This window comes from Monodelphis domestica, chromosome 6 (assembly GCF_027887165.1).
Source record: "Monodelphis domestica isolate mMonDom1 chromosome 6, mMonDom1.pri, whole genome shotgun sequence".
NCBI classification, from domain to species: domain Eukaryota; kingdom Metazoa; phylum Chordata; class Mammalia; order Didelphimorphia; family Didelphidae; genus Monodelphis; species Monodelphis domestica.
In genome coordinates, this window is record NC_077232.1 from 92,253,402 (window position 1) to 92,541,759 (window position 288,358).

The window sequence follows — 288,358 nt, forward strand, 5'->3', positions numbered from 1 at the left end:
TGTTGCATCAAAAGATCCAGGTGAGTTTCAGTGAGGGGGGGGTTTGAATGCATTTATTTTGAATGTACACTCTTATGCCAAAGGGGACTGTCCCCAAATGGGTTTTTTTTTTTTTTGGTCAATGTAGCAATTGTTGGTTTTCTTCTTTTTCTCTTTTATTTCCCTCTTATCCCCTAATTACTATAATTTCCCCTTTAGAAACTGCAATACTGTATGAACTTTTAGTTAAAAATCTTTAGAGTTATAAGTTTATGTTTAAATGATCCATTGGGGGCAACTAGTCTCCCAAAGGATCACAAGGAGGAATGTGTAAATAGAATTTTGTAAACTTGGACTTCATTTCCCAGCATCCTATTTTCATTCTCTCATGTGATGACATAGGCAGGATATAAATTGTGTATAGTTCCACCTCTCTGTGGACTCAGGGTTTTTGAGCAGGTAGAAAAACTTGGGCACATCGTTTTATTTTGTTAGATAATTACCTTTTTATTCCTTTACTTCAAATGATAAATCTTATAAAATATAACACTTGGAGTTACTGCATATTTTAATCTTATAGTAGTAATAGGAATTGAGACTCTCATATTCTGAAATCTTATATTTCTCACCAGGTAGCATGAGTTAAACATTAGCTGCAAAACCTGTAGTTTCAGCATTGGTCAAACATGAATTGTAGATTGATCATTTAGTTACTCATTCTGTACTGGGCATCAGCTTTGTGCCTAATCTGTTTTTATTAATCATATTGTTCTATATCTACTTTAGTTCTGTCAACTTGGAACCTAGAAACCCCAAGTTTATAGCAACCTGAGATCTGAAAACCCCCAAGTCACATGAGAATTTCGCTGGGAGGGAGATCGCAGGCTCATAAGTTTCAGACTAACAACTTAGGGTACTTGATGGTCCCACTGAGGTAGGGCTAACCTACCCAATCAGATGTTAAGAATCCTTTGGGCCTGGTAGTTTACCCCATTGTGTCAAAGTCCTTTCTCAGGTAGCCCCACCCTGGGCTGGATCTTTCCCTTTGTCCATTGTAAGGCATCAGCCTCTTCCCGATAATCCTGTCTTGTACTTTTCATTTCTTTGTAGCTGTTGTAAAGCCAATTAGCCATACTCTGCTATCCCAAGTTCCCCAGGAGGTATATAAGTACCCTAAATTCTATTGTCCTTCAGAGCTATTATCTAGTGTGGTGATTTCTCCCAGGGATATTGTTGCTGGAGTGCCAGAGCCTTTGACTCTGTGTGGCTTTGGGCATGTGACTCTGTGTGGAGGTTTAAATATTGAACAGTATCCCTCTCCTGATTAAAGACTTGGTTTTTCTAACTATTTAATAGTTCTGTGTTTTTTCCCAAGTTAACAGTTCAGAACTGCATGACATAATTAATTACCTGTAGTGATCCTCCAATGTACCTTATCTCCACCTTCCATGATCAATGACTTGCCCCCAACCCTGATGCATAGAATAGGGAAACTGCCACTCCACAGCTAGAACTGCTATTCCATAAACTCCAAAGAGGCTACTTTATTAGCCTCTGAGCTTATCCATTAATCCTAAAGCTACCTGATTAGCCCTCAGACTATTTTACCAACTCTTGGGCTATTATACCATCAAAATCCACTTCTTCAAATAAAATTCTTTTTTATTTCTGTATTGAACAGAGTTTGAGTCTCCCATTCATGAGTAGAGACCCTCCTACAAACTTGGGTATATTTCTCCCACCACACTGTGAGGTCAATGCTATTCTAATCCCCATTTTATAGTTGAAGAAACTGAGGTAAACAAGTGACTTGCTCAGGGTCACCCAGCTAGTAAATATCTGAGGTTGTATTTGAACTGAGGTCTTCCTGACTACAGACCTAGCACTTTGTCCACTGCTCCTCTAATAAGTATTTGGAAGGAGAGGATGAAGTTGAATTAGGATAGGTTGCTTGTGGGAAGTAGTTAGGGGTGAGTTAAAGGGTAGAAGTGAGTTGGGAGCATTAATCTAATGGGTTTGGATTTCATTCACTAGGAAATAGGAAGGTCCTAGAGGCTTTTGAGCAGTGGATTGATATGAGTAGACATAACAATAGGCCTTCTTGGCCCTATTCCTGTCTTCCAAACTTCTAAACCATGCTGATTTGCCCTGGAAACTTCTCAAGGCTACTGAGGCCTAGTTTGGAACATCCATTCTTTTAAACATAGAATGTCCTTTTGTAAGACCTGTTTCCCTTTGCCTTTTTAGGAGTTCTCCACACTAGGTACTTTCCTTCTCTCCCTCCCCCTCTTCCTCAAAGCATATTCAGAACAAATTTAAAAAGTATAAGATGTCGCTAAAACCAGCAGAATGATTTTTTTTCTGTGAAATTAGCCTCATTTTATAGTCACAGCAGGTACTTCCCAAAGGTAGGAAGGAAACTTACTACCCCAAGAGGGAGTATAAGCTGAAAATATAAGCCACAAAAATGGCTTAGATTCATGGAAGACATTCAGAATAAGCTATTTGGGAAACCAATATGGTTACATTTCCAATATATGAAGTTAATGTCTGACCATCTTCCTTACCATCTTTCTATATAATACCTGAGCTGGATTAACCATATGCCTGATGTAGTTTGACAGTTCTCATCTTCTTAGATGGGAGTATAAAAGTTTTTTGTTAGGAAATTTGATTTCTCTAAGATTACAGAAACAAATGTTCGTCCAGAAGTAGCTCATTCTACTCAGAAAATCAATTCATTATGTGGTAGTTGTATGAGTTACGTGCTGTTTATAGTCCCACCTGGCATCAGTAGCTTGGGATTTATGGACTAAGAGTCAGGAGAAAAGTAAAAGGAAGAAGACTAATCACCAACACCAATCCCATTCTCCCCAAACCATGTGAAACTTTAAATTTGTTAGAGAATGAGTAGAACTAAAAGTTCTTGAAGTAGTATTGAGCTTTAGGCTAAGTCATTTTATACACCTTAAAAGGGAGAAAAAGTCACCAAAAGAGGAACTTTAGACCTCTCCCACCTCAAGCCTTAACTCCTAAGGTAATACAATAACTATGATATTATAAAATATCGATAACATTAAAGCAAGAAAAAGCAGACTCTTTGGAACACTTTACAATTTTATTCTCTTTTTTCCCCCATATCTATTGTCTCCTGTATATGTGAGAAATGACAATACTTTGGAACCTGGAAAGAGGAGGATGTAAGGGTACATCAACTTTTTTTTACGTGCAGTGAGAATTTCTTTAAAACACGTTCTCTATCTTCTCCATGGTAAAACCTTTCACTGTGATTCAGAAACAAGTTTTTTTTTTTTTAGAGGACTTGAGTGAATCCCCAACTCCTTTGGTATGAGACTCTGAAGTCCCATCCATTCACATTTTTATAAATGTGTATTTCACTTCAGCTACTAAAATGAACCTTACCTCCTGTTAGAGGCAGGAAAAATTATCAGAATTGTTGAAAAAAAAATCTAAAAATCATATCTAAAAACCACTTAAAATCAATTTGAGATATTTAATTCATTACATTTTCCAAAGATTGTTATACAATTGTAACCAGTTTTTGATGAAGACCATCCATCCTCTATGTGATAATTTACAAAGTCAAAATAGAAAAAAGGCTGTTTTTTAAAATATGGACATATTCAATGCTATTTGTTCAGTATGGTTATAGGGGGAAAGCAACAGAATATAACAGTAGTTAAAACCCAGTACATTAAAATGATTCAATGTAACAGAATAGTATTGAATACATTAATATATGAACTTAAAACCAACAAAATTAAACCTTAAACGAAACAATCAGCAAAATTTGATAAAATAGAGTATTATATAACATTGGAGTCTAAAAAGCCTTAAAAATATAACCTCCAGTCTCTTTAAAATTCGTTTTGTGTGTGTGTGTGTTTTAATCCATTGAGATTCCTTTTGTCAGTATTGTGGAATTCCCCATATCAAGGAAGAACATGGGTTTTAGGAATCTCAAATTGGGCAGGACCAAATGGCAAAGAGTTGCAGGGAGATGAATTCCTCCCCTGAATCTCAGGTAAAATAAGTAAAAGGATCAGTGCACTCAAAAAATATCCTTTGAAATAGGAAATGCACTGCTCTCTCATAGAATATGCCATACTTGTAATCAACTTCCTGTTTGGAACAGTCTCTTCCTTCTCTTCATTCTACCCCCTGAGGTCCCCTGCCATGTGGAGGCTAATTGTTGCCTAAGGAAAGAACACTCCAGTCTTTACCAGTTGGTTTGTGATTCTGAAGACACAGGGGCAGCTACCAGCAGCCTGAGTCCTGGGGCTGGCTGAGCGAATCTGTCACAGAGGCCAAATTGAGAGTAGAGTTTTTGGGCCTGAGGCTGGGGTTGGGTCCTGGGGCCAGGGCTAGGACCAGGTGAGTGAGATGGCTGGAGGCAGGTGCAGGAGCTGGGGCTGGACCGGGACCAGGTGAGCGATCTTGGTCAAGAAGGTCAGGAGGAGTGAGCTGAATTAGAAACAGCTTTGTGAGGGTGGGCGAAAAGCCTTGACATGAGAAATGTGGCTTAAAAAATTATCTAGGCTATCTTAAAAAAAATTGAGAAGTTCTCATTCCTTTGTGGTTGCCATTAACTGTAAAAATTAAATTATATTTCTAATAATAAAATATTATATTTATGAGGTTTATTAAGGATTATTAGAAATCAAGGATACAAAATAAAACCATGTGCCCATGGCTGATTAGCCCATTCAAAATCCTCGAGCTTAGCTTGCCACCATACCTGCTACATCATTGCAATGGAAGAGAAGAGTGTGTGGGAGGCATTACTGCCAGTTAAATACCAATTGTCATATCACCACTGAGTGGAGACTCAGGTGAGATTATAGGGAATTCTGGGAAATACCAAGGACTTCTGGGAATTGAAGTCTAGGGTTCAAAATCTCCCTTTTTATACTGTGCATTCTAAGGAAAGAAAAATTAGATATTGTATCTTACATAAATGACCACTTGCTTTATATAGCAAAGGTTTCTAGAAACATAAATTTGGAATTGAAAGGGAATCTATTTCCAAGTAGGAGTGCCCTTCACAACATCCTCTAACTGACTGGATTCTGTAATCATAGTGGCCTATTTCACATTAAAACAAATATAATTGTGAGAATGTTTTTCCTTCTATTAAGAAGAAATCTATCTCCCCCTATTGCTACTAGTTTTGCTCTATAAAACTAAGTAGAGCAAATCTATCTTTCTTGCATGTGATAATCTTCCAAATACTTGAAGATAATAAGCTTCTGCTTAAATCTTCTCTCCTCCAGGCTAAACAGATCATTTCTCTCCACCATTCTGATACCCAGAACTACAAATAGCCTTTTGATTCCAGACACAAGCTTCACAAATGTCCAGATTAAGAAACACACCAAAAAAATTTTTTTTAAGTCAACTTTTAAAGATAATTCCAGGGAAGAGAAATTTGGACAGATTCTAGGATACAAAAGTTAATGGGAGGAGGGGAATAAATACCTTGAAATATTACCTCGTGTTGTGGGGAGCTTGAGGTGAACCCCCAGGGTTTGGGAAGGATACCTTTTGCAAGGATGCAAGACTCTGAAACTTAGCTTAAAAATAAAAGGAGAAATTTATTAATTTAGAAGGAAATATTGAATCTGGCCAGGAAGACTGCCTCCTAGGTGGAATAGCATAGATGGAAAGCTATTGCCAGATAATATCAATTCTGGGGTCTTTATACTCTTTATATCAGTGAAAATGTGACTCTAGAGTGGTATGCACTGAGGGACATGGTAGGAGGAAGGGGGAGGTTTGTCTGAAGACATAGGGGGTAACCCTCATAGTTTAGAGGACAAATGGATGTCTGAGATACAACTTAATGATATCAAGGAGATGTATCTCTCTGTCCATCTCAAATCTAAAGGATAATCCAAGGACAATAATTCTCTTAGGGTCTTATAGGAGTTATCAGATGTTTTGGGTTAGGAGTCACAAGGATAGAAGGGATCAAAGGAATTCCCCTGCTTACAGTTTGCCTTCTATCATTTGGGGGTACAATGCTCATACCAAGAGGAAGGTCTTGTAAGATTAAAATTAATACCCAATAACTCCAAGTATTATATTTAATAGGTTTTATTAATAATCACTTGAAGTAAAGGAATAAAAAGGTAATTATCTAACAAAATAAAACCACATGTCCAAGCTTTTCTATCTGCTCAAAAACCCCACATCCATAGCTACCACCACAGGAAAAGAAGAAAGCAAGAGGCAGAACTACCCAGAATTTATATCCTGCCTACATCAGCTTGTAAGTACAGGAGGAGAATGGGATGCTGGGAATTGTAGTTCAAGGGTACAGAATTCTAATTACAGTTCCCAAAGCACTATGTGGGGGTATGAGATTTGTTGTTTTGTCCTACTTTTCTTCCCTACTGTGTTTTATTTTGGTCATGTCATTTGTCTCCCCAGAAAACCCTTGGTGGTCTTTCTCTTCCCTTCTCCACGCAATAGCACCCATCCTTGGTTGAGGATCACACTAAAGAGCCTTCCCTGTGTCAAAACTTGTAGCACAGTAGGATCTGATTTACCCCAAGTTTAGTCAGTTTGAAAGATGGAGACCCCAAAGCTTGCCCCTGTCCCCATGAGAATCCACCCTGAAGAGAGTCTTAGACCTTAAGTATTTAATGGACTTAGGTAGGTGTAGTTAACAAATTTTAATCAAATGCTAAAATATCCTTCAGTCCCATAACCTCTCTCCCATTTATCAGAGACCGTTTCCCTAGAAGACCTACACTAGGGACATAGTATTGTAAATCACAATTCCCTTACACCCTAGCCTCTATGGTTCGTTTTCCAAGCTTGATATAGCTGGTCAGCTAGTTTGAACACCCATTTCCTTGTAGCTATAGTAATGTCAATCAATCATATTTCCCTGTCCCTGGGTTTCCCAAAAGGTATATTGAGTTCCCCAAATTCTTTTGTCAGTTGGAGCTGTCCCTTAGCACATTGTCACTCCCAGGGATATTGTCCCCAGAGTCTAGACCCTGTAAATTTTTGGGCCTGGGCTCTGAGTAAAGGGCCAAATATTGGACTTATTTTGACTACTTTAGTAGTTCTGTGTTATTTCCAAGTTAACACTTGTATGCTTTTTTTTCTTCGTTTTTTCGGTGTTGTTTCTTAACAAATGAGCCTCAGTCAGTGGAAGGTCTTGGTTGGGGAGGATGGATGTAAAGGAGTAGGTTGAGCTGGGGAGGTCAGATCAGAGGAAATCACTATTCCAGTGAACAATAATTTATGCTAGTGCAAAGATTTCTCTTGCTTCCTTCCTAGCTTTGACAGACATTACAGACAAGAGGTTTGGAAATTCTCCAACATATGCCCCATTCTTAGAGCAGGAAAAGGCTAACATTTAGGAGATGGATCAAGGAAGTGATCTGAATAGAAGGTTTCAGAATGGACAGTTTTCAGTGACAACAGCCTCATGTTCCACCTCTTCTCTTGTTGGTGTTAACTTGGAAATAACACAAAACTATTAAATAGTCAGAAAAACCAAGTCTTTAATCAGGATAGGGATACGTCCAGTATTTAATTCTTTACTCAGAGTCTGGCACCACAACTTTTTCAGGGTATAAACCCTGGACTCTGGGGATGTTATCCCTGGGAGTGCCACAATGCTAGATGACAACTCCAAGGAACAAAAGAATTTGGGGAACCTATATACCATTTGGGGGTTCCAGAGGCAGGGAAAGATGATTGACATCACTATAGCTACAAAGGAAATGGGAGTGTTCAAACTACACTGACAGGATGCAATCAAGCTTGGGAAAGGAATCATAGCTAGAGGCTTGGGTTAAAGAGAAGGGGCTACAAAGAAGGTTCTTAGCATATGCTTAGTCCCACCCAACAACTAGGATTGTCATTCCCCTGAGGGTCTGTCACTCAGTCTGAAACTGTTAACCTGGGATTCCCTTGAGGGTGGATTCCCATGGGAACAGGGACCAAGTACAAACTTTGGGGTCTCAAACATATAAGCTAATCCTGAATTCTAGGGTTCACCAGTTCCCACTAGGCCACAAGTTTGGGGTTTCTAGATTTCATGCTGACACTGGATACACTGTATTTCCAGGTTTGATACTGAATCAGAACCAGATTCCTACTAGTGAGAGAGGCTTCAAGCCCTACAGTGGATAAAAGGCAGATTTAAAATAAAATAAAACATATTTTTGAATTTTTAAATGAATGTTTTTTTCTAAGAAAACTAAATTAAATTAAATTTTTTAGTTCTGTGGTATTTTTATTATAAACTTTTTAATGCTGGTACTTGAGAAAAACAGGTTTTATTAAATAATAAAGATATATAGATGGAGACTTTTTTAAATCATTTCTAGATAGAACTTTGGCAACTGTTGGCTTTTTATCTTTTAGAGATCACTATATATTCCCCATTAATTACATTCTTCATCACACTTAAAACTGAAGAGTAAAAAATATTGTAGGTGATGATGGATTGATTATAGGTGGTTACTGTTATGGGCGGGAAGGATACCTTTTGCAAGAATGCAAGACTCCAAAATTTAGCTTAAAAATAAAAAGAGAAATTTATTAATTTAGAAAGTAATGTTGAGAATGGCCAGGAGGATAGCAAGGTGGGACAGCATGAAAGGAAAGGCTGTTCCTCCATGGGGACAGCATGGGTGGAAAGGCTATCCCCCAGACGACATCAGTTCTGGGGATTTTATACTTTTTACAAGAGATGCTATGTCATAGTGTGGACGTGACCTAGAGTATTAATCCCTCAGGCATTTGGTGAGGTGGTGTGGTCATCTGACTGGGGTCTGCCTAGAGGCATAAAGATTCATCTTTGTCCATCTTAAGTCTAGAGGACAAAAGAGGGTAAACATCTCAGGACCCTAGGTGGCATCATGGGGTGTTTCTAGGTTAAGAGTCAGGAGGAGGCAAAGCAAAGGAGTTTCCCTGATAATAGTTTGCCTGGGTTTCTGGGGGTACAGTGACCATGTCATCTCCCCCTCTCTCCTAATATGTAAAGGAAAAGGGATGGTGGTCTCTGTATTCTGTAACTTCACAGCTCAGAATGGGTGTAGAGTTGTCCCTGCCTAACGTTAGGAGAGAGAGGTATTGACTGTAGGCCATGTCCAGAGCATCAGGCTGGGATGGTTATGGTGGCATCTGGCATCTGGGTGACTCCCATGAGTGCTTTTACCCTAGAAGCAACTAGAGAGATGAATCAGATAATTATATGTCCAGCTGGCTGGGTATGCATGATTTAAAACATAGGAGAAGACCCAAAATTTAAGGAAAGAAATAGTTATGGTCATGTAGCTGGGAATCTGCTTGGAGATGTGAAGGATGTCCAGCGACTGCTTCCCCTGATCAGCAGACAGGTCACAAGGGGAGAGTCAGCCCCTAAGATAGAAGTGGAGAAACCAGAATTAGGGCAAAAACTAGAACACCAGATAGAAACAGAGAATAATACAATACAGTACAATAGCAATTGGCATTACACATTTGCATTTGGGTATCTTAGCCAACAGGCTTCTTCAGAAATCATCTTCTGACAGGAATAGATCCCTTTAGGAAATTGGATTCCTGAGTTTTTTGCAGAGTTGGTATGTGATGTTTCTGTTAAAGAATATCCTTTTGCAAAGTACACATTAACTATAACATCTATAAACACTGGAGTAACAATATTTTACAGATGAATTTCTTTTACCCCTGATTCTGGAGGAAATTCAGGAAAGCTTTGAGCTATGTTTCCAAGCTCAAGATTCAAACCTCAATTAAGGCTGCAAATATAAGCCATCAATTAATAAACTTCACCTACTTCTCAAAGTATGTTCCCTAACAGTTTGAGAATGTTCAATTATTAACCTAATAGGTTGTTTGGGGAAATGGAAACTTTAATTTTCCAATTTGTATTATGTGCTGATTATGTGAATGTCATGAAGGAAGAAGGCCCAGAAAGGGAAAAATATCTCCAAGTCACAAAGGACACCATGAGTGGCTTTGTGTAACAAGCAAGTCTGTCACTGCCATTATTGTTTCACTCAAGGATAAGCAGCCTAGATGGTCAGGAAAATTCAGTCCAAAGTGAGCCTTGGGCGCCTTCTCTATAACCATTCTAGGACTTTCTCTCTCCTTTGAGCACTTGCCACTGGATCCCAGAAGCCTTCTTTTTTCGTTAAAGGACAAGTCTCACCCATTACAGCTCAGAGAAATTCTGCTTATCAGCAGACCAGAAACAAATTTCCATATCCTCAAACAAGCTTTTCCGACCATTTGCCCTCTCTAAGGAATCCTTAAAGCCTATGAGTCTACATTAAAGCAATTATTCTTACATATTTTGGCAATAATTAATCACAATTTAGTCATAAGACCTGAACAGGAATGTTGAATTCATTAGCTCTATAGTAATATACAAATCTGGGCTAGATCATATCCTGACTTTAGGCCATCTGGAGGAACTAAGACAAGACCAGTCAGGAATCTCTCTAAGGAATTTTTAGAGAAATTCCAGAATTATTTGTGATTTTCCAAAACTACATACATCAATTCTAGAAATGATCCCTAAGTTAAAGATCCAATTATGAGGACAGAACATCTATCTGTTCTCTTTCACCTCTCTCTCTCTCTCTCTCTCTCTCTCTCTCTCTCTCTCTCTCTCTCTCTTTCTTCAAAACCCTCTGCTTAAAAGGCAGAAGACAACTTCCTTTCTTCCTTCACAAATCTGCATACTCAAGCTTTATGGACTTTAAATCAAAGTCCCTCTTTCTTCTGAATTCAAACCCAACATACCTTCTTCACCTTCTCTGACTTGCTTTTACCGTCATAAGTCAACCAAACATTCCATTGGTATCACTTCAATTGCTAATTGGTAACCCAGAAGAATTCTGATTTAAAGGATCACTGAAATACTGTATCTTTAGCATATATTAATCAGTTATAAATTTCAGTTCATAGTATAAATTGGTAAACTGAGGTAACCACTGAGTATTGAACAAAATCTATGGTAGAGTCAGGTTTGCAATGAGCTTTTGCTTACATCCAAACAATATTTAAAATACATGTTTCAGCAGCAACTCACATAACATTTCAAAAAAATTTCATAAAGCATTTAGTATTACAGGATCTATTTTAAATTTAGAGATTTTAAGGACCATAAACCTTAAAGCAAGCCTTTTGACAAGCAGGCTGATTATCTATTTTCAAGGCAAAGAAGTTAAATGTAATAATAAAGTTAGTCTAACTTTAATACATTGGGATGAAAACCATTGAGATAAAAACCATTTGATAATTTTAAACAAAAACCCATTTTTGGTAAGTTTAAACAATGCTAAAAGCTATTTTACAAAACTGATCTGTGGCTTGTCTATACAAACTGAAATTCCACTGTCTGACAATTAAAATAGGATGTTATTTTTTAAACCCATATAAATATATGATCACAATTTTGAAATAAAATACCAATAAATACCTCTAATAGACAGATTTTAAGCATTACTTCCTTCTGGCTAGCAGACAGGGAAAGGAGATTTATCAGGTCTTCTTATCTCTCCCTGTTTACCCCCAAACAGAAATAATTAATAGGTTGTTCTACAAGTTGAAAAAACCTTAGTTTTAAAAGTGTAAGACATTTTAAAATCCCCAAAATAGGGGTGTCTCACCAGTTGTCTCTCTGTTGAGAATCAACCCTTCTTCCTCTCTGCAGTAGAGGAGGAAGGCAGACTTGATTAGTGAACTGATGAGCTTTCTGGTTTCCCCATCTCCACCTGGATTTCTTGGCAGGCCCTTTCCTTAAAATCCAAGTAGAGAGTAGAGTTTGGAGAACTGGGAGCTGAATTTATGGTAACAAAAAGCCAATTTCCTCATCATTGTTTTTTGATATTGCTCATCTATTTAACATGAGAGAAAACAAAAAAAATCCAACTGAATTTTCTCTCAGGCTGTTTAGACTTGATCCCTTCCCAACAGGAGAGGCCTGAAAGCATGCTTTTCCCTTTGTCTTAATTGGGTGGGCTAGTCCCTATCTGGCTTGACCTCAGGCTGAAGAATATTAAAAAAATTCAATTTTAGGGTGCCTTGGATAGGCCATGCCTCTTGCTTACCAAGGATGTAACGTGGCCAGTCAACATTACAAAAAGAAATTGGTTGCTTTTTCTTTAGTGCCATTTTTTCCCAATTTTTAAGTATACACCCCAAAGGGGAATCTTGAGGTACTCTCTGTCTCTGTCCCATTTAGATGCGGAATGGCCAATCCCACACTGGAGGGTCAACAACTGTGTATCCACAGAGGTTGCCCAACCAAGAGCACTCAATTCAACACTGAGGCGACAAGACTTCCCACACAGCAGAACATCTTCTAGTATCAGAAGGGGAAGCCAACATAGACCCCAAACTCCAGTGGCCAGACTGATCTGGGGTTGATGAGAGAGAGAGCACGAAAGAGTTCCCGCAAAGATATCACCCAAAAGATGGGCGTTACAGGAGTCAAAGAAAAGGCTGCTTCCTACCTGAGAAGCTGTGTCCTCGTGGATGATCTGGGGTACAGGAGTAGCTTTCAGGAGAGCAAAAACTTTGGGAGTCAAAATGTTATGGGCATGAAGGATACCTTTTGCAAGAATGCAAGACTCCAAAACTTAGCTTAAAAACAAAAAGAGAAATTTATTAATTTAGAAAGTAATGTTGAGAATGGCCAGGAGGATAGCAAGGTAGGACAGCAAGATGGGGAGCAGTTCCTGGGAGGACAACATGAAAGGAAAGGCTGTTCTTCCATGGGAACAGCATGGGTGGAAAGGCTGTCCCCCAGACAATATCAGTTCTGGGGATTTTATACTTTTTACAAGAGATACTATGTCATGGTGTGGATGTGACCTATAGAGTGTTAGTCCCTCAGGCATTTGGTAGGGGTGGGGTGGTCATCTGACTGGGGTCTGCCTGGAGGCATAAAGATTCATCTTTATCCATCTTAAGTCTAGAGGACAAAAGAGGGTAAACATCTCAGGACCCTAGGTGGCATCATTGGGTGTTTCTAGGTTAAGAGTCAGGAGGAGGCAAAGCAAGGGAGTTTCCCTGATAATAATTTGCCTGGGTTTCTGGGGGTACAGTGCCCATGTCAATTACCAATTTATTTCCTGCTAGTCATCTAGAACACAAAATTTATTTATTTTCCCAAAAGACTTTTGAAAGGATTAGAGGGTCATCTGACTTTTTCTAACTATGGAGATTTCTGTTCAATTATCTGATACAAAATGGAGACACTGTCAAATTCTCCTGTCATGCTTTCTCCTAGTTTCTCAGTTTCTTCACATACTGTATTCTGTTCACATTAAATGTCTCTTGTCTGCTGTCTCATGACTCACTGATGAAAAGTAGTCTTAAAAAGGTGAGTCTTTGTGTCAGAGAGAAATGGAGCCATGAATATATGCCTTTATTTCCCAAAGACAATCTAGTCTTCTTATATACCTTCCAAGCCACAAGTACTTCCATAAGAGTTCTATACGCTGCTCATCTTTTAGTCTGAACAATAAGTATTTTCTAGCCACATGATCCCTTATTTGAAGGAAATAGGCTCTATAGATCTCATCCAGGAGGCTCTACTGCAGATGGTTTGATATTATCTGTAAATAGCTACAAATTCTGAACTTCAATATTCTCTATAGAGGAATTTCTCACCATGAACAATGACTGAGAACATGAAGGGATGCATTTACACAGAATCTGATTAATAAATTAAAGAAGCTATGGAATTACCCAATCCTAGGAAGTATCCTTAAGTGTAGAAGGCTAACATTTTATGGCTAATTTGTGTAGCTCTGCTGCCCTCTGGTGCCTTTAGAAAACACCAAGCTAACCCTCACTATTCCTTTTATAAATGTCTAATAGTGTCTTATCGCATCCTGATTAGCAGTTACTAAAAAGTGGAGCAGGTTTCTGGGGACTTTCATAAAGCCAAGTACTAGCAGGATATAGTGTGAATGCAGATTAATTCTTCCTTGCATTCACTAATCCAGATCATTTGGCCAGAAGTATAACTAGATAGACTGTCAATATTCCTACGTGTTAACATGGATGAAAATAGAAAACCTCATGTTAGACAAGAGTTCAAATCTCGCTGCTCACTAGGCTACTTTTACTCTTCTGTTTTTCTTTTTTGGTTTTTTTTTTGGGGGGGGGGGATCACGACAGTTGTCAGAGCTGAATATCTTTGTTTGGCCACCAAGATTCATTTTAGAGTGGCATTTTTTTAGTGTTGGAATTAAACTGCTGTAGATATGCTCAGGGCAGACTAGAACTTTGGGTCTATCACTTCTGAACTACAAGGGATAGGGGAGAAATATAGCAAAACCCAAATATAATTAGAACAGCATATGAAAAAGTATACTTCAGTTCTTTAGATGATTTGCTAACTTCCTCTCAGTATGTTTTAATTATTTTGTTGGTAAAATTAAAATTCACAGCTCTCTCCCAACTCCCTCTTCTCCCCGAATTAGAAAAGGCATTGTTTGACTCTATATAATCTGTGTATATGTGTGTATATATGTACACACACCCATATGTATATATAAACTGTCTTTAACATTTCTATTATTTTTTTTTTGTTATGGACATTTGTTATAGGGTTTTGGATGTGTCCCCTGGGGTTCAGGAAGGATACCTTTTGCAAGAATGCAAGACTCCAAAACTTAGCTTAAAAACAAAAAGAGAAATTTATTAATTTAGAAAGTAATGTTGAGAATGGCCAGTCAGATAGGAAGGTGGGACAGCAAGATGGGGAGCAGTTCCTTGGGAGGACAGCATGAATGGAAAGACTGTTCCCCATGAGGGCAGCATGGATGGAAAAGCTGTCCCCTCAGAGGACATCAGTTCTGGGGCTTTTATACTCTTTACAACAGATGCTATTTAATGTTGTGGATGTGACCTATAGAGTGTTAGTCCCTCAAGCATTTGGTGGGCTGAGGTGGTCATCTGACTGGGGTCTGCCTGGAGGCATAAAGATTCATTTCTTCGTCCATCCTAAATCTAGAGGACAATCAAAGAGGATAAACATCTCAGGACCCTGGGGGGGGTCATTGGGTATTTCTAGGTTCAGAGTCATGGAGATGCAAAGGCAAGGGAGCTTCCCTGATAATAGTTCGCCTGGGTTTCTGGAGGTACAGTGCCCATGTCACATTCACAGGTTATTAAAATATTCCATATCTATATATGTGATTTTTTGGTCCTATTCATATCACTTTTCATAATTTCACATAGGTCTTTCCCATGTTTTTTTAAATTAACCTGCTCATTTTTTTAAAGCACAACAGAATTTCATCACACTCATATGCCAGAACTTGTTCAACTATTCCCCATTTGATGGGCATCCCCTCAATTTCCAGGTCTTTGCCATTACAAAGAGAACTGCTATAAATACTTTAGAACATATGGGTTCTTTATACCTTTCTGGGCATGCATCCAGATTGTTCTCCAAAATAGTTGAATCAGTTCACAGTTCCACCAACAGTGTACCTGTCCCCATTTCTCCACATCTTCTCCAACATTGGGTAAAATTATAAAAGGTTAAAAAAGGTAAAAAACAAAACAAAAGCTGACAGGCATGAGATATCACCATTGTTGAATTTGCACTTCTCTAACAAGGAATGATTTAGAAAAATTTTTATATACCTATATGTGGCTTTAATTTCTTTGTCCAAAACTGTTCATGTTTTTTGACCATTTATCAATTGGAGGATGGGTCCTACTCTTATATATTTGACAAAGTTCTCTATATAGTTTAGTTATCTGAAAAACTGTATATAAAATCTCCCACCCTCCCAATTTTCTACTTTTTTCTAATCTTGGCTGCATTAGTTTTACTTGTACAGAAACTTCTAAATTTAATATAATCAAAATCATCTATTTTACATCATACAATAATGAAACTTATTTATAAATTCTTTTCCTCTCCATTAATCTGATGGGTAATATGATCCTTATTCTAATTTGCTTATGATACCTCCCTTTATGTTTAGGTTGTAGACCCATTTTGATTTTATCTTGGTGAATGATATGAGAGTGATGGTGAACCTCTGGCATGCATGCCAAAGATGGCACACAGAACCTTCTCTGTGGGCATAGCTGAAGTTGCCTAACAGAGTTCCTTACTAGAAAGCCATAGGGACTTGGGGTGGAGTTTTCCCCCACCCCTCTCCATGAGCCTGAGGACATTCCTTACTTCACTCACCCCTTTGTACAGCAGCCCAATGGAAAGTGTTTTCTCCCTTACCTGTCTTGGGTAAGGGTGGGGCATAGCATGGCACTGAGTCTGGGAGGTGAGATAGGCACTCCATCTCTAAAAGGTTTGCCATCACTGGTATAAGATATTTGGAAAGTAGTTTGGCAATAAGTAAATATAGATGATTTTCCTGTGGGGTTTTCCTTAATGGACTTCCCTGACCAGCAGGGTCCCACAAGGGAAGGGGCTCACCTTTGTGATGGGACCCGAGGAGAGGTAGGAACCGAGAACCAGGGTGGAAATGAAAGACCCGGACAAATCAGTGATTGGATAGGGCAGGCAACCCCTATGATTTTCCTTAAGGCGGAAAATGAGGATAATGGAACACAAGGTGGTTGAGGAGATTAAGATAGAGAATGCAGGCCGAGATGGTCACAGCCTCGGGGAAGGAAAGGACTTGGAGGAGAAAGAGAGAGAGAAACGGTAATCCTATCTAGGGAAAGAACCTTCCTAAAAAGAGAAAATTCCAGGGGTTGCCTTGCTTTTATTGATGAGGAGGCAGAGGGATGCCTCTAATCACGTAACAATTACATCACATATCTTAGACAATCATGATTGGGTGGTACAGTGGAGGAAACACCTTTTGGGCATGTAGGACATAACCGCGCTTTCCCGGGCAAGTCTCCGAACATGTTAATGGACTTGTGTTGGGCAATAGGTCTCGTGATCAGGTCAAGGTTACCTTCACAAACCTTATCGGTAAAGCCTCATGCTTGAAGACACAGTAATAATACAGTCATCTATATTTCATAGATGTGAATATGCTTGGGATGCTACATTTCCCAACAAATTTTGCCAAATACTGAGTTCTTGTCCCCAAACCTTGGATTATTACTTTTGTCAATTATAAGGTTACTATAATCTTTTACCATTTGTTGTAAGTCTTATTCCACTGATTTACTTTATTTCTTAGCTGGTGTTAGATTGTAAACTGTATTATAAAGTAGTAGCAAAACTGATATGGCCAAACCTCTTTCCTTTATATAACTCTTGTTATTTCTTTGATATTCTTGAACTTTTATTCTTTCAAATTAATTTTATTAGTTTTTTCTAGCTCAATAAAGTGTTTTTGTAACATAATTGGGATGACATTGGATTTAGATAAGATTATAATTTTAATTATATGGGCTCTTCCCATCAGTGAACAACAAATATTTCTCCAATTATTTAATCCTATTCTATTTGTATAAAAATATGTTTTATAATTGTGTTCATGGAGTTCCTGGGTTTCTTTTGGCAGGTATACATTCAGGTATTTTATTCTAGTTATTTTAATTTCAGATGGGATATCTCTATCACTTCTTGCAGGTCTTTTTTTAGTGATATATAGAAATGCTGATGATTTATATGAGTATATTTCATATCTTGCTACTTTGTTAAAACTATTAATTGTTTCAAGTAACTTTTTAGTTAAATCTCTAGGATTACATATGTATATATGATGTCTGGAAAAGAGGTAACTTTATTACCTCTTTGCCCATTGTGATATTTTCAATTTCTTTTTCTTCTCATTGCTATGGCTAGCGTTTGTAGTAAAATATTAAATAATATAGGTGATGATGGGTATCCTTGTTTAATTCATGACTGATCAGGGAGGTTTTTAGCTTAAAAATCATCAGAAAATATTATCTCTAATAGGTATAAGTATATACTGCTTATTAATGTAAGAAAAATCCACTTAGCTCTGTGCTATCAAGTATTTTTCATAGTAATGAGTGTTGTATTTTGTTAAAAGCTTTTTCTGAATCTATGAAATTATTTTAATTCCTTTTTATTGATGTAATAAATTATGTTAATAGTTTTCTTTATAGTAAACCATCCCTTCACAGCTTATATAAATCCTGTTTGGTCATAATATATAATCTTTGTGATATATTGTTGTTGTCTCCTGGCTAATATTTTATTTATAATTTTTGAATCTATATTCATTAATGAAATTGGCCCATCATTTTCCTTATCTTTATTTTTATTCTTCCTGGTTTAGGCATTAGTAACATATTTATTTCATGAAAGGAGTTTCATAGGACTTCTTCCTTCTAATTGTTCTAAATAATTTAATATAATATAGTATTTCTATTTATTTTAATTAGATATATTTTAGTTTTTACTTTGAGATCACTATTGCTACCTCTGCTTTTTTTTTGTCAGCTGAAGCATAATACTCCATTCCTCTATTTTTTCTGGTTATTTGAAATATTTTCTCCTTTCTCTTGGAGTTACAGAACATAGCATTAATGTTCCTATGAGCTTTTATGTTAATATCTTTCAGGTGGTGATCAGTAGATTCTTTCTATTTCCATTTTACCTTCTAGTTCTAAAACTTCTGGGCAGTTTTTAATAATTACTTACAGGATATAAACTTTTTTTTTATCATAATTCTCCAGTAATCTGATCATTCATATATTATCTCTCCTTGATCTGTTTTCTAGGTCGGTTATTTTTGTAATAAGATGTTTCATATTCTTTTCTATTTTTTCATTCTTTTGATTTTATCATATTATTTCTTGTCTTAAGAACTCATTAATTTCCTCTTGCCTGATTCTAATTTTTAATGAGTTATTTTCTTTGGAGAGTATTTGGATCTGTTTTTCCAACTGATTTACCTTTCCCTCTCTAATTTTCTTGATTTTCTTGTATTGTTTTTTCCCCCTAATTTTCCTCAACCTTTGGTTTTTAAATTCCTTTTTCAGCTCTTCCAAAAATATTTTTGGCCTTCTGGTCATTTTATGTTTTTCTTTGACATTTTAAAAGTAGATGTTTTAACTTCATTGTCTTCTAAATTTGAACTCTGGTATTCTCTATGCCCCTAATAGCTATCTTTGGTTGAGACCTTTCTCTCTTGGTTACTCAATTAAAAAATTAGCAGCCAGTAGGCTTAATTGTAGTTTAATATAGGTTCTTTGCTCAGGATATGAGGAATGCTATCTAAGATTTTAGATTTTTATGTTATTTCCTGATCCTTCTCTGTAGCCGTCTCACTTCTTAGCTCTTACAGTTTGTATAATTCAGATCCAGGTGTGGTCCCTAGTTCTCTGGCTCACACTCCAGTCTGTGAGTAGTGATGTTAGGTGATATTCTCTGCCTCTGAGCTCCAGCTGGGGCCCTGGAAGTGTTGCCACTGCAAACAACTGCTTTCACCTACTCTGGTTCCAAGGGACTGCATTCTTTAGTTTGCCTCTCTGCCCTGGAACTGCATCCAGGAGTGGAACTGTACTTCTGGAGTGACAATAGCCAGTGGAGCCTTTTCCTCTCAGCAACTATACTCACCTGGTTGTGCTTATTCCTTGTTCCTCTTCTCTAAAAGCTGTAGCCTGGGACAAAGTTTTATTTTTTCTTAAAACCCTTACTTTCCATATTGGTTCCAAGGAGAAGAGTGGTAAAGGCTAGGCAATGGGGGTTAAGTGATTTGCCCAGGGTCACACAGCTAGGAAATGTCTGAGCCCAGGACCTCCTGTTTATAGGCCTGACTCTCAATCCACTGAGCCACCCAGCTGCCCCCCAGGGCTAATTTTTTTGATTCAGTGGTATTTATTGGAAGGGGATAGGCTTCAATCTTATGAGATCACCACTGGGGAGGTAAGGGACCATCTTCCCAATTTGTCCAGGACTGAATTCTTTCACCCTCCCCAACTCATAACCCTTCCTCTGCTTTAAAATGGACTCTAAGGCATTATTTTTTGTTATTTGGGGAGTGAGGTAATCTCATGCTCTTTTCCACCATATTCCCATAATACTCCTAGTTTTTAACTCTTCTTGAAAAATTTTCAACTAATGGAATAATATTAAGTTTGCATTTTAATATTAAGCTGAGCCTAAAGTTTTCAATAATACAAGTATTTTTGTCTTCAGGATCTGATGTAAGTACCACATAGACCTATGGCAAGTTGGCTTGCTTGCTTTATGCAAAAAGAATGATGAAAATATATTAAAAAGAGTGAAGTAGGACTACTGGAGTATAACTCACTGAGATTCCAAGGATGGATCAATGTTCATGATGCGTGTCAGGTTCTTGATTGGTGCTAGTCACCCAGTGCTTCCTAGCTAAAGCTTCCTCAGAGGGGAGAGAGAAGCTTTAAGGTAGGAAGATAGAGAAAGGATAGAAGTTTTAGATACCATGAGGGAGATGACGGAGTTGAAGTAGAGATATGAGGTGGCAGGAATGAGTCTTTATTAATTATCAATGAGCCACAGCCAAGCTCTGATCAAAGGACCATTCCGAAAGCTTATACCAGTCCAGAGATCCAGATTCAATACCACACAGGTCGGAGAGATGATAGAGAAAGATTAGAGATGGAGGACAGGCATCAGTGCGAGCTGGAAGGGAGGAAGAGCAGAAGAGAGAAAGGCGGAGCTGGCTGAGGCATATTTAATCTCTTTGATATGCAAATATACACAGTACATAGGGATGATCATCATTGGTTAATGACAAGGTATAGGTGTGGTTTCTCTTAACCAGGTGAGCACAAAGAAACCTGTGTTCCCGCCTAACCTGGGGGAAGCTGGGGTCAAGGGTCAGAGGCTTTCCCAGCCACGTGCAGTACTGAGCATGCTCAAGACTGAGCATGCTCTCTTCTAAGGCAATCTGTACATACCAACTGTTTCCCTTGCCCATAGCTAGGGGTGGACTGCTACACTAGCAGTGAGAGAAGGGCCTCAGTCCAGTTAAATGAATTCTGTCTGAGATACCATTTATGTTCCCAGGAAATTATTATTATTTTTTATATTTATTTATTTAAAATGTTTAAAATATTTTCCCATTGTTATATGAATCATGTTCTTACCTTTCCCCCTCTTCCCTCTCCTGAAGCTGACAAGCAACTCCACTGGGTTATACATGTATTATCACTCAATTTCTATTTCCATATTATTCATTTTTGTAACAGAGTAATCTTTTAATGCCCAAACTCCAAATCCTATACCCATATAAACAGTGATAAATCATATGTTTTTCTTCTGCATTTTTACTACCACTGTTCTTTCTCCTTATGTGGATAAAATTCTTGAAAGTCCCTCGGGATTCTCCTGGATCATTGCATTGCTATTAGTAGCAAAGTCTATTACATTTGATTGTCCCATGATGTTTCTGTTACTGTGCACAATGTTCTCTTGGTTCTGCACACTTCACTCCACATCAATTCATGGATGTCTTTTCAGTTTTTATAGAATCAAGCAGTTTATCATTCCTTGTAGCACTATGGTATTTTATTCTTGTCATATACCACAATTTGTTCAGCCATTCCCCAATCGATAGACACTCCCTAATTTTCCAATTTTTTTTTTGCCACCACAAAGAGTATGGCTATAAATATATTTGTATAAACATTATTTTTTATTTCTTTGAAGTAAAAACCCAGTAGTGATATTGCTGGATCACAGAGCATTCATTCTTTTAAAGCCCCTTTGGGCATCCAAATTGCCTTCCAGAATGATTGGATCAATTCACAACTCAACCAGCAATGCATTGGTGTTCCAATTTTGCCACATCCCCTCCAACATTTATTATTTTCCTTTGCTGTCATGTTGGCCAATCTGCTAGGTGTGAATGGAATACCTTAAAGTTGTTTTGATTTGCATTTATCTACTGAGGAGGGATTTAGAACATTTTTTCATGTGATTATTGATAGTTTTTATTTATTCATCTGAAAACTGCCTATTCATATCCCTTGACCATTTATCAATTGGGTAATGGCTTGATTTCTTATACATTTGACTTTGGTCTAATTCCTCAAATATATAAGGAACTTTGCCAGAGAATTTTGTTATAATTTTTTCCAGTTTGTTGCTTCCCTCCTAATTTTGGTTTCAATGGTTTTGTTTATAGAAAACCTTTTTTAATTTAATATAAAAATTTTAATTTTTCATCTTGTTATGTTCTCTATCTCTTGCTTGGTCTTTATTTGTGATTTCCCTCTTTATATTTAAGTCATTTACCCATTTTGAATTTATCTTGGTATAGGGTGTAAGATGTTGCTCTAAATCTAATTTTTCCTATACTTTTTTTCCCAAAATTTTAGCAGTTTTTGTCAAATAGTGAGTTCTTGTCCCAAAAGTTGAAATCTTTGGGTTTATCAAACACTAGCTTGCTGAGGTCATTTACTCCTAATCTATTTCAATGATTCACCCTTCTCTCTCTTAGCCAGTATCATATTGTTTTGATGATTACTGCTTTATAGTACAGCTTAAGATCTGGTACTGCTAGGCTACCATCCTTCACATTTTTTTTCATTAGTTCCCTTGATAGTCTTGATCTTTTGTTCTTCCAGATGAACTTTGTTATAATTCTAATTCTATGAAGAAATTTTTGGTAGTTTGATTAGTATGGCACTGAATAAATAAATTTGTTTAGGCAGGAGTGTCATTTTTATTATATTAGCTCATCTTACTCAAGAGCAAGAAATGTTTTTCCAATTGCTTAGATCTAGTTTTATTTGTGTGGAAAGTGTTTTGTGGTTGTGTTTATATAATTCCTGAGTTTGTCTTGGTAAATAGATTCCCAAATATTTTATATTGTTTAGAGTGATTTTAAAAGGATTTCTCTTTCCAACCCCTACTTTTGAGTTTTGTTGGAAACATATAGAAATGCTAATCATTTTATGTGGATTTATTTTGTATCCTGTAACTTTGCTAAAGTTATCAATTATTTCCACTAGCTTTTTATTTTATTCTTCTTGGATTCTGTAAGTATACCATCATGTCATCTGCAAAGAGTGATAGTTTAGTTTCCTCATTGTCTAGTTTAATCCCTTAAATTGCCTTTTTCTTCTCTAATTGCTACCAGTAGCATTTCTAGTACAATGATAAATAATAGAAATGATAATGGGCATCCTTGCTTCACTCCTAATCTTACTGGGAAGGCTTCTAACATCCCCATTGCAGATGATACTTGCTAGTGGTTTAAAGTAAATATTGTTTATTATTTTGAGGAAAAGCTCTTCTCTTCCTGTACTTTCCAGTGTTTTCAGTAGGAATGGGCACTGTTTTTTGTCAAAAGCTTTTGTCATAGGTTGTATCTACTGAAATAATCATGTGATTTCTGTTAGATTGGTTATTAATATGGTCAATTATGTGGATGGTTTTCCTAATGTTAAACCAGCCTTGCATTCCTGGTGTAAATACAACTGATCATAGTGAATAATCCTTGTGATAACGTGCTATAGTCTCTTTGCTAGTATTTAAGATTTTTGCATCTATGTTCATTAAGGAGATTGATCTATAGTTTTCTTTCTCTGTTTTTGGTCTTCCTGGCTTGGGAATCAGTACCAGTTTTTGTCATAAAAAGAATTTGGTAAGACTCTTTGCTTATTTTGTCAAATAGTTTGTATAATATTGGGATTAGTTGTTCTTTGAATGTTTGATAAAATTCACTTACTCATCTGGCCCTGGGGATTTTTTCTTAGGGAGCTCCTTGATAGCTTGTTCAATTTCTTTTTCTGAGGTAGGATTATTTAAAATATTCTATTTCCTCTTTTGTTAATCTGGGCAATTTATATATATCTATATATCTGTATATATATAATATTTTAAAAAATATTTGCCAATTTCACCTAGATTGTTATATTTATTGCCATATAATTGGGCAAAATAGCTCTTAATAATTGCCCTAATTTTCTCTTCATCAGAGGTAAGATCATCCTTTTCATTTTTTTTAACATTATTTTATTTGGTCATTTCCAAACATTATTCATTGGAGACAAAGATCATTTTCTTTTCTCCCCCCCCCCCCCAACACTCCCATAGCCAATGCAGGATTCCACTGGATATCACATGTGTTCTTGATTTGAACCCATTTCTATGTTGTGGGTATTTGCATTAGAGTGTTCATTTAGAGTCTCTCCTCAGTCATATCCCCTCAACCCCTGTAGTCAAGCAGTTGCTTATCTTCGGTGTTTTCACTCCCACAGGTTGTCCTCTGCTTGTGGATAGTGTTTTTTCTCATAGATCCCTGCAGATTGTTCAGGGACATTGCAATGACACTAATGGAGAAGTCCATTATGTTCAATTGTACCATAGTGTTTCAGCCTCTGTGTACAATGTTTTCCTGGTTCTGCTTCTTTTGCTCTGCATCACTTCCTGGAGGTTGTTCCAGTCCCCATGGAATTCCTCCACTTTATTATTCCTTTTAGCACAATAATATTCCATCACCAACATATACCACAATTTGTTCAGCCATTCTGCAATTGAAAGGCATCCCTTGATTTTCCAATTTTTGGCCACCACAAAGAGCGCAGCTATGAATATTCTTGTACAAGTCTTTTTCCTTATTATCTCTTTGGGGTACAGACCCAGCAGTGCTATGACTGGATCAAAGGGCAGACAGTCTTTTATCACCCTTTGGGCATAGTTCCAAATTTCCCTCCAGAATGGTTGGATCAATTCACAATCCCACCAGCAATGATTTAATGTCCCTACTTTGCCACATCCCCCCAGCATTCATTACTTTCCTTTGATGTCATGTTAGCCAATCTGCTAGGTGTGAGGTGATACCTCAGAGTTGTTTTGATTTGCATCTCTCTGATTATAAGAGATTTAGAACACTTTTTCATGTGCTTATTAATAGTTTTGATTTCTTTATCTGAACATTGCCTATTCATGTCCCTTGCCCATTTATCAATTGGAGAATGGCTTGATTTTTTGTACATTTGATTTAGCTCTTTGTGAATTTGATTAATTAAACCTTTGTCAGAGGATTTTATGAAGATTGTTTCCCAATTTGTTACTTCCCTTCTGATTTTAGTTACATTGGTTTTGTTTGTACAAAAACTTTTTAATTTGATATAGTCAAAATTATTTATTTTACATTTTGTGACTTTTTCTAAGTCTTGCTTGATTTTAAAGTCTTTCCCTTCCCAAAGGTCTGACATATATACTATTCTGTGTTCGCCTAATTTACTTATAGTTTCCTTCTTTATGTTCAAGTCATTCACCCATTCTGAATTTATCTTGGTATAGGGCATGAGGTGTTGATCCAAACCTAATCTCTCCCACACTGTCTTCCAGTTTTCCCAGCAGTTTTTGTCAAATAGTGGGTTTTTGTTCCAGAAGCTGGGGTCTTTGGGTTTATTATATACTGTCTTGCTGAGGTCAGTTACCCCAAGTTTATTCCACTGATCCTCCTTTCTGTCTCTTAGCCAGTACCAAATTGTTTTGATGACTGCTGCTTTATAATATAGTTTGAGATCTGGAATTGCAAGGCTCCCTTCCTTTGTTTTTTTTTTTATTATTTCCCTGAATATCCTTGATCCTTTGTTCTTCCAAATGAACTTTGTTATGTTTTTTTCTAAATCAGTAAAAAAAATTTTGGAAGTTCAATGGGAATGGCACTAAATAGATAAATAAGTTTGGGTAGTATGGTCATTTTTATTATATTGGCTCGTCCTACCCATGAACAGTTAATGTTTTTCCAATTGTGGAAAGGAAACTAGACTAACAGTTGGTGGGGGAAGGGGCAACTGAGAGTGGCAGTTGGGTCTTGTGATGAGCACTTCCTTTCTGCCGCGGTGGATTGGCTTCTGGGTGTTGGAGGAGAGAGGAGCTGATTCAACCCAGTCTGGAGTGGCATGCTCTTCTTGGTTCAGCCCCAAGATACAGGCCCAATTACTTCTGAAGGTCTGAACTGTCTTGTTTGCTTTATGTCTACTGCTAAGCAGGACTGATATAGAGTAGACGGGAGTGGGAGAACCCTCTGCCAGCCTCTGGGCCTGGCCTTATACTCTGAAGCTAAGGAAAAACTTCAATCCCAACTGGTTATTAAACTTTATATTATTCGAATTCGCAGTCAGATAAATGGACTATCTTTTCTGGGCATAGAGGGAGCTGAACATCAGTTCAATCATTCCAGGACAAACAGTCCTTATCAGACCCCTGCTGCTTCCTCTCAGCAGGGGGCATTTCTCTCCTTTGCCTCACCAAGCAATATTCTCTCTCTCCCCTCAATTCCTCCATACCCCATACAAACCTCCCATTATTCTCTGTTTTTCCAATCTCCCCCCATTTCCTTTCCCAAGAAATATTACACAATTGCTCAAGTCTAGTTTTAGTTGTGTGGGGAGTGTTTTATAGTTGTGTTCATATAGCTCCCATGTTTGTCTTGGGAGATAGATTCCTAAGTATTTTATTTTGTCTAAGGTGATTTTGAATGGGATTTCTCTTTCTAATTCTTGCTGCTTAGCTGTGTTGGAAATATATAGAAATGCTGATTACTTATGTGGATTTATTTTGTACCCTGCAACTTTGCTAAAGTTGTTGATTATTTCAACTAGCTTTTTGGTTGAATCTCTAGGATTCTTTAAGTAGACAATCATGTCATCTTCAAAGAGCAATAACTTGGTCTCCTAATTGCCTATTTTGATGCCTTCAATTTCTTTTTCTTCTCTAATTGCTACTGCTAGTGTTTCTAATACAATGTCAAATAATAGAGGTGATAATGGGCATCCTTGTTTCACTCCTGATCTTAATGGGAATGGATTTAGTTTATCCCCATTGCAGATGATATTAGCTGATGGTTTTAGATATATACTGTTTATTATTTTTAGGAATGACCCTTCTATTCCTATGCTTTCTAGTGTTTTTAGTAGGAATGGGTGTTGTATTTTATCAAATGCTTTTTCTGCATCTATTGAGATAATCATGTGGTTCTTGTTGGTTTGCTTGTTGATGTGGTCAATTATGTGGATAGTTTTCCTAATGTTGAACCAGCCCTGCATCCCTGGTATAAATCCTACTTGATCATGGTGGATGACCCTTCTAATCACTTGCTGGAGTCTTTTTGCTAGTATCCTATTTAAGATTTTTGCATCTATATTCATTAGGGAGATTGGTCTATTGTTTTCTTTCTCTGTTTTTGACCTGCCTGGTTTTGGAATCAGTAACATGTTTGTGTCATAAAAGGAGTTTGGTAGAACTCCCTCTTTGCTTATTATGTCAAATAGTTTGTACAATATTCAGATTAGCTGTTCTTTGAATGTTTGATAGAATTCACTTGTGAATCCATCAGACCCTGGGGATTTTTTCTTAGGGAGTTCTTTGATGGCCTGTTGGATTTCTTTTTCTGATATGGGATTATTTAAGAATTCTATTTCTTCTTCTGTTAGTCTAGGCAGTTTATATTTTTGTAAATATTCATCCATATCACCTAGATTGGTATATTTATTGCCATATAATTGGGCAAAGTAGTTTTTAATGATTGCCTTAATTTCCTCTTCATCAGAGGTGATGTCCCTCTTTTCATCTTTGATGCTGTTAATTTGCTTTTCTTCTTTCCTTTTTAAAATTAGATTGACCAGTACTTTGTCTATTATGTTTGTTTTTTCAAAGTACCAGCTTCTTATTTATTAGTTCAATAGTTCTATTACTTTCAATTTTATTAATTTCTCCCTTAATTTTTAGGATCTCTAGTTTGGTTTTCTTCTGGGGGTGTTTAATTTGTTCGCTTTCAAGTTTTTTTTTTCCAATTCATTAATTGCTCCCTTACCTTCTCTTTTACCCCGTTGGATAAGATAGAATTCAAAATCTCAATGGATCTAGATGCTCTTCCCTCTCAGAATTGATTTCACTGAGAGTAAGGTTTAAGTAAAAACTCTCTTCCTCTCCTTCTTATAGGAGATTTCTCCCCCCTTCCCCTTCCCATGTGTATCTTTGTGTGAGAATGATTATTCTATTTAGTTGTTGTTTTTTCCTATTTCTTGGAGTATATCTTAGTACCATCAATGATTCCCCCCTCCCTTTTTCTTTCTATCCCCCCTTTCTCCATATCATCTTGATGCCCCAAACTTTCCTTATGCGTGATTTTTCTTACTACTCTAATGATGCATACAATTTTTGAAAGTTACACATTACCTTTTCCCCACATATTAATATATATAATTTGATATAAATGTAGTCCTTATAGAAGAGAGTATGAATGAAAGAAAAAGATAACATTTTTCTCCTTTTCCCTTTCCTTCATATTTACCTTTTCAAGTTTCTCTTGCTCTTTGTGTTTGGATGTCAAACTTTCCATGGTGCTCTGGTCTTTTCTTTACAAATACTTGGAAATCTTGTATTTTGTTGGATGCCCATACTTTCCCCTGGAAGTATATAGTCAGTTTTGATGGATAGTTGATTATTGCTTGAAGACCCAGCTCTCTTGCTTTTCTGAATATCATGTTCCATGCCTTATGGTCGTTCAGAGTGGAAATTGCTAGATCCTGTGTGACCCTGATTGGTGTTCCTTTATATCTAAATTGTCTTTTTCTGGCTTCTTGTAAGATTTTTTATTTTGCTTGGAAGCTTTGGAATTTGGCAATTACATTCCTGGGAGTTATCTTTTGGGGGTTTAGTGTAGAGGGTGTTCTGTGAACTCTTTCAATGCATATTTTGTCCCCTTTTTCTAGAATCTCTGGGCAGTTTTCTTTGATGATATCATGTATTATGATATCCAGATTACTGTTTATTTCTGGCTTTTCTGGTAGACCAATGATTCTCATATTGTCTGTCCTTCCTCTGTTTTCCAGGTCTGTCACCTTGTCAGTGAGATATTTTATGTTATCTTCTAATTCTTTAGTCTTTTGACTTCGCTTTATTAATTCTTGCTCTTTTGTAAGATCATTATCTTCCAGTTGCCTGATTCTGAACTTTAAAGACTAGTTTTCCTTTTCAGTTTGGTCTGACCTGTTTTTTGAGGCTTTGAGCTGTTTCTGCATTTGCATATTTTGGTCCTTCAGATTGCTGAGTTCCTTTTGCATTGTTTCCCATTTTTCCTGCCAGAAGGCTTCCATCTTTTGGATAATTTCCAATTTAAATTCTTCAAGAGTTTGTGGAGAATTTCCATTTCTTTTGGAAGGTTTTGGAGCATTTGTTTGTGCTTCCTCTTCTATCTCCTCTGTATTTTGTATTTTTGCTCCATAAAATGTGTCCAAAGTCACCTCCTTCTTCTTGCTTTTCTTGGTGTTTGGAGGCTGTTGCACTTCTGCACTGTTTTCCATCTCTATGGTTTTTTCTCCCCTTTCCAGTCAGAAATCTGAGTGAGGAGGACTGGCTCTCAGTATATCTGTCTGATGATCTGAGGCTTTAGCCCCAGGCAAATTGTCCATTCCTGGGGAAGCCCAGGGTCTTCCCTCCCCTGCCTGCCAGTGTTTTGTGTGTTACTGCTCTTAGTTCTTTCTAGTTGCTTCTCCTCTGCCTTACTTCCACGCTCTGAGCCTGGGATAGCACTGTCCGCAAGGTACCTCAGTGCCTTTGCCTGCCCAGAGGTTACTGTCCTTTTGGAGGCACTGCACACTAGGGGGGGGGGGGGATGGGTCCTGGCCTCCCTGATCTCTGAGGGCTCCTAATGGGATTATGTTTAACTGGGTTGGTCTAGATGTGCCCTGATGCAAAAACCTCCTCTGAGACTCCGATGGAAAGACCCAGCCACAGGACTATAGGCTCCCCCCATATCTCTCAGGCTGCTTCCCTGCCATCTATTTTGGATGCCCGAGACTGGCCCAGGTTGCTTTCAAGGTGAGCCCTTCAGAACAGCACCTTTGCTGGCCCTGAGGTTCCCGCTGCTGCTGTGGGCTCAGTGCTCTGGGTTGGGTGGAGAGGGGTCCTGGGACCTTCCTTCTGCCTTCCCCTTAGACCCGAGTGTTTTAGGATTCTGGCCTTTGTGGGGCATATCTTTTTATTTGAGTCCAGAAGGAGGGTTCCCCACCTCTGTCATGTTGTTAAGTTTGAATTTCAGTCTCCTAGGAGCATTCAGTTTGTGATCGGTAAGGAAGGGTTTTCAGAGGTCTGAACTTTTACTGCTTCTAAGCCTCCATCTTGACCAGAAGTCCACCCTTTTCATTTTTGATACTGTTAATTTGATTCTCTTCTTTCTTTTTTAAAAAATTAGATTAACCAGTACTTTACCAGCTCCTAATCTTAGCTATTAGTTTAATAGTTCTTTTACTTTCATTTTTATTAATTTATCCTTTAATTTTTGGGATTTCCAATTTAGTTTTTATTTAGGGATTTCTAATTTGATATTTTTCTAGCTTTTTAAAGTTTTTTTTTTAAGTTGCGAGCCCAATCCATTGATCTACTCCTCTATTTTATTGATATAGTCACTCAGGGATATAAATTTTCCCTTGAGTATTGCTTTGGCTGTATCCTATAGATTTTGATATGTTGTTTCCTCATTGTCATTCTCATCAATGAAATCAGTAGTTGTTTCTGTGATTTATTCTTTGACTCACCAGTTTTGAAGAAATAGATAATCAACAGATAAAAGGGATATCCACAAACCCCTCAGTATCCCACTAGCTGTGTTCTCTTACATTTTACAGGGCCAATAGTTAGTACCCCAGTTCACTTAAACACTTAATGCTTGGTAGCTTTTTTAAAGATATATTTATTTCATAGATATAAATGAACAAATGTACTAACATTTCCCCCAATACTTTATGGGAATACTCTCCCTTATTCCACCTTAGTCTCTAGGAGAATAGTGTCCTAACTTAGCTCCATTCTTCCATAACATTGGTTCTATCAAGTTCAGGTACAGATGCAGAAATAACTTGTTCTATGAATTCTTCTACTAGGCTGGGGCCTTGAAGGCCACTCCTAAAGATCACTTTTTTTTTTCTCCTAAGAGTATTGATCCTGAACTGGCTGAATTTTGTTATTTTTATAGGAAACTCCCTCTACCAATTCAGGCCAACACCCTCTATGCAATTTACTCTTTGAACGTTGTTCAGAACACTGAAAGTTTTAGTGACTTGAATGGAATCAAAAAGCCAGTATGTCCTAGGCAAGACTTGAAACCTTGTATTTTTAGATTGAGGTTAGTTCTCTATCCAGTATTACATTGTTCTATAACTAGAACTTAGCAAGGAGTGTCTTATCTCTTCATGTGTTCTTTACTTTTATATTGTTTCTGTATATATTATTTTTTTGGCTTGGTTTTTTAAAGATTGAAATTAATAATCAATAACTATCATATTTTAAAAGTTTTATTAATAATATCTAAAGTAAAAGGAAGTACCTGAACTCAGCCTGGTCATGTGAAAAAAAAAGTTGCCCATGGGAGGAGTTACAGCCAGTTAAATATCATTAATGTGATCTCGCCAATGTGGAGATGCAGGATAGAGTATAGGGAATTTTGGGAATTACTAAGGACTTCTGGGGAATTAAGTCAAAAGTTCAAAATCTCCATTTATACAGTTTTTTTTTTCTACAAGGTTCATGTTGACCCTTTCCATGTTAATTTTTATTCATTACCCATCATTTCTTTTATTTTTATATAAACTTATTTTTTGTTACATTAAGATACCCTGGGAACCAGCCCCCTCCCTCCCAACTAGAGAAGGCATCATTTAAGAAAAAGATATGTGTATATATAAAACTGTCTCACTAATTTCAATTAGCTCTTTCTCTGAAGGTCATACACAAGTCTTTCTTCAAATAATATTTCTGTTATTATATTAAACATTCTCCCAGTTCTGTTCATCTCCTCCTTCATAATTTCATGTAAGTCTTTCCATTAAAAAAAATTAACCTGCTTGTCATTTCTTATGGTGCGGTAGTATTCCATTACAATTGTATCCTCATCGAAGGGCATTCCTAATTTCTGGTTCTTTTACACCACAAAGAGAGCTGCTATAAATATTTTAGAGCATATGGTTCTTTTTCCTTTATCTGATCATCTCAAGAAATAAATCTAATAATGTCATTTCTAGGTTAAAAGGTATAGACATTTTTAGAACACTTTGGGCATAATTTTAGATTGCTCTGCAAAATGGTTGGTTCAGTATGTGGTTCCACCAACAGTATATTAGTGTCCTAATTTTTCTATATCCTTTCTAACATTTGTTTTTTTTCCTCTTTTTTAATCATTTTAGCCAATCTGATAGATGTGAAATATCTGAGTTGTTTTGATTTGCCTTTCTCTAATCAATAATGAATTAGAGCATTTTAATAGTTATATATAACTTTGATTTCTTTAACCAAAAATTGCTAATATCTTTTGATCATTTATCAAATTGGGGAATAGCTCATCTTCTTATATATTTGACAAGTTCTTTGTATATTTTAGATATGAGACCTCCATTTTTTCAAAACTTTTAAAATTTAATGTATTATCCATTTTACATCTCAATTTTTTATCTTTTGTTTTATTCATAAATTACTCAATCCATAAATCTGATAGATATGTTCCTTATTCTAATTTACTTATATCTTCCTTTATGTCTAGGCCATGTATCATTTTGATCTTGATAAATGGTGTAAGATATTGGTCTATATCTAGTTTCTGCCAGACTTTTCCAATTTTCCTAACAATTTTTACCAAATAATGAATTTTATTACTCAAACTTGGATCTTTACTTCTTGCCAAACATAAGGTTACTCTAATCTTTTACAACTGTTTGTTGTATGGCTATTCTGTTCCACTGATCTACTTTTCTATTTTTTTTGTCAATACCAGATAGTTTTGATATTTACCGCTTTATAATGTAGTTTTAAATCTGGTAATGCTAAATTTCCTTCCTTTACACTTTTTCATTAATCCCTTCAATATTCTTGACTTTTTGTTTTTCCAAATTAATTTTATTATTTTCCTAGGTCAATAAAACACTTTTTTGGTAACTTAATTGGGATGTCATTGAATAAGTAGATTAGTTTAGATAGGATAATCATTTTAATTATATTGGCACTGTCCATCCATGAACAATTAATATTTCTTCAATCATTTAAGTCTGACTTTATTTGTACAAAAAGGATTTTATAATTATATTCATGTATTTTCTGCATTTGTTTTGGCAAAAAAAATATTCCTGGGCATTTTATTCTATCTGTGGTTATTTTAAATGGGTTATCTCTTCTTATAAAACATTGTTAGTACTATATAGTGTAAAAGTTAAAATTAAATCTCAATAATAATATTATATTTCAAGAGATTTGTTAATGATCATTAGAAATCAAGGAATAAAGAAGATACAAAATAAAGACCACATGCTCATGGATGGTTAGCCATTTTTTTAGTCAACCTCACTCACCACCATCAATGCTGATTCTACATCAGAGAGAGGGAGCCTCCAAAGCCCATGCCCTTTATCCTCTGTCTACAGAAAGTACATAATGACAGAAAATCAGTGGGCTCTTGGGATATGTAGTTCTTTTTTAGGGTAATATTTTCAAACATATAATAGAAATACTGGTGATTTATATGGGTTTTAGAACTGTTTATATCTATTGACCATTTATCTTTGGGGAAGGGCTACTAGTGTAGAAGCCCTTCTTTTCTTTATTTAATAGAGGCAATTACAAAAGATAAAATAGATAACTTCTATCTCTTGTTTGGTTAATAATATCTCTTACCATAGTTGTGAGAGGCATAACACCTTTTTATCATCTAATTTTTATATTAGCATGATCTTTAATATTAAGGCCATTTTGAATCTGGATGTGTGTAGTAAACCACACATGGTGTATGGTATAAGGTGGTGTTCTAAGCCTAATTTCTAACAGACCGCTTTTCAGTTTTTCCAGTAGATTTTATCAAATAGGGAGTTTTTCCCTCTGGATAACAAATGTTTTCCATTTTATCAAATATTGGATTATTGATTTCTCAAAAATTGCCATTCCCTCTTTGTCCTTTTTTTTTATCATTTCCCTGTTCAAAATTATTTATTTTTTCAAATGAATTTTATTTTATTATTTTTTTCAAGTTTTTAAAAGCATCTTCTTAGTAATTTGATTAGCATAGCATTAAAATATTAATTTTGTTAGCATTGTCATTTTTACTATATTGCGATAGCCTAACCATGAGCCTTGAATACACCAGTTATTTGTTATTCTTTATTACTTTAATAAGTGCTTTGTAATTTATAGAAATATTTTTTTGTGCTTTGGGATCTTGATCTTTAAATAATTTATGCTTTTTGTAGTTATTTGAAATAATATTTTCATTTCTATCGCTGCTTCATGTGTTTTGTTATTATAAAGAAATGCTGATTTTTTAAAATTCATAGGGGAATCCATATTTTGAATCTTGCTGTTATAGGCCTTCTTATCTACTTCCACTTTCCCTTTTTTACTTTTTCTCCCATTATACCCCTATGTGAATTCTGAATTGTAGCCAAACAAGTTTATTTTTTAAATTTTTATTTAATTGATTAATTCATTTTTCCATGGTTACATGATTCATTTTATCTCCCTCCCCCTTCTTTCCCACCTCCTAGATCCAACAAGCAATTCCATTCGGTTTTACATGTGTCATTGATCAAAACCTATTTCCATATTATTAAGATTTGCACTAGAGTGATCATTTAGAGTTTACAACTCCAATCATATCCCTATCAAACCATGTGATCAAATGGTTGTTTTTCTTCTGTGTTTCTACTCCCACAGTTCTTTCTCTGGATGTGAATAGCATTCTTTCTCTTAAGTCCTTCAGAATTGTCCTGGATCATTGCATTACTGCTGGTAGAGGAGTCCATTACATTTGATTGTGCCACAGTGTATCAGTCTCTGTGTACAATGTTTTCCTGGTTCTGCTCCTTTCACTCTGCATCAATTCTTGGAGGTTGTTCCAGATCACATGGAATTCCTCCTGTTTATTATTCCTTTGAGCACAATAATATTCCATCACCAACATATACCACAATTTGTTCAGCCGTTCCCCAATTGAGGGGCATCCCCTCATTTTCCAACTTTTTTGCCACCACAAAGAGCACAGCTATGAATATTCTTGTTCGTGTCTTTTTCCTTATTAGGGTGCTTTCTTTCTCAGTTTTTGAGTATAATTTGTGCAGTATGGTTCTTAAAAAGTGAGAGAGAAATTCTCCTGCGAAGTCATTAGGTCCTGCAATTTTTTTCTTCTTTTGTAGTGCCCTTACAACTTCTTTTTCTGAGAATGGTTTTCTGATAGTCTAAATATTTTATAATTTTTAAGATATTCCTGTATATTTTGTGTTTTAAGTTTTGTTAACATATAAATATGCACAATATGTTCTGATTATTCTTTTATTTCTCCTGGTTTTGTTGTTGTTTCACTGATTTGATTTTCTGCTCACTTAAAAAAAAAAAACAAACCTTTACCTTCTGCCTTACAATCAATACTATATCCTGGATTCAAGGCAGAAGAGTGGAAAAGGCTAGGCAGTGGGGGTTAAGTGATTTGCCCAGGGTCACATAGCTAGAAATTGTCTGAGACCAGATTTGAACTTAGGAACTCCTATCTTTAGGCCTGGCTCTCAATTTACTGAGCTACCCAGCTGTCCCCTCTGCCCTGTTATTTTTAATCAAATTAAGTTATGTAAATTTTATTTGCCTTTTCAAGGAATTAGCTTTTAAGTTTTATTTATAATTTCTTTGGTTCCAATTTATCTATTTCCCCTCCAACTTTAATATCTTCTATTTTGTGCTTATTTGGGTATTATTCATTTATTTTCTAATTTTTTCATGCATATTTGATTCATCAATCCTCTCTTTTTCTGTTTTATTAATGTATGATGGTAAAGATATGATTTTCCCCTCTGAAGACTGCTTTACTTCATCCTAGTAATTCTGATGTTTATTTCATAAATAATTTTCTTTTCCATAGTTATTGATTTTTTTCTTGAGATTTTTTCTTTGACGCATTCATCATTTAAGATTTCATTAAGTCTCCATCTGGAGCTATGTCTTTTGTTTCTAGTCACTGAACCAATTCTTATTTTTATTGCATCATTATCTGTCAGGGATCTATTGACTATTTCTGCCTGTTTATAATTATTTCATTATCTCTGTGCCCTAGAACATGGTCAATTTTTAAAAAAGTTTTACATGGTGCAGAGTATTCTTCTGCTGACTTATTTTGAAGACGCCATAAGTCTCTTAACTCTAGTTTCTTCAGAAATTTATTAATTCAGTATTTTACCTTTTGTTAATCTTTCTGATAGACTTATCAAAAAATCAGTGTAGGGATATTGAAGACTGCTCCAACTTATTGAATTACTGTCTGTTTTCTTGAAGCTCAGATAAAATTTTCTTTATGAATTTGGATGCTAAGGAATGTGGAACATACAAGTTTATTATTGATATTGGCTTGTTTTCTATGTTTCCTTTCAGCACAGCGAAATTTTCTTGTTTTCCCTTTCTTTTTTACTTTTTGAATGTTTGTTTTTGTTTTGATAGAATGATGACCACTTCAGCTTTTTTTTGGCTTGATGCATGGTACATTTCTTCTCCATTCCCACTGTTTTATGTATGTCATTGTTTTATGAATCTGTTTCTTGTAAACAATAGGTTGAAGGGTTTTGTTTTCTTATCCAATCTATCACTTTTCTTTTACATTGGGTTATTTAATTCATTTACCTTTAAAGTTACGGTTTACTTATATTTTCCTCCATCTATCTCTAAAATAGTTTTTCCTTCTCCTGACCTGCTATAAACATAGTACTATGCTCCTTCAATTATTTTACTTTAGTCTTTTTTTTTAAGGTGGCCCTGTTCCCACTGACTTTTTTCTCCTCTCCCCCACTTACCTCTTCTTGTTTGCTACACCTTTCCCTTTAAAATGTTGTTTGTTCATTTTTGATCTGGTTATTATTTTATTCCTCTTTTTTTCCCTCTCAGTAGATTCCTTCCTTCCCCTCCTATCCTCTACCTATTTATGAGTTTTTACATTTTCTTTTTTATGCTCTTCTCCATAAAGGATTTCTCTTATCTCCTTCATTATCCATCCATTTTCTCTTTCTGTTTATTTTAGACTCATTCTATTATTCATGATTCATATAGTCATTCAGTCTCTTTCTTTTTTCTGAATTCATTATAAAATGAAAGCTTATGAGGTATCCATTCTAGTTTCTATCCTGTGAGGGAATCATGGGAATTGAGTGAACCACACTGATTCTATCTTGTGATTCAAATCTGCATTAACTCAGTTCCCTTTCTATTCAATTGTGGATTTAGACCAATTTCTGTTTTGTGAGAACTTTATTAAATTATCAGAATATTCAGAAAATTTTATTTCATTGTTTTAATCTAGCCCTGTGTGGATGGGAAGCTGTGTGGATGGAAATTCAGAACCACTTCTGTTGCTTAGAGACTCTTAACCAAGGAACTAAGTTATGCTGAGAGAAACTTGTTTTTATCCAAAAGTTGATGCAAGAAGTTTTCTCACAATTATATATATATCAAGTCACCCATATGTCATATCTGAAAACTGATCCTATAATGGTCAATTAGTTACTGCTTCCTTGTTCCTTTGATTAAATATAGATACTTTGGTGGGGATTGGGATATCTCTTTTTTCTGATTTCAGGACATTGCACCTGTTTGCTCTCCCCTTCTTGACTTGGAAAGCCTCTAATCTTTTCTTCCATTAGAAATCAGATGAACTAGTTTTGGGTCCTGGTTTATAATCTGTTAACTGTTTTCCTTTGATTAATGAGTCTTATTTAATTATTTGTTTATTCAATGCATAAAAATCAGCTTCTTTTTGTATTTGGGGTCAAGCACCAAACTGAGGAGGTATGGTTGCAATTTTTTTTTCTAGTTCCAATTTGTTTTGCAATTGGCATGCATTGCTTAATAAATTGCCATGCTCAGAAACTCAAGCTTTTGTTTTCTGAATTATAATTTCAAATTTCATCTGCCATACCTTTTTGCCAGTACCTCATATGGCTTACCATGTGGATTCCCCTTTTCCATGATACCTCATTCTCAGAACTATTCCAATTACTAAGTGTTAAAGAGGACATTGTACAATGGTAAGGCACCTCTCGTATCCTATTACCTCCAACCAGCTTCTACTCTCTCTTGTTTATCTGAGAATTTCCTCTTTGTGTTCATGCTTTCCATACTTCTAGGTGCCAGTTGCCCTCAGAGATTCCACTTCCTTTCCTCCATGGAAAATAGACTTCATAGGCACTAAGTTCTCTAGACTTCATCTACCTTCACCTATAGAAGCATTCATCAGTGGAACTCTCTCCTACCTCCAAAGTAGGGCCCCCTTCCTCTGTTGTTTTTACTTCTTCCTCTTCCACTTTTTCTTTCTGAGACCACAGAGTTCACCTTCCTATTAATGCTATTCTTTGATTTGACCCAGGTACATTTTCTATTCTGATTCCCCTTCTCATCTCTTTCATGCACCCACTCATGTAGGCCCACAACAGAAGTCTTCACTTCGTATGCAGAGCGCCACCAGGTTCTCTAAACAATTTCTTCTTCCTCTCTTTTCACTGTTACCATGACCAGATCTCTGCCTTTAAATCCATCTCCATATATACCTTTAGAAGGAAGTATTAGTGTCTTTCAGTTATCACTGTTGTTTTTGCTGTCTGCTTTATTCATTTCTACAATTCTGTTGTTTGTAGTGCTCAAGAAGCAAATGATCTCTTCTGTTCTAGTTTTCTTTCTAAAATTGCTTCATTCTTTATTATTGAACATCCATCTTTTTTCCTGCATGATTAAGCTCAGATTTGTAGGATAGGTCACCATGTCTACATCCTGAGCTCCAGTGTTCATTGAAACACACCATTCCATTTCTTCCTCATTTTTCTAGAGAGTATAGCATAGTCTTGTATTTTTTCAAATGTCTTTTCCTTTGTATTTGATGATCTTTCTCTTGATAGCTTGTAGAACTTAATATTTTTAAATTGAATTGTTAAACTTGACCACCATGTGTTTTTGAAAAAAAAAATCACAGATTGCTTGCAGGGAGGGGGAAAAAATCAAGACTGTAAATTCCAATTGTGACTTCATTTTCTATGTTCAAAAATTCCAGGCAATTCTTTTGTAATTTCCTTCATTGACTTGTTAAAGATAGAATCTACTTTGTTTTTCCAAGTGACCTATGATTCTTAGGTTGTCTCTAAATATCCTATCTTTGAAACCTGTGTTTTGTTTGCATATTGGGCATATTTTTTTCCCATGTTTTTGGTTTTTTGTGCTTTTCTTCTTCTAGTTTGTCTTTTACTTTTATGCATTCACACTCTCAATCTATTGTTCTTTTGTTTCTTTGAGGCTTGTCATTGAAGATTCATATTTTTCTATTTTGCTAAATATTTTTTTCTTCAGAACATAAAATTTTCAAAATACTTGAGATTTCTCTTTCCTGAAATCACTGATACAAAATTTTAGCAGTCCCCACCCCACCCCTTATTTTCCTTATCACTTTCTAAGTCCCTTCTTTTTATGGTTTCCTTAGGGGATGGATCTCAAAGTGTCTCCACCTCCTTCAATACTGGGTAATTCATAGTTCATTAGCCTGGATCTCTGGCCCAGCTGACTTTTTGGTGGTGAGAACTATACTCATTTGGGAGCTGTGCACTTTTACTCAGGCTTGTTGGAATGCCACGTGCCAGGGCTCTTATCCTGGTGACCTGCCTTACACCAACAGTTCAGGCTGGCAGCAGAAGTTCAGGGCTTTGCAGCACTGGTGCTACTGGGATGTAGCTCTTAATAGGCTTTTCCTCCCAAAAGGAGAATTCCATAACCTGGAGCTGAAGTCTCTACAATTAATAGGAAGAGGGAAGGGGAAATTTGAGGTATATAGGTGATATAAGTCTATATTGTATTCTTAGGTCTGCTAGTATGGCCTGTCAGTGGCCTGAGAGGAAGGAGAAGAGTACTGAGTAATTTCAGGGCCAGTGAATCAGTTCCTGGGCTTTCTTTTTAAACTTTCTTTCTGATTCTGGCTGTCCTTGACCATGGAAATAGTTTACATTGCTTTATATTTGGTGCATAATTTCTGTTTTAGAGAGGTTTAAGAAATCATAGGGAGACCATTGTGGGAAGAAGGTGGAGTAGGGTAAGAATCTTTCTAACCTTCCTAAAATGCCTCACAAACAACTAAAAACTCCATGAAATCAACATTAAAAGCAGCAAAAACAGGAGTCCAGAGCAAAGTTGATACACAAAGGATTTCCTGGCCCTAAACCCCACCAGCATAGACTCTGGGGGCAGGAACAGAATAAACAAAGAGAATTCATACAGTAGCCTTAAAGGGCAAGATTAGTAACCTCACCTTAATTGCTGAACTAGGGAAACCTACATCCCAGTGATACTGCTGAGTTGCCAGCTCCTGTGTTTGCTGTGCTCTTGGCTCAGGAAACCCTGCTTGGCCCATTGTTGAGGACTGAAGGAGTGGACACCTCAGAGTTAGCTGGAGCTAGACACTGAAGGCAAGAACTAAAGCTTCATTGCTAACAAATGAGGGATTTTAGAGACTATAAAAACATGGACTGGATGTTTGCTCTATCCAAAGTTGCAGAATGGGACAGGAGTGAGGAAACAGTTGCATACTGGTGAGTCTGTTTGCTGAAGGATTGGGGTCTGTCAGTTGTGGTCACTCCTAGGAGAGTGAAGTCCCTGGTAACCATCAGGAGTTGCAGTAGCAGAACTGTCTGAGGGCTTTGGTTAGAACACCTGAGATCAATTGCAGTATTGGAGCTTTGAGTAGGGACCAAGAGTACATCCAACTCTGGTCCATAGAAATTTCAATAACTAAATAGGACCCAGGAAAAAACAAACACATGAAAAAATCCTGAAACCTGAAATAACATATCAACACAATAGAAACCCAGGGATTGCAGAAAAAAGCCAATAATTAAGTCTATTGGCCTGGCCACTAAAATTAAAAAGATAAATGAATAAATAAAAATGAGCAAGCCAAGGAAAAATAACACAACTATTGATAGTTATTAAGAGGACAGAGAAGATTGGCTCAAACTCAGAATAGCAAATAAAAACACCTATTTCAAAAATTGCAAAGAAATACAATAAATGGCCAGAAGTTTAAAAAAAAAGCTTTTGGAAGAAATTTAAAAAGACCTCAAAAAACAAATTAGAGAGGTGGAGGAAAAAATTAGGAAAAAAGTAAAAGCAGTGAAAGAAAATTATAAAAGAAAGATCAACCAGATGGAAAAAGAGATCCAGAAACATATGGAAGAAAATAATGTATTATAGATTTGGACAAAGAGAAGCTAAAGATTTTAAAAACCATTAGAAATAAAGCAAAATCAAAGGAATGAAGTAATAGAAGAGAATATGAAACACTTCCGCACAGAAATAACTGACTTAGAAAACAGAACAAGGAGAAACAATTTAAAAATAGTTAGACTCTCAGAAAATTATGATCAGAAAAACAGTATAGATACTATACTTGAAGAAATTGTCAAGGAAAACAATCCAGAAAAATTTAAAAACATAGGGTTAAAAAGACAGAGAGAGAAACCACCTATCACCATCCTCAGAGACCCAAAGATGGAAATGCACAGGAACATCATTGTTAAATTCCATAGCCCTCAGGTTAAGGAGAAAATGCTAGAAGCAACAAGAAAAAAAAATTCAAATACTTTGAAGGGGACAGTCAGAATAACACAAGACTTAGCAGTCACAACATTAAAAGAACTTAGGTCATAGAACAACATTTTACAGAGCAAAATAATTAGGCTTATATAATCAAAGGTAACATACCCAGCAAAGATGAGCATAACTATGGAAGGAAAGGAACAGATATTTAATGAACTAAAGGAGTTTCAATTATTCCTAGAGGAAAAACCCAGAACTCATCAGAAACTTTGCTCTATAAGAAACAAACAAAAGTAATGTAAACCTAATCATCAGCAAACTGAAAAGTCAAATTATTTGATTCTAGGATGGGAAAATGTCACTATGGCCCTTAGGGATAGCATCATTGCCTGGATATTTTGAAGGATGGGTATGGATGGAAGAGTTGGGGTTGAGGGAATGGAATGGAATGAGCCAAACTGGTAACAGACTAGACCAAGGTGGAATGACTATCTCATATGGAAGAGGAATGAGTGGAGGAACTGCCATGGAGGAGGGGTTGAGGGGTTGGTGAGCTATGGGAGTACAGCAACGGATGGGGAGTAGAGCTGAAACAAGGGTGCTTTGTGTCTTTGTCAGTAGTTAATATTGTTCTACAACTATGGATCTACTGCTTCAATTTCATTTGGAGAGACTTTGCTTTGCTCTGGCCCCTCAGTGTACATTTATAAGACTGAGGTCACAAATGTTCTCAACTAGTTAACATGAGAGGAAAAGGGGAAAATGGGAGAAAAAAGGGGAGAAGAAGCCTCAAAATGTTACTTGGTGTAGTCTGATGACCCATCAACTAGCTATTTAATAGCTATTAGCACAAAATTAGTATAAAGAATATTTGGGGGGTTTTGTTGCTGTTAATCTTTAAAAAAACAAGAGGTTGTATCCAGTAACAAAGTTAATGCAAAATTGAAAGTAAAAAAATATGGGAAGGTTTCTCCTTGTCCCCTGCACCCTCATCTGCTATCTGCTATGTGAAAAAAGATCTTACCTGTAGTACAGTCAGCTCTATTAGGGAACCTTGACTGGAAGGGTGAATAAAGAAAGAAGACTTGGGGAGACAGAAGATAAGAAGGGAGGGCAAATGTTTAATTTTCAAACTAAGCTTTCAAACTAAAAATTATATGCAAGTGAGCTGGATTTAGGTTTAGGTCAATAAGACATGATTCATATTGAATAGAAATTTTTAGGATCTGTGTGTACTTTAGGTAAGCTTTCAACATCTATGTGACTGTATTCCACTGGTTGGGCCAGTGTACCCTACTGGATTCCAGCTCCTGTGGAGCTAAGCGTTAAAGAGAACAATACATTACTGTGAAGAATTCGGCCCTCTTCCTCTTCCCCCTTCCTTTCTGCTTCCCTGGAAAAGCTGTATTTTGGTCATCTCTGGAGAAGAACACAAAGAAAACAGACCTCCCAAGGTGTGGACTGGTGGAGCAGTAATGGTGGGAACTGGAAGAGATTTCCAGGTAAATGCAACAGCCAGGAAAAGGGTTGGTTCATTTTTGTTCTTGAGATGAAGAATTGGGATTGGGGTTGGGTTGGGGGGAATCATCCATGAAATAGTCTATCTGCAGGTAATTTATCAGTTATAAAAAAGTTATAAAAAGTTCAAGTAACATAAGAAAGAAAAAAAGAAAAAATCAGCCTATAATATTTTTTTATAATGATTGAACTACTATAAATCTACAAGCAACTGATGAAACATGGCACCTCTGACAGTTTCATTCCCTCCCTTGCACAACTGCATCAAGAGAGATAGAGAGTGGAACTCCCTCCCCAGCCTGGCTCTGCTCAGGCATCAGAAGACAGAGGCCATCATTACTGCTGAGCGCCTATGGTAGCTGGAACTGGCATCCCCAAGGGGTTGGTGGCAGCAATCACTGGTGAGTCTACTAGAGGTCCAAGGGGGTAGTGCCTAGATTTTTAAAGGAAAAACTAAATAAGATACAGATAGAAATACAAAACAAAAATAGTGGCAGACTTTAATTTTTCCCTCTCAGAATTAGATAAAGCTAACCAAAAAATAAATAAGAAATTAAGGAGATGAATAGAACCTTAGATAAAATAAATGATAGACAGCTGGAGAGCCTCCACATTAGTTATAGATCTAAGCCTGAGCCTACTCATGTCCCACCAGAAACTTTGGATTAACAATGGTTTAGAGAGTATAAATAATCTGCAAACATCTTTATATCCATAGTATGATGAATGTTAATCCGGAATCCCTGAAGAGTTGTGGTACTAAAACAAAAGTTCCACTGAGTATCAACAAGCTGGAAAGACTTGTTTTTGAAAGAGTATAGGCCTGGCAACAGATTGTCTGCTACCTAAGGACCAATCTAATAAAATATGGTCCTGGTAATATATGTTGAGAACCAGATGGGATAAATTGGCCAAATTAAATGCTGATAGGGACATGGAGAAACAGGCCTAATATTATATTGCTAGAGCACCTGTGAATCTTTTTTTTTTTTAGAAAACAAGATGAGATTATATATTAAGAGCTGTAAAACTGTTCATGCTCATTGACCTAGAGATCCCATTATTAGGGTTAGTCCCTAAGGGCATTATTGAGAGGGTAAAAACTGTGTATGTGTGAAAATATTTTGTCATAACAAAGCACACGTATAACTGAAAATAACACAAATTCAAGGGAGAAATGACTGAATAGAGTGTAATATTTGAATACAATGGATTGTATTATTTTATTAGAAATGACAAATGTTGGAAATATATGAAGAGATGAAAAGAAAATAAGAATAATACACACCATGATTACATTAAAAATAGCCATAAAATCAAGAGAAAAAAAGTAAACAACTGAAACAAATTTAAAGGGGACTCAAAAGCAGAGGATGGTTATATTTGCATACATATGATTTATATCTCTTTAAATAATTTGTAAACTATATAGAGCTTGTGGTTTTGCACATGATCTTTTATGTATTTGTTTAGTTACTTTTTTATTGGTGGTTACTAAGTAATAATAAAGAAGTCATAGGTATTGGAGAAAATGTCTAGTCCACCATTTGTTGCTCACATGACTCTGAAGTTAACACAAAATGTGTCTTCCTTTGTATTTTTCTATTTGACCAAAAATTTGTTTTCACTTATTTTTGTTTTGACTACTTGTCTTCATTGATGGGAATTAAAATAAAATTTATTTTCTGGAGAGAAAATGTGAGGCCAGATCATATTTTTAAAAAATAATCATGAAAAGATAAAATCGCAGATAAGATGAACCTTTTATCACACCTTTTCCCATGAAAAACCTGTCAATGAACTGGAAATCCCTACTTTTATTCTGATAGTAATTGTCATGAAGTTGTTGGAGTAGAAATGTGAAATACTAAAAAACAAACAAGTTTTGACTTAGTCAGTTCAAACTGGTTCTGGAACAAAGCCTGAAAGATAGCTCCACATTTTGAGAATTTTGTTCTTTTGTGAGCACATTTATGCTCATTAAATGCCTGCTTGCTTTATTGGGTTAATGGATAATTATATAATATTCTACCACTAGTCATTTCTGGAACAAGTATTTTTTGGGTGGACACAACTATTAGGTTTTTTTCCTCCTCATGGTCTAAGTTGTTTAATAGGTGTCTACCACATACTTTGGAAACTATGGCAGGATCTTCTTTTAATCCATCTGACTGCCATTGCACTATAGCTATCCATCATGAATGCTATTCCTGTCAACCTAACCCCCTGGTTATGAATTATAATAGACACCTAGATCTTGTTTATTCATTTCAAACATTCCAAAAATACCATTGTAGTTTTATTCAGCAGAAGCAATCTAAAAGCATATGCTATAAATCTGGTAGTTCATAATACAGTAACTTTCCTAATAGCTAACATTTCAGACTAAAGGTTGCAAAACAATAACTGATCTACATTGGTTGGAATTGATTTATATCGTAGGTACTGACTCTCCTTTCCTTTCCCATAGCTAGCATTTCAACCAGACCTCAAGGTGGAATGGCAGCTCTTTTCAGACCATAGCATCCTCCAACCAGACCCTCCAGACTTCTACAGTTTAACTAAGAAGCCTACATTTGAAGCTGACTTAATCCAATTCACTAATCCCTTTAGCCTAAGAATCCATGGTCTGGAGGCATTAGATTTGTTTATTTCTAATATTTAGAAACTTACGGTTTTGATTTTATCAATAACTTATAAGACTCTCATTTCAATTAGCTCTGCACCCAGCAGAAAGATCCTAGAATCTTTAGACTGAGCTTTAAACCACCAACCTGTTCAAATCTATGTATGCCAAACTAGTTACTAGCATCCTCCATGTCATGCTCTACCCCAGCTCCCATGCAATGAATGAACAGATATTAGTCATAGATAACTTATGATCATTGCTTATAGGAGACAAAAATCATGTGTATATAGAACATCTGACCAGGACAGATACTGGAGAAAGAATTAAATTTATTGCTCTTTATTTGATCCTAGGTAATGATCACCACCAGCAATAATGTCAGTCTATTCCAGCTCATTCCACCTGAATTTTCTACTCGTGACATCTGGATGTTGGAACCAAGAATCAGCACACAGTCATCTGACTGTCTTCTTCTTTGACTGCCATTGTATTGTATGTAGCCTTTAGATCTGCTGTTCCTGCAAATCCAACCTCTTGCCTATAAATGCTACCACAGTCATCCTTTTTCCTGAAACTGGAACTCATTCTTAACTGTCCCTGCTCATCAGCCTCTCCCACTTTCTTTCTGGCCCTTGCCATCAATAAGTCATGGAGTTTTTTAGGTTCTCTGTCTCTCTTATTCTACATGTAGATATCTCTATCTATTATTTGATACTCAGTGGGCAAAGGGTAAGAGCTATTGTCACTCTCTTTTATAGATGAGGAAATTGAGGCTCAGAAGTGAAATTACCTGTCTATTGTTACATATCTAGAAGCAGGCAGAGTTGGGATTCAATTTGAAGACTGGATTTCCAGGCAGTGCCCTTTCTACTACATTGTGTGTCAATATATTATAACAATATAATATATTATATTATAATTATATAAAACATATAATTATAATATATAAATAATATAATATATAATTGTATATATAACAATATAATATATTATAACAATAATTGCAATAGTAAATTAAGTCTATGCCAAATTAATGAATCACAATGAATTGTTGTTGTAACACTGAAGAAATTTCTTGTGTTCATGGAATAAATAATGTCAGAAACAAGTGAACTGCAGATTTAATTATATATGAAGTAAGCAGAGATCCAGGGATGGAACAGAAGCAGTAATAGTGGCGTTTTAGACCCTATAAAAGTATGGGTTCAAATCCTATGTCTGATACTATCTGGAGTCCCTTCATCTCCCAAGTTTGTTTCCTCACCTATAAAATGAGGAAGTTTGGCCAAAAGGCCTCTGAGGTCCCTTCTGCCTCTTGGCCTATGCTCTTATGTTCTATAAATAGCACTTTTGCCAAATTCTCTTGAAATAAAGGGCTGAAGACTACCCAGCCCTATGCAGGCTAAGGCTTCTTCAAAACAAAAGGCTATCACATGACTTCAAGGGATACTAATAACAAGATAGCAACAGAACACAAGAGACAGTAGATAAATTATTGGACTTGGGAATTAGGAAGTCCTCAATTTAAATTCCACCTCAACTACTTCCTAGCTGTGTGACTGGGACAATCCTTTTCCAAGCTTGTTTCCTCATATTTAAAACAGGGAGAATAATAGTATCTACCTTACAGGATGGTTATGAGATTTAAATAAAATAGCATAAATAAAGTGTTTTGTTAATCTTAAATTGTTGTATAAATACAAAAAGTTCTAGTAGGGTATGTTCAAAGGAGCCAGGAAAATGTGATTAGGGAAGAATTTCACCACGCTTGAAGCTTCTGAGCACACTTCTTTGGCATCACTGGGATTGAATTTCCATTAAAGATGATGTGTTTTCATCTTTGCTGGGAGTTGAAAGCTCTGTGTGGTCTCCCTGCCTAGAATATAACCTCTTTGTGAGCAGAGAATGTCTTGCTTTTCTATTTCTATCTCTGATAGCAGGGTGTTTTGGGTATAGTAAGTACTTAAGTGCTTTTTCATTTGCCTATGTTTATGAAAGCCGAACCACATGCATGCATATTAGTAAGACTTGGTTAATTAAGAAACTTCAAAAGTGATTGTACTTATATCTGTGTATCCAGAAATATGCAGAATTGATAAACCTTGATCTGAGATTTCATTGATATTGGCATTTCTTTATATGATGGAAGGCATGACCTATCCATTTCTCTCCATCTTATGTAATTCTAATTCATGTCCTTATAGAAATCCTTCCATTGGGGTTCATCTAGAACCTCTGGATCTTTTAACAATGAATAGATGCAGTTACTATGGAATTTTAACAAAAGAATAAACAGGCAGATCTCTGGGTAAGATAACATTTATTAGTAGGGGCATGCTACCTGTCAATAAATGGGTCTGTGGTTTGCTTCTATTCATGGCAAACATCTGAGCAGATAGTTCCCTTTTTATATTTTGGGGAGTACAGAACAAAGGGCAGAGCAGGGCAAATGACACCATAGGATAAAGTACAAAAATGGTTACTTTTTTGTACTGGTTACAGAGCTAAGGCTCAGGGAATAATGTGATTGGTTGGAAGTTTGGTAATTGGTACTAGCAACATTCCTGCTCCCCCCTCCAACCAACCCCCCCCCCCATTAAACTAAAAAGGACTTTATTGTTGGATTGCAGCTATAAGATATTAGTCCAGACTTTGGAAAACAAACCAGACATCCTTGAAGGATATCTCGGAAGCTAAAGATAACAGACCTTGATCTTCTTTTTTTCACATCATCCTCAAGGTTAGCAAAATTCCTTTAAGTCAGAAAGCTGAATTTCTAAATTTAAACCATCTTAGACCAGCTATATTATGAACTAAATCAGAGACTTAAAATGGTTAAAGGAAACTCAAGCAGTACAGGACAAAATCAATCACTTATAAATAAGATCAATAAAAAAAGATACAGGATCAATTATAATTTTCTCAATGCTAACTGAGTACATGAAGTATTTTCTACTCTTCCTATGTGGCTGGCCCATATTTTCTTCTGTTGTATGTTATTTATTACATTCTTTACACCTCTTATTTTACACAGTTTTTTGGTTGTGGATCTTAGCTCACTCACATCCACCATAAGCCTTTCATTGCCCTTTTCTTGACATTCACCTTTGATTTATTAGATCCTACTATTCCATGATTGCAGTCATACAGTAACATAAGAAGAATGTTACCATAGGCCTTCATTTCAGGTAGTACTGGGATTATTAAAGGCATAACTCAGTTTTCCAAATTGAGATTTCAACTGAAATTTGTAGTTTGTGATTTGTCCTAAACTTATCCCATCTCAGTCTCCTTTATTAGTAGCTCTACCTTATGATAGCTCTGACTGGTACAGCATTTTAAGTTTTATGAATTCTTTTTTATTTGATAATTCTGTAAAGGGACTAGTGCCAGTGGGATTCCCATTTTTCTAGTATGACACAACCGGAAAAGTTTGAGTCTGGCAACATGTACATAATAAAAGCAACAATTTTAAATAAGGATTGAAGGGAAGAGTAGTACCTCAGTTTTCTGTTAGGGTTAATTTTCTTCCCTCCCTCCTTCATTTATTTACATAAGAGATTAAAGAAGAATTTTCTTGACACTGCAATAATTCAGGCATGGAGTAAAGAGGACCTGTGCCAAACTAGTGCCAATGTCTTTTTAGTCAATCTCAAGTTATTTCCCACTTCAGCCATTTTCATTTTATTATTACTCAACTACAAAAATGATCTTCCTCATGCATAAGTCTAACCATGTGACTCCTCCTTTATCTGTTTATTATTACCTCTAGGATGATATATAAATTACCCTGCCTTCCGTCTTAGAATCAGTACTGAGTATTGGTTCCAAGGTAGAAGTGTGGCAAAGGCTAGGCAGAAGAACAATAAGGACTAATGGGAGTTACCTAGGGTCACACAGCTAGGCAATATCTGAGGTCATATTTGAACCCAGGAGTTCCTGTTTCTAGATTTGGCTCTCAATCTACTCTCTGACTTTGAAAACCCTTCATGACTTAATCCCTTCCTATGTTTTTAGTTTTTTTAAACATTATTTTCCTCCATATACTATATGGTACAGTGACACTGGCTTTCTTTCTTCCTACATAAGACACTCTGTTGCTTCATTTTGTGCTTGTGTGGAGAGGGGGAGGAGAGTGGCTCCAGTGCTCCACTCCCCTCCAGCTCTGCTTCCCTCCAGCTATATGCCACACTATGCGCTATGCTCCTCTCGAACCTAACTCCTCTCCAACCCCACCACCACAGACTCAACAGACAGCAGCTATCTGTGACACACCCTCACACAGCATGTGAGCCCCTCCCATTTCCTCCCCCCCCCCCCAGCATCTTATCCCAGACAAGAGAGGGAGGAAGTGTTCCCATTGGGTTGATGGGCAGAGAGGTGGGTGAAGTGAGGAATGTCCTCTGGTTCATGGAGATGGGGAGAGGCACTCTCCCCTGAGTCCCTCTGGCTTTCTAGTAATAAACTCTGACAGGCAACTACAGATAAGCCCATAAAGAGGACTCTGAGTGCCCTTTTTGGCATACATGCCATAAGCTCGCCATCATGGATCTTGTGCAGAGTAGGTGCTTAATATAAATACTTATTGACTGATTAGCAAGTGAACTCTCCAGGATACTGGGAATACCACCATGTTCCCAAGGAGTATCTTCCCCAAGCAAGATTTCATCCCTTTTTCTTAAAGATTTTGACACTGCCTAATATATTAAGACCTTTAGAAGAAGTCAAAGCATTAAGCTGTTTATTAGTTATTTGGATGTTAATAATCTAATCCAGTGGTATTAAACTCAAATGGAAATGAGCAGCAATAGTCTTAGTCATAAATCATTATTAATCTCTTATAGTAATTATATTTATGTTTTAAATATTTTAAACTACATTTTAACTTCATTTGACAACTCTGATCTAATTTAACTTAGGGGAAATGGGAAGGGGTAGGATTAAGAGCACAAATGGTAGGTTTAAGCTTAGCAAAAAGACCTACCTCTTTATCTTTAACCCTATACTTGAATTTTTAAAATATATTTTTTATTTTTTTTGTCTTCATATCACCTACATGCCCCATTGTATTCTTCCTCCCATCCTTCCTACAGAGTTGTGCCTTTAAAGGAAGAATAAATCAATTGGGGTGAGGAGAAGCTCAGTAAAACTTCAATTTGGAAAAAGGCCTATATCTATATCTCTACTCCCCTAACTCTGTAAAGAAATGAGTGGAGTTACTTTCTCATATTTCTTCTTTGCTGCCAATCTTAGGTGTAATTTCACACTATTTAGTTTTGATTATTTTGTCATTCTTTCTATTTACATTATTGTAGTAGTGTATATTGATTTCCTGATTTTGTTTATTTCATTTTGCATGAGTTTGTTTAACTTTTACCAATGTGTTATTTCTTAGAGCACAACATAATTACATCCATGTACTACAGTTTATTTAGCCAATCCACAACTGATGAGGATCTACTTTGTTTCCAGTTCTTTGATCCTCCAAAAAGTGCTGTATATATTATAGTATATGTAGGGAATATGCCTTTTACTTCTTTGGGGTCAATGCTTAGCAAAAGGATATTTGGGTTAAAGCACAAGATGATTTCATTACTCACTTCATATAATTCAGAACTGCTTTTTCAAATTTTTAGACCAATCATTGCTGTACCAGTAATGTATTATTAGTATTCTCATCTTTCTACCAAACCAAAAAATCATTTCCATCTTTTTGATCCTTGTCAATTTCCATGACTGTGAGGTAAAATCTCTGAGATGTTTTGATTTGCATTTCTCTTATTAGTGATTTGGCATGATCTATTATATCTTTTATATGGTAATTAAAATTTATAATTCTGCTTTGGGGAACATTTTGTATATTTTTCTAATCATTTATTGGGAAATGTGTATGTTATTTCACTTAGTTTTCTATGTGTCTTCTTAGATATCAAAATATTTTTTTAATATGAAGATTTCCCCAATCTTAATAATTTTATTAACAATTATTATCCATTAAATTAAATTCAAATTAAATATGATCAATAAATCAAAATTATTAGTAGTATTAACCTTGTTTCTATGGCTTATGTTTAAGAATTTACATACAAGTCATTGTGAAAGATATCTGGATTTTTTTCTTAGACTCTAAACATTACCAGGAACTCTTCCTTCTCTCTTTTGACCTTATTTCCAGTCTCCAGAATTGCTTCACCAACCACCAGTTCCCATAGCAACAGCTTTGCTGAGTAGAGTGCTTGATCTTTCAGCTCTGAACTCTAGCAATTGCCAGTCCAACCACTCACAACGACAACTCAGCATCCAGTAGTTACCAAGTCAACTGACTGACATGTATGTATGCAGTTTTAGATTCCAAAAATAACCACATCATCTGCTTGCTACCAGCAAGGTAAATGGAAAAAATAACAAGAACAATTTATTGTATATTGTTATATTATATATTATATTATGTAAAAATGATCAACTTTGGACTTGAAGAAGAAATTTTTAAAAAGCATACTTCACTCCCTTCTTTCTATAGGTACGAAACACTGGCTGTTTATGTCGGATTCGGTTCATGTGTTAGTAAATTTTCTTGGACTGTTGGTTTTTTGATATTCAAACTCAAGCATTTACCAGGCAAACTGTCTACCATATGAATTCCAGAATATAGCTGCCAGTAGGCAAAGATTCTATTTCCATAATTTTATCTTCCAGTAATTGCTTGGAACAAACCAATACTAACTTCAGATTCCAACAGACACAAAGCTAGCTGTATATATATATATATATAGTTTCAGGCACTAGAAGCTACCACTTAACAAGGCTGAGTGAATATCCATAGATTTTTTATCTTCCATTCAAGGCCAGAAATCTGAGAAGACTCATGGATACAACTTCCTTCCAAAGCTGAAGGGTTACACCAATGTTACCAAAACTCTGCCAATTTGCAAAATGTGAACTAAAATGTCGAAGAAAACAAAAAATAGGAACAATATATATTGAAAAGGTTAGGGAAATATGCTCACTTCACAGCTCTACTGATGTTCCTATCACTTAACACTATCAGTTTCAATTTCCTCAAAATGTGCTGGCAATGGCAAACCACTCTAGGATTTTTGCCAAGAAAACCCCAAATGGGGTCATGAAGAGTTGAATACAGTAATCATTATATGTGTTCCTAGGATCATCATAGATTTAGACCTGGAAGGACCTTGGAAGTCATCTAATACAATCCCTCTCATTTTATTGATAATTAAGATCCATAAATTTTAAAGTGGCTTGCCCAAGGTTACACTGAAAGAATTCTAGTTTTGCTGTTACTAACTGATCTTTTGATTCCAAATCCAGTGTTCTTTCCATTTTTTTCTTGGCTCTCTTTTATTTTGATTCATTTCATGTCTTCCCTGAATACTTGGTGTTCCTTGTACCTCAAAATTCCATTGTATTCATATATTTTAATATACAGTAGCACTATTTTGGAAGTAGCAAAATATCCTCATTTCACAATTCTGTACCCCACAAATTGTTCTCTACTAAAAACAATCAAAATCTGCTCTTGCCAAAGCTCCCTATAGAGAGCTAAGAATTTGTCTACTTTCTGAGTTACAGATATCTTTAATTTTGGGGTCTTCTTTTTCTAAAACAAATCTGTATATAATTTCAGCATTATTGCTTTGCTGCTTGCATTGATAAATATGTTTTTCACTAATTTGCATCGCCTTTTCTGTAATAAGTGTTTCCAAGGGGAACTAAGCTAAGAATAAACTATTACTTTCTAGGCCTGTAAAAATTAAAATTAATGTCAAACAATAAAATATTATATTTTAAGGCATTTATTATTGATAATTAGAAATAAAGGAATAAAGAGGATACAAAATAAAGACCACATGCCCATGGCTAAGTAGCCTTTTTAAAACCCCAATCTTACCACTGCCACCATGCTTCCTGTAAGCCACATAGCTGAGCAGGACCGCCCACTCAATATTTATCCCCTGTCTATAGAAAATTCGTAATGACAGGAAGTCAGTGGGCTCCCAGGAAATGTAGTTCTTTTTTAGGGAAACAGTTTTTCAATTATACAAGCCTAGATTGGAACTCTGAGGAATTCAGGATAAAAGTCAGTTTTCCTTTTCCCTCAAACAAAAATCATACCTTTAGTTTGCAAAATTCTGATGATGGTATAAATTAGTACAGTCTCACATCACTCTTGAAAATAGGGGAGTGAAGGAATCATTTTCCAGTAATAGTTATTCCTATTCACCTCAAAGGTAGAAATACTATCTCCTCAAAGAAGATAATAATAAAAGCTAGCATTTATAAAATATTTTAAGGTTTACAAAGCCACTTTATACATATCATCTCATTCAATTTTTGTAACAATCTTGTGAGGTATTACCACCATTTTCTAGACGAGGCCTGAGTAGGTTAGGGCTCACTCATTTCTCACAACAGTCTTCTTTTCCTCTTTCTTCCTGCTCCTGTGGTTGACTTCTTCTGATAAAATATACAATCACATTTTCCAATTTAGATATAGAAGTTAACTCTTTTTGCCTTAAAGGAGGAAATAGCAGGTCTAGCAGACAGCTATAGCCATGGGACCATTGTCATTGCTCTATCTCTCTCTCTCAGTTTTCCAAATCCATCAACTTGTGTGGAAAAATAAGCAGGTAAACTTCACCTTTTCTTTGATGATCTCCCTTAATGTCTCTCTTTGCAAATTGCAAAGAACTATAAATTCTAGGAGGTTTTGTGGCTAGGTAACCCCTGACTGGGGGGTTGTTCTTCTTCTTTAGCTGATAATGGAAGACAAGTTCAAATCCAGATTCAGATGCTAGCTGTGTAACCTTGGTTTCCTCATTTGTAAAATAGGGATAATAATAGCACCTACCTCACAAAGTTGTTACAAAGATTGAATGAGATAATATATATTGTTCCATCATTATTATGAAGATTGAATAAGATGTGTAAAGTATTTAGCACAGTGTCTGGAACATGATAAGCACTATAGTAAATGTTTATTGATTTATTATAAATAAAAAAACAATTTTAGAGACTTTATGCTAAATTTATAAGTATTTATTAGTAAGAAGAAAGAAAGAGATAAATAAGGTTTCCAGCCTATCTAACTCAAAGTTTCTGGTTGTTGCAAGTCATAGTTCCTGGATTAGGCAGCAGTGGTCTCCTGCTGTGCTGCTTACTGGAGATGGCTTACATAAATGCCAGCTTGCCAGCAATAGGGCTCCTTTCACAAACCCCCAAAATGGCAGAGAGCTCCTTTCTGCTTCTCCTGACTCTTTTGTCTTGCCCATGAATTTATCCCTACTCTACTTTCATTTGAGTCTGAGTTGTGTTCTGATGTCCAGGCACGAAAGTCACACTAGATCAGGAATCTCACCTGCCATGCTGGAAAAATTAAAACACATGACTCTGTGACCCCTGTTAGGAGAGAATTCTGGGATCTGGTGGTCCCACAGATGTTTAATAGCACAATTTAGTGCCAGCATAAACCAGGCACTATGATAAGTACTGGGAATATAAGAGACAAAAGACCATCCTTGCCCTCAAGGAGCTCACAGTCTAATGGAGGAGAAAATGTATTACACACACATACACACAACAATCTATTTACAGGATAAAAAGGAAATAATTAACAGAGGAACAACATTAGAATTAAGCAATTGAGGAAGGCTTCCTATAGAACATGAGATTTTATTTGGTGCTTCAAAGAAGCCCAGGAGACCAATAGTCAGAGTGGTGGAGGGAGGGCATTCCAGGGATGAAGGACAACCAGAAAGAATAACCAGAACTATAAATTGTCTTATTCATGGAATAGTCAGGAGGCCAGTGTCTCTGTATGGAAGAGTACCTGCTGGAAAATGAAGTGTAAGAAGATTGGAAAAGCAGGAAGGAGCAAGTTTATGAAGGTGTTTGAATGTCAAACAGAACATTTTAGTTTTGCTACTGCAGGCAAAAGGTAGCCACTAGAGTTTGAGTAGGGGGAGTGACATTATTGGACTCCTGTTTTAGGAAAAGATCATTTTTAGTGATTGAATGGGGAATGGATTACACAAGCCCATTCAATAGTTGGTGATTTCAACAGTCCTGGTGTTAAATGATGAATGTCTATACTAGAGAAGTGGCAGTATCAGAGGAGAAAAGAGGGAATATTTGAGAGCTGTGGCAAAAGTGAAATCGACAGGTTTTGGCTACAAATGGGATCTAGGATAACTCCTAATTTGTGAGCCCCAAGAATTAGGAGGATGGTGTTGCTCTCTACAGTAACAGAAAAGGTAGGAGTAGGGAAGAGTTTAGAGGGAAAGATAATGAGTTTTGTTTTGGAAATAAATTTGAGATGTATACTGGACACCCAGTTTGAGATGTTTGAAAGGCCATTGGAGATATGAGATTGGTAGGACAGAGGGAGAATAGCAGAGGGCCCAGGACAGAACCCTGAGGGAAACCTATGTTTGGAGGGTGTGATCTGGAGGAGGATCCAGCAAAGAAACAGAGGAGCAGTGAAATAGGTGGGGAGAAAACAAATAGAGAGAGATGTCCCAAAAACTTAGAGAGAAAAAGAGTATCAAGTTGGAGAGAGCTATCAGTGGTGTCCAAGGTTGCAGAAAGGTCAAGGAGAATGAAGACTGAGAAAAGACCACTGGATTTGGCAACTAAGAGAACATTAGTAACTTTGGAGAGAGCAGTTTCAGTGGAATGATGTCAAAAATGAGGTTGTAAGGGGTTAAGAGGACAATAAGAGGAGAAACAGTAGAGTCACCTACTGTATACAGTCTTCTGAAAAAGAGAAAAAAACATAGGATGCTAGTGGGGATGAAATATTAAAAAATGTTTTTTTTCAGGACATTTGTATTTGTAAGTAGTAGGAAATGAATCAGTAGAGATGAAGAGATTTGAAAATAAAGACTAGAAATAACAGAAGAGGCAATCTCTAATACAAGTAAGTTGTGATTGTTGAAAGAATAAATGTAACAAAATGCAGCTATGGGGAAAAATGAAAAGTGCCAGAGGAAAGAATAAAACTTGAGTCTTATGATTGCCAGGCTACAACTCACTGTGTGATCCCAGGAAAACCCTTTACTCTCTTTTTAGAGTCTCAGCTTTATGATCTATAAAATTAATGTGTTGCCTAGTCTCTATCTTCTATATGCTCTGTCCTAAGTCACTTTCCAGCTCTAATGTTCTACATTATAAAGATTCTTCTAGCTCTAAAATTTATTCTTTAAAGTCCCTTCCAGCTCTGGTATTTTCTGTTCTGGGTTTTAAGATCCCTACTAACTCTAATATTCCATGTTCTATCTTCTTTTTTTTTTTTCCCACGCTTCCTATTGGTCATTATTGTAAGAACACATTCATACAAAACCAAAACCCCAAAATAAAGCCATAAATACACTGATGTGAAAGATAGAGTTGGAAGGATGCAGATCAAAGCATACTAGCAGTTCTTCCTCTGAAGGTGGATAGCATTCCCCATCAAAAGTCCTTCAGAATTGTCCCAAATCATTGCACTGCTAAGAGTGGCCAAGTTTTCATAGTTGATCATCTTACAATATTTTTGTTATAGTGTACAGTGTTCTCTTGGTTCTGCTTATTTTACTCTGTGTCAGTTCATGTAGATCTTTCCAGCTTCTTCTGAAATCATCTTGCTTATTATTTCTTATAGCATGATAGTTTTCTATCACCAACATATACAACAATTTGTGTAGCCATTCCCCAAATTGATAGATATCCCCTCAATTTCCAATTCCTTGCCACCACAAAAAAAGCTGTGATAAATATTTTTGTACAAGTAGGTCCTTTCCCCTTTTTTATGGTCTCTTTGGGATATAGCCCCAGTAATGGTATTATAGGATCAAAGGGTATGCTCTATTTTATGACCCTTTGGGCATAGTTCCAAATTACCCTCCAGAATGGTTGGATGAATTCACAATTCCACTAACAATGCATTAGTGTCCCAATTTTTTGTCACATTTCCTCCAACATTTATAATTTCTCTTTACTATTGTCCAGTCTGATAGGTGTTAGGTGGCATCTCAGCAGTTTTTAAATTTGCATTTATCTAATCAAGAGTGATTTAGAACATTTTTCATATGATTATTGATAGCTTTAATTTCTTCATATGAAAATTATTTGTTCATTTGACCATTTGGCAATTAGGAAATGGCTTGTATTCTTATAAATTTTACATAGTTCTCCATAGATTTGAGAAATTAGACCTGTATTAGAGAAATTCATTATAAAATCCCCCCCCCCCCTTATTGTTTCCCTTCTAACCTTGGATACATTCGCTTGTTTGTGCAAAAGCTTAAATTTAATATAATCAAAATTATTCATTTTATATCACAGTGTTCTCTAACTCTTGTTTGGTTATAAAATTTTCCCCTTTCCATAGATATGCCAAGTAAACTCTGCTATGTTTGCCTAATTTATTTATAATATCATTCTTTATATTTAAATCATATGCCCACTTTGACCTTTGCTTGTCATAGGGTATGAGATATTAGTCTACACCTAGTTTCTGCCATACTCTTTTCCAATTTTCCCAGCAGTTGTTGAATAGTGAGTTTTTATCCCCCAAATTTGGGGTCTTTGGGTTTATCAAACTCTAGATGCTAAAGTCACAGATAAGATCATATCTAATCTATCCCATTGATCTACCCTTCTATTTCTTAGCCAGTACCAGATTGTTTTGATGATTACTGCTTTACAGTAGAGATCTGGCATGTTCTATATTCTAAGGTCCTTTTAAATACTACCTTATGTCCTAAGATCGCTTCCTACCTTTAAATTCCCTGTTCTGTGTTCTAGCTTCCATCTTCAAAATTCATATGATGCCATCTTTAAAGCATGTTTCACTTTGACAAAGGAGAATTTGCAAATGCCTTAGTTTGGTACTAAATTCTTCAAAGCTGTAGTTGAAAGGGCTGCTTTCTGTTTGCTTTCAGAGTAGAATAAAAATAAATCTTCAATGCCAAGAAGAGAATGCCTTGTCTAAAAATGAAGTTGGCTCCAAAATGGGAGAAAGACAAATGAGTAGTCGGGCCAAATTGCCATCTTTATCCTTCTTTTGCTTCACTGGGTGTATCCCCTTCAATTATTTGCAGGGTGTGGGAAGCAACAAAACAAGGAAAACTGTCATCTCTACCTATTAAATCATCAGCCATTTTTAAGTGGTTTTCCATCTTCTAGCTATTAGGCATATCTAGTTTGTCTTTCAGTGAAACATTGAGATGAAGTATTGGGGGAGATAGTATGTTTAAATAAAATTAATAGAAAAAGCTTGTTTAAAAATCTTATTTGTTCCCTTAAAGGAGCAACTTATTGTATTTGACACATGGTATAGTGGATAGAGTACCAATTCTAGTAAAAAAAAAACCCTGTAGTATATATCTTTGAAGGCTATGAGACCCTGTGCAAGTCATTGAATATCTTTTATCCTCAGTTTTTTATCTACACAATGGGTATAACATTACTTGTACCACTTATCAAATTTTGTTAGGATAATAGTTTGTAAATTATAAAACGATATAGAAATGTGGTCTATGAATATACTACTTGGTTGGTTGACATGCAGTATATTGAAAAGATGATTGGACTGCAAGTCAGGAGATCTTTATTCAATGCCCAACTCTGCCTTAATGCACTATGTGATGTTGGATAAATCACTCGTTCCCTCTGTAGCTCAGGTTTGCCATTTTTAAGATGAAGAGGCTGGACTAAATGATCTTTCCTTGATAGAAGATAAAATCTCTTCTGTCTTTTTATAGAAGTTAGAGAGTCAGAGAACTGTGATCAAAGGTAGAATGGCTGTGCCATTCATGATAACAACCAGCATAATATAATATTTTAAGGTTTGGAAAGCATTAGATAAATATTACCTATTTTTATTCTCAAAAATACTTCAAAGGTAGATGCTATTATTATTATTATCTTCATTTTACAGTTTAGGAAACTGAGACAAGGAGAGATAAAGTGACTTGCCCATTTTTACAGCTGGAAAGTGTCTGAAGCTATATTTGAATTTGGGTCTTCTGATTCCAGGTCTAGAACTCTACATATGGTACCACCTAGCTGCATGAACTCATTAATCTAACCCAAGTGTTTGGGAGGCTGTAGATGACAAACTATTACAACTTCAGTTGCCTGGACAACAAAGAGAGCTACTCATTTACTTGGATATAAGTCAGTCAGAGAATTAGAAGAGAAATGTCTGGATAAAATAGATGGAGGCTGGGGCAGCTAAACAATATAAAATACAAGGTCTGGAAACAGGAGGACCTAGATTCAAATCTGGCCTCAGAATCTTCTTAGTATGTAACTTTGGGCAAATCATTTAACCCCATTAGCATAGCCATTGCCCCTAAGGCAGAAAATAAGGGTTTAAAAAATAAAAAAGATGGGAATTACAAAAACGTTACCCCCATGTCTTCACATAATAAGCCCAGCCTTATTCATCAAAGAGGTCCAAGTTAGGCCTGTCACTTGGAAGATTGTCACTTTTCCCAGATGACGAAGGAAACAATTTCAAAGGCAAAGGATGCCCTCCTCAGAAATAGTCCCTAGAAAGGTTGTATATTACTACAGTTATGAGCAAAATGTACAGTTGTGATCTGGGTGCCTCAAAGAAGAGAATTTTTGTGCTATTGGCCTTCTAGAAACTAAAGTCCACCAGAATAGGCACCAGAAGCAAGGCTGTGTCCAGGGACAGAATTTGCCCTGGCCTTTGGAGTAGGAGACTTGACTCAATAGCCTTTCCTTGTAGGATCTCATTTAGTAATGACTATGAGAACTGATGGAAGATATTTCCTAGCTGTGTCACTGAACAAGTCACTTTACCCTAATTGCCTAGCATTTATTGTTCTTTGCCTTAGAATCTATATTTAGTATTAATCCTAAGTCAGGAGATAAAGGTTTTAGGGGAGAAAAAAAGAACTGATGAAGACAAATGTTTGGTCAGGCTAAACACTAGAACCAGGAACAATTACATTCCAACCATGTAGGAAAAAATTCTGAACCATCACCAGGGAGAGTCAAGTCTTTTAGGAACTAAGCACTTCATATCAGGGTAATGTTATTTTGGGTTTTCTCCAGGAAAGCGAGTGTGTCAGCAAGAGGGTAAACATTATAGACATAGCTTATCTGCTCATTTTTTTCTGAGTTTTCAGCATTGTTTGGGGACTGATGCAAATTACTGCCACTGTAGTTGAGGCACAAAACTGAGACTGACAATCAGTGGGTCCTGTACAGAAGCTTACTGGAGGAAACAGGACAGTGATATCAGAGAGCACTGAAGGTTACAGCAACTTGTTGACTTCCAGAGGATGCTAAAATGAACCATCTCCATTGGGAAAAGATCTGGAAGAATTATTTGATGACTCCCCCCCTAGGATCAAAAGCCATTAAGTAAATCAGTGTCCTTGTTTGTCATAGTCAGATTCAAAGTCTTTTTATTTCAGGGCCTGAAAGATTAGTTAATATAGTGGAAAAAGAACTAGATATAGTATTAGGGGTGTTCAATGCCATCTTTTGTCACATTGTGACCCAGGGCAAATCACTGAACATTATTTCTCACATTTTTTCAAATGTAAAATGAGGGGTTTGGACTAGAGTATCTCTGAAGGTCCTTCAAGCTTTCAATCTATGATCCATAAATTTATCCACATTTTCAAAAGGATAAACCAACACATGTCTATCAAAGAAGACTCCAAACCACAAAGTGGCTTCCTCCTCATCCCCACAGCTTTTATTAAGTTCCTCGTAAAATAAAATATGCTTGGGTAATTTCTTTCCCCCCCGATAATCTCCCAGTTCTATGACTATAAACATTAGAAATAATCACCCTCTTTGTGTCTACCCTCCCCATCATCTCTGTGAGCTGGTCTTCCTGCCATACCGTATCTCACTTGTCAAGTGAGTGGTGTAGCTACAGAGACCAGACAAGTAGTTTCCTGAATAGCTCAAAGTATTGATTTCAGTAATTACTTTGTATTTGAGTGAATTTTTTTCTTGAACATTAGGTCCACTATACGGTGAGTTGAAGGTAGAAAAGAAAGCCCGAGGCTGAAGTTGATCCAGAGAGGAAAGTTTCTGAACATCTCAAGATTCTTTGACCTTTCTTGTTGTAGGGGTGGGAAGTTAGGGCAGTGGAATAAGTGCCAAGCCTGGAGTCAAAAAGACTTCTCTTTGCGAGTTCAAATCTGGCCTCAGCCATTTACTAGCTACCAGGCATTTAATGCTATATGCCTCAGTTTCCTCATCTATAAAATGAGCTGGTGAAGGAAATAGCAAACCATTTCAGGATCTTTGCCAAGAAAACCCCACATGAGATTGTGAAGAGTTAGATATGACTGAATAACAACAACATTCTAAGACTGGGGGGGGGGGGGTTTCCCCACCCTCAATTAATCAGAGAAATCCCAGACATTTTTTATTAAATCAGTTAATGAAAAGTAAACTTGGAGCTTTGAGTCATTGGGCAAAAACAGAAGACACTACATAGGAAATATGATTGGTTGAAGAGAATTGGAAACTGTGGGCAAAGGAGGAGTTAAACAAGGAGTTCTGACCTTGTTCAGTCTAGCAGCAGTCAAATAAAACCAAAGCACTCCTGATAGGGAATGGCCCTTCATGGAATGAAGAGATAAGATAGTCTTTCTCCCTCTCTCCTTCCCCTCCCACATCAATCAAATAATGACCCAGGAACTCAAAAAGTCAAACAATCTGGAATTCTTAAGAGTGTCAGTAGCAGAGCCTACTGGATCTAGTAGTAGTGGTTTTCCAAAGATAACCTTGGCTGCTAGCAGGATATGCATCAGGAGCTAAGATAAATGTCATGAATAAACCCTAGTATGGATCTAGGGAAAAGCAACTTCAGGGAGCACAACCCCTGGGGCAAAGAGATGTATAGACCATCAACTTCACAAAGATGGTGACTTTTGGAATGCAGAGGGCCATATCCAATGTGCTGGTAAATGTTCTCTCTCTCTCTCTCACTCTCTCTCTCTCTCTCTCTCTCTCTCTCTCTCTCTCTCTCTCCCTTTTTTAAAGTATGTCCAACATTTTAAATTTTAATCTGCATTATTAACATTTTGAATGAATGAATAACAATGAATCAAACTCCAACTTGTAGTTTACCACTTAAAAAAAAAAAACAACCTTTACCTTCTACCTCAGAATCAATACTGTTGGTTCCAAGGCAGAAGAGTGGTAAAGACTAGGCAATGGGGGTTAAGTGACTTTCCCAGGGTCACACAGCTGGGAAGTGTCTGAGGCTAGATTTGAACCCAGAATCTCCCATCATTAGGCCTGGCTTTCAATTCACCAAGCCAGCTAGTTGCCCTTTTGTTTACCACGTTTTGATGTATAAATGCTCACACTGAAAATTTAACAAGTGACTCTCCCAAATCAGAAAAAGATGGGTCCAGTACATCTCTGTTTAAGGGAAATTTCTTGACAACTACAAAATAGAAAAGGATTCCTAATGACCAGATGCTACAAGTTACCCCTTTGCCTCATTTGTAGTTTGGACTCAAAGACAATGATAATGAGACATAAAAGCATTCTCCCTAGACTTTTTATATGTAAAGGGAGAAACAGCCCTAGTTTAAGGGAATTTTTTGTAACCACTGAAACTTTGTTATAGCTGATTATGAAAACACTTTTTCTAAATGTTAAGCCTGGCTGACAGTTACTGAGAACTTTACCAGTGGCCCACAAGTAACAGAACTAGAAATCTAGAATTTCAGGGTTATCCCTAGAACCTTGAGTAGTAATATACTGGCAACTTAGTGTTTGTGAGTTGTAGAAATAGCCCCAAATGGGGAGCTACAATATAAGCCCCTACCCCAAACTCCAGAGCTATTCTAGAGGAAAAGTGGCTAAGTTCCTTTGGAGGAGTAGAGGCAATAGCATCTGTAGACATGAATAGTAATGTCTCCGGCAAGGAAGTTTAATTATATTAAATTTTTTTTTTCCCATTGGAACCTGAATAAAGAAATCCATATATCTAAATGTGCTGTGGCTTCCTCCAATCCTTTTTTTCTCTCCCCCCCCCCCCCCACCGGCTCCTTATCTGTTTCTCTCCTCCCCTTCCTTCTCCTTCTCCTTCCTTTTGACCCACAAGTTCAGTCTCTTCTTCCTTCTTTTTTTCCTCCATTCATCTGCCTTTCTTTTATCCCATTCTCTTCAGGGCACTTTCATCTGTATTATCTTGACTCTAACAGAAGCATGCTTTCTAGTCTCTCTCTCCATGGTGAGAATCCCCATTACATAAACTTGAAAACACTATATAAATGTTATCATTATATTTCTTTGTATCTTTTAGCAAGCTCTGCTCAGAGGCAATGCTACATATATACTTGTTGATGTAGTGAGAGAATCGTTTTTTTTTTTTGCTCACCAAAATACATTTCCAAAGTCAGGGAGAGTTTTGTGGCTTAAAGGTATGCATGATAAAAGAGAGAATTCTGGCCAGGATGGTGGAGTATTATTATTACTGTTACTGCAGAAGAGTAGCTTAAGACTTTAGACCCTCTGGGACCAGCTACAATTATCTCTATACAAGAAAATAAGTGGATAATATTTTTTTACCCTTACTTTCTGTCTTAGAACCAATACTAAGTATTGATTCTAAGGCAAAGGAATGGTGGGAGCTAGGCATTTGGAGTTGAGTAACTTCCTCTAGGTCACATAGCTAGGAAGTGTGAGGCTAGATTTAAACCTAGGACCTCTTAGTCTCTTGGTCTTGCTTTCTAATTACTGAGCCACCTAGCTATTTCTATAATATTTAAAAAAATAATATATCAATGCTCAAGAAAATGAACTGCATGTATACATAAATATATACATATGTATTAATAAATATACAAAATACACGTGTGCTACACATAGAACAGGTGTTCTTAGCCCAGGATATATGGACCCTGCTCAGGGCTAATTAGATAGATTTCAAATGATCTTTACATTTGGATGGGGGGAAAATCACATCTTTTTTGGATTATAATTGGTTTACTTTGTAATCTTCAGTGTTTTATTTCATGTAATTAAAAACATTATTCTGAAAAGGGATCCAGAAGCTTCATTTACCACTGTAGAATTCCCTGACACAAAAATGGCTAAGGACTCCCTTGTATTGAATTATTATTTAGCAGGGAGAAGCCAGTGGAATAGAGCAAAGGAAGACAAATGGAAAGAGACAGGACCATGTCGGGGTGGAAGCAGGGGAAATTGCCATGATGCAAAAGGACCTAGGATGACAGTTGTTTCCTGGACTGTACCCTCCTTCCCATGCCCTATCCTGATATCACCTACTGCTTCTCTCCAACCTCACAAACACAGGGAGCCTTATGGTCTCGGCCACTTTTTGGGTTTCCTTCAGTCTTTCTACCCCAGAAGATCATATCCCTCTATATTTGATCTAGGGGCAAATGGAATAGCATTGGAGGCTTTGAAGTTTTCATGATAAAGAGGAGCAGAGACTCCTTTAAAAAAAAAAAGGAAGAGGTTTGGTGAGAATTTAAGAACTGTTTCCATTGCTGAATTGAGTGTGAAGACTCTAGATAATTTTTTTTTTAAACCCTGACCATGTGAAGTAAATTTACCCTTCCCTTTTCAAGTAAAACAACTGGTAGGAGCCTGAACTTGACCCAGAGGCAAGGATTATATGAAGGAAATCATGGAGTGAGTTGGGTCTCGAGGATAGTATGGCAGCCAGAAAAAGGCAGCAATAGAATAGAGTCAACTGATCATGAGACAGAGGGCAGGGCCGATGTCCCCTGCACTGTCCCCTGGACTGCCCCTCTGGGTAGCCCAGGCAAAATAGAAAGGCACAGTTGGCTCCTGAGACAAGATGTGTAAGAGTGGGCAGAGAAAAAGTTTGATAACCTGAGGCAAGTGGGGATTTCATGTTCTTCTCTTTCATGTTTCTTGCTAGCTAGACTTCCCTGTGATCATGGCTAGGGCAAGCTAAATGGAGCAGCAAGGATAAGTTTAACCCGTATATCCCCTATTTTCCTATCTTTTTCCTCCACTACTTTTTATTAATAAAATTATTAATTTACGGCCAGTCTCATAATAATCCATCTTACACTTACCTTCTGTCTTAGAATCAATACTGTATATTGATTCCAAAGCAGGAGTGGTAAGGGCTAGGCAATGGAGGTTAAGTGACTTGTCCAGGGTCACACAACTAGGTTGTATCTGAGTTCAAATTTGAACCCAGGACTTCCCTTCTCTAGGTCTGGCTCTCAATCCACTGAGCTACCCAGCTGCCCCCTATATCTCGACTAGAAAGAAAAAAACCATATCTTGTTATACAATGCATTTTAATAAAACAAAAAAATTTCTGACTCCAGAAGATTCCATGTACTTCTATTTCTTTTAATTATGTAATATATATGTATATAAATATGTATGTATACAGTATTTGGCTGTCTATAAAAACATGACTCATGGGTAGCATGCACAGAAATCTGGGATCTCACTTACCTTTGTAGATAGGAAGAGGAGGGCAAAGACTGCACTGCCATCAGTCTATCTGGGAAGGATGGACAGGCAGGATATAGGATCATCAAGGCTGGATGATCTTTCCTATTAGGGATGTCAGGTTCAAATGTTAACAATCTGCCAGCCCTCAACTGTGTCTAGGCTACAAGCATGATTTTAATGGATCAGAATGCAAGTCATTTTCCTGATTGCTCTTATGGAGGAGAATAGTTCCTGACTTATACTTACCAGTCTATCCCCTTTTCATCAAATTACATTCATACAAAGGACTATCACTAATAGATAATAAATCCTTTTTTTTTTTTTGAAAAAAAAAGGGGGCAACAGAATTCTGAGAATTTATACAATCTTATTCTCACTCAATCACATTGCTTTCAGTTGTTTCTGTACTCACAAATTGACATTGCTTTCTGTGTCCTATTATACACTCTTCTCTTTAGCTGGTCATTATATCCGACTGATTATAGGGACATAGAAGACATCCACTAACGATGTGGTTGTAGTCTTTTATGCAGCTGTTTTAACCACTTCTACTATCCACTAGAGGGAAGTGGTGGTCAGTGAGTCTCCCTTACAGAAGAGAGGTAACAGACCTCTCAATTCAATCTGTGCCTTATATATAGTTCTTAGCTGTTATATTTTCTTAGGGCCACTTGCAACTCATTTCCATCTAGCTAAGTTTCTTATCCAATAGCTATCACTTCTCTTTAACTCAGGATATAGCAGAAGGAAAAGTAGCCTAATCTGAGATTATTTCTGCCATTAAACTTCTTAAAGCTCTCCTGTTAATTGTTTCTGTTCAAGTGTCACTTAACCTATGGTCAGAAATTCACTTTAGCTTTTAAGAATTATTATTCTCTGCTAGAGAAAGAACCAGGGGAGTAGAAATGCAAAAGCAAAACATATGACATCACTTATCACATGTATATATGGGTATGTGATTTGAGGTTTAGGCTTTAAAAGATCTCTATAGCAAAAATGATAATATGGAAGTAGTTATCAAATGGTAACATTTGTACAACCCAGCAGAATTGCTTGTCAGGTCTGGGAGTGGAGAGGGAGGGAAAGAAAATGAATCATGGAAATATGGAAATATATTCTAATAAATAAACAAATACTTTTCAGGCCAAAAAAAAAAAAAGATTATTCCCCCAGTAAAGATAAATCTCCTCTTCCCTCAAACAGAAAAAGGATTAGAAGACCATCTATTTATTTAGAATTCTGCCCAGTAGCCTCTGTTCAGGCCAAAGCTGTGTTAACTGGAGAAATCTGACTGTTGCCCTGTTCTCTCCAACAACACATTTCTTTCTCTAATCTCTATCTGAATTCCTTCATATTCTTCATTACTCAGTTTAATGATGTATTTCATTATACAAAAATACAGTACAACAATTGATTCAGCTACTCCTAATCACAAAGCATATATTTTAAGTTTTTAATTAGTACAAATAATTCTGCTATAAACATTTTTTACATATGACATTTTCTTGTTATCAATGTCCTCATGATATACAGATAGGTATGTATGATACATTGATCCAAATATTGACTATCTGTTCACATCCCTTCCAAAGATATTTTGTCTGATCTTTAGCCTTTTTTTGCTAATTTTGATGAATGTGGTAATACTTGTGTGTTTAGTCTATATTTGTCCTCTGATTTCATCAGGACAGAGAATGCCTGGATGAGGAAGTTCTTTCTACCACACAGGTCCCCATTGTCTGAAATTTATAGTGTTAGTGGGTCAAGTATCAAGATATTAAATTACGTGCTCAGGGTCAAAAAGGCAGTATATGTGAGGCTAAATTTAATCAAGGTCTTCCTGACTTTAGCCAACTCTTTACCACACTGTCTTTCAGATTTCTCTGATAATTCAGTTTTTGAAAATTTTAATTTATTGATATTATTCTTTTGATACTCTTTGATCATGTACTTTGATTTTTTGTCTGTTGAGGATTGCCTATTGATCTCATTAAAACTCTATAGGGAATTGACACAAATGTCAGGCTTTTATCAGAAATACATGATACAATGACTGATTCTGTGTATATAAATATATACATGTATATTCATATGCAGTATGTCTATAAACATGCACATATTGCTTCTAGTTATTTTCATTTTTCTTATGCAAAAGATTAAAATTTATATAACCAAGATGTATTTTATCTTATTGTTTTATCCCTTATCTGGTTATGAATTGTTTGCTTATACATAAATGTGAAATGTATAACTTCTATGCCATGACATTTTATATTTAGGTATTTTGTCTGACTGGAATTTATTATGATACATGATGTAAGATGATCTCACTAATTACTTATCAAACTGCACTATGGTTCTCCTAGCAGTTTTTATTAAATAAGATGTTCCTTCCCCAGTAGTTTCTGTTTTTAGATTTATCTAATGTTCTAATTTATCAAATATTTATCTGCTTTATTCCAATGATTCACTTTTCTATTTTTTTTTATCCAGGATGAGAAAATTGGGCTACTTATTACTTTACAGTATAATTTGAGATCTAAAGCAACAAGTAAGTCCCTCTCATTTCCAATCTGGTTTCCATGATGTCCCTTAATATATTTTATTTTTTATTCCTTTAAATGGACTATTTTTGTTATTTTTTCTAATTCTGTCAAGTGTCTTTTTAGTGATTTTATTTGTATAGCACTAGATCTGTTCAGTTGTACACTAGTTTTTAAATTAACATATGCCTATCTATGAACATTAAATATCTATTTAGTTCTTTTTATTCATTTTTCTCCTACTACCTTATGAAACAATAAATTGATTTTATCTCTCTCCACAGTTTTTTTAGGGTTCTCTAAACTATGATATTTGAAAGTAGAGATTTTGCATAAAGTTAATCTCACAATTTCTTTTTCTTATTTTATTGCTATAGTAGGATTGCTATTAATCTATTAAATGAGATGGAAGATAATGGTTTTTTTGTTTTTTTCCAGATCTTAATTGGGAAAAACTTTCCTTCGTTTTAGATACTTTAGAATATATGGAAGGAAATTCCTTTTATTCCTATGCTTTCTATGCTTTTTAAAATGTTTTCTTAACATTAGTGAGCACTCAATTTGTCATTTTCCAAATCTATTTATTATAACCAGGTGATACTTTTTTAAATTAATGACTTACTATGCTTATAATTATAATACTATTGAACTCATATTCCTGATATAAATCTAAGTTGGTTTTAATGAAAGGTCTTTTAAAGATATAGGAATTTAAAATCTTTGGTAACATTTTATAATTCATGAGGTTTTATCTTAATATACTTCTTTTCTAAGTATTTCTATAGTTGTATACCATAATTTGTGTACATTGTTTCATTTTTATTTTATGTAATAAAATTTTTTATCATAATTTGTTATTCAAACCATTGATTCCTTAGGATTATGTTATATTTTTTCATTTGCTTATTTTTTTAATTTATATTTTCCATATCACTTATCATTTTATTTCTTTGTAATCTTTAAGTGATTTAGTCACCAGAAGCTTATCAAGTTAAGTCAATAAGCATTTTTTGAACACTTATTAAGTACCAGGAATTATATTAAGTATTAAAGTTGTAAAGAAGAGTAAAAAATAGTCCTTGTTCTCAAGAAGCAAAGTCTAATGGAGGAAACAACATGCAAACTGCTATGTATTAACAAGATATATGCATGATAAATTGGAGAACATCACAAAGAAAAGGTACTAAGACTGAGGACTGAGAAAAGTTTCTTTCAGAGGAGGCGGGACTTTATTTAAGAGTCAAAGGAAACCAGATGTGGAGCAGGGATAGACTTTAGTCTAGGAGATTAAATGTAAAGTTATTGCAATAGTTGAGGCATGAGGCAATGAATGCCCACACTAGGGCAGTGGCAGTGTTGATTTTTTTGCCCTCAACATTTTATGTTAACTTGATTTTTAAGCTAAAAAATGTTTCAATTTCTAGCATTGTGATTTCACTATTTAACTTACAAACTTTTAAACTTTAAAAAGAAGGGAGGAAAAGAGAAAAAAATGTTTTAGGAGTCCTGAATTCTAGTCCTTGATCTAACTACTATCTACTAACTAATTTGTTCTAGCAGGAAAGTTCTATGATAAATAAATTAATTTAGATTTTTTTGTAACACTGTTGCAATTTTCCATTCCCTTTAGGGATATAGGAAGTTTCCCCCAAGACCTTCAGACTACTACTGACTTTGACAATTATTCCTACCCGGGTCAATGCTAATTTTCCTTTTCCTCCCACTTTACTTCGTTCTAGGAGTGGATTTGATATTCATAGTAATGGAGATGATCATTAACCAGATTATCTCCAAGATAGAAACTAGTACTTATTCTCCTAAAGCAGATGGAGCACCACTGCTCACAATAGCTGAGAGAACACGTGATTGAGAAAAAATCAAGGATTTTGTCAACCACCTGCACTTTTATTACCCACCACCACAGCCCCATGTAAATTGAGAACCCTATTCTCCAGTGACATTTAATTTGAACCTCAAAGGTACAAGTTATGGTCTATAGACCCTAGAGAAAGTAGTCACATTATATAAAACATTGTGACCAATTATGTCTCATGAGAAAATGAAACACAAGATATTATAAAGTCCTCATTTATGTAGAGATAATAGCGATTCCCACTGGAATAACACTTTAAGGATTACAACGTGTTTTAAACACATGGTCTCATTTAATCTTCATAACAAACCATAAGGTAGGCAATGCATAGATTATCTGTTTTATACATTAAATTATGTTTCATTCGAACTCTGTAATCTTGGACAAATCTGTTGGCATCAGAACCTCAGTTTTTTTCATTGTTGTCTAAACTTAAGGAGTTCCTGTATATAGATATAAAAAATAAAACTCCAAGTTACAAATAGACCATATGTTCAAACTAATCCCCATCATCGAGGGAAAGAAGGGAGAAAACATAGGAGAAAAGGATAGAAAGAATTAATTAGAATTAATTAGTAGAAACCGTTTAGGAGCTGGTTCCACAGACAGGTTTGGTAACCTTTCTGGCCTCCTGACCCAAATGTCTTTCCCTTTAACTGCCGCCATCCCCCACTCCACCTCCCCAAAACGACCCCACCCCTCCTATCTTCGTGAACCACTGAAATCCAGCGGCAAAACAAAAGTTAGGAAGTGCTTAGTTTCAGTTAGAGATTAGAGAGAAATTTTTTAAAGCCCCATTCAAATTTGCTGATGTCCTAAAATCCACAGACCCCCAGATTAAGAACTTTCTAGCGTTCAACATCCTCAAAATGATCTTGAGAAGTTTTGAAACGGAAGAGTTCCGCAGAAAATAGCGTACCTGTTCTTGGATTTTGCTTCTCCATTTTTTTTGCACAGTAACAGAGAGAATCCTTCCTAGGAATATCCACTTAGATAGGGTGGATCAACTCAATGACTAGCTGGTGAGGGCTGCAGCTAACTCTTGTATGGTTAGAACAGGAAACAGGGGAAACTAAACATGCGGACCCTTTAAAAGAACCCTCGCAAATCTACCGCGACGCAGCGTTATTTTGCATCACTATCTAGTATGTTCACTTGGGGCCTATAGAAATATTTCTTGCGTTTCCATTTCTCTGTTTATTATAGGAAGCCAGATGCTGAATGGGAGAGATGGGGAGGGAGCAAGCATCCACAGAGGAAAATGACATGCATATTCAGTATGCTGACTGGAAAAAAATCCTAGAGGTCATCTCATTGAAACCACTCATTTTAAAATAAATATTTTATTTCACCCCAATTACATGTAAAACATTTTTTTAAGATTGATTTTAAAAAATTGAGTTCCAAATTCACTTTCTTTTCCCCATCTCCTCCCCTTTCCTCTTTCCCTAATAATAATCAAACTGATAACAGATTTTACATGTGTAATCATGTAAAACTTTTTTTCATATTAGTTATTTTGTGAAGCAGATTTGAAATTAAAAAAAGAAAAACAAGGGAAATATAGTATACTTTTTAGTCTGCATTCAGGCTCCATCATCTCTTTCTCTGGAAGCAGATGGGATTTTTCATGAATCTCTGGGATTGTTTTGGATCACTATATGGCTTAGAAAAACTGGTCAGTCACAGTTGTTCATCAAAAATATGCTGTCACTGTGCATAGTATTCTTTTGGTTCTGTTCACTTTGTATTAGTTCATTTGTCTTTCCAGGTTTTTCCTAAATCATCCTTCTTGTGAATTCTTATAGCACATTCCATCAAAATGACAGGTGGTAAATAGTCTAATGCTTTCAATCAATGCTTATTTCCATATTTCCCATGCCTTGGCTAAAGACACATATCATATATACAATAAAAAACTCATGAAAGAAATAAATGAAAGATGGTGTGCAATCTGCAATCATATTACAACACTTCTTTCTTTGGCTGTAGATTTTTTTATCATGATTTTGGATCTAGTTTTGCTGATAATAGTTTAGTCCTCCACAGTTGATCTTTATACAATATTTTGGTTACCAGATACATCATTTTCTGGGTTTTGCTCACTTTACTTTGTATCAGTTCATATAAGTCTTTCCAGGTTTTTCTGAACTCATCCTGTTCATCATTTCTCATGGAACAATAGTTTTCCATTATAACCATATACACAGCTTGTTCAACTATTTCCTCAACAGACCCTCAGTTGTTTGTTTCTATGATTTGATCTTTGACCCACTCATTTCTTTAGGATTAGATTATTTAGTTTCCAATTTATTTGTAATCTGATTCCATATCCCATTCTAGAATGTAATTTTTATTGCATTAATGTCTGAAAAGGATGCATTTTAATATTTTTTCCTTTCTGTATTTTGTTATGAGGTTTTTATGCTTTAACAAATGATCAGTTTTTGTTTAGGTACCACATAGTGCTGACAAAATATATATTTTCTTCTATTCCTATTTAATATTCTCCATATATCCTATCTAAGTTTTTGTAAAATACTATTCATTTCCTTAACTTCTTTCTTGTTTATTTTTTTTTTGTTAGACTGATCTAGTTCTGAAAGGAATGAGCTAAAGTCCCCCAATAGTATAGTTTCACTTTCTATTTCCTCCTATAATTCATTTATCTTTTCCTTAAGGAATTTAGATACTACATGTTTTGGTGAATATGTGTTTGGTATTGATATTACTTCATTGTCTATTGTACCATTGGCAAAACATAGTTTCCTTGATTATCTTTTAATTGGGTTTATTTTTGCTTTTGTATTTTCTGATATATATATATATATATATATATATAGGTTTCTACTCATGTTTTTTAAATTTTTAAAATTTGTATTATTACTTTAGCTGAAGCATCATAGATTTTCCTCCAGAACCTAACTTTACTCATTATGTGATCTCTATGCCAAATGTGCTTTTTGTAAAAAAATATAGAGTAAGATTTTGGTTTTTAAGCCACTCTGCTATTCACTTCCATTTTATTATTGCATTAATCCCATTGACATTCACAGTTATGAATAATATGTATTTCCCTCTATCCTACTTTTCCTATTATTTATTTTTATCTTTCCTTTCACACTCTATCTCCTCAAATATGTTTTAATTTTGACCATTACCTTCCCTATTTTGCACTCTTTTTTTTATCAGCCCTACCTCTTTTTTCTCTTATTCCCCTTGGTTAATATAGAGTTCTAAACCCAACTGAGTGTATTGAGCAGACATTTCTAGGGGACATTTTGGAAAGATTATATATAGATAGTGGATTGGGCAGCAATTCTTGGATCTGGCATAAGAAATTTCTTTGGTAAATAGCACAATTGGATGCTTCCATCACAATGGAGGTTAAGGAAAGAACAAACATTTCAGTTCAAGACTTCTTAGAAATGTTTAAAAAATTCTATGAAATTAGAAAATGAGGGGGTGGCTATCATTTGGGGGATGGCTGAACCAATTGTGGTATATGTTGGTGATGGAATATTATTGTACTGAAAGGATTGATGAACTGGAGGATTTCCATGTTGACTGGAAAGTCCTCCAAGAATTGATGCAGAGCAAAATAAGCAGAAACAGGAGAACATTGTACACAGAAACTGAAACACTGTTTCACAATCAAATGTAACAGACTTTTCTATTAGCAGCAATGCAATGATCCAGGACAACACTGAGGAACTTATGAGAAAGAATACTATCCACATCCAGAGAAAGATCTGTGGGAGTAGAAATGCAGAAGAAAAACAAATGATTGAACAAGTGGTTTGATGGGGATATGATTAGGGTTTTGGCATTAATATGGAAATAGGTTTTGAGCAATGATACATGTATAAATAACCCAGTAGAATTGCTTGTCAGCTCATGAAGTGGGGAAGACAGAGGGATGGGAAAAATCATGAATCATGTAACCATGGGAAAATATTCTAAATAAATTAATTAATTAAAAATTTCTATGAATTGAGCCCCATAGAGATGTACATATGCTGGGTACATAGTACCCTCCTTATTGCCCCTTCTTCACTTTCTTCCACCACTGATAAACTAGATTGCAATTCTTCAGCCAGAGAAAAGTTTATTGGTCCAATATTCTCCTAAATGCCTTCACATCTCAATTGTGACTCTGAAATAAGAATACCTGGTTTCAAATCCCACCATTGAAGATTACTATGGGCCTTTTGGGTGAGTAACTTAATCTTTCTTGTATTTTAGGGTCTCATTTGTAAAATAGAAGGTTGGTTACTATCTACTGAAGTCTCTTCAATCTGTAGAGATAGATCTAGCTCCTTCAACTCTGTTTTTTCCTAATCAGATCTATTGTTAGGCCTTTTTTACATAGATCTAGCTCCTTCAACTCTGTTTTTTCCTAATCAGATCTATTGTTAGGCCTTTTTTACCTAGTAACCTATTTCTTTGTATTCCTACATAATAACTCATGCTACTATAGTGCTTTAAGATTTACAAAGCCTTTTTTCTTATAATTTCCCTGGACAGTAATGCAAGTATTACTAACCAGTAAATTCCAGTTTCCTAGAATTCTAGAAGTGAAAGGTGCAATAATCTCATTTTATAAATAAGGAAACTGACCCTTTATCCTTTCTGGGGATCACATAGTATGAAAGGGATAAATTACTTGACTTGGATCTTGTCTCTCCAACTAGAGTTCACTGGGATCCTTTCAGCTTTAACATTTTATATAAAAAATAGGGTCCACAGGTAAGTAGAATGCTCTAAAATACTCTTGACAAATAGGCACTTAAGAAATGAAGACCTCTAGTGAGAAGAATTCACCATCTCTAGCAGTCCACTTTTGATTAATTTACATTAGAAAGAAACCTGAGAGCCATGAGACCTGAAGTTGACTCCTAGTTCTATAACTTTCAAGATGCATCATCTACTTGAAGCCCTTCTGATTCTTTTCATCTGTTAATTCCCTCCCTCTCACACTATTTTGTATCTAGCTGCTCTGTATTTGTTCCTTTTAATTTTATTTTGGATATACTTGTACTTGCACTTGTCTTCCCTATTTGTATGGCAACTATTTGTGAGTTGAGGATTGTTTTATTCATTTTATTTGTTTCTTCAGTGCATGGCACATAACAGATGCTTAATATATACTTGTTGACTTTTTAAATATAACTCTTTATGTCCTGCTCCAGAATGAGGTTCTTAGCTCTTGGCATATTCTTACAGCATTTTGTAGAGTCAGCTTACCATAGTATCCTATACTTAATCTTTAGATGCTAGGTAATAAAAGTTAATGGCTGATCACTAATGTTTAGTACATTGTTATATATAATTTTTTTAAAGTAAGGCCTGTCATTTCATTCATCTAGGGAACTGCGGGTGAGAAAACCTTTTCAATCAATGCAGACTGACACTGATTTTGCAAGTTGGAGTTTTAGAGAGTTGCCTGGGGTATTGAGAAAATAAGAGATTGGTCTAGAGTTTGATGAAGATGTTTGACCATCTTTCTCCCTTTGTCTTAAACCTCTGGCAGACCCTCCTAAATCTATGGATTGAGTTAAATGTATCTTTTTTCTTTTGAATGAAAAAACATTTTATTTGCAGATATCTCCATGAAAAAGTCATCTGATTCTTGCTAGAATTTAACTGTGGTGATAAAATGACAGGACTTGCTATGAAGCCTTAATAATGTGAAAAGCTTTTTAAATGAAGAAAAAAAACAACAGTTTTTTCTCCTCATGGATTTGAACCATTTATAAAATTATTTCCCAGTTTTGAAAGATACTTGATTCAAATAAAAGTTTTTTTAAGGAGAACTTAAATTAAGGTCTCTTGATTCTAATATAATTTCCTTCTTAAAAAATAGTATAAGTATTAGGGGGAGCAGTTTACTTCTAGCTAATTGCTTCCCCCTTCTTCCTTCTACCAGTTGATATATTAGTCTCAGAAAGTAACTGATAATATCATACTTAATAGGTATGATACCCAAGGATTGTGTCTAAAGCCAGGTTCAAGGAGTTTCCTTTGGATTTGGACTTTTAATGCTATAGTTCATGAGACCTCAACCAGTATATACTTTCCATTAACTTCTACTTAGTAGAAATAATAAGTTCAAGCAAGAGCTTTCATGTAGAAAGTATAAGAAAAGAAGTTACAAAATCATAACTTGAATAATCCTGGAGTTTAATCTCACCAAAATAATTCTACCTGCAACTTCCAAACCACAGGATGGGAGTGTCTCTTATTGACCATACAGTTTTGTTTTTTTTTGCTAGACTACATGGACAATGGAGAGGTGGAAAGAAAAGCTCTTCCTTTTCTCTTGTGTATTAGTTTAGAAGTCACCACTCATAGTGCTTTGAGCCTGGACTTAAAATTGGTGACCTTTAAACTTTTTTTTTTTAATCAATATTGGTTCCAAGGCAGAATAGTGGTAAGGGCTAAATAATGGGGGCAAGTGACTTTCCCAGGGTCACACAACTAGGAAGTGTCTGAGGTCAGATTTGAACCTAGGACCTCCCATTTCTAGGCCTGACTCTCAATCCACTCAGCCACCCCCTATGATCTAGTTGTAGGCAGAAGAGCAGTAAGGACCAGGCTGTGGGAATTAAGAAACTTACTCAGGTCACACAGTTAGGAAATGTCTGGGGCCATTCTGGAACCCAGGAACTTCCATCTCTAGGCCTGGTTTTCTATCAATTGAACCAAATAACTGTCCCCTGAGCTTTAAACTTTTAAGGGACCATTAGGCACAATGTATTATTACACACCTAATAGTATTGTTCCTTCCAATTGCAAAGAGCAGAAATTTGTTCAAACTTAATGGGATAACCAGGGTTGGATATATCTTTGTATCATCTAATAAGGAGAAGAGGAACAATTTAGTCAGATCAATATCCTTCCCAATGTTCTCTCTCCAGTTAAAAAATTGTTGTCATCAGCAAATAAACTAGATTGCTCTTCAAAGTCTGATATCCAAGATTCTAGAATAAATATAGTCATTTGGGGAGACAAGCTTTATCCTTTCAAGTGCCTTGTACAGTAAAGTTTCTACAAAGTCCCGGTGGCAAAATTGTTAAGTAGTTTGGAAATTTACAGTCTTCTAGGCAGAATAGAGCAAGGAACTTTGATGAAGGATTTGAACTCAGGCTTTCTAACTCTCACATTTATTAACTGTATAACTTTGGTCAAATTACTTTATCTCTCTAATTTACAGTTTCCTTATCTAGAAAATAAGGATACTATCACCTACCTCATAGGATTGTTCTGAGGATAAAAAAAAATAAAAAAAACATTTAATGCACTTTGCAAACCTTAAAAAAAGTAAATAATGCCAGCTATCATTACATTAGAAAGCAGGTAGGTGGCTCATTGGATAAATCAATGGGCCTGAAATCAGAAGACCTAAGTTCAAATGTGACCTCAGTTATTAGCTATGTGACTGTGGGTAAGTAATTTAACCTCTGTTTGCCTTAATCCACAAGAGAAAGAAATGGCAAACCACTCCAGTATCTTTGTCAAGAAAACTCTATAGAGAGCCTGGGCATACTACTACAGTCCACAGTGTTGCAAAGAGTTGGGCATGACTGAACAAGAACTACAAATCATTCTCAGAAACCATATATGGTTTTATTTCAGCAAGTAGACATCATTTTACAAAATTCTCATGAGTTACTATTTTTTTTTTGTTCTTGCAAAAGATTGTCCTAAGCCAAAGAAATAGAAAAAAAGTAATCACATTTCCCTTTCATTTCTCTACCACCCGTTTCAGAGAGAAGTCTATCCTGACAGATTCCCCAAAAGAGATAGCTGGAGTTGTCTGGAAATCACTTTTTTATCCTTCAACTCCTGAACTCCTAGATGGAGAATTTCTTACTGGGCAAGCAGTTATTCTGCTAGATGACATGGATGATAGGGAGGAGGAGAGAGACTATATAGGCAAAGGGGTCATACTCTACAAACCTGCTCCCAGACTGTACTCATCTGACAAATTTTAGACCACCTGACTTCATGGCTGGCAATCAGTTATTTAAAAACCAATTTTCAGCTTAGCCATCCCATGAAGTTAGAGCACTATGGGGATATGGCATATGGATATGCATATCTATGTATACATGTACATATGTATTTTACCTGCTTATATGCATATATGTATTTACATGTGTTCATATCTGTTTTGCAATCTTGGGGATAAGGGAGGGAGTAGGATTTAACCTACTCAAGGGAGGGCTTTTTGCTGTGCCAACACATTGGAGCAAATTGTAGCTTTGGTAATTGCCTGAGAGGTTAGCACTGCCTTGGGTCTTGCTCAAGTTCAGAATACAGAATACAGGACATTTGGAGGAAGACAAGAGGGGAAAGTGGGGATAAGGTATCAGAAGCCCAGGGCAGCTTATTGACTTTCTGGTCCTTTTTCTGTAAACCTGCCCTTAGGAACTTTCCATCATTGCCTCCAAGACCCAGGCTTTCCTACCCAGAGTCCTTGGGTACAAAGCTTTGTGAAGTGTGCTGCAGAGGCCCTCATTGTCCATCTTTCATTCAACACAAACATCTAGAATTTCCTCTATCCTCCTCCTTGGTTCTTCTTGGCCAGGTTTGTGAAATCAGTACAAAGTATTTTTCTCTGTTCATGCACCAGCTGCTGTGATTTCCTTCTTGTGTGTGTGTGTGTCTGTGTGTGTTTTCACCTTGTTATTGTTTTATCTCTTAAACACTGCAAACTCCTAGGGCGAATCTTCATTCCAGAATTCCATGGGGGAAGCAATCAGCCAATGTCAAGTCTAATTTTATATGTAGCAGCTATGTAGATATCTACATTTATGCCATACGTAAACAGAAAGTAAACGTGTGCATGTATAGCTTTACTTGGACATCGATTTGCAGTTAGAGCACTGCATGGATATGGTGGATGGATGGATGGTTTCGGTGTGCTCCGAACTGTACAGCTAAAACCCCCTCGCAGAAAGCACTCCCAGCTCCTTTCCTCGAATAGTCAGACCTCCTAGGTCTCCATTCTTCCTGCGGGAGGAACTAAAATCTGGAGATTCCGCGGCGCGGGATCGGTAGTTCCAAAGATCCAGAGCAGCCGCAAGGTGGCCACTGAGCATGCTCCACAGAATAGGGGCGGCTCCGCTCGCGGAGTAGGAAACTACACAGTGCGGCGCGCGCGCGCCTCCATGACCCGCAGCGGCGGCGGCGGCGGCGGCGGCGGCAGCGGCAACAGCGGCAACAGCAACAGCAGCAACAGCTTTCCGGCCGAGACGCCATAGGCTGGTGCAGGAGCTGCGGGCCTGTACCGAGCGCTCCGTGCCGCCCCGGATTCCGGGGCTGCCTGGTCCGCCTGGTGAGTAGCATCTGTCCACGTCGTCGCGAGGCCCATAGCGGGCTCCTGCTTAGGCCAGGCCGGCCTTTTAAATGGCGGAGGCCCCGACCCAGGCTGTGGCTGGCGATGAGCCACCAGCGCGGGGTGCTGAACGCCCGGCCTCAGAGGCCTTGCCGCGCGCCTCCCAGCTGCCCAGGCTGGGGGCATTCACAACTCCCTACCCGGTGACAGGGCCTAGGACCCCTGGCTCTACTGTCAGTCCTCTGGCCTGACGGGCGGAGCTGGAGCTAGGCCGGGCCTGGCCTGCAGGAGAGCTTTTGGCCGGGAGGGGCAGCAGCGATCGAGTGAGCGCGCCCTCCCTGGGCTGGGACTGGCATTGGTGTGGGCCGGGAGGAGGAGGGGATGGGAGAAAGAACTCGACTGTTGCCAATCGTGTGCTACTGGCCTGGAATTTGGCTGCCACATCCCAGCCCTCTTCAGTGAAGTGGTAAGAAGGGGTGAAGACTCCCTCTCTTTGCAGCCTTAAGGGGTGATGGACCTTGTATAAGTTTTAGCCACCTGCTGAAGGGCTTCTTGTGTTATCAACGTAATGGGGCGAATTGCAGCTTTGCTAATTACCTTGGAGAATGTTAGCGCAGTCTTGAGCTTTGAGCGACGTTGGGATCCGGAATACAGCTGCACCGAGAAGAATGGGTGTCGGGGACCCAGGGTAGCCTATTGGCTTTTCGAGACCCTCCCTGTAAACCTCCCCAAAGATCTTTCTTTCTTTGCTTCCACGACTCAGCCTTTCCTATTCAGTGTTCTTGGGTGCCAAGCTTTGTGAACCAGGCTGCAGAGTCCCTCATTGGCCATCTTTCACCCAACACAAATATCTCAAGTTTCCTACATCTGGATCCCCCTTCTCCCCCCCACCCCCCCCGTTGGTTCTTCTTGGCCCCAGGCTTTACAAATCAGCACGAAGTATGTTTTCTCCATTGATATATCTTCTGCCATGAATTCCTTCTCCTTTTTTTAAACCTTGTTACTGCTATATCTCTTAAACATTGTATAAGCACCTAGGGTGAATTTCCATCCCTGAACTCGATGGGAAAAGCAATCACCCGATTCCAAGTAGGATTGATGTAATTTATAAACATAGTATACATGAGAGGTAAGTATTGCCATTTTTGGTTTTCATTTCTTTAAAATACAGATTGCTTTCTAAGCTTCAGTTGCCTCCAGATAATATATATCAAACAAAAATAAAATGTAATTCTCTCATTCAATGTTGGCATATATTGACCTATTCATGGTGTAATGAATTCCTGGTGAGGAAACTTAGGCTACCAACTCCCTCTGTTGACTATAAAGACTATTAATCATTGTTATTCCTTTGTCTTTGTTACCATAATGGGGATTTTTAAGAATACTACTGAACTTTGGAATAACACAAACTGACAATCATTCTGTGAACTTGTCTGCTATGTGAGATTTCTGCATTTAACTCAGTAGAACAAGAATTTATATTGTGATGAAGCACCATGATGTCAGACTTGTTCAGAATCCAGTGGTAGGTTCCATCTGCTTGAAAAGGCAAAAGCTATTTAGTGTTAAAATTGTATTAATCTAAAAGGCAGCCATTTACAATGAGGTGAAATATATTTTCTGCAAAGAAAAGATAGAAATGGCATCTTTTGATAAGAGAATTTAAATACAGATAAAAGAAGTGGATTACTTTGATCTTCAAGTATGTATTCTGTCATTTATAATACTAATACCTGACATTTGTATGTTTTTTTATGAAACATTGGACTCAACAGTAACAGCATACAAAATGAGGTATGACTTGCTTTCTGAATTTGAATTTCTTAATTAAGTGACTTTCCCAGGGTCACCCTGCTTTGGTCTAGGTCTCTGAGCTCCCAATCCAATTCTTCCATTATACCACAATACATTTCTTTACCATATCTATATGTACTTCAGGCATGTTATGCCATTTTTCATCACATTTGATTTCATAAAATTTGAGGTTAAATAACCATATTTGTAAAATATTTAATGAAAAAATGTAGTTTGAGGGAGAATAAAATCCAAAATTAATTAGCATGAAAAAATGTTATGTCTTGATTTGTTTAAAAATAAAGTGTCTATTTAAAAATAAAAAATTTGATTTTTTTTCTCCTATTTTGGTGTCAGAAGATAATTTTTATATTTCTGTATGTTTTTATGAAAAATGAAAATAATCTTTTTCAATTTTATTATCATGTGTGGTACCTTTTGATATTTTTTAATGTCCATTCTAGCTCTTAGGATTCTATAATCTTCAGGGCAAAATGAATCTTGCTATTTTTCCCCTCCCTAAATTAATCTTCATTATAGGTAGCTATGTTCCTTCTTCCAAAAACATTGTAATATGAAATATTGTTAATTACCAAACTGAAATATGCATTACTTCTATGTAATTACTTCCATGTCAGCTAGGTGGCACAGTAGATGGAATGCTAGATTTGGAAATTTCTTGAAAAGTGTTAGATCAAATTTGGTTTCCAGCACTTACTAGATATATGAGTTTCCTGAACTGTAAACTGAGTATCATAATAGCTACCTTATGAGGTTATTGTGAAGATAAAATGAAATAAATATATGAAGTGCTTGGCACAGTAGTTGGCACCTATGTGTAAGTACTTAATGCTTATGCCCTTTGATATAGTGGCAATTATTAGGGAAATTGATTTATTTTAAATTAATCACTTCCTTTATAAAAGATCCTTTTCTTAGCACTATGGATTGCCTTGATCAAGAAATCATACTTCCTGCCCCATTGGGATATATAGTCTACCTCATAATCAGTAAATGTTAATGTATGTATTTCAGGTGGAAAAGTGCAGGGCACAAGAGATGCTAAAAAATGTTGACAGATGCCTCAGGTTGCACAATTTTTGTTAGACACAAATGATTATCAGTTTTTGTTTCATACCATAATTAACCTAATTTCCTTTCCATTTTGGGACTGTGTTCATGCATAAATATATCATTCTATATAATAATGCTATTAATAGAGACCAAAAAGTTCATGCTCTACGTTTCAGTCTTTCCATAAAAGGGAGAGGCATTTTATTAGCTGAAATGCTGTTTTCCAAACAATTAGGCATTTCTCTGGTACTTGCCATCTGCTCTAACTCTGCCTTTATCTCTGTATGTTCTTTTTTGGTGCTCTTCATTGCTCTTTGTCTCCTCGCCTATATTGTATGTAGCATAGTAGAAAGAACTGTGATCTAGGTATGAGACAACCTAGGTTTGAATTCTTGCCTTACTAGTTAGATGTGAAATTTGGACCCAAAATTTCTCCAAGTCCTTGTCTTCCTATTTATAAAGTGAAGATAGTTACAATCTTTTTTATTTTTTTAATTTTATTTAGAATATTTTTCCATGGTTATATGCAGCAAAGAACATGATTCAAGTTCTTTCTCTCCCCTCTTCCCTCCCCCTTCTAGAGATGACAAGCAATTCAACTGGGTTATATACATGTATCATTGTTCAGAACCTATTTCCATATTATTAATATTTGTAATAGAGTGATCATTTAAAGCCAAAATCCCCAATCATATACCCATTGAACCAAGTAATCAATCATGTTTTTCTTCAATGTATAAACAATCTCAGATGGCTAGGTGGACCAGTGGAATGGGCCTGGAGTCAGGAAGATCAAGTACCTTGGACACTATCTAGATGAGTTATCCTGAGCAAGTCACTTAACCTCTGTCTGCCTCAGTTTCTTCCACTGTAAAATGGGGATAATAAATAATAGCACCCACCTTTCTAGTTTGTTGGGTGGTCAAATGAGGTAATAATTGTAAATTGCTTAGCATGGTACTTTATGCACAGTAAGTGCTATATAAATGTTAGCTGCTATATTAATATTTTTACTATTAACTCAATTTTTGTGAAGATTGCATAATGTAAGTGCAGTTGATTTGTAACTCTAAAGCATTATAGAACTGTAAGCTTTTAATTACTTCCATGACCTGTTGGTTTCAGAGGGTCTGCATCGGTTATGTGTGAGAGAGAACAGTAAAGAGAAAGAAAAAGAACATGAAGCTATTAGAGTCAGGACAAAGATCATCATGTCCATATTACAGGTCATGAAAACGAGTCTCCAACAACAGACTTGCCCCGGGTCACAAACCTAGAAAGTGGCAGAGCTGGGATTTAAGTCCAGATTTTCTTACCTGATGTCTAGCACTCATTTTACTATATGATTGCCTTTGCACTTGCAGTAGTAAATAGTAACCATTAACAGTGTACTACATAATCTCAGGCACTTCTTATGTAGGCTTGTGGCATGATCCTTTGAGGTCTTGAAGCCAGCCAAATCTAGTTTTCTGAAACCTTTTTTGGTGCTTTTTCCATATAGCTGTCTCTGTGTAAGGTAAGATGCAGAATAATACCCAAATTATCAGAGTGCCATAGCAGGTAAAAAGTGGGTGGTGTATGACCTTTTATTCTGAAAGTGAAAAAACTCCTAAAAAGTCATTAGTTGAACAAGTTTCCCAGCTGTTTGCATTATTTTTAACCCATATAGGGGTCCTTTAGTCCTTTCTTTACAGTTGTTTGGTAAATATTTCTTACTCTTATGACCTTTATCTTTTGAGAAAAGATTGTATCTGTGATTTTAGCCATGGGGATTAGACTAGAGGTTAAACTTCTATATACATAGAAATTGTATAACCAGAGGCAAGTTATTTTTCTCTCTGACTTAAATTTTTCTTGTCCCCTAAAATAAATATAGTAATCCTTGTACTTTCTTCCTTTCAGGATTGTTATGAGAAAAGCTCCTTGAAACTCTTAAATAATTATGGAGACGTGACTTATTAAATCAACCTTAACTGTCCTTCTTGGCCCCCCCCCCAAAAAAAAAAAAGTGCTGTGGAGATGAGCAGGAAAAGGAAAAGGCATTTTAAGCCATATATATTTGGGATGGGGATATGGTGGTGAATAGAGGTAGAGGTATACATCCAAACTTTTTGGTTTCGGAATACAAAATTGTAAAATTGGCTTATTAAAAAAATCACATTCAGCAAATTGTTATTTTAGGTTTGTTTAGAAAATGCATAAAGGTGGTAAGGGGTAGACAATGTCTGAAGGAAATGTCTGAAGTCAGATTTTAACTCATGATCTCCCATCTCAAGACCTGACTCCATTCACTGAGCCACCTAATTGCCTCATCCATTCACTTTTAAATGTTTTTATTGCCATTGTTAGAAGTGGAACCACAAGAAACCAAACTTTCAGGATTGTGTCATCTTTTTTTTTTCAATTCAAACTTTTACATGATTACATTAGCACAAATGGTCTATGGTAAGGTAAAACAAAAGTTATTGAGATATAAACAAAAGCATGTAATGCCAAGCACATAATTCCCTCGTTTTCAAAAAAGGAACTAAAGACTCCCTTTCTCTAACTTGCTGAATGCAACTTTTTCCACATGAAGCTATTTCATTTTTTTAAGCTGTCAGTATCAGTAGTTTCTGCTTTTCAGAGACCTGGTTTAAAAAAACAAAACAAAAAACCAACAACTTTTTTGATCCCTTTTTTAAAAAATACCATCGATATATCCTGGTAACTCCATGCTATGAAAATTGTCATAAATAAAAAGTCAGATGAAGGCAATCAAATACAATGACCACATCTGACAAAATATGCAACAATTTGGGCTTATCATCGTCATTCCTTCTCCTGAGAGGAGGAGGATATAGTTCATCATTGATCCTTTGCAATATCTTATATTTATTCAGCTTTATGGACATCTGAAAACTGTGTCTCCTATTCATCTCCATTATTCTTTGCTTTCAATTTATTTTCTGATTCATCTATTTCTGAAGATAAACTAGCCCTTGTTTGGAAATATGATGTCAAGAAATACATCTTAGAATGCAAAGTCCTTGCCTCCCCATGTCCCTAGGGAATTATACTTAGAAGAATCTTAGCCTATATTCCTTAATTGAAAACTAGATATCTATTCTTTTATGTTAGAAAGGTAGGTACTTTCTCAAGAAACAAGTTCAAAGCATACTCTTCTCTAGTCTTAGTATTGTACTAAGTCCCACTCTCCTTCCTACTCTAAATCCTATGAATCTTCTAAGGTACTTCCTTGATTATATTATAATTCCATTGCCATTGTGTCTTCTAAAAGACATTTGCCCAAAGAATGTCTACTTGCCAAATGTAGTTTAGTGGTTTTAAATTTAAAATTTAAAGTTTTTCTACCCATATTGGCTTTTTACTTCATGCCATTTTGCCACTTGTCTGAGCACATGTGTCCTTCATCCTCTCAATACACTTGCTTTGGGAGCCATACTGCTTTTAGAAAGGGCATGTTACTTGATTCCCGTTTAACTCATTTGTCTTTGTGACTTCATAGACCAAAATACCTCCCTTGTCTCTACTAAAATGTAAGTACTTTGAAGATAAAGGACAGCCCTTTTGTATTTCAACCCCCCCCCCCAATGCTTGGTGTTGAATAGCAAGTGCTCATCAAATTCTTTTTATTTCTTTACACTTAACAGTACACACAATGACATTCCAAAAGACTAGGTTTCTTCTGCAGTGCCTGCTCAGATTTTACTAATCTTCATTTCAACCAAATTATAAATGGAGGTTCTCTTGAAAAATTTCTGTATTGTTGCTTTCAGTATTTGGTTATTCAAGTGTTTTAACTTGCAGTTTATTATAATAACTGTTGATCAATGAAAATGACAGCTGAGGACATTCAGAGTACTCCTGAAACTCAAGAAAACTGTTTATTTGTGCACATGAAAGACTTTAAAATGTTTCTGATATACCTTAAAGGGCCATTTAGTAATTTTGGTGAAGGGTTTGCAAATTAGTATTTTATTTTTAAAACTCCACCAAATTAATTTCTGTGCTGCTTACTAAGATTTATAGAATGCTTTCCTCTAAGCAGTTCTATGAATTAAATGCACGTATTAGGTGTTCCATTTTATAAAGGAAGAAACAGGGTAAAGGAGTAAGTGACTTGTCCAAACCTTTTAAGTTTAGGAAGTTGGAGTCAGTTTAAAACTTGACTATGGTGACGTCAAGTACAGTTCCCTTTCATTTACAAACTATAAAAGAATATGCATGTATTTCTATGTGTACACCTTGCAATGTGGAAATACTATAAGTTGTCTGTGATCTCTATTTAGTTCTATATGCTATTCGTTTTTCCCCTAAGCAAACTGGTTTTTGAGGAGATTTTCTTAAGCTGCTTTTTAGTCTAGTAGGATATTCATATCACTGCTGTCTTTGGACAAAGGTTTTAGCTATCTAAATAGGAATTCACTTGAGATTTAAATACATCATTACCTGCTAGGGCTAAGATATAGCTTATTAAAAGTTAATTGTGGCAATTCCTTTTAGCTGAAGGGTTATTATATTCAAGTCTGGGTTATAGATTTTTATTAAGAGAATTGACAGATTGGAGTGTGCCTAAAGGTGGATAACCAGGAAAGGAAGGGGGCTGGTAACCATAATATACCTGAATTGTTTAAAGGAACTAGGGATATTTAGCTTGGGGAAGAAAAGACTGGAGTGAAGGAGCATCATAGCTATCTTCAAGTATTTGATAGGCTATCATGTAAAAGAGGGCTTAGAATTCTGCTTGGCCCCAGAGCAGGTAACAAACAGGGTAAATGGGTAGAAGATACAGAGAGGCAAATTGTGGCTTTTAAGAAGGCAAAAAAACAAACAAAACTAAAACAAAAAAAACCCCAAAACCCATCCCAAAATAGGATGGGCAATTTCTGAATATAATAGGCTTTTCCCTTCAATTTGCCAAGGAAACATAGTTAGCAAAATCTTTAATGGGTCTTAAGGTCATAGAGCTAGGGCCTCATTTCCAAATGAATATTAAAGCATTTAGATTCTCATTTTACCATTTTGAGTCTTATAAAATCTTATATCTAATTTGTATGATTAATTAATTAATTAATGGTTGCTGTAGCCAGTGTCTGCTGTGTTTCCAGTCCTTTGAGGCAGGATAGGAAGTATCTGTAGCTTAAAAAAATCAAAATATGATAAGAGGAATCTTTCAAGGAAAGAAAATCCTAAACTCTTCCATTTTTTGAGGAAGTGACAGTTCTCCAAAAATTAAGAACTATTTAGGGTGCCCCAAAAGATTAATGCATTTTAAAGCCATTAAGGCTTAAAACTGTGACAAAACTTTTTTGACACCCTTTTATTTTGATTTTATATTTTAAAAGTCTCTTTTTCTTAGTTTCAGTTTCCTCATTGGTAAAAATGATTGGGTTGGGAATAGGTCTCTTAAGGTATTTTATAGTGCTAAGATGCTTCTATTTTATTAGTGATTTATTAATAAGGAAATAATTGAAGGAGAAGAAAAAGACATCTTCAGGGGTTATAGTGAGAATAATTTTCTTATTGTCTGTTCATTAGATCTTTGGAGGTTAGGGTGGCCAATTGAGTATACTTTTCTAGCCTATATATCTATATATATAGGTTGTTAGAGGTGTTTTCATTAAAATTAGGTAGTGCTGGGAGCAAAAGAGCATAATTTCCCTGCTCATAAAGGAAATTCCATTAAGAGAGTCATAGTTTGAATGCAACAGCAATATCATTTGGGAGGGAAAGACTATAATCTTCATGACCACAGAATTAAAGACTTCCATGAGAAATCAGGTGGAATATCTCAGGATCAGGAATATAAGTGGAAATAAATGTAAAGAGCAAGGAGAAACATAAACTACAAGCTGACCAGAAAATATGGAGAGAACAAGTCAAACTAAACAGAACACGTGGGCAAAACCAGAACTGAGAAGCTAGTTAGAATGCCGAAGAAGCCACCTGAGTCACATTATTGAACAGTAAACGACCTTGCCTAGGGAACACACCTGACATCTGGAGGAAATCACTATGTTGAGTAGCAGGAGAACTCTGAGAGAATACAGCATACAAACATGACTTTCATTTAATGTTGCATAATTACCAACTTGATGCCTCAGGCAGTTCTCTCAGGCAGATAAATTGTTGAATTGCACTGGCATCTTTTTGCACTAAGGAGATTACACTTGGATGAAATTACAGGTTAAGAGCAATACTTTGCAAAAGACAATGACTTTATACAGTGCAAAAGAGAATGGCTTACATTTTTTAAAAGAAGCCAACCTTAGATGATATGCCCCTTGTTTCTTGCCTGGCTTCCACTACTTTCTAACTTCTGATTTCTCCACTATGCCCCCAGAAGCTTATTATTGGGATAGCCTCATCTTCCTGTAAAGTCTTATCAGCCTTGATATTCTAACTCATTACTACCATTTGCCTGATTTGGAAGGTGGACTCATGAATTCCAAACCTCCATTTAAGGGAAGAGCTCAGTTCGGACATTTTCTCATTTCTCACCTGGCTACACCACTTTGGGACTTCTCTGACAGATTTCTCTACTCTCCCCTGAGATTGGTACCTTCTCCCTGCCTCTCACCTTTTTAGCTTCTTTTCATTTTGTCTTATTAGATTGTAAACTCCTTGAGGTTAGGAACTATCTGTATTTATATCCTTAACACTTAAAATGTATGAAACAAAGTTTCAATATGAAACACATGAAATGTACTTAATAAATGACTTGCTCATTTCACAATGTTTTCTCTATAATATTGCATCTCAGATGACCAAGTTGGAGAGAAAATAAGTTTATTTTGATTTTTAAGGTAGTGACCTCACTATGAATGTTCTGAATTTAATGAAGTACTAGGTTTTGATAATGTTTCCTACTTATTCTCTATTCAAAGTGTCAATTTGTACATGAACACAACTTTTGCACATAGCTGTATAACTTTTAAATTTTGTTTTTAAATGCAATATCATGGCAAAGTACTCTTGTTTGGAAATAAGAACATTCATTTTTTCCACCCAGGACAAAGTAGAGTGGTGGCTCATCTTATGAACAGTGAACAATGAAGAGAATATGTCTGCCAGACCTGACAGTACCACAGAACCTGAGAGTCCTTGGAAGGGCAAATGCTCTCAAATTCTCTGTTCTCTAGAAGGGATCAGAGGAAAAGAGGTACAAACTTGTACTCAGAGGAAGAAATGAAGTCAAATCAGAGGCATAGTTCTGTTGACACTGCCAGGGATATCTGCCTAATGAGAAAATAAAATGAACAATCTGAAGTTGAATGAAGACTTTTTGCTTTGATGTTTTAGTGTAATACTTCTTATCCACTGAAGCCTGCCTCTGCACTCCCTACATCCTATCTTCTCAGCTGAGAACTTTGCTTCATTGAAAAAAGAGCCATTCACAGAGAGCTCCCTCTTTTCCCTCCCTCATTTTGTATCATTCTATGTCTTCCACTCCTTTCTCAAATGAAAATGTGGCCCTTTTCCTAGTCATAGCAAATATTAACATTTACATAGAACTTTAGAGTTGCAAAACACTTTGTAAATATTTCATTTGACCTTCCCTACAATGCTGGGAGTTAGGTCCCCATTTTACAAATGATGAAACTGAGAGGTTAAGCGACTTGACTATGGTTGCCCAACTAAGTTAACCTGAGATTGGATTTGAGTGACTCCAGCACTCTCTCTCCTTTGGGCCATTTAGCTATCTCCATCTATATACACCGTTGATCCTATTTTGTCCCATCTTCTTCAGCAGATTGCTCCTTTTGTTATCTCCACCATCTCACAAATCTTTATTCTTGGCTACTGACTTTTTTCCTTGATACCTACAAACATGCTTTTGTCTTTCCCTCCATTCTTAAGAAAACCTTCATTTTGATCCATCTCTACTAACTACAATTTTATAGCTTTCCTTTATTTCCTTAGGGTCTAAACCCCTGGAGAAAACTGACAGTAATTGCTGTTTCTACCTTTTTTCACTTTTTTCTAAGCACTCTGCGTTTTGGCTTCTAACCTCATCATTCAACTGAAACTTCTCTATCCAAAGTTACCAGTGATCCCTTAATTGCCAGATTTAATGACACTTTATAAATTTTTTCATCCTCTTTGATCTCTGATATGTTTTATATTGTCTACCCTCTTCATCTGTATATTTTCTTTAGGATTTTGTGGTTCTTTTTACTGGTTCTCCTACTTTTGACTGTTCAGTTTCCTTTATTGGTTCATCCGTGTTATGCCTAATAACCATGAAATGTCAAAATATCACATCTTATTCTGTGAAATGTTTTATGCTTTCAAAATCACTTTTATATTCATTGTCCTCTTTTATTTTTAGTTGCTTCCTATTGACTACTAAGGAAACTGAATTTGCAGATAGTATATAGCAAATTAGGGACTAGAATTGAGGTCTGCTTTCTAGTCTGTTTTTTTTTTTGGAAGGACCAATCATTGTCTTTTTAATACTAGTTATGTTTTATATAAGAGTGATAGACATTGATTCTTGGTGTTGAACTTATTAATAAGTTGGCCTTGCCTATAATGCAACCCAAAGTTTTAGGTAAAGATGTCAACTTCACAACAACTTGCCATCTGTGAAGAAAGACATGCTAGAAATGAAAATGATAAGTTACTATCTATATCACAGGGGTAGTTAATATTATTATGCCTTGGAAATAATTTGAAAATAGAAATCACTTCATTGGTGGTTTTGAAATAGAAATTTTGGGGATCTGTAATTTGATTTCTTATTTCGTACTTAGTTTATCCTTTTATGTTCTTTTCCTCCTCCCCATTTAAAAAAAAAACTTTAAAGACTGCATACTGGTATATTAATATAATGAGATATTAAATACACATGTTCATTGTTGGGAATGCCATAAAATACTTCAAATGAATTTTTAATAAAATGTTAACAAGATTCATTAAATTAATTACATTTTTCTGATTTTTTTTTTTTTTAGTAATGGATTGAAATCATCAGAAAATTGAAAGCCCTTGCATTTTTCAGTCAGTCTTGAAGCCTTCCTGTCCAACAAAGAACATTAAGCACAGTTGTTTAGGCAGTTGCTTCTATGCCAGGAACGGACTATGCCGAGGATAGAATACCAAGGATATCATTGACTGAAGGGCTGGAACTCAACACACAATTGTTTTTAGAAATGCAGATTAAAAAAATGAAGGAAATAATACCACAGTTATATACAGATCAGGTGAATGACAAAAATAATTCTTTGACTACATCCCCGAAGCAACTTGCCAATGAGCATGTGAGTCAGCCCAATGGACATGAAAGTCAGTCCCATGGTTATCAAGACTCCAAGGCAGAGGATGACAAGATGTGCATGGTTACTTGTTTGAGGTGTAGAAGTTTGCAAAAAGTCCCACTTCAGGAGCTGAAAAAAGATAACCAATATAGTCAAATTGAAGACCAGATGTTCTTTGTTTGTGTCAAGTGCACCTTTGGTGTATCTCCTCCTATCCCTTTTATGAATGATATGCCAGGTTCTATTGATTCAGGAAATAAAGATGCTACTATTTCAAGGACTATTACTAACCAATTTAAAGTGAAAAACTTTCAACCAGGCAAATATTACTGTGATAAATGCCGATTTTCTACCAAGGACCCTCTGCAATATAAAAAGCACACACTCCAACATGAAGAGATTAAATTCTTTTGTTCTCACTGCAGCTATGTTTCATACACAAAAGGAGAATTCCAGAGACATTTGGTGAAACATACAGGGACATTTCCATATCAGTGTGAGTATTGTGACTATGGTGCCGTCAGAAATGATTATATAGTTAAACATACTAGACGAGTTCATGAGACCAGTGGGGAGAAACGACCTCTCAGACAGGTTATGGAACACCAGCCAAAGAGAACCAATTTTTCAAAACAGAACTCTGAGGTTCTTGTAAACGAAGTTTCTAAGTCAAATTCTTTTTTGAATGAGCCAACAGATTCACCTTTATATTTCCCTAGTCATGGAGATCAGGACAAAACAGGCCCTGCTATTTCTTTACCTGAGACTAAGGAGTGCAGCAGGGATGAAGCAGCCTCAGCTCCTGATAAAGCTTGCCTTCCTGAACCAAGCAAAGTTAACCTTTTTGAGAATGAAAATGTGGAAGTTGAATTGTTATCACCAGCAAAAGAACCTGTGCAGCCTGGCATGCCACTCACTGTGGTTGCACCAGCAGAACTTAGAGTCCCTGAAAACTGTTTAGCCCAGCTGATAGATGTTAAGGTAGTCAATGGGACCCAACAACTTGTTCTAAAACTAATTCCTATGAAAGAAAAAAATGGCTTTAAACTTGGCAGCTCTGATGAAGGTAAGTATGAGCCTATGAACAAATACACAGTGCCAAATGAGCAAGAAAAATTAGTGCCTACTGAACCAACCCCACCAGCAATGGAAGGGAGTCCTGAGAAGCCATTGGGCATTAATAATCTGCATTCCACTGATTATACACATGCAAAAGATCTAGACTGCATAAAGTCTTCTGATTCTCAAGTATTAAAGAATATGTCAATTACTAACCAATGTGAGTCCTGTCCAAATAATGATAGAGTTGGGAATTGGAGGCAAGAAGTGCTTTCATTTCCATACAGAACTGCCCTCTCTCCTGTTTCCTCAAGAGATGGTCATATTGAACAAAATAATTTTTCTTCATTATCTGTGATGAATAATGGTACTTTATGCAGTCCAGTGAAAAGGCTGAGTGTTTTGCCAACTGTGGCTGCCCTCTCGCCATGTCAAGAGAGATCTCAGAATCATTTAGAGAAACCATCTTCAAACTCTAAGCCTACTGAAGCTCTTGTGGCTTTGGCAAAAAGAGATACGTTGCCAGTAAACCAAGAAGCCTCGTTGAATAAGAAAGAAGTTGATACTTTTAAAATGGTTGCTTTCAGTGAGAAGCTGAATCAAGCACAAGCAAAAGAACCTTCAGGTGATCCGAATTCAATGCAAGATTCCACTTTATGTAGAAGTGAACAATCACACATCAACTTAATTAGAGAAAATGATATTAAGACTCAAGATCCTGAGGAGGTTATGTCAGAAGACCTTGTTGGAGTTGCTCTTCAGAATTCAGGAAGTAACATCACTTCTTCAGATGGCCCTGTTATTTCATCAGTGTTTTCTCTCAGCTCTGGGGTTGAAAATATCCCAGAAGGGATTAAATGGGACAATGCATGTTTTAGGACAAAGTCATTTAATTCTTTGCAGAAAAAAATTGCTCAGTTAATTGCTGCTACTGAATCTTCAAAAACTTCACTGTCTCCTTCAAGCACTGTGGAACAGCAGTCCTTACCTTTAGAAACTCCCCTAGACTGTATTCAGGGACATAATGCACCAAGTATTGACCGGGTTCCACCCCAGGCACTACAGAACAATGCTACTGGCATTGAACTACTGATTAATGAACAAATGCAACACCACAACAATGTGGATGAGCAAACAAAAGCTAGGGAAGTCACAGACAATCATGATGCTGTTTCTGTGTTTATTCCAAAAGACACTGGGTTGAAAGCATTCAGTTCCACTGAGAATGAACATTTAGTAGAGAATAAATTGCCTAATGGTGGCAATAAAAGAGAATTATCAAAATCTGTTTCCTTCAATTTTCTTGAACAGATAGGTGAAGACTTGTCTTTGACAAATGAAAGTCAGTTAATAGACAGTTCCAGAAATTTTGGTACATCACTGGGGAACAAGCCAAATCAAGAATACACTACCAGTACTGTTTCTAAAAAATCAGATTCTTCATGTCCACAAACAAAAGAAGACAATAACCAGGATAAACAGGAAAAATTGACTTTTAGTGGCCCCTCAGGGTCCAAAATTAATACAAAACAGGCACTTATCTCCAAGAAAAAAAACAAAATCATATCTGACTCCAGTCACATGCTTCCAGATGTTTGCATTTTTATGACAGCAAGACATCTCAGACTTATACCTCTCAAAACAGAGCAGTTGATTAAATGCCCCCGCCGGAACCAACCAGTTGTTGTGTTAAACCACCCAGATGTTGACTCAGTAGAAGTTATTAATGTCATGAAGGTTGTCCACAAGTATAAAGGCAATGTCCTTAAAGTGGTTTTATCAGAACGAACATGTGACCAACTAGGTATAAAGCGGCATCACAGGCGACTTATCTATCAGAACCTGGAGGCAGTGTGCCCAGTGAAAAAGACTATGCTGAAAATGAAACTTAAAAAGATCCACAAGAACAGCTACCAGGTAGTGGATTCCTTACCAGATGAATCAGTACAGGGTATGTTTAAATGTTGGTTTTGTGGAAGGATATATGAAGACCAGGAAGAGTGGATGAGTCATGGGCAGCGACACTTGATAGAAGCAACCAGAGATTGGGAGCAGCTTTCTCCTCCTTTGGGGACCCCCAAATGAATAGCTGGGATTAAAAACAATTGGCTTTTCTTATATTTAGGTAGATTTTTATTTATTTTTTTTTTGAGGGCAAGGGAATGGGAAAGGAAAGAAGCCAGAGTGAGAGGGAGAGAAAATACAAATTGTGTGTAGGGACAAAAAGGGTTGAGTAGCACTTCAGAAAGACTGAACTATCCAGAATATTCTAAACAGGTCAAAGTGTTTTATACTCTGCACCCTTTTATGGAGACAGCTGTTAATGATGTTCTCTGCTTGCTCAATAGGAAGTAAATTGCCACAGTAGTAGTAGACTAAGCTATCCTTGCTTTTAATTCTTTGATTTTTACTAAAGGAAAACTGAGCCACAAGAGCATTGCCTTATAGTGAATTATGAGCCACTACTACCCAACCTTCTTCCCTTTCCCCTAACAAATATTAATTCCTAATGTGTTTGAGTATAAAGATGTCTAACATTAAAAAAAAGCAACCAACCATGAATATATGAATAACTACAACTCTTGTACATATGGTATTCAGTGAGAGGAAAAAGAAGAATTCTCATTTGCATTCATGGTACTTTACAATAACTTCATCTACTACTTCCTTCTTTTCTTCCCCTGTTCCAGTCAGGGCCTCTATCTCAGCCCTCCTTTTAGAACCATTACCCTAAGTATAAAGCAGTGCTAGAAGATTTGCACATTTTTCTGGTCTTATTTTTTAAGAAGACTAAATTTGATGGTCCTAATATATTATAAAATGATAAGGGTAGACTAGATGCATAGTGGTATGATGGAAAGCTGTCTAAGGACCTGGGTTCAAATCTTGATTCTGCTACTTGTATAACTGACCACATCACTTCTTTCTGGGCCCCAGTTTTCTTAATTATAAAATGAAGTTTGGTGGACTAGATATCTGAGAATTCTTTTATTTCCAAGTCCTATCATTGGATTCTAGATTATTGCCTAGGTCATGTAAGTGGAAAGGACCTTAGAAAATATCTGAATTTACTATTTAATAGATATTAATGAGAGGGAAGGGAACTTTTTTTTTCCTCCAAGTGCCTGATTTTTCCTCCTTTTTTAGTGCCTGGTCCCTGTTATTGTAGTTAACAGTAAAGGGCAAATTATCCCAAGCTGCAAAATGCCCCTTGTCAAAAAAGGGCAGTTGGGAGTAGGGGTATGGGTGGAGGGGAAAGGGCAGGACAGGAAGGCATAACTTTTTAATTTAATCTTAAATGTTTTCCTGGGCTATATATAGGTAGATAAAACCTGTTCTTCACCTTAAATTAAAAAATAAAAGTCAAGGATCATATTTATTATTTTATAACATGGCAACAAAGAGAAAATTTTGAATTTAGAATTGGTCACTTTTGCAAATACATTTCTTATAGAATCTTGACTAATTTTAGTTAAAACAAATTTATTTAACTTTTGATGGCAAAATATTTTTTATTCCTCTGCATATATATGTGTGTGTGTGTGTGTGTGTGTGTGTGTGTGTGTGTGTGTGTGTGTGTATCTACAGCTAAATACATATACAGATATTTTTAAACTACTGTTTGAAAATGTCAGCAGTACCTAATTTCCACCAACCCATTTTATAAAGAATTACTATAGTCTGGAAGAATTTTTAAGTACTTTTTTTTACATTCTAGAAATGACACTTTTATTTTGAGAGTACATTTTTTTTATCAACTTGTTGAAAATAAAAGCACAATTTGTGGTGATTTGGATCTGATTTATAAGAACAAATGCAGGAATCTATGTCAGTATATTATTTCATTGCAGTATTAAAATGTGGATGTTTCAGATGGTGCTTTTAGGAACTGGGGCTTATACTTCCTAAGTCAAAAAACTTAAAGATACTATATGTGTAACCATATGAATTTACATCCTTCTGATGTGCATGGAGATTTCTAAGCTGTTATGAGAGAGCAAACAAAAAATAGGTTTTTAAGTTAACCTGTGAAGAGCTAAATTTATGGAAAGGTAAGATTTGTAAAGAAGTAAAAATAATAAAAATGAGGTCAAAGTATTGAGAATCTACCAGAATCACATTGGAGTATTCATTCGCATTATAAAATACAAATATTTCTTAGTGAATGTTTTTTCTATATTATATCAAAATATAGTTTCACCTAATTTATATGAAAATGAGTTTTTTAGGGTACAAGTGCTTATATATTTCCACAGATAAGGTAAACAGTTGGCTCAAAGCAAAAATATCCTTGACAATTAGATATCCCTAAAGTGTAATGAATTGTATTGGGACCTAATGAGTTCTTTGAGATCTTCATATGGAAGCTTGGATGACCACTTGTCAAAGATTCTTATTAGATATAGCCTCTGCAGACCTTTCCAATTCTGTAGATTCTGTGATTCTGAAATTTTTGTAGTTTTCCTAACACAGGATAATCTCAAGGAATTATTGAAAATATTTCAGGCTTATTGTTCTCTGTGTTAAAAGATTTCATGTTTCCTTGAAGAAATCTCCTAAGACTTATTACTTCAATATAAATATGTTCACTTCAAGAACTTATATTAATGAAAACCACAACAAAACTTCAACATAGTTTTTTTTTTCTTTTAGTACTCGAAGGGCCTACTTAACCACAATTTATAAGGAGTACTTAACACGAATTCATTACAACCCTTTTTTTTTTCCTTGAAATGGGACCAGAAAATTGGATGACCTTCTTATATTCAGGATTAAGGTGTAGAACAGTCCTGTGGTGCCCTGTAAAGTAGTTAATGTTAAAATTCATCTTCATCAGAGACACTACAATTTACAAATGGCAGAGTATTAACCCTACAAAACTTAAACCTCTCCCTCTTCCAGGATAACTTTTGGATTACATTTTACAGAAAGTGAGATTATGTTGAATCTTCGTCATCCTTTTAGAACTTGTTTTCTACCTGTATGCATTTAAAAATATAATGTTTAGAATATTTGAAGGATTGTTTTAAGTCCTGTATTAATGTTTTTTGTGGTTGCTGTTCTGATTTTGAAACAAACATTTGTACATAGTAATAGAATTATTTACATTGTAAAGTTTGTTAAATAAAACACTTGCAATGGTTTTGCCACCTGATTTTTTGTTGAAAAGTAAATATATGAAAATTTGGGTTGTGAGTTACAATCATGACTTTAATGAGTGGCCATTTGAGGCATTAGAAAGTATTAGCTTTGGAGGAAGATCACCGAGAATCTTAAATTCTGGCTTTGCTACTTACTACCTCTGTAACAATGAGCAGGTCACATTGACTCTTTGGGCCTCAATAAAATGAAATGAGAATGGATTCTTAACTTCCCTTCCACCTGTATTTTCCAGGATCTCCTAAACTCATGGCTTTCTTATTCTCTAGAATAAGTTAGAATTTCTATAGCAGTTTAGATTTTACTTTTCATCATAGTCTTTTGAGGTAGATGATTTCATGTGTTTTTCTGATGATCATCATCATCAATAACCGCTATAGGATCTTAAAGTTGGGAAGGCATCTAGAAGATTGTATGGTCCAATTGGTCCTCTAATTTCTACAACAAACTTGACAAGTGATCATAGGACTTTTGCTTGAAGATGTCTGTCTTAAATAGCTCAAAAACTATAAGGTATCAGGTGATACCTTAATTTTATGAAAGGGTAAATTTATGACAGCAGTTTAAATGTCAGAGACTGTAGTAGCAGAGTTTTTAGTTCCTACCAGGAAAGTACTTGATTTGCATTTGAACAGTAGCCTTTCAAATGCTTGATAAAGTTCAATTTCTTAAAAAAAGTACAGGAAAGGAAAATCGTGTAATGATTGATCCAATTTTGGGGAAACGAATAGAAAATTAACTAGATATTGACCTGGTCTTACTCTATATCTTTATAAAACTATAAAGTTAAAGAAAAAGTACTGCCCTGCATTGGTAAAGAGAGTTTACTTGGAATTCCCCATGTTAATGAAATCACACATCCAGTACCTATTACTGTCCCAATTTTTGCTGTGTCAATTTGTACTAGTAGTTATTTTGCCCCTAAAATCCTGCATTCCTCATGACTGGAAACTAAACCTCATTTTTCAAAGACCATGTCAGCAGAGTGCAAAGTCTGAGAGGACCTACCCACCAAACTGCAAAGTTTTTGAGTTCTGGTTCAGGATCATGTCTCCTTCAAACACCAGCCTAGTGGAGTTTTCAAAGACTCACTGTTAGTTTGGTCATAGAGTGATATTTCTGCCTGTCATAACTCTTTCAGTTTTGTCTACCATGTGATAAAGGATTTGCAGTCTTTGTCAGTGAAGGGAGAGCCCACACCAGTGATATCATGGATCTTAGAAATATTGAAAACAATAGTTGTGACCCTCTCCTGCACATATTTATAGTGATATCTTCAAAAGAGGTACCCTGTGGCACAGACTGGGATATCTAAACATCTTTTACCCTGAGTATCCATAGTTATTTGATAGGCTTATAGATTTAGAGTTAGAAAGAATCTTAGGAGTCATCTTGTCTAACCTCATTTTCAAGTGAGGAAGCAGACCTAGACATATTAAATGTTTCACCCAAGATCAACACAAGTAAAAGTGGTAGAGCTAGACTTTGATCTCAGGTGTTCTGACTGATTCATGATTTTATTTCACCATGTTCACTGAAATATGAGAGTAAATAGAAAAACAAACTTATGAAAGGAGCAGAAATGCTTTTGAGAATTTTTGTTAATGTGATATATGTAGATGTGTCAGATCTCTGAATTTTCTATCTGTAGAAAACACAGTGGAGCCACATGTATAGTGATAGAGTGGTTACCTTTCTGACTTGGCAGATGTGATTCTGGAGTTTGTCAGATGTGATGACAAACTGACTTCCTTGGCTGAATGGGGTGATTCCAAATCACTATTTTAGCATTATGTTTCATAATGACTTCTAAATGAGATCAGGTTGGCACCAGAGAATATACTATTATCCAAGGTCAGGAAAGGGATATCTGGGAGAAAGTTGTGTGGGATTTTACAGACTAGAATTCATTTCTATTTTAAAGTGTTGCCTTTCTTAAAGAACTTTAATATTGTTTAGTTTTTCCTTTGCCACTTATTTTGAATCAAAAAAGACTCATGCTTTGTGCATTTTGTGGATTTTAGTCTTATAAAATGCTAATGATCTTGGCAAGAACAAGAGGGTGGGAAATGTTGGGATCAAGTACATTTGACTTTCACTTGGAAAAGTTGGAGAGATTACCAATCCCTCACCCCTAAAATATATAATAATAGTTAACATTTAAGTGGTCCTAGACACAAATGATCTCTTTTGAGTTTCACATCAGGCTTTTGAGGTAGGTACTGTTAATATTTTTATTCCTACTTGTGGTTTAGTGGGAAAAGTACAAGATTTAAAGTTGGAGAACCTGGATTCATATACTAGTTCTGCTATTAACTCAGGCAAATCATTGCCACTTGATGTTAATTCTTCCTTTTATATAAAGAGGTTATTGGACTAGATAATCTCTAAGGTCCCTATTAGCTCCAAATTCAATTACAAATTATAAACACTTTCAAATGAAATAACTTTCCTATGGTCACAGCTAGTAAGTACCAGATCTGGATCATTTGTCCAAGCTGTTTAGTTTTTGTGTTCAGTGATCTTTTCTAATTTGCACAAAGTATGGTAGAAGATATATTTTTTTTAACTGTTACCTTCTGTCTTGGAGCCAATACACAGTAAGGCAGAAGAGTGGTAAGGGCTAGGCAATAGGGGTCAAGTGACTTGCCCAGGGTCACATAGCTGGGAAGTGTCTGAGGCCAGATTTGAACGTAGGACCTCTCATCTCTAGGCCTGGCTCTCAATCCACTGAGCCACCCAGCTGCCCCTTAGACGATGGTTTTAAATAAGGAATAGTGGTTGATGTTTTTGGTCAGACTCATGCCTGCCTACTGTAGTAGGTATATTGCTTTGCATAAGGGTGGATTGATAATCCCTGAATTCCCTTATTAAATACTATGCCAGTGTACTCATTCTAGAGCTATAGCATTTTATCTACATTTTACTATTAGTACAAAGGGACCTTGGATAAAGTTGTTCAGTATATTCACTTTATAGAATTAGTGAGTCAGAGGTAAACATCAGAGGTAGACATCTAGGCAAACTCATGCTTGAGTATTAGCGTTTAGCAACTTAGCATGGTACTACTAATAGACACTAAGTAAATGCTTATTCATTGACTTCAATTACCTGATAAGTTGTCATCTCTTGGCTTGAAACACTCCATTTGGACATTTCTAATTTTTAGATTTTTTTTCCGTTATATGGAGTCAGAAATCTCCCTCTAACTTTTATTCGTGTTTTTTAGCCCTGCCCTCTTGAGTCAAGCATGGCAATTCTAATTTTCCTTCCCATCTTTTCAAATAATTGAAGATAGTTATGCCCCAAATTTTCTCCAAGCTGAACACCTTTAATCCCTTCAAAATGTATGGTTTGTTCTTTGATCTCACCGTCCTGGTTCCATACCATTATATAATAATTGTGTGTAGGTGTAATTCTCCATATATAAATATGATTATACATGTGTCTGTGTGAATTCATATGTATATTTACATCTCTATGTATATGTTTAGTGCTTCAAGATTTGCAAAGTTGTTTACAAATATCTAACCTTGAGAAAAAGGTGCTATTATTATCTCTGTATTACAGATGAAGAAACCAAGGCAGGTTAAGTGATGCCCAGAGTTACACAGCTGGGAAATAGTGGAGACCTGATTTGAACCCAATTTTTCCTGCCTTCAGGTCTGACACTGTTGTGCTCTACCTAGCTCTTATTAATCTATTTTCTTAAATTAGGTGCCCCAAATAATTCAGTAGTTCAGATGAAACCAAATTTCAACTCTGAAATTTAGTGGTGTATAAAATACATAATATATAAATCTTTTTACATAGCAAAATTCTTTGCTCAACATTTAGCAGTATATAGCCCACAGAGCTGGTGAGTTGTTTAAGAAACAGAATTAATTTCCTAAGGGTAAGCTAATTATTCTCTGTAAGAGTCTTAAGATAAATTACACAATTCTTCATGTGGGGAAACATACCTTAGAGAGCTGAAACAACATGTTCAAGTGATTGAGCTGGGACTGAGGTCTCCAAATTTTCAATCCCATGATTTTTCCATTATACTATGAATTAGCCCAGGAGAGGACTGTTTCTTTGAATAGGAAAAATGTTTGTCTAATAAAGTAATTCCTTATAGATTTTCAGGGGAAATACAAAATATCAAGGTTCATATCCCTCTTATTTGTTTCACATCATTAAATCATTAGTGGAATGTATCCATTGTGCAAAGACAAAATGATGAAATTCAAATGTAACTTATGCCTTGTAAATGATAATAATCTGATCCTATCGGCATTGCACCCTTCTGCTTACAACCAAAAATATTTCTTTAAATGAACTTTAATACTCCCTACACTGGTAAACCCACATCTTCAAGGAATGCTGTATTTCTGTCTATACTAAATTTTTTGCAATTGACTTGGACTCTGGAATTGGGTCTATACTATCAATTACTTTTGTGTCATTGGGTAAGTTACTCTGCATTTCTGAGTTTAGTTTTTTCTGGAGTAAAGAGGTATGGACTTTTGTAATCTAAAAAATGGAGATAATCCGTATCTTCTATTTTTCACAAGATTACTTGGTAGTTTAAATTCAATAATATCTGTGAAATTAGAATCGCAAATATACAAATTTACAGTGGCATTGAAACAATCACTTTCTTTAATGTCATCATTATAGATTTAGATAAACTGTAGAATTTAGAGGTGAAAATGGCCTTAGAGATCGTCTACTGTATTGGGAGAAACTGAGGCACAAGCAAATTGACATTCCAAAATGATACTCATACCAATCAATAAGTAGTCAGAATTTAAATTTGTGTTCTAAAAGCATATCCACTGATCTTATGTCTCCAATATGTAGTCCTCTATTTTATTTGCTAACTAATGCATGCACATTTTCAACTCCTTTATCCTTTTGTGAAGATGAAATTTAGATGGCCCTATTTTATATATTTAGTAGGATTTAGGAGGGGAGATGTCAATATTTCCAACGGAAAGGACTTCAAATAATTAACTTTAAAAATAAACAGTGCAGCTACTGATCTCATGGTAAATCATAGAAAATGTAATTGATAGGACACATTAATGGCATGCATATGAATATTAACAAGTCTATTTAGTGTAGGACAATATATCTTATCAAATAATTAGATTGATATATTTCATTATTATTTGGGACATCAAAATAAAGTCATCAGTAACAAAAGCTAAAATCAGAGTAGAGGGCTAGAAATATATTTCTTAATGGTTTCATAATTCCTTTTTCTGTTCAACAAACTTTTTTCTTTCCCTGTGAATCCAATGTCAGCATGGCTGTATTTCTTTCTTTTTTTTTTTAGCCCTTACCTTTTGTCTTGGAATTAATACTGTATATTGGTTCCAAGGCAGAAGAGTGGTAAGGGCTAGGCAATGAGTGACTTGCCCAGAGTCACAAAGCTTGGAAGTGTCTATGGTGAGATTTGAACCTAGATCTCCTATCTCCAGGCCTGGCTCTGAATCCACTGAGCTACTCAGCTTGTCCCCAACATGGCTGTATTTCATCAACATTTGTGTCTACTTGGGCAGAAATTGTGATGCCATCCCAGTCCTGGGAACAATTTAAATTTTGTTCTCCTTGTCTGATCACCTCCATTATTTTGTAAACACATGCAGAGAATGGTACTTGGCTTTTCTTAATTGTTTGACAACACAGATGTTAAGCAAATGGAGAAATTTAGAGCCTAGAGAATTTTTTTTAGTAATGTTGCCACTTGGTGAAATACCACTTTTATTTTCCAAAAGAATATATTTATGGCAACATTTAAGAGGCGGAAGATCTGGATTTGAATTCTGACTTTAATAATAATGTGATTTTTTCCACTCCCTAGACCTCAGTTTCCTATCTGTAACATGAAAGGTTTGAACTAAGAGACTACTTAATGTCCTTTCTAGCTTTAAATCCCCAAATCCTTGAGTTCATTAACTCCAAAAGCCCTGGGACTAATAGAATTGAGTCATAGAAAGAAGACTGTTGAGAGAGGATAGAGGTCATAGTCAATATATATTAATTGTTGGAAACTCATTCTCCAAAATCTCTCTTGCCTTGACAATAAAAGTTTACATTCATATAGACCCAGCTAGTAACAAGATGAATGACCTCAACAATCCTCTAGTTAAATGCATTTACCCTGATTTCAGTTATGTGTTAAACATGGAGGATAGGTGTTTTGGACATTGATGAGTCCTCTTTAGATGATTTGTGGAAATACATGAATGAGAATTGCAAAGTGGTTGGATTTGACACTGTCACAGGTAATAAAATAAGTTCATTAATCCATCAATATTTTGAAGTTAAACAACTGTCCCCTATCATTAACCTTATTACTACCCAGAATTGAGTTGAATTAACTGGTATATGCTCTTTCTCTCACATTTACCGTCTACCTTAGAACTAATACTAGGTATCAGTTTCAAGGCAGAAGGATGGTAAGGCTAGGCAATTGGGAGTAAGTGACTTGCCTAGGCTCACACTGCTGGGAAATATCCAAGGCCAGATCTGAACCCAGGATATCCCATCTCCAGGCTTAGCTCTCTATCCACTGAGCCACCTTTGGGCTCATGATCAACTTACCTTATCAATCGGCCTGGCAATCTTTTAGAAATAGTGAACTGGAAAAAGACATTTTAACAAAAAAATCTACCTTGTAGGATTGTTGTGAAGAAAGCACTTTATAAACCTTCAACTTCTATGATAATGTGAATAATTATTAAAGTTTGGCTTTATTATACGAATTACCTTCATGTATAATGTATTTTCTATTCAGAGAAGATGGAGCTATACAAAGACTTTCTAGTAACCCAGATGAAATAAGATCAGAAATTTTGCCTGATTTTTGTTTGAAGAAATTCTTTTGGAATAGTGCCAAAAATGGTTTTATTGCTTTACAAAAATGGTGAGAGGGAGAACCCAGAACATATTTCTGATGGTCTCAACTGTATTCTTTAAAGTGTGAAATGGAATGGACCTTCTCATAGGAATTCAGCTGGAAATTGACCTTAATGATTACTAGGTCCCAAAGGAACCTGAATGACTTGAGGACATAGCTCAGTAATGGAAGAACTCCTTATCAATAGTCTGTTATTATTTCTTCTTCATTAAATATGCTGTAATAATTTTAAATTTGAACAAATATAAATGAGTTTAGTAAGAATATTCATATATATCTTCATTTTAGTTGTTTTATGACGTGTATTATTAAATTTCTTCAGAATATAAGCTTCACTAAAGTCCCACTCTGAATGAATTATCCTGCTATGGAACTGACCAGAAGTTATGTGATCAGAGCCTTAGTTCTAGAAGGTCTTAACAATCTACATTATAGGATTGTTGTGAAGAAGGTCCTACCAACCTGGATAAGTTTCAGGAACGGGCCTGTTGACATATTAGAATTTTCTGGCAAAGATGAATTTAGATAAGTGCTGAGTGTTTCATCACAAAGTTGGCTATAATATGAGCAGTCTTGCAGCCAACAACAAGATCTAAAAGACCATTGTCTAAGACACAGGGAGAAGCCACACAAAGCAATCTAGGATTCTTGAAGTACCGAAATAATTGCATGCGCATGCGCGCATGCACACACACACATAATCTGGGGCTTTTCTTCTAAAAGGAATTGTAGGACTACTTGGATATATGTTGTTAAGTAATTTTTCATTTGTCTCACTCTTTATGACCTCATTTGAAGTTTTCTTGGAAAAGATACTGGAATGGGTTACCATTTTCTTCTCTAGTTCATTTTATAGATTAGGAAATTGAGACAAAAAGGGTTAGGTCATTTGCCCAGGGTCATACAGTTAATGTCAGAGGCCAGATTTGAACTCTGGAAGATGAAACTTCCTGCTTCTGGGCCGAGTGCTTTATTTACTATGCCATCTAGCAACCTTTGAAATGAGCTACCATTAATAGTAGTCTCAGTCCTAAATCTCCTGGATTTGAGTAGGAATATCTCTAAGACTATTTTTAAAGATTAATTTATTCTTTAAAAAATATTTTTCCATGTTCACGTGATTCATTTTCTTTCACTCCTATTTTTCCTACCCCCTCCCAGAGCTGACATACAATTCCACTGGGTTGTACAAATGTTGTCCCTTGATACCTATTTCCATATTATTCATTTTTGCTACTGAGTGATTTTTTTAAAGCCTAAACTCCAAATCACATACTCATATATACATATGGTAAGTGATGTCATATATTTTGCTTTTGCATTTCTACTCCCATAGTTCTTTGGATGTGGATAGCATTCTTTTACATAAGTCCTTCAGGAGTGTCCTGGTCCAAGACTTATCTATAAGTATCCAGAATTCTGTATATGGTAGTTTAAAACTATTACTAGTGGTGACTGGCAGTCATAGCAGCTTTGCAAAGACTTCTGGCCTTTTAAAAGCAAAAATAAATAAGAGAAAAAAGAAAATTATGCATAATTGCCTTGGCTTTTTTCCTTTATTATTTTTCTTGTCATGGGAAATGAAACACAAAAGGTGTCAGCAGAGGCAAACAAAAAAGCCATGTCCTTCAAGTTTGTGAAAGAATAAGGGCTGGGACCTAGGTCTACTCTAATTGGTGAGTTGAGCTTGTACAAGACATTTCCCTCTGGGTATTTTTTAAACTATAAAATGAGAAGATTGGACTAGGGTTTTTTCTAAGGTGCCTTCACATTCTAATACTCTATATTTCTGAAAATGGAGAATGTTAGAACTGAAAGGTAAATTAGAACACAGAACATTAGAATGTTTAATCTGGAACAAAACTTAGAAATTAAAATGTGGAGAAACTTGTATAGTCCAAATTATTTTTAGCTCAATATATTTTACTATTCTTTAGAATGACACATTTATTCTCTTGAATAAAAATTCATGTGTTCAGTGATCATCTCTATGCAGATGATTCATAAATCTACATCTTTACCTGAACTTTTGACCTGTACCTATTGCCTGCTGGACATTTCCACTTGGAAGCTCTATGGACATCTCAGACTCAACATGTTCAAAATGGAACTCATTTCCATCCCTCTCAAATCCATCCCTCTTATTAACTCACTTATTTCTATAGAGAGCACCATCATCCTTCTAGTCACTTGTTTTCTTAATCCTAAAATTATCCTCTTCTCTCTCTTTAGCCAATAATTTACCAAGTAGTATTGATTCTATAAAAGATCTTTTCTCTTTGGATTCTTGCAGATCATATAGGCATCATTCTAGTTCAGACTCTCATCATAAAGCATGTAAAAGTTGCCTGTTAATGGATCTTTAATATTTCCAATCTCTTCAATCTGTCCTTCACAATGCTGCCAGATTGACCTAACCATGTCACTCCTGCTTAAGAAGCTTCAATAGCTCCCTGGGGTTTCTGAGATAAAATACAACTTCCCCTGATTGCCATTTAACCCCACCCCCCTTTTTTTTCTGGCCACAGCTCTGCTTTTGATACTTATTTTACATAAATTTCCCCCATTTACTCATTTTTCAAGGTGAACTGAGCCTATTTATTGTTCATCATAGATTGCATTTCATCTTCCATGTTGTTGCCTTCTCAAGGCCATCTTCTGTTTCCGAAGTGTTCTTTTGTAACTATTATTCTTAGTCTTTTGTTAGTCTTTCTCCTTGAAATTACTTTGTATTTATGTTTATGTGTATAATACTTTCCCACCCACTTCTAGTAAAATATAGTTTCCTTGAAGATAACTTTTTCTTTTTGTATTCCCTGGGTCCAAGGGTGCTTGAACAGTTTGTTCAAAAACAGTGAAACCCTTTTCAGTTATTTCTTTTTAGTTTGACTCTCAATTGCCAATTGAAAAATTCACAATGTTAGGTTATGAAAATAATAGGCAATAAATACTTGTTGAATTTCAATTAATTAGTGGAAAGCTCCAGAGAAAACTAGGAAGACTTGTGAAATGAACAGATCACAAACAATTTATACAATGTTGTAACAACATTTTAAAGAAAAATAACATTGAAAGATCTGATCAGTGAAATAATATACCAGGATTCCAGAGGAGTGAAGTGGAACATCCTAACTACTTGACAGAGGTGTTGAATTCAAGACATGAATTTTTATATGTAACCAAAGAGGGAATTTGCCTGACTCTACATATTACAAGAGTTTTCTTACAAACATTCAATTAGGGAAAGAAGAAAAGGGAAGGAGAGAAATGCTTAATTAAAAAAATCAAAATAAAAATAGGAAAAGATTCATTGTACTGAATTAGACTCCAATATCACCATTCCATGATTTTATGGAATATGATAGATTATTTGAATAAATATGGCACAGTTAATAAAATTGGTCTGCTTTCTGGGTTCCTCCATGAAACTTAATAGAAATTTAGACCCGGTTTAGTTTCTAAAACTGGGAAATAAAAGTCCACTGAAGAAAACTAATGGTCAAAGTCAGAAAGATTCTGTAATTTGGATTCATAACCTCAGCTTTCATTGAAAGACTACAGAATGAAAAAGATGTTAAGACTTTTGTTTATCGTTGTTATGCAATTAGGTCACAGTTGGTTAGTATGATCAGATTTCCTAGAATGGAATGGCCCTAAAATAGTTCAATAATAGTGAAGCCATTTTTCAATGACTGATTATTAGAACTCTCACTTTACCACTTGCCAATTGAAAAGTTGTCATATATTTCTATTGCTATGAGTTCACTATATATCATAAAATTTTTCTGTCAACAAATACATGCTTGATATGACTATAAATTGCTTTCTTTTCCCACATGATTAATACATTTTGAAAGGAAAGATACATTTCAACACTCAAACCATACCCTTTTAAAACTATGCTCCTGGGATAGGGGTTAGGAGGAAAGAAACATAGCAGTAACTGATTATTGATTAACAGAAAGAAGGAATATGTCCTTTGATTTTGCCAATGGCAGTATTGCTGAACAGTGTAGACAACTACAATTTTGTTTACTCTTACTTTTTACTTTATTCATTAGGATAATAATTTTACAAGTACCCAAAGATTCTGAGACTGGCACCTAGTGGTGAATAAAACAACTGCGTGGCAAAAGTGTCTGTCTTTCCTTTGAACCATTTTTCCCCTTCTTAATTCTTCACATTCGACATTTTTTTCCATCATAGTAATATACCATCATATTCACAGTCAACAATTTAAGTTTGCCCAATTACTGAACACATTTTCCCCAACCTTTTATTATTAAAAGTAGTGTTGCTATGTACATCATCACTTTCTATATATGGTCTTTTCAACCTTTGGAATTTGTTCAATCAGAAAAACTTCCTTGGGAACTAGACTGAGTAGTATAAATAATTTAATACATTCTTTACATCATTTCAAATTAGATTCCAGAGTGATTGAACAAATTCACGTTTCCACTCTTCATTTGGTTTGCTTCTCTTACCACAGCCTTTTTTTTTTACTTTTGAACATCCTATGAATTCTAAGTCTTATCAATATATATTTTTATCAATTTGATATATATCTATGAATATATATCTATAAATTTGATGATTGTAAGGTAGTACCCTAGTTTTGATTTTCATTTTTGGTATAATTATGAAATTGTTTCATATGGTTATTGAAGGCATAAGTTTCTTCTTTTGAAAGTCATTTTTTATGACATTCATTCACTTTACCAGAGAGTAATCTTTATCTTTGCATCAATTTTGTAAAGGTTTTGGATGATATATTTTTATATAAAATATTTGATGCAAGAATTGTTTTCAGAAATATATTTTTATTCTGAATTTAGCTTCATTTATTTTATTTTTACTAAAATTTAAAAATTTATATAATTGAGATAACTTACTTTTCTAGTTCTTTTATGTCTTGCCTTGTTCTAATTTTTATTTCTATCACAAATGTGAAAGATAAAATTCTCAGTTTTATGATTTCTTTATATTTTAAATATTTTTTCTCAGTGGAAATATATTTTTCACAAAACTGCTTTCAGATTTACCAGCAGTTCTTGTCCTTATCAAAAGTTATACCTTCCTCATAAAGTTTTGTCCCTGGATTTACTGAACTCTAGACTTCTGTCTTTTCTAACAAATTGCAACCTCACTCATCCTCCTTTTATTCCCAAATCTTCATTGTCATATTTATTAGTGTTTTTCCCTACTGCCTTTAGTCATACCTATCTTCCCCCACCCCCCAAACAAATAAAAACCCTCCACCATCACCAAAAAACCATTATTAGACCAAATTGTACACTCAAGTTATTTTCCCTTTCTCAAACTCCCTCCTTGAATAAGCTATCTACATTTGATGTCCCAGATTCCCTTTCTCACATTCTTTGTAGTTTGGCTTCTGCCCTCATCACTCAACTGCAATTGCTCATTCTAAAGTGACCAATGACCTCTAATTGTGGAATTGTATGATCATTTCTTCCTTTTCTACCTCTGCTGCATTTGACAGTTAACTACCTCTCCTAGTTACTTTCTTCCTGTAGTGTTTTCATGGTGCTGTTTTCACCTGGTTCTCCTACCTGCATCATTATTCTTCAGTCTCTTTTGGTGACTTATCATATCATATTCAATATGGGTATTCTCTTAAGGTTCCATCCTAGATAATATTTCCTTTACCCTCTACATAGTCTCTCTTGAAAACAAGAAGCTAGGTGGAACATAGGATGGAGTACTGCAACTGGAGTAAGGAAAATCTGAATGAAAATCCAGTCTTCAGACACTTATTAGCTGTGTGATACTGGACAATTCACGTAACCTCAGTTTCCTCAACTGTAAAATAGCAATAATAGTAGTTTTTACCTTATAAAGTTGTTGTGAGGAGCAAATGAGATATTTGTTAATCACTTCAATCATATGTGTGTATGTTTATTTACACACACACACACACACACACATATATATATATATATATATTTGTCTCCTAATAGAAATGAAATTCTTTGTGAGTGATGGTTGTTTGATACTTATATTAGCATCTAGTACAGTAGCTGGCACATAATAGGAACTCTTGCCTACTTAAGAAGTATTTGTTGATTAATTTATTTCCAAGTCTTGCTTATCTAAGCTATTTCACTAATTTTAATATTTTATATTTGGTACTAATTAATTTTGTTTAGTACTTTTAATAGGTGGAGATCTTTATTGTGTAAATACACATACCCATGCATACACAAAACAAATGAACTCCATAGATTACATATAGTTTGCTGATGCCTTATGCCTTCTTCTCTATCTAGCATAACCAAATGTAGGACAAGATTGATCAGAAATAGTTAATCTCTAAGGGAGATGTGAGATCTATCACATACATTTATTTAAACCACAATTATTATTGAGTATATACTATTTATGAGATTATGCCAAGCATCGATATTTCTAGTAGTGGATGATAACTATAATTTTGTTTTATTTTTAAAGTAGACTGATATAATGGAGAGAAAGCCAACATTAGGGCTAGGAAAAATGTTTTCAAGTCCTGCCTCATAAGTCCTGCCTTGTGTCCCCAGATGAGTCTGTGCTCTAGGCAACTCTCTAACACTATAAGCTTTATAGAATATGTCTTCATATTCTTGAACTCTTCTCCTTCCAAATGAATTTTATTATTTTGCCTAATTTGGTAAAATATCCATTTGGTGATCTTAGTTGATGTTACATTAAATATATGGCATTATTTGGGTAATATAATAATTTTTTTTCTATATTGATATGGCTCTGACACAAATACTAAAGACTTTCCCAAATATTTAGGTCTCCTTTTTTTATTTGTAAATATTGGTTTCATTGGTAGACTAATGACTAACATAAATTTTGGCATGCCAATTCCTATATATTTACTTAATTTTGTTGTATTCTTACATTTATTTTCTTATCTCTTCCTTCTGAGTTTTTGTTAATGAAATATGGAAAAGACACTGACTTTTGTATATTTATTTTATATTCTGCTTATTTTATTATTTTAAAAAATCCTTACCTTCCTCCTTAGAATTAATACTGTATATTGATTACAATAAAGAAGAGTGGTAAGGACTAGCCAAGGTGGGTTAAGTGACTTGCCCAGGGTCACATAACAAATTTGAACCCAGGACCTCCCATCTCTAGGCCTGACTCTCAGTCCACTGAACTACCCAGCTGCCCCCTCTCCTTCTTTATTGAAGCTATTAATTGTCTTAAATTTGGCATGGTTGATTCCCCAAGTAAAACTTTATAGTAAAATTGTGATAATATTGTAATCCTTTCTCTTATGCTTATTCTCTTGATTTCTTTTCCTTGTCACTGCTATTTCTTGCAGTCTGTCAAATAAGAATGAAAATAGTGAGCATATGTGTTTTACTCCTGATATTACTGAGAAAGCTTCTCTTCCTTTTTTTCCTTTCTTTTTAGCTTCTTTCCTTCTTCCTTTCTGTAAGCCTTCCTGCCTTTTCATTTCTAGAAATATTACTAGGTCTTAGCTTTAGGTAGATTTAAAAATTATCCTAGTCTTTTCAATATGAATAATTTCTTTATTTTGAAAATTTTTAGTATTTTTTGTACTTAATGTTTTATTTTTATAGATTTTTCTTTTTCTTTCTTTTTTTTAAACCGTTATTTTCCATCTTGAAATCAATACTATGTATTGACTCCAAGGCAGAAGAGTGGTAAGGGCTAGACAATGGGGGTTAAGTGACTTGCCCAGGGTCACACAGCTAGGGAGTGTCTGAGGCCAGATTTAAACCCAGGACCTCCTGTCTCTGGACCTGGATTTCAATCTACTGAGCCACCCAGCTGCCCCCTGTTTATAGTTTTTCTAAGGGGAAGGTAGTGTGTTATAGTGAAACTGGATAAAAGTTACTAAACCTTTGTGCTCCATGCAGTTAAGACACCAATTGCAGGGCAGATAGTTTTGCATGTCTTCAGAATCTCAAGTACAATCCAGTTTTATTTTTCCTAATGCTGAACCATATATTCATTTCTGCTGTAAATCGGAGACTGTTAATAGTGCATATTAGAAAAAAAAAACTTTTAACTTAATTTTATTTTTCAAATAACAACCATCATTTGTAACCAATATTGTGTGGTCAAACAAAATAATTTCTCTCATTGCCCTTACTCTACTTGATCTGTTTAACACTATTGACCATAACTATCTCCTCTTGGATCCTCTTTTCTCTCTGGATTTTTGTAAATCTACTCTTTCAATTCTTCTCCTCCCTATTATGTCTGACTGTTCTTTGGTCTAGTTTGCTGACTTGTTACCAATATCACTCCCTACTCTACTTCCAGGTATTCTCTAAAGCTCACGCCTAGTTTTGGTTTTCCTTTTTCTCTACACATTCTCCTGGTGAACTCTCCAGGCACCAACTATCATTTTCATGTAGATGGTTCAGAAGTTTATATTGTATGTGCAACTCCATTATCTCCTAGAGTTTCAGGCCTCCTGTTACAGTCTTGGAGACATCTCAAATTCATCATTTCTAAAAGTGAATTTGTTGTCTTTTCCTTCCCTCCAAACCTACCCTTTTTTTAATACTTCTCCATTTGTCAAGGCACCGCCATTCCTTTAGCCTTTTGGATTTATAATCTTGATATTATCCTTGATTCTCCATTTTTTCTTATCCTACATATCAATTTGCCAAATTTTGCATTTTCTACCTCCACATCTCATTTATTTTATCCCCTTTCCTCTGTTTTCATAACTATTACCATTTAGTAAATTATGATCCTTCTTCTAGATTATTTTAATAGCTTTCAAATTAATCTCCCTGCATCGGTTTTTTCTCACTCCTCTCTGTCCTCTACTCAGTTACTACATAATTTTCCTTAAGCATCAGTCTTACGATGAAATGAACTTCAATGGTTCATATTGACTCTAGGATCAACTATCACTCCTCTGTTGAGTTTTTAAAGGCTTTTACATTTTGGCCCCAATCTATATTTCCAGAATCATTGAACATTACTTCTTTTCCAATGCTCTGTGATCCAACCAAACTGGTCTCTATCTCTTCCCCAAATGTATCTCTCAATTATTCATTTCCCTTTCTTTGTACTGAATTTCTCTGGTGACTGAAGTACATTCCCTCTTCACCCCCATTTCATAGAATTCCTCTCTTCCTTCAAGATGAAAGTCAAACACCTACATAAACCTTTTCTATTTCATTCAACTTAGTGCCCCCTTAACTATCTTCTATTTAATAATATTTTTGTTTGTATTTCTTCTCTTTATACTTATTCTGCATATCCTTGCATATTTTCATGTCTCCTTATTAGAAACTCTTTGGAAACCCAGAGAATGATTCATTATTTGTGTCTGTATCTCCTGTACATGGTATGGCACATAGCAACCATTTAATAAATGCTTATTGATTGGTTGATATTTCATTAGTCTTTTCAATATCCAATTCTTATTTTTATTTGCCATTTCCATAGTCTTTTTGTTTTCATATATGTTTATTTCATTTTCAGGGTTTCTATTTTTATGCTTCTTTGGGGGGTTGTTTTGTTACTTTTATTTTGTGATTTCATGTTCAACTAATGAAATTAAGAAAGCTTCCTTATCTCTCTTTTGTTAATATTAGTGTTCAAAGATATATATTCCCACCAAGGATATCTTTAGATTTGCTCCAAAAACTTTGATATTCTGTCTCTTTATTTTCTTTAATATAATTATTCATTATTTTTTTCTTTGATCCATTTATTCTTCAGGATATAATTATTTGGCCTCTACGTCCAAGTCTTTTATTAGTATTTAGCTTTATTAATTCTTTATTAATATTTTAATTATTGGTAATAATGTTTATTGCATTATAGTTTACAAAGAATGTTTGGAATATTTGGGCTTTTTTTACATTTATTTATGGACTCTTTATGTCTTGTTCCTTCTTTGAGCTTTGTAAAAGTGCCATACAATGCTGAAGAACTGATATTTATTATTCCTATTCATTAATAATCATGTATTTGTCACTTATAAATCTTAGAGGCATGTTGAATGGTGTGTGTTCCATTTCTATAGGGCCTAAATAATGTAGTTTCTTTGCTAGTCTATTGACAACATATATTTTTACTATTGCTTTGGCCCATAGGATTACTGCCACTTAAACTTTTTAAAAAATATATATATTTAGCTAAGGAATTAGAAGTTCCAATAACCGTTCACTTTAATTCATCATCAATTTTTGGTGTACTTTTTTCTTTTTTTAAAAAAATTAAATACTTACCTTCTATCTTGGAGTCAATACCATGTATGGCTCCAAGGCAGAAGAGTGGTAAGGGCTAGGCAATGGGGGTCAAGTGACTTGCCCAGGGTCACACAGCTGGGAAGTGTCTGAGGCCAGATTTGAACCTAGGACCTCCCATCTCTAGGCCTAGCTCTCAATCCACTGAGCTACCCAGCTGCCCCCTGGTGTACTTCTTGTATATAAAATTTATTGTTTTTTGCTTTCTAATCCATTTTGACACCACCCTCCTCATTTTATGGTTAAGTTCATCTTACTCTATTTTACAAACTCCAAATTTTCAGCCAAACTGGCTAATTTTCTGTTTCTCATACTTGATGTTCCATCTTCTGTGTCTGTGTCTTGGCATTGATTGTCCTCCATATCTGGAATATACTCCATCCTCACTTAACCTTATAGAATTCCTGGCTTCCTTTATAGTTCAGTTCAAATGCCACCCCCTATAGGAGTCCTATCCTGATCTTTACATTCCATTTACAGTTGGATATATTTCTGTTATTTGTTTTCTGTCTGCCAAATCTCATTATAATAGGTCTATTCTAACTCTGTAATAAGTGAAAGAAAAAATCATTTGTCAAGGGTTTATTATGCAAAACATTGTGTTAAGTGCTAGGGATAAAATGGAAAAGCAGCCAGTCCTGCTCTCAAGGAACTCACATTCTATTGCATTTCAGCTATAAGTTAGGTGGATCGTTCTTAGAGTACATCATCAAAGCAGATGTTAATGTATATTTTTAATGTCATTTCCACTGAGAAAATATATATGTTTGTTTGAAACTTATGACAGTGTCAAGGATTTTGGTGGAAAAAGAGCTAGTTACTGTCATCTTCAATTTCAGCCTGGACAAGATCTACCTTATAAGAAGCGATTTGTGGCCATTTAAATCTTTTCTAGATCTTCAGTAGCTGTTGCTGCTGAGGAAGTAGGGATAGTTCGCTCTCCTTTTGATTGTTCATGGATACTGGTTCCTGGTAATAGACTGCAACACCTGCAGAAGTGTTCATCAGGTCCTTTCTTCACAGGCTTTGACTCACAGGATGATGACTTTGGAGGATAAACTAGAAGTAGAACTGGTGATGGAGGAGGTGGTGGGGAGCTATCAGTCTCAGGGCTCTTGGTTTTACTTTCTTGTCAGTGGTAGTTGGTCATCATTTAGTAGTGACAAGGAAGGTGAATCTCTTCTTCAAAATGAATGCTCTCTTTAGTAATGTCTACAAGGACTGGACTGGAAAAGGAGCCAGTATTTTTATATAGTACTGCTATTCCCAGGGCTTTGGGGTCCTTGAGTAACTTCAGTGGGGGGGGGTCTGAAGGGAAGTGGTGGGTGCTAATATCTTGACTCTCCTGGTACAGGCTTCCTCCTTTCTCTTAGGGTGTCTTGCAACTTCTGGTAGGCTAAATTGCCTGCCCTATAGCTGGAATAGTCTCATCCATAATCGAGGATAGCTGAACTCTTCATTTGGCTTTCAGGATTTCTTTATTGACAGCCTTTTTTGATAGGTTTCTATCAGTAGACTTTAAATTAAAGACATGACTGCAGTATATTTCAACAACCTCAGGCCAATAGAAATTTTTAGATTATAGTTATTTATTTTCTAGTTTAATGTTCCATGGACATTACATAAACTGTTAAAGAGATTTTTCCAGTTTTAATTGAAAAATGTCCATCTTCCACTCATAATGAAATCAACTGGTCATCTCTTGAAGTCCCTGCAGAATATCATGGACATCAGAACTATTGTAGTAAAGGCAAAATGAAAACCTCATTTCCTCTTAGGATGAGTATATTCTGCTGAGTGAGAGAGGCTTCTTGAGGTAGCAGTGCTCTCGGTGGGTTCCTGTTTGATCTTTTCCATCAATAAGCACAATAGGAAATAATTTGTAGTATTCAATTATATCTTCTACTGAATCAAATTTCTGAAATACAAAAAAGTATTTAAAATTATTCACAATTACACAAACCATGTCCTAGATAATTCTAACAATTTAGTTCAATATATTCAATAAATATTTCCAGTTCTTGGGGAACTCAGGATATATAGAGACACATATGCTAGAGTGATATCTTGAATTTTTTTCTTTTTAAGTTAGAGACTAAACACGGTCTTTGTGTGTTGGGAAGATCTAACATAGAAAGGGCTACTTAAATGAGGAAGGTTGATGGAAATGTAGCCTATTATGGTGGTACTTGACAACCAACTGAATTAACACTGGAGGGGTTGCTCCTTGAGAGACAAGAATTGCAGCCCCTAAACCAGTGATGGTGAGCCTTTTAGAGATAGAGTGCTGTGCCTACCCCACAGGAAACTGTATGCCATGCCCCCCACCAAGTGTGGAGTGTCACACCCTGCCCCCCCCCCCCACTAGGGAGGGAGGAAGCACTCCCGTTGGGCTACTGGGTGGAAGGGTGGTGGGTGAAGTGAGGAATGTCCTTGGTGAGTGTAGAGAGGGGGAGGGGATGGCCCCAGCACTCTGCTCCCCTCCAGGTCTGTAGCCTGTGAGCTGCCCACCTTACCCACCCTGCCCCCCATGTGCTCCCATTGGGCTGCTGGGCAGAGGGGCTGGTGATGTGAAAAAATGTTGTCAAGTGTGGTGGAGAGGGGGAGAGGAGCAGCTCTGCCCAAGTTCCTCTGCTTTTCTAATAATGAACTCTGGGGGGATGGTGGGGAGGGCAGCCATATGCCCACAGAGAGTGCCTTGTGAGCCATAGGTTCCCCCTAAACTGATGTAGTTTCTCACTTGAAATGGGAGGTGGTAACTTCTAGCCAATCCCAAATCCCTAATGCCTGTAGGGAGAGCATATATGTTCAGAGAATGCCAAAGGGGACCATCATTCCCCCTCACCCCTTAAGAAGAGAGTGTTTATTTTTCCTTTCCTTAATTACTTTGGGATGGAGAAGGCCCTTTTTGAAAGCAACAAGTCAAGCAGTAGCCTATTAGGACTTTGCATGATGTTTATCAAGGTATGGAAAAATAATGTGATGAGAACCATGTGATGAGAACCATTCCATACGGACTTTCCTCAGACTCTTTAGAACCAAATTCTGGGGAAGGCATTTGATATGCATAATGCAGAAATGAGTAAAGGCTATTCCTGTGTCAGACATACTCCTGAAGACTTTCTGAGGACAATAAGGATGAGGTGGAAACCGCCTTTCCTCATTTTTGCTTTGATACCTTAACTAGTTAGGAATCTTTCAATTAGTCAGTCACAGGCCTTACCCTAAATACTAAATATTTTTGCCTTTCAACTCGGATGATGTTGCACAAGTATCCAATTCAGAAAGTTGTCCATACCGCAAGAGGTGATTTATGATTATTAAAAGGTTGAAAAGGAATTGATTTTCAGAGATTGGAGCAAATGTGGCTTTCTAGTACATTTCCAGGGAAGAACCACTTGGGGGTTAAGAACCTTGATCAAATCTCCCTCTCTCCCTCTCTCCCTTCCCCCTTTGCCTGCAGAGATCCTTCTTACTGGTGTTCTGGCATCACTTTTAGATCACTTTACAGTAATACCTGCATTATGAGCCAAAGACAGATGTATGAAGATTCACTCTGCTTAAGGGGAACTTTTAAAGCATCTTATAAGTAGGAGAAAATAACTTGTAACATCAATGTTTGGAATTATCCCTTTGCCACATGGATTCTTTAAGTTTGAATCCACTTTTCCTTGGATTCTGCATGTATTCATGGGAGAGTATGTTAGATTTGGGATTCTTTGTACTAATTTTTTATTGTAACCTTTTATTTATATGCCCCTTTCTACTTAAGGATGACCCACTAAATTGATTCTGAATAGATAATCGTGGGTACATTGCTAGAGGCTCAGACTTATGGCTTTAGAGAAAGACACCTCTCACTCCTCAAAGCCACCTTGAATGCTGAGGAGGGCAATATATTAAAGTTTGGGAACCCGACTTATCTGTGAGAGCCAGAGCTCTTCTAAAGATATGTGAGATCTTCCATTTTCAACTAAGGATATTGATAGATTTTCTTCCCTTGCATTGGCCAGGTCACACAGGAAGTTTAAAAGAACTGAGGCTGGCTAGACCCCAAATTATCTAGAGGGACTGTGGGCAAAAGATAGGACTGAAAATTGTCACCTCTTGGACCATTCTGTCTAGTGAATACTCAACACTAACTCTTCTGATATATCCCTGACTTCAATTCGGATGCAGTTCTCCTTTCATGGCATGCTAAATTCCATGTCTTTACTAATGGCTCAATTTTAAGGTCCTTAACTACATGGGAACTTTTTTCCTATACTGGGGTAGGCAATCGAAACTCATCCTTATCCTCAGGAGTAGAGGAAGGAGGGAAGAACACAGGAAATTCTTCTTTCCCTTCTAGGGAAATTCTAGTAGAATTATCATTTTCTTTTGCCTCCTCCATCCCACCTAAGCTACTGCCAGCCCAAGTTAACTGTTTGCATTCCAGGTCCCTTCACAGCAAGGCAGTGTGGTAAAATGGAAAGAACACTGCATCTGGAATCAAAAGGCCTGGGTTCAAATTCTGCCTTTTGTATTTACTAACTGTATGAACTTGGGGCACCTAGGTGACATATTATGTACAGCATTAACCATAGGGAAAACTAAGTTAAAATATAGTTTCAGACAGTTACTAGCTGGACAGGTCACTTTATCTCTTTGCCTCAGTTTCCTTATCTGTAAAATGAGGATAATAATAGCATCTAATTCTCAGGGTTGTCTTGAGAATCAACTGAGATAAAGTGCTCAGTATAGTACTGGCATCTAGTAAGCCCTATCTAAATGTTAATTGTCATCATCATTGTCATTAAACACACTGGTTCAGTTTCCTCATGCATTTAGCAAGGGGGCTGGATAAGATGGCTTCTGAGTTGCAGTCTATTTCTAAAACAATATACCTATTTGTGAAAGCAAAATATATAAGCTATTAATTGGTAATCAAAACAAAATAGCCTACAGGGAAATCTATAATACAGATTTTCAAAGACATTAAATTCTCAATTTTGTACATGAAAAAGTTAGTGTTTAAAATATTTAGCCTTTGGGATTTACAGTAGCTTAATCCTGGAATTTCTTAAAGCTATATGATACTAACTTATGATTTAACATAAAATATTTTTTTCCTTTTCCCTTTAATAAAACACTTTACTCCCAGATTGTAGATTAAGTGTAAAAATCTAGTAGTATGAAGCTTTTTAAACCCTTACCTTTCAGCTTAGAATCAATATTGTGTATTGGTTAAGTGACTTGCCCAGGGTCACACTGAGGTCAGATTTGAACCTAGGATCTCCTGTCTCTAGGCTTGGCTCTCAATCCACTGAGATACCCAGTTGCTTCCTATGAAGCTATTTCTAAAACATTCCATGAAGATATTCTGCAAGAGTCTATGGCACAGACTTGTTTTGTCAAGGGCAGCAGGTTGGTCCATAGTTGATAGGGATCCCTGTTTGGCAAGCATCCTCCAAAGAGCTGTTGAATATTTTCCAATAAAAAAAATATTTCTATCAGAACTTATTGTAAAACTCAACACTGAGTGACTGAGTTTATTTTCTTTGACATATGAAATGGATTAGGAACAAATAAATTATCAACTATCAAAACATGCAGAGCCAGCTATCAGAACAAACAGCAGAATGAGGGCTAGAGTTTTAAGTTCTGGCTTTTCATTGATTCTTTGCATGACTTTGGCTTCATCATTTTATCGCGTCTAATTTTTCAGAACAATTTGGTGAGATAGGTTTTGTGATGGTTATTTTATGGATTGAGATACAGGGTTCAGAGAGTATGTGTGTATAAAGCACTTTAGAACTATAAAAATTTTATATGTATCATCAACATTATCATTGCTGTTATCATCATAGGGACAGAGAAATTTTATATCCCCTACCTAGTAGATACTGCTATTACCATTTTAGAACAGTTAAGATGTGGTGAGTCATCAAAGGGCTTATAATGCTTTTTGCTAGGATAATGAATGATTTCAGTAACATTCAATTCAAGTTAATCCAAAAAGCATTTATTATTCTATAGGAATATAATAATGAAAAACTATATAGCCCCTGATCATAAAGTTTATTAAATAGCATAAGGAATAAGACACAATAGGATACAAAGAGGATTGTCTCAAGTGCCAAGGATGGGGCTATACAAAGTGCTTTGAGGAATATGATAAAATATGATTTTTTAGTTAGGAGAGTGTTTTCATTGTTATTCAGTTGTTTCAGTTGTGTCTGACTTTTTGTGACCCCATTTGGGGTTTTCTTGGCAAATTTACCAGAGTGGTTTGCCATTTCCTTCTCCAGCTCACTTTTACAGAGTATAGTAAGCCAATTTAATTGGAAAGTTTTAGACAAATTAGTCCTTTTTCAGGTTCTTAAGGCTTTTTTGTTTGATAGAGTTGATTAAATCAAAATTAATGCTATAACTATCTTGAGTATTAAATTGAGATTCAGAAGCTGAATTTTAATCCTAACTGTTTCAATATCTGATAGCTGAGCAAACTTAGGCATGTAATGAGCCTCTTTGGGATATTAGATGTCTCACTTTGAATTTGATGATCTCTAAGGCCTTCTTCACTTGTGAATTGCTAAAAGTTAAAATCACTATACCGAAAAATCAATGGAACTGTGTCAAATGAAGTAAATAAAACAAGTCCTCCACCAGACAACCAGTTAATTCAGTGGAAGTGGAGTTGAAGTTTAGTTAAAGTTTGATAACAAAAGAGTAGAAACATAACAACACAGTGTTTAGCTTATTTTTCATTCTCAAAACCAAATCATTTCTGGATTGAGATCCTATATCCAAGGTATACTCCCCATAGCAAATCTGAAAATGTGCCATAGAATCTGTACAACTAATGCACCTCAGAATCCTAGAATTTTAAAGTTGCAAGGGATCTCAATGACCACCTAGCCTAAGCTATGCCCAAAAATGTAATTTGAAAGTGAACGATTATTTTTTCAAGTTATAATATGAAGTTGAATGGATAACTTATGCAGCACGTACTTCCATTAGTATTGATCAGTAAGCATAACTACATATATATGTATATATATTTGTCCTCCTATCTATCTATCTATCTATCTATCTATCTATCTATCTATCTATCTATCTATCTTCTCTCTATCTAATTTTGGACAGATACTGCAAATAGATAAAGAGCTGGTCCCAAAATTGTTACATGGAGGAAGGTATGATAGATTGTTTTGGAGAGATTTTTGAAATAGTTAAAACCATTTTAAATTTCCCACAGTTTTCTTCCAGAGACCTGTAGTCTCTATAGAGCTTAAATTTAATATAACTCAGAGAACAATGAAAAGACCTCCCACTTCCCAATGCATTAAAGTCAAAGGATTGTAAAAGAGATTAATTGAAAAGGAAGTCATTAGTGAAACATGATCAAAAAAAGAAAATTGATCATGTGAAAGATAATTAATAGATACTTTCCATACTTCATTGGTATTCTTGGGATATAAAAATTTGAGGAAGATCCCTAGCACTTTAGGAGAACCTTTTTTGGTAAATATATATGAGGAAATGGATGAGTCATTCAAATAGGCAGCATAGGTTGCAGTTTTCATTATTAGAGGGAATCCTCACGTGAATGATAGGCATATAGATATTTGAGCATTAATAAGCCAGAAAGCTAAAAGGATATAAGTAAGATGTTAGGTGATTGGAAGCTATGACATATAAGAAAATTTCAAAGGAGCTGAAGATAATTGAGGTAGTGAAGACTGGGAGGAGCTTGATAATTATCTTGAATTTGTTGATTAGAAGAAGGATTAGTCTTGTCCTTGGCCTCAATAGGCAAAACAAAATATAATGGGTGAAAATTTTTGAGAGGCAAGTTTTACTTCAATGAGAAAAACTTATTAATTTGAGCTATATTAAAATTGAATGGGCTATCACAAGAGCTAGTGTTTTCCCCTTTACCCAGAAGCCCTTGATCAGAGACTAGATCATTATCTGCCAGGGAATATATTAAGGAATTAAATATAGAAATTAGAGCTCTGAAGGGAGAAATCAGTATATTTTATAAGAATAGAGAATTCAGAAGATGAAGGATTAGAGAGAACTCAATTTAACTCTATCAACACTTTCCTCCAAACAACTTTAAAATAATGCCTCAAATCAAATTTTGGAGTGGCAGCGCCAACAAAAGTCCAGGATAAAATCTTTTTTTGGCAACAGAAAACTTGAGAGCTCTGGAAGCTTAGGAAGTTTGTAATACCAGGGGGGAGAGTTGTCCAGAGGGTGGTGGCAGCAGCAGCAACTTTAAGAGCTTTTAGCCCAGAGACAGTAAAAGGTCAGAGAGCTGATCACAAATAGATTACAGGGGAACTTTTGCTGACTCTTAAGTACAGCTGGCCCTGGTTGGTAACTATTGCTCATATTTGATTCTGGGTCTCAGTTCCAGCGGGAGAGGAATGCTGGTTGTTGTCACAAGGAAGCAAGGGCCCTGGTTGCTATTCCATGGCAAAGAGGAGACTATCATTTGTGGCTACAAAAGATCATGGGCCTGTCCTGGGTAAAGACCAGAGCACAGACAAGAAAAGCAGTGACCATGCCTTTCCTAAGATCATACCACTTCGGAAGAACCAACAACTTGCAGACAAAGCCACCCTACAACAAGCTCTGGAAACAACAATACAAAAAGCCTGAAGCATAGTATAGTGCTTCCTTCCCTTGAGGTGTGCAGAGTTCAGCTTTAACATAAAATTAAAAGTTAAGAAGTAGCCTGGAAAAATGAGCAAAACACACAAAAATTATTTAATCATAAAAGCTACTACTGTGGTAGAGAAGACCAAGATAAAGACTTTGAAGACAACAATGTAAATAAAATAGATGCAAACAAAGCCTCAAAGACAAATGTTAATTGAACCCAAGATGAAAAGAATTCCTAGAACAGTTAAAGAGATGAATGGTAGAAGAAAAAAATTGGAAAAGAAATGAGTAATGCAAAATAAAATTATGAAAATTATGAAATGTAGCACAAAAATACCAAAAATAAAAACAATTGGCCTACTGGTAAAAGAGGCACAAAAATTCATAAAAATGGACCTTTTTAAAAAACAGAATTAATCACTTGAAAAGGAGGTACAATAACTTCCCTGAAGAACATACTTTCTTAAAAATTAGAATAGGACAAGTCAAAGCTTATGATTCAGTGAGACAATAAGAAACAATAAAACAAAGTCAAAAGAATAAAAAAGAAGAAAATGTGAAATGTCTCATCAGAAAAATGTCTGACTTGGAAACTAATCAAGGAGAAGTAATTTAAGAATTATTGGGCTACCTGAAAGTTTAGATCAAAGAAAGAGCCTATACATCACATTTTAAGAAATTATCAAGGAAAACTTTCCCAATATCTTACATATTAAATAGAAAATTGAAAGCATATACCAATCACCTGAAAGAGATCCAAAAATTAAAACTTCCAGAAATATTATAGCCAAATTCCAGAGGTCTCAGGTCAAGGAGAAAAAATTACAAGCAACCAGAAAGAAATAATTCAAACATTGTGGGGCCACATTCAGGATCATGCCAGATTTAGTAGCTTCCATGTTAAAGAATCAAAGGATTTGGAATATGATATTCTGAAAGACAAAGGATCTAGGATTATAACCAAGAATAACCTGCCCAGGAAAAGAGTAAAGTGCTTTAAAGGAAAAACTATATTTAACAAAATAGAGAATTTTTAAGTATTTGCTTAAAAAAACCCTTAACTTCTGCCTTAAAAATTGTTACCAAGTATTGATTTTGAAGCAAAAGAGTGTTAAGATGTAGGCAATTGGTGTTAAGTGATTTGTACAGGGTCATATAGCAGGTAAATAATAGAGGTTAGATTTGAACCAAGGTCCCCCCAACTCCAGGTCTGGTACTCTATCCACTGTGCTATCTAATTGCCCAACACTAAACATCTCTGATAAAAAGTCAAGAATTGAATAAAAATTTGACATTCCAAAAGAAGACTCAAGAGAATCATAAAAAGTATACATGAAAGAGTAATAAGGAGTTTCATAAAGTTAAACTATTTAGATTCTTCTATGGGAAAATGATAATACAACTCTTACCAACATTATCATTATTCAGGTAATTAAAAGGAGTTTACATAGAAGGCATGGATGTGAGTCAGTTATGTTGTAATGATTTCCAGGAAAAAAAAATAAAAAGAGGAGAAAGGTTGGTGCTCTGGGAGAAGAGGAAAAGGAGAAGTATCATGGGGAAAATTTTTCTCATATAAAAGAGGTGTGGAAGGAAGAGCTTTTATAGTGGAGAGGAAAATGCAGGGCATGCAATGCTTGAGTCTCACTCTCATCAAAATTGCTTTAAAGAGGAAAGAAGATCTTATATGTATTTTCTCTCTCTCAAAAGGGAAGACAGACTAAGGGAGGTAGTGACTAGAAGCAAAGCAAAAATTTGGAGAGGAACGGGAGAGAAAGAAGCCAAAAAAATAGGATGAAAGGAAAAACAATAATCATAAGTGTGAATATAATGAGATGAGCTCATTCATAAAATTGGAGCAGAAAGAATGGATTATAAACCAGAATTCAATAATATATTATTTACAGAAGATGTACTTGAAACATAAAGACATACAAAGAGTTAAAATAAAGCACTGGATTATTTTAACTAAACTAAAAATAGGCAGAGATAGCAGTACTGATAGAGAAATCTAAAGCAAAAATAATCACAACTAAAAGAGGTAATCAGGAAAACTACATTTTGCTAAGAAAATTGAAATAATATAAGAAAAAATTATAACAAGTTTCTCTTTAATAAAGACCTCTTCTCTAAAATGTATACTGTTTAGAACTGTCAAATTTATAAAAATAAGTCATTCCCCAACTTATTAATGCTCAAATGATATAAACCGTTTTCAGAAGAAATCAAGGCTCTCTATAATTATATAAAAATGCTCCAAATCACCATTGATTATAGAAAGATAAATCAACTCTAAGGTACCACCTTACACTTTATCAGAGAAGACAAATGCTATCGGAAATGAGGGGGGGAAATAGGCACATTAATGAACAATTGGTAGTGAAGTGATTCAACTATTCTGGAGGACAATTTGGAAAGAGGCCGAAATGACTATAAAACCATATAACTTTTGACCCAGCAATACTACTCCTAGGTCTGTATCCTAAAGAAAAAAAGAAGAATCTATACATACAAAAAATATTTGTAGCAGCTCTTTTTGTAATGGCAAAAGACTAGAAATCAAAGGGATATTCATCAATTGGGGAATGGCTGAACAAATTGTGGTATATGGTTGTATTGTGATATAAGAAATGACAGGATGTATAGTTTCAAGAAAAAAAAAACAACACATGGCAAGACCTATATGTGGGGGTGTAAAGTAAAGCAAGAAAAATTGGGAGGTTATTGTAATACAATAGCAATTTTGTCATGATGATCAACTGTGAAAGATGTGACTACTCTCATTAATATAATTATCCAAGACAATTCTAAAGGGATCATGATGACAAAATGCTACTCACTTCCAGAGAGAGAGAGAACTGATGAATTCTGAGTACAAATTGAAATACAATTTTCTCACTTTTTTTTGAAATGTGGATAAGATGAAAATATGTTTTGCATTATTTCACAAGTCTAATTTGTATTGTATTGATGGTCTTCTCAGTACATGGAAGAACTGGCCAAAAGGAGGGAGAAAATTTTGAACTCAAAATTTAAAAAGAAGAGAATGCAAAAAAATAATAATAAATTTATTTTTTAAAAAAGAATTTAAAAGAAAAGAAAGTCATTTTTTTCAAAACAAAAATATTCTCTGGAAAGTAGAATGACAAAATTAGGCACAAAAATATAAAGTCACAATAGAAATTAAACAAAATATAGTGATCTTTTATGAAGACAAAGAACTCTATCAAACTAGAATACTAAATTTAAAAATCAAATGAATGATTAAATATTATAGGTTTTTCAGGAACAGTGGAAAAATTATGTGAATATCATACTGAAGGAAATTATAAAGAAAAAATGTGCATAAATGTTGGAAATGTGGGAAAGAAAAGATTGAATCTAGCAACCTGGATTTAGTTCACCCAAAAGCAATTTAGTTAGACTTTAGAATTATACTCAGTCAAAACATGATGCAAATAATAAGAAAAAAACTTTCACATTCCAAGAAAAATGAATCAAAATAGCATTGATAAATTTTATTTACAGGAAATCAATAGAAAAATTAGAATATAATATTCTGAAAGGTAAGAAAAGCAGAAAAGTAACATCCTGCAAGACTTCAGAATAATCAGTGCAAATAATTATTTGGTAAAATGAAAAAAATTAAGAATCTTCTTAAAAAGCATGTAGTGATAACCAGGATATTCAACATGTAGATTTGTTAAAGTCAGGTAAGCAGTGAAAGGTAAAAAGTGAGATATATGTTTTAATTAATTTAAAGCTAGACAAAGTTAATGTGATTTTTTTCTGTATTTAAATAAAATAGTATCTGAAAGACATTGAGTGAACAATGAAAGTTTCTAAGACCAAAAAAATCTAAGAAACAAGAAAAACACATGAGAGTTAGAAAGGGTGAGTGTAGAAGTAAGTTTTAAATGAATATTTTAGAGACAAGGGTTCTCATTTGCCGAAATCAGTGTCATTACTGATGGGGTAATATAGAGGAAATCTTGGGTGGAAAGAGGGGAGTCAGAGACAGAGGAGTCTGAGAAAATAGTGGTCAGGACTTGAGAAAAAAAGTGAAAGATTTTCCATTTTTCTCCCTGCAGTTGACAGAAGCTTTTGCCACAGTTGTATCTGAGGTAATTCCATCACTAAAGGATTGTGAGAGAACTGTTGTATGAGGAAGGAATTGGGAACTTCCTCACTTTAGAGTCATCTGACCACCAAGAAATGGATCTGGTCTTTCACCTTTTCATTTATTTCTTTTCTATTCTAGGTGCAGAGTATGGAGGCTCCAATATGGGCTGTGAGCATGAATGACAGGGATGTAGACATCCAGGAATCCAGGCCAGATGTTGCTCAGCAGCAGCAACTTGAGGAACAAGCATCTGGGACTGCAGCCGAGTGGAAGCAGCAGTGATGCTTACTTTGGATGTGAATTTATTGGGTAGAAATTGAGCTTAAGCTATGAGCCTAGTTCTCTCCCTACTCCCTTTCAAGAATAAGGTGTTATAAGGGGGGATCATAACCTTAACCTTTTGTGAGACGTTTTTACTTTGTTCTGGTTGAATTAAATATTCCATTGTAAAAGCTATCTGATGTTAACTGCTTAAATGGAACTAGACTGGTCACAGAGTCCTTAAAATGGGACCAGAACAAAGGCTATTGGCAGATGAAAGAGACAACTTCCCCTCACCATTTCAAAGAACCTGATGGAGAGAAGCAACAGACTTGGCCTCAAAAGAGTGGGGCCAGAATTGATCATGTTACATATACATGGTTTTCTGGCACGGCTTATTTCACTTTATATTAGTTCACAGAAGTCTTTCTATTCTTTGTATTCATGTTTGTCATCACATTTTATTCATGTTCCTTTACATAAATGTCCCAAAATTATCTATTCCCCAATCATTAGGGAAATTATACTTTGTGTCCAGTTCTTTACTACCACACAAAATGTAATAGTTGTTGTGGCTATAGTAGAAATAGTAATAAATATCATTAACCCCCCAAATAGTTATAGGAGAAGGAAAGCACAAAGAATAGGACCAGATCCAATGGATTCTGATTATAGAGTATTCCTAAATGAACCCTGCTGTATTTTTCAAGAATTAATATTCTTGGAAATGATATTTAGAATATATTTCAAGGTGGGGAAAAGATTAACAAAAGGGAATATGGAGAAAATGTCTAATTCTAATAGGCAAGTGGTTAGATGCAAGAAGAAAACTTATGTCCTCTAGAAGCTTCAATCTATATGGGGGAAAGAGAGAGAACGAGAAAGGATTACAAAAGTACAAACCTGTAAAAGATTATATTTTAGAAAAGGGAAGGAAAAAGGAAGAAAGTAGAATGAAATAATTTCTTGGAAAGAGATATTACAAATTGGTGGAATTGAAAGTAAGAAAATGGGTTAATGCCTCTCTCTCTGTCTCTCTTTGTCTCTGTCTCTCTCTGTCTCTGTCTCTGTCTCTGTCTCTCTCTCTCTTTCTGTGTGTGTGTGTGTGTGTGTGTGGAGTTGGGAGGCAGTTCAAGAGAGTGGAGAATTTAGTACCATATTCTTAACCTGGGCCAAGAATGGGAAGTGGACTGAAAGGAAAGGTGAGGAAGGTCAGAAAGGATAGACAGTATAAATTAAACTGTAGAGACTAAAGACAACATGAAAAGAGAGAAGGGAAAAATATTAAAAGTGTTTAATGGGCAAATACAAATTTAACATTGTTGCCCTAAATATGACTTGGTTAAATCTTCCCAAAATTAGAAAAATGGATTTTTTTTAACACACTGCATTAAAAAAACCCACACATATCCTAAAGATATCAACAGAATGAAAATGAGGGGACTAAAAGAAAATCTATTTTGTTTTAGTCAACTCTGAAAAAAAACAAGTGGTTCTTACTGAGGTAATGATGAAAATTGATAATATCAAAAGAAACAAACAGAAAAAATGTCTAACTTACATGTTCAATAAATATTAAATGAATAACATTATTTACTATGTATATTTACCAAACACTATAGTAGCTATCAAAAGTATATTACTAAAAGAATATCTCAAAATTTTGTAAGAGATACTGCTAGTGATATAATATTAGTAAATGTTTATATAGCCTCTGAGAGCTGGAGAAGTCCAATAAAAATGAAAAATGAAAGACCAAACATATTGTTACAAAAATATATTTGAATGATCAGTTCAGAATGGAAATATTAAAGAACAAGTACATTTCTCAGCATCCTCTAGTATCTTTGCAAAAATTGATCATATTAGGCATAAATGAATCTGAAACAAATGGCAAAGAGTAAAATGATAAACATTCTTCATGGAAAAGAAGGTAATAAAATAATAATAAAATCTGAATAACAGAAAAATGAGAACAAAAAGCACAATGCAGAGATCACTAAAAGGAAGCCAAACTGAATAATTTTTTTCTAAAGCAGTAGTGGTCAGGGAGATCATAGGAACTGATAATGGAATATCTTTCACTTCAAATATCACAGACATGGCAGACTACAGTGATAGAATGTTTTATACCTTGTCATATTGTCATTGTATCAATTGTTTTCCATTGTTACAATGAGGGCTTTATTTTGTTCCTGGAGTAGGGTGAGGGACATATCCAAAAAATAATTTTGCTATAAAAACTTTTTAAAAAGAGAGTCTAGGACCCCTTCTGTGTCATTGAAAGAAAATTTGTGCATGATCACCTTTTTGAGTGAATGACAAATATTTGTTTGGTTTGATTATGAACATAAAATAAAGATAAATCAAAGTATATGGTCATTAAGAATCTTAAGTAAAAGTCTGGGAAGAATGATATGAACTGATGCACAGTGAAGGGACCAAAACTAGAGATCTTTTAAAACAGTAATAACACTGTCAATACAAACAATTTTGAAAGACTTAAGAAATCTGATCAATGTAAAGATCAGTCATGATCTTGAGTTCTGACGATACCCCTTTCATATAGACTTGTGATGGCCACTGGGTGGAAAATGAGACATATTTTTTGGACATGTCCAATGTGGGAAATTGTTCTGCTTTGACTAATCACTTGCTACAAGAATTTTATTTTTTTCCATGGGGGGCAGCGATGATGGGAAGTATGGAAACAGATTTTTATTCATTAGAAATAAAGAATGTAAGCAGGGTCATTTAAGAATACAAGAGCTATTTGTACAGTAAAATGTCTGCATTCAGAAACCTCTCAGAAAGTAATTGAGACATTCCATAAAGTTGAGTATTTTTATAAGTTACAGGTTTATGTAATTAAGCACTTCTTTTATCATTGTTTTAATTACTTCTATTCAATAAAATGTCTGGTAATCTTTCACAAACTCAGTTTTTGTTGTTGTTAAGTTGCATCCAATACTTTGTGGCCCTATTTCATGTCTTCTTGACAAAGATATTGGAGTGACTTGCCATTTCCTTCTCTAGTTCATTTTGCAGATGAGGAAACTGAGGCAAGCAAGGTTAAGTGACTTATCTAAGGTCACAACACTAGGAAATATCTGAAACCAGATTTGAACTCACAAAAATGAGTCTTCCTGACTCCAAGCATTCTCTCTGTGCCATCTAGCTGCCAACTTATTCTTATTCTCAAACTGATTATCATTTAGCATTTTCCTAATGACTCAAGGGCACCATTTATGAATTTCAGTTATACCAGTCTATAGTATAGTGACAACTATACAAAACTATACAGCCCCTATGTCCATTTTACCATATGCTCAATGTTTGCAGGCAGCTGAAATTTTTTAGTTCTTTCACTGCTTCTTATAGATCTTTTCTTCCAAGCTATCAATTGTCACTTTTCTGATCGCAATGTGACTGCCTGGAGTAACCTTTCTTTCCTTTGACTCTTCTTTTTTTATTTGTTTGTTATATTTGAATACGGAGTTAACTTATTTGACAAAAAGCGTATATTAAAACTATTTCTTACTTATTTCTATTATCGGTTCTTTCTCTGGATATGGATATGTACAAGTCATTCTTCAAATAATATTTCTGTTGCTGTCGATAATGTTCTCTTGGTTCTTCTCAATCCGTTCTTCATGATTTCATTTAAGACTTACCATGTTTTTCCCAAAATTAACCTTTGTTATTTCTTACAGTAGAGTAATATTCTGTCACAATCATATGCCACAACTTGTTTATCCATTTCCCAATTTTTTTCCAGTTTTCCTCTCATTTTCCTGTTCTTGGCCACCACAAGGAGACCTGCTATAAATATTTTAGAACTTATAGTTCCTTTTCCTTTTTCCCTGAACACCTTAGACCTATTAATTTAAGCCATTGGTGGACTTAGAAACCAGGTTACTGATAGTTAGACCTATATCTAAAATAAGTAAATAGGCTCTCCTCTGAGGAGAATATATGGATTTTGTGATAGCCATTTTAACCACAGTGGTCTTATTTCCTTCTCAGGTATGTTCTAGAAAGGCAATGGAGGGATGAGAATAAGCACTTATTAAACACCTATTTTGAGCTGGGCATTGTACTTACACATTTATTTTATTTATTTCTTAAAATAACCCTGTGAGCGAGATGCTCTTATTACCCATGTTTTGCTTTTGAAGCACAGGTTAAGTTACTTGCCCAGGGTCACATAGCTACTAAATCCATAGCTGGATTTGAACTTAGGCCTTTATTACTTCAAGCCCAAATACACTATCCATTATGCCATAGCTAGCTGTCTCTGGATAACTGAATTCTATGTAAGTGAGGTACTAGTGTAGCAATTAATAGATAGAAAAAATATTGAAAGGCAACATGGTAAAAAATTTATATCATATCATCTAGAAGTCAGAGGATCTTAGTTTGAGCCTTTGCTTTGACATTGCTTACATTACTTTCGGTAAATCACTTAACTTCTTGAATATCAGTTAGGTCTTCCATAGTACAGAGGTAATAATAATGCACTGCATACCTCAGAGGATTTTTGGGAAGCTCAAATGAGATAAAAGATATAAGAATGCCTTCATAGAATGCTTTAACATAATATTTTTAAAATTTAAGGGACTAGTGGGAAAAAACCAAGACCTTCACATTTCTATAATTAACTTCTAGTTATAAACAACCAAACTTTTCTGTTATTATTCTTTGCATTTCAAGTATGGAAGTAAAATAGAAAAATGAAACTTTTCATGCATAACCCATTAAAAATATGTTTACCCATATGTGGCATTAATCTTTGGAGAAGGCATGACTACTTTACATTCTAATCCTTGTTTTCTCTAGAATGTATGACATAATGAATTCAATATTAATTGTTTTTAATATTATACTAAATGGATGGCATTTTATATGAAAAAATAATCTTAATAGGAAGCAGAATCCAAGAATGGTACAATTAATCATTTTGTCATTTCCTATTATTTTTCTCTAGTGGTGGGCCTGTAGTTGAAATTTTAACCTAAAGAGACATTAATAAAAGAAGAATTTAATAATAATATCTTTCTAAGAAAAAAATCATTTCAAGTGGATAGTAAATGTCATGCTGGCATTAGAAATTAGATCTTAAAGGCTGGTTAAATTTTTTTGTTTGCATTTTGGGGGCAATTTTTCATTTATCTTCAGAAAGATTAATAACCTCTATGGTGTCACACACACACACACACACACACACAATCTTTAAGTTCATTAACATATTTTTGACACTGACTTTTACTTGATAAATTAAATCATAATAAATGAATAAACACATAAAAATGAAATTATAATAAATCCACAGTCATTTTCTTGTTAGTTATATCCCATTTCTTCAAACAAAGGAGCTAGGATGTAAGTCATGTCAAATCAAGTCAAGTCAAGTTGGAAAGACACAATTTCTGTACTTACTTAATGAGAGTTTGTTAGGGCAGAAAAGCCAAATATACAAATTCTTATAGGGCAAAATATATTAATTTAGTCATCTGGCTTTTTAGTTATTTTTCCCAACCCTGTGCTGTAAGCAAAAATTTTAAAGTATGTTGTCTTCACCAAAATGACATTATTATTTCTTAAAAGACATAATCTCTAACATCATTTTCCATCAACAGTTAATACTATATGTTCTTGCTGTGGGGTGGGCCAGCCTCCCACAGGGGATGGGGTCTTGGAGGTGGGATGGTGTTGGTGAAATGATGGATGGGACACAGCTTTCTCATTCAACCCGTAGCATAGGTTTCACAGGATAAACTGCTCTACTTTGGCTGAGGCCTGGCTTTATTTTATACCCTCATGATCACACATCTACTTGGCACACAGTTTCATTCTCAACATACATGTTTCCATAGAATCTAACAAACAGACAGGAAGCCTAGGGAGATAGTCAGTGAAACATTGTTGCTAAGGGCAGGATCAGTGGGTAGAATCAACATGACCCAGATACAGGTTAGGGAATTCAGAACACAGATTTGCCAGAAGTTTTTATGCCTAGAAAAGGGGGTCCTATCTTAATGAGTATGTAAGAATCCTTAGGTTTAATTTTGTAAGTGGGCTCTCCTGGTAATATCCTGGGGGGACAGAGTGGGACATCTGTATTAACCCTGCAAACATGTTGCTCTCATCTATTTTTCCTGAGGCTAAGTAAGAATAATAATCATGGCAATTCCAATAATAAGGGGATGTTAATAATGGAAGTCACTTAGGGGGGTTTCAGTGGGGGTTTCCATCCTTCCTGGGGATTGCTTTGCATTTCCCGGTTTCCACATGGACCGTGTCAAACAACGTGGTCTTGGATAGTTCCCGGAATGTTCTAAGGCATATACAGCTCTAATCGTCTATATTCTATGTTCTGATGGTCTTTCAAGTTATCATTTTAGTGTGGTATAGTCTTAAGCCTCAAAGAGCACTGGCATTCATATTTTAAAGTACTTCTAGCTGCAGTACTAAATGTCTTTTGTTTGAAGGAGCCTTCTACAATTCTATGGTTGTCCATTTGGCATCAATCTCAAAGAATTTTATTCTTTTTTAAACGTACAAAACAATCAATAATATTAGCTACTGGAATAAAATGGGATTTTAATTTTTAAAATTAACACACTGATCTCAAACCTAGCACAGTGTTTAGTACCCCATTCAATATATCAACACCTAACTGGATGCTTTTTAAATAGAGTAGGTATTCAATATAAACTTACTGAATGAATTTAGTAGATGATTCTTAATTAGTTTTATTATTCCCTGATGTCAATTAGCAATGGGTTGGGAATGTTTACAAATGGACCTTAGTAATTCTATTTCTCTTGCTTCCAATCTTTGTGACTTTGAACATATTACTTAATCACCCTTTGCCTCAGTTTCTTCATCTGTAAAATGAGGGGGTTAGATAAGATGGCCTCGGGTTATTTCCTATAAAGGTGTAGTAAGTTGAAATTTTTTGGCTGATAAAAAAATATTCTCCATAGTTTCATTTCTACAGGAGAGCCACTTAGCCCTCTTGAGAAGATGTCATTGCCCTCTAATTAAAATGTTTCAGAAATATGGTTTAGACTTGTAAGTGATAACTGTTTGCTCAGTGTTTTGAACATCACATTGGAGACATTTAAGCCATAAAGCTGATCATGACAATAAATTGTACACTTAGGGAGAGCCATCATATCCATCAGTTGAAAATAGAGAAGGGTAAAAGGGATCAGATGGGCAGATGTTATTTCACTCACATCATCTCCTCTGAGTCCCGTCCCAAGGGCAAACTGCTGACTCCCCTCCAGGAAACGGATCTTAACGTTGTATACTTTGTTTCTATGAAACACCACCAAAACATAGGGTTCAGCCATTGATTTCTTGGAGCTATCTCGAACAAGGAAGGTCCCATCCTGAAGTAAAGGAATGACAATGTCAGTTCTTTAGTGATGACAGATCCTTAACACTTAAAAATCTGGCTTTATTTTCTAATGGACTCAAGAAACTTGCATTTCTCAATTAGAAAATGATATCTAAAATTCATATAATAAAAATGAGAGCAATTTATTTCATGCCTTGAAAACTTACAAAGAATATTTCTCATAACATTATGAGAGTTGTAAGCATTATTGTCTATATTTTATAGATGAGGGAAATGAGGCTCAAAAAGGTGTAGGTGGAAGGGAGAGGCAGAATATGAGATAAAACCCCAAAGGTAGGCTATTGCCAGATTGGGTAAAATCTTGAATACCAATTAAAGGATTTTGAACTTTTCATTATAGGCATCAGGGAACCACTGAAGAGTTTTGAGTAGAGCTATCACATGACTGATCTCCACATAAGGAAGATTAGGCTGGCAGTGGGTTTGGAAGATGGATCTGAGGAGGTATGGAAGAGAATGGAGAGTATGCAATATGATGATGATGATGACAACCATTTATATTTGTCTAACAGAAAGCTGAGCAGCACAACAGAATATCAGTGGGAGTATGCTGAAAGATAGCTTGGAAAAGCTGAAAAAGAGCTTGACTTGGAGTCAAAAGAGCCATGTTCCATTGATACTAAGGCTTTGATCTTGGGCAAATCCTTTTGAACCACCACTTCATCTTTAAAATGATGATAATTGTCCATAGTACTGACCATCCAGGGCTGATGCGCGGTTTAAGTGTGACTTGTAAATGGTTTGAAATTATGCACATTTTAATCACAAATGATTAATGCATTAAAAAAAATCTTCAGCGGAGCCAAAGTAATATCCATCTCCTAACAAGTCTAAATTTGTTAATACTACTAATACTAATTTCACCACCAAACGGGACCCCAGTACACATATCCCCCAATATTTAGCAGTATCGACATCATCAAGACAAGAGACTATTTTGTTTTCTCTAGAGAGACAAGACTAGATTTATGCCCATTTCCTTTCAAGGGTGTATTCTTAATTGTTTATTTTCCTTATTAGAGTGGATTTATACACTATTCACATAACAAATGACTACAGTTGTATTAAACAAGCCTTTATTGATTAAAAGGGCAGAAGGGAAAAAAACCCCATTTATTAAGCACTTAATATGTGTCCGATACGACATTAAGCACTTTACAAATATTATATCATTTGATCCTCAGAACAACCATAGGAGATAGGTACTATTAATATCCTCATTCTATAGTTGAGAAAATAGAGGCAAATAGAAGTTAAGTGACTTGCCCAGGGTCACATAGCTAGTGAGTATCTGCATCTGGATTTGAACTCAGGTCTCTATCAACCATACCACATTGCTATTTCTGAAGGCAGTTAAAAAGATGGAGAGAAATCTAGAAAAAGTCCCCCAAAAAACAAAGTGAAAGTATCATGTGTAGCAGTATTCTTGGGACTACCATTTTATCTCGTAGTTTTCTTTTTTTAATAAGATGTTTTGGAAATTAGACACAAAGCTGGACTTAGTTTTCCAAATAAATCAGTTTATCAGAAAACCACATACAACTAGCTCCCAGCTCATCAAAGCAGCTTCCTTAAACATCAGTATTTTCTTTGACCTTTTACTCCTTAGCTATGTTATAATCAGGAGCTATTTAAAATATCGCTACCAGAAATCAGTAACCTGGACAGAGTTACTTTCCCTTTTCTCCTTTATACAGTTTACTTCCTAGTGTCAAAAGAATAGGTCCTCTGCTTTCTCTTACAACTACAAGCAAAAAGGCTTACTGAATACAACCAGATAGAGTTATCCTTATCACACATGTATCACGTATCCCTTCCATTTATGGGTCTGCCAGCATGTCACTCTGCAGGAAAAAGATGGTGACTTTTCCCAGAATAAACCTCACAGATTGGGGCCAGGGCAAGCAGAAAGAAACCTAGTGAGTCATTAAAAACAACATCAGAAGTCGTGATGTGACGATAATAAAGAAGTAATTAAGTTCAATTCGGTAGAGCGGGAGGGAGAATTCATTACTCTGGTGCCTAAAGGTGGGGCATATGTTAAAAGTTTTTGTGCCTTCCAAATTTTATAACCACTAATAATGAAACATGTCTTCTGACTCTGGCGATACTCTTCCAGCTATACAATGTTGCCTCAAGCTTTTTCCCCAATGAAATTCTGTTGAACATATAAGCATATATGAGGTAATACTTACAAAGCTTTTGGCACAATGCCCGGCATACAGTAAACATTTAGCAAATGCTTATTCACCTTCCTTTTATACAAATCTTAGTTATCATCATCATCATTATTATTGTTAATATTACTAATTATTAAATCATTCCAGAAAAGCCCCAGCTTTCTCATCCTAGTTCTGTATGGGACTTTAATCTAGGCTTTGCAGCACTGAATTATGATTTTCACCAAAGATAAAAAAAAAAACATAATTGTTCAACTTTATTACTTTGTTGATCTGAATTAATACACATTTTTCTGTTTGAAACAAATATTTATTAAACATTTTCAAAGTAATCTTTGTAGATGGCCAGGCTGACCTCATAGGAGTATACATAAATGTACATATATGTGTATATGTCACACATACATACATACATACATACATACATATATATATATATATATCTGAAAGGGATCTCAGAGACCATCTAGTCAGACTCCTTTATTTTAGAGATGAGGAAATGGAGACACACAGAGGTTAAGCAACTTTAACTCAAGGTTAACACCAGCAATGAACATCAATAGCAAGATTTGACTATCCACTGTACCACTAGAGCTGCACCCTCATTAATGTGGGCATAAATCCATTGAAATACATGCAAGCCTCTGTTCTGGGTACTCAAGATATACATATTTTTAAAGACTCAATTTCTTTATAACTTCAAGAAATTTGCTGTCTATTGGAGTAGGTAATGGATAGATAAGATGCAAATGAGTTAAAAAAAAAAGAGAGACAGGATATTTTAGGACCAAAGGAAAGAGCCAGACAAAGAATTTTTGAGGAAATTTGAGGAGGCAAAGAATATTTTGCTGGGCGCTCAGGTTTTGTGAAGGAAGAGAAGGATTTAAATAGGCAGAGATGAGGAAGGAGTATATTCTATGAATGAGAGATGCCCTGTACCATGTACCATTGGACAGAGGTCAGAGACAGCAGAAAAGTTCAGGGGAAAGCTATCAGTTCTTATAGAGAATGCAAAGGGAAATAATATGAAATAAGGCTAGAATTTAAAAAAAAATTGTAAGATGGCAGAGCCTGGAGATACCAGGCTAAGTAACAGTTCAAGTAATATATTTTATCTTTGGTGATATCCTCAGGTGGTTTGGGATATTCGTCTTTTAAATATAATTTAATTAATGATGACAATTGCCTTCCTAATGTTGAATTATTCTGACATCTGTGGTTTGAATCCAACTTGGCCATAATGAATTGCCAGTTTTTTGACAGGATCTTAGTCAGAATTATTGTATTGATACTCATTATTGATGCTGGTCTATAATTTCCCTTCTGTACTTTGTTCTTCTTTGGCTTAGGTATTAGGGTTAGTAGAATGTTTTCTTTTTCAGTTTTTGAGAATTACTTAGTATAAATGCTAATTTTTCTTTAATATTTTATAGTGTTCTTTTGTGACTCTATCAGTACCAGTAGTATATTATCTTGGGTAGTTCTTTTTCCGCTAGTTATATTTCTTTTTCTGAGACTGGATTATTTAAGATATCTCTTTGGTCCATTGATAGTATGAGTACTTTATATTTTTGAAGGTATTTCTTTATTTCTTTTGTGTTCTATTTTGTTAGCACATAACTGCATGGAATGTTCTGTTTATTCTTTTTATCTCTTTTGATTTTGTCATGATTTTAATTTGTTTCTTTGCCATACTATTGACTTGTTTTTTTTGCCCTCTTCTTTTAGATGAGATATGCTAAAGGCTTATCAATTTTGTTAGTCTTTTCAAAGAACTAGCTTTTGGTTTGATCATTTCTGAAGGGTTTTTTGGCTTGCAGTTTATATCTACTGTATTTTAAATTTTTTTGGTGCTTTTTAAAGGTTTATTAATTTGTTAGTTTTTTAAATATTTAAATGCATTTTCAGTCAATAATACTCTCTATTTCAATTTTATTAACATATGATTTGGGGATATATGTCCCATCCCCATCACTGTTATAGCTTAATCACAGAAATTTGGATCATTTTCTTTCACATAATTATCAATTGTTTTTATGAGTTTTTTTTTTGAAGCTAGATTTTTTTTTTATTTTTTTTAAATATATTTTATTTGATCATTTCCAAGCATTATTCATTAAAGACATAGATCATTTTCTTTTCCTCCCCCCCACCCCCCATAGCCGACGCATAAGTCCACTGGGCATTAGATGTTTTCTTGATTTGAACCCATTGCTTTGTTGATAGTATTTGCATTAGAGTGTTCATTTAGAGTCTCTCCTCTGTCATGTCCCCTCAACCTCTGTATTCAGGCAGTTGCTTTTTCTCGGTGTTTCCACTCCCATAGTTTATCCTTTGCTTATGAATGGTGTTTTTTTCTCCTGGATCCCTGCAAGTTGTTCAGGGACATTACACCGCCCCTAATGGAGAAGTCCATTACGTTCGATTATACCACAGTGTATTAGTCTCTGTGTACAATGTTCTCCTGGTTCTGCTCCTCTCGCTCTGCATCACTTCCTGGAGGTTGTTCCAGTCTCCATGGAACTTCTCCACTTTATTATTCCTTTGAGCACAATAGTATTCCATCACCAACATATACCACAGTTTGTTCAGCCATTCCCCAATTGATGGGCATCCCCTCGTTTTCCAGTTTTTGGCCACCACAAAGAGCGCAGCTATGAATATTTTTGTACAAGTCTTTGTGTCCATTATCTCTTTGGGGTACAAACCCAGCAGTACTATGGCTGGGTCAAAGGGTAGATATTCTTTTGTCGCCCTTTGGGCATAGTTCCAAATTGCCCTCCAGAATGGTTGGATCAGTTCACAACTCCACCAGCAATGAATTAATGTCCCCACTTTTCCACATCCCCTCCAGCATTCATTACTTTCCTTTGCTGTTATGTTAGCCAATCTGCTAGGTGTGAGGTGATACCTCAGAGTTGTTTTGATTTGCATCTCTCTGATTATAAGAGATGTAGAGCACTTTTTCATGTGCTTATTAATAGTTTTGATTTCTTTATCTGAGAACTGCCTATCCATTTCCCTTGCTCATTTATCAATTGGAGAATGGCTTGATTTTTTGTACAATTGATTTAGCTCATTATAAATATGAGTAATTAAACCTTTGTCAGAGGTTTCTATGAAGATTTTTTCCCAATTTGATGTTTCCCTTCTGATTTTAGTTATATTGGTTTTGTTTGTACAAAAGCTTTTTAGTTTGATGTAGTCAAAATTATTTATTTTACATTTTGTGATTCTTTCTATATCTTGCTTGGTTTTAAAGCCTTTCCCCTCCCAAAGGTCTGACATATATACTATTCTGTGTTTACCCAATTTACTTATGGTTTCCTTCTTTATGTTTAAGTCACTCACCCATTTTGAATTTATCTTGGTGTAGGGTGTGAGGTGTTGATCTATTCCTAGTCTCTCCCACACTGTCTTCCAATTTTCCCAGCAGTTTTTATCGAATAGTGGATTTTTGTCCCAAAAGCTGGGATCTTTGGGTTTATCGTATACTGTCTTGCTGAGGTCGCTTTCCCCCAGTCTATTCCACTGATCTTCCTTTCTGTTTCTTAGCCAGTACCAAATTGTTTTGATGACTGCTGCTTTGTAATATAGTTTTAGGTCAGGGACTGCAAGGCCCCCATCATATGTGTTTTTTTTTCATCATTTCCCTGGATATCCTTGATCTTTTGTTCTTCCAAATGAACTTTGTTATGGTTTTTTCTAAATCAGTGAAGAAGTATTTTGGTAGTTCAATGGGTATGGCACTAAATAGATAAATAAGTTTGGGTAGGATGGTCATTTTTATTATATTGGCTCGTCCTATCCATGAGCAGTTAATGTTTTTCCATTTGTTCAAGTCTAGTTTTAGTTGTGTGGCGAGTGTTTTGTAGTTGTGTTCATATAGTTCCTGTGTTTGTCTTGGGAGGTAGATTCCTAGGTATTTTATTTTGTCTAAGGTAATTTTGAATGGGATTTCTCTTTCTAGTTCTTGCTGCTGAGCTGTGTTGGAGATATATAGAAAAGCTGATGATTTATGTGGGTTTATTTTGTATCCTGCAACTTTGCTAAAGTTGTTGATTATTTCAATTAGCTTTTTGGTTGAATCTCTAGGATTCTTTAAGTAGACCATCATGTCATCCGCAAAGAGTGATAACTTGGTCTCCTCCTTGCCTATTTTGATGCCTTCAATTCCTTTATCTTCTCTAATTGCTACTGCTAGTGTTTCTAGTACAATGTCAAATAGTAGAGGTGATAATGGGCATCCTTGTTTCACTCCTGATCTTATTGGGAATGCATCTAGTTTATCCCCATTGCAGATGATATTAGCTGTTGGTTTTAGATATATACTGTTTATTATTTTTAGGAATGACCCTTCTATTCCTATGCTTTCTAGTGTTTTTAATAGGAATGGGTGTTGTATTTTATCAAAGGCTTTTTCTGCATCTATTGAGATAATCATGTGGTTCTTGCTAGTTTGCTTGCTGATGTGGTCAATTATGTGGATGGTTTTCCTAATGTTGAACCAGCCCTGCATCCCTGGTATGAATCCTACTTGATCATGGTGAATGATCCTTCTGATCACTTGCTGGAGTCTTTTTGCTAGTATCCTATTTAAGATTTTTGCATCTATATTCATTAGGGAGATTGGCCTATAGTTTTCTTTCTCTGTTTTTGACCTGCCTGGTTTTGGAATCAGTACCATGTTTGTGTCGTAAAAGGAGTTTGGTAGAACTCCCTCTTTGCTTATTATGTCAAATAGTTTGTATAGTATTGGGATTAACTGTTCTCTGAATGTTTTATAGAATTCACAGGTGAATCCATCAGGCCCTGGGGATTTTTTCTTAGGAAGTTCTTTGATGGCTTGATGGATTTCAATTTCTGATATGAGATTATTTAAGAATTCTATTTCCTCTTCTGTTAGTCTAGGCAGTTTGTATTTTTGTATATATTCATCCATTTCTCCTAAATTGGTGTATTTATTGCCATATAATTGGGCAAAGTAATTTCTAATGATTGCCTTAATTTCCTCCTCATTGGAGGTGCTGTCCCCCTTTTCATCTTTAATGCTGTGAATTTGCTTTTCTTCCTTCCTTTTTTTAATTAGATTAACCAGTACTTTGTCTATTTTGTTTGTTTTTTCAAAGTACCAGCTTCTTGTCTTATTTATTAAATCAATAGTTCTATCACTTTCGATTTTATTAATTTCTCCCTTAATTTTTAGGATTTCCAATTTGGTTTTCTGCTGGGGGTTTTTAATTTGATCGCTTTCGAGTTTTTTCAATTGCATTTCCAATTGATTGATCTCTGCTCTCCCTTGTTTGTTAATATAAGCATTCAGGGATATGAATTTACCTCTGATTACCGCTTTGGCTGCATCCCAAAAGGTTTGAAAGGATGTTTCGCCATTGTCATTTTCCTCGATGAAATTATTAATTGTTTCTATGATTTCTTCTTTAGCTAAACGGTTTTGGAGTATCATATTGTTTAATTTCCAATTGGTTTTAGATTTGGTTTTCCATGTACCATTACTAATCATTATTTTTATTGCCTTGTGATCTGAGAAGGCTGCATTCATTATTTCTGCTTTTTTGCATTTGTGTGCTATGTTTCTGTGACCTAATGTATGGTCAATTTTTGTGAATGTGCCATGTGGTGCTGAGAAGAAGGTGTATTCCTTTTTATCCCTATTTATTTTTCTCCATATGTCTATTAATTCTAATTTTTCTAAGATTTCATTCACTTCTTTTACCTCTTATTTATTTTTTGATTTGATTTATCTAAATTTGATAATGGTTGGTTTAAGTCTCCCACTAGTATGGTTTTGTTGTCTATTTCTTCCTTCAATTCTCCTAGTTTCTCCATTAGAAATTTGGGTGCTATATTATTTGGTGCATACATGTTGATTAATGATATTTCCTCATTGTCTAGAGTCCCTTTTAACAAAATATAATTACCTTCCCTATCCCTTTTGATCAGGTCTATTTTTGCATTGGCTTTATCAGATATCATGATTACCACTCCTGCCTTCTTTCTATCAGTTGAGGCCCAGAAGGTCTTACTCCATCCTTTAATTCTGACCTTGTGGGTGTCAACCCGCCTCATGTGTGTTTCTTGAAGACAACATATGGTAGGGTTTTGGATTCTAATCCATTCTGCTATTCGTCTACGTTTTATGGGTGAGTTCATCCCATTCACGTTCAAAGTTATGATTGTCATTTGTGGACTCCCTGGCATTTTGATTGCCTTCCCTAATTCTAACCTTTTCTTCTTCGGCTCTACCTTTTAGTCCAGTGATTTACTTTGAATCAGTCCCCCTTGTCCCCTCCCTTGATGTTTCCCTTTTTAGTCCCTCCCTTTTTCTTCCCTCCCCCTCCCCCCTCTCTTTCCCTCCCTTTTTGTTCTCCCTCTCCCCCTCCCCCCCTTGGTTTTCCCTTCTCCTTACCCTTGTTGGGTAAGATAGAATTCAAGATCCCAATGGATCTGGATGTTTTTCCCTCTCAGAGTTGATTTCCCTGAGATTGAGGTTTAAGTAAACCCCCCCCCTCTTTCTCTCCTTCTTATAGGAGTTTTCTTCCCCTCCCCTTCCCATGTGAATCTTTGTGTGAGAACCATTATTCTATTTGGTCTTTCTTTACCCCCTATTTATACATTACATTTTCCCCACATATTAGTATACATAGATTGATATAAATGTAGTCCTTATAGAAGAGAGTTTGAGTAAAAGAAGAAGATAACATTTTTCCCCTTTCCTTAATATTTACCTTTTCAGGTATTCCTTGCTCTTTGATTTTCGGTATCAAACTTTCCACAGAGCTCTGGTCTTTTCTTTGCAAAAAGTTGGAAGTCTTCTATTTTGTTGAATGCCCATACTTTCCCTTGGAAGTATATAGTCAGTTTTGCTGGGTAGCTGATTCTTGGTTGGAGACCCAGCTCTCTTGCCTTTCTGAAGATCATGTTCCATGCCTTACGATCATTCAGAGTAGAACTTGCAAGGTCTTGTGTGACCCTGATTGGCATTCCTTTATATCTAAATTGTCTTTTTCTGGCTTCCTGTAGGATTTTTTCTTTTGTTTGATAGCTTTGGAATTTGGCAATTACATTCCTGGGAGTTGTCTTTTGGGGGTTTAGTGTAGAAGGTGTTCTGTGAGCTCTGTCAGTGGCTGTATTGCCCCCTTGTTCTAGAATCTCTGGGCAATTTTCTTTGATTATATCTTGTATCACCATGTCCAGTTTGGTGTTTATTTCTGGCTTTTCTGGGAGTCCAATTATTCTTAAATTCTCTCTTCTCCCTCTATTTTCCAGATCTATCACCTTGTCGGTGAGATATTTTATGTTCTCTTCTAATTTCTTGGTGTTTTGGCTTTGCTTTATTAGTTCTTGCTTTAAAGCCTGGTTTTCTTTTACAGTTTGGTCAAACTGGTTTTGTAGATGCGTGAATTTCTTTTGCATTATTTCCCACTTTTCCTCCCAGAGGGCTTCCATCTTTTTGGTCATTTCTGATTCAAATTCTTCATGGGGTTGTGGAGAGTTTCTATTTCCTTTGGAAGATTTTGGATCATTTTCTTATATATCTTCTTCTATCTGCTCTGTATTTTGTATTTTGGCTCCATAGAATGTGTCCAAAGTCGCCCCTTTCTTCTTATTTTTCTTGGTATTTTGGGGCTTCTGTGCTTCTGTGGAGTTTGCCATCTCTGAATGTGGAGGATTAGCTTTTCTTATCTCTGTCTGGTGTTCAGAGGCTTTAGTCCTGGGCAGATGTTGGTTCTATGAGGTTTCCCTGGGTTAAACTGAATATGCCTCACTGGAACTGGAATGGAAGGGTCGGACCACGAGGCCACACTCTCCCCCCGGCTCGCTTTCTGGAAGTTGCCTTCAGAATCGCTGGCCGTGAGACTGTTTCGTCGGCCTGCGGGGGGATGGGCTGCAGCTTTCCCCAAGCTCCGAGGGCAGGGACTTTCACTGAGACTTGGATAGCAGGATCCAGCCCGTGAGGCTGTCTTGCCCGCCCTGAGGGTTGCTGTTGTTTCGACCAGCTCTCTGCAGCGGGAGCCCCAGGCAGTAACTTTCACTGGGACTGGGTAGAAGGCCCTGAGGGTTGTTGTTCCGAGGACCCTGCTCTCTGAGCCGGGCGGGCTGTGGCTTCCCAGAGCCTTGGACTCTGCGCTCCTACCCCTGAGGTCCGAGGGATCTTGGGTTCTGGCTTTTGAGGGGAGCCGAACCTTTTGAACCGGGTCCAGGTCCAGGAGGAGGGTTCCCAGGGTCTGTGCTGTTGATCGTTTTGAATTTTGGCGCCTTAGGAGCTTATAGTTTGAGATCGGTCGGGAAGGGTTTTCCGGAGATCTGAACTTTAGCTTTCTCTAAGCCGCCATCTTAACCGGAAGTCCTGAAGCTCTTTTATGAGTTTTTTATACATGGTTTACATTTGTTTGTAATAGGTCTGTCCCCTAATGCATGGTCAGTTTTTGTAAAAGTTCCATATTCTTTAATTGTTCCACCTAGAATATATCATAATTCTTTGAGATCTAGTTTTTCCAGCAATTTGTTGTAAAATTCTCCTTTTGTTTTCTTTTTTGTTAGATTTATCTAACATTTATTTGTTAAATTTATCTAGCAATTTATCTAAAATGAGAGACATTAAAATCTCTAGTCACTATTGTACTATTTTTTATGTCTTCTTGTAAATTAGTTATTTTTTCTTTATAAAGTCAAGGCATTTAGAGTAAATAAATTGATATTAGTTTGTTGTTTAAGGTTACTTTCAACATAGTGTAGTTTACTTGTTTATTTCTTTTTTATATTGTGAAGTTTGTTGTGGGTTTGTTTGTTTGTTTTTTTGCTTTTTTGATAGCTTGATTGCAACTCTTGCTTTTTTGGATTCATCCGATGCATAATAAATTATGTTCTAAACACTCCCTTTTATTTTGTGTATGTCTTTGTTTCTTATATATGTTTATTATAAGAAACAGATTGTAGGATTTGATTTTCTTATCTAATTTTCACTATTTAATTTGTTTTATAAAATCTATTTAAATTTTCCATAATGAGAATTAGGCTTATAATTTCATTAATTTGCCTTTAATATTATTTTTCTGAATTTGTGTTTTGTTTTTTTATTTTTTTTCCCTGAAAAGACAGTAGTAGCTTTCTGTTTATTATACTCCATTCTCTTCCCTGCTTCCACCTTCTTTGTCACCTTTCTCTATTTTTGGAATTTTGTTTAATCCTTTCCCCCCACTTTTTTCCTTTTTAAAAAAGTTATATAATTTCTCCTCCTTTTCCCCCTTTCAGTTAAGCAATATAATAAAATATTCCTTCCTCTTCTATCCTTCAACTTGTTCTGTTTGTTAGATTTTTATTTCATTTTCCTTGACTTTTTTTTCTAAATTGTATTTTTAAAATATTTTTCTTTCCCCCATTTATTCTAGATTTTTATTCTTTGATTCATGTCCTATGTTATTTATTCCTTTTTAGCCTCTGTATTACTAATGGAATTAAAACTTCTAGATACCTATTTTTTGAGTTCCTTCTTCTAAAATTTCTATGTCATTGCCTTACAGATCTTTGTGTCCTCTTTCCCCTTCCACTTTTATTTTTTGGTGTGCTTTCCTCTTAGAAATATCAATTCCTGCAGGAGATAGACAGGGTAGAAATATTGTCCCAAGGTAAAAATATTTCCTTTAGGACTCTATGTTATACTTCTCCCCCTTCCCAATTGGCCATTATATCTCCTCTTTGGACCTATGTCCTTCCTATCTTTTTGGTGACAGATGCCTCCAATTCATCTTCTCTTGGTGCAAGATTCTGTCCATGGAGGCATACAACTCTCTTAGAGGTAATGGTCTCTCTAAGTAGTAAATTTCTGCAGATTATAACTAATTTAAGGTCCCCATCATTCATTGTCTTTTTCTTTAATGGAGCATTCTTCAATGGGATCTCTTCCTTCCTACTACTGAATTAAGATTCCCTTCTATTCATCTTCCCCTCTCTTTCAATCCTTCAATTCTCACTTATTCTTCTTCTTTCTAAAATGTAGCAGTCCACACCTATCTATGGTCAAGGGAAATAGTTAAAATGTAAAGATTGTCTTAGGAGAGTGCATGCTCAGTCCTGCGCATGGCAAGTAAAGCTTTTGACCCTTGATCCCAGGGTCCCCCAGCTTTAGGCTCAAAATCAGGTTTCTTTGTGCTCACCTGGCTGAGACAAACCACACCTATACCTTGTCGTAATTTACAATTGACCAATGGCAATCCACTATGTATTTATCCATATGTATTGTGTACATTTGCATCTCAATAATAATAAATAGGAGCTTCCACAGAGAGCCAGCTCTCTTTTTACCTTATCACCCCTCACCTGTCTCTGTCTTTAACTTCCTCCCTCTCTATCTCTCTCTCTTCCTGAAAGGCCTTTCCTCCTCAATCTCTTATCCTCAAGTGGTTCGTGCTTAGAGTACCAGCTCTAAGGAACCGGTGATTTCTTTTTTGATCTCCTCTCCTCAAGCCGGACTGATCTGTACCTGCAGCCCAGGCTGTAAGGGATCATGGCTTTTCTTTCAGCTAATCTCCATGTTCATTGCTTACTCCCATATGTTAGTTTGAAGCTACTTAACTGGTTCAGGTCCTAGTGAAAGCTAAGTAGCTGAGCTTATTCTGTGGAGCTCGATTATTATAAATATTATGTGTATGCCTGCTTCTCACCCATCTCCTTGGCTCCAATACTTCCCCCAAGGTCAACCTTCTATCTTTCCTTTCGTGGGAGGGCTGCGGGCCAGCCCCCTACTCCCACATAAAATATTACAGAAATTATTTTTCATTATCTTAATTGGGGTATACCATATATTCCTTCTAGCTTCTTCCCCTGTTTCCTTTTATCTGCATTTCCATTCTGCAGTTTAGTTCTGCAGAAAACATTGATTCATGTATAGGTGGGGTTTTGTGAGGTTGAGCCCATGATGTCAGACCTGTTTCTCTATGATCAATTCTTTTATTTACAGTCTTCTTTTGCCTTTATATCCTCGTGTAATTTTTAAAAAATTTCCCAGTGATTCTATGAAATATTGTTATTCTGTTGATGATGGTTTTAACTCTTTTTAGGTTTTTTCCTCCTTTTTTCCCACAGGGCAATTTATTTCATTAATTGTGCATTACTTGGTTTTTCTTCACTTCCCACATTCAATTATTTGCCAAATCTTGTTACTCTCATACTCTAAGAAATTAAGAAAAATACAGCTTCAAAGAGATGGGAAAAATTTGTATGAAATGATAGAAAGTAAAATAAGCAGAACCCAAAGGATAATTTCTTCATAGTTTAAGATAAATATTATTTTTAAAGAGTAATTTCAAAAGACAAGAATTTAAATCAACTAAGTAGTAATCATGATTCCAGAGGAGAGATAAAGAAAAACATTGCCCTCCATATGACAGAGATGATGGGCTAAAATGAAGAATAAAAAAACATTTTGAGACATTACCAATGTAAGGACTTATTTTACTTGATTATGCCTATGTGATACTGAGATTCCATATTTCCTTTTTCTATTTCTTTCTAGTAGATGGGAGGAGACCAAAGTGGGGGAAAGAGTGCTTGATGACTGATAAAAATAAAATAAAAGCTTGACATTTCTACCTTCTCAGCCTCTCTCATATAACCCATTTTCTCCCCTCATGTAACTAACCACCTTAGGTTAGGCCCTTATTACATCTCTCCTAGATTACTACATACCCTCCAAATGGTCTCCTTGCTTCAAGTCTCTTGCCACTCCAGCCCATACTATGCACCGATGCTAAAGTAATTTTCCTTAAGTGAAATCTCATCCTATGACTCCCCTACTCAACTCCAGTGCCTTCTAATTTCCTTTGCGACAATAAAATAAAATGAAAAACTTAGCTTGTAAAACTCTGCAAAAGCTGGCATCTATTTATCTTTTCAGCTCTATTGGACATTACTACTCTCCTTATACCCTGAAATCCAGTCAAATTGGCTTTCTTTGTGCTCTTCACTTCGGACACTCCATTTCAGTGTTGTGCCTTTTGTATGGACCATCCCTAGAATGTACTCCTTTTTTTAAAAAACCTTTGCTTCCTAGAGACCCTCTCTTCCTTTAATAAGACACAGCTCCAGTACTGCTTTCTACATTAAGCCTTTACTGACTCCTCCAACTGCTGGTGCCTTTCTACCCAAACTATTTTGTATGTATTCATATTATATGTTCCAGAATATATATACATAATTGTACACACCAGCATTTATGTGATGTATACATATGAATATATACATATATGAATAGATAATCATACATGAAATATATATAGATATTTATTAATAAATACACATATACACACATAGCTATATTGTTCATCTCCTCCCCATTAGAATGTAGATTCCTTATGAAAAGACCACTGCTTTCTTTGTTTTTGTATTCACATTGCCAACATATCATGGAACATGCTAAACACGTAAATTATTGTTAACTGATTAAATAGCCTTCTCTCTAATTGCTTTAGCCTTCCTTTCTCAGATTACTTTTCATCTGCTCTGTATAATTTGCATTTATCTAGATATATTTAAACTTACACCTATGTAGAAACAAGATACAGGTATCCCTTACACACCACAAATTTCTTGGCATGGTTTTGATGTATCGCAAGTCAGTGTATGAAATTAAATGAGAATTTTTTGGGAATTTTGTGGAAGCTGTAGGTGATACACAAAGGCCAGCAGATGACATAGTAAAAGTTTGGAAACTCAGAATTGCATAAATATATATGTATATAGTGTATAATATCAATATAATGTATCTTTTAACACCATAAACATAGCTTTTTTTTTTTTTACTATTAAACACCTGATAAAAGAAAAAGAAAAAATTCAGACTTCTTCTCTGATAAGAAGGGAGTGTCAAACAATCTTACACAGATTCTCTAGATTTAGGGGGTACTGCCAAAAAATTGCACTCAGATTTTACAGATCATGGGAGCTCTGTGCCACTAACATCAATGTATATGTTAAGCTGTATATATCATCTATCTATCTATCTATCTATCTATCTATCTATCTATCTATCTATCTATCTATCTACCTATATATGAATCAATGTCTTTCTCTCTCTCGGTACATCTCTATCTCTATCTCTACATCTACTTCAAACTCTTCCTCTCCCTTGCCCTTACATCTATAGTTATGTGGAAAATTGGAAAAATTTTCAGAAGGGCTTACTAAATTCTTGTTGATTAACTGTTCTGATCATTACCATCAATATCAGAAGCCCAGATGGTCCTGGAGTCAGTACAGCATCTGAAGTGGAAATCATACTTACAGTGTTTTCCTTCATCAAAGCTTTTTCCACTTCCTGTCGGCTAAATTCTCCAATATACCAGTCATACGTCTTGAAAGCCTGAAGTTTAAGAAGGAATAATGAATGACTTTAAGGTCTGAGGACATGTGAATATCAGTGCCCTTCCTTCAGCTCAAGCTCAAGTCTCTCCTTTTGGAAGTCTACTTTGTCTACTCCCAGAGCAACCACTGTCTTTCTTCTTCTTTTAGACTTGACTTTCCAATAAAATTCTGTTTCCTTTTTCTCTTAGACTAGGGATTCTTTGGCAGATTGGTGAAGCCTATGAACCTCATCTATCTAAGGGTAATGCCAACCTAAAATCTTGGCAACTACAATAACTCAAAGATCTATTATCCTTTATGGTTTACAAAGTTTGCCACATACATTATGTCATTTAACCCTCACAGAAAGACTGAAAGAATAAGGAAACAAGTATTTGTGCCCATTTATAGATGTTGGAAACGCATTCAGCAAGGTGAAGTAATTATAAAGTGGTGGATTCTAGCCTTGAACTCTTCTGCCTCCAAGTCCAGGAATCCCTCCATTAGGTCATGTTTACAGAAACACACAAAAGCTTCACACATCCTTTAAAGAAACATATGGACTTCCGGTCAAGATGGCGGCTCAGAAGCTGCGAAAGTTCAGACCTCAGAAACCCTTCCTTACCGATCGCAAACCGAGAGCTCATAGGACACTGAAATTCAAGCTGAACAACAGGACAGACCCAGGGGAATCCTCCTCCCGGACCTGGATCAAAAGGTACGGCCTCCCAAAAGCCAAAACCCTAGATCACTCAGATCTAAGGGGCAGGCAGAAGGAAGGTCCCAGGACCCATCCCCCCCAACCCAGAGTGCTGAGCCCACGGCAGCAGCGGGAACTTCAGGGTCAGCAAAAGGGCCCTAGAGCTGGCTATTTTGAAGGACTCACCTTGAAAGCAACCTGAGCCAGTCTCCGGGAAGCCCAACACAGATGGCAGGGAAACATAGAGAGAAGGGGGAAGCCTGTAGACCCCTGGCTGGGTCCTTCCAACTGAGTCTCAAGGGAGGTCCCAGCTTTAGGGCACCAGCTGAACCCAATCCCATCAGGAGCCCTCAGAGCTACTGAAAGGAGAGAGATCTTAGGGCCGGCAAAGGGGTTGCTCCGAAGAGCTTACCTTGAAAGTAACCTGGGCCAGTCTCCAGGCAGTCAACACAGATTGTGGAGGAGGAGGTTGGTTTTTTTTCTTTTTTTTGGCTCCAGGATCATTCGACCCACACCAGTTGATCCTAATCCCATCAGGAGCCCTCAGAGCTTCTGAAAGAACAGAAACAGGGCCTGCGAAGGGCTTACCTTGAAAGCAACCTGGGCCAGTCTCCGGGCATTCAACACAGATTGTGGAGGAGGAGGTTTTTTGCTTTAGGGCTCATTTAGTACAAACAAGCTGAACCTAATCCCATCAGGAGCCCTCAGAGCCCAGGGAGGCCATGACCCCTCCGCCCTTAAAGAGCAGAGTCTTCTGAAAGAAACAGCTGAATCTAATCCCATCAAAAGTCTCCAGAACGCAGGGAAGCCCAAGCTCCCCATCCATCCTCATTGGCTGATGGACTTTAAGCCAATCAAAAGCATCCAGAGGACAGGAAAGCTCAAACCCCCAACAACCCTCCCCCAGAGACTACACCAAGAGATCTTCTGTTAAAGCTCCAAGAGGGGAGACTGATAGAAGTCCCCAAAAAACAAAGAAAATGAGAGGAACAAGAGCACAGACAAATATGGAGAGTAAAGAAGGGGTGAATTTGAGCAAATAACAGAAAAAGAATAAAGAAACTACAATAGACAGCTACTACTCAGCAAATGGAACAGAGGGGGAGAGATCAGCAAACAATAAACCAGAAATCCCAGCGAATTGGATACAGGCTGTGGAAGAACTCAAAACATAACTAACAGAGGCTGAAGACAACTGGGAGAAGAACTTAAAAATTAAGATAAGTCATCTGGAAACAGAGGCACTTGAACTAAAACAAGAAAATAGTGTCTTGAAAGCCAAAATCAACCAGCTGGAAAATGAGGCAAAGGATATGAAAGATGAGGTAAAGAGGATGAAAGACGATCTTCAAAGAAAATCAGACCAGAAGGAAAAAGATGACCAAAAAGCCAGAGATGAAATCCAATCTTTAAGAACTAGAATACAACAACTAGAATCAAGTGACCTCACAAGGCAGCAGGACACTATAAAACAAAACAAAAAGAATAAAAAAATTGAGGAAAATGTGAAGCATCTCATTCATAAAACAGACGATTTAGAAAATCGTTCAAGAAGAGACAATCTAAGAATAATTGGACTACCAGAAGACCACGACAAAGAAAAAGCTTGGACATAATACTAGAGGAAATTATCCAGGAAAACTGTCCCAAGATCCTAGAACAAGAGGGGAAAGTGGAGATTGAAAGAATCCACAGATCACCCCCTGTATTTAATCCCCAACTGACAACACCAAGAAATGTTATAGCCAAATTCAAAAACAATCAGATGAAAGAAAAGATATTACAAGCTGCCAAGAAGAAGCCATTCAGATACCATGGAAACATGGTGAGGATAACACGACATCTTTAGATACTCAGCGGGTTTCCATCTATGATTGCTCTCTTACCTTGCTTCATTATTTTGTCAATTTCTGAGCACATCCTCAATCAACATCTTATATTTTCTCCATTGTTCCTGCCTTGAACTCATCAGACTTATAGTGATCTCTCCCCACCTTGACCCTTCCCCTCCTCAAAGAAAGAAAGAAACCAACCTACAAACTTCATTTCTATTACCTCATATGGTACTCATTACATTTTGAGTTTGAATTGTTTATATCTTATCTCCCTTACTAGAGTTTGAGCTACTTCAGGGTTTGGATGATACCCTATTCATCTTGTATTTCTAGCATTCAATACCTTGTAAAAAGAATTTTTATTGAATACTAAAGTTATTCTCTCTGGGAGAATTAACCTTTGTCCCTTCTTCATTTGTTCATGTCCTATCCATGATTTAAAAAGCCAATTCAAAATCTACCTCCTCAGGGAATACTACCATGATTCTTTGGGTGAATAGGACCGTTTTCTATCAGATTCCATATGGTCCTTTGGTTTGGAACTCTCTCATGAACATAATTTGTATTATGCATTATAGTTTTCTGGATTGATTCCCTCTATCAGACGCTAAACTTCCTGAGTTTAGGCAATATATTCCCTCAATATTAAGCACAGTACTCTGAATAGAATAGTGAATTAAATATTTGTAGGATAAATTGAATTAGATTAAGAACATTCTGAAGGAAAAGTTCAGATAGAATTATATCTGGTTAGAATGGGAAAGGAGTCTTAGAAATAATTTTGATCTTTAAAAAAAAACCCTTGCCTTCTGTCTTAGTATCAATTCTAAAACAGAAAAGTGGCAAGAGCTAGGCAATTGTGTTTTAATGACTTGCCCAGAGTCACACAGCTAGAAAGTATCTGAGTTCAGATTTGAACCCAGGTCCTCCTGATTCCAGGTCTGGTGCTACCTAGCTGTCCTTCATTTAGATATTTTTACACATGAGGAAACTGAGGTCCAAAAAACCCTTACCCTTACGTGGCTTTCCCAAGGTTACACAGTTAGAGGAAGATTTTTTTTTAATAGGACTACTATATATTCAATAAAGGAAGTACAGAACATAGGGAAAGGAGATGGGATAATGACAAGCTAAGGATCAAAGTAGGTAAAAGTAAATCATTTAATAGCAGAAATCACAGCTCTAGAAGAGAGCAAGATAGGTTGTCAAAGGAAGTGGGATATCAGCAACATATTGTCTGCGTGTGTGTGTGTGTGTGTGTGTGTGTGTGTGTGTGTGTGTGTGTAGTGTATGCCTTCTCTTTCCTGAATATTATTCTTTGAATTTATATTTCTGGTCTTATTTCTATGGTTAGCATTTCCAATATTAGGTCAAATAATAATGGTAAGAGTGGTAACAAGAATATAAAATGATAATTAACTTAAATATTAATGGTAAGAATTTGATGTAATTAGCAATACTTCCAGGTTTTTTTGCTATTACAAATAATACTTTCTCTTAGTTTTAGTTAAATACCTTTGAATATATTTTTAAAAACTCCTTTCATGACTAGTCATTCTCATATATGTTAAAAACATAAATTGTTCGGGGGCAGCTGAGTAGCTCAGTGGATTGAGATCCAGGCCTAGAGATGGGAGGTCCGAGGTTCAAATCTGGCCTCAGACACTTCCCAGCTGTGTGACCCTGGGCAAGTCACTTGACCCCCATTGCCTAGACCTTACCACTCTTCTGCCTTGGAGCCAATACACAGTATTGACTCCAAGATGGAAGGTAAGGGTTTAAAAAAAATAAATTGGTCTATATTTTATAAAATATTTTTATTCATATAATCATAATGTTTCATTTTGTCATCAATATGATTCTTTAGACTATGTTTTTCTTAATATTGAACTATTCTTACATTTCTGGCATAAAATAAAGTTGAACACTGTTATAATCTACATGCCCCTATTTCATTTAGTTAATTTTTGGAAGGAATGGGACATGTGATTTTAACAGGTACAGGAAACCCTCATTGAGAAAATTTCCTTATATGTAATTTATAATCTTAGAGAATTTCTTGAACACTAAGTTATTTTCCCAGGCCTATACAGCCAATATGTGTCAGAGATGGGACTTAAACCAAGGTCTTCCATACTGAGGCTGATTCCTATATCTATGTCTCTGTCTCTCCCCATCTACCTCCCACTTTATCTCTCTCTCTGTCTCTCTCTGTCTGTCTTTCTTTCTCTCTTTCTGTCTGTCTGTCTGTCTCTCTCATTAATATTGGCTTATAATTCTCTTTCATTATTTTATACTTTTCTGGTTTAGTTATCAGGACTATATTTCAGGTCATAAAATGGGGCTCTTGAAAGATGTTTATTCAGCTAAGAGATTATTTGTTTAAATGAGACTATATATTGTAATCTTATTTAAATAACAAATTTCATATCTATATTTGTATACATGCTTTACAAATTTTGAAATGCTTCATCAATGGCAGGCGTAATTTTTAAATGAATTTCACTTATTAATCTTCCTGTCTTAAAAATTTTCCCCCTCTCTTCCCAGGAGTTCAGGGTTTCCTCATATTCTCATTCTATGACAAGATGGTTTAGTTCCTATTAATGTGTGCATTTTATATTTTTATAAATATTTATTATATTTCATTTAAGTTTTATTGGAACATAATAGATTATAGTAGTTTCTGAAAATTTTCTTTGCTTTCCATTAATTGTCAATTCTTTCTCATTTTAAATTGTGGTTACTTAACTCTTCAATCAAATTGACTAATGGTTTGTTGATTTTGCTTTTTTTTTAAAGAGCTTTTACAATTTATTTTTAAAAAATTCAATTCTTTCACACTTGATTTTCAGTATTTTCTCTTTTTTGATTATTTTAGGATTATCAATTATTTGGTTACTTAATGATTCTCTTTTGAAATAAAGACTCTCCAGGAAAGTCCTTTTGGATGTTTAGCCAACATGCTCATGCTTGATGAGTACATGCTAAAGTCATAAAGAGAGTATTGAAGAAAATATATGTAGAAGGGTAGCATGTGCTGAAGGCAGCTTTTATAGGCACTTCTTAAATTTTCAGTGTGAGTATTTAAACTTAAAATTAGAAATTAAAAAAACCAACAAATTGGGGATTGATTGTTTCATAGATTTCTAGACTTAAGGAAGTGATAGAGAAAACAGTAATGCCAATGAAAGTTAAAAATGGCAAGTTTCTTAATTATATTGTTTATTAGTGTGTGTAGTCTGGAGACTCTCTCTGAATAAATATATCAGATATAAAATTAGGGGGTGTAGTTAACAGAGTTGTGAAACACAATTGAACCAAATTAAAATGTAATTGGGAAACATTTGACAAAAACAAAAATTCATTGGACTATTTATTGCTCAATCATGACCCATTCTTCTTGACCCCATTTGGGGTTTCCTTGGCAAAGATACTGGAGTGGGTTGCCATTTCCTTCTCCAGCTCATTTTATAGATGAGGAAATTGAGGCAAACAGGGTTGAGTGACTTGCACAGGGTCACACAGCTATTATGTATCTGACACCAGATTTGAACTGAAGAAGATGAATCTTTCTGACTCCAGACTTATCACTCTATCCATTGTACCACCTAGCTGCCCCAGAAGAATATAGATAACATTAAAGTTTATTTTCTAAGCCAATATGTGGCCTGCAGGATTCTTATGTAGGGTTAGTGGACCCCTTTAATATTTGAGTTTTGATACCAGTATAGTAGATGATCTTAAAGGATCCTAACATTGTATTCCAAGATCCTTTCCCACAATAACATCCTGCATTCAATGTCAAAGTCAATTCAGAATGACAATTCAATGTTCTAAGGTACATGGAAAATTTGTAATATATGACATTCTGTGATTTAATTGAAGAAAAACATAGAGTAAAGGGGCAAAGGGCAATGTGATTTGTAATCTGACAGTTGTAGTTTGTAATCTAATAATTGTAGTTTATGTGAATTATTCCTCTGGCAATAACAGAAGAAAGAATGTGAATATTTGTTGTCCCTGAGCTTCTAGAACAAGAATAAACATACATACATACATATACACTCACACAAATCCAAAGTCATAAAAGTATAACTGAAATTATTTTAGACACCAAGGAGGAGAAAGACCAATGAGAATTCTTGGTCTGTACTCTGTTGAGTTTTTTTTTATAAAATGTAACAAATGAATTGGAACTAAACAGACCTCAATTCCTGTCACTGAATCTCAGAATATAGACCATGGACTTTTAAGTTTATTTAGCCAAATCCCCTCCTGTTCCAAATGAAAATAAATTGTTAAAAGCAGTAACTGAGACAGAAATTGAACCCACGTCCTCAGACTCCAATTGTAGTCTCTTATTAACTTTAAAATAGGAGGCCTGAACTAGTTATGTAACTTCTAATACTTCACTGGTTGTTTTAGAGATTGTTTCTTAATATGCAGAAGGAAATAATAATAAACCACTTATAAAAGGAAAATAATAAAAACCATTTACTTAATGGGGATATTATAAAGAAAAAACACTTTTTAAAACCTTAAAATAAGTTACAATTGTTATTCTTCCACTTCCCCCATCTATTTCCATGAAATTAAGGGATAATAATTGGATATATAATTTCATTGTTATAAGGGACTCCCAGAGGAGGAAACAACCTTTACAAATATATTTAGGCACTTTGTCTTAGAGAATTTTATAGCCTGACAGAATTGCAAAGAGCACTGAGAACAAAAATGACAATATCTTAGTGGTCACAAACAGTGTGTCAGTGGAGAGACTCATGCTTTCCTCCTCAAAGATCTCTATCCATTCTGCTATGTGGTGTCCTTTTGCACTGACAACTATATATGATTCTTTAAATTTTATGTCTCTGTGTACATTTTTCCTCCAATAGAATGTAAGCTTGTTGAAGGCAAAGAATTTCATTTTTGTTTTTGTATCCCCAGGAACTAGCATCTTTCTACGTATATTGTAGCTATTTCCCGAATTGAACAGAATTGTTAATTCATGAATTAATTTCTTCTGAAGATCAACCTTGGCTAATTCCAGGTTCAGATTCCAGCTACGTTCTTTGCTGCTTAAATGTGGGCAGATCACTTAATAGCTCTGTACTTATTTCCTCCTCTTTCAAATTAGAAAGATAAACTAGATCATGTCTAAATTTTATGATAAAAGACAGAAGTCAATAACTGAGGGGTAAACTTCAATTTCCCATTTACCTTGTTTAAAGATGAGAGGATAAGGGAATACTTCACTGAAAAGATTTTAAAAAAGAAGAAAGGTTAACAGGAAGCTAGAACAAGTGAAGAATGGAGTCTGAGAATGGAAAATAGAAAATCAGAAAATATTGTATCGAAACTATCTGAGCAGAGAGTGATTATTGCATGTAGTGGAAACAATCAGAACATCTGGGTCTAAGCCCTGGATCTGCCATTGCTCCCTCTGTGATCAATGGCACATTGCTTCCCTTTTGTGGGCTTTGGTTCCCTGATATATAAAAATAGGATGAATATTATATGTGATACAAAACTCCCCAGTTTACTGTGATTTTGTATGTAATAAGAATTCTTTAAATAATGTACTCTATAAATGTCAACTGTTATTGCTTGAGAATATATGCAAAGTATGTGTAAAAGGGTTTTCCTTTTTAATGAAGGAAGGAAATAAATGCTTGTTAATTGAAAATTAAAATGAAAAAGAGAATACATACAAATATTCTTTGCAAGGCTGAAAATGTAGGAGCTTAATTGCTCAGTTGTAAGAACCCTTTACAAAATGCTTTCTTAACAAGATACCCCAGATAAAGGTAAGATAGGGATCAACATTTTCATTTTGTAGGTTAGATAAGTGAGGTCTAAACATGTTATTTATAGTAGAGAACACTTAGGGCAACCTTTTCATTTCGTTTTGTTTCTTTTTTTTTCTTAACCTAAATGTTCTGTCTTAAAATCTTATCAAGTATTTGTTCCAAGGCAGAAGAAGAATAAGGGGGAAGCAACTGGGGTTAGGTGACTTGTTCAAGGTCACACAGCTAGAAAGTATCTGAACTTCATTTTATAGATGAGAAAACTGAGCCAGAGGGGAAATGACTTGCCAGTGTCACATGGCAATAACTCACAAAGTCAAGATTGGAACTTGGGTCTCCTAATTCCAAGTCCAGTGTTTTTCTATTGTAACACAAAGAAGTGATATGTTCATTTAGGAACTGATCAATTCAATGACCAGTCATGATTCTAGAAGACCTAGAATGTTATTCACTTCCTTACAAAGAAGTGATGGACTGTTTATGCAAAATGAAACATATGTTTAGAATGTGGCAGAGGTGGGAATTTATTTTATTTTAACAATGCATACTTGCTAGAAGGGTTTTCTTTTCTTTTGGGGAGATAGGGTTGGGATGGAGAGAAAATAACTACTTGTTAATTGAAAAAAAAAAACTAAACTTTTTTTTTTTTTTAAGTGACATGCTCAAGATTTCCTGACTGGTGCAGGATAGAGCTTGAATATTGAAGTCAGAAGAGGAAAATATGGAAGGGAGGAAACCTCTAGCTAGTTAGCAGAACTTCAGAGGAGTACTTCCTCCAGAAAAGGTCTAATCGGTGCTGACTTTCCCTGGAAAGACTCTACGATGATTGAGGAAACTTGTTACCTTTTTGCTGCATTTGCCATGATATGGTTTCTTCTGAAGCAAACTGGTAGGCAAAGGCTTATCATCAAGAAGGTTCCCATGTGCTGGTTGTGAGGCTTTCTGGAGTGAGGGTGAGGACATGCTCACTTTGTGTCCTTTAAAGATAAGTTTGAAATTGGTCATGATTTTCCAAATCAAAATCAATAATAGGACAACTATATGGCTCAGTGGATAGAGAGCCAGGCTTAGAGACATGAAACCCCATGTCCAAATCTAATCTTAGATATTTCCTAGCTGTATGACCCCAAGCAAGTCACTTAACCCCCATTGCCTAGCCCTCACCACTCTTCTGCCTCAGACCCAATACTTAGTATTAGTTCTAAGACAGAAGGTAAGTTTTTTTTTAAAGCAATAGACTACACATTACTTATAAAGGATGCTGTTGAGAAATGCCTCTAAATCTAATTAATAATTAATCAATTATTAATAATTAAATTTCTAGTTAATAATTTGTAAAACAACTTGAAAAGGCAAAATAAAATGTAGTAGAATCATAGAAATCTTAAAATTATTTGACCTGGAAGAAATCTTAGAATAGAGGACGTTAAAGTGGGAAGGTCAGCTAGTCTATTACTGTAATTGAGGAGGATACGGAAGCCCAAAAGGGGAGAAGTCACTGGCCCAATTTCAATCAATTTGGAAAATAAGTGATTGAACTGGGTTTCATAATTCCAGAACCAATGTACTTTTCAATACACCATGCAGCCCTCCCCTAATGTTTTGTCTGGCATCTTTCAAAGCTGGTTTTCATTGTTTGGAATGCTTAAGATTTTTAATCTCAAATTATCAGAAACTAAACATAACTATGAATCATAACAAAGTGATATTTCAAAAATCATTATATATGGCTATTGGCTATAGAAGACCAGTTCCATATGGAATAATATAAGAAGAGTATAATAATTGGGAGATGAAAATGGAGATTATTGAAATTTGCTCTTCTTTCTACTCTAAGCAAATTTCTCACAGAAAATTACTTCAAGTTTATAAATATTTCTAATTTTTGTCTACTGGTTTATTTTTTTCTCTGCTTAGTAGTTCCACATTAGGAATAGTCTGACATATATGCAGATAACTGAGATGGAAATGTGGAGACCACACCACCATTCACTAATTTCCTATCTATTAAATACAATAAATTTCTCTTCTTTTATCATTTGGTTTTCCTCATTTTATATAATTCCTGGCTCTGAAAAGTGTTTATAACTCACAGGTACACACTGTTCTCTTATTCACAAACCTTTGCTTCTCATTCTTCTTAGTCTTGAATCATGTTTTCCAAAATATTTTTCATAGTTCTTCCATATGATCAACTTTGCACAGAAGGTCATAACATATTCAACCACATGTTGATTTAGTATGGAAAGTCTTGCAGCATTTTTGGTGGATTATGAATTTTATCTTTTGCAATCAAGGTTGACATACAAGCTATAATTATTTTCACAGTGGCCTTTGCTTTTTCTGCAAATGCTTCTAATAAATATTGCAACATATAATAATGAAATGGACCATGACATGATGTTTCTTTATGTCTTTGGATATATGCTAAAATTAACTCTGCTATATCCTTTGCTTCTCCCAGAAAGCTTGGTAGCCATCCTTCCCATTTAGCTGAAGACCTCTTTTCTCTCCTGGTTTTATTTATATAAAAATGTCAAAACTTTAAAGTTTTAGTTCCTCCAGTAGTTTGTCTAGTTGTTAATCTTTGGATGAGTAGCTCATGTTGGGAATACTAGGATTTAAGTTAATGTGTATAGAAAGTCTAAAAATTGTATAATCTTTAAAAGTTAGCGTCCTCTGTTCTTTCCCCATTCTGTCAATGTGAAGGAGGATTATAGAAGTGAGGGATACGTCTAATGATGATCTAAGCTGATCCTCAGAAAGGAGGCATAGTCAGTTTACAGGATCACTCCTGGATGGCATTAGTTGCCAAAGTCTGTGCTCTGCTAGCACATCCTTTGATAACTTAAAAGTTTCTATGTCAAATCACCAGAAAGAACAACCCTGAAAAATGTTCTCTAATAGGCAATATGAAGGCACTGCATGCTTGGAGGGAAGGAATGATCTATCAGAATGAGAGAAAGGGGCACAAGGAGAGGCTAGCAATAAACTATACCTGCTTTACAACCAACCCAGGGCCCCTGAATTCTCCAGCTCTTGTACTACTGCTTCTATGGAAGGAGCTGGAAGATGATTGAGAATCCCAAATCATAGTGGTGCAAGGAAAGATGCTAGACTTTAAATCAGAAGGCCTAAATTTCTATTCTGATTATATCATTTAATGGTTGTTCAATCATGGGTATTCTTCTGAGGCTCTGTTTCCTTTTCTGTAATAGAGGAGAGGTATTAATCCTTCAACTCCTTTCCTTGTAGAGTTATGAATTCTAAACTGTATGTCACTATCTGAATGCGAACTGTAAAAGATGCCAAGATCATAAAGCAAAGAGAATAAAGAGGGAGAAAAAAGCCCAACCTCAGGGCTCTATCATACATATTTGTTTTGCTATGATTATCTGATCATTTAGTAGTTTTTATATGAAGTGATCTTACCTTTGCCTTGAAAACTTGGGTCAGCCATCATCAACAACGAACTAAGATAAAGATTTGCATAAAGTTAATGCTGTTCTGGAAGCATAAAATATTGAGTGAGGAAGTAATTGAGCCCAAAGCAAGAAAATATCTTGAGGGTTGCTGTTTTTGAATATTTTTTCTTTCATATAAGTTCTTTCTTCTATTTTTTTTTCAGAAAAATAACACTATCAAGTTGGATTAAAACCAGTGTAAGGAGATTTCCCTGATGGCTTAAACTGGCATACTCTATGGGTCTTTGCTTTCTTTATTTGAATTGACCTTATTTATTTTGCCCATGGAGGGGTGCCTATTTGGCCAGATTGCACCAAACATACTAATAGAAGCAAGCAGATAGGACTAAAGGGGATTTGAGAGCTGTCTGATTGAAGGTAATGATTAAAGATGTGAGAGTGGAAGAGATCATCCAAAGAAGTTAGGAATGACATTGACCTCCATCAATCTCATAAAACTCTGTACTTATAATATGAAAGGCAGGGGGCTATAGTATAGTCCAACGTGCCCTACACTTGGATAGATGTACCATCAACCTGGATTAGAATCCTGCCTCTCTTGTTTACTACTTTACCACTCCAATGAATCATTTCATCCAGTTCTCAATTTCTTCATTTGTAAAGTGGAAGCCAACAAACATTTATGAAGTACCTAATGTGTGTCATGCACACAATTGTGTAAACAATTTTTATAAATATTTTGATCTTCACACCTACCCTGAGAATGTGGTGCTAATATTATTCCCATTTTACAGATGAAGAAACTGAGGAAAATAAGTGATTTCCCCAGGGTCACAGAGCTAGTCAGTAAGTGTCAGAGGCTGACTTTGAACTCAGATATTCCTGATTCCAAGCCCACGGCTCTGTCCACTATGTCACCTCACTGCCTAATAATATTTGTTCTTCACCTTTCACAAAATTGTTATGAAGAAAACCCTTTGTGTGTGTGTGTGTGTATGTATGTATGTATGTATGTATGTATGATCACTCAGGAATATGAGTGATTATTCTACTGAAATTTGTATGCTATTTATCTATGTACATTTCTTTTCTCTCCTACTAGATTGTATGCCCCTTGAGGACATGAAAGATGCCTTGCCTTGATTATTTTCTCCCTTCACTCCATTTATCAGTTGCTGATCTTTTTTTGTTCACTGTTTATTTTTTATAATGCATTAAGCTCTATGCTAGGAGGAGAGATGAACACTGAAACAGATAAAATTACCTGTAGGCTACTGAGACTAAGAAAAAGAAAGTTTGAACAAAAGAAGAATATAATAGAATCATATTATTTTAAACAGATTCTAACACCATATTAGGTAGCACAGAGAATAGGGTGCTGGGTGTGGAATCAGGAGACTCATCATCCTTAGTTCAACTATGGCCTCAAATCCTTCCTAAGTCTGTGACTCTGGGCAAGTCACTTAACCGCAGTTTCCTGGCCCCTACCGCTCTTCTACCTTGGAATCAGTACTTAGCATCGATTCAAAGACAAAAAAATAAGGGTTTAAAAAACAAAATCAAAGTAATCTCTGCTCTCAGGGAGCTTAGATGAATTCAGAACAATATTGGATGTGAAATATGAGAAATGATTGAATCTTGTAATAAAAAAATGATTATGAGTATATAATAGGTAATGGTGTTTCAGCAACAGCTTACATTTATATAATGCTTTAAAGCTCAAAGAATGTTTTTCTCATTAACTCTCTGTCAAGGAGTTTGTGCAAGTTTGGACCCAAGATTATCTATGAGCCCCCTAGAAACTGACCTCAGGTTCAAGGCATTTAGGGGTCAGTACCTACTTAAAACCAAAACCTAACCCACCTATGTATTTACTTCTATTAGCTATCCAGGAAGCATAATAGTTCAAACAAAAGCCATTTAATCAAACAGTATAGCCAGTCAAGTGACAACAATGGGATATAGTCTCTAATTAGTTTTCTTGGCAACTTAGAGCCTTGAAGAGTGGTCTGGGGCACCAATGGCTTAAATGACTTGCCCAAGGTCATATTGCCAGTATATATAAGAAGTGACACTGAAAGCCAGGTCTACCTGACTCCAAGTCTATGCTACAATGCTTGCAGACTATAAACTTTAAGGATTCTATATCACATAATTTGCTATTAACATTATTATTCTTCCCCAAGATCCTTCTTTGGTGTCTAGGAATCTGAAAAAAAATTAATCACTTTGATCAATGAAATGATCCACTAGGATGTTTATAGAAGACAAATGATAAAGAATGCTACCGATCTCCAATCAGGGAGGTGATGGGTTCAGGCAGTAGACTTTGTTATATATATTTTGGGATGTCTCCAACATGGGGATTCATTTTGCTTGACTACTTGTATTTGTTACAAGGCTTTTATTTTTCCTTTTTGTTTTCAGTACATATGTGCAGTTATTTTTGGTGGGATAAAGATTGGGGGAGGTGAGGAGATAAGATAAATTTAATTGAAAAGACTAAAATTTAACAAAATAAAGAGTTAATAACATTTCTAACTTTTCTTACTAAAGAACAGTTAGTCCTTTGAAGAAAATGTCTTTGTCTCTGTTAGTCGGTCTATCCCCCTCCCTCTTCCTCCTTCTCTCTCTCCCTCCCTCCTTCTGTCTCTCTGTGTCTGTCTCTTCTTCCCTTCCTTCCCTTCCTTCCCTTTCTCTTTCTGCCCCTCCTTCCCTCCCTTCCTTCCTCTCTCCCTCCCTCTTCCTCTGCTCTCTCTCTCTCTCTCTCTCTCTCTCTCTCTCTCTCTCTCTCTCTCTCTCTCTCTCTCTCTCTGTCTCTCTTTCTCCCTTCCTTCGTTTCCCTCCCTCCTTCTCTCTCTCTCCCCCCTCTCTCTGTAGTATGTCTCTTTCTAAAGGACCTCTGAGTCTTCAGAAGCCCTTTGTTAATCATCCATGTTACAACAACATGGAAGTATAGCGAGACTGACTTCGGTAAGAACTCTTACTTATAGCTTTCAAGGGTCTAATTGCAGACAGCCATCAATAAGACTGTCTCTTTTCTCCTTCAAAATATAGATGTCCATAGTTTTGCTTTCCCCCATTACTTTTCATGAAGCATTTGGCACATAATTATCAGACACTGTAAATTGGAATGAACCCACAAGCCATAATCCAGGAGGGAAATTCCCAGGGTCCTACCTGGCAACAGGAACAGAAAGATCCTTCAAATGATGCTGTGTCTGGCAAGGTATAATAGGCTTCTTCAGGTGATCTGGAACTTCATAAACAAACACAATTCCATCCAAATCGAAAATGGCAGATGAATGAGTGAAATTATAGAACACATGGGAGATACTATAATTTTGGCCAAATGTAATTCATATTTCATTTGAAAGAGTGCCTCCTACTTCTGGAAGGTCTGTAGGGACTCTCATATCCATTCTGAAGCTCATCTTGATTTCTTAGAGCTGGAGATAATAGATGCTCTATGCTCCTAGGATTTAGAATTTTTTTTTTCAAAAAGTGTTCCCTAAACTTTTTGTGTCCAGAACATACCTTTGACTTTGTTAGGGAAAGAGAATGCTGCCTTGCACTCAGTGGTCTCTAAGCTTTAAAAAGAAGGGTCTGTATTTTAAGTTAGAGTAAAGGGTATATGATTACAGTTCTTCAAATATCTGAAGACTTCATGCATTAGATGAATTAGAGTTATTTTGCTTGTCTTCAGAGGATAGAACTAGAATCTATGTGTGAAAGTGACTAGGAAACAGATTTTTTCCCCCACAGTATATGGGAAAAATTTCTTACCAATCTACCCAGTAATTAATTCAATGATTTGCTGTGGAGGAAAGTAAGTCCCTGTAAATGAAAGTGTTAAAACTGAGGAAGGGTGACTACTTGCTGGGGATGCTATTGTTTAGATGTTTCAATTATGTCTGACTCTTCCTGACCCCATTTGGGGTCTTCTTGGCAAAGATACTGGTGGAGTTTGCCATTTCTTTCTTCAATTCATCTTATTGGTGAAGCAAACAGGGTTAAGTGATTTGCTCAGGATGACATAGCTAGTAAGAATCCGAGGCAGTATTTGAACTCAAGTCTTCCTGACTTCAGGACAAGAGCTTGATCCAGTCTCTCTCTAGCTGCCCCAAGAAGGTTATAGAAGGAATCATTTCCTCATTCAGGTAAAAATCATAATGGATAGCTTATTTAATCTCTTCCAACTCTAAGATTCAATGATTTTATGAGAATTTCCGATTCTTGTTCTTCTCATCTGATTAGACAAAGGAAAGGGGGGGGGTGATAACTCTGTATAAATTCTTGCAAGCAAGGGGTAGGAGGGAGATTTATTTGTACAAGACTTGTAGTGGGGAAAGGTGGTGGGCAGGAACAACTAACCTTAAAGCTCCCTTGAAAACTGGCTTGCAGGCTATCTTTAGTGAGAATGCCATAGTTATTCAGGTGTCTAGCCTGTGTTTTGTCCATATCTCCCACACTATTCATATGTACATGCATATTCACATTCTCCATCTTTCCCCCCTTCAACCTAGTTATCAGTATTTTAACATTTGATTTTATGGAAAAAAAATAAAGATCACATATCTCTATGATGGTTGGAAGTATGGTGGAATGGAATGCTAGTCAGGAAACTTTCTGAAGCAAAGAATATTATTACCCCTAGAGCTGGCAACTTTGAAAGTAAACATTTGGATTTGGCCAAACTGTTTACAGATAGGAAGGGAATAACTGAGATTTATTGAGTCTTGGTTTAGCCTTGGTGAAAAAAAATTACAATAAAGTTAAAATTAATGGGTAGAATATGAGTTTTGGAATATGGGTAAATTTTAATTATGTGTGGCAATTCTTTCTTTAAACAGAAAAAGCTGACTTCACAATGAGATCTAGGGACACAAAGACAGTGACACACATATCGGTTGTTTTGTGATTAAAATAATGAATTGAATTCCTTGAACTGAAGCACTAATAAGCCAGGTATAACAATGTAAGAAAATATTATGCTCAAATAAGATTATATAATGAATGTACCTTTATCTCCTTGAAGCACCTGTAGAGAATCAAAACAGGTGCTGAATGACTCACAAATAGAAATTCACAGAAGATTTAATAACACAAATTTGAAAATATTTAGACAATATAGACAATTAAAATATCACTCAATAACAGGAATTTCAGAATGGAAATGATGGAATAAAATTTAATAATAGAAAAAGATTTTGGACAAAACTGACCTAGACCTATTTTTATAATCAGGGCAAATTATCCTAGTTAAGAAAGATGACGTTGGGGAAAAAAAGTGGGTTAGTAATTTTAATTTCTAGAATTTCCTTTTTAATATCTATTAATTGGGCTCCTTTGGGTTTCTAAATGCTGTATAATTGACATGTACCTTTTTTAAAAATTTATTATTATCATAATAATAAAACCCTTACCTTTTGTCTTAGAATCAATACTAAGTATTAGTTCTTTGGGAGAAGAGCAGTAAGGGCTAGACAGTTGGGGTTAAGTGACTTGCCAAAGGTCACAGCTAGGCAATGTCTGATGTCAGACTTGAACCCAGAATTTTCTGTCTCCAAGGCCTGGATCTCTATCCACTGAGACTCCTATGTGCTCCTGATAAGTACTTTCATTTAGAATTTGTAAACTTAGGTTCGAGGTTCCCTATATGGATGAAATCTAAAATTTTAAAAATGCAGTCAAGTCAAAAAGAAAAACTACTCCTTGACAGAAGTTACACACTATAAATTGGAATGCAAACACTTCGATGTAACCTTGCTATTTTATAATAGAAAGACTTGGTTTCAGAAGAGCTGAGTTCTCATTTTAAATCCGCCACATACCAGCTGTATGACCATAAGGCTTCACTATGGGTCAGCACAAACAGTGCTGGATTTAGAATCAAAGGAATTGCATTCAAGTTCTCCATTGGCTTTGGAGGTCATTTTATTTAACCCCTTCACCTGATTGCTGAGGTCCAGAGAGGCTCACTGACTTGCTCATAAAGCTGATAGTTATCAGATTTAGTACTGTCACCACCATCACTTTATTCTTGGAATATTCCAACAGCCTGCTGTCTACTATCTAGGTACTTGCATTAAGTCTCTATCCACACCAATCCATTCTCCATTCAAATACCAAAGTGATTTTTTAAAGTGCAGGTTTCTCTATAGGAATCTCCTGCTCCGGTGGGGGTGGGGGGTGGGGGGCAGGAGAGAGTCCAGTGGAACCGCTGGAACCCAGTGGCTCCAGGATCAAATACCAAATCTTCTGACGTTCAAAGACTTTTATAAGCCAACTTGTTTGCTTTACTAGTCTTCTCACACTTTACAATCCAACACATATTATTTGATCCAGGGATACTGAACTCCTTGTTCTCCTGTGACCATGATTCTTCATGATTCTTCATCTCTTGGCTCTGGGCATTTTGTCCTGGCTATCTGCTGTGTTTGGAATACTTTCTCTCCTCTTCTCTATAGAATGGCTTTCCTGGATTCCTGTATATCTCAACTCAAATCCCAATTCCTATAGGAGGCTTTCCCCAAACCTTCTTAATTCTAATGCCCATCTTTTCATTATTTCTTTTTTATCATGTAAAACATCAAATGATTAATTTAATTACTAATAAATTCTTATTATAAGTTATTAATTAATTATTTGACTTGTGGGGTATTCAGGTTAGATCAGTGGTGTGAAGGTTTGCTAAGACTTTTTCAGGGTCGCTTTCCTCATTTGATGCCTACCTGTCCTCCAGCTCTCGCCTATGGCTTCAAGAAGTTGTAACAAGAATGGCAGTCATACTCCAGTAAAGTGACAGGCAGGCAAAACAAAGTTGAAGGTAACTGAGAGGCATCAAACCTATCAATAGCTTAGAGGGGTGTCTACCCGAGGCATGTGAAGACTTCCCCTGGCAGAATGGGTAGATGAGAAAAATTTGTTCCAATGTCTATGAATAGGTACTGTGGAGTGCTTAGAGCTTGGTCAGAAATCAAAGAAGCCAGTACATCCCTGGAACATCACTACTCATCCTGACTTTTGTTTTGCCATTGGACTTTGATGACTCTGAAGAGGCAGTGAGGTTGATGACTTTGTTCAACACTGCTTCACTTAAATCCAATTTATGTGTCAATCTAGAAATATTTCTGGTGTTGTCATTTGAGTTTACTTCAAGTACAAAGGACAACCACCAATTCGTGCTGTATGTAACTTGTTTTATTGAAACATATTTGTTTGTTTAATGTCTCCCCCATCAGTTTGTAAGTTCCTTTAGGTCAGGGACTGTCTTTTGCCTCTTTTTATATCCTTAGAACTTAGCACATAATAAGCACTTGTTCATCCTTCCTTTCAAAGAGGACCAACAATATCAAGGAGTGTTGTTTCGACTCACATAAACTGGATTTAAGTGAGGCAGAGTTGCAAAAAATCATCAGCCCACTCTTTCCTCTAAAGTTATCTAAGTCCAATGGCAAGGCAAAAGTCAGAATGACTAATGATGACTCAGGATGCAAGGATGACCTTAGAGTCTTCGATGACTAACCAAGTGCTAAAGGCTCCAGTGCCCGCCTCATCCCTCTTTATGTCCATTGGGGAAAAATGTTCTCATCCATCCATTCCACCTGAAAAATTCTTCAAATGCTTAGGGGTATATACCCTTTAAATCACTGGTAGGTTTGTGGCCAGTCAGCTACCCTTAATGTGGTTTAACCTGCCTAGTGAGATAGTTTTACCGGGATATGACTGCTATGCATACTATAGCTTCTTGGAGCTGCAGAAGAGAATTGAGAGTCAGGTGGACACCAAAGATGGATAAGTAGTCCTTATACCAGAGGAGATAGTCTTTTTTACACATACCAAACACTTAATGAATGTTAATTGACTGAATGACTATTATTTTTACTACCTTTGTGACTTTGGATAAATCATTTCTCTTTCCCTGGCCTCAGTTTTCTCATCTCTAAGATGAGGAGTCTGGGATAGTTGATTCTAAAATTTCTTTAAGCTATAATTCCAATGCAATCATTTAAAAATATTGATTTATTAGACATAACATTTAATACCAATACAAGTAACTAAACATTAACTTTTTACATTTAATTGATTCTAACACAGATATGATTGTACTTTTCTAATCCTTTCCTCTAAATCCATCATGATTATATATTGATTCATTATAATCCACTTTTCATCCTATGACCCATAATCATTATTTTTTTCTGGTTTTGTGTTTTTTTTTCACTTAATGGATCATGAAGATCTTTCCAGGTTCATTTATATCACTCATATTTTTCTTCTTAATTATATTATGATAATCCAGCCTTAGATACTAGTCATGTGGCCCTAGACAAGCCCTTAAACTCTACCTCAATTTCCTCAGCTATAAAATGAGGATCATAATAGCACTAATTCTATATTGACAGTATATGTGATATTTTATAGATCTATAAAGAAGGGAGTAAGGTGAATTTCTCAAATCTTTTTTTCTTTTCTGGACACAAAACTTGTGACAAAAGAAAGCATTGGGCAAGATAAGGCAAAATCTCTCCAATTGAATCTCAAGGTGGTTAAAAGTTCCAAGGGGTAATTGTGTGGTCTACCCTTGACCTCACCATTATCACTGAATGCCCAACCAAAGGTTCTGGTATGGAGGGGTTGGAAATATTACTCCAAGTGGGGACTGGAGTAAAATGAAGTAGAAGCCATAGGAAAAGCTAATCAGGGCCCAGGACTAGAGTCAATATAATCTATGATCATTCAAAATAAATAATCCTAGATATCCACTATGGAAAAACAAGGTGGCTAAAATGCACAATGCCCAGATTATGTTATTAAAGTTGTTGGTTAACTCCTTAGACTATACCAATAACATGTCAGAATCTCAGTTCATTAATGTATCCTAGACAGGCTTTGTAGACTAACAATGAGATGGGCTCAAAATTGAATGAGATTAAGACATCATTTTGGCCTGCCCTTGGCAAACTGTACAGGGCTTTCAATGATACCAACCTCCATAATGCTACAAAAGCCCATCTTTTCAATGCAAATATCCTCCTAGTGGCTTTCTATGTCTGCCAATCATAGAATACCATCATCTCAGAAGAATCAAATATATAAGAGACTCAAGAAGCAATGGAAACACACATGGTGGGCCATATATTTTCAATGATTATTTGTATGTGAAAGGTGGGATAAAAGACAGAGTCAATTATATACTGTATATACTTTGGAAAAGAGACAGGTTTTGGTCTACTTATAAGAATGAGGGATGAACAATCCAACTGCTGCTTGGAATCATGAAATATTGAAAGGATCAGAGAATGGGCTCAAGCGCATTGGTGAGATACTGTATGTAGGCTCTCCATAAAGAAGTAAATAAGTCTTGCATTTGGGATAAAAAAGGATGGAGGAGTTATAACGTACACCTGTTGAATTAGTGCTACATAGATGAGATGCTTGATATATTAAGTATCGCCAAGATAATACCTACGTTGTATAATTTCTATTAATCAGTCAGTCAGTCAGTCAGCATTTATTACAATGTGTCAGGCACTATGCTAAGTGCTACAGATCCAAAGAAAGGCAGAAGGCAGTCCCTGACCTTGAGGAGCTCAAGGTCTAATGGGGGAGACAAACTACAAATATGTATGTATCAACAAGATGCAGGATAAGTCAGGGATAAGCAACACAGAGAAGACACTAACGTATAGAAAAAGAGACTTATTTATAGTTATATGAAAACTAGCCATTATAATGAAAACCCTTGGTCTTCATCAAAATGCTCCAGACAATAAGACAAGCTTCTCCAGAGTGTGTCATGAAGAGGCCTCCATTAAGTGCCTGATTTCATAGAATCAGAAAATTTTGAAGTTGGGTGAGTTTTTGGATATTTTCTAATGCAGCCCCCTCATTTTACAGCTAAGGTAACAGAGGACTTGAGAGGTTAAATGACGTGTCTAAGGTCACATTGTCTATACTGGACCAATAACATCTTACTCCAAGGTTAGGTTTCTTTCCACTAAAACACATTGCCTTTATACTAACCCTGAACAGATGATACAGCCCATGGTTTGCACTTTTTTGTGCTATGCTAAATAACATTATATTAAGGTTTCCAGTCAATTTTATGTGTCTCTCTAGCTGAAAGTTCTGTGACATTGAAAGATATACTCTCTTTTTACTTGAAAAGGTCTCGATTGTATAATGCTCCAGTCTCTTTAAATCAGTTCAGTTAGAGACTACTGTAACTAGAGTACTGTAAAAACATGTGCTTTACTGATATAGAATTTGTTCCTCTTTACCAATTTTTTATAGTACTGAAGGAGATACCTTACTTACATCACTTAAATCCTTCAAACTGATCTGTCTGGAAGAGAAAGAAATATATGGTTACATAAAATATTTCATAATAATCAAGCTAAAATTATTCCAAGTCCTTAAAAACTTTGATTACATTTTCATTGCCAAAATTAACAGCCCTTGGTCTGGGGAGAAATTTATAGCTGCTATATAAAAGTAAAGCCAGGTTATTTTTCCCATAATTTTCTTGGAGAAAAAAGTTATGATCTGCTATAAAAGGTGGTGACAGAAATGAAATTAATCATGAGAAATATAAGATGTCCAAGTTCATTCGTTTGGGAGAATTTTAATACCTTCATCTTTCCTTCTGACATTTTGTTCACCATGTCAAACTTCATTAGAAAAATCATGCCCACTCCTGTCACCATGGTTTTAAAGCTCCTAGTTATTCACTTTGGGGAAGTGTAAATAGTTTTCAAAATGAAACTGACAAACCGGGCAGAATGGGAATGCTAAAATGTTAGAGCTATATGTGATCCAAGAGAAAAAGATTATTAGGTTCAGTCAGAAGAACTGGGTTCTTATCCCATCTTTCCTACCTCCTGGTTTTGTGATTTGGGGCACAACCTGAACTTCAGTTTCCCCATTTGTCAGAAGTGGATCATAATATTTATATAATAACACATTTCTAACCCCAAGTTTTATAAACTACTTTCCTCAAGGACTAGCTTTCATATTTGGAAGATGAACCCAAGGTCAGAGAGGTTAGCTACCTCTTCTAGGATCACACAGCTACTAATTGTTAGAGGTAGATAGAGTACTGATCTCTGACCCGTGAGCTCAACTACAACACTACACTGATGCATAGACTTGTACTATTTCAACGAGTTCTTGTGAGGCTCAGTTGTGTAACCATCAATCAAAAGCACTTAGTAGATTTCAGCTATGGTCCGGCATTGTTCTAAGACCTGGGTTAAATGAGACAATGGTGATTTGTAATTAATACTGCCCCTTTAATCTTTCTGTCTCACTGAGCCTGCACCTTTCTGTTTCTATTAACAGAGGAAAGAAAGAAAAAGAGAGACAGACAGACAGACAGACAGAGAAAGAGAAAGACAGAAAAAGGAGAAAGGAAGAGAAGGATGGAAAAGACAAGTAAGAAGAGGGAAGAGAAAAGATTCTAAGACAGAGTCCTAGGATACAAATGGGTCTAGGGGCAGGAAATGGAAGATGATAATGAAAAGAAGGATGAGAAGGAGTGATCAGATAGATAGAAGTGAGAGGGTTTTTTTTATGAAAATTGAGGGAGGTCAGGGTGTCATAGAAGATGGGGTAGAGGTTAGTCAGTGGTGTCAAAACCTATAGAGAGATTTCAAAGGATGTGGACCAAGAAGGGACATTAAAGAGACAAAAGTTCAGTCGAACCTCCTGTTGTTTTGCCAATAGAGTGACTGAAGGATGTTTTGAAAGATATTTTGACTGGTGTGTGTGTGTGTGTGTGTGTGTGTGTGTGTGTGTGTGTGTGTGTGCGCGCGTGCGCGCATGTGTGCACATTCAAATGACAACATGACAGTAGTGGTCAATTAAGTTTTAAAGATACAGAAGTTTAGCTTTAAGTTGGCAAATCACATGGTAATCAGAGGATGCCTTTCCCTCAGACTTTGAATGTTGAACAATACAGGGTGGCAAATGAATACTCTAATAGCAGAAAACCAAGCAGCCATAACCAGTTGACAGGTCTGTAGTTATCTGGCTGATTGCAATTGATTCAGTTGATTTCTAGATGTAAATTAATCTCTCAACAGAGATTACAACTTGTTCTGATTGCCCAACAACTATTTTGTTTTATTTAGAGGGAGGAACTTAGATTAACCAAGGACAATTCATACTAAAGTACTTTACATGGCAGCTGTTGTAGGTGCAAAGACAGAATGGATGCTACTGGTCATGTTGGCTAAGGAGCTAGAACCTAGCTGCTAATGTCAGGAACCTTCATCATTAAAGATGAAAATAGAAAGACCAGAATGAGACAGCTATGAAAAATTATAACCATGTTGTTGTTTGAACTAGAGAGTAATCAACAGTCAAGCCTGCCTAGAAAAAGGCTCTGCTTAGTATAATCTGGAAAAGCTCCAGTTTCTTTCCTTACTTCCTCTCTCCTTCTCTCCTTCTCTCTCTCTCTCTCTCTCTCTCTCTCTCTCTCTCTCTCTCTCTCTCTCTCTTTCTCTCTCTCTCTCTCTTTCTTTCTTTCTCTCTTTCTTTCTCTCTTTCTCTCTTTCTCTCTTTCTTTCTTTCTTTCTTTCTTTCTTTCTTTCTTTCTTTCTTTCTTTCTTTCTTTCTTTCTTTCTTTCTTTCTTTCTTTCTTTCTTTCTTTCTTTCTTTCTTTCTTTCTTTCTTTCTTTCTTTCTTTCTTTCTTTCTTTCTTTCTTTCTTTCTTTCTTTCCTGGAAGGATCCCTGAGATCATTTTACTGCTCTTCTCATTTCAAATATAAGGAGAAGGGCTCAGAAACCTACTGACCTAGTGGAATAGAAAGACTGAAAGGCCTGGAGACATATAACCTGAGTATTACTCTTGTCTCTGTTCTTACATAACTGTAACTTTGGGAAAGTTACTGGGCTTTAATGAGCCTTGCCTCCTTCATCATTAAAGTGAGGGTATTGGTAAAGATGATCTTTTAGGTCCCTCCCAACTCTAGTATTTATGCTCAATGTTCTAGGATCAATTTCTGCTCAAACATTCTATAGTTCTAAAAATAGCAAAGCAAATATTTCTAACTGGAAGGGACCTTCAAGACCTAGGTTAGAGCTGGATGGAATCTCAATAACCTTTGAGTTCCCTACTTATTTCATAGATGCAAAACTAAACTATAATTAGTAAAGTGTCTGAATCAGGATTTGAATACAAGACTTATCTTAAAAAAAGTCCAGTACCCTTTCCACTGGACAACAATACTTATGAGACAAAATTGCTTGTTGATTTATATGTGTTTCAGTTTCCTCCTTAGTAAAATGAGGAATCTGAATTGGATGTTTTTAGGAACCCTCCCAGCTCTAAATATAATTATTATGGTCTCAGATATGGAAACTCATCTTTCACATCTTCCAAAGCTCAGTTCAAGAGCTACTTCCTCCCCTAAACGAGATCTGATCTTTGTTCCTAACCCCACAAAAACTTGACTAATGGGATGCCCCAAAATTATTATTTGTTTACTTGGTAGATATTCTATATTTATCTATTTTCACATTTATTTGTTCTATTGTCTTAATGGACTGCTTAATTTTTACCACTGTAGGTCCAGGACCTAGTTATTGAATGATTGAATGAATGAAATCCTCATAAGGGAGAAAGAAGGTCTCTGAATTCTCTGTTCCAGAATGGCAATAGAGTATAATGAAAAAAAGCCCTGGGTTTGGAGTCAGAGCCTTGGGTTTGTTTTCTGGTTCTGCTGCTGATTCGCTTTGTGGCTTTGTGCAAGTGACTTGGCCTTCCTAGTCCTGAGTTTCCTCTTTTGTAAAATGAAGGGGTTGTACTAGGTCACCACTGAGCTCCCTTCCAGCTCTCTGACCCCATGACTTTTTTCAGTGGGAATAGGCACCAGACCAGGAAGCAATCATGGTCCTGCTATGTGTTGACTTTGTGGTCTTGGAAAAAAATCACTTAATTTCTACAGGTCTTGATTAGTTGACCTCAAAGGGCCTTGGCAGCTGTCAGTTTTCTAATTCTAATTATGCTAAAATAATCTTGTCTTATACATGGCTCTGAAAACCAAGGGAATATGTGGTTATAGGTTTTCTGGCTTGGGGTTCCTCCCTTTCCCCTAAAACAAGGAACCCCCAAGCTCCCTTTCCACAAGGGCTCTGATGCAACAGGAGAGGGCACATGTGAAGGAAGGGCAGGAAGGCCCTCTGTGGTGTAAGTAGTTGAAGATCAAAGATGCTGCCTGTGGAGCAGCTCTAAGATGCCTTTTGATCTTCTGTGATCTGTATTTAGCACTAGACAGGCCAACTCTAATGAGGTACCAGGGCCTGCCTTTTTTCTCAGCCACCTTCACCAAATTGTCAGGCTAATATATAATCTTTCACGTGTGTTTTACAGTTAAGAAAGCCCTTGCATGTTTAACCTTCACTGTCACAGCTCTGTGAGGTATATGGAATATTGCCATTTTATTGATCAGAAAATTGAGGTTCAAGAAGAAGATAAAGCTACATGTGCCCCAGTTAGTCAGCTACACAGCTGTTTTCAGAATTCTTCTATCTGATAGATCCATATTGCCTAAATGTCCAAACCCCAGAAAGAAAACATAGTGTCTCACACAGTATTAGGCATAATCCACAGAATAAGTACAATTAGGGGAAAAAATGAACTGCACTGATTCGCTATATTCTTAGAAGGACACTGTCTTAAGGCACAACTTTCCTAAAGATTGAAATTAATAATAGTTCATATTTCTATGGCCAGGAAGTCTTACAAAGCACTTTACCTTCTTCAATTCTGTGAAACATGTATTATTATTGTTAATATTGGTGTTATAATATATTATTGTATGACCATATATGATTTGTATCTTTATATATCAATAGGTATAGCACTTTGCAGACTTTAAAGTATTATGTAAATGGTATATAAAATTTGTTATCTTTATTATGATTTTTACTATGGTCCTCACTTTAACAAGATGCCCAATTATAAGTAAAGAATTATATAGAAATGATTTCTAGGATGTCATCGAAGAAATGCATGACCAGAAGAGAAGATGGGCCAATCATATATTGAGAACGAGAAATGATGGCAAAGCAGTACATGTGTTCCCCTGGTAGTGTGGTATCAGGAGAACTTGAGTGAAGTCCCCAGAAAGTTGGGTGGGTTAACTGTTGGGAACTTATGGGAGGTATGGATAAAGGACAAGAGGGAGAAGAGCATTGGACTTGGAGACAGAAAGACACTTTGAATTGATGGGCTAGTCAAATAACCTTGATCAGACTTTCTTCATTCCTAAAATGGGGATAATAATAGCATCTTTTGAACAGGGTTGTTATAAGGATTAAATGAGGTAATATATGCAAAGTACCTTAAAACCTTAAAGCTCTCTATCAATGCTATTATTGTTATTGTCATTGTTGCTGTTGCTGTTATTATTATGATTAATGGCAGCCTAAATCATTGGATGGAACTCCCAAATTGAAAAAGCCCAGATCCATTGGAATATTAGAGTATTTCCATTTTAAAAAGAATAAAACTGAGGACCAGAGAGATTAAATGACTCCCCCAGGGTCATGTAGCCAGTTAATGTTTAGAACAAGATTTGAGGCAGTTTTATGGCCCTGAGACTTATTCTCTTTCCATAATTATTTATATCTATCTAGCATCCTAAGTTATAAATATCATATTCATTTTCTCATTGGATTTTAGAAAACTAAGGTAGATTGTATAGGTATTATAATTCCCATTTTTAAGAGTAGCAAGTTGAATATCAGAAAAGTAATTTGTTCCTAATTAAAAACTTCATATGATTTAGAGCTGGAAATGGGTCTCAGAGAACATTTAGTCCATTTACAAATAAAGAAATTTATTTAGAGATTTGCTGACACTTCCCTTAAGATTTCAAAGTGAGTATGTGAATAGTAGAGCCAGAATTCATATCCTCGTCTTTTAACTGTTCAATGCTGCATTCCCATTTGAACCCAAAGTGATGAAAACTTCATGGAAGCAACAATGAAGAATCTTTTTACTCTCAAAAAGGAAGAGAGTGATTCACACAAGTGTAAAACATTTTTAAAGTGGGAAGGGTCGTAAGAACATGGAACTACAGAATGAGAGGAATTTAAGGGCTCATCTTTTTAAACTTAAAAAAAAATACAGGTTAAAAAACCAAACTACAGAGAGAATGACTGCCAACTTTTAAACTTCTAAGAGGCAGAGCTGAGGATGGAGCTCAGGTCCTCTGACTCCAAAACCAAAGCTCTTTCCATTACAAGTCACACTGGCCCAGTGAATCTAAATTATGTTGAAGTAATATTCTTCTGTAAAACAGCAAAAAGGGAGCTATTTTTACACCCAAAAGAAATTCATTAAAAACATTCTTTCTAAGTCTCTTGGGGAAAAGTTGCTCTTTGGGTTTGTTGCATTTTATGGTGACAGCAGAATAACAAATATTCTTTGAGTGATGAGAGAAGTGATCTATCATGGACACTTAATATTAGACGTCTGGATTTTTCAATATCTATTTGTCAAAGAAGCAATAACATTTTTTGACAAATGTGTTTTTGCCTGATGTTGTTTTCACTTACTGAGATTTAATGATTTGGAATTTAATGATTTAGAAACTGTAACCAACCTAAAACAATGAAAAGTCCCTTCTCCTTTGTGACTTCAGTTTTCTGATTCATATTCTTGAAGCTTCTAATGTCTTAAGTGATCAGGTGAAGATACCTGTTTCTTTGATGCAGCAGGATGTAATGGAAAGTGTAATGTGTTTAGAGAAAAGAAATCTGGGTCTGAGTCCTGGGTCTTGTATTTATTAACTGTGGGATTGTGGGCAAATAATTTAACCACTCTGAGATCTGGTTTCCTCATCTGTAAAATGGTAATAACAATTTTTGACCTCTCTTTTGTAAACCATAAAGTTATTTAAGTGTGAACTGGAATTATAGAATTTAGAGTTTAAGGAACTTTGAAGAGTAGGTAAGTGTAGAAAATAAACTCCTTGAGGGCAGTTGTTTTTGTATTCCCAACACTTAGCACAATGCCTTGTATGTAATAGATGATTGCTTAATTAAAGCTTTTTGAATTGGATTAGATAGGATTATCTGATTTAATCACCACATTTTACAAATGAGGAAATCCAGGACTAGGGATGCTAAGTGACTTCTTCTTAGTATTCTTTCTTTCTTAAAAAACAAAACAAAACAAAACAAAAAAAAAAAAACCAACCAACCAAAGTTCTTATCATCTGTCTTAGTATCAATTCTAAGATGGAAGAATGGCTAGGGGTGGAGAATGAGGGTTAAGTGACTTAAACAGGGTGCCAAATAAGGCCATATTTGAACCCAGGACCTCCCAACTCCAGGCCTGGTACCCTATCTACTCTATTACCTAGCAGCCCTCTTTATATTCTTTAACAGCAACCTTATTTTGAGAAAGGAATCAGGTTGACATTTTCCTTAATTAATTCTTGTAAAGGTGTGTTGAACTAAAACTTAATTTTTTAGCTTTCTTCCATGAAGGCAGTTCTGACAGTTTGCCTGTGGTATGAGTTCAGATCTCTTACCTGGTGCTCTTGTCAGCTTCTAGCAAATCATTCCTTTGGTTTAGAGTGAGCCTATTTTCTGGCTCAGGAGGAAGAGGTCGATATTTCTTAGGAAGGGTGTTTGGAGGTCTGTTGATAGAGAAATAAAATATAATTTAATTTGGAAGATCATAAGATTAAAAAAAATAGTTCTTAGAAGGAAGGAAATGGATAAAAGAAATAAGCCACTCTAAAGCAATGTTTCTAAAATCAGATACCCTTCCACAGTTGTGAAGAAGCTTTGAGAAAGGATATAGACATTGGAATGATATAGCCTTTCTTGTTCCACCCTCTCCAGTTCAAAATTCATTTGAAATTCTCATTTTTGTTTGTTGTCCTTAACTTTCCTGGACAACCTCAGCTCATTCCCATGATCCTATTATTCCTTTTATTTTCTTTAAAGTCTAAATTTAGCAGAATGATAAGAAATGGACACTTTCCTAAAACAAGTAAAACAGAAAAATAATACTGTCCATGGAATTGCAATCTCTATTTTGTACACTTTGCTTTCCCTTTTAAGTTTATAATGGATTCAACACAAAAATTTCAAGTGTCCAGCTTATCTGAATTTCTTCATTTTCTTCTGTATCTTTAAAAATGCTTCAATGAATCCTTCCTTCCTTCCTTGCTTCCCTTCTACCATTGTTCCCAACTCTCCCATTGGAAAAAAAAAGGGAAAATAAAAACTTTGTAACAAAATTTATATATATATAAATGTATTTCCCATTCTTTAAGTTGAGCCCATCACCTCTCCTTAAGAGATAGGAAGTAGGCTTCTTGTTGGTCCTCTGGAATTGTGGCTGGTAATTGCATTAAACAGTTCTTACACTTCTGACTTTACCAGTGGAAAGTATTCTTCCTCTTTCATTTGCCCTTTCACCTCACTATTTTATGCACATGCCCTTTCATTTCTAAACTGGTTGCTGAGTTTCCTGGGCTTTCACTTTTGTCTCTTGACAATAGCCTCCTTTTAGTCCTCATCAGAATTGTTTCCCTTAGGGTCATCAGAATTTCATTCTTGAAGAGCTTTCCATCCCCCAGGCTGATTTCCCTGGTAGAAATTTAGTCCCTTTAGTAGAATCCTAGTATCCGAACTAAGTCTGGTGCTCTATCACCCCAAATCTGAATTATCAAGCAAAGATGAAAACACTTTCATGAGAAACAAATATATTTTGCGAGCCTTACCTAGGAGGTGGCAAAGGATTCTAGAGGAAAGAGAAATGGTAAGTAGTATGAAAAGGAGTAGCAACAATCTCCACAGTATCTGCATTTTATAAGACAAACATAAGAATTTATATTTTATATTACCTTCCCTCAAAAAGTTTGAAGTTGTTAAGTATTCTCTTCAATCCCCCAAATTATTTTATATTTACTTTATGCTTACAAATGTATATTATATTATTTTGTTCATATTGTTTCCCCTCAATAGAGTATAACTGCTTCAAAACAAGCAACCTCATTTTCTCACTATATCCCTGGCAGGTTATAATTGCTTGTTCTACTTTATGAAATTAAATTGAGGGAGGCAATTAGAAGATTATTTTCTCCATTTTACAAATGAGGAAACTGAGGCTTAGAAGAAAGTGACTTGTTTAAGGTCATAGAATAGTAAGCATCTATTGTGGCTGAAATTCAAAGCCTGATCTTGAAACTCCAAGTACTGTGTTTTCCCCACTATTCCCCAAGAGAATCCTGGATCATATTTCACCAACAGCCATTTAACATTGACATTATTCCCATTCCCATGCCAAGTAGACATGCATCTACACATCCCTGGTAACCATCCTGCTTACCTTGATTCCTTTGATTTCACTTTCTCCTGAAAAACAGCAACGGAACACAGTATTGAAACACTGGCAAAATATTAAAGAATCCATTTAACTTGACATCTCTGTGGACATCATCATGCCCTGTTGTCTGGAGAGAAAATATAGGGCTCTCAAAGGGGCAAGTAAATTAATGGAAGGACTACTAGTTCCACAGCTGGTGTGCATGAGTTCAAATCCTAACTCTTTTACTTCTAACTTGGGATCTCAACAAATCACTTCTTGAATCTAGGTCAGTTTTCTTATCTGAAAATGAGTGGGTTGGATTAGATGACCTTGAATGCTTCTTCTGGCTCCAAATTTATGATTCTCTCAATTATTGTGATTCAGACTGAGAGATGAAGCATGAAGCCTATTATAACAGAAAGAGACCTAGAGTCAGAAAACCGGAATTTAAATGCTGACATTATATGTGAAAGTCACATAAAAAAGCTTAATAATTAAGGAACAATTTTAGTAAGAATTTTAAAAGAGAAGTAATAAAATGCATTTTTTTAGAAAAATTATTTTTTTAATCTGAATTTTATTTATACCAAAAATGAAGAAGGCAATTTCCATATACAAAGTAAAACAGAAAAAGTTAATGAGGAACTGAGAATCTTTATTATTCATAAGGGAGGTGTCAAACTTTAGACCAATGGAATTCCTCAGTGCAACCTAAACCCAATTAAAATATAATTTGTTTTTGTTCACTTGTTTTAGTGGCATCCAACTCTTTGTGACCACATTTGGGGTTTTCTTGGTGAAGATACTGGCATTGCTTTCCATATCCTTCTTGGGCACATTTGTAGATGAGGAAACTGAGGCAAACAGGGTTAAATAACTTGTCCAGGATAACACCACTAGTATCTGAAGCCAGATTTGAACTCTCAAAGATGAGTCTTTGTGACTACAGGACCAGCATTTAATCCTCTATACCATCTAGAGGTCAACAGAAATAAAACACAGATAATCTTAATTTGTGGTTCTCAAAGTCAATCGGTAGCCAGGAGGGAATCTGAAGTTACTTATGTACAACTTGCTTTTTAAAAATAGGATATGATAAATCCATCATATTACTTTTCAAGTTGTCTGGTTCATCTATGGTTTTTTTTTTGTTTTTTTGTTTGTTTTTGTTTTTAGTAAAGGATATTCTTCTTGGTAATACTAATATGGTTTAGCAGAAAAAGCCCTGGATTAAATGCCAGGAGACCTAGGCTCTTCTAGTCCTCATCTGGCTACTTCTAGTTTGTGTGGTCACATTCAACCCAACAAACATTTATTTAATCTTTTCACTGGGCAGAATGCCCTGGAGGGATGGATCATGGGATGGCCCATGATCCATGGGAACTCAGAATCGGAAGGGAATGAAGCAGCTCTTTAGTTCAAATAGTACTGGAACAAAGCTTCTCTCTACAAGATAGCCCTTCGGGGAGCATCCAACCTCTCTGCCTGAAGACTTCTAGTTTAGTCTCAAAGAGGTCACGCAATACATGCACAAATCACTCAACTGTCCATAATGATAAGGTGCAGTTCTTGACATTTCAGCTCATGTATAACAACCAGGTGGAAGTGGACAGTGACAGATATTTACTCTCACTTTACAAGTGAGGAAGCTGAGATTTGTAGATGTTAAATGACTTCTCCATAGTTACAGGACTGAGTCAAAGGATTCAGACAAGGAGAATGGGGGCGCTGACATCTATTGTTAGTGACCTTTTCAGTACTCCCCCTCCCCATGTCATTCATTGTTCAAATGATCAATGTAAGAACATAAAAAAGTGCAGTGTGTTACATTGCTAGGGAAGGAATGATCACATCTAACTGAAGGATCAGCTCTGTTTAGCCTCAGTTTTCTCATTTGCAAAATGGGGATTATAATTACCTCCAACTCACAGAGTTGTGAGGATCAAATGAAATAATATTTACAAAACACTTGGTGAACTTTAAACACCATGTAAATGCTACTTATTATTATTGTTGTTATTATTATAGTAGAGATTCAACAAAAGAGGGTGGTAGAAGGGGATACCTTCCAGGACAATGTAATCAAAGGGAAGAAGTCAGAAAGTAATGGGGTTTATTCGACAAAGGAGCAAGTAGGTCATTTTGGCTAACCATAGAATATGTAGGAAATGACTGTTTGAAATAAGACTTCACCATTAGACTGTGTCAAAGAATTTGGATTTTATTCTGCAGATAGTAGGGAGCCATGGAAGAGGTTAGAATAAAGAAGTTATACGACCAAATTTATACATAAAGAATAATAATCTAAAGTGAAGAGGAGATATTAGAAGTAGAACAGATGAGAGGAGTATGAGACAAATAGTACTTTACAAAGTATTGCAGACATGCATCTTCTCTCCTGAGTCCTCAGATCCATCCAATAGAATATTTAATGTTGCTTTTTGGGGGGCGTGGGGCACAAAAATTGAAGCTCAGAAAAACAAGTAATTTGCCTATGGCCACACAACTAGTCAGTGTCATAGGCATAATTTAACCCAGGGTCTTGTCAGACTCCAGCCCCATCATTCCTTTAGCTGCCCTCATTTGCCTCTTAGGAAAACAGTCCTGTTGGATTATATGATTTTTTACGGTCCCTCCCAGCACATTCTGGAGGGCTATAAGTACTGCCAAATTAGAGAAGGATCATGAGCAATATTTTATTTTTGTATTCCGTAACACTGACAATTGGCTTTCTACATGCAAATTCCAACCAGGGATTGAAATCCAACAATCACCAACATTCTTAACAGTGTAGGGACATAAAACATGCCTGAAGACACATTGATGCAGCTCTAAAATTAACAAGCTTGTCTTTTAAAATTATATTACCCAGAAGTCTCCTCCACATGAGGATTTATATGGTGCCAAATTGGAAGACACAGAATTAATTTTTCCCTTTTTTGAGAATCTGAGAATTCACAGAGATGCTCAGTGGGGTCTTCTTTCCCCATGGCTTGATTTGGCCATGTTATTCTCAAGTTGTCTTTTTTCAACCTTGTCCTTCTCTGTGACTATCTGGAATCAATATTCCTGCTAAGCCTTTTGTCATTCTAATTTTCCTAAATCACAAATCTGACCAGGTCACACACCTACTCAGTAAACAAATGATTTTTTTCCTGATCTCTAAGATTAAATATAAACTCCTTGAAATTTAAAGCCATTTTTAATCCGGCCTCAATTTACCTTTCCAATCTTGTACTTTAGCATTCTCCATATACTCAACAGTTTCATAATGAAATAGCTACCATGTTATCATTTCTATAGTTTTTTACATATATTGCATTATTTTATCCTTTCAAAAACCCGGTGAGAGATGTGTTATTATTATCTTCTTTTTAATCAATCAACAACTGTGTTAGGCAAAGTCTCTGCTCTCAAGGAATTTTCATTCTTATGGGGGAGATAATAGGCAAATAACTGCATAGACAATATATGTAGAGTAAAATGGAAGTAATCTTAAAGGGAACTCTTATAGATAAGGAAATTGAGGCTTAGAGAGTGCCAGTGATTTGCTTAGTTCCATACAACTAGGCGGGCAACTAGGTGGCACAGTGGATTGAGTATTAGTTATGGAATCAGGAAGACTTCTTCACAAATTCAGATTTGGCCTCAGACTCTTACTAGCTGTATGACCCTGGGCAAGTCATTTAACCTTGTTTGCCTCAGTTTCCTTATCTATAAAATGAGTTGAAGAAGGAAATGTCCAACCACTCCATTATCTTTGCCAAGAAAATATGAAATGGGGTCAAGAAGAGTCATGCATGACTCAACAATGACACACAACTGGAAAATATCTATGGCAGGATTTGAGTTCAGATCTTCCTGACTCCAAATCCAAAGCACCACCTACATGCCTGCAAATGGACCTGAGGAACCATTATTTAGCACTTAAGTTAAATAAAAATGAGTAAATTGTTGTAACAATATGTGGCTGATTAAATTCTCAGAAGCAATGGTTGTAGGCAGGAGGGGGCAGTGATTATTATTATTGCAGTCTCCAAAGAGATACCTTCAGCCTCCCATTGTTTCAAGCCAAACTAGTCATCTTGCCTTTTCTTATCTATCTCAGTCTCTTGCTTTGCTTTTCTTCATATCTGAGATGCACTTCTTCAACTTCCTATTTTGGAATCTCTACTTTCCTTCAAGGATCAGCTCAGTATTTTCTTTTACATGAGGCTTTTCCTCATGTCTCCAGTTGTTGGTGCCTTCCCTCCCCTGCTCCTCATCTCCCTGTGCCAATATTGCACATATATAGACAGTGTTTCAGCTCCTTGAAGGTAGAGACTATTGATTTTTGTCTTTGATTTCTAGAACTATCACAGTGCCTGGCACAGAGTAGGCACCTAATAATTGCTTGCCAAGGGATTGATTTTGAGATGCAAAGAGAGCAGGTCATGTGATTAATATTTTGTCTAGAATGGTTTTCATTGAATCTAAAAGGAGGATGCAATTTGATCAGAACATTTTTCTTTATGAACACCAAGCAATTAAGATCCACTGATATGAACATTTTCCAATCTTTTTTGGTAGGGTCTGCATTCTCATAAAGTCAGATTCCCCCTCAGAGTTTAAGGGGTTTTCTTCATGCCAACAGGTTCTGTTAGATGCTTAACAGAATAATTCCTTCAGGGCAGATCATGTAAAATTTCTTGCAAGTATTTATGTCACTGGGTACTCAGGCTTGCAAAACCCAGACTCATGGAACATCTGAAGTATAAGAGACGGTAAAAGTCATATGTTGTGACTTTTACAGAAGAGGGAACCAAATCATAAGCAGATGAAGCCACTACCATGATATCCTGCCACGGAGCCAGTTGATTTCAATTTATTTTTATTTTCAGGGCTTTTTTTACCTACTTTATTATTATTATTATTATTTTTTGGTGGGGGAAGATCAGAATTTGAATCTATGCTTGCATTGTTGTGATTAGAAATTCTTCCTCCTTCCCTTATTCCCAATTTATGCAGATTAGCAATTTATCTTCAGGGAGAATTATTTGGGAAACTGAGAGGTTAAATAATTTCTCTCTGGGCACACAATATATCTTAGTATGTGGTATACTCTAGGTTCTTTTGACTCTGATCTGATGCTCATTATAATGATATTAAGATCCAAAGCCTAAAGTCCTTGGGTTCAAGTTCCACCTTTGGCACATATAAGCTGTGTGACCCAAGGCAACTTGGTTAACCCCTCTGTACTATAGGCAACTTTCTAAGAGATTTTAAGTTGCAGATATGTTAATCAGCTTTTGTAGAGAAAGTTCTTTGCTGGGAATTCCTTGCACCAAAGAAAGGATAGGCCTAATCTTTGTATCTGTCCCTGTCTTACATTTCATTTATCTGCATTGAATTCTTATCCCCTTATAAGAAAGAGAGCAGGGGAAGCACTGAAAGGATCTTTTTATTTCCCTCAGCACCTAGCATAGTGCCTTGAACATGAATTCTATTGCCTTCTCTTTGTTAATTATTTCCTATTTATTGTATCTATAGCCTATTATATACATGTCATATATGTTTGTTTTGTTTATATAAATTTATAAATTTGTATAAAATTACATATAAATATGATATATAAAATATATATCCATCTATATTATGTCTGCTTCTTCTTCTCCCATTAGTTTGAAAACTTCTTGAGGGCAGGGACTATCTTTTGCCTCTTATTGTGTCCTGAGAACTTAGCACATTGCCTGGCACATAGTACAGTGCTCTATAAATGTTAGTTATTGTGGTTATTTGATTTGTTATTGCCAACTCTTGGACTATTGAATGAAGTTCAAACAAACTAGCATACCTAACAACAGGAATAATAATAACAGCTTTCTGGAGCACCTTAAATTTAGAATGTTCTTCCTTTAAAAACTAATGAGGCAGGGAGTATAAGTATTTCACTCTATTATCAAGAAGAAGAAACTAAGGCTCAGAAAGTTGAATTATTTGCCCAACATCACACAGCTGGTGTCAGTTTCAAGATAGGAACTGTCTTCTGATGCTAAGAATAGTATTTTCTCCACTCTTACATCATGTTCCTTTCACCTTGGCATCTGGGGGAAGATCTCCATATGGAGGGGGCAGTTGGGTTCTCCACTCTTACATCATGTTCCTTTCACCTTGGCATCTGGGGGAAGATCTCCATATGGAGGGGGCACTTGAATAGTATTTTCTCCACTCTTACATCATGTTCCTTTCACCTTGGCATCTGGGGGAAGATCTCCATATGGAGGGGGCACTTGGGTATTCGTATTAACCCCTTGGGCACCTACATTTTGCCATACGTCCTAACTACTTGTGAAGTCTCCTTAGTAAAATATTCTTGCACATTTTGCATAATAAGAAGTCACAATGAATACTTTTCATTTATTTACACAATGACGAAAGGACATTGGGGGATTTTTAGTATTCTGAAATGCTGTAAAAGACTTAAGGTCTTTTTAAGAGAGCAGATGATCAAGTACTGCAGATTGTCTCTGAAGGTTTACCTTTGCGCCATCTGGTGGCTCCAAGTGTTATTAGCACAAACTAACTACTGAGGATTTTTTTTTTTTCATTTTAAACTAATTGGTCTCTTCCAAAGGTTACGTCACACGTGATGTAAAATGGATTTGCCAAGAGATTTGTTCTCGGTTCTCCTCCCCACCAGAGCCAACATTGACTCATAAATTCAGAGCTTAAAGCAACCTTAGAATTCAATATCCTATGTTGTTTTTCCGTTGTTTTCAGTTGTGTCCGACTCTACGGGACCCCTTTTGGGGATTTTCTTGGCAAAGATACCAGAGTCGTTTGCCATTTCCAACTCCAGCTCGTTTTATAGATGGAAACAGGAAAACAGGCTTCAGCTACGTAAGGATCACACAGCTAATTTATGTCTGAGGCCATATTTGAACTCAAGATGGGTCTTCCTGATTTCAAGCCCAGCTCTATCCACTGCATCACCTGGCTGCCTTAGTCCTGACCTAAAGATTAGTCCCTCTGATAACATTACCAACAAATGGTCGCTAGATGGTTCCTTTCACTGACTCATGAGGCAACGGATGCCCTTTTCCTTTTTCTTTTGACAACTCTAATTATTAGAAAGTTTTCATTTTTTCTTTTATGAAGTTATGTCTCCCTATAGTTCCTCCTTATTTCCTTAAGCCCTTATTTGTAGATCTTTCCTTACCCTGGTCATTCTTTTCTGTACACATTCCAAAGCTTTCTCAAGTGTCGGGCTAGTGGATTTACTTGAAGATATTTTAAAATCTTTCCTTCCTCAGTTCTATCAAAAGGATCTCAATAGTTGGCCAGTCAATAAGTATTTATTAACTGCTAACTATATGAGCCTCTCCTAGACTCAGTTTCTTGGTCTTCAGAATAAAGGAGTTGGACTAGATGACTCAACTCAAGATTTGTTGTTTGGAAAGTAAAATAATTATAAACTCCGAATTGATCCTAAGCTAATGGAGGGTAGGGAACATGTTATATTTATCTTTGTATTACTCCAGAGTTAAACCAGGAATATTCATAGCATGTTGTAAACATTTTATTAACATCTGTTAACTAATGGATCATGGACAGGGTTTCTTGGTTCTGCTATTAGACAATTGTGTACCTTTGGGTCAGGAAATGAACCTTTTTTGAATTCCTTCTCTTTTCCTATTAAATTCTTTGTTGGGAAGTGAGAGGCAGGTTTGCCAATCTTTGAGGCTGTCTCTAACTCTTTAAACAATTACATGATTCAGTATTTGTAAATGAGGCAATAGATGTCAAAGTACTTTTAAAAAATGAGTGTTTGAGAAATATTCTAGAATGGTAGAGCTAAAAAAAACTATTAGAACCTAGAATATGGAATGGTGGATCTGGAAGGGACCTAACACCATCCTATCAAAATTCATTTTAGAGTAGTAGAGCCCTAAGAAGATATTATTATAATTTTAAGTGGAAGCTATAGTTTTCCCACATGTAGCTGGTACAATTTGATTCAGTGGGAAGAAGCTTCTAAATACAGGGCACGTGGGGGTAGCTAGATGGCTTAGTAGATTGAGAACCAGGACTAGAGACAGGAGATCCTGGATTCAAATTTGACCTCAGATGCTTCCTAGCTGGGTGACCCTGGGTAACTTCAAATGCTTAGCCCTCACTGCTCTTCTGCCTTGGAACCAATACACAGTAGTGATTGTAAGATGGAAAGTAAGGGTTTAAAAATAAAAGAAATATGGGTCACATAACTCATGGGCATTATTCTTGGTTTTCAATCAATATTTTAAACTCATATTCAGATAAAGGAGTGTGCAATATGAATTGGGGAAACCTCACAGTTATGGAGATAGAAGAGGGACGCTCAATTCATTTCTTAGTTGCTGGAACCATGAAATTCAGTAATTACAGTATGTTACCAATTTGAGCCTATCACAATTGTAATGTAGAGATGTTATGCAGAAATTAAATATTAAGACTTTATATCCCTGTGATTAATTATGGATGAGTCAAAATGATGAGAAGTTCTAGAGACTTAATTTTCTGTGCAGTTGATGAGGCCTGATACAGAAATTCCTTCAAGCAAGGAGATAGTCTGAGAGATGAAAGAGAGGCGAAAAGCTGAAAATGGATTTTTGCAGGCCAAGGATAAAGAGTATAGTATTGAGAGTTGGAAGGGACCTCTGGGATCATCTAGTTTAACCATCAACTTGTACACTAAAAAGGAAACAGAGGCTTAAACTGGGGGCATGATTTGCTAAAATAACACAAGTTATTTGATTTGAAGCCAAGTCGTTTGACTACAGATTTCAGTGTCTCTACCATTTCATGATTTTGAAAATTGATTAATGTCAGAAATTAGATGCAATCTTTTGGTTACACTGAAAATTCAGTCTGCAGATTGCCCCTCAAAACAAGACAGAATGGGGCATGGAACAAAGTGCTGCACTTGGGTGAAGATGTCCTGATAGGGTCAAATTCCACTTCACCCAAAATCTCACTGAGAGTAAATATCTAACTTTCTTAATAGCTTAGATTTTGAGTTGTTTAATATCTAAAATTTGGGCAAATTCCTCATAGAATTATTTTAAAGAATAAATGATAATAAAAATAATTTAATAGTAATAATATTATATAATAATAATAATATTAACACTAATGGGAAGCTGGGTAGCACAGTGGAGAGAGTGCCAGGACTGGAGTCAGGAAGACATCTTCATGAATTCATATCTAGTCTGATATACTTACTAGATTGTGTGGCTCTAGACAAGTCACTTAACCCTATTTGCCTCAGTTTCTTTATCTGTAAAATGAACTGAAGAAAGAAATGGAAAACCATTCTAGTATCTTTGCCAAGAAAAACAGATATGGTGTTGCAAAGAGTCAAACACAATTGAAATAACTGAATGACAACAACAAGTAATAGTGAAAATAATAATAATATTAATGATAAAAATAGCTAGCACTTACATTGTACTTTAGGTGTGGCGAAGCTCTCTATAAATATCTCATTTGATTCTTAACTCTGGGAGGCAGATGCTATCTTAATCCCCATTTAATAGATGAGCAAACTGAGGCAGACAGACATTAAATGACTTGCCTAGAGTCATACTATGAAAACCTTAGATATAAAAATGCAAATTATCATCATTATTATCTCTAGGATAACAATCTAAATGATTCCTAGGAAATAACATTGCCTAGGGGTAAGGTCAGACAGTTACCTTTAAGATCATTTTAATGTCCTAGCAATCTCAGTATGTCTGAGTGGCCACGGAGCCCAATTCTTCCAACTTGTAGGCTGTTATTCCTCTCTTTCCCTTTCTGCCCTCCATCCAACCCCATTTCATGGACTTTTAATCTGCTGACATAAACTTTTGCTTTTGAAATATAGTAAAATAGTTTGATCATTGAGACTAAGTATCCCAGGGGCTGACAGTGTAAAGTTGATGGTATTTGTTTTTTCTTTTGAGTGACTATTTTTTTTTGCATATGTGTGTGTGTGTGTGTGTGTGTGTGTGTGTGTGTGTGTGTGTGTGTGTGTGTATGTGTGTGTATGTGTTGGTACTTGCTGCAGTGTCAAAGGCTTGCTGGACCTTTTGCCTGTTTTATTGACACCTCCCATTGCTTATCCACCGGTTAGACTCTTAAGCTCCATGTAAGTGGCAACCATGGCAAATTAAAACTTTATATCTCTTACAAAACACTGTTAGCAGAAATGAAAATGGACTGGGAGTCAAAAGCTCTAGGTTCTAATGGTGGTTTTTCTACTAATTAGTATGTGACCATGAGTAAGTCCCTTCCCCACCCTTCCCCCTTTCCCCCTTCCTTCTCTCTCTCTCTCTCTCTCTCTCTCTCTCTCTCTCTCTCTCTCTCTCTCTCTCTCTCTCTCTCTCTCTCTCTCTCTCTCTCTCTCTTCCCCTCTCCCTCCCTCCCTTTCTTTCCACACACTTTCTTTTGCTCTTCCCTTCCTCTCTCTTTCCCCCTCTTTCTCCTCTTTCCCTCTCCCTCCTCTCTCCTCCCTCTTTCTCTTTCCCCTCCCTCTTTCCGTCTTTCTCTTCCTTCCTCTTTCTATCAGCCTCTTTCTTTCTCCCCTTTTCCTTCCTCCATCCATCTCTCTCTTTTTATCTCTCTCCTTTTTTCCCTCTCTCCCCCTTCTTCTCTCTCCAGTTTTCTCTCTGACTTTCTCTCAGAAGTTGCTGCACATGAAAATGTTTCTGTCTCTGTCTCTCTCCAGTTTGTTCACTTGAAAAAGGAGGGAATGAATGAGATGATTTCCTAGGTTTCTTCTACTAGAGGTATTTATGATCCTAAAATGAGTCTTCAAGGATTATCCCCAGCCTTAGATATAATATTAACATTGGATTTAGGAAGACCTGACTTTTAGTCCTCCTTCCTCTTATGGTGCCATGTGACCCTGGGCAAGTCACTAAACCTCTTGGTCTTCTGGGCAGTTCTGTAAGACTGTCAGTCGCAGAGGTAGTTTCCAAATCTGGAAGTTCCACCAATACCATTGAAATCACACATCCATCCCTAACCCTTTCCCTGTTCTGTGTCAGGCACTGTGTGTTCAAGGGCAAAATTCTAGCCTCATCAGCCCACAACAATTATAAGATCCCTTATCATATCCTAGGTACTACGGTCCCTTAACTTTCTATGGTTTCTACTATGTTTAATATTCTATGCTTTTTATTTTAAAAATATTTCATTTTCCCAATTACAAGCAATAATTTTTCACATACATTTTCTGAAATTATAAGATCCAAATTGTCTCCTTCCCTCACATCCCTCCTCCCTCCTGAAGATGATAAGCAATTTGATATGGATTATACATGTATTATCATGCAAAATATGCTTCCATATTGGTCATTGTTGTAGGAAAATACTCATATAAAACCCAAATCCCCAAACAAAAACACAAGTAAACTAAAGTTAAAGATTAATCTGCTTTGATCTGTATGTGGATAGCATTCTTTGTCATAAGTCCCTCAGATCTGTCCTAAATCATTATATTGCTGTGAATAGTTAAGTCTTTCATCCACAATATGGCTGTGACGAGGTTCTCCTGATTCTGCTTATTTCACTCTATATCAGTTCATGTAGGTCTTTCTGACTCTGAAATCATCAATATTACATGTTCTAAAGTCCCTCCTAGCTCTGATATTTTATGATCTTTCTAATGTTTAATACTCTACATTCCAAGATCTCATTGGCTTTGGAAGCCCATAATTCTTTCTTGAATTTACTTCTTTTATTTTAAAAATATTTACCTGCTGGGTATTTATTCTAAGGCAGAAGAGTATTAAGGATTAGACAATTGGACTTAAATGACTTGCCCAGGGTCACACTGCTAGGAAGTGTCTGAGGCCAACTTTGAATCTAGGATCTCCCATCTCTAGACCTGACTTTCAATCCACTAAGTCAACAACTGCTCCCTGAATCTTCTTAATGGAAGCCAACATATGGCTAGTTTTCATCCTAAGATCCTCTCTTAGTTTTGTTTTGTGCCAAGTCACTTATACATAACTTTATCACTGTGTTTTCTTTGATGGGTCAGTGCATTTTCTACATTTGCAAATTCACACATGTCAAGCATTTTTGTCATCACAAAGGAAATTGGTTTTAGTTTTATGTTTTTGTTAACACCCACATCTAGAAAAGAAATAATACTTAGCCTTGTTTTCCCCATCAGTGTCAGCATCTGTTGTATCAGGGATCGTTGAGCACTAGTGATATTTTTTTTCTGAAAATGAAGCTTTCTGTTCTTATTGTGGAGGTTGATCTTAGTGGAGGTTGATCTTAAATGAGCAGCAAATGCACCAGAATGGATATTTTATGAGATGAATTTCTTATTTTATAAAATTTTTGTAGTGTCCCACAGCTGAAGACACAAGAAATTCTGATAGTTGATATATCCTCAATAATGTCAAAATATGATGAAAAAATAGCATGAAAAGACATTAACATAAACCTAAGTGCTCAACTTGATGACAAATATCACTGCGAAAGTCTACCATTAGTGAAATCCACCAATATGTTTTCTTTTCCCATGACATTTGGTGAGAATGAATAAATTATCTGAGAATGTATTTGCATCAAAAATATGGTATTTTGTAATGAGCGTATAAATCATCTTAGCATTTCCCAGGCAATGCATATGATCCTATAAATAGGGAATGTTCTGATTTATTTTCATCTCTCCTCTGCCTTATCTTTTTGATATCACCTTTCTATTTCTGTATGTTTCTTAGAAATTGAGAAATTGTCTTTAAAGAAGAGGTGCAGCTTTGAGATAGTATTTGGGACAGGATTAAATTGAATCCTGACTCTACTTCAAACTTTTGTTGTGAAAAATGAATAGAAGGCAATATTTCACAGGTGACAATACATTGAATCTCGAGTCTGAGGGCCCCAGAACTCTGCCTCTAAAATTATCATTTACTAAATGAACTACAAGGTACTTGTTTATTGTGAGTTTTCCCCAGTGCTCTGTTCTAGTTCCTCTTTGCTTTTCCCTCTATATTGTCTCCATTAGTGATCTTACTAGCTCTCTTGGATTCAATTATCACCTTGATGCTGATGACTCTTACATATATTTAGGCAGCCTTAATCTCTCTTCTGACCACATCTCACTCCTTCATATGCCTATTATTTATCTTAAATGGTGTCCCAAAGTACTTAATCTGCCCAAGACTAGGCTTATTATTTTTCATTCCAAAACTTCTATTTTTCTAAATTTCTCTATTACTATCAGGGGAACCACCATCATTCTAGTCACTAAAGCTTACAATTTAGATGTCATCTTCATTTCCTCACTTTTCTCTCAGTCACTGCTCCTATCCAATCTGTTGCTTAATCTTGTTGTTTCTACCTTACAATATTTCTTATATATCACCTTCCTATCACATCATATCTGGATTTTTTTTCAGTAGCATTCTGGTTCATCTCCTTACCTAAAGTGTATTCCCACTCTAGTCCATACTCCAGCTACGAAAGTGATCTACCTAAAGGTCAAATCTAATAATGTTCTTTTGCTACCTCCCCCTGTCCCCATCCAAGCAATAAATTCCAGTGGTTCTTTTTAATCTCCTGAATCAAATATAAATCATATGATTTTAAAAAGTTACTTCTTTACCTGGTTCCTCCCTCCCTTTCTAGTCTTCTTATGTTTTACTTCCCTTTGTGTACTCTATGAACCCATGACACTGGCCTTCTTGCTGTTCTTTGAATGTGATACCCTACTTCCTGAATCTGTGCCATTATTGACTATCTCTTCTACCTGGAAAGCTCTCTGTCTTTGCCTTTACACTTTCCTTCCCCAGTTTCCTTTAAGACAAATCAAATTCTACCTTCAAAAAATGGTCTTTCTTCCTTCCCTTCAATGCTAGTCCCTATCTTCTGAGATCACTTCAGATCTCCTTTACATACATCTTGTATGTAAGTTTGCAAGTTATCATCACTCCTACTTCCTCCATTTAGAATGTGACCTTCCTGAGGACAAGGTCTGGTTTTCTTTTTGTATTGCTAACAGTTAGTACAATGTTTGGAATATAAAAATGTCTAATAAATGCTTGTTATTAAATTTGTGAATCTAAACCTTAAAGCATCAGATGTATATTTGTTACTTTTGTGATTACTTTTATGGGATGTTTTCTATCCTAGGGTCTATAGAATATGGAAAAGTTTTAGAGGGAGTATTCAGGCACATTGCTTTGGATAAAATCCAGTGGGAGTTGTCAAAAGGTAATTTAATAAAGGGGATGCCTCCCCTGGATCCCACTTTTGCCTAATGTTTCTACAAGGGATAGGAACAAAAACATTACCTTCAGGAACAATGTCATGGTACAAAGCAGTATAACAGGAGATGGTTATTGGTAGGGAGGGAGGGAATATGATGATCCATTATGAGCATTAAGGGAAGCAATGGCAAAGAGCTCCTTTCACTCTCATTTTGTTCTCCTTTAAGCAAGCGCCATTTCCTCCTTTACCCTTCCACCTGGTTCAGAGAAACTGATGTTTCCATTGGTTTTCTCTCCCCCTTCAATTCTTCCTCCTTTTTCCTTATTTTTCCTTAATTTTCTTTCTTTCCCACTTTTTAAAACTTTTTTGACTACTCTTGTTTTCCTTTCCTTTCCTTTCCTTTCCTTTCCTTTCCTTTCCTTTCCTTTCCTTTCCTTTCCTTTCCTTTCCTTTCCTTTCCTTTCCTTTCCTTTCCTTTCCTTTCCTTTCCTTTCCTTTCCTTTCCTTTCCTTTCCTCCTCTCTCTCTGTCTCTCCCTTCCTTCCTCTCCCTCCCTCTTTCTTCCTCCCTCCCTCTATCAGCCTCTTTTTCTTTCTCCCCTTTTCCTTCCTCCCTCCATCTCTATCTTTTTATTTCTCTGTCTCCTTTTATCCCTCTCTCCTCCCTTCTCCTCTCTCCTTTTTTCTCTCTGACTTTCAGTAGTTGCTGCTCATGATTTTTACACACATAAAACTCAAGTGAACAATAGAGGCATGACATAGTTATATTTCATTTCCATATTTCCCACATATTTACCTTTATGATTTAGATCTCTGACATCTGCTAAAATCTGCACTCCCTTCTGTAAAACACATCATAGAACAATTAGTTACATTCTGGCCTACAGAGTTAAGAATAGAAATCAACCAATTAACTAGTAGGTACTTATTAAGTGCTACTATACACATGGCACCAGGCAATCCAGATTCAAAGACTAAATAGAGATAGCCCTTGCCCCTCACAAGCTTACATTCTATCAGAGAAAACAACATAGTCATCCAACATTCTATATTTAAGAGAATGAAGAATAAATGAAATGAACATAATATGTGTAATTTAGGCAGTAGTCCTCTGGAAAATAATCTTCACTTAAGAGTAAGCATTTGGTGAATATGTATTGTGGCAGTGGCAGTGGTGATGGTAATGGGAAGACTGGTTGTAATGATTATGGTGATAATGATTATGATGCTACTGAGAGCACAATGTTTAAGCATATTGTCCAAAGTTAATCTGTTAGTGCCATTTATCATGTCAAACTATGGTGGTCTATCCCAAATTAGGTCTTCCTCCAGTGGTTCTTTGTCGTAGAGCAAGTGACCCTGGCATCACAAAGGTTAAACCAGAATAATTCTGGCATCTCTTTTCAAGTTCTTGCATTAGTCCAGTGACAGATGGTCTGCTTTTTAAGTACCATTTTAATCTATTTAGTTAAGTACAGAGTTCATCTCCTGGAAATTGGCAACCAAATGATTTTTTATACTATAGCAAATGATGAAAACCATTTATGATAGAAGTATAGATAGCAGTAAAGGGAATGCTTATACTTGTGGAATTAGGAATCAAAGGGTAATAAGACAGACTTGGAAGAGAACTTAAAAATCATCTAGATTATTCCTCTCATTTTATAGATAAAAAAAACTGAGGCCTAGAGAAATTAAATAATCTGTTAAAAGTCAGAGAAGCAGTAGTAAACGGTAGATCCAGGAATCAAACCTTTTGATGTATTTAGGGTAGAGATGATAGAAAGTGTGTGAAGCCCCATGCTTGTTGGGATATCCAAGTGGCCCTAAGAGCTCATCATTCAAAGCCCTCAAAAGCTATCTAATATGACAGAAAAAGAAAATGTAATTTTTTAGGGCAACTCTTGTCTTGTTTTTGTCTTAATAGCCCCTCTTCTTTCCACATCAAAGGTATTTAATAAATATTTTTTATATTGAAATGGGTCCTGGAAATATCTGACTCATATATGAGAGATGCCATGGTAGAATCTTGGACTTGGAGTCAGAAGACATGAGGTGAAATTTCTATCCTAAAGATCTATTGGCATATATGTCAAGACAATATAGGTGCAAGACCACTTAGATACAAAACCACTTAGCCTCTATGATCTTCAGTTCCTCATCTGTAAAATGGGGATTGCTCTACCTATAGTATGAACCTCTCAAGGCTATTGTGAGCCTCATATGAGATAAAAATATGTAAACATTTTTCAAACTTGAAAGTGATATGTAAATGTCAATGATAAAAATAACTATTAATAGTCAGTAGATACCATGTGGAATTTAGAAATCAAACAGTCTACGAGGAGTGGGAGTACCATTCTGATTCATTGTGATGTTTATTTTTAAGGCCTCTTTCCCTACTTAGTTGCTTCTGAGATGACATTAAACTGCTGCCAACATCATGGCAGCAGGGCCATTAGCTAATTTTCTAGTACCAAAACATCTGACAGGATGCTCAGCAGCTATGCCAAAGATGTAGATTGATAGGGTCAGTTTATAAGGGAGAACCAACAAAAAGGACAGTTTTGAAGGTAATGAATAGTATTTGTTACACTTATTTGTGTGTATATATGTATACACTTACACACATGTGCAAATATATGCATATTTGAAGGTGTAAACTTTAAATTACTCCATCCTACTTAGACCCTACTTTAGGGGAAGATAAAGTTGTAATCTTCTGATTGAACAATGAAGGTACTTAGTTCTCACCTTATAGTAAAGCTAGAACTGTTAAGCTAAGTCTATTTTTAGATCTAATACAAAAAGATGTTAATTACTTATAAAGGTTAAATTGATCACAAAAAGGTCAAGTAACTAACAAAAGGTGAACTTAACAAAGAAGTATGAAGTAGCTCAAAAGATATAATCTAATCAGAGAAGGTGAGAACTAAAGAGTGGACAGTCCTGGAGAAAATCTAACCAAAGAAGGTGAGAACTAAAGAATGGGCAGTCCTGGAGAAAAGCATCTGCTGTGATTGGTAGACATGAAAATTTAGAGGAGGAGGCACAAGAGTGAAAGGACTATAAAAGAAGATGAAAAGTTGAGATTTGGACATTCGGACATTCGTACATACGGTTTGAGTTCAGGTGAGGAACTGAGCCTGGAGGAGCTCCCTCAGACAGCTTCCTTGAGACAGTCTCGTGGTGTCTTGGGTAAGACTGACTTCCTTTCCCTTGGGTTCAGGGAGGCCACTTTGGCCAAGACCTTTAACTCCTGCCTGGCTCAGCCTGAGCTGGAGCAGTTTAAATTAACTCTTTCCTCTCTCTCTCACTACTCTCTCTCTCTCTTCTCCTTAATTCCTTCTCTCTATATTAATTAAAATCACCATAATTTCCAGCTGACTTGGGTATTTTATTATTTGGGATTTTCCCTGGCAACCAAATTAATTTAGATTTAAGTCACAATGCTAAAATTATCCTTACAAAGGTAAGTGGTACAAAATGAAAATTTATGGTTTTAGATAGAATCTTGTTTTGGGGCTCTGCCATATGTATGGAAATGTTCTTCCTTCCTTTTTTGTTTAAGTTCAAACCTTAAAAAATAGGAACAGCATTAACTTTTTAAATGAAAAAGATAATTCTGGCAGAAATATTAAGTAAGATACATTGGAAGTGGAGAGAATAAAAGTATAAAGATGCATATGAGTTATCTTAAAGTTCAGGAATGGTAATAAAAGTTTTGAAAACTTGGAGGACCAATGGTGCTTAGAAATAATAAAAATGGGAAGAAAATTTATGAAGTTGATATTATTGAGACAAATATATGTATATATATTTATACACTCAGACATTCTAGAAGTAATTTTACACCTTAAAGAGTCTAAAGGAATTCCTGCCTTACAAGCCAGAACCCAGGACCACACACACACACATACACACACAGAAACAGAGTTCCTTTTGCTCTGGACACAGAAATAAAATCAATACTATCATTTGTTTTGGAAGAGAGTCTAATATTTTCCCTATGGATCAAGTCTCCATACTTGTGATTCTATAGGGCAAAGCTCCCTTTCTTGGCCACCACTCTGCTATGTGTTGTCTCCTCACAGCAGAATGTAAGCTCCTTAAAGGCAAATGCTACAAATTCAGGATTGACTTACTGTTTTGCTATTTTAAAAAGTTATGAAAGAAACATTAACAATGCAGATAACACTTAAAAGTGTGCCATACATTTTTGAAGACTCAGTTGTTAAATATTTACCATCTCACCTCTCAGGACATTGTCTGTATTGTTGAATAAAAAAAGTCTTACTCTCTATTGCGTGATATGTGGTTGAAAGGATAGTTCATAGAGCTGATTCAATGATACCTATCTGGAACAGAAACTAGTTAGACAGTAAATATGGCACAAAATTGAATTGGAAGATGAGAACGAGCTAAATGTTAATTGGGAAACAATTTTAATTGACTCCAAGGTGCTTTCTGAAACAATGATCAGCATTTTTTTCTTTCTTTTTAAGTTATGAATTTAAGAAACAACAAATAAAATGGTTGTTTCTATATACATAAAATTCACAAACATAAATGCACAAGAATAGAACAGAAAAGTAAGAATATACATGAAGCCAATGGCCCATATGTTCAAAATCAAAGTTCTACCAGTGATGCTCTGTATCTGTGAGTCATGGGACTCTATGATCCCTGAAAAATCAAAATTGTGGGTTACTTGAAGGTAAAGGTGATTATGGTGAGAATGAATAGGCTAGAGACTAATAGAAATGTTAATTTGAACATAGGAAAGCATATGAAATATATCATCAGGACATAGGTGATCAAGGTAGGTCTTTAATGTATTAAACTAATGTAATGAGAGAGAGAGAGTATAATTTGTGGCCCTGGTTCACATTATCTAAAAAATTGAATAATTGCACAGTAGATACTTGCTGATTAATTGATACATGACCTCTGTGCTCCATTGGTCCATATAAAATTATTTTAATTATTTATATCTTTTGTATTTGTCACTTACATTTTCCAATGTATCCCTCCTTATTCTCCTTCCTAGAGTTCAATCTCTTTTAACAAAGTATAAAAAAGAAGTTAACAAGGATTGTAATTCAACAAATTTGTACATAATAGAAGTATGGGCCAGGAAAGGTATTTTCACCAGGCACTCAATTATCATACTGTTCCTTTCCAATAGGTATGGTAGCATTGATTTGATTATCATTCCTTAATTCCCTAAGTAAGATCAAAGGGGTACAATGTGGCAGGGTGGAATGAATGCTAGGCTTGAAATCATGAAGACTTGGGTTCATATCCTACCTCCTACCTCTATACTTTCTAGTTGTGTGACCACATCAACCACTTTTTTGGAATGAAGTCTCTCTCTCTCTCTCTCTCTCTCTCTCTCTCTCTCTCTCTCTCTCTCTTACCTTTCCTTCTATCTTTGAATCAATACTAAGTTTTGGTTCTAAGACAGATGATCAGTAAGGACTAGATAATTAATATTAAATGACTTGCCTAGGGTTACACAGTTAAGAAGTGTCTAAACCCAAATTTAAACCCAGGACCTCCCATCTCCAGGCTTGGTTCTCTTTCTATTGATCCACTACTTGTCTCCAGAATGAAACCTTTCTTATCCCTTGACTTCTAGTGCTATCCTTCTCAAATTAATTTGTACTCTGCTACTTTGTATTTATTCTCTTTTTATCCTGTACATACTTACTTAGCTTCAGTGTTAGAATAAAAGCTTTTTTAAAGTAATGATCATTTTGCTTGCTGTATCTGTATCCCTAGCCCCTAGCACGGTGCTTGGCACATAGTAGGCACTTAATAAATTACTTGATTGATACTCTTTAATTGACCATGGGTACTTCAATTAACCTCAAGTAATTGTATAAGATTTATCTTCTAAATCATTGACATATTGTGATCTATGTTGATAAGTGTTCTCCTTGCTGACAAAATCATGGATCAATTGCATATTTGCACATGTTGTTAATGCAAAAAATGTTAATTGCTTTCTTCAGTCCATTTTAATATTTTGTAATATGCCCCATGTATTATGAAAAAAGCCCAAAACCTTTAGTCTAGTAGGCGGTAAAAAAGAGGGTCATATTCATTTGCTTTGTATCTCCAGAACTCAGCTCAGTGCCAGGGACATAGGAAGTGCTTAAGAAATATTCTATCTGCTCTATCTAACCTTCTTTTGGACATCAGGTTTTCATTAATTCCTTCTAAGCTTACAATAGTTAGTTGGTTTCCACGTTATACTGTCAACTCATAATGAACAAATGATCTTGAACCCATTAGATCCTTTTCAAATGAATTGTGGTCTAGTGAAGTTCCTCCCATTTTAGGCTTATATAGTTGATTTCTTAAGTATCATCTTATTCGAAATTTGAAAATGATCATGTGACTTTTACTTACTTCCAATCTCATCTGGAAGTTCCAAGGTTGTTGCTTCATGGAAACATTGTTCTTGGTGTCTGTAGAAATATGAGAGTTCATCTTTTCTTGGAAACAGCGTATATCTGTGAGATAAGAAAATAAAAAACCCACTTTATAATTTGTTCACCCTCTAAAACCAATGAGTAGTTGTTCATCTTAGGACAGCTTCTATGTTTTACAATTACTATTTTCTAAATAGTGTTTATATATATATATAAATAGCTTTGAGCATACATAGTACACTTTCATGCTTTACACTTGGTGTTTCACCATTTATAGACACACCAGGAAGACACTGATATTAGATGAGTTTTTGTGTCTTGATTTCTGTTTGGGAAACATGAAAGTGACTCACAGTTTTCTACTTGTAAAACAGTCTGCCCTCATGCTATATTTTATCTTTGGACCTGTACATTGGTCCTTTGCTAGGATTTGAACCCACGACTCCTGACACAAAATCATAATGCAATGATATTGACAACTGAACTCAACTCAGTCATATAAAATGACAAACACAGTAGATTGCTTCCACTGGAGTTATTTTCATAGCCTTGATGTGGGCAATACAAGGTTTGAAAATTATTACCCTACAAGTGAAAATTATATGAATGTATATTACTATCCAATTGAGGCTTTCTACCTTCATGGTGACATGTAATTTAATGATTGCAAAATAAGTGGGACACAGAGGGCATTAAAATATGTATAGGAAAAAAAGTACCCATAAAAGTGTCTCTCATGACCCAATGTGGTACCACTCTCTCTGGCTGCCCACTTTGCCTGCCTCTGGTTCTGGATCTAGGGTCCAAAGTTAAAGATGACCAACATTTATTTGGTTATGGAATCATCCTATATCTTCAAGAGCATTACAAGAATTTTCTTCTGCCAGAAGCCATGTATGCCTCTGGTAGTTGGAGACTATTTGGCTTGGATGTTGTTGACTCTTTGAAGCTAGCTTATGTAGAGCTAGTTCTAGCTGGTTTGAAGCCTACTGTCCCGTGTTTAGCTTGGTATGAATGAAATCAGAATTTAAGTGATTTTTTTTTCTTTACAGAAACATTATATATTCTTCTTCCTTTCATAAAAGACACCAGCCTAGAGTAGAGATCGGGGGCAGTTGGAAATAGAGGGAACAATTTTCCTGCTGATTTGGGGGACCTCCAAAAAGATGCTCTTTAAGTACAGTGGGGAGACTCCAATTCTCTTCAATGAAACTCATATGAGACAATCTGGTGGGGAATTCCCAAACCTCTGGATCAGAGTATTTCCCACTATGGGGTGGTGAGTTTAATAATTAATAAAAGAAGAGATAATTATATATACCATGTAAGTAAAGTGGGAAAAGAATTGATTCTATTCAATAAATATCAAGCACCTATTATGATGCAAAAGGAACTGTGATGTGTATAAAGGATATGAAGAGAAAAACATCCAATCCTTGTTCTGAAGGAGTTTGTATTCAGCTGGGGGTGAAATCATTTAAACAGAGAAGAAATATGAAGTAATTTTAGGAGGCAGAGAAAACTATCATGGGATAGATAGAGGATAGTATAATAGTCCAAGGATAGAAATGAGACAGGACTGATCTAAAGTAACAACTTCTGGAGATGGAAGAGGACAGATGCAAGAGATATTGTGGAGACAGAATGGATAAAACTTAGGTTTTGTTTTTTTGGGAAGGGACAGTGAACTAACATTGGAGGCAGTTAGAGAAGCAAGGTTGTATGGGCAAAAAAAGCACCAGATACAGAGACAAAAAACTAGCATCTAGTCTGAGTCCAGATATGGCATGACTTTTGGTAAATTCTCAGCATCATTTATAAATGCACAAATAGATGTAAAGGTTTGCTGACTTGCATATTTCCCTTTCTTGTGATGGAGATCACAACTCATCCATGCCTGCCTATTTTGTGAGACTCTTGTCTACAGCCCCTCATAAGTTCAGGCGTTCACCCTGAATAGGGGATTCATCCAACTGACTGGGGTTCCAACTAACTGGCTGAAGGGGCTCCTTCTTTCTTTCTCCTAACTTCCCCCAAATATCAGAGGAACATATAGGCTGCCCACTCATTGTCTCTGGCCCTCTCTACATGGCAAGCTGATATCTTCTTTTTATATATAATGAAGCAGGGGGAAGGAGAAATAAAAGGATCAAATATTTATTAAGCACTTACTAATGAGCCAGGCACTGTTCTAAGTGCTTTACAATCATTATCTTGCTTAAGTCTCAAAACAACTTTGGGAGGTAGGTGCTATTATGATCCCCATTTAAGAGCTGAGGAAACTGAAGCCGACAGAGTTTTAAGTGACTTGCCCAGAGTCATAGACTAGTAAAAACCTAAGGTCAGATTTGAACTCAGGTCTTTCTGACATCAGGCCCATTACTTTATCCATTGTGCTACCTAGTTGCCTAATATGGGAATATAATATTTTATTTTTTACTTCACTGCATTATGAAGTTCAAATGTATCTGTGTGTGAAAAGTTCTTTGTCAACCGAGATTCTATATTAATGAAAATTATTTTAATTTTGTTCTGAAATATACAGAACTCTCCAGAGAGAGTAGGGAGATCTAGGTTCTGGTTCTAGGTCTAATCATACCTGGTTGAGTATTCATGGGTAATTGCTTCATACCTCTGAGCCTCAGTTTCCTTATTTGTAATAGGATGGGGCTGGACACTAAGAAAATTTTGTAATTTGGTGCTTTTTCGTTCAATGTCTCTCATGCCTGAAATGCTGTCCCACCTCTTAAAATCCCTGATTCCTTTAAGACCCACCTCAAACATCACTTTCTCCAAGAGGATTTTCTTGTCTCTTGTAGCTGCCGAACACTTTCATTCTAAAGTGACTCTCCATTTATTCTTGTCCATTCCTATATATGTGGATATTATCTTCATTGGAATGGAAGTTCTTTAAGGATAGGACCCACTTGCTTTTTCTTTTATCGCCATCACCAAGTCCAGTGCCTGGTCCAATTTAATTTTCCTAAATGCTTATTGAGTGGTGATTGACTCATCTTGATCTCTATGGTCCCTTCTGGCCCTAAATTCTATGACTTTACATAAATTGGATGATTTGGAGGGAGCCATAAATTTGGCCTCAGTTTTATAACATAAAAGACTCTAATACTAGTACATGTTCTTCCCTTGGGAAATTTGTGGCTAACAACTCTAATCTCTCTGAAATGATTTGAACCCTTCAGGAGAAAGGAAGGGTGTCTGTTAACATGTTAGGCATCACGGGGTGGCCCTGGGACTACAGATGAATGAGCAGGTGGGGAAGGGGCAGTATTTACATAATTCCCATCTTCAAAGAATTCCAAGCCCCTTGTGGACATTTTTCAGAGGGTCATTATCTCAGTAACCACAACAGGTGCTGTGTACCTGTGTTTATCTAAGCCTGGCTTATATACGGGCATATTGTTTCAATCAGCAGTACCAGAGAGGCATGTGGGTGTCATGAAAAACTGATGGATTTAGTCAGGGGACCAATATTTATATTCCAAGGGAACCCAACTCTTCCCCACCTACTGTTCTACCATTTCACTGTGCAGAGCACTGTGCTAAGGTGGTGGGAAGTGGGAGGAGATGTAAAAAAGGAAGAAGGACCTAGTCTCTACCCTCAAGGAACTGATCCTTTAGAATGGGGACATGAGCCCCCAAACAGATAAAGAGAATACAAGTTTGAATCTAAGAGTCTAGTGAGCTCTGAAGTGTTATGAGATGAGATGGAGAAGAACCGACTTCAGTTCTGGGTGGTGGGGGAGTGGTGTGGGAGCTCAGAACTAAAGTCAAAGACAATTTGCTTTCTGCAAGAAATTGTATAGAGTTGAGCAAGTTTTAAAATCACCACCAGAGGCTGCTTACACTGTGTTCTCATTTGGAGCAAAAATAATTTCCACTGGTAAGCAGGAAAATAAGATTTAATGGGGCATAATAGCTAGAAAAATGCTGTCTTGAATTTTCCAACCAAATCTAGCAAATAAATTCTGAGAACAATGCTTAGCCAATCTTTAAGCTTTGCCTGGACAGCTTTGTTTGAAAGCAGTGGGAATTCTGTTTTAAAAGGGGTCAGTTCTATTCTTTGGGTTTTTTGACAAATTGCACTTTTATTTTGAAGACCCCACATACATTTCTGCTGCCAGCTGTGTTTACTGACTCTGAGGTACAGACAAATGAACCCAGAGAAATGAGAGAATGCCTCCGGGGCCACTGGGAGGCTTTGGCTACCCCCTAATTGGGAATTGAGCCTGTCTCAGAGTCTTGCCACATAAGTGATAATGTGACAGCTGGAAGTAAACTCAAGGGATCTCTAGAGCTTCCCTCTAAATGACACGCCCTCAACCCTACCTGATTGGTTTGTTTGTCTATGGTAGCCCATCTCATTGTCTCAGACCCAAGTGTAGCCCACTGAAAAGGAAGTCTAATGAACTGCAGTCATTTACTTCCCCCAAGGCTCTGTTCAGGTGCTATTTTTTCCATGAAACTTATTCCAGTTCAAAATGATCAGTTCCCTCTCAAATTTTCCCAAGACAATCTGTTGATAGTTCTTTGTCTCCATGACATTCTATTTTGCCTGCTTGTGGTGGATGGCTTTTTGGATATGAAGACTTGGTTCATGTCCTTCCTCTTGGTCAAGTTGCTTAAACTCTCAGTGTCCCCAAACTACTCTTTGAGACTATAAGTTGCCAAGAAAGTTCTGTTTTTATAGAGGGCATTCTTTCCTAGAATCTCCTTGCACTGATCAAAGCACAGGTCTGATTCAATCCCATTCCCATATTCTCATAATAAATTGCAAGCTGATTGAGGGCAGAGGTTGTGTTGCTCTTCTACTTCATTTTTGTGCTTAATAAATGCTTTTTGAAATGTTTTGACTTGTGTCATAGAAAAGCAAAAAGATCACACCCATGTGGCATAGAAGCAGTAGGATCTGAGCTGAATTTGTAACTGGAGATGGAAAATCTCCAGGTTTTAAAACCTTCAAGGGCTCCCCATCACCAATAGTCTGATGTTCAGGGTTTTCTATCATCTGGGTTCAATCTAGTTTTTGAGTCTTATCTTATATTTCTTCTCTTCTTCCACTTCTTCCTCCTCCTCTTTCTTTATCTCATCCACTTCTTTCCTGTATTCATCCTTTTGTTTACCCCATGCCTATAATGGACCTTTGCCTAATCTATTTTTGCCTTTTTAACTCCTTCCCTTTCTTCAAGGTACAACTCAGGTGTATCTGCTCTATGGAGTCATCCTTGATTCCCTGATCAAGTGCTGCCTTCTCTCCCTTTTAAATTTTCTCAGTTCTTTGGTTGGAACCTCTCTTAATTTATAATCTAGTCCATGTCTGATTTTTCTAGTAGGAGCTCAGGACAAGAACTACATCAGATTTGGTCTTTGTATAACTCCTAGGACCTTGCGCAATGTCTTGTCCATAATAGATGGTTTAACAAATGTTTGTTGACTTGAACTAAACAAAATCCCTTATCATTAAAGTAGTCTTTAAGTGTCTGCTGAGCTGTCAGACAGCTAGGTGGCTCCATAGTGCATAAAGCACTCTGCCCAGAGTCAGGAATACTCATCTTTTTGTGTCTAAATCCAGCTTCAGACACTTCTAGCTGTGTGACCCTGTCTAAGTCATTTAACCCTGTTTGTCTCAGCTTCCTTATCTATAAAATGAGCTGGAGAAAGAAATGGAAAATTGTTCCAGTATCTTTGCCAAGAAAACCCCAAATGGGCCCAGGAAGAGTTGGACATGACTGAAATGACTGAACAAGAGCTGGTCAAAGTCTGGCTCAATAAGACTTGGCAGGGAATCTTCAGAAGGCTGCGAAGAGATGCGATCACTTTAAGTGGGCCAAGCCGTTATAAGTTTTAGTTAGAAGATACTGCTCTGAACCAGGAGAACACAGTAATTGAAACATTTTGGGGTGATCAAATGTAACAGACTTCTCTACTAGAAGCAATGCAACGATACAGGACAATCCAGAGGGACTTATGGGAAAGAATTCTCTCCACATCTAGAGCAAGAAATGTGGGAGTAGAAATGCAGAAGAAAACATATAATTTATCATTGGTTTATTTGGGTATATGATTTGGAGTTTTGGTTTTAAAAGATTATTGCACAAATGAATAATATTGAAATAGGTTTTGAGAGATAATACCCAGTGGAATTGCTTGTTAGTTCTGGGAGGGGGGTAGGGAGACAGCAGGGATCATGTAACTTTGGAAAACTTATGTGTAAATTTGTCACTGGCATAAAATAAAGATAAAATTTTTAAAAAGAAGATACAGCTCTGAAATTGTTTCATTTAAGAATTTAGTTTGATTGCTTTCAATAAACTTTGGTTAGATATATTTCAATGGGTCCATGATCTCTTGAGTGTGGCTATTCTCTAGATGACTAAAGATCATAACACATCTTAGGCTGATTATCCTGTATGATTCCTGCCATCTTCAGTCTATCTTATGCCCCCTTTGCTCTTTATGTACCTGGCCCATCCCTCATATAACTCCATATGATATCTGTTATACCATTTATCATGTAACAATCAATGTTGTTAGTACAAGGTGTCCTAAAATTCTCAGTGAAGTTTTAAGGTTTTTAAACTCTCTTGGGACACCCTGGATGTATTACTTGATAATAATGATTTATATAATGATCTTATTTTGTACATGCTTTAGTCATTGGGAACCTTGAAATGAAAAATGTTATTCTTTCAGAGGTGTTTAAATAATAGCCATTATTATGAATAAAGTCAGGGACAAGACTTGTGATCTTACTAGTGTAAGAAACTTTCTCAACCTCCTTCATATCCATCATGGGTGAGAGAAGGTCCATATCTTCTCTACGTCAGAGAGTTCTAGAGAATTCCGAAGATCACTGAGAAGTTAAATGACTTTCCTGGAGTAACACAACTGTTATGGGTCAGAGAAGATCTTAAACTGAAGCCTCCCTGACTTCAAATCCCTGTCCACTATGCCATGCCATTACCTCTGGGGAAGATTATGTGTGTTCAAATAAGAACACTTCAAAGGAGAATGACTTTTGGGAGAAAGGAAAGTCCTTAGCAAAATTTGAGAAGGGAGAGATCATTTGCAGCTGTGGAAATCAAGGAAGACCATGGGAAAAGGAGCCAAACTGTTTCTTTCAGCCACAGTAAGTAATAAGTAATTGCTGTTGCTACCTTCTGACTCCAACTATTTCAGCATTTTTAATTTCCAAACTCTGCCAAAGTTACCTGCATATTGTGACTCCTCTATAGGTCTGGCAGGTAAGATTTTTGTTGACCGAAATGCTCCGATAGGTAAAGTCTTAGGATCTTCGTAGTCTTCCCCATCACTGTCTTTTGCTCCATCAGCTACTTTTACAATGCTCTTGTCCTATACAGGAGGGAATAGCCAGATAAATAAGATGAAACAGTGCACAATGTTGATGAAGACATTAGCTGCAAAATCAACTTGAGAAGCAAAAATAGATCTCAGAGTCTGCACAAAGTCAAGGTCGGTTTCCAAGCCTGTCCTAGGGCAACAGAGGATGATCCAAGGGCACACTAATGGGCTATAATTTAGAAGGTTTATTTTTGTAAGGCTCAACTGAAACTAAATACAGAGCATTGGTTGCTTAACAAAGAGAAGGACTCAGATTGTATTTTGGTCTTCTGGACCTTCTGTGTTTTTATGTTCACTCCACTGCAACACACAGCTGAGCTCCTTCAGTTCCCAGCAGTTTCCCAATATTAATCCATTTTCTATGGCTATTTTGGTTGAAAGCATAGCCTTGGTTTATGAGGAGGCTTAGTAAGTACTCTGGAAATAATAAAGATCAAATACTATAATATACTAGCAACCTACTTGAGATATAATAGGAGTACCAGGATCAGCATCTGGAGGCCTCACAAATGAATTAATTTCACTTCACTGATCTGTAGTCTATCCATTTTAAAAATGGGAATCATGTATGGGGTAAAGGGGGCTATTCTTAGAGTAAGAAGTCCCAAGTTCAAGTCCTGTCTCTGACTCTTAACTGTAATCTTGGCAAGTCCCTTAGATTCTCTTTACCTCAGATTCCTCATTTATAAAAACAATTTCATTTCACTAGGTCTCAGTTTTCTTAACTGGACAGTGGAAATAATGATACTTTCCAGGGTTATTGTGAGGAGACTAACTTCCAACTAGGAAAATATTTCTCTATGTCATGGATTTCCCCAAAATACTATACTTTTTTTTTATTAAACCCTTACCTTCCACCTTATAATCAATAGTAGGTATTGGCTCCAAGGCAGAAGAGTAGTAAGGGCTAGGCAATGGGGGTCAAGTGACTTGCCAAGAGTCACACAGCTAGGAAGTGTCTGAGGCCAAATTTGAACTCAGGACCTCCTGTCTCTGGGCCTGATGCTCTCATTCCACTGAGCCACTTAGCTGTCCCCTACTATACTTTTTAAAGAAGGGAGAAGTAAAGAATTGAGTAGACTTACATAGCTGGAACAGTTTTCAGAAATAGTTCTGTGCTGACCTGCTGAAGAAAAGAGATGGAAAAGGGATGGCATTAAAAAGAATCCATAACCTTCATGTGATAGAAATGATATTTACTGTTCTCTGACCTTTCTTGTCATTCCTTCTGCCTCCTTAAGTCCTTTATAACTAGGTTTCCTCACAGGCCTGGAATGTGTTCTCTCCTCCCCTCTACCTTTGAAAATCCCAAAGAGACCAGTTTAGGTACAGCCTCTTGCAGGAAGCCTAACTAGTCTCTCTAGCCTAGGGGCACTTTGCCAGGGGTTTATGATTTTTTTAAAAACTATTTTCACAACTATATCTCAATATAATTGATTTCCTTTGTAATTCTGTTATTATATTGTACTCTTTTAGAGAAATTATTCTGAGGCTTGCCTTGATTTCCCCAGATTGCCAAAGTGGGACTGTGATACAGTCAAGGTTAAGAATCTCTGCCTTAATTGTCCTTGCTCTCTAATTCCAGAAGAAATCTTTCATCTTCTTATCTATTTATTTGTATGCAGCCCAGGCTGGTCCCATTCCACCCTCAGTAGAAAGACAGCACCAGTAGAATTATTTCTCTCCAACTCATTTTACAGTTAAGGAAAAGAAACCTCAATAGGAGAAATATCAAATTATTCAAAGTCACACAACTAATTAATTGCAGAGCTAAGAACCACACCCAGGGCTCTTGATTCTGAGGTCAAAATGCCTTTCCTTATATTACGATGTCTCTGTGTCTTTTAGAACTGGAATAAACATTTCTGATCGGGCAAACTGTTCTTCCAAAAAGGGAACCAGGGAGGAAGAGGAGACATTTAAAATTAGCCTAGACAATCTTAATTGATAATATCTCTCCCAACTTGGACAAGGAAGAAGACTATTACTTTGTTTTTTAAAAAATTCTATGTATAAACCAAATCAAACCAAAACTCAAGTAATTGGCTGTCTCTCTCCCCCCAACTAATTCATGTGAATCTCAAGTTCTGATACAGTACTGCTCAGCTTCTGGAAAGAAGTGGGCTAACTTGACTATGATGTATGGAAAAGAATTGTGAACTCTTGAGCTGTGTGACTCTGGGCAAGTCACTAAATTACTCTGTGCCTCATTTTCTTCATCTGTAAAGTGGCGATGATCATATTTGTACCATCAACCACACATTTCTTTGAGAAAGACACTTTTTCAGTAATAATAACTGACAATTATGTAGTGGTTTGTAAAGTGCTTTACCTACATTTACCCACAAGTCAGTTAGGTGACTCAGTGCATAGGGTTCCAGGCTTAAAGTCGGGAACATTCATCTTCTTGAGTTCAAATCTAGTTTCAGATCCTTATCCTAGCTGTGTTACTCTAGGCAAGTCACTTAACTCTGCCTCAGTTTCCCCATCTGTAAAATGATGTGGAAGGAAATGGCAAACCACTTCAGTATCTTTAAGAAAACTCATGAAGAGTCACAGACATTACTGAAAATGATTGAGCAGCAACAAAATTGCCTACATTACTTTACTTGACTCTCTGAAACACTGTGTATCATTTCCATTTTATAAGCCCAAAGTATCACATGGCTATTACATGTTAGTCAAGATTTGAACCCTGGTATTCTAAATATATCCTGCCATCCATGGACACTGGTAATATTATTTATTATTATTATTATTATTATTATTATTGTCTTTACTACTACTACTACTACTACTACTACTACTACTACTACTACTACTACTACTACTACTACTACCTGGTTTTACCATAGCCTGTCCAGAGGTGTGTTTTTGTTTGGCCAAACAATCCCACTATGGAATTTAGCTGGGATTATGAAATGAAGGAAACACTAACTCTCCAGACCCTATTAGGGACAGTGTTTGAAGCCTCTTCCAGCTCATTAATTGATGAGAAATAATGAGAACACAAGAGGAGGAATGGGCTGCACCTGCTCCCTGTTTGCATCCATTGCTGTAGTTACACTAGGTAGCCCCCAAGCACTCTGCCGGCACTAATTCAGATGATGAAGCTTGACCCAACACCAATTATATTCAGAGTTAGATCACTGGCAGCAGAAAGGAGAGCATTTACCAGGCTTTCTGAGTAAGCAATTTGAGCTTTTTCCTGAATAGAGTTGTGTTAATAAGGTCACACATTAAACATGGCTAGGCCAGAAGGAGCAAATGAACAAAACATTAATAATGCCTGTTTGCCCATATGGTCACAGGGATCGTTTCCAGGGTTTGCAGTAAACTCCGGGCTCCTTTTGCGAAAGCCATGTGTTGTAGGGGACCGAGAGATGGACCTGGTGGCAGAAGCCTTGGCTTCAAATCCTGGCTCCAACACTTGATAACCGTGGGACCTAAACTTTCTGGAATTCAGTTTCTTCAGCCGTGAAATGAGGGGGATTGGGAGTGAGAGAAAAGGAAGACCTAATGGCATCCGTAGAGCCTGGAAGAACCATGTTCAAGTCCTGTCTCTGGCACATTTGACTCTGAGCAGGGCATCTAATTTCTTAGCTACTCTCTAAGACCATGAGTTGAACAAATTTATGGATCTGTTCTGAAAGAAAGGGCTTCTTCAATGGGAGCTCTCTACATTAATAAAGTAATGATCAGGAACCACACCCTTCCCCCCCAAAAAAGACCCCCCCCCAAATTGAGAGGGTGCACAAAACAGTATGCCTCTTTCAGGTCAAAACTTGTGTTTTGTGTATTTGGGAAGTGTCCATGTAACGAAGCAGGAAAAGGGATTCAAATGGGAAATGGCAAGAGGATAGTGTGGAAAGTTGTCAGACTGAGTCTGAAAGACCTCAGTGAAGACCCTGGTCCTGGATAACTTGTTCAAGCTGATGAGGCCTCCATTTCCTTATTTTTAAAACAGGGAGGATAATATAATGAATCTCAAGGAGTGATTTTGAAGAAAACCCTTTGTAAAGAGTAAAGGGCTTTTGGGGGGAGTTATTCTTTTTAAATGGTTGATTTATATGCCCTGTAATAATAATAATAGCTAAACATTTATATAGTGCTTATTATGTGCTAGGCATCATGCTCCATGCTTCATAATTATTAGCTCATTTCATCTTCATAACAACTCTTGGGGGTTTTTATTAGCTCCATTTTACAGATGAAGACACTGAGGCAAACAGAGGTTAAGTACCTTAACCCAGGTTCATACAGTTAGTAAATATCTGAGACCTGACTCCAATGTTTTACCCACTGGGCCACTTAGCTGCATCTAAATAAAATGAAGGAAATGCTAACATTTTCTTCCAATTCTAATATTCTATTTTTTATGTTGTTAGGCTCCTTTCCACTCTGAGAGGTCTGAAGGTTCCTAATGTTTTGAGTGCCTTTCCTAGCTTCTAAGTTCTTTTCTAGCTCTAACACTGTGCCCTTTTATTAATCCTTACTTTCTGTCTTAATATTAATTCTAAGACAGAAGAATGGCAAGAGCTAGGCAATTGGGGTTTAAGTAACTTGCCCAGGGACATACACCTAGGAAGTATCTGAGGTCAGATTTGAATCCAGGTCCTCCTGATCTGGTGCTCTATCCACTGTGCTACCTAATTGTCTCTCTAACATTGCGTTCTAAGGTTCCCTCCAGCTGTGTCCTCTCTTCCAAGGTTCCTTTCTATTTTGGCATTCTTTGCTCTAATTATCTTTTCTGCTCTAATATATTTGTTCTAAGACCCCTCCATATTAAACATTTTATGCTTTCTGTTTTAAAGTCTCTTCTCATTCTGATGGTCTATGTTAAGTGTCCTTCCTGTTCCAAAATTCTACATTCTGTCGGTCTCTCCAGGTCAAACATTCCAGGTTCTAAGGTACCTTCTAGTTCTAATGGTCTATCACCTGTGTACTTGGAAGATTACCTGTGGCATGCCAGTGAAAGGACACAATCATGTCAGGTTCTTTTTATAGCATCATTCATCAGTCCAGAGAAGTCCCCAAGAAAAATGCAGACCCAGGGATATAATTTCCTTCAATCTCACCTGAACCACCAACAGCTCCCATTACACAAAATCAGTACCCCAAAGCCTTTTTAAAAAAGGGGAAGTGAAGACTAATGGGTATAATTGAAAGTACAAGGGGAATTGGGCTATCAGCAGAATATAATTATGTATCCTGGAATGATGCCAGCAGGCTGGGACTTGCTCCTGCAGGCAGTCACTGCCAATAATAATGTCCATAAGCACTTAAGTCTCACTGGACATTTCATCTTGAAAGATATGAGTGAGATCTACTGCTATGTGGAGACCCCCAAGTTTATTTTGACTTGTAAACTTGTATTTGAACTTGGGTCCATGAAAGAGCAAAATATGTGTATTAGCAAGCAGCCTCATTTAACATGTACCCCAAGTGATTTCATTACTTAGGTTCTAGATAGCTAGCTAGTCCAGCAAGCCACATTATTGTATAAACTCACAAAGCATAACAATTCATAAAAACAATCTATCCATTGGAGAGGGGGAAAAAACCAATCACATTGGATTCAGCTGTTTGCTCTGGGGGGGGGTAGAAAGAGGAAATCATGAAGCAGGATGCTATTTCTGGAGCCTCCTTATTGCAATAAGGTACAACAACCATTTAACAGAGTCCAAATGATTTAATCTCAATCCAAATGGGATTTCCAGAACGAACAGTTGCCATTTTTGTCATCCTTTAGGATTTCAGCCAAGCAGGGGTGCTCTGATGTGGCAGAATCTCTAGAGCAATTTTGGGATTTGGGGATTTTTAAGACATAATTTCATTTATGGAGACATGATTAGACAAACATTAGACTAACAAAGAATTTATAAAGTGACATTCAGTGGAGGATTAGAATTTCAAATATAGTCGTGGCATTTAAAATCTTGCTTTCCCAACAGGGGCACCTGATGTTCACAGAATCAAAGAATCTCAAAATTAGAAAGGGATTGGAGGGTGTCTAGCCTTACCCCTACTTCAACAGGACTTGAATTTCATTTCAATTCAATTCCCATTCATTAAATACCAAGTAGGTACTGGGCACTCTGCTAGCTACTGGGAATAAAAGGACAACTATTTAAAAAAATAATCACCCCTCTTTAGAAACCTACATTCTCTTGTGCTACACAAAAGCTCATAAGTAAATATGGGATGCTTTGAAGAGGAACAAAAGCATAAATAATTAGGAGGGGGCACTACAATGGTTTTCTATAAGTGATTGTATTTGAGCTGAGCCTTGAAGGAAGCAAAGATTTCTATAATTCACAGATGAGGAGGGAATATATTCCCAACATGGCTGAAAATCTGTGAAAAGGCACTAAGGTACAAGACAATTTGCCATCTTCTGTGAACAGTGAGTAGGTACGTTGGGTCAGAATGTAGTGTTCAAGGAAGGACTGAAGTCCCAAGACCTCTGGCACATGGTCATCTAGTTTTTGCTGGAAGATCTCTGCTGATAGAGAACCCATTCTCTCTAGAGGTAGCCCATTCTACTTTGGGATGGATCTGATTGATGGGAGGTTCTCTTCATGTCAAAATCTACAACTGCTACTTCTGCTTCTTGGTTCTAGATCTGTAAGCGAGGGCTAATATTGATTTCTGATCAGCCACAGATTTTTACTCAAAGTTCCTGCCCTCATTCCTAAGGCCCTAAGTGCAAAGCTTATGTATGGCCTTTCCTTCAATCCACTCAATTGGATTTTAGTTATCCAACTTCCTCCTCTCTCTCTTGAAGATTTTTTTTTTTTTTGTGGTGAGGGAAGGGTAGAAAGGAAGAGTCTTCAGTTCAGATGGGAAAAACAAACTTATGGAAGTCAGGAAAGTGCCTTCCTCACAATCATAGAACAAGTTAACAGCAGAGATGGGAATCAAATTCAGATTTCCCAATTTCCAGGGCTGAACTCTTTAAACTTCCCACTTGTGGGACTGACCCAAGATGATGGCTTACTAGCAACAAAAGCTGGAACTGTTCTGAGAATATTTTTAAACTTTCCAGTTTTAATCTGGCAAGAACCACACAGCTGAGGGCAAAAGTCTGATTTGTACCTCCAAATACAATTCCTGGAAACTGATAAAAAGAAAACTTTCCTCTTTCCTTAGAAGTGAATTTAGGGATTGCCTCTATCTGGTATCAGAATGGCCCATCATTATAAGGAAGTACAGGATATTCTTCCTATATTTTCAGGTATAAAGAACTCCCCTTCATAGAGCTACTATGGTAAAAGATACTAAAAACCTGACTTGATTAGGGGGATAAAATATAATGAAGAACCAAATTAGTCAATATATTTTAGGTCTGTTTTCTGAGGCAGGAGAACATAGGGACAATATTTGTTTTGAAACTGGAAACTTTACCCTGAGAACTAGTACAATGTATTAGCCATGTCCAAATCACCAGGGGTTTCACTGAGGCTAATGATGTCAGAAAAGAAGAACCAGAGAGAAAGGACAAGAAGGGGGAGGGAGGGAGTCTGTGAGTGAGCAGAATGGAATTTCAGTCCCCCTTTTCTCTTACTAGTTTGTATGACCCCAGACCAGTCAATTCAGTTCTCTGCCCAGTCCCTTTTTAGCTACAAAGCTGGCCAATCAATAAACATTGATTAAAATCCTACCATGCACTAAGCCATGGGGATACCAAGTAAAGTGAAAGGATGGGACTAGATGATTTCAAAGTCAGTCATTTAATAAATATTTTTTTAAGCGTTTCCTATGTGCCTGTGTTAGGGAGACAAAGAAAAATAAAGATATCATCCCTGCCCTTGAGCTCAAATTCTAATGAAGGGAACACGCAAATAACTCTGTGCATACAGAATAGGTATAGTGTAAATGGAAGGTCCCTTTCAACTCTAACCCACTACATTCTGTCATCCTAAGACTTGGTTCATGTTTAATTCAACAACATTTATTAAGCATCTCTTGTGAAGGCCACTGTATTATCCACTGGGTGAGACAGAAAGCTAAGACAAGATGATCCTCCTTTTTGTTGTTGAGTCATTTTCAATTTAGTCCAACTCTTCATGACCCTTTTTGGAGTTTTCTTGGCAGTGTGCCATTTCTTTTCCTGGCTCATTTTACAGATGAGGAAACTGAGGCAAACAGTGTTAAGTGACTTTCCCAGGGTCAGATTCCACTTAGCTTCCTTTTAGGCTCAGGAAATTTTGAGCCTAGTAAGGAGCAAGACAGAGAGTTATATAATCATGAAAATAGATCACTATGAAACAAAGTATTATGTGAGTTTTGAGAAAAAATCTACTGGGAGATCTGAAGTTTCAGGAAAGAGACAACATTTGAGTTTAACAATATAATGGGAATATTCTATACTCTATGTTTTAAGGCACCTTTTGGCTCTAAAACTGTTTGTTCCACATTCTAATTTCCCTCTCAGCATCCAAATTCATAATTCATTATTTCTGAGGTTATATTTTCATACCATGATGCCTATTAAGGCCAAGCAGAGGTAGTATGTAACACTGAAGAATTTTGGGCTCTTGCTCTGACTTCATCCCTCATTGACTAGGCCAATCATTTCAGTTTTGGTTCCTTTGATTCCAATTTCCTCATTTAAAAGATGAGAAAGTTGCTCTTAAAGATCTCTAAGATACCTTCTATCTTTAACATTCAAGGATTCTACCAGGATGAATTCTGCAATCTGGATGTACATGGTCCATGGAGGCTCTTTGAGTCTTGCCCCCACCTCCTCCAATATGCACCTGTAAAATGTCAGGAGGGGAACCAAACTTGACATTGTCAGCACATTTCTGTGATCTTCAAGAAGCTGAATAAAATGCACTGGGGACACTGTTGTTCCAAGTATTGAAAAAAAAAACTTCTAGGGGGACATCTGACCTACTTTCCATCTTTAGGCCCAGGCACCTACTCAGTTATGGCTTCCAACAATTTCTATCATACTTTATGACTTTCAAAGAACTTTCTTTACCACCATCCTGCAAGATAGTCAGGGTAAGTATTGCTATTCCAGGTCTGCAAAGGGGAAACTGAGGCTAGGAGAAGATAAATAGTTTGATAGAGGTTATAACTCCAGAAAATGATAATAGAGGGACAATTTCTGTAGGAATGACATCCGATTTGCAACATTACATTGTTTTTCTCTGATTATTATTCATTTAGGAAGTGATTATCATCTTTTCCAAATGTGATTATTGGTGTGGCGTGAATGGTTTAGAAGTTCATTTTAATCACCACTGCTGGTAGAATGAAAATGTGCCTTTGGAAGGCATTCACTAAAGATAAGGTGCAATTTCCTGGTCTGATCTGCTAATTCAGAAACTGCAGAATACTCTCTAGTCCAGTAGGTGGCATTAAATGTCCATACATCACTTACCTGCCTCTTTATATTTTTTAAATCATTAGTTTGGTTCCTTTAAGGAGGGAAAATAATAGCTTTCCTTAATAGCAGTGATGATAAAAAGATAAAATGGTCCCAGACGAAATAAGAAAACTTTTTTTTTTGTTAATAAATCAATACATAACTTTGAGACTTTAAAAGAGGACCACAAGGCTATGGAGTGCTACATAATGATCTAAAATTATTGGGTACAAGTTTTCTAAATAGAAGCACCAATTCTGACTTTCTTTTTTCATTCAAAAGACTGGAAACCAATTCTTATCACCTCCAAGAAAGGGGAGAGAATGAAGGGAGAGGGACAATTTGGATCTTGTAATTTCAGAGAACATACGTTGAAAATTGAGATTACATGTAATTAAAATAAAATCTTTTAAAAATGAATAAAAAATAAAAAAAAAACCTGAAACCCAATTTCTTTTGTGTTGGAGAAAATTACATCATTCGATGGTCTCTTCAGACCTCAGCTCAGAAGGAGGAAGCCTTGTATCAAATTCTTTGTCATTGAAAGATTATCCAAAGCTGAAAATATGTCTCTTTTCTCTGGGTCCAGCCAGAGTCTTTTAACAAGCTTTTGGACTGGGTCATATTTGCATTCAGTCCATAATGCTATAACTCCACACAAACATTTTGGAAGGGAATATCAGTGTGTATAGCTATAGTTATTTAGTGAATTCATTTTCCCCCCCTTTGCTTTTAACTCCATTTTACTTTCCAAATACAACACGATTCAATGAAAACGTATTGGACTTGGAGCTAGAAGACCAGGATTTGGGTTCTGTTTCTGCCACTTATTAGCAGTATCATCTTTGGCAAGGCACTTTAGTTCTCCAAGCCTCAGTTTCCTCATATGAAAAATGGGAATAATTACTGGACAAGAAAACTCCCTCATAGGGTTGATAAATGCTACCCATAATATACTATAAAGCACTCCATAAATGCACATTTTTTATTACTTCAGTGTATCAGTGATATATATTTCTTGTTGTTATTGTGGATAAAGTTTTCTCCAGTAACCACAAACCCTCAACGCCAAAGAATATGGTCTGTGAATTTCTGTTGTTGAAAGAAGAGTAGCTAGGTGGTATAGTGTACAGAATGCTGGCCTTGGAATCATGAATACTAATCTTCAGCCCCAGATATTTACTAATTATGTGACACTAGGTAAGTCACTTAAACCCTGTTTGCCTCAGTTTCCTTATCTGTAAAATGAGCTAGAGAAGAAAATGGCAGACCAATCCATTGTCTTTGCCAAGAAAACCCCAAATGGGTTATGAAGAGTAAGACACAACTGAAAAACAATTGAACCACAACAAAATGGTTGGGAAAATAAATTTTATCCTCTAATGTAAGTATCATCTGGATACTTTCTGTACCTTGCTCCATTGGGTCTTAGACACAGCCCTAGCACCTGCCAAAGGACCTTGTCTTCTTTTAGCTTTGTAGAATCTAAGCCAATCTAAGCCATGAGGCATCAGAGGAAGACTTTTAGCCTAGGGAGCATTTATTATTGTTAATAATAGTCAATAAAAATAATCAATAACAACCAAACAAAAATCAATAATAATCAATATTTAATTACTATTGATTCTACAACAAGATTGTTACTGTTAGTGGAGTTTTAAAAATCAGAGTATCCTGACAGGCTATTAGCGAGCCATAGGTCTAATCCAGATTATTATCACTAGTTCTAGATTGATGACTCATTTTTTAAAGACAAATTGTGGAAGGCCTTGAACAACATGTGAAAGAGTTTGTATTTTATACTGGAAATAAGAGGAACCATTTACAAATTGAATATCAATAACTATAAGAATAATAAAAATAGCTACTACTAATATTATCACTCTCATCTACCAATTTTCTAGGAGTGATCCATCTGTCATCCTACTTCTGACTTTTCAAAGGTAAGCTTTTCTAAGAAATGAATCCATTCATTAAACAAGGATTCACCCAGGACATACTAACTACACATCTAGTGTTTGCTGATAGGGATTTGAGACAACTGTAAAACTCTGCCCCTGTCCTCCAAAAACTTTAGTAGCCAATGTTTAGCATTAATTTATTGGTGTATAAAATAAGCTCAAAAGGATTTCTGGGAAGGGAGAGATCATTCTGACTTGGAATATTTAAGGAAAGTTTCATGGAAGACATGAGAAACTTTCAGACCCCTGAATAATGGTTGATTGGGCATATGGACTGATGGCTTTTACTAAAATAATTGGCATAGTGGATGGAGAATTGGATACAGAGTCAGGAAAATGTTGAGTTCTGCCTCTGCCTCAGATATTCACTAGCAGTGAGATGCAGGGCAAGTCATTTAACCCCTGAGTTAGTTTCCTCATCCATAAAATAGAAATAATAATAGTGCCTACACAAATTGGTGTGAGGGTCAAATACGATTATATGTGTATATAAAATACATATGTGTGTGTCTATCTCTACATATAGATATTATGTATACATACAGGATGTTTATTTTTTATATAGCTATATACATATATGCATATGCATTCATATATATATGTGTGTGTAAAATCTATATAATATCTGTAGATGCATAGATGTAGATATCTTCAAACATATATCATCTATCCATCACTCTATCATGAATACTTCATAAACATTAAGGCACTATATAAAGCTTAGCTATTATTATAAAAGTAGGAAGAGGAGGAGAAAGAAGAGGAAAATGAATAGAAGGAGTGCTCAGGAAAAAAACAACATATGTGAGATGCACTTACCTGCAGCACCAATATGGGGCCATGACCTATGGTATAAAGGAGAATAGGTAAGCATCCACTGTATAGACTGTATGGATACACTGAATGAAATGTTCATTCAGTTCAAGTTAACAGGTATTTTTAAAGCATCTAGTATGCACAAAGTATGTTACTGGCTGCCAGAGAGGAAATAGATCCCTTTTACTTATAAAACTTTAGAAGAGGAAAGAGAAAACACAAATATAAAAATGCATCCTACAACATACAACTTGTTATGACTAGATGAGCAATATGAACAAAATGGTATCTAAATGGTGTGATGGAAAGAGCATGAATGTTGGTGGATAGCTGGTTCCAGCTGGGAAGAACTTTAGCTATCACCTAGTGTAACACATCCTTTTATAGATGAGGAAATTGGGGTCCCAAAGGGTCAAGTTACTTGACCAAGGTCACAGGAGCAAGTAAATAGAAGATTTGGAATAAGAAAGCCTAGATAGAACCCAAATAATTATTAGCTGTGTGGTATTAAATGTCACTTCATTCTTTCAAGACTCAGTTTCCTAATAACAATGATAGTTGTACAAAGAGGAAGTATGCAGCGGTGGAACCTGCTTCTGGCACATTTTAGCTAAGACCCTGTCACGTCGCTTAATATTTTTATGCCCCAAGCAACTCCCAAAGTTTTAAATTAAAGCTTTAAATTATAGGAAAATATTCATGTTGCATTAGATGAAGAAGTTTCTACATTGAGAGCTCTGAACACTGATGAAATCTCAGGACAAGATGGAAACAAAAACAATTCCATTGACTACCTCAAAGGCAAATGGTTAATGGATTCAGAGGCTTAGAGGTGGAAGAAACCTTAGAGGTCATCCAATCCAATTCTCTCCTTTTCTTACACCATGAAATCAAATGGGACCATCTGAATTACTTTGTGATTCTGAATGATACAATACATTATTATTGCTAACATCATCATCTTCATCATTATCATCATCACCATCGTCATCATCAATTTCATTGATCACCACGGGCATTTAAATAGGGTAAGCTTTGAGGCAATGGAAAGTTAGCTACCGTTCATCTTCGGAGCTCCAACTTGTTTGTGCAATGACAATAATCCTCGGCACTTGCATTATACCTTCCCTCTGAGGTGCTCAAAGTGCGTCACAAAGAGCAATTAATTAAGCATCACAACATGCTTGGGGAGTAAATATTATTATGCATCTCGTGGCAATGGGAAGTCAGGCCTAGAGAGGTAAGAAGACTGAGACAGGCCAGTTCGAATTGGACCTGAGCCTTCAGTTCCAGCTTTCCAGTTTTCCTCAATGGCTTTTGGATACTATTTCTTTTCTTAAAAAATATTTGTGTTTTGACTGATTATTTTTTATTTCACTGATATTTCCTCACCTGCATTCCTCTTCCTAAACCCTGTCAGATCTTGGCACAATTTCTGAACAGAACTGATAAAGCAGAAACGTCGAAAACAATTATTAGACCACTTCCAGGTTGTTCTGAGAATTTGTAGAAATTCATAGGTAATTGGTCAGTGAGGAATAACTGGAAACTTTCTTCTGATATTTTTAATGGGAGGCAGTTGGCTTTGTGAAGAGTGGCCTGGATTAAGAATGAGGACACCTGTGTTCATGAGTTTTAGTTCTCTCACTAATTAGCTATGTAATTGCCTCTTCTTCAATTCAGCCAACATTTATTAGTCATTTTGTTCACTGAAATCTCAGCTTCCTCACCTGTTAAAAATGAGCAGATTATATTTGATCTGGTCTCCAAGAATATTTACTAAATTACAAAATATTTCTGGTCTGCTTTGGTGGAAGGAGCATACACACGGATGAAATCTTTGAAGTAATCATCATCATCATCATCATCATCATCATCATCATCATCATCATCATAACAACAACAACAACAACAATAGTTTCCTTAAAGACCAAAGATTTCTAGATTTCTGTCCTAGTGTCCTAGATTTCTGCCTCAGCAACGAAAAGAGAAAGCTCTTTTTTTTTCTTTTTCCAGTGATAAGTGACAGTGAGCTATTGTGGAGTTTAATCCATTTACAGTCAATCTAATATACAGGAGGCCAAATGTCTTATGTAGGATGCAAGCAAGCATGAGGTCAAAACTTCTGAAAGCGGAGCTAAATCCTTTACAGATCCCAGACAATTGTGGTTTTTCAATTATCTGGAGACATCCTTCCATAAATTTTACTCTGCTGTGGGTTTCCATCCTGTGGGCCTATTGGTGAGAGGCACGTATGCAGGAGACCTTGAAGCGATGGCGTTCATTCAGATGTCATCTCCTCTGGGATTCTAAACCCCAGGGTGCCCCATGCGTCAGTGTGCGCCAAATGAATTAGCAGAGGAAATTGCATGAGGACTGGGAAAGAGCTTATTATTCCTGCTGAGCCATGCGTTGAAAGCTTTGAAGAAAAGAGAATGGGGGAAAAGAAAAGTCAGGCTCAGCTGCCTGGAGCCTGCGGGGGAGGGAGTAGTGAAAGCAGTATTGGCCACAACATAGCATTATATAGTAAGAGAAAGCACTGGGATGGAAGTCAGGAGACCTACACCGAATTCCTGCTCTGACCTAACTTGCTGTGTGATATTGAGAAAGTTGTGTCACCAGCTTGAACTTGGTTTCTTCATCTGTAAAATGAAGGAACTGGATTGGAGGATTTCTAAGTCCCTTTCAGAGCAAGCGTTGTGTGCTCTTATCCAGACATAACAATTTCCAAGGACCCTCTCAGGGTTAACATGCTATGCTCTAAGGTTTCTTTCAGTTCTCATGTTCTCTAAACACCTCTCCAGCTCAGAAATTGTATGCTCCAAGGTCTCCTCCAACTCAGACAGTCTTTGCTCCAAGGTCCCTTCCAGCTCAAACCATCTATGTCCCAAGGTTCCCTCCAGCTCAGACCATCTATGCCCCAAGGTTCCCTCCAGTTCAGACCATCTATGTCCCAAGGTTCCTTCCAGCTCAGACATTCTATGTCCCAAGGTTCCTTCCAGCTCAAACCATCTATGTCCCAAGGTTCCCTCCAGCTCAGACCATCTATGCCCCAAGGTTCCCTCCAGCTCAGACCATCTATGTCCCAAGGTTCCCTCCAGCTCAGACCATCTATGTTCCAAGGTTCCCTCCAGCTCAGACCATCTATGTCCCAAGGTTCCCTCCAGCTCAGACCATCTATGTCCCAAGGTTCCCTCCAGCTCAGACCATCTATGTCCCAAGGTTCCTTCCAACTCAGACATTCTATGTCCCAAGGTTCCTTCTAGCTCAGACATTCTAAGCTCCAAGGGCTTCTCCAACTCAGACAGTCTATGCTACAAGGTCCCTTCCAGTTCAGACCATCTATGTCCCAAGGTTCCTTCCAGCTCAGACATTCTATGTCCCAAGGTTCCCTCCAGTTCAGACCATCTATGTCCCAAGGTTCCCTCCAGCTCAGACCATCTATGTTCCAAGGTTCCCTCCAGCTCAGACCATCTATGTCCCAAGGTTCCCTCCAGCTCAGACCATCTATGTCCCAAGGTTCCTTCCAGCTCAGACATTCTAAGCTCCAAAGGCTCCTCCAACTCAGACAGTCTATGCTCCAAGGTCCCTTCCAGCTCAGATGTTCTATGTTCCAGGGTCCCCTCCAACTCTGACATTCTATATTTAAAGGTCTCTTCTAATTCTGACACTATGTTATGAAGTTCTTCCCAGAACTGATGTTTCAAGATCATTAGGGATAGGAAAGTGTGACTAGGTGACTGCTTGAACTTTGTCACTGCCAACACACAGGGAGCTGAAAAGCAATTTCTGTAGTCTGTTGACAGGATTGACCAACTCACAGCCTGAGTGATTTATGAAAAATACAGTGGTGAACATCAGGAAGATTGTGGTTATTGTTATTGTTTTTTCTTCTCTGATGGCTAGAAGCTATTAAGTGTAGTGCTAAATTTCAAGATGCATCATGGTCTTATTGTCAATAACAAATAATAGGATCCCATATGATTTGACTTTAGCTGGATGGTGTCACAGGCTAGTGGCTCTATTTCTCTTTATAGAGCTTAACAGGTAACATGAGTTGGGGTGCAATGGAATTCCTTTTGCATTCTCAGACTATGCAAATATCAAGGTATAGCAATTAATTTTGGTAAAATCCAAATTGTGATCAACCAGCATTCTCTCTCCATTTACCTTCTCTGTCTTCTTTCATACTTACTGTCCCCTATTCCTGTAATTCTCTTCCTCCTCATATCTGTCTCTTAAAATCCTTGGCTTCTACCAAGAGGCAGCTTAAATGTGTAATTGTGTGTATATGTGTTTTTAACCTTCAGCTGAAAGCCTTTTCTGGTCTCCCTTCCTGTCCACTGGGTTGCTAATGCTTTATAGAGTCTCTCCCATTTAATCTGAATATACCTAATTTACATTTATTTATGAACAATTTCCTTCATTAGAATATAAGCTCCCTGAGGTCAAGGATTGTTTTTTACCTTTCTTGGTGTGTCTAGTGCTTAGCACAATGTCTAATTCATCATTAGTGATTTAAAACTACTTGTTGGAGCAGCTCAGTGGCTAGAGAGCCAGGCATGGAATCAGGATGACTTGGGTTCAAAAGTGACCCTGACACTTCCTAGCAGTGTGAGCCTGGGAAAGTCACTAAACCTGATTTATCTAGTCCTTACCCCTCTACTGCCTTGGAACTAATATTTAGAATAATTTCTAAGACAGAAGGTAAAGGTTTAAAAAATCTACTTGTTGATATATATATGTATAGATACACAAATATGTTATTTATAGATTTCTAAAAACCATTTGCCTATCTCTATAGATTGAAATACACTTTCCTCTTTATATATAACCATATTCAAGTGCTCTTTTCCTACTTTTGATGAGCCAGAGAGCCATAGATTACTCAAATCCTAGGTATTCATGGGGATTTTATTTGGCTACTGTGTCCTTTTGGAGCCTGAAGAGTTGTGACTTGGGTCCAATCTCTGAAGTAAACTGTGACTAATGTGCTCCTCATTCTCACAGAGATGCAATTGTGACAGCTTTTGTCTCTCTTCTGGAGATGACATCTAGAGCTGGTGTAGGGCCTCATGAAAGCTGATTGAGATGACTTCTCTCAATCTGGCCAAAAGTTAACTGATTGGATAACATATCCAGCTTTTAAATTTTGCTCCTTTATTTTACATGTAAAAAAATAATTCCTATGTAGTCATGTTTGACTCTTTGGGGTGATCCGAGTTTTTTTTACTACTTAATTGGGGATTGTTTATTTATTGATTTTCAACTTTTTAAAAATTGCATGTTTATTTCATTAATTTGCTTTTTTCTTTATTAACTTTTAAAAGTTTAATTAATTAATTAATTTAGAATATTTTTCCATGGTTACATGATTCATGTTCTTTCCCTCCTCCCATCCCTCCCAACAATGCCAACAATCAATTCCACTGGGTTTTACATGTGTTGTTGATCAAGACCTATTTCCATATTGTTAATTTTTGCACTAAATGATCGTTTAGAGTCTACATCCCCCCGTCTGGGGTTTTCTTGACAAAGACACTGGAATAGTTTGCTATTTCCTTCTCCAGCTCATTTCACAGATGAGAAAACTGAGGCAAACAGGGTTTAGTGATTTACCCAGAGTCACACATCTAGTGTGTCTGAGGCTGGATATGAACTCAAATCCTCCTTACTCCAGCATTGGCATTCTATCCATTGCTCTGTCTAGCTTCTTTGAAGATAATTTTTATTTCTAAGTAATACATGAAAAGGAATGAACCTTTAATTTGGAGTCAGAAATTCCAAGTTCTAGTTCCACCATTTGCTTTCTATATTAAATGTGAGCAAATCACTTCATCTTCTCAGTTCCAGTTTCCTCACTTGTCAAAAAAGACTAATAATATTCATAAAATCTATTTCACTAAGCTGAACACTGAAGTGACCTTGCTCTGACTTTTGCACTGTCTTTAAAGTCTCAGTTTCTTTATATGTAAAATAAAGGAATTGGACTAGATGCCCTCTGATATTCTTTTCAGATCTAAATCTATCACATACACAGGCCTAAATTTCTTCATCTTAAAATGAGATGGTTAGATGAGTTCATTCCAAAGTCCCCTTCCAACTCTATAATCAATGAGCACTTTTCCTGGACTTTCAGGAGAGTCTTACTCATGTGTAAATGACTAATGTGGGGAATAACATGCCAGCAGTAGAGGCTCCATAGAGATATTCTGAATAATCAAAAGATCTGTTCTTGCTATTTGTATTTGAAGCTGGTCTCCTTGTTTAGGGGATAGATATTAAAGCAAAGTAACAGCCTCAAGGATGTAGGTAATAGAAAATCCAGTTAGGTATATACATTTATAATAATAATTTATACTCTTATTGCACTTTTTATTATAAAATATGCAGTGACGGAGAGATGTGTATGTTTATAGAATATATGTATTTTTGAATCCTTATAAATGGTTTGTTACAAATTACAATAACATCATCTGTTCCTCTTTTTTAATATCACCACAGCATGCTATGACACATTCTAAAATAATTTGTTTTGGAATAAGCTGATTCTTCTAGTTTCCTTTTTTAATAGAATTGTAAATATTGCTTCAATATATGTTATTGCTTCAGCCACACCAATTTAAAGGAAAGGGCTCTTGGTGTTTCTCTATCTCGCATCTTAATCTTGTGGAAGTGAGATATATTGTCTTTTTAAAAAAATTTTATTTAATTGATTGATTTAGAGTATTTTTCCAGGATTACAAAAATCATGCTCTTTCCCTCCCCTCCCCTCAACCTTCTCCCATAGCCAATGCACAATTCCACTGCATTTTACATGTGTCATTGGTCAAGACCTATTTCCATATTATTGATATTTGCACTAGGGTGATCATTTAGGGTTTACATCTCCAATCATATCCCCATCGAATCATGTAATCAAGCAGTTGTTTTTCTTCTGTGTTTCTACTCCCACAGATCTTCCTCTGAATGTGGATAGTGTTCTTTCTCATAAGTCCTTCAGAATTGTTCTGGATCATTGCACTGATACTCATAGAGAAATCCATTACATTCGATTGTACCACAGTGCATCCGTCTCTGTGTGCAAGGTTCTCCTGTTTTGGCTCCTTTCACTCTGCATCAATTCCTGGAGGTCATTCCAGTTCACATGGAATTCCTCCAGTTCATTGTTTCTTTGAGCACAATAGTATTCCATTACCAACAGATACTACAATTTGTTCAGCCATCCCCCAATTGGGTATCCCCACATTTTCCAATTATTTGCCACCACAAAGAGTGAGGTTATGTATAATCTTGTATCTCTTTGGGGTACAAACACAGCAGTGCTATGACTGGATCAAAGGGAAGACAGTCTTTTAATGCATTCACAACTCCATCAGCAATGCATTAATGTCCAATTTTACCCAATCCCCTCCAACATTCATTACTTTCCTTTTCTGTCATGTTAGTCAATCTGCTAGGTGTGAGGTGGTACCTCAGAGTTGTTTTGATTTGCATTTCTCTGATTATAATAGATTTAGAACATTTTTTTTCATGTGTTTATTGATAGTTTTGATTTCTTTATCTGAAAATTGTCTATTCATGTCCCATGCCCATTTGTCAATTGGGGAAGGGCTTGATTTTTTGTACAATTGATTTAGCTCTTTATAAATTTGAATACACCTTTGTCAGAGGTTTTTGTTATGAGGACTGTTTCCCAATTTATTGCTTCCCTTCTACTTTTAGTTGCATTGGTTTTGTTTGTACAACCTCTTAATTTAATGTAATCAAAATTATTTATTTTACATTTTGTAATTTTTTCTGTCTTTCTTAGTCTTAAAATCTTTACTTTACCAAAGATCTGACACATATATTATCTATAGTTTCCTTCTTTATATTCAAGTCAGTCACACATTCTGAGTTTATCTTGGTATAGGGTATTAGATGTTGATCTAAACCTAATCTCTCCCATACTGTTTTCCAATTTTCCCAGCAGTTTTTGTCAAAAACTGGTTTTTTGTCCCCAAAGCTGGGATTTGGGGGTTTATCATAGACTGTCTTGCTGAGGTCACTTACTATAAGTCTATTCCATTGATCCTCCCTTCTGTCTCTTAGCCAGTACCATATTGTTTTGATGACCACTGCTTTATAGGATAGTTTGAGGTCTGGTACTGCTAAGCCACCTTCCTTCACATATTTTTTTTCAGTATTTCCCTTAATATTCTTGATCTTTTGTTCTTCCAAATGAGCTTTGTTATAGTTTTTTCTAATTCAGTAAAAAAAATGTTTCTTGGTAGTTTAATGGGTTTGGCACTAAGTAAGTAGATAAGTATGAGTAGGATTGTCATTTTTATTAGGTTAGCTCATCCTACCCATGAGCAATTAATGTTTTTCCAATTATTTAGATTTAGTGTTTTGTAGTTGTGTTAAAATAGTTCCTATGTTTGTCTTGGCAGATAGAGTTCTAAGTATTTTATATTGTCTAGGGTGATTTTAAATGGAATTTCTCTTTCTAACTCTTTCTGCAGAGATGTGTTGGAAATATATAGAAATGCTGATGATTTATGTGGGTTTGTTTTGTAACCTGCAACTTTGCTAAAGTTGATGGATTATTTCAACTAGCTTTTTTGGTGGATTCTCTAGGATTCTTTAAGTAGACCATCATATCATCTGCTAAGACTGATAGCTTGTTCTCCTCATTGCCTATTTTAATGCCTTCATTTTCTTTTTCTTCTCTAATTGCTACTGCTAGTGTTTCTAGTACAATGTTAAATAATAGAGGTGATAATGGGCATCCTTGTTTCACTCCTGATCTTATTGAGAATGCTTATAATTTATTCCCATTGCAGATGATACTTGCTGATGGTTTTAGATTTATACTGTTTGTTATTCTTAGGAAAGATCCTTCTTTTCCTATACTTTCTAGTATTTTCAATAGGAATGAGTGTTGTATTTTTTCAAAAGCTTTTTCTGCATCTATTGAGATAATCATGTGGTTATTGTTAGTTTGCTTGTTGATGTGGTCAATTATGTGGATGGATTTCCTAATATTGAACCATCCTTGCATTCCTGGTATGAATCCTACCTGATCATAGTGAATAACCCCCGTGATCACTTGCTGGAGTCTTTTTTGCTAGTATTCTATTTAGAATTTTTGCATCTATATTCATTGAGGAGATTGGTCTATAGTTTTTCTTTCTCTGTTTTTGACCTGTCTGGCTTTGGAATCAGTACCATATTTGTGTCATAAAAGGAATTTTTTTAGAACTCCTTCTTTGCAAATTATGTCAAAAAGTTTCTATAGTACCGGGATTAGTTGTTCTTTGAATGTTTGATAGAATTCACTTGTGAATCCATCAGGCTCTGGGGATTTTTTCTTAGGGAGTTCTTTGATGGTTTGTTCAATGTCTTTTTCTGATAGGGGGTTATTTAAGTATTCTATTTCTTCTTCTGTTAATCTAGGCAATTAATATTTTTGTAAATATTCATTAATATGACCTAGATCGTCATATTTATTGCCAAATAATTGGGCAAAATAGTTATTAATGATTGCCTTAATTTCCTCTTCATTAGAGGTGAGATCTCCCTTTTCATCTTGGATACTGTTAATTTGGTTTTCTTCTTTCCTTTTTTTAAATTAAATTGACCAGTACTTTGTCCATTTTATTTGTTTTTTTCCTCCAAAATACCAGCTTCTAGTCTTATTTATTAATTCAATAGTTCTTTTTTCACTTTTGATTTTATTAATTTCTCCTTTAATTTTTAAGATCTCTAATTTAGTTTTCAACTGGTGATTTTTAATTTGTTCCCTTTTAAGTTTTTTGATTTCCATGACCAATTCTTTGACCTATGCCCTTCCTAATTTGTTAATATATGAACTAAAGGATATAAATTTCCCCCTGAGTTCTGCTTTGGCTGCATCCCATAGATTTTGAAAGGATGTCTCATCATTGTCATTTTTTTCAATGAAATTATTAACTGTTTCTATGATTTGTTCTTTAACTGATTTTGTAGAACCATATTGTTTAACTTCCAAATAATTTTTGATTTGCCTCTACATATACCCTTACTAATTTTTATTTTTATTGCATTATGATATGAAAAGGTTACATTTATTATTTGTTCTTTTTCACTTGTTTGCCAGTTTTTTATGCCCTTTTACATGGTCAGTCTTTGTGAATGTACCATGTGCTGCTGAAAAGAAAATGTATTCCTTTTTGTCTCTATTTTTTACACATATCTATTAACTTTAATTTTTCCAAGATTTCATTCACATCTCTAACTTCTTTCTCATTTATTTTTTAATTTGATTTGTCTAGATATAATAGAGGAAGGTTCAGATCTCTCATTAATATAGTTTTACTATATATTTCCTCCTTTAACTCCACTAGTTTCTCCTATAGAAATTTGGATGCTATACCATTTGGTGCATACATATTGATTACTGATATTTCCTCATTGTCTATACTGCCTTTTATCAGAATGTAATTATCTTCCCCATCTCTTTAATCAGATCTATTTTTACTTTGGCTTTGTCAGATATCATGATTGCAATTCCTGCCTTCTTTTTCTCAGTTGAGGCCCCGCCTTTGATCTTTATTCTATGAGTGTCTACCTGCTCCATTTGTGTTTCTTGTAGACAACATATGGTAGGATTTTGGTTTCTAATCCACTTTGCTATTTGCTTTTGTTTTATGGATGAGTTCTTTCCATTCACATTCAGAATTATGATAACCACCTTTGTATTCCCCAACATTTTGATATCCTTTTCTAGTTTTGTCCTTTCTTCTTTTGCTTTATCTTTTTAAACCAGTTGTTTGCTTTTAATCAATCCCTCTAATCCCCAGTCTTATTACACTTCCCTTTCTGCCCCCTCCCATTTGTTCCCTTCTTATTTTTTTAGTGAATATTGAGTTCTGTCCCCCTCTTTCCCTTTTTTTACTACTCACCTCACTCCCCCCCCCTTAGTTTTTCCCTTCTCACTTTCCCTGTAGGGTAACATAGAATTCTATACCCCAATAGATATAGATGCTCTTCTCTCTCAGAATTGATTTCACTGAGAGTAAGGTTTAAGTATTTCCTATTAGCACACTCTTCCTCTCCTTCTTATAATAGCATTCTTCTCCACCCCTTCCCATGTGCCTCTTTTTTGTGATATTAATTATCCTATTTATCTTATTCCTTCAAATTTCTCTTGGTGCCATCTTCTATTCCCCCATCCCTTTTTTATATCATCTTAGACCACTCAAAACCCCAATTTTGACCTATTAATGGTTCTTCTAATTACTATAATAGTGTATATATATTTTGAGAGTTACCAATAACATTTTCCCATATATTAATATAAACAATTTACTCTTATTGAAGCCCTTAAAGAAGAAAATTTAAATGAAAAAAAAGTTTCCTCCTTTCCTCTCTCTCTCATTTATCTTTTTATGTTTCTCTTGATCTCTGTGTTTGGATATCAAACTTTTCTCTTTTTGGCTTCTTGTAAAATATCCTCCTTAGCTTGGGAGCTCTTGAATTTGGCAGTAACATTCCTGGGAGTTGTCTTTTGAGAATTTAGTGTAGAGAGTCTTCTATGAACTCTTTCAATGTCTATTTTGCCTTCTTGTTCAAGAACATCAGGGCAGTTTTATTTGATAATTTCTTGTAGTATGATGTCAAGGTTTCTGTTTATTTCTGTGTTTTCAGGTAGACCAATGATTCTCAAATTTTCTCTTCTAGATCTATTTTCTTGGTCAGTCATCTTCTCAGTGAGATATTTCATGTCTCCTATTTTGTCAATCTTTTGATTTTTATTTATTAATTCTTGTTGTTTTGAAAGATCATTGGCTTCTATTTGCCCAATTATGGTTTTTAAAGACTGGTTTTCACTATAATTTTTTGATTTTGCTTCTCAGTTTGGTGTATCCTATTTTTCATGGCTTCTAGCTGTTTAATTTTGGTCTCTATTTATCATTTCATTTGATTTCTGGGCTTCTTTCTCCAATTGGGAGTTTCTGTCTTTTAAACTGTTATTTTCTTTTTGAACTATTTCTCATTTTCTTGCCAATATTCTTCCATCTTTTTCATAAGCTCTGATTTAAATTCTTCAAGGGCTTGTGGCCAATTTCCATTTTTTGGAAGGTTTGGGTGCATTTATTTGTTCGCCCTCTTCTGCTATTTCCTCTGTAGTCTGGATTTTCTTCTTGTTCTTCTTGGTGTTGGGAATTTGTTTTTCTTGGGCATTTTTTGCCATCACTCTGCTGATTTTTCCATCCCTTTCCAGTCAGAAGTTTGAGTGATGAGGGCAGGCTCTCTGTGTATGAAGCTAAGGAATGAGGTTTTTGCCTGAGGCCACCTCTCAAGCTTCTACTGTTTGCAACCATTCTCTGCACTATCTCTGCGTCCAAGATTTGTGCTCTTCTGCCTCTTAGGATTTTGAGAATAAGTGCTTTCATGGGTAGGTCTTCAATGGTCTTAGCTGCTAAGGACCTAGGGGTGCCCCTCACTTGCTCACTGATTTTAGTGTGTGCTGGCTCTGGGTCTAGTGCACTGGATCCGTAGGTAGGGTGGAGGAGGGTAGATCAGTTAGCATTTTGGTGGAAGCAATTTCACCCCCTTATAGTGTAGAAATGCCAAATCCCACATACCTTCAATGCTGCACCCTACTGTGGAGTCTCTTTGTTCATATGAAATTGTTTTTTGACCTTTTGAGGTAGTCTATATGGGTAGGTGATTAGGAGAGACAGCTTCTTGCTTCTAAGTTGCAGTCATGTTTACCCAGAAATTACAGGCATATTGTCTTAAGAGACATTATTGAAAGATATTTAAAGTTTTCATTAAATTAGCTTGAACACATCTAAAATTTTTTAGAAGCTTAATTAACCTTTAGAATAGCTGGTCACAGCCTGGCCATAACTCCTTCAACTTTCCTAGGGAAAAAGCTCATATAAGCAGACAATATTTGGCAAGTTGGGCATATCCCATGCTTTCTTAAGATGACAAAGAGATTAGATGTAAAAAAGAAGACATGATAATATCAATTGCGATATAATTTTAATATTTGCAATAACTGTAAACCCTTTAAGTTTTTGATTTTCCTAGCATCAATGAATGCCGTAAACTCAGTAAGTACCTGAAAAATTATTCAAAGGAATTGAGACAGGATACTCATATTAGGTTCTGAATTATTTGATATTCTAACTCTCATTTTACAAGGGAGAAAACTGAGGCTAAGAAAGGTTAAGTGGCTTGGTTGAGGTCACAGAGCTAATAAATGTCTGAGGCAAAATTCAAACATAAGTCTTCTTTACTTCAAACCCAACACTATATCCTCTGAGCCAGTATGTCAGGAAAAAGTAAGAGCCACATTAATCCCCAAACTAGTCACATACTTTCTTCAAACTGATTTTCATAAAACCAAAGGGTGGTTTGTCATGGATTATTTTTCAAACACACATATATGTATATGTACATATATATACACATACAACTATGCATCTATCATTAAATACAATACTTATGTGATAGATATTTGTGTATGTATATATAGTATATATATGTGTGTGTATATATATATATATCTCATTTGTTTTTAAAGAGGTCTCACAGAATCAGAGAACCTCATATGTGGAAGGAGGAGCAGAGAGATCATAGTTTCTTTGAGTAAGAATCATTTTTACAGCATACTGAAGTGGTTGTTCAGCTTCTATTTGAAGGCATCTAAAAGGGAAAACCCTGTGTCTAGTGAAGCAACTCATTCTACTTTTGTGAAACTCTAGTTCCAAGGGGTTAGTTTTTTATTTTAATCAAGCCTAATTTTTTTTGCCACTTCTACCCATTTCTCTTAATTCCACCCTCTAGGTGAATCTCATTTTTAGAGGTGCAGCCCATATTTAAACTGATGAGAGTCCTGTGAATTGGTAGAATAATTCTGTTCTCTAGGACTGTAAGAAAAAAAAAGTTCAGTTGCAAACATTGGAAGCCACATAGATATTCAGTTTAGTAGGTTATATCTTCCTTCTTCTAGAGGGTAAAGAGTTATCAAGTAGACATAAATTGGAATCTGGACCTCCAAGAAGATAAGGAGAGGTTATGCCATTTGGTCAGTGTCACTAAGACAGTAAGCAGCAGAGACTTTGAGGCAGGTAGGAAGTGTAGAATATAGAGCTGGCCCTAGAGTTAGGAGGACTCAAGTTCAAATCTAGCTTCAGACATTTACTATTTGTATGACCCTGGGCAATTTCTTGTTTACCTCAGTTTTCCCATCTGTAAACTGAGTTGGGGAAGGAAATAGCAAACTACTTCAGTGTCCTTACCAAGAAACAACCCCTAATGGGTCATGAAGAATTGGATGTGACTGAACAACAATAACCAAACAATATCCTCATTTGGAAAAATGCTTCCTCTTAGAACAATAGCAGAGATGGGATTTGCTCCAGAGTCCTTTGCCTCAAAGTTTATACTCTTTCCATCATACCACCATGAAGACAGAGATAAAGACATAAGAGCTAATTCTTTTCTTATCAGGGAGCAAGATGCTCATCAGTATCAGAGCTGGTAAAAGGGGATAAAAAGTTGGTGAAAGGCCAAAATTCAGTTGAAAGAATTCCATTAATTCTTTGGTCTTACTGCTCAGGCTAGCTGGACACACACTAACTGACTCTAATCCTGGGTTTCTACTAACTTTGTCAGACTCCTAAATCCTCACACACAAAGGATCCTTAATTGACCAGTAAGATGGCTGAATAGAATGATCTAAAGGCCTATTCTTTCTCTGCATAAGAAAATATGATCCAAATTAATATGTGATTGAGTACATAGGGAGCAGTCTAGACAAAGTACCAAAAAAAGTCTGAAGAGAGAAAAAGAGACTGTAAGATAGACAGAGAGAGACAGAAAGACAAGAGATAGAAATAGAGAAACAGGCAGACATAAATTAAGAAGAGAGTTTTCTTCAGGGAGATGATTTTGGTTTTGAACATGTAGAATCTGAAGTACAAGGAGGACATTCAGGTGGAGCTGTCCAGCATGCAGTTTGAAATATGAAAAGAGGGTTTTCTGAGTCATACAGGTGAATAGTTGTATAGACTTGAGAGTTACTTGCATAGAGTCTAGAATGAAAATCACGAGAATGGGCTAAATCATTCATGGAGGGACTATACAGAAAGACGAGAAATATAATGAAGACTGCATTTAGAGAGAGGGATAGCAAGAAGGAAGAACAAGGGAAGAAGATTCAGAAGGAGCAGTCAGATGTCTAAACAGTGCAGTATAATGTGTGAGTCTCAGAATTTAGATTTTCATTCCTATGTTTAAAAATGATTGAGTTTTCTGACCTATTTGGGGACAGACCAAGGTTCTGGCTTTTCAAAAGAGTCGACCCCTCCTTTGTGGTTTTTCTGTTACCTCTGGGATGAAAGAAAAAGGGTTGATGTCAGAAAACAGTAAGCCAAAACACATTCATTAAATGCATTTTATATTGCATGTATATATTAAATGCATATTATATGTACCCATATATTACCAATTTAGATTTAAATATTTGCTTTCTTACAGAGATACCAGAATTTCTTTAAGCATTTGCATTATGATTAAAAATTCAAGATTTACAACTCATGTAATTATTTCTTAAATTAAAAAATTAGTAACTATAAAATATACTTTTAGACACATATTTCTGTCAGTATATGAGCCCTTCCATGTAAGTATTCCCTCCTTTAGTCCAAGATCTAGATCTAACTATTCTCTTTTAATGTGTATGATTAAAAATGTTTCCCTATAGATCTCCCCATAGAGGACCTTGCCAATGTGCTAGATGTCTTCTTCATTTGATTCCTCATCATCTATAGTGCTGGTTCTTCAGAGGTCATGGTACTCCAAGATTTGCTTGTTTGTGTCACTCCAGGATACAACTTCTGTGAGAAGGAATTTGTCCTAAGAAGTTTTAGTTGTTGTGATTGTTGCTTTTGTCACTGAGTAGCAACTTGGAATCATTATTGAAAAATGCATTTGCAAACCTTTGCACTCTCTTAACTCCTAATACATCCATATACAATGTGGTTCCAACTACAAGTACCTGTTATGCTAGTGCAATGGTTGGACCCTCCAATTCCATATAATAGTTGGAGAAATAAACACTTTTCATCTATTTAGTTTTTCCCATACACATTGTTAGACTGATTCCTTATGAGTAGTCATTGAGAATGTTCTGATATATTCCAAGTCTTGACACAATTAGTTCAATATCATTTATGTAGATGGGTCATGTTTGAGAAATCAAAGAAGCTTTAGGTCTATCAATTACTTAGAAATTTCATAATAATAGCTAGTATTTGAAAAGTATTTTAAAATTGGTAAAATGCTGTTCAGGTCATCTCATTTGATCTTCATTACAGCGCTGTGAGGTAGGTGCTATCATCACCTCCATTTAGATTTGTATTCTTTAGATGTTTGATTACTACCTCTAGACAGAGAACTGAGGCTGGGAGAAGTTATGTGACTTGCCCAGAGTTAAGTAGCTAATGTCTGAATCAGAATTCAAACTCAGGGCTTCCTGATATAAGTAAGCCCAATGTTCTTGCCTACTGTACCACTCAACTGCCTCTTCCTTTATAATATGAATTATTTTTTCCCAGGAGAGAGCCAAAAGACAATGGATATGGTGAATAGCAAATAATACGATGGCAAATGAAAATGAGAATATCTAAAAGACTGGATTCCACTGGGTACTGACATGGGAATCATTTGTGAATCAGTTGTATGCAGCCAGACCATCCAGGTAGAGCAAAGAGTGAAAGCAATATTAAATTAGAAGAAAGGCTTAAGAGAATATGATACTGTGAACAATTGCCACAGGTTCATCTTAACCAATTTAAATGTTATTAATATACTATGGTGGAAAAATGAATAATGGAAAATGCTTTTATATATGGAGTTAGAAAAGATTAAGCAGTCTAAATTACTAAAAATGAAACTAACTTAGAAAACATGTGTAGATGTATTATTATAATTACATTAATTACTAACACTGTCCTGTAAACCTTTGTGGAACTCCAGGTGCATGTCAAAATATTCTTCTTGACAAGGCTTGGATGTTGTTAAATGAGCTCAATCATCTGGGTGAGAAGTAATAATTATTTACCCAGTTCCAGTCCATTTTCTGAGAGCAGATAAATCTGGGCATTTGATTACATGTAATAAAGAATGTTATATCTATTGAGAGATAGTTTAAAAAACCCAAATGATTCTGAGGCTTTCCAAATTTTCCTTCCTGCCAACCCAGAACAGTCTTGCTTCTATTCTCCAATATAAAATTCTTCCTTAAATCTTGGTCCTTGGTCCTTGTTTTCCTGTGACAAGAATGTGTTCATTATGAGAATTAATATTCTTTATTTCTGTCCTTGTGGGCAGTCACACATCAATGCCAATGATAAAGCCCCTTAACCATGATTCACCTTCGACTGGTTATTTGATAAACTAGGGGTCTTAACTTAAGTACCTACAGGATAGATTTATCAACTCTTTTAAAGACTAAGATGTCAGTGGATGAATGAAATAAACTCTAGTAATGCCCTTTTCCAGATGTTGTTTGGTAAAGTATGGATTGATTATCAATTCAGTTCAAGAAACATTTATTGAGTGATTATCCATATCATATAGTTATGTATATATAAAGAATTTTAATGTTTTCAGAGCACTTTATATTATCTCATTTTAACCTCATAGCAACCCTGTGAGGTAGGTACTTTTATTTTTCTGGTTTTACAGATGAAGAAATTAAGTGTCTTGCTCAGGCCCTGACACAACTTGTATCTATGGCATGGTTTAAATAAAGGTCTTTCTCCTTCCAAGCTGAACATCCTATCCAATGAACTCCCCTAGCTGCCAACAATAAAATCATTCTTTCCTTTTCCTCCATTGAGTTTACATTCCATTGGAGGGAAGCAATATGTATTAAGATAATTATATACATTTATGACAATCAAATGAGATAGACCAATAAAGGAAGAGCTATTTAAAGGTTGGGTAAGGTTAGGTATTATTATGAAACCAATGCCATATTGGCTCTATGCAATTGCTTCTTTTTTTCTAAATGTATACTCATCAGTCCTTAAATGAATGAATTTTTAAAAAAGGATTTAAGTTGGAATGATTGATGCACAGTGTCAGAAGAGTTAGAGACATGGCCAGGGTAGATAGTTGAATGGGATACAAAATATGACCTGCTCTGGGGCTCAGCAGATATAATTATTATTAAATAATTATAATATTATCATTATCATTAATTAATATTCCATTAATGAAGTATTATCATTAAACAATTAACATAGTTCTGTTCCAGAGAAGGAGTTCCTAAGCTAAATAGTTGAATACCCCCAGGATGTAGGGGCTGTTTTCTAGAAGTCCATTCTAGAAGGTGCTGTTACAGGCAATGAGAAGGAAAGCACCAGGACAGAAGGCAAGACATCTTGGATTGGTGGCTGGATTTGAAAATATAGAGCAATTTGTAATGGCATATGCCTGTAATCCCTGTTCTCACACAAAACATTCCATCTTCTAACATAGGGCCTTTGCACTGGCTGCCCCCTCTTTCTGGAATGCTCTCTCTCTCCTCATCTCTTACTCATATTTCCTCTCTTCCTTCAAGGTGCAATGAAAATAATACTTCTAGATGAAGTCCAACCTGATACTCTCAATTGTTAGTACAATCCTCCCAATCTACCTTGCAGATAACTACTTTGTATTCATTCTCTTTATTTTTTTCCTGAATAGACATATATATACTGGTGGTCTTTTCCATTAGAAGATAAGATCTTTGGACTTGGAAATTATTTTATTCTTTATATTAGTATCCTCTATGCTAGAACAATGCCTGGCACATTGATTTATTACAGAAAGGATTCCCATCCAAGGTAGAATAATGGATTAAATGACTATGTGACCACAACCAACTCAAATATTCTGATTACATGACTTGCTCAAAGATGCAAGAAAATCATAATTTATGGCAAAGTCTTGGCGTACACTCTCTTTCTGTTAGACAATACTGTTTGCTATTCATGTGGCTGCTGGTGGAGCCAGTTAATTGTGATTCCTAGCTGCTCAGGGTCTAAGCTCTATTAGATGAAACTAATGAAGGAACCATAGTCCCCTGGGATAGCTCTTCATCTCCATGACTTCATTATTATTTAATGAAAGCCTTAATGGAGGTAGTTAAATAAATAGCTTGGTACCTGAATAGTAGTTAAAACTTTTTAAAAAAGCATATACAGAACATTAGAGGGTTTAGAAATGACCAAGCATATTCTATGTTATTATGATTTATTGAAATGTGGTGCTACCCATTCCTTCCTTTGACAACATCCCTCTTCTGAATCAGTTCAGTTCAGAAAGGCCACAAGCATCACAGACATCATTTATAATCATTACACCCTTGTGTACAACAAGTCTAGGTCAGTCTAGGTATCACCATCAGAAGATGTAATTTTTAAGATTAACATAACAGCATTGTGAGTTTTAGAGGAAAAACTGTCTACACTTTTAAGATCATAGAAAATACAGAAATAGAAAGGACCTTAGAAATTGTATGGTTTAATTCCTTCATCTTACACATGAAGAAACTGAGGCTCTTAGAGGATTCTGATGGTGTCACAGAGCTAAAAAGGGACATTGTTAGATTTGAATCCAACTCCACATTACCTCTCTAGCCACAAGTAAATAAAGATGGAATGTGTCTCATGGAAGCACTAACTCTTTAAAACAGGAAATAATTTAGAGGTCTGTAAGTCAACTATCTTAAGCTATGAATGAATCCACTCTTTGCCATCCCTAATAAGTGATTGTCTAATGTCTTCTTTTAACAAACCCTTACCTTCTGACTTAGAATCAACACTGATCAACACTAAGTATTGTTTCTAAGGCAGAAGAGCAGTAAGGACTAGGTAATTGGGGTTAATTGACCTGGCCAGGGTCACACAGCTAGGAAGTATCTGAGCACAAATATGAACCTCAGATCTCCCATCTCCAGGCTTGGCTCTCTCTGTACTGAGCCACTTACCTGCCCCTGTCTAGTTTATTCTTGAAGATTTCCAGTGATAGTGAATTCATTCTGTTGAATTCAATATGCCTTTATTAAGCATCTACTTTTTGCTAGAAAGTGTACTGAGTGTTGATGATTCAAAGACAAAAACAAAAATTCTTGCCTTCAAGGAGCCCTCAAAAAGATGTAAACAGATTAGAATATAGAATATAAAGCTTATATAAAGTAATTAATACACATTAATTTCAAGATGAAGAGTTTTAACAACTAGAGTAGTTAATATCAGTCTCATATTTTTTCCCTTAAGAAGGAAGCCCCTTCTGTGATTGGACAACTCTTATCATCAGATTGCTTTAGAATACTGAGCCAAAATATGCTTCTTTGTATCACTCAACTCTGTGTCCTCTTTCTACCTTCTGGGACCAAGCAGAACATAATTTCTCAAATGTTATGAGGCAGCTAAAATGTCCTTTTAAACTTTTCTTTTTTTAAAAAAGCCTCATAATTACAAATATTTTGTAATGAGGGACTGTATCATTACAGTTAAAATAATTGACTGAAAATGAAAGACAATAGAAGATACTCCCTTTGCACATATGCACCATAAGTATTCACCACTGTCATGGAGGAGATCTAGAACAAGGTGCAATGGGAGAGGGAGTCCCTGTAAGTCAATGGCTCTTAACCATTTTTTTTTGGTAGCAGTCCTCTTTAGCAGTCTGATGACATCTATGGATCCATTCTCTGAATAATGAATTTAAATAAAGAAAGAAAAATTAAATTTCAGACAAAGGCTAGTGAAAATAAAATACATTTTCCCACATTCAAGTTCATGAAGTCCCTGACATCTTTCCGTTGATCTTTGGAGGTCCCTGAACCCTAGGTTAAGAATACCTGTTATAGATTATGAGATCCTTTGGAAGTCCCATTTCTTGATAACATTTTATTGATTGCACAAAGCCTTAAAACATTACTATGCCTTCTAAATGAAATTCAAAACCACTCAAATGATTTTGGCATAACAATTCAGATCAAAATAATAAAATAAATGAAAAAGACCTTTTGTAAAGATTATGATATATGATTCTATAGACAGATTATAGAGTTGGTCCATCAATTCACATGTTTTGTGTAGGTAGTACAAATAGGACAAAGAATCAGGATCAGAACTAAATAGAAAGAAGAGAGTGAGGCAGATTTCCCATGAGAAATTGCACCATATTTTCAATAATCTCTCTCCTACTGAAGGAAAATCCACCTTTTTTGAACACTAACATTCTTCTAGTGATGCTCTGTGACTATATATCACGGAACACCAAAATTTCAAAGGATCAAATTTCATGTGACCCAAGAGACAATGGAGAGGTATTAAAAATGATAACTTTTGAATAAATATTAGTGTCAAAAATAGTTAAAAAGAAATCTGTTACTAGAAATAGAGATGGATTTTTATAAAGCAAGACCAAGATAAAACTTGTGGACAGACCAGTTACTACACTCAGGCAAGAAATATATAGATATAAAGGAAGGCATTTGGGCTATTGAGTGAAGGCATTCTAAACGAAAGGGTTTATGGGGATACCATGGAAAGTTGCTGCATAGAATAAGAATGTTTGGTAGATTATGTTATATATTGCTAATAGGGATACCAACATTGATGAATTCACAGACCTTTTAAAGGTTTGCATTAAAACAAAATTTCCAGGATTTACTTTTTGACCTGTGATTTTCATTCATTGCTTATTTTCTTTTCCTCTTCTGCCTCTTCACAGATGTATAATAATAAATTTGAATTGTTTTTAAATGGCATGAAATTTTCATTCATTTTGGTTTGAGAATTTGGGGAATATTTCTGGGATATCTCCTCTAATTCCCTTCCACATATATAGAATCACATATTTTAGATCTGGATGAGCTTTAGAGATCATTTAGCCTAAGTCCTTAATTTAAAAAAAATGAAGAAACTTAGGGCACAGGGAGTATGTAATAGAATTTAGATTCAAACCCAAGTCTTTTGATGCCATAAGCAGTACTCTGCATTATACAAAGTAGGCTGCCCCTGGTTATATAGTTAAATCATCTTGAGTATCCCCCCTGGCCTTCCATTTTCTTCCAGTATTCAAAGTTAAGAAATTTCTTTGCAAATGCTCAATTACTGCACATTCATCATTAAACATTATATGCAGAATTGATTTCTTAGTTTTCATGGAAAATGATCCCCCAAACCCTAATTGCCAGGAAAAGCAAGCCTTCAAGTGCAGCATTTCAAATGAAGCAATTGTACATGTTTTGATTATTTTATAGCTTTTTCAGCTTTAAATGATCGAAATTCTGTGTCATTTCTAATTAGCATGTGAGCTCAAAAAGTTTAAGATGATAAGTTCTTAGAAGGGTTCTAGTTTATAACTGCTGTTCATAGACAAGTTGATCTTTAATAGAATTTTAAAAAATGAGTAGTTTGAATTAATTCAATTTTAGTCCTTTCTATTCAATTGAATTTACATCAACTCAATTAAATTCAACAGATTTTTAAAAGCATTAATTACATTTAGGGCAACTAGGTGGATCAGCAGATAGAGCCTTGGGCTTGGAGTCAGAAAGGCCTGACTTCAACTTTAACCTCAGATACTTACCAGCAAAAGGACCTTGGGTAATTTACTCTAGTTGCTTCAGTTGTAAAATGGGGATAATAATAGCAACTGGCTTTCAGGCTTGTTGTGAGGATAAAATGAAATAATATTTGTAAAATAATATCATACAGTGCCTGGAACAGAGTAAGCACTTTATAAATATTAGTGATGATGAGATCATGATGGTGGTGCTCAGTGTCACTGTTCTAGGTACCTGGTTGGAGATAAAGCTTAGAAAAAACATCAATCTCTGTCCTAATGGTTCTTTTTAAAAAAATGGGGAAACATGACCTACACAAACTATAACATTATCATAGTGATAAATTCATAAAGGAAGTACAAAAGGAAATTCTACATGAATTTGTGGGGCACAAGGGAGTGGAAGGACAATTGCCTTTATTCTTCTGTGCTTCCTCATTGATTATAGGATAAAAAGCAAATGCCTTGTAAATGGCCCATGTCTACATATTCCTCTTTATACTTGGTATTAGGAATTGATTTCTCAGTTTTCTTGGAAAACTGCCCCTAAAACCCCAATTGATAAGTAAAAATTAACCTTCAAGTTTAGCATATCAAAGAAAGCTTTTAAGACTAGCTTCCAACTCCTTTTCTAGCCTTATTTCATGGTTTGTACAATTCTGGCCCAATTGGACTGTCAACTGATTTTGAAACTCATGCTTTGGCTCATCAGCACAAGGAGCTTTCGATGTGTGGGATCAATTCTTCATCTCGATCTCTAAAATAATTTCCTCCCATCAAGCTTCATTTCAACAGCCCTTTCCTCCAGAACATCTTCCATGATTCCTCCCCTTGCTCCCCAAACCTAATTATCTTTCACTCTTTAATGTTTGCTGTTTGATACATTTTTTTATAAATGTTGTACTTTTCCAGTACAATGAAAAGTTCCTGATGGCTCCAACTGTTTCTTTGGGGTCTTTGTATCCCAAGCAAACATATTGGGTGATATATTAGTATTTTGAGTCTTATTGAATAATTCCTTCTTCTTTTTCAATAAAAGGTAGTTGAATTGGATGGAATTACCAAATTTTAGAGGTTAAGGGGGAAGACTTATGAGGGGAGCTGGTGTTTGACTTGGACTTAGTTGATTGAAGTCAAGAGTTAAAAGGGTCAGTCTGTTCTACATGAATTAGTTTTCTGACTTTTCATCTTTTCCAATTTATCTATCTATGTATTAGACTATGAATAATAGTATCATTTACTATAATCTTATAAATCAATATAAAAAATTTCACAAGGTCTCAAAAATTTGGAACCAGTTGTGGTCCTTTGAGCAAGATACCCATTCTATTTAGATAATAAAATAAATCACACTGACTTTTTTTTTTTAACTACTGGTCTGCCACCAAGGTCTTACTGGTAGTGATTTCATTGAAAAGAGATATTTCAATCAGGATGATTTATCATTCTGTGATCATTACATATATTAAGCCACAGATTCCATGGGTTTTTGGAGAAAATGAGGCAATTTCACAGGCGAGAGAATTTTAATACCAAAGACTTATACTCAAGAAGAGACATAAGCGACATCACCAGAGACCAGGGCTGGGTTGGCAGGTTATGTGATATTAGGTGGTTAGTCTGCATGTTGGATTATGATCCATGGAATATTAAAAGAACAAGAGGAAGACCTCTAGCATATTAGATGGGTATTCAATGGTTGTTTTAGAATGTCAGAATGTCATAGATGACTAAAGTGAATGAAATAAGAAGGTGTAGAGAGGCTACCATCTTCACCAAAGAACTACCAACATTGATGAGATTATTTATCTATAAACTCAAGTATTCAGTGCATTGATTCAATTAAAATTTAAATATAAGGAAGGACTGTGTCTTATTACCTATGCCTCATCTGACACCCACAACTATGTGCCCACTTGGAGAGCCAAAGATTTTAGAGAGATCAGAATAGAGGAAAGAGGCAAGATGACCAGTGGAATAGAAAAAAAAATTGCCCTTCATCTGACCTGCCCTTGCCTATACCCCATCATTCTTCTAATGAAGAACAAGTTAGGAGGAATGGTGAGTCAGCTCAGCCAATGAGCAGCAAGGAAGCAAGTAGATGAAGAGACAATAATAGATTGTTGACTGTGAGAGAATCTCAGTGGAATAGAGGTGACATTGAGAGCTGGCCATAGCTTGCCAGCTTCTTGGCCACACCCTAATGGAGACATCCTTCTTGTTGGAAAGAGTGAGTCAAACATCAATTGGGAACTATGATGCATTTCTTATAATTCTTTCCTAGCTCATAGGAAAATAATCCATAGGACAAGTAGGACTGGAACAACTGAACTGAGTTTTTCCTTAGTCTTTTGGGCTTGGGTTGTGCTTTTATATATTTTAGTTGGGGACACATGGGTTTAAGAGAAATAGAAAACTTGCAACCTGAACTCAAAAATTCAGATATGTACATAGCATGACATTTCATGTTTTATTATTTATAGTGTGTTGATTTTATGGATTCTTTGCAAAAAGAGTATCCAAATATGCTCATCTGTTCATGTTATGGCAAAGCCTTTGCTAGGGTTCAATGGGATATAATCACTTTAGAGAGAAAATAGCATTTCTAGTCGGTGGGGTTCAAGAATAGGTTCTGACTACATAAATTCACCTTAACAACACATTTTAGACTGAAAGGAGTTCCTGAAGCTATAGTGCAAAAACAATTTATCTGTGTATATTTCACACACCCCAACTAGACTATAAGTTCCATTTGGGCAGAGATCAATGGCTTATCTAATCTTTACTATCTCCCTGTTGTGGGGAGGCAGAACTCAGTCAGAAGTTGGTTTGCTTCATAGTAAACGTGGTGCTCCCTGACCATGCCCCTTATTGTATTGGCAGTGGGTGAGCGTGGCACTTCATAGGGTTGGATGCTATTTGAAAAGTGAGATCACCTTAGCAACATTACCTGACAATTAAACAATAAAGATTTGTTAAGTGACTACTTCATTCAGAATAGGGCAGCTAGGTGGTGCTATGAAGAGCAACTGGACCTGGAGTCAGGAAGATCTGAATTCAAATATGGCCCTGGACACTTATCAGCTTGGTGATCCTGGGTAAGTCATTTAACTGTATTTGTCTTAGTTCCTCATCTGTAAAATGAGGACACATTGGAGAAGGAAATGGCATACCACTCCAGTATATTCTCCAAGAAAACACAATAAACAAGTCAATGGCATCAGGAAAAGCTAGACATGACTGAACAATTGGACAATAATGATACATACAGGACATTGGGCTAAATAATAAGGTTGATATAGTGTTTAAAGTATAGCTGCTGCTTTCATGGAGCTTATGGTGCTTTCCAAACTTTAAAGTAAAGTGATTATTATAATGATAACAATTAGCATTTATAGAGTACTTTAACATTTAGAAAGCAGAGACACGACCTCATTTTGTCTTCACAACAATTTTGGAAGTTAGGTGCCATTCTTATCCCCATTTTACAGATAAAGAAACTAAAGAAAATAAGGCTAAGTGACTTGCCCACAGTCAGATAGCTAGTCATCTTAGGCTAGATTTGAACTCCAGTCTTCCTGATTTCAGGTCCAATGCTCTACCCACTTAGCCATCTAGCTACCTCTAAAGAATCTTTATTTAATTATTAGAAATTTGGTGAAATCTCATCTAGTATTAGTATCCTATTTACTGTGTGTTTATTGAGGAACTCCCTGCCAATAAAAAGTCTATGAATTTAGCAATACTTTAAAATTAATTTGAATTATATTCATAATAAAAGTATCTACATACTTGTGTGTACATAGTCTATGTGTATATATGTGTGTGATATGCAAGTGTGTGCTGACAAATGTTTAACAACTTTTCCCTCTGGGAAAAAATGTATACACTTTTTATCTGCATTATTAGTACTTTTTAAGGTCTAGACAACCAACAAAGCAATAAATCAAACCATTATTTGTAGCATTTGCCAATTTCTTAAGTGTAAATGCTCACACTGAAAATTTAATAGTAGGGTTCAAGGTGGCTCCTTTATGATTAAATATCATATTGAATCTACAAAAGCTGTGTTTGCTCATTTATTATACTGAACTGCACTGAATATTTTGCTGAAGCTAAATTAACATTCACATGACAATGTTTGGTGTGAATATGATTCCAAGGAGCCCTGGTGAAAACCCCATACCTCCCCCAACAGTCCCCAGCCCATAGATTGGGAATAATTCATCTAATATGGAAGAGAGAGCCACATTCTAGTGCATTTATGAACAATTTGCAACCAAAGATATAAGTTAATTGATCCAGTTTGCCAATGAAGTAAAAAGAAGTGATACAGTTTGTCTATATAATAAGGTCAGATTGATCCATGTCCTACTCTTTGGTCATAGTCAGCCTTTTTAAGGCAGTGTGATATGGAAGAAAAATTATCCAAACTGACTGTGAGACACTAAGGTTTGGATTGTGGCTCTGTCACTATGACCTTGGATATGTCACTCTTATTTGGGTCTAATTTTTCTCATGTGTAAAACAGTGTTATTGGGCTATATTAACTAAGATTCGTTTATGGCATTGTATATTCTATATTTTAAGGTATTTCCTTTTCTAATATCCTATATTCAAAGGCTTTTTCCAGAGCTGATATTCTATATGTTGTAATTTATTTTCCAGTTCTGGTCTTCCACATTTTATGCTCTAAGGTCTAGTCTAGATCTAAGATTCTGTGCCTAAGATCCTTTAAAGTTCTGACAGTTTATGCTTTTAAGGTCTTTTCTAGCTATAATATTCCATATTTTGTGTTATAAGGCCCTTCTGTGCTCTTATATTCTATTTTATGTTCTGAGTTCTATTGTAGATCAACATTCTGCATTCTGAGGTCCTTTCTGGTGCATTCTATATTCCAGTTCTAACATTCTAAAGTCTATGTTCTAAGGACTTTTCTGGCTCTGGAATTATAATTCTAGGTTTTGTAATCTAAGGTCAAATTTAGATTTAACATTCTATGTTCAGAGGTCCTTTCTCATTCATTCCATGTTCTAGTTCTCACATTTTAAGGTCTGTATTCTAAGGTCCTTTCTGTCTCTGAACTTCTGTGTTTCATAATCTGAAGTCTATTCTAGATCTAACATTCTCCTTTCTATGGTTTTTTCTGGTTTTCATATAAGTCTAAGGTATCATCCAGCTTAAACATCATGTACTATGTCCCATGATCATTCCACCTCTGGTGGTCTGTGACCCCTGTTCCCTTCCAACTCTCACATTCTAGATTGTGTATTCTAAATTTCCATCAAGCTCACATATTTTGTATCCTATGTTCTATGGTCCCACCTACCTTTATTCCTTGGAATCTCCTTCTGAGAAAATCCCTTTACTCCAGTGATAGAGATTTAGGTGCTGGAGTCAACTAACACTTATTGACTACTCACAATATACACAGCACACTACTTGTTACTTTGGAGGGAAACAAAGGAAAGTGCCCTGACCCTTGGGATGTTTACAATCTAATTGGGGAGAGAGAACACACAAATAACTGCACTGCATCTGGGAAAGCATTAGTAGTTGTGAAAAAAATAAAAAAAATATGTACAGAATGGCAGCAAACTATAACAACTTTAGAATTGGGAAAAGTGGAAGAAAAAACACTCCAACACAAATGACAGAAAGTCCCTGACTAAGGTCAGTTTCCTAAACCAGATCCTGCGGTGCTCCTTTGGGATGCAAAGCCCTAAATAAATTCAAATTAAGTTCAAGAATTTCTCATTGTTAGATAATATTTAATAAAAATAATTACTTTCATATTTGGGAACTGGAGGGGACTTTAGAGACCATGCTGACCAACCTCTTCATTTTAGTGATGAGTTATTAAGGTTATTAATTATGATACCAACAAAAATTTTATTTGTGCTTCATAATATAAATTGCTCTGGGTCAATGATCATTAAGTTGTTTTGTCTAAAGTAAGATGGTCACTGCTGGTCCTTAGGCCTTTTTTTATTTTGGAGAGGAAAGGGATATAAAAAGAGGGAGAGCTAAGAAAGGAAGAGGAAGAATGGAGGATAGGGAGAAAATAAGGAAGAACAGAGAAAGACAAAAGTGGGTAAAAGAGGGCCATTGTTGCAGAGTTTCAGAAAAGAAAAATCTGCTGGCTTTGCAATGTTACTAGCATCATTTTTATGGACTGTGGACTGATAAGATTAAAGAAATTAAAGCTGGTTATATCAAGGAAAAGTACCACCCCAGTATGTGACAGGGCACCTTCTTTCCCTTTCCCGTGACAGGCTCGGTACTCAAACCTGACAATTAAGATACAGTAGGCACTTATATCTCTATACCATGGAGTGACCCCTTGATCTAACTTTGTTCTAATGATTCCAAGCTTCACTATCTTGCACTGGATGAAAGAGATAGAAACTACATTTGCAGAAAAGCCAGAGATGATAAGGCATGATTTGAACAGAACATTACTCTTGGCAGGGATGGGAATACACTATATGGCCTTGACTCACATTTTAATTCTATGTTCAGTAAAACCGGGAATAGTTGAACCAAACAGAATGTCCCCTCTTACATCTCACCCTTCAGTTTTAGAAGAAACAAGCAAAAGGATGGGAAAAGACTCACATGCCAAGAATTTCATGAAAACAGAAATAGACTTACACATCAGCCCATCTTATCTACCTTCTGCAATTCCATTTATGGTCCCAGACAATGGCAATTGATGCTCTGAATTATCACCATCATCATCATCATCATCCACAGTGTCAGTCATATAGTATTTTATGTTTTACAAAGCATTTTCCTCAGAACAACCTGATGATGTAGCTAGTATAAGGTTTATTACTCCCATTTTATGGATGAAGAACTTGAGGCTCAAAGAGCCTCAAAATGATTTGCCTAAAGGAACATACCTTCTAATTACTGAAAACATGATTTGAAATCAGGACTCTCTTTACTTGAAGTCCTGCTTAGGACGGTGAAAAGAACATTGGAACTTCACTCAGAAGAAATGGGTCTGAATTTCAACTCTGCTGCTTACTTACTAAGTGGGTATATAGGATTTACATAACCTCTGGTCACCTAAAAGAGAGGTTAAGCTTGTCATTTAATTTCTCTGTGCCTCTGTTTCCCAATCTATAAAACTAAGAGAGCTGGACTAAATTATCTTTAAATATTTAAAAATATTGTTGGTTTTTAATCTAAAATACTACCCAGTTTTTAAATCTAAAAATGTAAATCTAAATCTAAATCTATTTTTAAGTCTAAAATCCTACCAGGAATCTAGGTAGCATTGTGGATAGAGTGTTGCATTTGGAAGCAGGAAGAAGTGAGTTCAAATCCTGCCTCATACACCTACTAATTCTATGACCTTGGATGAAACCACTTACCCTTTCCCAGATTTAATTTCCTTATTGTTAAATGAACCATAACAATCCCCATCAGACAGAGCCGTCAAATGAGATAGCACAGGTGAAATACTTTGTAAATCCTAGAGCACTTAGGGCTACCTATGTTATTACAATCTTTTCAAGGCAATACTAAATTAAAGAAAAAAATCAATGAGTTACTAAGCTGCTGTTACTAAGGTAGAAAAATGGATTAACAAATGTTAGAATGATTTCCCACAAAATAGTCTAGCTTGTTGGGCTGTATTTTTCTTTGACTGGAAGAAGTCTTGAGTTCTGTTTCTGGTCTGCCACTACATTATCTTTCTGACCTTGGGCAAATTACTCTTCCTGGGTTTCAGCTTCTTCATCTTTAAAATGAAAAGGTTGAAATAAAGTCCCTTCCAGCAATGACATTCTGTGAGTCTATAAAAAGGATTTTCAGACCAATTCTCAATTCACTAGAAAGTTAAATTGATCAAAACACTAAACTCCCTGGGCATTCTGGTTTCAAAGTTTCCCCTTAGTAACAAACTAACTTTTGTTCCACTCTTGGTTTTGAATAGATAGGATCAAATTTTCTTATGACATCAGGGGAAAGGCAGAGAACAGGCTTGACCTCTATTTCTGATCACTCCTGTAAAACTCCATACCTCCCTTATATCAAACCTCCTTCTCTAACCCCAGGGAAGAGTTGAGATCACCAAAGTCATCAGGGGAAGGACAGAGAGCAGATTTGATCTTTGTTCCCCATTCTTCCTACCAAGTGTCTCAGGTTTGTATATCATTCTCCTGTGTGAGGGAGGGAAGAATTGAGTTTACCAGCACTTGGATTCTCCTGATTAAATTGACTAATCTTTTCTTCCCCTTTATTTAAGTAAATGCTCTGTTTTTCTTCTCAGGCCCCTTGAGAAAACACAGAAGATAATCTAATTTAGAAAATAAGAAAGTAGTTCTGAATCCTTTGTGGTGGAGTTTGGAAAAATTCACAAACCTCTCATTCTTCCTCCCTCCCCACTTTCTCTTAATCCTTTTCCCTTTCTTCCTCCTCCTTTTTTCCTTTCCCTCTCTCACCCTCTTCTCTCTCCACAGGAAAAAAATAAATGGATCAAGAAAAATAGATAGAAATCTTTTATACATCATCCTTTCAAATGTTTTATTTTTCTTTTATCTAGCTTTACTGTCAGGGGATATAAGTTCTAATAGACCATCAATGTATGTAATGAACAAAAAAATAACAGCAATGAATTACCCTTTTTATAGTTTCATAGAATTCTTTATAACCAAATTTAATTTATGGAGGGTCATGCCTGAAAGAATCTGTATGCTTAATGGAAAACAACAAGGGAAAAAATAAAGTGATATACTTAAAAAAATCCCCTAAACAGCCACCTTTGAATCTGATTGCCAAACAGTCAATAAAAAATGAATTCTACCACACAAGACAGAAAACATATCTCTATATTTCTATCTCTATCTATCTATCTATCTATCTATCTATCTATCTATCTATCTATCTATCTATCTCTCTATCTAATCTTCCCCAGGATATAAGGATAGAATTTAGCTGTAAAATGAAGGAAAGAACTTCTTAAGGTTATTGAGTCTCCAGAAAATAAGATCCCTTCTCCCCTCTGGGGGTGAGGTGCAAGTCCTCCCTTCAGATCAAATAATTTAAACTGGACATATAAAGGTCCAGTTGTTACTACAATGAATCTTTTCCCTTTCCTTCCTTTATTTAGTATCAGAGAAATAGCCCCAGTAAAGTAGAAAAATGCTGGATTTTGGAATTAAAAGACCTGGGTTCAAATTCCATATCTGTCTAGTATACTTTGTGACTTTGGATGAGTCACTTTATTTTCCTTGACCTCAGTTTCTTCATCGATAAAATTGAAGTGTTTAAATTAGATTTTAAAGTCCCTTCCAACCCCAATCTATGACACTATAACTGGATGATTTGGGGCAAATCATTTCTTTGTTGGGACTATATTTGAAAGATTATGGTCACATTCATGGTGGAACATTGGTTATCTGGAATGCCTCCAAAGAAATAGATTTATCTCAAGGATAATGAGAAGACTTGAACCTTGGTCTTATTAAAAGGCCATTTGAAGTAACTTGAGGTGTTCAGTCCAGAGAAGACTTTAAAGGGTCATGATCTCTGCATTCAAATACAGAGGGACAGAAGAAGCATTAGATTTATTTTACTTGATCTTAGAGAGGAGCAAGCCCAAAGGATGGAAGTCAATTTCAGCTTTAGAGAGGGATGCATTTCCGTAGAGTGAGGACTATTCAAGAATAGAGTAGGCAGTCTGACTTGAGAAGTAGTGAGATCTCCAACACTGGAGGTGTTCCAGCAGAGACTTCATGGACACTTCTTCAGAGGACGTGGAAGAGAGGCTTCATGTTTCAGAAAGGAGTCAGACAAGATAACATCTGTGTTCTCTTCCAGCTCTAAAGATCTATAAATGTTTTTTTCTTCTCTCAGATAAGCTTTGGGACAGAAGGAAAGCATCTAATCTTGTTATCTTGGGGGGTGTTAGATTTTTCAAAGGATATGTAGTAAGCAAGGTATACAAATAAGGGAAACCTAAGTAATATGGTAATAACAATTATCAATACATCCTTGCATCTAAGTTTCTAAGAGACCTTTTTTCTGATGTTATCATTCAGCACTGAAACTATTCTTTCCATCCTACTCAGGTAATCTCACCTGATCCTATCTTATGCCTTTTTATATCATTTACAGAAGATGGATAGTAGAGCTTGTATTGAATTTTCTCCAGCATGGGTAACTGTATACTTAAACATATTAAGATGTCTTCTATATTCAGTTTGTTTCTAGACACAGACATACTACTAGTCTGAGAATAATGCTAATCTCTTATTGTACCCAGCCAAAATGTCCTTGCAGGCTAAGATGGAATTGTCAGACATTATATTTTAAGTAGAGAACAATGAATTCAAGGTATATCTGTTTAGGGTTTATTATTTTTTTTCACATAACAAAAATTAAGATATTGAGCCTAGAGTAACCCAGGAGAGCTATATGTTGTTGCTGTTTGGTCATTTTAGTCATGTCTGACTCTTCATGATCCCATTTTCTTGGCAAAGATAGTGGACTGGTTTGTCATTCCCTTAACCAGCACATTTTACAGATGAGGAGACTGAGGCAAATAGGGTTAGGTGACTTGCCCAAGGTTACACAGCTAAGTGTCCAAGGTTAGATTTGAGCTAAGGTCTTCTCAACTTGAGGCCTGATGCTCTATCCACTTTACCACCTAGCTGCCCTGGAGAACTACATGAAGAGACACAAAGGACTTTCAGAAGAAAATAAATGTAATAGTTTCAGAAAGCCAAAAGCTAATTCATGGGCTAAATGATTCTAGATTTAGAGTTAGAAAAGACCTTAAAGATCATTTTATCCAGGTATTTTAAGCCTTTTTGTATGTATTATGGACTCCTTTGGCAGTATAGTGAAGCCTATGGACTGTTTTAGAATCATGTTTTTTTTTATACATAAAATAAAATACTTAGGGTTACAAAGGAAACTGATTTTACTTAGTCGACTACTAAATAAGTTTTTGGATTTCTGATTAAGAACCTCTAATCTAGTCCAACCTTACTTATTGTGCAGATAAACTGAAGTTGAGGGGTTTAATAACTTGTCCAAAGTTACACAGGCAGAAAGTGAGGTTTGCAACTGAGTCCTTCAAGTCCAGAATTCTTTGAACTACACCACGCTGCTTCTGGGTATATGAATGCCAGAAAAATTCGTTTGTTAAGGAGTATTGGACATCCAATGCAACAAGACTCAATAATTCAAAATAAGTCATTAACTAATGATAATTCAATAAGTTACTAACCTCAAAAACCTTGCAATCTAGTGAGGAAATTAAACCTTATATATACTACTGTTATCTGTATCCATGGCAGAATAGATGAATAGGAGAGATTCCAACAAAGTAGTAGGAGAGGTTTGAGGAAACAAAGACCATTTCTAGCTGGGAGTGATGGGGAGGTAATTGGGAGAAATCAGTGATGTCAGAGATGATCTTTGAATGATTTCTAGGATTTCATGAGGCTGGGGTTGAGGTAAGGACCATTCTAGCCATGAGAGACAGTACATCAGAAAGAGAGAGAAAGAAGAGATTAGGGTGTAGCAAGTAGTATAATGTGATTACAGGGCAGAAGGCATGAAGGGGACTGGTATGAGATAAACCTGCAAAGGGAGGCTGGATCTGATTACTTGGAATGGTAGGATAAGGACCTTATAATTTATTAGATAGTGTGGAGCCGCTGGAAGTTTTTTGATCTCAGAATATGTGGGAGACATTCCTAAGCAATGAGGTTGATGTGAAGGTAGACAGTTATGCCTTGATATAACATGACCCCAGGTACTTCTCTTAGAGAGAATCCCAGGCTGGATGGATCAGCTATCTGATTCAGTGTTGGCATGCTCATATTCTTAGATTCTCACTGAATTTATTCATTCATGCAACAAATAATCATTTAGCAACTATTAGGTGCAAAGCCCTCAAGTTGGATGGTATAATTTCTATAGAAAGGTATCATATACATCCTCAGGATCTCAAGGAGGTCGCTATCTATCTACTTACTAGAAGGGATAAAACATTGATTTGTTCTTTCATTAATAGGCATGTGAACAAATTACTCCATTACAAGACTGAATTTGGAAATTTCTAAGAAGAATATAATTGATGGCACATGTTCCATGCAGTACCTGGACTCCTTTCCTCTTAATCATTGTTTGGGATAGTTTAAACTGTTTCTTCCTAATGGGGAAATAAATCTGTTACTTGGCCAACTGGTTATCTGTATTTCAGAAATCGTCAGCCAAGAGAATTTTTACAGTCTTGTTACTTAATTATTTTTTAAAAGGTGTGATTCATGGGGAGTAGGTATTTTTATTTTTAGGGTCAATGAGGGAACCCTTATTGAATATTTGATGTGAAGGTATCTTTTTTTTTTGGGGGGGGGAGCCTTTCATGGTTGAGATACTGTTTGAAAGCAGAAGTAACATTGCCCAATTCCTCAATGTATTCCCATGAAAACTGAGGCATAGCTTTGCATTAGGATAAATGAACAACTCTATTTGAAAGAAGGGACAGCTTTGTGGTGCAGTGGTTAGAATGGCAGGCCAGTAGGCTGGAAGACTTGAGTTTAAATCTAACCTCAGATATTAGCTGTGCTACTCTGGGCAAGCAACTTTATCTTGTTTGCCTTGGTTTCCTCATTTGTTAAATGATTTGGAGAAGGAAATGTCAAACCACTACAGTATCTTTGCTAAGAAAATCCCAAGTGGGATCATGAAGAGATGAAACGACTGAAGAACAACAGTTTGAAAGAAAATATGGAGAAGTTTGAAACCCAGTACAAATGCTTCCGCCTTTGTCAAATCTGCACTGACAATGAGAGGTATCACAGTGAGGCAGAAACCACAGAGATATGAAGCCAGAATATCTGGTTTTCACTCCTTGCTCTGCCCCTTGTTAGTTGTGTGTCCTGGAAGAAGTCACTTTGTCTCTGTGGATCTCCATTCCCTTATTTGTGAATGAGAAGCCTAGCCTGGATGATTTCTAAATTCTGTGATCTTTCCAATTTTATGGAAATTCTGCTTCAATAATTCTAGTCCACTTCCTGTTCCCACATAGGACATTCATTCTCTTTGGTGCTTTTGCACAAGCTCTTCCTTATCCTTGGAGTAGACTTGTCCTTACCTCCACCTCTAAATATCTCAAAGAGCCTCCAGGCTGATATCACCTCCTTCCTGAGGTCTCGACTGATCCCTCCAGCTATTAGTGCCTTCGCTCTTCCTGAAATTACTTTTCTGTGCTTCCTTTGTATGTAATTTGTATTATCTGTGTACATAATGTTTTCCTTTTGTAGCTCATAAACTCCTTGAGAGCAAAAACGATTTTGTCATTTTTGTCTTTATAGCGCCAGAACCTGGCATAATTTCTATTAAATGGTATCTATTAAGAAAATCTTTTGGGGACGAATGAATGATTATTTGATACAGATTATTTATTGACTCCAAGAGCACAAGGAAAATAATGTTGGGTTCAAGAGGATTTAGTTAATATTTGCTTCCTGTTTTGTCTTAGGTCCATGTTTTAAAGTTTAATGCTTTTATTTCATAGCAACAATGTCACATTTCATTGTTTTATTGTTTTTGTAATGCAGGCAAAATGGGCAGCTGTATGGTAGCTGAGAGTAATGATCCTGCCCTACGGGGTTTATTTCAACTTTCAGTTCAACAACTATTAAATCAGCACATACTGCTTTATATATATAGTACATATACTATATATACATAAACATATGTATGTTATTTACTTTTCTGCATTTCTATTATTTGCCCTGGATAGAATATAAACTCCCCAAAGGCAGGAATATTGTATTTTGGGCTTTGTATCCCCAATATATAGCACAGGACCTTGTTCATAGAAGGTGCTTCATAAATGTTCACCAAAGGAATGAGTAAAAATACTGGGATTTGGCACTGAGGATATGAAGATGAAACAAAACACAGTCATGGCCCTTAAGGAATTAATATTCTAAAAAGTGGCTAAGATATGTATGCAGACAACTACTGTATAAGACCGAAGGGGATAAGTACAAAAGGAAGACCTAGGCAGAGTGCCAAGAGAAATTCAAGGAGAAAGAGGAGATCCCTTTAAGAGAGAGGCATCATGGATGTAGCCCCTATATTGGGTTTTAAAGGGTTTCCAAAAGCACAAACATGGGTAGAGTCCATCACTGTTAGAGTCCATTCCAGTCACTGCTTCAAATTGGGGTACACAGTGGATTCGAGGCAGCACCATTTTGATTAAAGGGCAATGGAGAGAAAATGACAAGTGAGAGGTGCCAGGGAGGAGGAGGAGGATTTGGGAAACGATCAAGTCCAAGTGATAATAGCAATATTTATATTGGTTATACATATAACTACATATATAGAAATCTAGTATTTATATAGCACTTGTAGGTTTCCAAAGCATTTTACAAATATTTCCAATTATTGTCACAACAACCTTTAAGTAGGCGTTATTATTATCTCCATTTTACAGATAAGAAAACAGAGGCAATCAATGTTTAAGAAACTTGCCAAGGTTCACAACTAGTATGCATCTAGGACTAGATTTGAATTCCAGTCTTCTCGATTTCAAGTCCGGTACACTATCTACTATGCCGCTTAGCCAGTGGGGTCTTTAATTATATTCTGACTCTGCAGTGAGGGATGAGCATGTGAGGACAATGAGAGGATTAGACCAGGGCTATCGACAGTAAAGATGCTTGTTTGTTCAAGGATTGTTGAGAGTTTCCTGCTTTTAAAGACTACCTTTGCTGTGCATGACTGATGAGCTTAAACTAGCACTGACAATTCTGGACATGCATAACTGCACGAATAAGAGTATAATGACAGGAGAGTATGAAGTGAGAATAAATGATGGTAAATAATCCAGTTCTGATGGAATGTAGAAATGGACATAGAGGTGATGGGTGATAACACCCTTTATCTTTAAGACATTGCCACAATATCTGGAAACTGAGACTTTCTCTCTTTCCCTTTCACCACACATATAAATATACAAAGGAATAATAATTCCTTAATTCCTTATATGTAGTGAGAGGGAGAGTTTTCTAATTGTTTATATATATATATAAAACCAATACTTACATAATATAATAATATAACCAATAATTATATATGTATACACACATATACATACTCTCCCAATATGCACATATATAGTTACATGCATATAAATATAGGTATATATTTATTTGTATATATATATATATGTATTTGTGGGGAAAGGCGTGAGAAGGAGAAGAGAGCATTTTCTGTTCTTTATATTGTCTCTGGAAGGTTCACAAAGACCTGATTATTTCCAAATGTTGAGGCCTTTAGGATTATAATTTTTTAAAAAGTGAAGGCCCCAAGAAAAATGACTAATTTGAATATATGTATATACATTTAAAAAATCTATCAAAGCTTTAATTTTGCCATTTTTTGAGCAAATACATTGTTAATGAAAATCCCAATTTCATACAACATTTTGATGAATATTAAGTCTGACAAGCCCATCCTTTGTTCTATAGTTGAATGATGATCATTATTTTTTTTTTTACCTACAAAATGGGAACTTCTTTTCCTAGCCCAATGACTTTTCTGTTCTGTGCTCTGATGTGTTTGACTATTCAATATCCTGGGCATTTTGTTTATACTTGAGGAAACACTTGAATAATTAGTCCAAAAAGACAATCCAGGATGCAGGGGCCCATCGACTTTGATTTATGTTCAATATTTCTGTTTTTCTGTTAGTGACAAAACAGGGTCTGTGGCATTGCCCTGGCAGAGTCTATCACCTCTGCTGAAATCGAGACCCTGATTATCCTTCCCAATCTGCCTTTGCAAGGAGGTACAGGCTTGTGAGCCAAGTGCTATAATTTCTTTTAACAGCTCCGAGATATCTCTGAAGGCATTCACAAGGGCCTTTTCACGCTAAATTAGAACCAAGCATAGTAATCACTTATTAGAAAGATAAAGCGGCCTCCAGTTTCAGGTACTTTGCTTTCATAAAACTCCAGACACCCTGAGCAGTTGCCAACCAATGAGTAACACCCAATGAAACCGAAAAGATAAAATGAATCTTTTTGATTCAGGGCCCTGTGCATTTGGCTAACTTTCGGTCTTTTCAATATCTTTCTGGAAATGGCTTCTTCAAAAAAAATCCTTGATTTCTTCCATGTGCATACTCCCTCCTCTGATGTAGATTTCAGACTTACTACATCACAGAACATGGTTTTGTAAAATGAATTTTTTAAAAAAAAAACAAAAAGAAAAATCTTGGCACCATGTAGCCAACTCAATGGTGAACCACTTTATGAGGGGTTACCCAGGTTGGCTCTTAAGCAATGAGAAAACAATCTGTTGCTAGGATGAAATTAAATCTTGTAACACAATATTAATAGTAAATATTGTGTGTTTGGTATCAGATGACCTGGGTTCAAATCTTGTTGTGATATTTGTGATTTATGGGATTATGGGAAAGTTTCTTAAGCCTAAATCTCAATTTTTCTCATTTGTAAAATGGAAACAGTAATACTTGCCCTGCCTACATCATAGGAATGTTGAGAGTAAAAGTTTTTTTTTTTTATTTACTGGCCTAAGATCCTTGGGCAAATCATTAAACCTCTCCTGGCCCTAATATGGATATAGATAAGTTTCCTTATTTATAAAGTGGAGTGGTTGGACTTAGAGAGTCTCTGAGCCTTCCAGCTCTAGATCTTATGATTCTAGGGTCATCCTAATACCATGATGTCAGAGTTGGAAACTGGATAACGAATGAAATAGCAATTACTTATGTCCATATCAACAATTATGTATAAACACTTTACTTCCATTATTTCATTTGATCTCTCAAAACCCATCATGTATTAAGTATTATAGATGTGATTATCCACATTTTAAAGATGTAGAAACCAGAGATAGGTCTAGTGAGATGACTTACTCACTCTGCAGCTAGCAAGTGACAGGACTAGAATTCAAGCCCAGGCTTTGTAATTCCAAGCCAGTGCTATTTCTAATTCTACTGGGTAATGAACAATTTATGCCATGGGCTTCTGCTTTACTGCTTAGCTTGGACCATCTCCATTTTTAGAAAAAAGAAAAAGTAATAACTCCTTGGATTGCAAATATAAAATTGTTACAAATAACAAAAGAACTTCTGAACAATTGTGGCTGACTCATGGGACAAGGGTTATACTTCCTAAATTGGAACTGCAATCTTTTCCAAGAGTAGACTCATCCTGCATTCTTAGAGCTCACAGCTTCCTGTCTCTCTGCCCAGAATTGAATAGACGAAGAGATTGAGTTGGATCGAATTTGGGAATTATATAGTGCTTTCAATGACTCCAAGATGCTTCTGGCTGCAAACACTTATTTTTTAAATTATTATTAACATTAGTGATGCTTTATAACATATAGCACAAAATGCTATCATCTCAGAATTAAACTTGCATGTGGTCCGAAGGACAAAGGAAAGATGTATGGTGGGTGTAAGTCGACTGTAGGCTTTTATCAAGGTTAACTTGCATGTGAGAAGTGATATAAAAAAAATTACTACATACTGATTTAACTTGAAAACAAATGAATTAAATGGAAAGTGCTGCACTAGTGCTCCCAGAGAACCACTATCATATAATAAAGACCTGGAGAAGAGTGATAGGAAGAGAAGGGCATGGAGGTGTTGCAATCTGCATCAGTGGAGATATCCACCTTTGCCATGTATACCAATGCCTGGAGTCCATGAAATCATGGACCCCATGAAGTCATTACTACAGATATATGATTTACCCCCTACTTCCCCCCACTTAATGGAAGCCCGGAGACAAGGTGACTTACCCAAAGGCACATAATGGGTAAAACTGGTTTATGAAATCAGATCCTCTGATTGCCAATTCAAGAATGTTAAGGATGTGTAAGTATCAGATCACTTAATACCACACAGAGACAATTCACATTTTAGACAGAGAGTAGACTAGATGCATTCAACAGAACCTGTCCATTTCTTAGATGTTCTGATTTAAAATCCAGCCATTTTTCGTCAATCCACATTGCAGATGAAAATAATACAGCATTATTTACTAAAAAAGGGTTCAAACACTTATAGATTGAGAGCCTTCATGTTTTCTTTGATATTCTCTATTGTTAGAGTTAACCACCTGTATCTTGTTGTAAAATGACCAAGTACAAATACAGCCCAGGTAAGAAATGAGCAATTCTTTTGATCATTGAACATTTCATAAATGATTATGGCGGATGAGCTCTGAATTATCTTTCTTTCTTTTCTATTTTTTTTTATTTGGTGGTTGGGTTACTAGAAAAATTTGTTCAGTTAAATGGTCCTTGAAATCTTTAGCCTGTTTGAGCAGAGAAGGACTCTGACATTAAAGGCTGGGCTATAAAATCAAGTGAAGTGGGATCCACAATGGGTGCCTAGAGACTAGGAAAACTTTTGTTCAGTTGAACATGTTGGGTGTCTGTGTTTACTTAGGTCCTTAGAGCTATAGGATTTTAGATGAAAAGGGACTTTGGAGACCCAGTTTCATTTAATGAACATTACTTTTCAGGGATTCAACTGAAAGGAAAGGACAATATTTAATTTAATTTGGCAAAAGCTTATTAAGAACACAATATGCTCAAGATACCATGGTAGGTATTAAAGGTACAAAGAAAGACAATTTCTGCTCTCAGAGAGCTTAAATTTCCCTGGAATATGGGGAACAGAAATGTTTCATGTACACAAATATGTTGAGGGAAATAGAAAGAGAGCTTTAATAGTGGGGAAGGTCGACCTTAGAGAGGACCTCACAGAGAAGGGGACACTTCAGCTGAGCATCAGAAGAATACAAGAATTCTGAAAGATATAAATAAGAAGGCAATATATTACAAACGTGAGTGAATATATGGGAGCAGGAGGTCAAACACTGGGTTTAAGGAACAGGATAATAAATTTAGAGCTGAAAGGTCTTAGACCTTAAAGGTCAACTAATCTAACCACCTAGTTTCATCAGTTAAATAGGTGAGGAAACTGAGACTGAGATATGTGTGAAGTGCCCTACAATGTATGGTAGATATAAGTAGATTGTAGAATATCACCAAGGTTGACTTCCATGTAAGAAATGATATAAAAAAATTAAGTATTGGTATAACTGGAAAACAAAATGAACCAGTCAGATGCCAAGTGCTTCACTGGAGACCCTGGAGAACCACTGGCACATTTGAAAGACATGGAGAAAAATGATCAGAAGAGTAGTGACTAGCATTGCTCAGATCAGAACTCATTTCTTCTGCTTCCATGTCCATCAGGCTTTCCTCTATATCACAAAGCTATGGCTGGAATATGAAGGCAGTGAAGAATGTATAAGTTTGGATATGGAGGTGGGAGCTATAGTCTAGGGATCCTAAAAGGCTAGGCAAGAGAGTTTATATTTTGTCCTATAGACAAACATCAAAGATTTTTGAGCAGGAGAGGGTGATGGTCACCATTTTGCCCATTTGGGAAGTTATTGAGGATGGATTGGAGAAGAAAAAGGCTAGAAGCAAGTATCCTGGAAGTAGTAGTTGGCATTATTCAAATGCCACTAGAAAAGGTACAAAGAATACAAGGTGATCACTAGAATACAAATTGTTTGTGAGTAGGGATTATTTCAGGTATTGTCTTTGTATCCCAAGTACCTAGTAGGATGTCTTGCATTTAGTAGGTGCTTAATAAATTTGCTGATGGATTACACACACACACACACACACACACACGCACACACATACATATATATATGACATACATATATATATATATATATGACAGTTCCTGTTCTCAAGTTTCTTAGAACTAAGTAGTGAGATATGAGAAGCAATAAAATATAAAAATAAGCAAAATATATGACAAGATATAAGAAGTACATAAACAAAGTGTCATGAAGACTTAGGAGGGGGTGAATTCAAAGGACTGACTCCCCTTATTTGGGCCTTAGATACCTCATCTATAAAATGATGGGTTGTATTAGATGGCCTCCAAAATTCCTTCTAACTAAATGTATTTTCCCTATAATCTTGTGATCTCTGAGGTACCTTTCTAGTCATAACTCCTATAGTTCTATAACTTTATTTTGAAGATAATGAGTGATTTATAAATGATTTTTTTAGTTGGGGTGGTATGATAAGATCTGATCACTGGAAAAACTACTATAGTCACATCCATGGGATGGACTCTATGGGACATTAGTTATTCCAGACAAGGAGAAATAAATGAGAGTCTGAGTTAGGGTTAGTATGGTTGAAATGAAAAAGGAAGAAGCAGACAAAAGAGGCATTATAATAGGATGTGGCATTATCCAGTTCAATATACATTTATTAAGCCAGTGTTCTGTGAGTTGCATTTTTTGCTGGGGGTAGAAAAGTCCAAATTATAAGGAATCTAGTGTGGCTGGAATGTAGATATCCTGAAAATGAGTGACATGAATGAGAAGGGAAAGATAGGACAGTGCCAGGATATGAGATCCTTCAATGCTAAGCAATGGAATTTGAACTTTATTCTGTGGGCAATAGTTAGTTTCTAAAATTTCTTTGAGCAGATGAATGACAGGATGAGATCTGTGCATAAAGATTAGTCTGGCAGAGGTTTGAAGGATAGATCAGATGGGGAAGAGAATATAGCCAGGAAGGCCCATTAGCAGGTACTTTTGTAATAGTCTAATGGATAGTAATGAGGACAGTGAGGACAGGGAATAAGCGATGGATATGAGAGATGTCTTGGGGGTCAAATGAACAGGATTTAGTAACTGATTGGCTATGAGAGGTGAGGGAGAGGGCTAAAACCTTCTTTATAGATATGACTCTAGTTACTAAATACTTCTTATTCCTAAAAATAGATTTGGGGTTGTCATAATAACATCTCATAGTAAGTAAATGCTTAATATGTAAATGCTTGCTTGCTGACTGAATGACTATGCTTTTGTGAAGGAGAAATAGCACTGACTGGAGGTAGAGGACCTGGGTTCAAATATTTCCTCTGAGGTTTATTACCTGTGAGACCATGGACAGGCCATAACTTCCCTGGAACATAGTTTCCTTGACTTCAAAATGAAGGAATTGGACCAGATGGCTTCTGGAGTCTTTTCCTGTTTTAGGTCTATGACATTATGATTCTAAGGTAAGCAATACAAGTATTACTAGTCTCATTTTACTGTTAAGGAAACTGGAGGTCCAGAGATGTGAAGTATCTTTCCCAGATCACAAACCAAGTAAGTTCATATCCTGGTACTGAACCAAAGTCTCTTCTCCCTCCATGGTCAGTGTTCTTCCTAGCAAGCCATATTTGTATGGGAGAGTACATACACATTTTGAACCCAAACAATCTACCATTTATTAAGCTAGTCACTGTGCTAAGTGCTGGGAGTACAAAGAAAGGCAGAAGACAATTCCTGTCTTCAGGGGGCTTATTGGTCTCTTACTGATTTAATATACAGATAAGATCTTCATTAGCATGTATTTGAAAACAATCTGCTTTATTAAATAAACTAGTTGCCTTAGTGAATAGAGATGGCCCCTAATTCAGAAAGCACTTTGGTTTGTATTCTATCTGTGATTCCTATTGTACATATGTAAAATGTGTACAGACAAAATTATGTACATTTATAAAATATTAATAGAACTAACATTCTAACAGTATAAAGTTACTGACATTCTAACAACTAACACACAAAGCAAGATTAGGTAAATCATTTAAAATTCTAGATAGATTAAGGACAGATGGATAGCATAGTTAACATAAATCAAGCTACATTGTAATGTTAGGAACGGATATTGTTTATAAAAAACTTTTACTTAGAATTCTTTAGGAAATAAGGAAGTTATATTGTTGTTAACAAACTGTTTAAATTGTTGCATTGGTTGCTATTGTTTTCAAAACCATATTTCTGTATTGTACTTCTATTAACTACCCCACTCTCCTTAATCCTAAATTTTAGAATAGAGTTAGAGAGATTAGAATAGTAAAGACAGACTAGGATTTTTATTTGGGTAGGTTGTAGAATACTTAAAAATAGTAAAGTGTCATTACTTAGACAGTTAGGAGACATTAATATATTAAAAGCTAAGTATGGAAGAGACAAGTGCAGAATTACTGGTTGTAAATTGTAAATGAAGATTTTGAGAAGTGATAAATGCATCTGCAAAAAAGAAAAGGAGCTCAGAACTTTGTGAAATGCCAATCAACTGAGATGGGGAGACAATTCCATGGAACCTTGGGAAAAAGCAGTTAAGCAGCTTGAGCTGGCTGAAAGGATTCCTTCTCTTACTTTTGGACCAGAAGGTGGAAGATAGACTCTCTCTCTAGCTATTACCTTATCCATAAGACTGTATGCTGGAAAGACTTTTGGGTTTCAGCCCAGAAGAAACTTGTCAGCATTGGTGTCAATATCTCCCCTTAGGGAAAGATAACTTTGTTTCCTGAATTTGAATATATCTTGAAATCTTCAATCAACAGGATAACTTAGAAAATTCAGGGAGACCTATTTTCCTCGCACCCCTCCCCTCTCCTTACCTCCTCTACTTAAAAGAATAAAAGACCTCTTAGTTAAAGGATTTGATTGTGGGATTTGGTTATTAGGGGAAATCTTCAAGCTTACCATCTCTGAGAAGAACATTTCTAAGACAGTTGAAAGGGAATAGGAAGTAGTGTAGGGGGCGGGGCTCAAGATCCAGTCTGTTCCCTGGCTTGCTTCCTGGTGTTACCTCTCTAACTTTTCCCTATTACCATAATTCCCCTAGTATCAATATCTACTACACTATTGACACGTTTCTTAAGTATTTAATAAATGTTTTTCTCTTTTATTTGTCCATAAAATGGCTGCTAGAGTCCATTCTTTTGGAACCAATTATCTGGTAGTACAGTTAGGGAAGCAGTTGGGCTGTGGTAGGGGTAGGAAGGTTGCAGCTGCTGCCAGTTTCCTTAATTAAGGGAACAACTCTCTCTCATTCTGAGTCTTCTTGAAAGCAGTAGGTAAAAACTTAAAGACCTAGAAAATCTGGACTGATATCCTTGAACTGGTTCAAACAGAGAAATTCCAGATGATTGTCTGTTTGACAAGATGCTGGAAAGGAGAGAGGTAGGTTAAACTTCCATGGGTAAAGAGAGTAAATTCTGGGAAGTCTGGGTACCTGGGTGTCTTTCCCTTTTTCTGTTCCTTTGAGTTGAAAGATGATGGTTCAATATCATAAATGAGTGCTAGAGTCAGTTAAACCTTTATGAGCATACCTCAGGGTCCCCAAACTTTTTACACAGGAGGCCAGTTCACTGTCCCTCAGACTGTTGGAGGGCTAGACTATATTAAAAAACAAACAAACAAAAAAAAACTATGAAGAAATGTGTATACTTCTGTCTGGGATAGTGGAGATGCAGTTACACCTTTCACAGGTCCATCACCGCCACCACTATTTGGGGCAGCAGTATACTCAGTGTGGAATCCCTTCCCCCAGATCGCAGCTCACCATGCTGACATCTTCCATTATGCAGCCACATAATCCTTTATGTGGCGCCTCATTCTCGTTCAGTTACTCTCAGAACAAGGCACTATGCAAAGGATTATGTCACCAGAAGTAGTACTGTACCTGAGCGACGTCACACTTTGTGGCACCACCATATACAGTGCTTCTCTCACTGATCACCAATGAAAGAGGTGCCCCTTCCAGAAGTGCAGTGGGGGCCGGATAAATGGCCTCAGGAGGCCAGATAAATGGCCCCAGGAGGCCACATGCGGCCTTTGGGCCGTAGTTTGAGGACCCCTGCTCTAGACTGACACCTCTGTCTCTGATAATACTTTCTGGTGTCTTCTTTAGTCTTTGAGCCATGCCTGAGTTTGAAGGCATAAGGACCTGGTTGTTAGGGGTCATCCACATTATTAAGATAAAAACAATTGTATTTAAACTGACTTTCCATGGCAATAGAGTCAATAGTCTTAGGTTCAAATTCCGACTTTGATACTTAGCTGTTTGAAGGTAGATAATTCACTTCATTTATAAGTCTCCATCTGTAAAATGGGGATAGTGATACAACTACAACCCATCATCAAGGTTGTTGTGAGTATAGTGATTTGGTTATGCTATAGAAATGAGTTATCAATGTTGTCAGAAGGTAGTGGGTTCCTTGGCAGGGAGAAAAAATTCAATTGTCTATCCTCATTAGGTGATGATTCCTATTCAGGTGTGAGTAAGTTTAGATGCCCACCATAGGGTCTTATAACTCAGATTCTGTGACCTTATGTGACGAAGGAGAAAAGCAAACCAAGACAAAGGTCAAAGGCAAAACCAGGAATTTGATGAAGCAAGACTGTTCCAGTGTTGGATTTATAACCCAAACACTGCCAGGTAAATGAGTTAAAACAATAGTGTCTCCCTGAGAAATGGAGCTATTTAGGGAGAAGACTGACTTCTATCTACACACACATACACACATCATTGAGGAAGGCCCTATGTTTCAAGGGACCTCAGATTTTGCTTGGGAGGTGATCTTGAATTCTTTTCTTCTTTCAATCCCTCCCTTCCTTCTTTGCTCAGTATACTGCAGTTATACTATGAACTGGTTTTAATGGCACCAAAACTCGTGGTTCAGCTGGAAAGAGTTCCTATTTCCTGCCTCTTTCATCTTCAAAAAGAATTAAACACACAGGTGCACAGCCCCAAGGCTACTGCCAACTTGGTGTGTCTTTAAACCAGCAATGGCTGTTTGCCTGGTAGGGTGGCCCTCAAACTGGTGAAATTTCTCCCAATTAGAGATTCATTAGGGTTAACCAGCTACTCCTTTATAATCCAAATACCCATAGGGGTCTAGTTCTCATTCTTCCCTCAGAAGAGAGATGTTTAATCTCTCTTCTGAGGTTAAAAAAAAAGTAAGCCTAATGGATCACCTGCATGTTTTCTCTGCTTATCCCAGTTGTTGCTGTCAAAGGAAGGTTTTTAAAGTCAGTAAAGGAGTTGATGTGAAAAACAGATAAGGCAGATGGAAATAAAGGCATTTTGTTTATTTATTTTTTAAGGAAGGCTTGGTAGAACCAGCCAGTTCAAGGAAGAAAGACAGAATTCTGGAAATGTAAGCCAAAATTGAACCAAAAGAATACAAGTAAATGAACTGATGAAGGAATGATGTTGGTCAATGAGCTGGAAAAAAGGGGAAAAAAGAAAGGAAAGGATGAAAAATGAGAAAGATAATAAGAGCTCCAATTTTGTATAGTTCTTTAAGGTTTACAAAGCTTTTCCTCTTCTTTATCTATTTAATTTTTTAACAACTTATTTTTAATGATATGTCAAATCAATTTTGAACAATTGTTTTCTGACATTTTAGTATTCAGATTTTTTTTCTTCTTCCCTCCACTTCTCTCTTCCTTCTTGAGGTGGTAAATAGTCAGTCACAAAGATTTTTATCCACAACAGCTCTGGGAGGTAGAGCAGGAAACCATTTTCTTGCCCATTTTGGAGATGTGGAAATTGAAAGACAAAATAAATGACTTTTCTATGTATATATATACCAATTGTGAATCAAGGAAGGACTAGAGTCTAGGGTTTCTGAATCCAAATTTTAGTGTTCTTTCTATTATGGGATACCATTTATAATAATGACAATGAACATTTTCTAGGCACTTTAGAAAGCTCTTTCATAGATTTCAATCTCATTTAAGATATAACAGTGAGGCTTGCCTTTTAGGCCTGGTTGTGGACAAATTACTTAAACTCACCAGGACTTAGTTTCTTCATGTGTAAAACCCACAAGTTTGAGCAAGCAAGACTCAAGCCTAAATACATATATAGTCAAATGGCAAACCATTTCAGTGGAATATATATATATATATATATATTCCAAGGTTATTACTCTTTTCTCTTTTGAATCTGGTTATCAGTCCCTTTCAGATATTACAATGGCAAAAGCAGGGAGACATTTAGGAGATATGTTCTTGTCAGAGGCCTAACTTCCATCATGGAAAGGCAACCCAGAGAATATCATTGTGCTGGGTACAGGAAAAAGAGCTCTCTTATGCAAATCCAAGGATGACTGTGCCTTCTTCTCATGAGCAATTTTTAACTATTTCTTTTCATAGATCTTCCATGGTATTTCTAGACCCCAGAGATATTCTTAGATCTTATAAAATGTTTTAAAAGTAACATTATACTCACATGTATAATTGATATGTTGTTTGTTTTCTCAGTGAGTCGGGGGAAGGTACAAGAGTGGGAGAGAATTCAAAATTCCAAATACAAAAAAAAAGATTATTTATAAAATGAGTAATAAAATTTAGAATATTTTGATAACTGTAAAAAAAAGACTAACACAAAAATAGAATTTGGGTTTTCCAAGTTGAGAGAAAGGTGTGTGGCACAATGGGGTCAGCAACATCTGTCTTGGAGTTCCTAGACTTTTGTTGTAGTTCCAGTGCCTTCACAGGTCACATATAAAGTTCTTAACTCTGAGCTTTAGTTATCTTACCTCTAAATGGGGATAAACATATTCATGCTGACTATCCCATAGGTTTATTGTGTTCCCCAAATGAGAAGATATAAGAAGTCTTGGTAAAAATGTTATGTAAATATTAACTCTCATTATTACAAATAATACAAATTATAAAATAATTATTGTAGAAGAATATTTTTGTAAATAATAAGTCAAGGTTCCTAAGGGAGCAGGATAAAATTGAATCCAATGGAAGAAATGGAAAAGAGAAAACATGACCATTTGAAATCATAAGGGGAGACTTACAAAGATGTCAAGTTAGATCAGTTAAAATTATGAAGGGAGACTTAAGAAGAAAGTGTCAAGCTACTAGATTGCCCTCAATTTCCTTCCCTTTTCATGTTAAAAAGTTGCCTCTAAAGAAAGAAGGAAATGCTGCTTTTAGTCATTTTAATTATTTTTTTACATGTAACAATTGTATGGAGATGTCCAAAGATGACACATGACTAGGTCAGGTACCTTGACTCATTAATAATCTGCGCTTTCATTGCTTCTTTGGCGGGAGATCTTGTCAAAGCAGAGCTGTACTATAATGCTTTTGTGTTTATGAAATGCCTGGGGCCTTTTATATGAAAGACATTTTCCCCCTTCAAAATATTATTATGGTTATTAGGCAGCTGTGAGGTTAAATGCCTTCAATTTATTCTACTCACAGTTACCCAGAAAGACCTGCCACTTCTCATTCTTTCCTCTTTTCACCCCCACCAAATACACAAAAACTTGTGCTGGGTAAAGTAGCCACAGCAGGGTCCCTTTTGATTCAGATGTTAAGACAAATATAAAGAGATAGTTGGACATTTCCAATCACCTGTCCCAAAGGCATCTCAAATTTAGTTTGGCCTTAAGAGAATGGATTATTTCCCTTTGCCCCAGCATGCTATCCCTCTTCCTAACTTCCCTATTCCTGTCAAAGGAGCCACCATCCAGCAAGTCACTGGGATTTACAACCTCATCCTTGATATTTACAGCCTCATCTTAAAAAGTCTCTTGGACTTTCACCTCTCTCATCTCCTACAGCCAATCACTGGGTGAGTCTAGTCATTTCTACCTCCAAAACACCCCTCCCTTTCATTTCTTTCTTTCTACTAACACAGTCACCACCTTCCCATAGGTCCTCCACACCTCGACTATTGCAATAAACTCCTAATTGTTCTCTCTGCCTCAACATTTCTCCATATTCAATCTAGGCCCCGTAGAGTAGTCAAACACAGGTCTGATCATGCCACTCCCTCACTCAATAAACTCCAAAGGCTCCCTATTACTTCTTAGATAAAATATGAACTCCTCTGTTTGGTATTTAATATCCTTTGTAACTTGTAACTTACCTTTTCAGGCTCATTAGTCCTTTTCATATGCTCTGGGATCCAGTCAAACTTGCTTCATTACCTTTCATGTCCCAGCTCCATGCATTTTATAGGCTGTCCTCCAAGCCTGGAATGCCTCCCTCCTTACATCTACCTTTTAGAATTCTTCATTTCCTTCAAGGTTCAGATAAAATATTCTCTCCTATATGATGTCTTTTCTGATAATTCTAATTGCTGGTGCCTTTTCCCTTTTGCCTTCCTTCTCAACCAAATTATCTTGTTTGTCCTGTATGTGTTTATATGAGCATCTTCTTAATAGAAGTTGAGCTTGGTAAGGACAAGAGCTGTTTTGTTTTTATCTTGTATCCTTAGTGCTTAGCACAGTAGCCTGGAATATAGTAAAGGTTTAATAAATTCTTTTTTGCTTATCTCCCTCCCTTCTCTCTTCCTCTCTTTCTCCTCCTTTCTCTTTCTCTTCTCTCATCTTTCTCTGTATCCTTCTTTCTCTCCCTTCATCACTCTCTTTTCTTTTCACCCTTCCTCTCTCTATCTCTTTTTCCTTCTCTCCATCTATCCTATCAGTCAATCATCTATCTATTTATTTAATAAATGATATTTGATTTGACTTGAGGTACCAAGATGTTGGGATGGAGCAATAACCTGGGAGCTAGGTGGATTACTCGCTAAGCCTCAGGTTCCCCTCTTGAATACAATTCAGTCTGATAAGTATATATTAAGTAACTTCTACTTGGAAGACATTTTATCTCCCCTCTCCAAGACTTTGCACAGGTTGTTTCCCATGCCTGGGAACCTCTGGATTTCTTTAAGACTCAGCTTAAATCCAGGAGGCCTTGCATAGTTCCTCCCCAGGTATAAGGTCAATCTGTAATGCTACATTTCATCCATTCTGTATTCATCATGGATATATCTATTTATATACATATTATCGCTATCAGTAGACTATAAACTCCTTGAGACAGGTATTATTTTTCTTATTTCTTTGCATGTCCAGTGCCTTGAATAGGATCTGGCAAATAGGAAACACCTAAGAAATGCCTGTTGATTGATCATCAAGTATTGAGGATAAAAAACAAAAAAATAATCTATAGTCCCTCGTTTCTAGGAATTTCTGTTCTATCTGGGGAGAAAGAAGTAATCCTAAATCCTCAGTGTTATTATTGTTACATTTCCTATAGTACTTTAAGATTTACAGAGTTTTATACATGTCTTCTTTGATCCTTACAACAGCACTGGTAGGTAGATGTTATGGTTGTTATTCCCATTTTATAGATAAGACTATGTAAGATAATTTTAGAGGGGAAATCCCTAGCAACTGAATCAGAACACAGGCCTTATGGTGAGTGTAGCACTGGGTTGAGATCTGAAGGAAACCAAGGAATATTTGTGAATATTTGTGTCTTTGGTGAGGAAGGAATATAATCTGGTCACAGACCAGGCAATCTACTTAATGGTATATAGACTGGAGAGGGGGTATTGTTAGAGAAACAGTGAGAAAGCCAGTTTGGTTTTCTGTGTACTCTAGAGATGACCCTGAGGTTTAATTGTTCTTGGTACTATTGGAATTTTAGACTTTTCTAGACACATGGATGAAAATTCTCTAGATAGGGAGTCCGAGTATGAGTGGTATCCTACATGATGGTCTTGGTCAAGGAATAGCTTTGTAGTTGTAGAATATGGGGGGACAATTATTCAGTTGTTTCAGTTATGTCTGACTTTTTATGACTCTTTGGGGTTGTCTTGGCAAAAATATTGGAATGGTTTGCCATTTCCTTCTTGAGCTCATTTTTTTCAGAAGAGGAAACTAAAGAGAATAAAATGATTTGCCAAAGGTCCCTCAGATAATAAATGTCTTAGACCAGATTTGAGCTCAAGATGAGTCTTCCTGATTCCAGGCATGGTGGACTATCCACTGCACTACCTAGCTGCTCTTGGGGAGAAAGTATGGAAGATTACTATTCATGTGAAAAAATTCCAAGTGTTTTAGTGGATGATAAGATCAATATAAGTCAATGCTATGGCAAGGTAGCCTAAAAAGTTTTGGCATTCAAAAGCTTAAGACGTGCTTTCCATAATGACAGATGAAGTAGTCCTTTTGCCTACCCTAGTCAGACCTCTTCAGTAGTATTGTATTCGGTTGGGTGCCATATTTTAGAAAGGAACAACCAGGGTCACAGATCCAACCATGTTAGTTCCTTATTCAACAAACTCCAATGACTCCCTATTGACTCTAAGGTAAAATCAAATATCTTTTTGGTGTTCAAAGCAATTCACAACCTATTCTTCTCATTTCCTTAAATGCCTTCTTATACCTTATTCCCTGTCATGTAGCCTTTAGTCCAATTTCATTGGCTTCATTGCTGTTCCTCAAGCAAGACACTGCAACTCCTGGCTCCAGGAATTTTCTCTGGCAATCTCTCCTCAACTGGAACACTCTCCTTCATCTCCACTTACTGTCTTCTTCAGTTTCCTTCAAGTCTCAATTAAAATCTCATCTTCTACAGAAAGCCTTTCCCAATGCCTTTTAATTATAAAGGCCTCTTCTTAATTTCTTTTTTCCTGAATATAGTTTTTTTAAATATATTTGTTTGTTACCCTGAATAAGCGGTGAACTCCTTGAAGGGAGGGGTTGTCTTTCTTCAAAGAGAGAGTAACATAATCATTTTTAAGTATACAGAAAAATTATTACTTTTGTACTGTTAGGGTCCAGAGGGATTAGTGGGTGGAAATTCCAAAGAGTCATATTTCACTTGAGTAAAGGAAAAATAATCAGCCTAATAATTAGAGCTATCCAAAAGTAGAAGGGGAGGTAGGGATTTTCCTATTATTATAGGTCTTCACATGAAAGTTGTGACCACCTTTTCAGGTACAGGTTAGAAGAGATGACCTCTGAGACTCCTTCTAACTTTGAAATGTTGTCATTCTGTGATAGGTGATGCAGGAGACCTGGCCATAGGTTTAAGGAGCCATCAAGGTTTAAAAATCTAAATTTCTAATGATTCTACATTTTAACATATATTTCTAACCCTCAGTACATGGTCAAAATACAACCTTTCCTGCTGTCCTATAAAACATTCTCAAATATTTCTAGAATAGCCTAACACAATTATGTTTTTCCAAAAGGCCACATTTTTTTTTATGGTATCACAACATGGGAATGATTCTATTTCTTTGAAGTTAAAAGAACATGCTGTGAAGATGGTTTCTGTATTTTTTAACTAGATATGGGATAGTCAGATGATAGTTATTTCTGGGAAGATCACTTATCAGAAATTTTCCTTGTATGAACCCCAATTTGGGTACTGCATATTCAAGTGAATCTTTGATTGTTTCATAGAAATCTGGGTTCATCTGATTTAGAGCTGGAAGAGTCCTTCATGACTGTTCCTTCATTTTCCAGAAGAGGAAACAGGCTGGGATGAGGGACAGATTTATTTAAGTTCTAGAAATGAGATTCAAAACCAAGTCTGCTCAACTCAGTCTTAGAGAGTTGCCTGGGGGCACTTAAAGACTAAACAACTTGTTTAAGTTCATGTAGCCAGTATGTTCCTGAGGAGGCACCAAATTCAGGTCTTCCTAATTCCCAGGATGGCTCTCTATCCACTATGATCTATTTCATCTTAGTAACAATTCCATTATGAAGGCTAAAATGTAAGAATATCTTAAAAAATTAGGCCTGAAGTTTTTGGAATATCCATTTATATACAAGTAAACAGAGGACCTTTTCTTTTAACTGGAGGTGTTTTTGCTATAATTATATTTTTAACATTGCTGGGAATGATGAAACATTATGATCCTGGGACCATCAGAATTTCAAGTAATATAGGGTTCTAGATCTAGAGCTGGCAGGGACTTCAGAGACTATCTAGTCTAATCCTTTCATTTTACAGATGAGGAACCAAGGCCCCAGAGAATATGTGATTTGCTGAAAGTTACACAGTAAGTGGCAGAGCTATGATTTGAACCCAGGTCCACCCACCACAGAACCAGTGCTCTTTTCCACTGTGTCACACCAAAAGGACAATGGTGGGAGTAGGAAGCCTGCAGAATATGAACAACAATGAATCACATGCTAGAAATTCTATCAAAGACATCAAGGACATATATGCTCAGAATAGCCCTGTAGTCAAAGTGGAAATGACAGATGGCATTGGACAGCTTGAGGACTGGACACATGTTGATGGCTATTAAAAGGATCAGAGGAAGTGTGTTATATGGGTTATCTCAAGAAATATCCCAGTACACTAGAAAGAACATTTATTTTGGAATCAGAGGACCTAGGTCTAAATACTGGCTCTGCTACTTAATGTGTGCCATTGGGGAAACTCACTCAACATCTGATAAAAGTTGTCACAATCCCTTATCTGTAACATGAAGGGCTCAGACTAGATGGCCTTTAACATCCCTTCTAGAGTTCAATCTATGAGCCAATGACTTGATGACTGCTATGCTCTCTTTTTAGCTTAAATATATGAGCCTATGAGTTGTGGAAAGAGACAGAGGAAAAGTTCCACACTAGAAGGCATTGTTACCTTACAATCTGCATCAATGATGAGATCATTGATCAAGGCAAAAAGGAATTTTGTGTATTGATAAAATCTTTTCACCATAATTACATGTAAAAACAATTTTTAACATTAGCTTTAAAAAAAAATCTGAGTCCCAAATTCTCTTCCTTTCTCCCTGCTCAGCCTCTCCCATCCCCTCCAAAATGGCAAGCAATTTGATATAGATTTTACTCATGTAATCATGTAAAGCATCTTTCCACATGAGTCCTTTTGTGGGAGATCTCAAACAAAAAAAGGAGAAAGTTAAACATAGTATGTCTTGGTCTACATTTAGACTCCGTCAGTTTTTTCTCTGAAGGCAGATGGCATTTTTCATCATGAGTCTCTGGGATTTTATTGGATCAATGCATTACTGAGAATAACTAGATCATTTATATTCTGTCAAAAATTTGCTATTACTGTGTGCAATGGCCTTCTGGTTCTGCTCACTTTACTCTGCATCAGTTCACGTATGCCTTTCTAGATTTTTTGAAAAGCATCCTGCTCATCATTTCTTATGGCACAGTAGTATTCCATTATAAAAATATACCACAACTTGCTCAGCCATCCTGTATATGGACAGCCTCTCAATTTCCAATTCTCTGCTACCACAAAAAGAGCTGCAACAAATATTTATGTACAAATAGGTCCTTTTCTCTTTGCAAATAGGATTTTTAATACACTCTTTGGGGGAGGTAAAGATACTTTTTCAGCTGAATGTTTAAGGACTAGAGCCCTTCAACGATTCTATTGGGGAAGAAAAAAGCAAAACAAAACATCTAGGTTGTTTCAGGAAAGCTGGAGTTACCATAGCAAGAAAAGGAGTTGTTCCTCTCCCCTTAACCATTCTTTTTCATCTGCCTTCTGCAGTTATTTCCTGAAGGTGAGTATAGTTCAATTATACAACTCAACATAACTATGAGTTCTGTGTCCTTGAGAAGCTAGGAAGCAGGTCTAAACACGTAAATAATCACCAGAGCCTTTCTCAGGGGATACTGAGTGTGGACACTTACCTAAGAAGCCTCTCACATGGCAAGCACTTTGGTAGTGATTCAGAGAAAAGGGGAGGTGGAGAGAAAAAGATAATTCTAATAGGTAGTGCTGAAAGCAACAGCTCATAAAAGACCATCATTTGAGCTTCAAGGGATCTTAGTGATGACATAGTCCAAGGTGTAGAGTTGGGAAATGACTTACACATAACAATCAGCCATTATCCCTTCCTTCCCCCATTACAACCCTGATAAGTAAGCAGCATAACTATTAAAATCCTCATTATGTGAGGCCACAAGTAAGAATATTACTTGTTCAGTCACATAGTTGATGGTGAAAGTCAAACTCAGGTCTTGAGGCTATCAGTTTTATGGATATTCATTCCATTATATTCAATTTTTCCATGAATTGCCAGGATTATGGTTATGTGAATTATGTTCATATAGTTTCAGTGAATCTTTTGTAAATCACTACTGTTCCTATGGGGCAGTTGGGTTGCACAGTGGATAGAGATCTGAGGCTGGATTTAGGAAGACCTGAATTCAAATCTAGCCTCAGTCCCTTGCTAACTGTGTGATCCTGGATAAGTCACTTAACCCTATTTGCCTCCATTTCCTTATCTGTAAAAGGACCTGGAGAAGGAAATGGCCAACCATTCTAGGCTAAAGAAAACTGAAAGTGCGTCATTAAGAATTGGACATGATTAAAAGGACTGAACCAGAACAACAATAACAAACTGTTCCTATAGATGGATGGATTAGGTCAGCAGCATTACTAATCATTTATTTTGGGCCAGGAACTGTGCTAAATGCTGGGGATACAAAAAGTGGTTTAAAAAAACCCTAGCATTTAAACAAGACAGACATTTTAAAGACAAAGTGAAACCACTAAAAATCTTTCAAGTTCTTTGACTGTATTTAGTTCATGAGCCTCTACTGTTCTTTGGAGCCCCTGCAGATTCTGTGGGTTAATAACATTGTCAGAGTCCAAATTAACCACTTCCTGTTATTATGCTCTCATCTTCTATTATGTGATATCAGAGGAATACGACATCTTGGGGTCAGCAGATAATGTCTCCATTTTCCTCTTGTCCCCCACTATGTTATTTATCAGAGAAAACCCTTGGCACTATGATAAGGTAACATGTAGGAAAACTATACAAAATGTGAGAAGAGTTTGCATGCCCTCTGTCTGAATCACATTGATTGAAAGGGCCTCTGAGCTGCCCAGGAAATAAATGGACACTCATAAAACCTGAACTGCTCTGTTGGCCTGCAGTGCCTCCTGGACAGAACACTTTAATTGTCTCCCTTTCTAAGTTTTCCAGGCAGAAATTCAGAGAGCTGGAAGCCATATATGCCCAGTGGAAGGGATATTGCTTCTGTCCCTGACAAGAAGAGAAGGAAATAAGAAATGAAAAAAGCACATATGAAAGATCAGAATCACTGTGAGCTTAAAATTGTTCAGAACCTTGCCTTGGCTGTCAATAAGATTATAATGACTGAAATTTTCTATGCCTTGGCTGGATACTTGGGGATAAATTGGAAAGTCATTGTATAATTCCATTCTATCCACCCACCCATCCATCCATCCATCCATCCATCCATCCATCCGTCCATCCATCCATCCTTCCACCCATCAACCCATATTTCTTTCTTTCCCTTCTTTCCTTGTCTTCCCATTTTTTCTTCTGTTTTCCATTTCCTTTTTTCTTCCCTTCTTCCTTTCTTTCCTATCTTTCATATAGCAAGAATATGTTTTAAACTTTTCCTTTTCCCTGCCTAACAACTGAGAGCACACTGTCTCCCATTGCACCTTGGTTCCCTAAGGATATTAGGTTCAGACAGCTCAGTTACTACATGACATTCACCCCATCAAGTTCACTTCAAAATGTGGTATTGAAAATGGACAGGTGATTCATGTCTCTGTTGCTACTGGCCTGGGCCAGAGGATCACTCAGGATCTCATAGTCCTCCCCATCTCATACCAGTTTTCCTATCATCTCTAAAGACCTTTTAAATACTAATTTAGTCTATCAATTAAGCAAATGTTTGTTAAGTACCTACTGGGTGTCAGACACAATCTAGGAACTGAGGATACAAAGATGAGGATACAAAAATGAAAGCCCCTCCACTTTACTCACCAAACATACTATATTGTAAAAGGGGAAAATGTGTGTGTGTGTACATACACAAAGTAGCCAATCTCAAAGAAGCCTTTAGCCATTGAGGGATGATTGAGGTGAGTCACATCCCATGGAGGCAGAATATCTTATGGTTCCTAATTAACAATTAAATGCTTGTGCATTGATTGTTTTTAGAATCCTAGATTGTTAGAGCTGAGTAGACCTTAGGGATTTCAAGTCCACCTCATTTATATTTGGGGAAACTGAGGGCCAGAGAGAGATAAAAGGATTCTTCTAATAAACACTGGGAAGTGGTCAGTAGCCTACACAGTCATTATCTACTGAGCTTATCTACTACTTATCTACATTATCTACTGCCTGCCTTGGAGCACAGTTACACTGAAGGTTCAAATTAACCACTTTCTCCAACTCTACACTCTCACCTTTTTCTTCTCTTTTGAGAGACCACAAGAATGAGATATCCCAGGGTGGAAAAATAACCCCTTCATCTCTCTCCCTCTTGTTTTCTTCTTTTGTTATTGGTTGGAAGGGCAAATGGGAGTAGATCAAAAGGATCATTAAGCACCTATTATGTGCCAGATATCATACTATGTGCTTTATCTCATTTCATTCTCATAACAATCCTAGGAGGTAGATATTATTATTATCATCCCCCTTTTGCAGTTGATGCAACTGAGACAGACAGGAGTTAAGTGGTTTGACCAGGATCTCACAGCTGGAAAGTATCTGAAGTTGGATTTGAACCTGGATCTTCTTGGCTCGAGGTCCAGCACTTTATCCATTGTATCATCTAGCTAGGTTCATGACAACCTGTGGCCTGAGCTTAGGAAAAATGAGATTTCCCAGCTAGTCTGATTTGTTACATTGCCTTTATGTTTTCCATATGTTTCCTCCTACAACCCTGAGAGGCGAGGCAGATAGTATACATATTGTTCACCTTATTTCAGAAGAAATAAAACTCAGAAGAATTTCAGAAGAAATAAGACTCGAGAATTACAGAAATTATTTGTCTAAGATCAGAGACATCATGTACATAACTGAGGTTCAAAACCAATTAGAGCGTTGTTACATCTATATCATGACGAAGAGACTTTTGGTAAATGCAATATTACAATGAGTACATCACAGTTTTCATGTGGCACGTAACTAATTAGCATGCAAACACGTTCCCTTGTTTGCAACAAGATCATGTTTTCACAGAACCAATAAAGTTAGGCAAGATTTACTTTTTAAGTGAATTAACCCTATCTTATTGAAAGGACCATTACTAACACTACAACCATCACCACAACACACAGCAATCTTTTTTGAGAGCAGGACTTTGTATCTTACTCCTCTTCTTTTTCTCTGGGCTATGTACACAGTAGGTATTCACTATATATTCCTGGATTTGAAAGGGATTTTCCCCAAGTGGTTTTCTTCTTTAAGTATTCTTGTCTGTTTCCTGGGTGATTGTATTTTATGAAATGCATTTCTCTGATCTTCAGAGAAGGGGGATCATGTTTTCTTTGTCCTTTCTTCAGCTACTTTCAGCAAAAAGCCATGAAAATAGCAGGCTTAATTAATGAGAAAAGGTCATAACAAATAACTCTATCACCTCTTAACCATTTGAAGATATTAATGAGAATTTTTATATTTATCTCCTTCCTTGAGAGACAGAATAGTATTGTGGGAGGAGCTGTGGATGGAGAGTCACAAGTCTTGGGCTCTAATCCTTTCTCAGGGGCCTCTGTTTTCTACACTATAAAATAAGGGGGTTGGACTAAATGGTTTCCAAGGTCCCCTTAAGCTCCGATAGTCTATGTTTTAAGGTTCCTTTGTGCTCTGATATTTCACATTTTTAGGTCTTTCCTAGCTCAAACAATCTATGACTTTATAGTTCTTTTTCTTATTCCTTTACTTTCTTTTTTTTAAGTAAGAGAGAAATGTGCATATTATATAAAATGGCCTTATGTAGTTATAATATGTTAAATGTGACAGAAAATATTTATTTCATCACTACTTACCTTTCTGTCCAGTATAGGGATAATACAGAGAGAAAAACAAAGGCAACAACAACATTGGATCTGGATTAAGAGAACCTGAGTTCAAATCCCATTTCTGCCATTTACTACTTTTGTGATTTGGGCAATAATTAATAATAACAACAACAATAATGCTCACTTATAAGCCATTGTAAGATTTTAAAATGTTTTTGCATTTGTTAGACCATTTATTTTGTAATTTGAGGAAATCCTTTAACCTTCTGGGCCTGAGGTTCCTCATCTGTGAAATTAGGGTACTGGACTAGATGTTATCTAAAGTCTCTTCTAGCTATGTTTATAATTCTATGAACCTTTCCTTCAAAGAATTGGTAACCTATCTGGGAGTTAAGAGTGACATGAATTAGATAACAAGTACATGAAATGTACAGCAAATGGGTGCCCAAGGCAATTAGCAGTATTGGAGATCAGAGTAAAGGGGGAGAGTCTATGTTCTTAGTATTGATTTCCTATTTTGTCAAGGGTATCACCCTCCTCCCAGTGACCCAGGTTCACAATCAAGATGTCATACACGACTCTTCCCTCTTGCTTCATAAGCCTTTTTGTTGCCAAGCCCTGTTGTTTCTTCCTTTTATAATACCTCTCAGACACATCCCTTTCTGTCCTCTAAGATCCCTCCCTCTCCCATCCCCATACTGATACAGGCTCTCATTACATTATAGTCCAGATGTGAGGTAATGAGAGCCTGTATCAGTAGAGGGATGGGATAGGGAGGCATCTTCCATCCTTCACTCAGCTATCAAACTGATCTTTCTAAAGTGCAGGTCTGACCATATCTTTTTCCCTTTCCCTCCCATTAAATACACTTTAGCTTCTCCCTCTTGTAGGATCAAATATAAAATCTTCTGTTTGATTTTTAAAGCCTTTTATAAGCTGGTCCCTTCCACTTTTCTAGTCTTCTTATATATGACTCCATTCTATGTACTTTGTCATCCAGTGACACTGGTGTCCTTTCTGTTTCTCATACGAGATACTCCAACTCCTCTCTCTCTGTCTCTGTCTCTGTCTCTGTCTCTGTCTCTGTCTCTGTCTCTCTGTCTCTCTCTCTTTCTCTCTCTCTCTCTCTCTCTCTCTCTCTCTCTCTCTCTCTCTCTCTCTCTCTCTCTCGCTCTCTCTCTCTTTCTGTCTCTCCCCCTTCAATTTTATACTCAATATAGTATATTGGTTCCAAGGCAGAAGAGTTGTAAGGGCTAGGCAATTGGGATTAAGTGACCTGCCCTGGGTCATACACCTAGGAAGTATCCCAAGTAAAATTTGAACCCAGGACATCCCATCTCTAGACTTGGCTACCAATCTACTGAGCCACCTAATTTATCTCTTCAAAGGCTTATTTTTAATCTCCTTAATGATTTTTCTTCATTGAGGTGGCTGAGGACAGTTTTTAGCCCAAGACCTCCCACTCCAGGTGTGACTATCTACTAGAGAGTCACTTAAGTGCTCTGACTCCATTTTTTTCACTGGCTCTCCCTCATGCCTGGAATGGTCTCCCTTCTCACCTATATTCTTGGCTTTCATGGCTTCCTTTGGGTCCTAGCTAAAGCTCCAAGTTCTTTTTTGTTTGTTTTTTTGTTTTCAATCCTTTCTTTTCTTGTGTGTCTGTTTATATTTGAAAATTTTATTTAATTAGTTAATTTAGAATATTTTTTCCATGGTTACAAGGTTCATGTTCTTTCCCTCCTCTTCCCCCAACCCCCTCCCATAGCTGATGTACAATTCCACTGGGTTTTATGTGTGTCATTGATTATTGATATCTGCACTAGGATGATCATTTAGAGTTTACATCTCCAATCATATCCCCATTGAACCATGTGATCAAGCAGTTGTTTCTCTTCTGTGTTTCTATTCCCACAGTTCCTTCTCTAAATATGGATAGCATTCTTTCTCATAAATCACTCTGAATTGTTCTTGATCATTGCATTGCTGCTAGTAGAGAAGTCCATTACATTCGATTGTACCACAGTGATTCAGACTCTGTGTATAATGTTCTCCTGGTTCTGCTCCTTTCATTCTGCATCAATTCCTGGAGGTCATTCCAATTCACATGGAATTCCTCCAGTTTATTATTTCTTTGAGCACAATAGTATTCCATCACCAACATATACCACAATTTGTTCAGCCATTCCCCAATTGATGGGCAGCCCCATATTTTCCAATTTTTTGCCACCACAAAGAGTGTGAAAGTCCCAAGTTCTAAAGGAGGCATTTCTCTATAACTTCCTAAATGTTAATGTCTCACCTTTGTGATTATTTACAATTTATCCTATGCATATCTCCATACATAGCTGTTTGCATATTATCTCTTCTATTAGACTATAAGCTCCTTTAGAATAAATAATTTTTGTTCATTTCTTTTCTTTGTATCCCAAAGAGGTGGCACAGTGCCTGACAAACAGCAGAAGTCTAAAAATTCTTTTTGACTGACTGATGGTGTTAACCAAGTGAGATAACTATTAGTTTACAAAATCATCAGTTATATGAAGTCAGGGACTGCCTGTGTCTCTTCTAAATATTCTATTATACCCCTAAAGTGCTGGGTTCTTCCTACAAACTATAGTCATCAGGTTTTCAGTTTAAGGGGCTACCAGAGGAACTTAATTGTATAAAGGAGAAAGGTGCTTAATGAAAGTTTAATTAAAATGCCAGTGACCTAGTGGAGGTGAGAAGGTGGGAGAGATATTATACCATAGAGACTCAAAAATATATATTTAAGAAGTTGCCTCTCTTTAACTTTCAGTAAAAAGAAAAATATAAAAATGCCATTTTGATAAATTGTACATTTTTTAATTAAGAGACATAAAGATTCAAATTTAGAGGAAGTCATTTCCCCCCTAACAGACTTGAAGAGAATACTCCAATGTTTATTTTTTTGGGGAATGAAGTTTGGGTTAATTAAGAGTTATATTTATCCCCATTTGCCTGTCATACCCTAAGAACACTTAAAGGGTTTATGCCTTCTTCTGTGGGCTTGATCTGAGAGGGAAAAAGATTCAGGAAAGATTCAGCATTGATAAGTTTATTCTGTTGGGAAGAGATGCAGAGTCAGCTCTGAGACTTGTATTTTTATCACTAATTACCATTCAATACTTTCCAGTTGCCCTCCTGGTTCTCAGCACCACCTCTGAAGTCAGATTTTTAAAAATTCAACTTGAGGTTTCGAAAGTCTTGTCATTTCTCTCAGACTTCACAAGCTTTCCACTTTTCACCTATATAAGTTTTATTTTTTTTCAGAGAGTATTTGATTTCTTTTTCCAGGCAGATTGAGGTAAGATTCTGTTAGCTAAAGTCAGAAAGAACTTCAAGTCATAGGATGTTAGAGCTGGAAGGGAAGATATAACATTAGCCTGAAAGGGGAACATGGCAGTAGTCTTAAAACCCTTTATTTTATAGGTAAGAAAGCTGGGCTCAGACAGTGGAGGTGACTTGCCTAAGGTGCTTGCTGGTGACTTGGCTCTTTGATTGAATCAGTTTGTTTGTTTATTAAACTGAAGATTTGGAAGTAAGAAAGTGCTTTATCCATTTATTCATTCCAAAAGCAAGTGTATCATTGCCAGAATTGTAATGTCATTTTGGCACCTCTGTTTTCTATTGAGATTACCCTCATCTTTCCAGTCACCCAGATTTGAAACCCTGAAGTGATTCTTCAGTCTTCCCACTATCCTACTCCAAATCCAATTACTTGCTAATTTAAATTGATTCTATTTCTATAGCATCTCTCATATTAATTCATTCTCTTCCTTTAATGGCCAATAATTTAGGCTTTCACCATATTTTACGTCTAACTTTTAAATTGTCTTCTAATTATTTTCTCAGATTATAACATCTACTTTAGTTGGTTTATTCAGAGGTGCTGAATTTGTGACTCACCATGCAGCTAGAATCAGATTAAAACATAATTGGGAAATGCTTAATAAAATAAATAAAACAACAATAAAATATTTGATAATGTTAAGAATTTCTCATTTTCTAAAATAATATGCAGGGGACCTATTTCTATTTGAGTTTGATGCCATTAATCTATATAATGACCAAAATAACATTTATCAAGTACAGATCTGACCATATTACTCCCCTCCTCAAAAACTTCAGTGGCTCCCCTGTAAGATTTTTTAAAATAACATTTTATTTTTCCCTAATTATGTGTAATTTAATTTTTTAAATTTGAGTTCCAAATTCTCTCCATCCTTCCCGCTTTCCCTCTCTCCTTCCTTCCACCTCTCCTTCCTTCCTAATATCTAAGCAATCTGAATTTTTATATGTGCAATCATGTAAATAACTTTTCTATATTAGTTATTTTGGGGAAGAGATACCAAACAAAAAGGAAGAAAGTGAAATATAGTATGTCTTGGTCTGCATTTAGGCTCTATCAGCTCTTTCTCTGAAGGCAGATTGCATTTTCATTATGAGTTTCTGGGATCATCTTGGATCTCTGTAATGCTGAGAATAACTAGGTCATTCACAACTGTTCATAAAAAAGACTGCTGTTACTGTGCAGAATGTTCTTCTGGTTCTTCTCACTCTATTTTGCATCAATTCATGTAAGTCTTTCCAGGTTTTTCTGAAGTCATCCTGCTCATCATTGCTTATCGCACAATAGTATTCCATAACAATCATATGCCTCAACTTAGTTATTCTCCATTTGATGAGCAGTCCCTTAATTTCCAATTTTTTTGCTACCACAGAAAGATCTGCTACATAAATATGTTTGTACAAAGAAGTCCTTCTCCCTGTAGGATTTTTAAAAATAATCTTTATAGTGTGCCATTTAAATTCCATCACAATCTGCCTCAATTTTCTAGGCTTTCAACTCCATCATTTTTTAATTTTGTATCATATTTATTTGAACATGTCAAGTCACACCATCCTTTTTAGATCATAAGTTCCTGAAGGAAAGGAAACATATTGTTTTTCACATTCATATCCTCAGATCTGTGCACAAGTCAGTCGCTTAACAAAAGGTTGTGGAATTTTATTGTAATTTTATATTAAGACATTGTCCTATAGATTATAATAGTGCATCACCTTTGTCCAAAATGAGACAAAATCAGGTCATTTCTTATTAGGAGAAGGGAAAATCGCTGTAGAAGCAGAATATTGCAGACACAAGAAAAATACCACATTTGAGAGGGAAGAGCAGCTAATGTCAATGGTGATACAAATGAGAATTATAGCTACATTAATGCCAAGATTCATAGTGTCCAAAAAACATTTTTTCATGATAATCCATGGGAAATAAAGAATATAAATGTTATTATTCCCACTTGTTTTGTAAATAATGGAACTGAGATGGAAAGGGAGACAGTTTGGTACAATAGAAAGAATAATGATCTGAATTTAATAATTCACCTAAAATCTCTGAATTGCCGTTGCCTTATCTATTAAAGGCACATAATAACAATAATAATAGCATAATAACAATCACAACCCAGGGATATGCAGATCAACTATATAAACTGAAGCTTTGTGACATGGTGCGTAGATAGAGTATCAGACTTGGAGTTCGG

The 288,358-nt window shown here is 36.1% G+C and overlaps 2 protein-coding genes across 12 annotated transcripts; one reads left to right on the forward strand and one right to left on the reverse strand.

Annotated features, from left to right (window-relative positions):
* Nucleotides 1–51,866: 51,866 nt before the first annotated feature.
* ZNF518B (zinc finger protein 518B) lies at nt 51,867–133,476 on the forward strand. Of its 10 annotated transcripts, none has more exons than XM_056802426.1 (3): nt 51,867–52,023; nt 68,610–68,667; nt 91,707–98,223. In XM_056802426.1, exon 3 carries the CDS (start codon nt 91,818–91,820, stop codon nt 95,151–95,153), a length of 3,336 nt encoding a protein of 1,111 aa, XP_056658404.1. In that variant the 5' UTR covers nt 51,867–52,023; nt 68,610–68,667; nt 91,707–91,817; the 3' UTR covers nt 95,154–98,223. The 10 variants fall into 10 exon arrangements, with proteins under 10 accessions (XP_056658404.1, XP_056658408.1, XP_007496784.1 ...); XM_056802430.1 differs by lacking the exons at nt 51,867–52,023; nt 68,610–68,667 and adding exons at nt 79,738–79,875; nt 128,317–133,476 and having other exon boundaries at nt 91,707–94,985; XM_056802428.1 differs by lacking the exons at nt 51,867–52,023; nt 68,610–68,667 and adding exons at nt 79,744–79,875; nt 89,762–89,911.
* CLNK (cytokine dependent hematopoietic cell linker) lies at nt 114,994–211,764 on the reverse strand. 2 transcript variants are annotated; one of them, XM_007496734.3, is made up of 15 exons: nt 211,656–211,764; nt 210,420–210,561; nt 203,168–203,271; nt 197,547–197,592; nt 182,542–182,567; nt 181,934–181,953; nt 180,731–180,838; nt 173,501–173,528; nt 168,200–168,218; nt 166,358–166,436; nt 163,185–163,225; nt 160,596–160,729; nt 151,349–151,426; nt 135,684–135,839; nt 114,994–117,318 (listed from the first exon to the last, which is right to left on the reverse strand). In XM_007496734.3, exons 1-15 carry the CDS (start codon nt 211,725–211,727, stop codon nt 117,175–117,177), a joined length of 1,197 nt encoding a protein of 398 aa, XP_007496796.2. In that variant the 5' UTR covers nt 211,728–211,764; the 3' UTR covers nt 114,994–117,174. The 2 variants fall into 2 exon arrangements, with proteins under 2 accessions (XP_007496796.2, XP_056658409.1); XM_056802431.1 differs by lacking the exon at nt 114,994–117,318 and having other exon boundaries at nt 130,202–135,839.
* Nucleotides 211,765–288,358: the final 76,594 nt, after the last annotated feature.

Excerpts from the sequence above, each read along its gene's own strand:
- CLNK (XM_056802431.1), bottom strand. The coding sequence starts at position 211,727 with ATGCCATCCCTTTTCCATCTCTTTTCTTCAGCAGGTCAGCACAGAACT. Across the intron at positions 182,568-197,546 it reads CAGAGATCTAAATCATAAAG|GAGAAAGTGAAATCAAAGGA; the intron begins GTAAATATGTGG and ends GCTGTTTTTCAG. Across the intron at positions 135,840-151,348 it reads CTTTGATGAAGGAAAACACT|GATGGGACCTTCCTTGTTCG; the intron begins GTAAGTATGATT and ends CCTTTACTTCAG.
- ZNF518B (XM_056802426.1), top strand. The coding sequence starts at position 91,818 with ATGCCAGGAACGGACTATGCCGAGGATAGAATACCAAGGATATCATTG.